We start from the raw sequence: 288,358 nt of genomic DNA, 5'->3' as shown, positions 1-288,358 counted from the left end.
ATGCCTGCCTTTTATTTTTTTTAACCTGGTTAAGCAGTAAGTAAGCAAGCAAGCAAAATTACTAGATTTGCTAGGGCTTGTTTGGTTGTTTTTTTGCAGTCACTCAGTGTATAAGCAACCGAAGGATGAATGCAAAGAACAGCAACAAAATGAAGGCGGAAAAATAGAAAATGCTGCTTTGCTCTTTTAGTTGCTGAATTTTCGTAGGCAGTCAAACTCTTGGTAACTGAACGACATCATTTTGCTAAAAACGTGAAAAGGAACAAGAGCATCTTCTGCCTCTAACCTCAGCTCAGGCCTCCTTACCCATGTCCTGCACTCTCACTGCTGCTGCTATGGGCTATTTACTCATCCATTTTTCCTCCAGAGGCTTTCACCCTTTCTTCATTGCCTGGTAAGGAAGAAAGCTTTAGCTTCAAACCTGCAAGTCCCTCCTCAAGACTCACTTCTGTATCTATTATGGACTCTGCAGGTGTGACAGCATCTAGCACAGCTGAGCAAAATCCTGATCACAGTCCCCAACACCATCACAACAGGAAACCTAACACATCCATGAACTAAGAACTACAACCCAGGAAGCACATACAGCCAAGACAATACTGTAATCTACCTCAGATTTGTCCCCCAGTACTAAAAAACAAGACAAGAGAGTTACAGATAAACAGAAACCACAGTACTCAGCCATCATATTTCAAAGGGAGTCAGAGTGCAACAAGGTTCCGTCCCAACAGGCTGCAGAGAAAGGAGCATTTCACGTTACTAGGACCATGGATTTGCCAACATCTTTAAGGAAATCATGCAGATCCTAGCTGTTCATGCTCCTTGGTGGTTGCAAGCTCATATAAACCTGCACCTTTGTGACTTAAGCTTCCAGTCTCTCAGGAGAGATTTTAGCAGGGAGAGATTTTAATACTTAAATGGTTTCAAGGAAGTAAAATAGGCTTCCCCTGTTCCCATGTTTCTTAGTCTGAAATCCCAAACATTTGCTACACTTTCAGAAATCCTTTTTCAGGATAGGAATGGAGGATGTGAAGGAATAAAATGTGTAAGAACAGACAATTTTTCTGCTCAAAGAACCTGACACCGGATACTGAAACCCCAAGGGGCTGGACCTACTCTCAAGTTTGCTCACGTGAACACTACTCAGTTCAACACAGGATTCTATAATGAGGTGATCTGAGGCACATCTCCTGAGACGCAAGGCTACAGAGCAGAAAAGCCTTATGAAGAAGGGAAAACTTAGGATGAAACTTACATTTTGTGGGTTTTTTTGAGAATTTCTTCTTCCATCCATCTTCCTGATATGCAGTTGTCAGTGTTAGAATTAATACACGCTCCATTCCATCTCTATGGATAAAAGCCAAACAGATTATTTAGCCTATATTTTTAGTACAACATAATGAACACACAGTTCTCCAATATATGCCTTGTAAATAACCACAAAAGCACTCATTTTTCAGATTTTCATCACAAATATTATTGTGTCACTTCAATCCACCGACCTTCCCTGAAGACAAATAATTTGGTCTAACAGGGAAAAGAATTTGAACATAAACCGGAGTTCATGCACACAGGGAAAATCACTAAGGAAACCAAATTTATGATCTCTGTATTGTGAATAAATAGCTCTTTGATACATGCTAGAGAATGAAATAAATATATCAGCTAGTTTGTTAACACTTAGCACAGGGAAATACAATGTATGTTAAAAAGCTGAATCCTTACTGAGGACAAAATATGATTTGCCATTAACATTCAGCAAATCTGTCTGTTGAAGACACATTAAAATATTCTTGCACATCTTGACCTATAGTGATCTGTCAAAGTGGTCTATAAATCATTATTTCTTGATTATGATACTATGGCTAGACCTTCCATTTCACTGATGTTATCAGTGGCTGAGATTGGGGTCAGCTCCAGAGCAGAAGACTCTCACTGAAAACAATTCCCAGCTGAACTGGGTAATGCACGAAGACAGTGAGGGGCTTTAATGATCAAAACCAACACCTTGAGCTGCACTTTGAAGAGGCAGCAGGTCATTTTGAGTCTCATATATGAAGAGTAGCTGCTGACTCTGCCAAAGAACATAATTTCCAGGCAGTCCAATCCATTGAGATGACAGAGGTTGTCACTCTGCTTCCACAGGACTGGGCTAACATGGAGCAGGATGACTAATGCTCTCACCTTCAGGGACGACCCAGTTCCCCAGCAGCAATGTACTGCTCTCACAGCCCTGTGCTGCACTTTTTTGGTCTCTCTTTTCAGCAGAAAAAGAGAGAAGTGATGCCACCTTTGCTCCAGAGGGAAATCACAGGCGCTTTCTCTAGTGAGTGAGCAGGCAGGGGGTAAGCCCTCTTCTTGTCCCCCATGGAGGTCCCAGAGCAGAGCCTGGCAGCAGCACTGATTTGGGACCACAGCTTGGACATGCACTGCTCTGGCATCATCATGGGCCACCCCAAAGTCTCTGGAAAGTCCGGGAAGAAGGGGTTCGCTATGTCCCTGGGGATTCATGCAGTTATGCGAAAATTCATCTTTATCATAACAAAAAAACCCAATCAGCCAACCAAAAAAAATTTAACTTGGTATCTGTGTTGATTTTGCCGGGGATAGAGTTAATTTTCTTCATAGTATGGGGCTATGTTTTAGATTTGTGCTGAAAACCATGTTGATAATACAGAGATGTTTTCATTATTACTGAGCAGTGCTTACACAGAGTCAAGGCCTCTTCTGCTTCTCACACCACCCCAGCAGAGAGCAGGCTCGGGGTGTACAAGAAGTTGGGAGGGGACACAGCTGGGACAGCTGACCCCAAATGAGCAAAGGGATTTCCCACACCATATGTCATCCTCAGTATATAAAGCTGGGGGAAAAATAAGGAATGGGGGGGGGGGACATTCGTAATGATGGTGTTGGTCTTTCCAAGTAACCATTACGTGTGATGGAGCCCTGCTTTCCTGGAGATGGCTGAACCCCTGCCTGCCAATGGGAAGTGGTGAATGAATTCTTTGTTTTGTTTTGCTTGTGTGTGCAGCTTTTGCTTTACCTATTAAACTGTCTTTATCTCAACCCACAGGTTTTCTCACTTTTACTCTTCCGATTCTCTCCCCCATCCCACCAGGGGGGGAGTGAGCGAGTGGCTGTGTGGTGCGTAGTCGCCAGCTGGGATTAAACCATGACAGTATCCTTTATGTTTGTACAGTTCAAATATCAGAAAGCCAAACTGTAGTATTCAATTTTCAAATGCTTTAACATAGTGTGACTTGGAGAACCCAGCTCAGGTTTTTGAACATTTGGGCGTGGACCTGGTAGACAACAGGGCAGTGGCTTGGAGTTTGCTGCAGGGAAATTTGTGCTGATATTACTGAAACAGAAAATTCATTTGTGTGGAGGCAGTGCAGGGATGCTGTTACAAGAAGCCGGGGGCTCTGACAGACCAGTAAGTGTCGCTGAGGGCATTATCACCCCATCTGTCCACCCCCCTTTTTCCCTCCAAAGTCAGCATTCCCATAGCAGAGGCATCAGAGGCAAACGTACCTGCTGCTCAGCAGAGATCACACTCTCAGCTCATCAGTGCTTCAAGCCGCAAAGCCACCCAACTGCTGCAGTGACAGAGTGGATCGCGGCAGCTTCTGTCACCCTGCTCCAGGGTAGCAGCTCCCAGCAGCATGGGGCAGAGGAGAGCTGAGGGTGGTAACACCTTGGATCATGGCTGCTCAGTCTGACAGAGCCCATCTGTCAAAACCCAAAGTGAGAAAAAGAGATAGATTACACAAGAACTGTGGTTGTATTAAGGGGATATGTAAAGTCACACTTTCCCAGGAAAAATTATGTAATTAAGTCAGTTACCGTGCTTGGTATTTGTGCACAGTATCTGTAGCAGCGCATTCAATTAAAATTAAATAATAGAAAATAAATCTCAGCTGGAGCACTGCCTGGATAAGTGCCCAAGCAGGAAGTAGAGTTGTATTGTCTGAACGATTTATGTTTACGAGCAATTCATGAAACAGATTTTTCTGTTGATTCTGCACTTTTCACTGATAATTACAGCACATTTTGGGGGTGAGGAGCTGCCATTCTAATTGAAACAAATTTACCGCTCCAAACAAACAGGAGGTAAAAATAACCCTGTATCTTATCAAATTTTTAAGGGGAGAAGAGTGTTTAAAAATTCATTCTCTGTTTCTCATCTATTCTGAAGTTTCTTTTCATATAATGAATATGATTTATAATACTTTAAAGTGCACATACTTTGAAGTCCCTGCCCATTGCCAGAAAGGATGAAAGACACCCTTGCCTAAAACACAGCTTTGACTGTCAATGCACATTTTTAAACAATAGTGGTTTGTGCAATGTAGAGACTCGCACATGCATTCCAGTTTTTCTACAAGATTTTTTACATAAACCTTGGCAACACATGTCACCTCTCATTGCTTTATCTGTGAGGGTAGGGAAGCATGGAAAGTCAATATAGTCCTTCTTTACCTTAACAGGATACTGAGAGGAGAAAATATGGAGAGTGGGCACATCTTCACATATGGTTACTTCTATAGTAGTAGACTAAACATATAAACTAGATTAATGGTAAGAGTCAAGCACATACTGTTGTTTGTCAATTTGACCTGCAATGAGATCCACACAGACAGTTTCTTGGCTGAAGTCTTCAGGACATGAACAATGTTTTGCAAGTACAGACATAGCCTTTCAGGGTCTGATTCTGTTGATACATGCTTTTCAAATTATTTTCTGTAAAGACTAGACTCAGGGTTGATGACCTGAAACTCAACAGCATGACCTCCATCTCTCTAGTAATGTATATGCTGCTGTGAGGGCCTCTCCTATTTGCACATTGGTGTGAGTCAGGCAAGCCAGAATACCAAGAGGTCCTGCAGAGCTGCAGTCCAAACACATTGGACTGGGAAACACATGGACTAGGAAACCACTTCCCTAGCAAACACCCAGGGAACAGGCTGTTGGAAGAACTTTCAGTGAAAGATATGGTTGTGTAACAAAACACTCCCTAAAGAGAGGAAGAACAAAACTGTTTTAAAAAATTCCTGATGGAAAATTCTGTCCTACTTAAATCAAAGCACTTTTGCAGGAATGTTTCTATCTCTAGATTTTACAAAAATAGTGTGCTCCTTCCTTTTTGATATAGCTGAAACATTTCATTTTGAGAAATCCAGAGCATTCTCCTTCACTGCTAGTGATACAGTTTTATTGCAGAGTCTCTCAGAACTGACAGGCTGGGAGTTGCCTGAAGACAGCAACTGACTGCCCATTCCTCTGCTTTTTATGTACGATCAACTTAAATATAGTATCCCTGGCAGAGCTTTGTCTCATCTAGCCTCACAAGGCTTTTTTTCATGAGTTTAATCCTGTTTACTAGTCAAAAAGTTATTCCTAATATTTAACATTAATTTACCTCATCATTTTGGAAATATTATAGAAAAATGTCATCAGTCACCCCCACCACCTGAATATGTATAGTAGGACAAATGACATCATATCAAAGCATTTGGTCCTTATTGAAACAAAGCACCCATATGTTATCAAAAAAAAAAAAAAAAGAAAAAAGAAAAATTTGTCATTTTTCTATTCCCTAAACAGTTTTCAGAATTTTTTTCACAAGCAGGATAACAGTCAGATGTTCACTTCAGTTTGACACTAATGGATAATCAGAATTTCCTGCAGAATGGCCATCCTCACTTCCAACTCTGTGTCATCTCTTTGTGATTAACTTTTGCAGTTCACCCCTGCAAATGTAAGCAGAGGCCATAGGGTGCTGCTTCAACTTTGTCTCAGCTGAAGACAGTCTTGGGTGACCTCTCAACTATGGCACAGGCTGAACAGGGAAGTGAGATCAGAAGGGACCACAGAAAAAGAATGTTACAGAAAATTACTGAAGTATTCTTAATACATTAAGATCTTATTACCATACCAAAAGTAGGGGCAGTGAGAACAGCAGGGAACTCTTTGCAAAAAGACCTGAATCTTGGCATGGGGAGATTTGCTATTTACGTGCTTGCAATATAGGATATAGCTGCCTTTTCCTTTTTGAGTATCTACTGGGAGTGCTACATTTCCCAAATTAATGAAAATCAAGAGTTAAGTTAAATGACATAATAAATTCCAGACATTGATTTTCATGTTAGGAGTCATCTTCATGCAAAGTATAATGTATCATCCTAAATGTCACTCATTCAGTAATACTATTATAATGCTATTCCTTGGTGATGGCCAGGAAAAAGTTGTCCGGGGCATTCATCAACACTGGCACTATGTCATTTTTTTTGTCTAAACCTGACTGTAAGAGATCTCAGATATTGGTTGAGAGAAAAACTAGGAGACAGTTGCTACCAGAGCTGGTTCAGTTGTGTGTGTTCCATTCCTCTGCTTTTCTGTGTACCTAGACACAATTCACCTCTAACAATCAGATAAAGGCAAACAGGGAGCTTTGGGGACCGAATACTAGTAAAGGGGTTTGTAACTGGCACCTCTAAACAATGCTGATGGAGCAGTGGGTTTATCACCACTAGCTCTCAGAGGTGCCTTATGAAACAGTGCATAAAGAGTCTGCAAATGGGTTTTGCAACGAGGGGGGCCCTGAGCTTTCCAGAGGAGCAATGTCCCTTTCCCAACTCCACCCCAGCTCAGCCTAGGCAGGGACTAAGCAGACTCTGAGGCAAGACTGCCATCTACTGAACCACAGCCTTTCGCTGGACTGCCCACCCAAACATGGCTTTTTCAGCCTGGGAGTCCCATGTGCTCCCACCTGCAGCCTTCCCTGCCCACGGGAGGTGTCCTTTCTCCTCTCTGGTCTTCCTTAAATACAATGCGAGCAGTAGAAGTCTATAGAAATACCATCAAGGTACAGAAACAGAAATCAAATCCCTCTTGTATTTCCTGTTTTATAAATTAATTTCTTCTTTATATAGCAAGAAAAATAACAGCTACGCGTACCTGTAGTGGTTGGATTGTTCTGGGGGTGATTAACTCAAAGATGTAAATGTCCACATCTCTCAGCAGTGCTGCAAAGGAATCATCCTTCTTCATAAAGAATAAGAAATTGATCTATCCTCTTCTAAGACTAGAAAGCATTACATCTGCTGAGCAACGCCCCTATTCATCAGAACAGTAACCTGCTGCTACATTATCTGAGCCGCAAGGGTGCTACAGTATTTTTTCATTTCATTATAATGAATTAGCTGCTTGGTTATTAACATGCTTCATGTTTAAGGGAGATAGTCACAAGCTCCTAAAGAATCAGAGCCAGTCCATTATGTAAACTGTCCCAGAGTTCATTTAATTACTGCAGTGCCCAAGTGTTTAAATGAAACTTCCTCCCTCAGATATGCCCCATCAACACAGAGTGGAATCAATAAGGCTCATTTGAAGTAATTTACCCACCGTTGTCTATATTCCAGGCATTGCTTGCATTCATCTGGGTAGTATTAGTTTATCATATGTCTCTGAAGTATTTTCCTGTCAAACTTTCTCATTCTGTGCTCATACAGATGAATGAACAGTGTCAAAACAATTTCAATCTGTTTTATCTTTGCGAGAATTTCAGAGCTGGGGGTGGGAAGTGGGGGTGATTATCTAGGTCCGTGAGGGCCATGGAACAAAGGCAGCATCCTTTCTGATTGTCATGGACATACTTTAGTTGGTACTCAGCCTTCAGCCAGATCACCCTAAATAAGAAAAAAATGGCAATTTACTGTATCATCCCAACAGCCTTTATGGTCCTTTGCTCAGCCAAGGCATTTGCCTCCTCAAAGTCTTTGTGCCACCTGAATGATATACAAAAAAAAGCATATTCCCTTTTGCCTCACTACCTCAAATAACAGTGAGGAATTTGGGAAATGCAGTTGTAACTTGCCTGGGTATCATTCTGTTATTGTTTAGTTAATTCACCTACTTCCTTTATTCAGCAATTACAAAATATGCAGGAGATCAGGCAGCCGAAATCATCTTTATCAGCAGTTTTAATCTGGAAGAAAGGGGTATCAGGTAGTAAAAGAGACAAACTGAAGTTTCTTAGCAGTGTGCTTGACTCACAGAGATCAGAGTGAAGGAGACATCTGTTCCCAAGTGACTATTTAAGAATTAACCTTTAAAGAGGGCATTTGCTAGATTGAAAAGAAGTGAGAATTCATTACCTATAAAGATGTGGCCCAGACTTGTTCTTATTCTCCTGGTGAGGCATCGCTCCCTTAAAGAGGCTTCCTTTGACTTTCAGATGATTAGCTATCATTCAGTAATACCAATACCCTCAAACACATTTACTAACAAGAGTTGTCTCCTGCCTCTAATCCAGGCATCACAGGCTGTCCTACAGACTTAATACAATTCCAGCTGAGCAGAAAGCTCATTTGAATTTCAACAGCCTGTGGCCACATCAAGGAACAAGCAATTTCAGGTTTCCAGGAATTTCTGGACAAGAAGCATGATACAGCTGTATAATTATGGTATAGCAATATGTAAAACATGCAACTAACTGAGTATTTTAAATGATGCTTGTAACTTGAACTGATACATCCACTTCATATACAACGTGGTTGTCAAGACTTGTGTCAATAAGGTGGAGTGGAGCAGACAAGAAGAGAGCTGCTCCTGTCTATAATAAGAAAAAAAGTACAGAAGAATTGTTTCAGTCCCACGGAGACACTGCCAAGAGGGTCTCTTTCCATTGCATTAATGTATGCATAACAATTACAGAGAGGCTTTTTGTTTGCTTGTTCCAGCTGTAGAATGCCATGTGACGCTTCTGCTCACATCATTGTTTTCAAGTCTACTGCAGAGGATAAAGGCTTTTTGGAAAGAACCCTCAAATTCAGCTGGAAGATAATCCTGCCTTCATATCTCAAGTAAGCATCTGCATAGTGCAGTTAAGGTTACAGTAATCTGATTATTTTTTTCTGTTAAATTTCAAACAAGAAAGTCTATAGGCTTATTTTGGGCTACTTTTCATGCTTTTCATTTTTTTTACTATGAAAATAGTTTTTTGTTTCTTGAACTCCTTCACAAACCCAAGCATGCAGGGGGTTGAAAATTTATTTTGATCAGAACGCACTCAGTAGTAGACCCTGGTCTTGCAGAGATCAGTGCAAAAACAACCTTGTGCTTGGGGCAAAAACCAGGAATCTCATTCAGAGGGAGATTAGCTAAATCTTCTGCCCCTTTGTTTTAGAGAACTGGCTCTTTTTGAACTAGGAAACAAAAGTGAATAAATGCATTTCCAGGACATTGACTTCCCTGCAATTTTGTATGGAAGAGTACAGTGCACCTAGTTTGTGAGATTGTCCTCTGTCTGTAACAATGAGATGTTTTCTAGGCAAAATCTTCAACCCACAAAAGGTGTGCTTGATTGAGAGATTTAGTGGTAAGAGGAAGACCCTTCCAGTTCCTATGTTGGAGCTGTGAAGCCCAGAAATTCCCACAAACCAAACAGCTATGGGCAAGACAGGCAAGGAAACCTAATTACTTTCTTCTGTAGAACTTGTTCCTATAAAAAAGTTAAAAGCAAATTAAAAGAAAACAAAGAGAAAGTCCATCCTGTAGGATGCTGAATGCCCTTCCCTCCACTGAGTTCCCTGGGAGATAAGGATGCTCAGCAGCTCATATGTTTCTCGGGTTTTGCTACAGTTCACGTGTGGAACGTTTTAAAAAAGAACACAACTTCTGCATGCTAGTGGTATCAGCCCAGGACCTTTTCTGAGAATGAAATTCACTTTGAAAAAACAATCACAAAACACCCACTGTTCAGCCGTCCCTATACACAGTGGGGTGGACATAGAACAGCACATCAGCTTTAATTTTAAATGTGTCTGATCTTCATTTCTCATATCATATTTTCCTGGCTCTTTATATAGGATTCTTTTAATTTTTCTTGTGCTAGTGTCCTGATTTTTAATTTCTTTAATTCTCACTAGGGTACATGAGAGTTGATACAGTCACATCATAATGTCAAGCATTTGCAAATAAATAAGTATTTATGGACTTCAAAAAAAAATTATGCAAATGTAGTTCAATAAGTTGTGAAAAGATATATTATTCTCTACACTGCATTGTGTGCATCTTCTTTAAAAAATATCTTTTCAACTGATATTTTGAGCTTCATGGAGCATAACACTTCCACTGGAACCATCACAGTTTAATTACGTGGCACCATATATATTCCAAATATTTCTAAAGTGGGTAGAATTTGCAATGGAAATGCATATCAAAATAACTATGTGACCTGTGCAATAGCCAGTTTTCAGAGCTATATAGTAATGCCATCCAGAAAACATAAAAATGTTCTTAAGAAAAAAGAGACACCATTTGTGCACATTATGCTGGAAGAAAAGGACCCAGCAAATGCAGGGTCCCAAATGTCATCTGCTCACAAGTCCTTGTTACTCTGAAAGGACTGGGTTGCCTGCAGGCTGCATTGCTTCAAGTCCCATAAGAAGATCATTCAGTTTTTACAGGGCAAGAGGAATTTTAACCATCAGGAATGTGGATTTTAAAAATAGGGGCATTTTAGAAAGAAGTGTGTACTGATTTCAAAACAGCTTGTCTTCAAGATACAGGCACATAACGGCAATGCCAACTCATACCTAGACAGAATGAATTTGGGAAACTTTCTGAGTAGAGCCCTCTTTTTAAATTAGAGAAATCAATGAAACCAAGACTACAGAAGGTTTTTTTGAGGCTAGAAATCTATTGACACTGCCCATACCCTTCAAAAGATATAGCCATGAGCATTTTTTAAACCAAGGCATGAGCCTGACTTTAACCTTAAAATGGGTCTGTTTTCAGAAGAGATCTGGACACTCAATTTTACCAATTCCAGCAAAGAAGCTGACAATAGGCAAAGCAACCTATTGGTCTGGAAAATGCAGGCAGTTATACATCTCCTCTAAAAATTTAATTATATAAAAAAAGATCTTAGCTAATCAAAGTCATACAGGAAGTCTGCGCAGGGTGACTCATGCCTTCCTCTGCATTGCGCTGGCACAAAACGGAGCTGGTGGAGGCAATGCCTTCCCTCTCCCCGTGCAGTGCACTCATCTGGCAGCTGCGGTGGACTCTGGCCACTCCGAATTCTGGCAGGGGAACAGGTAGGGTGTGCCAGGACCTCACTTTATACAAGCCAGAAAGTGACAGTGGAATTACTGCAGCAAGAAGCAGTTATGATTTTTTACAGGGCACAGATCCCGTTACCTACCTCTCTTCTCTTGGTATCTACTAGATTTTTTTCCTGGCAGAAGTTGAATACCTCATATAGCCATGTCCATTTTGATGCAGATTCTAAAAGGCATACATTAGACCTGTACCTATAATAGATTAAAAAAAGGCCTTCATAATCAGATTATAGATGCTGTGATAATCACGATGCTCAACTATACAACTGTATATAAAATACCTAATGCTCCAAGAAGTAACACTAAGGTTGCTAAAAATAAATTATACTTCCTGAAACTTCTCTCTATATGTCAGAAGAGTAATGCTGTATTTATAGCCAAGATGATACTTCTATTAAATCTTTCAGTCAACTAGGGACTGAGTGAATTGGCAAAATTCTTTTAACTGTTATTTAGTTGGCTGGCTTTTAACCACAGTTAAATTTTACAACACTGTTTCTCCCACACTCTTCTTTTATTTGATCATTCATGTTATTATATCTGCAAATCTTGAACAGGAAGATGCACAGAGAATTTAAAAAGTTGGTGTTTGCCTGATCATTCTGAACCTCAACATGGTGGCAAGTATGAAGAACTAGGGAGGGCATCTAAGAAAGAAAGAATTACAGCTATGACTGATGAAAGATAAGTTATCTGTTAAATCTCACCATGGCAGGTTACCCATCTTTAGTGGTTTGTTACCCTCACTGCATCAAAGACTGTTTTCCATCTACTAGTCCATAGAAGAAAATATGTCCCCATGGCTCAGGCACTCAACATGAGGTCAGCTGTCTATGGAGGAGACTTTACTCAGAGATGGAGGGCTATGAATGGGCATTAGCAGGAGAAGCAGCCCATTTTGGCCCTGCTAGCTGTGTTCAGGAGTAATGGCTGACAAATGGATAAAGCAGAAATCTTTAAGCTTGTGGTGTGAGGTTTACTGGGATTTGCTGGCTCTCATGTGCCATATTTGCAGTGGAATTCATAGCAGTTTCAAGGCCTGTTTCTTGGGAATACCTTGCAAGTTAAAGGGTTTGAATGGGCTTTTACAATCATAAATCATAAAAGGTACGAAAATGGGTGCATGATTTTTCACTGATTCTCTTTCTGGACTATTGAACCTCCTGAAATGCAGCTGTTTGATCAGTTGTTTTAGTCTGTACACTTCTGGAAATAACATGGGAAATCATTTTACATTTTTACATAGCAGTGATTGTAGGAGAAAATGTTGACCTTTTCCCCCAAAATGATATGCAGGATGGGATTCATCTCACCTGGTTTTAGCCATCTCAAATTCAGGCATTTACTTTAAATAAGATATAGACTCACTTTCTAACCAACAGAAAGATGGAAGAACCTCCAGACAGAGATTCTCCCATCCTAAAATAATTGGCAAAGATGACTAGTGCAGAGTGAGGCGATTTTCCCTATTAGGAGCACAAGTGGGAGGTAGAAGGATTTATATTCTGTTTTAATGTTTTCATAAGGTACAAATCTTCACCATAAGAACTATTAAGTGAGGCCAGCTGGAAACATTCCCACTTAATATTTTAATATGGATTTCCCCAAGAGGAAATGTTTTACTGCCGCTTAAGAAATTTGAAAAATGCTTGTTTGAAAAGAAACATTAGGAGGAAAAAAAGTGATTTTGTGATGCATTCCAATAAATAAATTGTTAAGTAATGGGATAAAAAGCTTGACTGCACACACACAGAGGAGTACAGAGGCATGAAGGTAGGAGGGGGAGCTCAAATTATACCCTGTCCCACCTCATTCCAGGTCCATCCCAGCAATCGGTCCACCAAAAGCCCATCTCCACACCCGCGAAGGAGCACAGGGGCTCAAGGCAGGTGGAGGAGTCCCAAAAACCCAGTCAGAGAAATAGCCCCTGCTCAGCTCCTCCAGAACTGTCCCAGGAGAGTCTCAGCACCATGGGCTGGGGACACCCATCACCATGAGGCAGTGGCAGCTGCTTTCCAGGTCACCTTTCACACTGAGAGGGGTCACTGCCTAGAAGCATGGGACACACTGTGGGGTGCAAGGGAAGAGCATTTCAGGATTGCACAAGACTGATTATGGGAAGTTTAGGGCAGGAACCAGAGGCTGGGAAAGGGAAGGATCAAGGTTTTGGGGGGAGGAACATGCATAAGAAGATAGAGGAATAAGGGGATAAAAGGGATCGGTCATGTATGAACAGGTGCTGGTCAGCACGCTTGTCTGGCCATGCCCCACAGCCTTTAGAAAAACTTACTGGTAGGGATTCTAAAAGTATTCACATCAAGAGTAGAAAATGTCTGAATGCCTTTCTGAAACTACAAGTTTGAGGAGTAATTCAGAAATCACACAGGGGAAATTTTATGGCCTCGGTAACGCAGCAGGACAGGTTAAATGATCATGATGTTCCCTTCTGGCCTTAAAATTTATTAACTTCCTCCCATTTTTCCTGTTGATAGGTTCAGTGATACTTTCCAACTACACAGCTCTCTGTGGATATGATATGGTAGCTGCATATAATTACTTCCATCTTAGAGCACGAAAAACTGAGATTCAGAAGCGTTAAGTGACACAATCATCATGCAAGAGTGCACTAGAACCCACATTAGACCTTAGATTTATTGACTGGCTATCCTACGTGTAGTCCATCAGCCTCCCAGTCCCTGACAAGTTAGTTAAGTCCAGTGTTCCTTTTTCTCCCCTTCAATAAAATAAGGGCAATAACAACTTCTTATTTCTGTTTACCTATAAACAGCTGTCAAAGGTGACTTCAGCTCATGTGGAATTTTTTCAGCTATTTCTAAACAAACTACCTTGGGCAACGTTAGCTGTGTAGCTGCAGTAACACGGAGCTCATTGCAAAATAATCACCTCAGCATTTAAAAACCATATTTTGCATCCTCTGCTGCCATACCTGGTACAATGGCATGAAACCTGTACCAAGTACCTGTACCAGGGTGGCTAGTTTAAAGCTAGCAGAGGCATTTGGAGTAGATTCAGGCTACAACTACACACCGTTACAGTGTACAGCTACCCCAAGTGCAGCTGTGAAGATCCACTGCAGGTGTTTTTTTATTTCATGTGCACCTGATGTCTGTATTCAGAAGCTCATGGATTCTTCAGGAGGTGCAATCATAGCTTGCATATGCACCAATATTATCTTTGATTGTCATTCTGGGTAAAAGTATTTACATTTTAAATGATGCATACTCATACAACATTTAACACGCATAACAAATAATTACGACAAACACTCTTCCTAATAAATAGTAGACAGCAAAAACTCCTTAGAATTTGCAGTTTGAGATATAAGGTAAATTGGATTTTAATACTTAATTAAGTTGTTAAAAATTGAAGAACACTTTTTACAGACATTTAAAAAATACATTTCATGTGTAAACTCTCAGAAGCAACTTAAAAAAACCCATGGAATGGAAACACCCTGCAGTGGCTCAGGTTTCTCCTCTCCAGCTGAATTCAAGGGCTGATTACAATGAGCTGTTTTCCACATCAGTTCTGCCCTTTTGCCCATTTTACTCAGTATCTACAGAAGTTTTAGGAAGAGATGATAGGATAATGTACACAGAATTGATAGCAGGTGACAACGAGTACCACGAGCAGTTCTTTCAATCAGCTCTCCCAGCAGTAGCCTGTAAGCAGTGCCTGAGTGAAGATGTGGAAATCAAAAGAACTGAGAAAATACACTAAAGAACTTGCCTCCTTCATAACAATACCAAATACGAAAGGCATCCACCCCCAGAAAATGCATTCATCACACACACAGCCCTGGACTGTGTGACAAGTAGCACAGCTGTAAAAATGTCTTTCCGTCCACCAGACAGGAGATTGCCATTGCTGCTCTGTACATAAACCCAGGGTGCTCTTCAGTCTGCCTCAGTCCTACCAGGCATCTTAAATCTTGCGAAGTCCCAGACAGCAAACCTGCCTACCAACCTTCCTAACCCTACATAGTCCCTTACACTTGTTTGGTCCATCTCTACTTCATATTAGCTATGCATGCTCAGAAGTGCCTTTGGAGGGGAAATGAGCATCTGTTATCTAACTGGGAACTCATGTGTAGATGAACAGGCACTTGACTCCTGTCTAAATCCCCCAGAGAACCCAAATGGTTAGAGGTGGTCAGAGATGTGACTAACTTCACATCATATCCTTGTTACCACTTCCTGAATAATAATCTAAACATAACAGCATTTACCATATCCTTCCTCAGGTGTCTCTTTTCCAAGGTCAAAAATGCTAGCTTACCTATCTCTTGTTATACAGAAATCATTCTCTACCTCCAGTTATTTTTCCTGAGGGGTTTTGGGTTTGGTTGGTTGTTTTTTTTTTTTTTTAAATGCTTCAAATGGTATACTCTGCTAATGTTACCCTGAGATCTTTTTAGCATATACTTGTACATTTTCTACAGACCAAAAAAGGAACACATTGTGATTTCAATAATCACAGCAAACACAAAACCAAGTAACTCATCCTTTGTTTTTAGTTTTGTTCTCTTACTTTGATTTCTTTTTTTTTATTTTTTTTTTTTATTTGTGGTCTTGTTTTTCTTTTTAGTCCATGATCATTAGCTTCTACTGGAATGTACTGATCTGTAAGGGGGATATGTTTTCCAGTTCTCAGATACAAAACTTAAGCCAGAAGAGGCAAGGAACTGTCTTCTTTCACCCAGAAGAGACAAAGTACAAAATACACCTGCTTGACTTAAGTTTCTCTGGGAAAACTACTTTCACACACATCCTACTACATTAATCTAGTCATTGGTCTTAGAAACTGCAGAAAGAAAAAGCATGAGATATGCTATTATTTCCATTTTTAAGTGTATGATGTGCTTAATTTATTGCACTCAGATATATGAGAGAAGGAGAAAAATCCAGGCTGGAGGAGGAGGAAAGAGGATTCTGGGCTGTTAATACAGTATTTAAAGCTTTTATATATATTGCAGTTTTTTCCTTTCAATGAAGAAAGCTTGGGCTTTGCAAATTAATGATTCTGTGAAGGGTTTCACAAGGAGAGAGAATTAATGTAGAAGAATTTTGCATTTAAACCAGGGTTTTGTTACCTGTACCAACATATGAGATGATGGCAAATTAGACCAAAGATCTGCCTAGAAGTTATTATGGGGAAGCAGGGAGAGGAATGGCACAAAGGCTTTTGGCAAGTCCTAGTTGCTTGGGAAGACAGACAGCACACCCATCTGACAGAATTAGCACATGTATCTTAGCACAGGAACTTCAGTTGCCTTTTGTGGCCAGGATTTTTGTCAGTTGTCTCCTCCTTTACCCACAGGGGGAAAAAAAATCTTCAGTATTAACATATTTGTTGAATGAGGCACATAATTCTGTCTTTCACTGTACTCCATTTCTCATATAACACATAAGCTATTCTCAGAGTTCCCAGCTGAATGCCGTTCTGAGCTCGTGGAAAGGATTACAGAATTTTATTTGAATAAAAGCTAGTAGTTGTGTTTTGTGCCTGGTATGTTTACTGAAATCACAATGTGTTCCTTTTTATGCACAGAGTAGATTTATACCAACGTATATGGTAAAGGATTTCTCTACCGTTGGCAGAGAATATCAGCTGGAGCATCTCCTAAGGCCCCACAGTTGAAGTACACCTGTTATTACATGCTGTAGTCTTCCTCCACTGCCATAAAACACAAGGCCTCATTTTCGCCTGTGCATAAACTAATGATAGATGACTCATATTCCAAATTACTGTTGTGGAAGCCAAGCCGCAGGCACCAACCCATTTTCATGCAAGCATGCCAAAATGAGATTATATCCTTGAGCCAAAATGGGATAAAAAGACCCTTAAAGCCCCTAATAATTCTGACTTAATCAATTATATTATTGCTCTTTTTAAATGGAGTTTAAAATTTGTGCAGTGGCTTTGATTTTCACTTTTTGTCAAATCAAGCACTGGTTTTGCCAGTATGGAAAATTTGCCACATTGGACTAACACTTCAGGTGCATAAGTACAGTTTAAAAATTGGGCAAGTGTAGCTTTAACATGGGGATGGGAACTAATTGTTGTTTTGCTGTAATATCTGGGGAAGCTGAAGGCAATTCGCATTTTTGTGTGTCACCATAATAGTTTCAACTGAACTAATCATCCTTCTCCTAGCATTTTTTTCAAGGCTATATAAAACCCCTGAGTGTGACACCAGCCCGGTAGAATTCGGGTGAAGAAGGTACTGAGAGATGAGATTCATGGAAGAATCATTTATTTCAGAAGTTATAGTTTGGTAGGGTGGATTTAACTCAACAGGACATTCCACAAGAAGATATTTCTATAGAAACCTTCTATCTTTCTCTTGCCATGCCTTTTAATTAAGTCTGAAACCTTGCATGGCTGTAATCAATGTACACAAAATAAGTAAGCAGGCAGCTGCAAATTCAACTGAGGGAAAGAAAGGATGTCATGGGTTTCTAAACAAAGATGTGACAGATTTACTGGAGGGAGAAGAAAATAGAAAGAGCAGAAAGAAAGATTACAACCCAACAGGATTCTCTGATTTTACATTCTTCTTCTCTTCTACTTTCATTCTACTAGAACATGGGATGGATGCCAGAGATGCATCAAACTGTCCAAGTATAATTTAAGTAGTCAGGGAACAGATGTTCACAACAGTTTTTGGTCAGTGCAGGGATTTTATTACCTGCCCACAAGCTTCTACCCACTGTGAAAACTGCATTTCTCGAAGATGCACTGTATCAGATTATATCAAATTACATGTATTCTATAAGGTTGAATGACCCTAATCACCTAGTAATGTAATACAGTATCTCCTTCCTTCCTCTTATCCTCCCTTTTTCCAAGACTGAATAGAAGATACTTACACTGGCCAGTATTATAATGTGGGCTTCAAATGCTCAAATACTTTAGGAATTTGACTTTGAATGTTAGCGACTTCCTACAGCGTGAACAGGTGGGAGAATGCTGGAAACTGAAGGTGAGCAACAGTTCTCCTTCCCTTCTCCCTTGTATGTGCAGCAAAGGTCACTAATCCACCTCTTACACTTTCAAAGGAAGAAGACAGTGTGCCAGCTCCAGAAATCTGCCAAAACTTTTTTTCTTTTTTGTTTTTTCCACAAAAAGAAAGAAAATGGTTATTTTTCTAAGTTGATCATCAAGGTATATTTATTCTCTTCATTTAAGAAGAAAAGGTAACCAAACACATTGATGGGATTTGAACTTATCAGGCTTTACATACAGAACCTGATATATTGACATGAGTGGAACTGGTAACAAAAAGAAGAAATTACTGAAACCTAGAAAACGGTGACTGGAAAAATGCCAGTCAATGAATCAAATATACAACTTCAGCAGCATAAAACATTTACTGTGCATTAGGGATAAGCTTACACAGCAACAACTGTAGCCCACATATACACACCGTTGCTGGCTTTACATAGGTCAACACCAGTGGAATAGCTGTAGATTAGTGGACCTTTGTATCTGAAGCTTTTCCCAACTTCCCTGGGGCCCACACCCAGAACATGCTATCATGGCAGCACTGCCAGCAGAATCCAAGAAAAGCAATTTTAAGCTAGCTGAGGTTTCTCTAAACATGCCACAGTATAGTTGTAGCCTCAGCCTTCGTTGCAGATGGGAGAATTCAAGTCTCCATCATCATAATATACTCGGTGTGTTTGGGGGTATATTAGACTTGGTTTTTTTCATCAGTTTCTTTAAGAAGGAAAGTGTTTCTGGACTAGGTCAGGCAGAACTTCTGGAAGAAGACAAAAGATTGCACATTCCCTTGGAGAGCTTTTGTGCCTATTCAGGAAGAAAAGGCTCAAGACACTGTATGCGATGATGCATGAAAGAATCACAGCACAGAGAGACCTCAGAGGCAATGGAAAGGAATTTCCTGAGACCAAAGGGGACTCTGCAGTTTTTTACAAGCTAGCATTACAGCATTAACTGCAGTAAAGCTTCGAAGGAACAACTCATTGGCTAGGACACAGTGGGCAGGGTAAAGAGCTGTATGTAAAATTACTATTTTTCTTGTTTTTAACTTCCAGTCTGTGTTCCCTATTTGCTTAGAGATTTATTTTAAAAAGTGAAGTTCCAATCAAATAAAACAAAACTTTATTGATTTTGAAAACTTCTGTGTCTCTTTGGAGAGCTGACTTGGAGCCAATCTGAGTATATTGACCTCAGCAGTGGCCTGCTTGTGGCACCATCTTGGCTATCCAAGAAAAAAAAAAAAACGGTTAAGACTAATGGTCTACCTAGGCAAATAACACTTCTCTATGAAGTGGCCAGGAATACTTATTGCAGTAGAGTTGAAAATATTTCTTTCCCTCTTTCATTTCTCTTTAGTATTCCACCATATTTTCAAGCTAAGGAAAAAATTGCATATTAGAAAACTTCACAATTTTTATATATCATTCACTGTAGTAGGGAGAAAGGTTGTACACTTGTTCCTTAAATGCTTATCAAATTGTATATGAGTGGAAGATCTCTTTAACAAGGCTGCTATTTTTAACAGAAGGACAATATAATGTTGCCTTATGTCATGAGGGTCCATGTGGTACATATATCCATTCAAGTCTAGTCGATCTCTTAAAATAGTCCTGAAACAAGTGTTCTAGTTGGCTCTCCAAGCCCTGTCATACCACACTAGACCTGTGTGAAAAAAACAAAATAAACATGGTAAATGTTCTCTATTTTCCCACTGTCATAAAAGCAATGAGATACTCTGTTCTTTCTTTGCTTAAACTAAAGTTTCTGAAATGACTTAGAAAGGCAAAATAAGGAATACATTAAGTAGGCTTTTTTTTTTTTTTTTTTTTGTTCTGCACAAAAAAAACGTCAAATACGCTGGCTAGGTAGCTAAGAATAAAAAATTTTAAAAAGAAAAAAAAGGAGTGAAACAAAACACTAAGCAGGATCCTTCTTTCCCTGCTTAAAATGCACTAACACTCAGATGTTGTGTAAATGGTTCCGCACCATCTGGCAGCTATGAGGAGAGAAACAAAACATCATTTGCAGGTACTGTACTTCTCACATTTTGAATAATGTACCACAGTGTACTAATTGTATAACACACAGTACAATATACAAAGAATTTAAAGTGCAGTATGTTCCCTCTCATCCATATTTATGCTACACTGTTTAGGAATGCACTTACATCGTGTGCAATTACTACTCTGTGTATTGCCTGGCTGTAGATTACATGTGATATACGAGAGAGAGAGAGAGAGTAGATTATACAGAAATGACATACTTGCCACAACACAGCTTTGCACGGCTGGAAGTGTACCATGGATGATAATCACAGCAACTCCTTCTTCCATGCTGATACAAGGAGCCTGTCACCACCTCCTAGCGTGCTCCAGCACTCTCACAGAATTCAGCTTATCCTGTAACCATTTCCACTGAATCCATACAGATCTGCACAGACTTCAGCAAGAGCCAGCTCCCTCAGCGCTTGGCCAAAACCCAGGTATAATGAGAACCAGCAGATCAGTTTAGGATGTGCTGTTCTCTCTCTGAGACAAGCTTACATCCATTCACCTGCTATAGTGACGTTGAACCTAGCCCCAGTATACCTACACCTGTGTTGTGCTCCATTCAGACATGGGGAGATCTGTTTCTCTAATTGCCTTGCATGATTATGGTGGTCGCTGGAAGCACTGGTGTCTGTGGGAATGAGCAAGGAAGGAAGCAACAACAGTCTTCATAGTAGCTCATGCAGGGTCTCATGCTGCACCCCCCTGGGTTGCTATTTTTAAAGCCAGCCAGAATGGTAGCATAGCCCTCCATTTCTTTGCAATTACATGTCTGTTCTTACACAGTTCCATTGACAGGAACTTAGAGATGGCAAGTAAAGGGCTTTGCTCGTGATCTAGAAATGGTGACAAGCAGGACCTTTCCAGGCCTTGATCCTGTCATAGTCTTAGAAACAAGATGGTAACAAATTTTTCCTCACAGTCTCTTTAAGAAGCTCTCACATTTTTTGCAAATCACAGTCTCTATCAGATGTAGTTAATCTGGGGAGAAACGCCTGAAGATTTCTGTCTTCCTGGTTGACTTCCAGTAGACCTCCTTTTTCCTAAGGAAGGTGTCATTAAAACTATTAAAACTTATGCAGCCAGACAAGTTAGCATGTGTCAGCCAGTCTGGGATGGCTTTCCATACATATCTTCTCAGCCCACACCAAGGCAATTAGTTATTTTAACCTTCTTTCTCTGAAATTTTACATTATGGAAATGTCTTGCTCTATCAGTTGGAGAAATGCATACGGTAACGTCTTCCCCAACAGACTCTTATGCCTTCTGTCATCACAGTTTTTCTCTCATCTTTCTCTCCTCCACCACATCCAAACCTCATGCCTACTCCTGCTCTTTCCTCATCCGTTATCCATCCTACGCGGCTATGCCTCCTCCTTCAGTTTGGTAGGGTTTTTCCTTCATTAAGTGTGCATGCTACCAGGCAGACTAAGCCACAGAGTGAAGCTGGCATCTTAAAAGGTCCTGCTTCTGCCTTCTGTACGTCTTCATTATATTGAGAAATAAATTATCTTGTTAGTTACACTATTACATTTTAAGTTGACAAGTAAATCTTATTATAAAAGTGTAATGATACAATAAGATATTTTATTCATGCATTTAGCCCTCTCTCTCTGACACTTAATTATATCTACTGCTGCATGGTGATCTGAAACATTAATTTGGCAAATCAACTAAAATCCTCTATAATAGCCTGATTTCCTGCCCTGCTCTTAAGGTTCTAGTTTACTATATACTGAAATTACTTTAAACATGTGTCCAGTGAACCTTTGAAGAGCAAAAAAGCTTGATGGGAATGAAAAAAAAAGAAAGACTGTAAAGGGAATATATCATTAAGAACTGTAGAGAGAATCAGATCAGAACTTTTGTACAGGATGAGAAAAGAAGTTTTGCAAAGACAGAAATGGGATTTTCCCTAGCACAAGCAACACAGTACCCATGTATCTGCTCCACCACAGTACAATGACCACATAAACAAAGTGTGCTATGCTATGGCATAGGGAAACTGAGGCTGCTTCTTGGCTTTTTACAAAGCTTTGGCCCAAGGGACCTTCCTTCACATGCAGATGTGCGCAAAACCACGCACATGCATGTGCATGCTGGCCAGGGAAGTTGTGGTGTGAGCTAGACGCTCCACGCCATGGAGCCCTGAGGACCCTCAGGATCCAGCGTATGACATCCAGATTTTTCCTTTCGGGTAACCAGCATTCAGCCTGGGTTCAGGCTCACTACAATTCCCCATCACCTCAGTGTGCATAGCACCAGAGCCTTCTTGAGTCTTGTAAGGAAAAGCCGTAGGTTATTCTCCCTGTTATCTAACTGGAAGCCCCTTATCTCATTGTAGGAGCAGATGGAGTAGACAGTGGCTGCACAGAGAGCCAGGGCCAGACATCCTGCAGGTAATTCAGACCTGGTGTCCACTTAGGCAGTAGTAGACCCATATGATGCTTCCCAAGAACTCTAGCAGGTCGATTCCAGCACAGCCCTGAAGGTATTCCAGCATACTCAGCTTGACACTTTTATTGGAGCACTACCTTAGGGACCATTCATCAGACAGCAACACCAAGGCCCTACATCTTCCAGTAGTAGCATGTAAAACACGCAAAGCCCTATTTCACAGCTGTTCTCCCACCTGTCCCACAGCTGAATCATTCCAGTCTGCATCCTGAAAGAGCCCAGAAGTATTTGCAGGTGTAGGAGGGCTACAGAGACAAGCCTGCATGGAGTTAGAGCTCAAAGCAAGAGAGAAGTCAATTTGATCTGCAAATCTTAATTTTAAAAAACATCTGAAATTGAGCAAAAAGTATTACAGTTCCCAAACTACCTATAAATTGTGTTGACGACACTGAGATGATCTCCAAGCAAATAATCTTCTCCCACACTGAAAACAAGCCTCACCCTGGCAATGCCTACTTTCAATAAGGAGCCCACAGACAATATAACAGGGAAATTTTCATTTCCATAATGTGAACAAAACAAAGGACACAATTGCATCTCATAAACATGAAAGACATCCACCCTCTTTAACTAATAAATCTGACAAATTTTCCCACCTAGTGTAAAAGAAAGTGGAAGAAAAAAGGCCAAGCCTTTCCATGTGGTGGTGGTGATTAAGGCTAAGAACGTTCCAACAGAGTTACTGCACAAAATGTATAAGAGAGCTTAAGGGACTTTGGCACCCAGCTTTTGCTGAACATCAGCTGGAGGTGGATGATTAACTCTTCTGCACTCCTTCAAAAACTCTTCTGAAAACAATACTCACTTCATCACCTCAGTAAAATTTTGTCTTCTGCTTGCATATCACATATCCCATCAAACTTGGGACTTACCACTTTAAACAGAAGTCTTACTACCAGTAAACGTGTCTTTTCTAGCCTGATTCCAGCATGACTCTATTCATCAGTAATAAACTCTGAGTATAAATCTTTTTTACTGCTGTACTTCTCTGTGTGTCAGAAATTCACATACAGGTTTGGTATAAGCAAGTCCAACTTCCCCTAGAAGTTTAGGAGGCAAACTCTGCAGTGACAGAACATTGTAAGTTATATATGACTATAAAAACATTCAAGTGACAAAATATACCTGTTTGTTATTCAGGGAGAGTATCAAGACAGCAATTCATGCTATGCTTTTCAGAACAACTAAACCTCTATAGCTGGGACGAAAACATTCAAAAAATTTCAGATCTCACTAAGACACCGAAGGAAGTGACTAGGTTTTAATAGGAAGTCAGTCCACAAGTTGTCTACTAGGAGCTCAACATTTTCTTAAAGTCCAACTCCAATTGTGATCAGCTCCACTGAAAATTTAAAAATTAGCTCAACAGCTCTTTTAAAGGTCTGTTCCTTAAGGACAGCATGACAGGAGGACAGAAAGACTTTAAATTATACCTCTATTAGCTGTTTTTCATACTTCACCTCTTCTTTTTTTTCCTATTATCACTTCTAACCTTACAAATTTAAGTCATTTCCTGTCGTCCACATTCACAAGCCCATAAGCCACCATTTCACCCCAATTTCTGGAAAAGGTGATATGGACAAAAAAGAAATCCAAACTTATGTCTTGACTTGTACGTGCACAGTGCTTAACCATAAGCTTGGGTGCAAGTTTACCATATGGCACTTAGGCCCTTTGCAGAAGACGAGTACTCTAAGTCACAACTGTTTCTTTCAGTATGTAATCACAGAATCATAGAATGGTTTGGGTTGGAAGGGACTTTAAACATCATCTAGTTCTAACTCCCCTGCCATGGGCAGACACCTTCCCCTAGACCAGGTTGCTCAAAGACCCATCCAGCCTGACCTTGAACACTTCCAGGGATGGGGCATCCACAACTTCTCTGGGCAACCTGTTCCAGTGCCTCACCACCCTCATAGTAAAAAATGTCTTCCTTACATCTAATCTAAATCTACCCTCTTTCAGTTTAAAGCCATTACCCCTTATCCTGTCTCTACATGCCCTTGTAAAGAGTCCCTCTCCACCTTTCCTGTAGGCTCCCTTCAGGTACTGGAAGGCTGCACTAAGGTCTCCCCAGATCCTTCTCATCTCCAGGCTGAACAATCCCAACTCTCTCAGCCTGTCCTCGTAAGAGAGGTGCTCCAGCCCTCTGATCATTTTTGTGGCCCTCCTCTGGACCCGCTCCAACAGGTCCATGTCTGTCCTGTGCTGAGGACTTGAGAGCTGGATGCAGCACTCTAGGCAGGGTCTCACCAGAGTGGCATGGAGGGGGAGAATCACCTCCCTCGACCTGCTGACCACACTTCTTCCAATGCAGCCCAGGATACAATTGGCTTTCTGGGCTGCAAGCACACATTGCAGGGTCATGTCCAGCTTTTCATTCACCAGTACCCCCAAGTCCTTCTCCGCAGGGCTGCTCTCAATCTATTCTGTGCCCAGCCTGTACTTGTGCTTGGGATTGCCCTGACCCATGTGCAGGACCTTGCACTTGGCCTTGTTAAACTTCATGAGGTTCAGAGGGACCCACCCCTCAAGGCTGTCAAGGTCCCTCTGGATGGCATCTGTTCCCTCCAGTGTGTCACCTGCACCACACATCTTGGTGTCATCAGCAAACTTGCTGAGGGTGCACTCAATCCCACTGTCCATGTCCCCAGCAAAGATGTTAAACAGCACCGGTCCCAATAATGACCCCTGAGGAATGCCACTCATCAGTGGTCTCCACCTGGACATTGAACCATTGACTGCAACTCTGAGTGCGACCATCCAGCCAATTCCTTACCCACTGAGTGGTTCATCCATCAAATCCATGCCTAAAAGTGGTGTTGCAATGCTACAGATGGCTTAGGTTCCCTTTAAGGGTCTAGCTCAGAGGGTCTCTGAAAATCAGCCACCTGCTGGCTGGGAATAGGTGTAAATTAATCTTATCATATAGGAATAAACAATTGTTTCTTCATAAAATCTTCCTCCACTGATTGTCCAGTAGACAGTCATTCTTTCTTCTTTAATGTTGCTATAAGAGCTATCTTCAATTAAGGAGTAAAAGACTCCATCTGAACTTGATATTACAACTTGAGAAAAATCACTAGTTCAGTTCCTGGTGGTCAAACTTAAGCAATTATTAAGGGCCAATTAGTTGTAATGCAGTTCTGAAAGAAGTCCTTAAAAACACATATATGAAGAGAACTTAAATTCTACCAGTAATAAGTGGAAAGAATTTTATACAGTAATCATGATTCTATTTTTAGAGAATTATATAAATCAAGCTTGTTCTTGAATCTGACAGGTCTGAGCAACATATGTATGAAAAACACATTTTTGTTTAGTAACCAAGAAACATCATTCAAGAGTAAAGCAACAACTCAGAAATATACACATTATCGTCAGTAATTGGCAAAATCAATACCTTACTGCATGAGCTACAGTATCTGTTCCTGGAGGAACAATAAATTGAATCTGCTTGGGAACAGTGGTGAATAGCACCCTAAACTTTCCTAGAACTCCGTTTGTCATGTATGATTTACCACTATTTTTTCATTTCATCATGCAAGTGTCACTTGCTGGTCTCATCTTCCTGTAGAAACCAAATTGTTTTGATGAAGACCAACTGTATGAGTTGAGAAAAAAGGCAGACTGGTCATGATATTTCAATTAAATTGAAAACCGTCCTACATGAATGCCATGAACAGTATCCTTCCTGATCGCAGAGTATCTTAATGCAGTGACCCCAGAAGGGAAATGCTCTCATCTCTGAGATTCACCTTAGGGATATTAAAATGTAAGTCACAGTGGAGAAGACTGAATACAATGTATGTTTCATCCCTCCTTGCACAGAGAAATAGACTTTAAAGAAGACAGCTTGGATTTGTATTGCCAATTATATTATTATGGTAACACATAGACTTTTCCCTTCCTCTTAACCCTGTCTTACCCCGTTAAGAATATATTGTGTTAAATACTGGAGAAATCAATAGATAGAAGCCCCATGAATTACAGTTCAATTGAAACAAAATGCAAACAGTGAGAACGAATAGAGTAAGCAGGTTGGAAAAAAATCCCCCAGTTATTATCTTAGACTATGAACATTATAGTATTTGTTGTTCATAGGGAAGAGATGAGGAAAGGGCGATGGATAAATGACCTAACTTTGGGAACTCCTTCTATATAGGATTGATGACATGGAACAAAGAGCATCATTGTCTGCAGAAGTGATTAGACAAGTACCAGAAATTGACGCTGGTGTCAAGAATGAGGGGCTTTCACAAGAGAAAGTATGAAGGAGAAGCTATGACACCCCTTCAGGATAAGAACTTGTGATGTACCTTGACTGGGGTTTAAGGTTCAGTTTTCTGGATACTGAAATTACAAACTTCTTTAAAAGAGAAAAGCATACAATCTCCCCTCCAATTTTTAGGTTTTGTAGGTAGGGAAAGAAATTTAAATGTTTCCTAAGAAATTAGTGCCATGGAATCTGTTTGCTTTTACAGACAGCTCAAAGAGATTTGAACTCCCCCACAAGTATCATACACTTCCTTCCTGGTAACAGCAGCTTTAGTAAATACAGTGTTCTGGGTGAAGCTAGCACAGATCTGTATCATTCACATATGTCTGGTATATAAAGCTGCCACATGTGATGTAAATCATTACACTTAATAAGAAGTCTAACAACCCCTGCTCCCCCTCAGCCCCCAAATTCTCTTGAATGGAGAAATTAGGTGTTCTCCAAAATGTCAGCCTGTTGTGTTAGTATGGTATTAAATCAATCTCTCTCTCTAATGCCTTGTGCTACTCAATTTGTTTTGGGTTTGGGTTTTTTTCCCCCGTTTTCCTATGTAAGTAATGGTTTTATTAAACAGATTTGATCACCGCATAGCAATCTCTGTCTGAGGTTAAACCACTAGTAATTCAACCACAGATCTTTAGACCTTTTATGTCCTTTAAAAGCGAGCTAAGATGTCTCATCAAAGCAAACAGAATTTGCAAGATGAATTTGAGTGTCCATGTCAAAAAGAGGTAGCAGTAAAATGGAAGACTGATGCATATAAAAAAGACTGAAGCAGCTACTGGTTTATATTTCATTTCAATACTTAAATCTCTTCTGTACTGAAAGCTGTTAAATCTTTTCCCTTGATCGTGATTTGTGAACGTTTCACTTATCAGAGTTGCACAGATATTTTTCATAATTCCAGAAGAAACAGAACTGTCCATATGCTATGGTCATGCTGCAGTCTTCTGAGCTGAAATTTAGGTTTTTTATGTTCAAGATATCTTTCTGGGTAACTGTCAGGAAGCAGTGAGGGCCAGGGGCTCAGTCCTGAGCTGAAATGAGGCCCTAGGGCCTGGGGCAGGGGGTGCAGGTGGGGTCCTAGGTGAGGTCAGGGGTTCTTGGGGCCCTGATACTAGTAATTTCAAAGGCTTTTCTCCCCTCAGGAATAGCATATTATCTGCCACAAGAATGCATGTGAAACTTGCTCTGTGTACTTGAGTTGTCTTTCATCCTAAAGGACATTCTTTTCTGGTCACTCCCTGGGAAAATTAAAATTCATGAAGCTATCTAAGGCATTCTGTTAATGGTTTTGATCTTTCTCTTTTCCTTTCTCATTTCTTTCCTCTTGTTTTCCTCCCGAAACACACCTCCCAGACATGGAGTATTCTGACGAGCATGGTAGAAACTGAAATATTAAATTCGCTTTGAACTATTCAAAGAAACAGGAAAGATTAAAACCACTTACACCTCCAGGTCAGCTGCTCAACCTGCACTTGCAAAAGGGAAGATGAGACAGTGCTGTGAGTGCCAAAATGGTGCATGGATCCACAGTGACTCATTTCAGCTCTCAGGCAATGACTTGGGCCCTGGTTTCAGTGACGGCTGCAGAGGGGAAGAGAGGAGAGGAAGAGCACAGAATAAATTGCTGAAGTGATGTGGCAAGTCTGTTTGGAAACAAACAGACAAACAGTTAGTGACCGGCTGGCAGAATTAGCAAGAATCAATCATGCAGTAAGTTCACTGGAAAAAGAAAATGAGACTAACACGGGATGAGCTAAACTGTAGCTAAATAAGGTGGAGAGGCAGAGTCTCAACAGGCTGATGAGAAGCAGTTGATGGAGGGTATTATAGCCACTAAGGCAGAATTATAGCAAGTGTTTAAGCATAGGGGCATCATCAGAAGGTGGGTCTGAGCTGGGAAAACACTACCACTTGGGTGTGGGAGTGGGTCTGGTCAGTGCTCATTCCAGCACAGCACAGCGAGGGGTTGATCATAGCTGTCTGGATGCAAGAAGTCTGATTAACCCCTGGATGGATAGACTTACATTTTTTAACTACTGTGCCATGTACGCACCCACTGCCTTGCAACAGAACATAGGTCAATAGAGCTTACAACCTTCAAGGGCAGAAGGATTTTCATACCCATATTTCTGTGGCTTGACACAAAAAGTTATTTTTACCTGCCCAATACACGTAATTACATGATCTTATGTAGATGTTTAACCCAGTTATTTCATCCACAATAGTCTCACTTGGTTCAAGAGACAGTAATCATAAAATTCCTAAAAGTATATAACCAAAGGATAGCTTAGCCCATTTATTAGTAAGGAAAAAAAAAAGGAAGATAGCGTATAACCTAATGGCAAAATAGAGAGTGCAACTTCTGTTTACTTGCATTAAAAATGTTTAATTGTTTTAATAACAGGCTTACTGGCAAACTTCTAATTTGGACCTATTATCTTCCTCATTAGAATTCCAGTGGCAGTGTGAGCACACAGGCTGCTTATTATACAGGAGTTCATTATCAAAATCTACCATAGATTGATTATCAATAAAGTGTTTTTCATTTCCTTAGAGCTCTCATCACAGTGCTTTTTTATTTATTATAGTTCCACTCTGTTTTCTTTAATCAGATTGTGTTGAATCAGCTGCTAAGCATTCAAGAGCAAATGGTTTCTTCAGCCTTGTTACCATTGAAAGTCCATAGGGGCTATCACTCAGACAAAATGTGTTATTGTTCCTCTAAAGATCCAGCTCTCCTTTCACTTTTAAATACCTATGCATCAAGAGTGTAATGATACCAAATGATGACCAAATGCTTTTTCAGATAGATATAGAAAACATGCTTCAAATACAGAGTTTACCCTTCTGATCTAGGAAGTCAGGGTGTGTACATGCACTTTGGCACCCTCCTCATCACTAACACTGGAGAGCAAGTATTGCCCATGCTGAATTTCTGCTGGGAGAGAGCAGGGTCTGAGAAGCAACTCAGGCAAGCTGGAACACACTAACTAGATGGCCAAGGTTCAGTTGCATGCAGCTGGTCTCTCTGGGTGCCTCTCTGATTAACAAGGTTGTGTTAGAAAACAACACATGGCATCTGAAGTTCCTGCTCATTTGCAATCAGTGAAACTGAATTACTCAAACCTCCTCTGGGGCTGTGATTGGTAGGAAACAAGGGAAAGACATGGGTAATGTTTAAACACCATCTTTTGTACATGAAAGTTGTCAAAGTTCACATAAATAAATTGTAGAAAGAGGCAGCTCTGGGCACACTTTTCAGTGGAGAAGAAGGAAAATGGTTCTGGAGGTTTAAAGGAAGATTTCCTAGCATCCTAGTGCTACTAAACGGAGCAAACACTACATGAATCACCTATTAGGGCTGAACATACCAGACCAAACTGAGATGACTGAAAAATTTCACTATCTCTGACAAAGTTCATTTATCTGACAAGCTAGTTACATCCTTTGAGTCTTAGTACTAGTAGGTGGAGATAAGAGATATCTACCTCTCCCTACAACCTAAAGAGAGAAAAAAACTAATTTCTGATCTATGATTTCCATCTCAGCTATTTTTATTTACCTAAAGTGTAATACAGCGTGCAGTACAACATTATTCAGAGCTTTTGTATTTTGATCTTATAGCTGATGAGAGTATAATGACTCGAGTGATTTAACTGATAATGGTCCATAAACTGCTCAAAGCACATCATAGTAAGAGTCATAAACCGACTGCAGGCCCTTGGTCATTTTGGGAAGAAGATTTCAAGGGGCTCTGAGATGAACTCTGTGAAGTTTCCCAGCTGGCCCACGGGGTGCTGTGATGGGTGGTTTGCTGGGACCCTGCTGGGCTGAGCGGGCCATCCTGGGCTGGTGGAAACAGATGGCTCTGCTGGCTGGAGACTATGGCGCAGGGGAGCCTTCTCTCGATGGCTGACACAGGTGTTGCTCAGTTTTGACTCATGAGTGAAGTTTCAAATTGGATGGGATGGCGGTACCAGAGCACTGGCCCCAAACAGGACTGCCACCTCATAACTAGTACAGCATGGCCTTACGCCTGATGTCCTGCTGGAGTTTTACTCCTCTGTTTGAAAACAATATATGGTTCATGTGGTTTACCCCCAAGAAGGCACCTACATATCCCATTCTCAAGCATTTTTTTATGACTGGGGGAAAGAAAAAATTGTAAAGACCATAGAGTAACTGCAACATTAAATACCTAAAAAATGTGAGAGAAATATTTAGGAGTGGTACTGTATCTATTCATGGTATTTATTGAAGAGAAGTTCCTTAGCAAGTGTCATCTTGGTGATTCTCTCATCCGAAAGGCAGGAATTTTGAGGAAACAGAACTATTGTCTAACTAAAAGCTATGTAAAACTTTCTATCTAAAGCTGTTTTCTTAAAGGTATCTTTCCAAAGTGACTGTCTCAGTCCCTGCCTCACCATCAAGCTTTACCAGAACTGACCCTGCAATATTTCCGGTGTGTTTTCCTGCTGCAGATCTACAGAAATAACTTCCCTATCCACCTGGGAAGCTGTTCTTGTTCTTCTTATATCTTGGACCACAAATCCAGGCAGGGTGGGTAAGAGCCTTAAATTATTTAGCATTCTTAAGAAAAATATAAAAGCCAAGAGTCACAAATAAACATAAAAACAGAGAGGAAGGATTCTGTTTCAGAGAAGGTGCATAAAATTAATTTTTTCTTTCAGTTGTTTTGTTTATATTTAGGTAAACCAGGGAGTTTTTCTGTAAGCAGATGTTTTCTCAGCATTGAAACAGGTTTCTCATATAATATGCAAATAACCTACACAATATTTGTTAGCCAAAATTTTGGTAAAATTTAACCAGCATTAAATATACCTGCACAAAAAGACCATAGGTAGTTTATACTAGCCAAAATAAGAACTGTAAACTATATAATCTAAAGCCTGAGGGCTCAAACTGATCAATGCTGGAAGCCAAGGAAGATTTATATCCCCTTATATATATATCCTGTCTAGGTATTCTGTGAGCTTTTTCTGCCCTCTTTGACAAGCTAGTAGGCTTGATGAAACATTGTTTGTTTTCTGATTTGGCAGGTCCCATGCTCTTATAAAGAAAGTAACATATGACAAGGTCAAGAATATGAACACAATTATAAAAGAAGCTTGACAGATTAGATAAAACTACTGGGTTATAAAGGGAAAAAAGTAAATAAGGAGTTTGAGAATGGACATTAGTGTAGATAGTAAGAAAGCAAGCAGAAATAGACAGCTCCAGTCCTGGAAAGGCACAGCAGTCAGTTATTTGTCAACAACAGAAAAAAAGAGGGGAGAAGTAGGCATCATTACCTGGTAGGGAAATAAGCCATGAAGGTAAGACATAAGATTTTTTTTTTTAAAAAAGGCCAAATTTAAATGAAATTAAAAAGGAGGAACCAAATTCTGAGCTGGTGTAAATGAAAATAAATCAACATTGCTGTTAGCCCACCTATAGGGCATGCTCCCTGCAAGATCTGGTCTGGATACCCCTCAATCAGTGTTTAAAACTGTGTTTAAGCCAAGGGCACAGGGTTCATCAGGAAAAGAAAGACTGGGATGAGTGGATTCAGAATGGAGAAAAATAATCAGAAACAGCATATCAGGTTTCAGGTAAGCAAAGAAAAGAAAGTTGTCTTGAATGAAAAGCAATTTACAAGTGAGCAGAAGAGAAAAATAAAATGATCTGAGGAACATCAAGTTTTTGGAACAAGAAGGGAAAAGTTCAATAAAAATTAAATGCTTTTGATGCAGACTACAGAAAATATAAAAGGATTTGGGCTGACAGTGAGAGATGGGCGTACAGGAACAAAATGTAGAAGAGAGAGAAGAGCTGAGGTGGAAAGAGATGGTATTGCAGTCCAGGTGCTGGGGTGGGACTGTGATGAATAGCATCTGTTTAATTTTCTGGTTTGCAGTTAGTGTTTTTTATGTTCCTTTGAAAAACCAGTGGCTAGGCAGCAGGTAGGAAGACTGCTTGTTTGCCATGCCTTGACCACTGGGCTTTGGCAAAAGAGGAATATTTTACAGACGGGGTAGTTGCTCCTTTTCTGACAGCAACTGAACTTGCTCAGTGGGAAAAAGGTGCAGGAGAGCAGAGCTGGGCAGCTGGGAAGGGACAGACTTGGCAGGCAGGGAGCTGCTAAGGCACAGAAACAGTCGGAAGGGAGTAGAAAACAAACATGCAGTCAGCCCAGAGCTAAAGAAAAGAGAATTTTCCAAGGTACCTGGTGGGATGGTGGAAGTTGATCCAAACCACAAAGCTACGGAAATTTGCTAGACTGAGAATAGGGCTGGAGAGAAAAACTAGCCCAGGCCAGTGCAGGAGGTAGAAGGTTTACAGTCTTTTATTTTCAGCTCTCTTTGAGTTTCTCACTTTAAAAAAATATTTACTGTTCTAATCTGTTCTAATAAAAAATAGTGTTTGATGTTCAATATAATCCGGTATTTTCTGCAGTAGCCGCTTTAAGAAAAAGAGGCAGACAGTGGCTTCTCTTCTTTCTGGCAGATTCTGGCCGTTACTGTCACAGGGTGAGGACATTTTCAGTTCAATTTCTAGTCCCCACACAGACTTTTTAGGTGATCTTGTGTAATGGTCTTTTCATTTCTGCTTCAGTCCCAAGTTTCTGGTATATAGATGATATGTAGTCAGTGTATAACAATAAACCCTTACTTAATTCTGGAAGTTGTACATATCCAGATAGGTAGTAAGAGAATGCCCTTGCAAGTCCCTTAAGAATTTGTCCAGTTTGTCTCATTTGACACTGCTGCAAAAGCTTTTCCATTAACAAAGTACAAAGTTATCCTAGCTTTTAGGTGTATTATAGTACAATATTAATATTAGTGTAGGTATGCAAAATAGAAAAGATTAAACAAATTAAAAAAAAAGGAAAGGAGGATATCAGCAGTTTAGTAAACCTAATAGTTTAGGCAGCTATAGTTATTATGTATGTTTGTACCCCACAGCAACAATGTGAGAAATATCAAGTGGCCATGACTTTTTGGTTAGAGTCACAATTCTGAATTCACTCCAAAACACAGCAATAAGCTTTTGTAACATAACAACACCAGAAACCTGGAAACCTCCAGAGAGGTTTTTAGATCAGTCAGAAGACTTCATCCTTGAATGGAACTTGGATCTAACCCTTAGCTACGTAGTCTACACTAACTCAGTCTTAGCTACCACAGAGCTGCTTTGCAGCATTGCCTTTATCTATGTTTTCTCTGAAGAAAAACAGTTCAATCTTCCACAATTTATTCAGGTGAGTAGTCCCACTGATTTCAGCAGGAATGCATAGGAAAATTAAGTGCCTCACAGACTAGGATTAAGTTTTAAGGGAAAGGGAGCACTGGAGATGGAGTGGCTGTAGCTATGTTGTTTCTGCCAGCTGGAACCGATGATTCCTGCAGATACACGACCCTGGCAGCAGTGAAAGCAGAGGGGAAACAATATGTTAGGAGCTTACCAAGGCCTTGTGTCCTTCCCATTCTGAAAATCCAAGGGAAGACCTGATGCTTTCTTTAGGCTCCTGCATAAGATGACCACTTAACTTTTCTCTGAGCTGTAAGTTATCTGGGGATTCCGCTCCCTTTAGCAGAAAGAGAGAAAAAAAAAAAAAAAGAAAAAGGTTAATTCCTAATCCCCCTAAATCCCCCTAAATGAGAGTTATCACCAGCATGCATGTCCTGGCTTATGGACCTGTTGCACTGGATTACACCTAACCCCAAGGTTGGAGGTTTGTCTGTGAGAACGACTCTCTGGCCAAACACAAAGGGTACACAACTGAATCATGATGCGGTTATATTATTATAGACTGAACTATGAAACCTAAACTTCATTTGCGGGAGCACAGCAAAGTAATGCACTTTCTCAAAAGTCAACATATGTACTCATGAGCTAGTGATCACAACAGTGCTACCTATGGTTAAGCTGATAACTGGTACTGAGACGGGCAAAAACACAGGATGCTGACACACTGTGGTGTGATTTAGCCAGCTGTGGAGGTGAAACAACTAGAGGTTGTTTTGTGTGTTGAAACACAGTGTGGACACTTCTTAACCTATATCCTTGTAGTAGGGTTCCACCTGTTCAGTAATAAAACCATTTAAGGAAGGAAAGCTGCTATTTATTTCATGAGATCCTCATGTAATGCCATTGCTTAGATGTCTCCAGCTCTGTTTTGGTATGGATGGTTTTTTAGGAAAGAATGCTGGTAAGTAGGCTGAAGAAATGCAGCAGATTAGTATGTTAAGAAAAGTGGTATACTAAATTACAAGTACATTGCATTAGCAGCCACTGTCTTTGTACTACCAGGTAGTGCCATGTCTGCTTTGTGATTTTTTTAGTTGAGCAGTTATAAACACAGGGAGTAAAATTTTTAAAAGGTGCACCTGTATTGCACCAATAAAACAGGCAATTTTGTGCCTAACAGGCCATACAAATGCACTCTCATGCTCTTGAGGATTTTCTGAGCACAAACATTATTATGGACCTAACTGAGACTGGAGTAACAAATGGTGCGGCCTGAAGCTATGGTTATCTATTTATAATAATAATCTTTCTCTCTTGAAAGCTCTATCCCACCTGTGACATGATTTCAAGGTAAAATTAAAGAAACGTGCTTCTTCAAATGGACTTTGGGTCGATGCAGTCAGAGTTGGCTGGCTGAAGGCTAGTCTAGATCCTTTACTGCAGTCTGAATTCCCAGGGAAACACCGTGCTTTGAACCCAAGACCCATGTAGCTGGAGAGTGGAATAAAGAGGCTACAATAAACTGCATTACTCTATTAAGAGCTAAGAATCTATCAAGAAGCTGCAGCGAGTGCCTTACTTTTTAATTATGTAAGATACCATCTTTAAACATAGAGAAAAACTTTGTTCATGACTTGTCCTTCTGCTATAAAAATGTGCAGTACTTCTGGAATTCCAAGGTACATTATTCTTAATGACCCCTTTCAGACCACAAGTTCACAAGTGCTTTAAGCTGGTGTTTGCCAGCATTGTCACCAAGAAAAACATCCTGCTGGCTTCCTCCACTTCTCCTGCCTGCCGTTGTGCTTCTGCACCCTGGCACAAAGCTACACATAGCTGAGCGGCAAACTGGGACAGGGAGCTGATACAAGCTAAATCTGAACTGGGAGTGGGAGAGAGGACAAAAGGCTCACTGCATTATTGCATAAGAAATTTAAGCAAGAGGGTGAAGGCAATGAACTAGCAAGGTCTGGTAGAAGCTGCTGCGGGAAGGTGTACTGCAAGGCTGCTGCTTTGAGCACCAATGCCAGCTTATGGCATTATGGCATGCAATTACACTCTTCTCACGAAGAGACACTCAGCACCCTCCTCCTTGCCTTCACCCCTAAGAAATCTTCAAACTCTGAGAGGAGCAGACTGGACATAACCCTAACCATGTAAATGTGTACCTTAAGCATTTCTTAAATCATTTATGGATACTCCCAAAACTACAGAGAAACTGTAATATACGTCTTCTAGAGTTTTCTTTTGCACACTGAAAACAAGCCTATTTGCTTTAGAGCTGTCCAAGCAAAATATCAGTTGTTTGGTGTTAGATTCATGTTAACACTGTCCTAGGAACTTCTCTTCTGCTCTCCTGCAAGAGTAATTGGGAAATTATAACACAACTTTGGTCTAGTCTAAGAGCTCTGTGCAGTGTGGGCATGGCCTATGTTGCATCCTATGCTTCCATAGCGAAAGCAATTCTATGTCCTGAGTTACAATCTGTTCAGAAAACATATCACGTGAAAGGTCTGTGGGCAATACTCATCACTTTGTCTCCCATCCCAGCACATCAGAGCAATAGCTCTGCTAAGGAATTGTATATCTAAGGAAGAAAAGAAGGATTTCTGATTACCCTTTTGACAAATGTTCTATTTTACATGATTTTTTTAATGGAGGTGAGTTCAGAAAATAGCATGTCGTTCTTCTACAAGAGGAAATAGGAGTGGGAGGAAATATTCATCGAAAGCTGATAGGTGATGACATGCCTGTTTTGGAGCGGGCATTACCTAAGGAGAAAGACCTTTGTTTCTCTAGGAGAGAAGGGAAAAAAATGTTCAGTGAAATAGAAAACCTGCATGATGATTTCATTATGTCAGGTCAGCGATCCAGTTAGATGTACTAGGACAGTTAGTGCCAGCAAATCTTCTGACTAAACATGTAAAGGAGTAGGTTACTCACCCTTGCGGGCGTTTTGAAAATTACTGCAGGCATCGTGGATCTTTTTAAGCACAGTTAAAGAGGGCAGATGCCCTTGCTGGTCACATATAGTTAGGCAACTTGTTGCCTGGAAACACATCCCAGTGGCTTAAGCACTATAAAGAGTCAATTAAAAAACTGTCTTTTTTCCAAATTTTAAGTATTCTTTCATTTTCATCTTATACCTTCTTTAAGGCAACTGTTCTATATTTTGTAAATTAGCCATAAGTAGACATTAAACTGATGAAATCCCTTAATGCTTCCCTCAGCAAAAGAAAACAGTGGTAGGAATGGGTACTTGAAACAGTGCAGCTAACTCAGCAGAGGTGTAAAGGAGCGAGCATCCTTTTGTCCATCCCATCTTGATTGATTGAGTAGCAGAAAGATGTGGGATAAGGGAAAGATCACTTTAAAGTGCCTGAGAGGTAAAAGTGAGAAAAATAAAATAGCAGTGGAAAGCTATTAAGGGATCTGGCTGCAGGCAGCACACTTGTGTTTGCATAAGGGCTGTCCTTCAGACAGCATCGTCAGCGTGCTTGGCCCTTTATAGAACATCAGAGACTCCGAGGCTCAATTTAAAATAAAACCTGATCAAACACTGTATGTAATCTATGCCTACCCTGAAGTGAAGGGAAGTACTCCTGAGGAATGAGCTATATGCTGCTTCTGAATTACAAACACCTCAGCCCAGATCACAAAGAGACAAGGTGCTCAGTCTCACAGCCCTGTTTTGAGGAACTTGGCTCCCTATCTGAAGAGATGCCTCAGGAAAGGATCACAAAATAAACCTGCTGAAGGAGAAGCCGCTTATCTAGCCAAGAGGAGACAGAACAGGTTTTTCCTTTTCTCTCCCTGTTCTCCCTCCTTTCCATCTCCTCCCATCTGGAGGAGCCTGCCTGAGATACTTGCTGCCCAGGGGTAAATCTTTCTTCCCTGAAAGTAGCAGGCTTCATCCAGTCCTTTCATGTAATTGCTTAGTGTTTGACTCACCTAGGGTGCGGGCCGTTTCATTCCCTTCGTCTCTGCATATTTTGAAACACCGCAGTTTCAGAACTACCTCCCCAGAGGAGACTAAACTGCTGGCCAGGCTGAGGACAGTCTGTTGCCCTTGTTGAAGACGTGTCACAGTGCAGCCATGGTTGCAAACCTAGGAAAGCTCACAGCAGTGAACCTGGATTGCTACCGTCACCTCAAAGGAATGTATCAGGGAGGGCATGTCCTGCATTTCAGATCCCACTGTAAGCATTTTACAACCCAGTTAGTATTTTACTCAGATACTGCATAATATATCAACAGTCCTCAAAAAAGGACTGAAACGCATGGCTTTCCTTTCCCTTCTTTCAAAGTGAGGATCCCAATTTCTGATCCAGGCACTAGGCTGAGAGCATGTCTAATGCACCAAACATCCACGCTGAGACAGATGGTACAGCAGCCACTTTGTGAAACCTGAAAGCACTCAGGTGTAACACAGATGCCAAAATGCTCGATATTGTCAAATATGAGGCATCTGTGAGCATGCAGAAAGGTGAAGTTTCATGTTCCTACAGTATATAGGGTTATGCAGCAGCTGAGGAAAATGCTTTGGGATTTAGGCATCAAATTGTACTTATGTCCTTCGGAGGGATATAGGATTTGATCTTCAAACCCGGGAGTGGGATTATTGTCTGATACTTTGTCACTGCCCCATCTGGAGCCTGCCAGTATGGCTCCCTCTGGGAACTCCTGTTTTAACATGTGGAATCTGCCACTATAAAAGAATTAAGCTCGTTTAATTTGCAGCATTAGAAATCAGTCACAAAGGACATCAGTTTGTCAGGAATGGGTAGGTGTAGTGCAGCTTCCAAAGTAACAGAAAAGCCTACAAACTAGTTGCAATATTTGGAAATTAATTAGTAGCTATTAGCTTATTATCTGGCTTATTATGCACTCTAGACTGGAGTCCTGAATGGATTTGGGTATTCCCTCACTCTGTACTGCCAGATTTTATGCCCCAGACATGGACTTACTCTTCTGCACACAGGAGGAAATGGGTATCTTGGGCTGGAACTGCTGTGAGTGGTGGGGATGGGTCAGCTAGCAAGCAAAAACGAGATACTGCAGTGAAATTGCATCTTTCATGTATGGAGGTACAACTGCCAAAGGGGGCTCCAGTGTCTGAAAACTTTTCTTAGGGTTAGGTACTTACATCAATCTTGATATACAGACAATTGTTTCACCTGGGGGTTTTTGTTTGTTTGTTTGTATTTAATAGGATAAATTCAGGTGGGAAGGGACCTCAAGAGGTCTCTAGACCAACCTCGCTCAAAGCAGGATCAGCTTTTAGGTCAGACCAGGTTACTCAGGGCTTTATCCAGTTGGGTCTTGAAGACCTAGATGGGTGAAGACTGCACAAACTGGGCAACCAACGCCACTGCTTCACTGCCCTCATGGGGAAAAAGATTATCCTTACATCCCATCTGAACATCTCATCCTCCTTCCATGCCCCACTGTGCAGGGCCTGGCTACACCTTCTCAATACCCCCCTGTAGGCACTGAGGGTGACTGTTCAGCCCTCCAGAAGCTGTTTCTGCTCCAGGCTGGACATCCCCAGCTCCCTCTGCCTCTCCTCACAGAGCAAGTGCTCCAGTTCCCCACCATCGTGGCGGCCCTCAGCTGAACTCATTCCCAGTTACCAGCCTCTGCCTGGGACTGGGGACCCGAAACTGCCTCCCTTCTTTTCTACAATACCCCCACTGGATGACGCAAATACCTGGGAAATGGAAAACTCCTCTTCAGCACCTTCTTCCCTTTGTGCAGCCAGCTCCCAAGCCACATCTCAGTGCTCCTAACAGGGCTTCTATTTACCAGTGCAGTAGGATGGGAAGGTGCATGCTCTGCTGTTACATCTGTCCCATGCACCTGGGGATGGAAGGTTAATTGAGCCACTGTGCCTGATTTTTATGTCCCATTTGGGAAGGGGGAAGAAGGGTGTGGGGTTTCCTGCTGCATTTCTTTCTTTTAGCTTGAACAGCTGCTTTGTTCAGTTGAGCTTTGTCATTTCTCATCCAGTATGATTTTGAGTCACGGCTTCTCCGGCTGTTTTGCATGGCTCTAAGCCTTAAGTTTCCTTGTTAAGATGAATTCCATTTTCCAACTATTGATCATACCTTCTAAATTTTTCATTCCCTCTTTGAAGTTGCAGCCAAATAGAAATGTTCCTGCCACTGACTGTGATTTTCTCACATGAAAATTAAGCTCAGTGTATACTGGTATGTAAACGTAATGAAATCAGATCATCATCTGAGAAAAATCAAAGCCTTTACCAAGTTACTTTTATGAAATTATTCTGTTTTCCTGTACAATGAAGGGCCAAAATCTGTATTCCTGGCCTAGGTGTAGCACCACTCAGATGATAAACATATTCTGATTCCATATAACTTCTTAACGATTTTGTTTACTCTCATAGATTCACTTTCAGCAGATTAATGATTGTTTTCTTTCTAGAGAAGATGATTCAGTAATAATCCTTTTGGGTCAGAAAGAAAAACTTACTGGATAGAATTGCTAATGTTTAGCTGAAATATTGCACAGGACAGAGTTATAAATTAATGCCACATAGACATATCTGAAATGCCTAAAATTCAGCTGAGAGACTTGTTTGTACATTTACTCTGCCGTGAACATGGGGGAAGTATTTAGAGTCAGGTGATGATCATTAGTCAGCTATTAGATTAAGAGGTAGGAAATGTTGACTTCATGGACCCACAGGACTTTGTAATTAAATTTTCTCCTATTTTTAATCAGTGTAACTCTAATTATAAATTCATAAACAAGCTTACTGACCAAACTATTCCATGCAAATTGTTTCTGTGCACAGCACCTCAGTTGAAGGGAAGGTGTTTGTCATAGAACTGAAGGGATGAGCAAGAGTAAAAAAATTTTTCTAGAAGATATTTTGTTCTAGTTTATCGTAGTTAGGACAACTCTTACTTATTTCAGGAAAGCCATAGTCAGCCAGACTTTCTAGGCTTCTAGTCCAAGCTCTGCAGCCTGATCCAGTACCTCCTAGACCCATCCTGAGGTGGATGTTTCAGTGTCTCCATAGTCAATGGGGAGCCCTAGGTACCCCAACACCCCCCAGAAGAGCAGTTCAGGCCAACAGCAGCCCGATGGTGGCAAAGGGTCTAGGCACAATAAATGGGATATCAGAGCATGGGTGTTGTGGTGTCTGAGGGGCATCTGGCTGCAGGATAGACTCAGCACTTGTAGAGCCCGGTCCACGGTTGTGGATGGCTGCGTAGTCACCTCGTGTTTCTGGAGCTTGGGAAGCAGGAGAGGTGGCTGCAGCCCAGTCAGATGTCAGAGGGGTGACACTTCTGCTCCCGCTCCCCTGCTGGGTGTCCCCTCTCGGGCCAGCCACTGGGCAAGGAAGAGGTAGGCTCTGCCCTGCGGCTGCACAGTGGGACACGCAGCTGAGGCTGAGCAGCTCAGGGGCCGGGGAATAAATCAGACTCTAGTCCCCAAAGTCAGATGGGTGCAGGGTCCATATGTATGGCACTGAATAAAATTTCTCTGCGTACTCCCAACTAGCAGGACTTTGCGGCAGGAATGTTGGCTACCCGCTAGCACTCACCGGATTTCAGTTTTCAGCTATCAGTTTTACACGGAAGGCACTCAGTTTCCCCAGGGATGGAAAACAGTATAAAACAAGCAAACAAACAATTATACATCATCTTCATCCGCTCCTAAGCATGTTAATCACTGTAAATGTTAATACAGCTGTTAATCCTCCATTTAATAATGAAAATCTCTGTCTCAAAACCTGTCTGACTTTTATCTGTAAGCTATGATACTACAATGCTCTGGCCATCCTTTGATCTTAGACACAATGGGACTTTGAAAAGCAGCAGACTGTCCATTCCAGCCTCTGAAATCTCCTCTCTGATCACAGTGTTTCTGTCTGAACAACCCCATTTTATGCTGCACTTGCAAACAAAGGTCCTGCTTTCTTTCCTCGCCTCTTCACATTTTTTGTGACCTATTTCCCACCAAAACTTTGTTCTTTTCAGAATGGTAACTAAGAAAAATTTGCAATTTTCCTTCATTTCCTTTTTTTTTTGTTTCCCTTTTGATGCCATTGTGGTGACATGCTGAACTCGGGACTCTGCTCTCAGCACTCCCTTCCTCCCTCTGTCTCAGTTCGTGCCGCCCCTCCCCACCTTCCTGTGTTTCCTCCTCTTTATGCTATTTGGTTTATGATCTCAATGAATATAACTGTTCTGTTTAGGAAAAAAAGATCACTTTTTCTTTTGATCCACTTCCAGTGCTCATTGTACTACCTCTTATTTCATTCCTTCTACAAAAGTCATTGTTAAGCCCCCTTTTTCCAAAGTACATGCCTTTTTTTGATTCAAAAATCACTACTTCAGTGCCTTTTCTTGAGAACTCTTTTATCAGTGCTGGTATCTTTTGTCAACTCCTACCACATTTTCAATCTCCCTTTCCCTCAGTGTGATCCCTGAAGAGATATGTTTTATTTTTCTTACCTCTCTTCTCAGTTCTCATTTCAGCCAGGTTCCAATGTTACAAACGTTACAGTTGCTGCAATCCTTCATATTTTCGGACCAGCTACACATTTTGCCTTCTGAACATTAGTACACTGAAATTTGTTTCATGTCTGCTGTTCCAATTCATAAATGTCATGATTTTTCATTCTGCAGAAATGAGCAATCCTGCAAGTAGCCACATTAACCCTCCACTAATCTTTGGACACAGCTTATGGTTTTCCCCTTTTAAAAAATACCCATGTTGTGATTATTCCTCATATTTGCAAGGCATTTGTTCTCCAGACTGAAGATTCAGCATCTTTCTGACCCATAACTTATTTTTGTACCATTTTCCCAAGCCATTTAAGAGCCCAGCTTTGCAGGATACTAGACATAATGCTGCATTGGAGCACTTAAACACTGACTTACAGTTCAGCATATGTGCAGTCCTCTTCAGCTGTAAGCATCTGTTCACATACTGAAATTGAAGTACAAAATTAAGTTCTCAGGTGGACCAGGGTTCATAGGCTCAGTCTTTCACAGAGCTGAGCCTTATGTTTTCCTCTGGTATCCAGAGGTGCTGCTCGGTGCAGAACTGTGTCCATGCAGCATCGAGCTCTCCAGAGTCAGACCTGAAGCGCAACATTTTTTGTAATGCCAGTGTGTGGAGATTCTGTGCCCTGAAGTGCTGACATTTAATTTCAGTAAAAATGAAGATAATACTGGCAGAAATACCCATGTGCCAATCAGCACGTTAAAAAGTAGCTGTCTATAGCTGTATCAAGGCGCCTCACCTGTCTTCTGTTGAATAATTCCCCCATGCTATTCAACCACCAACCCAGATACTCCCCAAATTAAACCAGATTTCCTGCACTACTGTTGCAATAATTTTCACATACATCCTAGATTGCTTTTGAGTACAATGGTCTGTTCCTTGTAACACAGGAGGAAATACAGCCTGAAATATAACTTTGGAAATGAATAGAGTCCAAGTAATTATAAAACCTGATACTGGAATATATTCTAGTTATGAAAAGCATACCAGAGAAATTGAAATAAATTGAAAACTGGAAGGAGAGAGGATATTAAAAGGACATAGAAAAGTACAGTGCAGGGATCAAATTTACTAATGTGAATATCTGAACAAACTCAAAAGTAATATTGCTACACATACTAAATGGTTAAGAGAATCTTAACAGGAAATAAAAATAATTGTGTATCTCCTACAAAGCTGTCTCATTTTCTGCTTACAAAACCAGACGATTAGTGGCCCTTGAATATCAATTTTTTGACATGCAAACTTGACAAGGGGTGATTAAGTTTCAGTAAGTTACCCCTAACCCAGGCTTTCTTGCACATTTATCTTACCCAGTTGCATTTCCTATCTAGAATATTTCTGCAAATTTCATGAGGAATTTATATTTTTACTGTGGGTCAAGATATGAATTTAAGCTTTCTAAGGTATGTTCCCTTACTGAAAATGTAAAATAAAAAAAAGAGAACCACAAAAATTTTAAACCCGCTTATTCTATCTTTAAAATAATCCACTATCTTGCAAAGAATAAGTACCAAAAGCTAAATCTAATCTTCAGAAGTATGTGCTCAGTTTTACAGCACTTCCAAAACACCAAAGCCACTGAAGATTGAATAATACATTTAAATTTAAAAAAAAAAAAAAAATATTCTGGAAACTGGTTGCTTAAAAGCACGTTTGGCTAACATTATTTTTAATCCTTTATAAATTTCTAAAAGGAAGGTGAAGCATGTATTGAAGATTTAAATAATTAAGATAGAGATAGACTAAGGGACTGGATTACTAACCACTGGTGGTTGAAACACCCAAGTTAAAGTAATCCCTACAGCCACACACAGTTGCCCCTGACCCTGGAGTTACTGAAGGTACTGAATTTTCCACTAGTAAAATGTCCCAAGCACCTGGTGGGTTGGTACATCAGGAATTTAGATGTCCAACTTAAGCATCTGACTCCAGGAGAATAAGGAGCAACTTCAGTATTGCGAGAGTCTGCGCTGACTCCCTCGAGGGCCGGGTCCCAGGTGGCAGAATGAGTGGCTGGGAGCTTTAAAGGTTTCTTAAAATTCTATTGAGAGCGTGGGCACAGAGCTCACAGCTGAGTTAGGAGCGATAAGGGCCTGAAAGTCTCTTTTGTGGACTTTCTGGACATGCTCCAAATGCATGTGGCTTCGGTAAGGCTCACACGTTTAAAGCTAAATGGATGCTGAGAAATCCGTGGGCCCGGGGCCCGCAACAATCTTTCAGAAAGAGCTGTGGCTGTTCAATGAAATGGCAGCAGTGGCCCAGCCTGCCCGCCCGGCTGCAGAGATTGCAAGGCAAGCTGAAGAAGCTTGTTAAGAAATGCTTCAAGCAAAACTAAACAGAGAAAATCATTGTAAGGAGAAAAGGGGAACACTTCAAACGCAGCGTAAAATGATTATTCTGCAAATAAGTGCTGCCTTTAATCTCAGTAAAAATACCTGTTTGCATAAAGCCAGATGTCGAAAAGAGCAGTGCATAGTTTAACGCGTAAAGTAAGAGGAGAGACACCTTCGGAGTCAAACACCGAAGAAGCACAGCACAGCCTGGCAGGAAACTGCTTCCCTGCTCATTTCCCCTGCGCTGTCCTCACGAAAGCCTTCTTCTGTAGCCTCAGATGACAGCTGAGCCTTACCTGGACTTGCTGGAGAGAGAGGGGTTCTCAGTCTGCCCCCGGGGGCTTTCCCTTGCCCTCACCCCCAGGTTGCTGCCAGGGCTTGCAGCAGACCTGCCGGCCTCGTGGACCAGCCACCACCTCAGCCACACCAATGGCACCACCACAGCCACACCAATGGCACCACCACAGCCACCACCACAGCCACACCACAGCCACACCACAGCCACCACCACAGCCACACCAATGGCACCACCACGGCCACCACCACAGCCACACCACAGCCACCACCACAGCCACACCAATGGCACCACCACAGCCACACCAATGGCGCCACCACAGCCACCACCACAGCCACACCACAGCCACACCAATGGCACCACCACAGCCACACCAATGGCGCCACCACAGCCACACCAATGGCGCCACCACAGCCACACCAATGGCGCCACCACAGCCACCACCACAGCCACACCACAGCCACACCAATGGCACCACCACAGCCACACCAATGGCACCACCACAGCCACACCAATGGCACCACCACAGCCACCACCACAGCCACACCAATGGCACCACCACAGCCACCACCTCAGCCACACCAATGGCACCACCACAGCCACCACCACAGCCACACCAATGGCGCCACCACAGCCACACCAATGCGTGGGGTGTGGACACAGGACCCCCTGCCTGACATCCCTCCCCAGCCACAGTGACCTTCCTCAGCACCCAATTTGCAGCAATGACAATGGGAACTCAGTTGTTAACAATAGAGAGCCATTTAGGGAATATTTTGCCAAGTTTCTTTGAAAACAAAACTTAGCTGAAATAATGATTTAAATGTAGACCAGCCAGCCTGTATGACTAATTCCTTAGAATCATAGAATCATCGAATCGTTTAGGTTGGAAAAGACCTTTAAGATCATCCAGTCCAACCATTAACCTACACTACCAAGTCCACTCTAAGCCAATCAAGGGTAGACTAGACTAAGCCATGTCCCCAAGTGCCACATCTTCCCTTACAGCCACTTTCATTCCTCAGTTCAGGGCGCAGCAGGACTTGAAAGCAGGGGTCCTCTGGAGGGAGCAAGGCTTTGGGTTTTGCAGCTTCTTTGAACGCTATGTTGTCTCCAGCTCCTCCCTGCTCTCTCCTCTGGAAACCCGGGAGCGGAGGAGGCAATGGTCCTTCCCTGGCGTGCAGGCGATGCTACCTGGGCTGCTGCAGGGCTGGAGCCTCCCAGACCTGGGCTCCATCACCCTGTCCAGTCCTGTCCAAAGGAAGGGGACTCAGGCTTGGTCGCCGTCCCCACAGGGGCTGTGGTGCTTCAGCCCTGCCATCACAAAGCAGCTCTTTCTTCTCCTGAGTAGTGCCCACTGTGGGAAGAGTTTTGGCACATGATTACCACTCTTTTATGAGACTGTGATTGCATGGATGTTGTATTTCCTCTCCTTGGATGGTTTCGTTTATGAAACTGCCAGGAACAGAGCAGTTCATCAGGAGTTGCCGAATCCTGTAGCCTGGTAGAGGCGAGGCTGCCACTGCTCCCTGTTCCCAGGGCCATCCCGAAGGGACCAGGAGCTCCATGCCGCCTACTGGGGACCCATGGGGCTCTAGAGGCCATTTATACCAGACCTCCTGGTCCCTCCAGTAGCCAACTCCCAGACCCTCTGGACTCTCCAGTGCCCATACCAGACTGGGGGGACTGTTTCCCTGACTGGGCTACTGGGGCTCCCCCTCCTGCCTTCCCTTGTGCCTCATGTTCTTTCATGCATGTGTGGAGATGGACTTTTATTCCCGTAATTTAAAAACTTGAGTTAGTATCTGCACTTTGTGCTGAAATGAGAATTTTGACTATGGAAACTATAATATTGGTGGGTATTTAAATTTTACTGGTATTCAAGTGATCAGTAAAAATATGTACTTTTTAAGAATGTCTTCATATTTCCACACCGTAGTCATAATTTGCTTCAGATGGGCTGAGATTTATCAGAAATTATTAAGGAAAAGATCATGCTGTTTCTACAGCTGTTGCCTTATGTCTCTGTTTTCTCTAATTCCTGGCTATGTATCCCCAAACTAGAACGAGCTTCTCTCGTAGAGCAATTGAAAGTCTTGGGAGTGAGATATATAAAGACACTGTGCACCTAGTTTTATATTTGAGACATTTCCAGCTGGTTCTTCTATTTCCATTTAGTAGGTCACTTACAAAGAAAAGAACATAAATTATTAATGGAAGACAATAGGTCATCTTTTGGTTTTTTTTAAAAATCATTCCCACTGGGCTCCAATCAGCAGAGTTACACCAGAGATGAACTGTACCACAAGCGGGTTTTTTTACAGTCTGCTTTGTAATAAAGCAAATTGTTAACCAAATTATTTCACAAGTTGCATCCTAGTGTTCAGTGGTTGTTCTAGCTCATTACTGCAAGGCCAGACTCAACTTTCAGGCTCTTGTCTTTCTTGCCAGTCTGAAAGTATACGTACTTCTACAACATAGAGGAAAAAATAATGTTCATGTATTCACAGAAGAGATTTTGTGTCATCAAATGTTATCTGTTCATGGTGGCATATGCTATTGTTCTTCCATAATCATACTTTCAAATTGTATCAGTAAAAGCATTACCGTGACTATTGGGGAAACATTTTTTGGAGATAAAAACCCGCTCTGAAATACAAAACTACCTACTGTAGATCTCAACTTACTGAACTCAATGGGACTTAACATAGCTCCAGTAAAGCCAGCAACAAAATTTCTGGCAAATTCAGGGGAAAAGGAATCTGTCCCTTTGATATTACACACCTCCTTTTCCTTCTCATCTATATAGTTGAAAATACTGAGTTTGTTTCCAATTATATTTTATTAAGCTTATATAATAAATTGGGCTTTTAAATTACTGAAATAGAAATACAAAAAGCAATTTGAAACACAGAATGACTCTTTCTGCCAACAGAGGTAGAAGATAATTACTACCAGAGTAAAGTATTATTTGTAAAAGACACCAGGAGAGAAAGAGCTTTTCAGAGACACAAGTGGCAATTACACACTAACCTCTCCAGGAATCTCCATGGCCACTGAACACTATCAATGCTTGTGTGAAAAATCCCCTCGTTAAGGTATTTCAGTATCTCTCATTAGCACTAAAATAGGTTATAACCTATTTTGCAAAATAAGACACTAGAACAACACTGGCAATCCTGCATTTGCAACAGTTGACATCCACGGGTTTGTGAAAGTCTAATGACTGTAAAAAACCACCACTGCTGTTGCCAGGTGAGCAGTGAAGGAAGCATGTTTGTAAACAAGTTTTAATTGACTGTTATGTGACTTCTTCTGTAGACTTTGTTGTGTGCAGAAGCAGATAACTACTTACAAAACTAAGTGTGTGCTTGGAGTTGTCTTACACTACTGCCTTTGGTGGAAGAAGATGATGCCGGCAATGGGAAGTAGCAGTAAAAAACACTCTTCTGTAGACACAAACTTTAGATGCTACTCAGTGGGAAGCCATATGTGGTTCAGAAGTGCAGGGATATATTAGATTACAAAAGTTAGTGCAGTCTAAGTAATGAAAAACATGCAGAAGCACATTCTGCGGTTATGAATCATTTTTCTATCACAACTATCATTTTTATTAGCTACAATACTAATTGAGTTTCTTTGCAGTTACTTCAGTTCATCTCATTATTAGCAGAAAATACATTAAATTGTGAATCAGAGCCTGTGGTGATCTTATGGAGGTAGGTTCATAATGAAGGACAAAAAGTGCCCATTTCTGCAGCTATCTTTCATGGAGCTGCAGAGGGAACTTACTGGCTTTTGCTAGAGATCTTCAGCTTCTGAAGCTGACAGGTTAATGTTTACATGCCCCAGGAAAATTGGGAAGGGTGGGAAGAAATATGATGTATAGGAACCAGTGATGGTTCCCATACTGCCACGAGCTTTTTAGACCCTTCTTAGGCACAAGCTAGTGGACCTCAGGCAGGAGCAGTGCCACTGCCCACTCAGCTGCCTTTGTGACTTAAAGCTGGTTTCGTCCTCTGCCTGCAGGGCTTATGAGCACAGCTTCATGCAAACCAGATGTGACCCCACAAAGATGGCTCAGATCCCGAGCTTAGTGGGAATAATGAATCAGCATCAGTTTTTCTTTCCCATGTAGCACAGGGGAATAGTTGCACATGAATTCTGAGCAAAACTGTCTCCGAATTATGGGGGGTTTTCCACATGAAAACCAGTTTGGCAAATATGCCTTGTTCCATGTCACGCAGCAAATTGATCAGTTTGCAAATTGATCAGTTTGCAAAGAACAACAAATCAGTTGCATCAAAGTTGTGTAATAATCACCTGGAATATTTTTCTTTCCTTTTACTGTAAAATATTTTCTATGCATTTGTATATATTTGGTTATTTTATTTCTAATTTTAAAAGGTTATCAGGAAGCACTGTTGGTAATTGACTTTGGAGCTAGAAGGTGGGAGCAGATATGAAATGTTAACACTGGAATATCCCCTCCTATCTGGAAGGACTTCACATGAAGTGATCTGTAATGTTTTTCATGTCTGCTCTCCAACCTCAAGTTTGCCTGCTTGCAGGTCTATCCATTGTGGACACAGCCAGGGTGTTCACAAGCTTGGTTTATGCAGGTGAGGAAGAAAAGGGATTATGAGCTCCAGTAGTGCGAACTGGTGAAGGGACCAAAGAAGGTGACTTAGAGCTGTAACATGTCATTAGTGCCACCAGGTGGGCTGAACTGCAGGGCTGCCAGGGAGAGGCTGGGCACTAACAACTTTGTAAGCAGCGGGGGAGCAAGAGACTGGCAATGAGTTAGTTCAGGAACAGGATAGTCTCTATAGGTGAAGAAAACAGCCAGAATCAATGAATCAAATATATTCAGAAGAGGAGGAGAAAGCACATTGTGTTTGCCTGTAAGCCTTTGATTTTTTACCTGTGTTTTTCATCCTGCAGAGCCATATGTTCTGTGTTTTGTTGTAAGATATGTTCTTAGACCTCAAAGTCACTCTTTCAGTCTGTGAATTTTCACCTAACATTCATTTGCATAGAGCAAGAACTGCTTTGGGCTAAAACTATGTCTTCTAGATAAGTATTAGGAGCTGAACCATTCAGCACTCTCTTTGATAGTTTGCTGTAAGAGATAATCCCACTGTTGAAGATCTGAGCTCTGTTTCCTGTCTGAACTTCTCAAGTTTACTTCAAGGCAGTAGTTGCTCATCATTTTCCTGTGCTGCTGGAGAAAGCTCTTAAGTACGGTGCTGGTTTTGGCTGGGATAGAGTTAATTTTTTCCATAGTAGCTAGTATGGGGTTATGTTTTGGATTTGTGCTGAAAACAGCGTTGATAACACAGGGATGTTGTAGTTATTGCTGAGCAGTGCTTACACAGAGTCAGGGCCTCTTCTGCTTCTCACACCACCCCAGCAGTGAGTAAGCTGGGGGTGCTCAAGAAGTTGGGGGGGGGGGGCACAGGTGGGACAGCTGACCCCAAATGACCAGAGGGATATCCCACACCATATGACATCATGCTCAGCATATAAAGCTGGGGGAAGAAGAAGGAAGTAGCGGGGATGTTGGGAGTGATGGCGTTTGTCTTCCCAAGTAACCGTTACCCGTGATGGAGCCCTGCTTTCCTGGAGATGGCTGAACCCCTGCCTGCTGATGGGAAGTAGCAAATGAATTCCTTGTTTTGCTTTGCTTCTGTGTGTGGCTTTTGATTTACTTATTAAACTGTCTTTATCTCAACCCATGAGTTTTCTCACTTTTACTCTTCCGATTCTGTCCCCAATCCTGCCAGGCTGGGGAGCGAACAAGCGGCTGCGTGGAGCTTAGTTGCTGGCTGGGGTCAAACCATGGCTGGTACCAAGTTTATTTTTCCTGGGAGGTATTTACACACTGTGAGCAAGTCATCTCTCTGTCCTTTTTGATAAAGCTAACCATAGCAGTCTCTTTAAACTTGATATTATTAGGCCTGTTCTCCAGCCTCTAATCGTATTTTAGGTTCTTCTCAGCAGCCATTTCAATTTTTCAGTGTTTGTTGTTTGTTCAGTGTTTGCCCTAGGACAATTCATATGTATTTGATGAATTTACAAAGAGAAAGCCCCTTGTCAGCTTCCCTTCTGCTAGGTTAAAGAAGCTGAGCTCCCATCTTCTAAAGCAGACTTTCCACTCCTCCATCCTACTAGCCTTTTCCTGCACCCAGTCAACACAGAAATCCCCTTTCTTGAACAGGAGTGACTAGAAATACACACATGTATTTTATTCATCATCTTTCCCCCATGACAATGATTTTTCTTATGGCTGCCTCAGAATTCTCTGGGGTTGTTTTTCAGGAGCTGTTAAATACTAACATTTGTGCCTCTGGGCCACATAATTTTTTCCCAGTCTGAACTTTATAGTGTTCACTCTGTCTTTGGCAGTAAATAAGTTCTGGAATATTCAAGGAATGTCTTTTTCAGTCATTCCCTGGTTGTCCATATCTGCTACCAGCGATAACCAGCAATCCAAGCGTGCTGCCTGTGCTAGCAAGCCCTACGGGCACTTCAGACAGATGTGCTCGAGAATGAATGGGACAGAACAGGGTTCTGCAGAGACTTCAGAATCCCCATTTCAGTTGTCATTTGTAGCTAAATAGAAACATATCCCTACTTCCAAAAGAATACCTGATAGTCATATTTATTCTCTCTCTTAGAAACCATAAACTAATTCTTACTGTTTAGCTCTGGTTATTCACTGAAAGAGGGATCATTTGTTCAAGGACTGAAAACCTTGAGCCACCTCAGAAGTCTAAAGATCTGAGCCTTATGCTCCTCACAGACACAAAGAAACCTCTATCTTAGGGATCAGCAACAGCACCTAACAGCCAAAAAGACTGAAAAATACACAGGAAGTTTATTCCTTGCAGCAGCTTTTTTCCAGCCCTCTGCATTTGAAGGCGGTCAACTTGCTATTCAGGGAATTAGTGCCATGGGATGTGGCTGTGGGGTAGTCAAGGTCATTTTGAAATGTGTTTGTCACAAATAGTGGTGCACACAAGCATCTGTGGTGCAAAGTTGAGATCATTTAGTGTGACTTCCCAGAGTGCACCCATTAAGGAATCAATCTGGCTTTTGGTCTCCTTGCATTTAACTGACTGGTAGCTACTTACCCAAACAATAAGAGTATCAGCCATCAAAACGATAGCTGAGTTCAACTGTACTTCATTGGAGTGAAATTGAAAGCCCTGCCAAAGAAAGGGGAGAGACAACAAGACTTTGTTTTACCATTTCTGTTGACTGCCCTCTTCTAAACAAAGAGAATATAATATAATTAATATAATAAATCAATTTTTCAAGTGAACACCTCTCTAAGTATTAACAGTAAACTAACGTGTTCTAAAGGACTCTCAGAAGAAAAAGAATCTTATTAAAGAAATAGGAAAATGACATCTTATATGACTCAAAATCTCAGACTCCTGTTGCAAATTAATGCCCAGAGTCATGCTCAGCAAGTAAAAGGGCACACTCCTGCACCTGTATTTTCAAATATCCTATAGTACGACTTTGAAAGAACCCTTGCTGTGTAACATCTAGACTCAGTGCAAGACCAGCCACTGAGATCAATACAGACACTCAGAACCCTGCAATACTGATAGGTCATTACACCAATTCTAAAATCAATGGAGTACTTAACAAGGTGCTAATGTAACTCCATTGAGACCAAGACAGAGAGCCTGTTGCAACATGCTTGTGACAGATTTTTGCAGAAGTATTTTCAATTTCTATGTATTTTTGAGAAAAGAATACTCCTGATAACTGATAAACAGCAGTTGTCTTTGTGCGTAGCATCTTAAATAACAACCTTCCCCCACCCCCAGCCTGCCCCCACTATGCGGCTGACAGAGTGTTGTACTAATGCTGTTCTGCTAGACCCAGCCCAACTGCTAAGCCAGTCCTATCTAGCAGTGGTTCAGCAAGGCAGCTCACTACCTACACCCGGCATCCAAAGGTGGTGTTCTAGTACACTGACATGAGATGTACCAGAGCTAAAGAAAGCAATGCTCAGAGCAACCTCTTCAGCTGCAGCCAATTATTTAAACTCCCATAGAGTGAGCTATATAGGATATTCCTCAAAGGTCACTTCTAACTTAATGTAGGCCAGTAAACTACCCCCTCTTAACGTCTAGGACACAGAGCAGATGCCACAGCAGCAATATTGATGGAAAATTCTTTCTCTGCATGGAAACTTGTGACCTGCAACTGCTATTTGATCCCAAAGTGAGAAAAGGGATGAGGGAACTGGAATGACGTTGCTGTAATCAATCACCTCGGTCATCCAGTCTCAGGCAGTGACTAGATACCAGTTCTGTACAGCAAAGGCAGTATAAGAAATTCCCATTCTGTCCCACCTCCCCCAGCTGCAATTTTCTGCACCCATCAGTTGTGCAAGTATCTGTTGGGAAAATATTCTAAACTGGATCGGTAAAATGTCTGTGTTTTAAAAAAACAAAAACAACAAAAGAAGCCCCACAATAACTAACACTTGAAAATAATTAACCTTGATCCTATTGCACAAGTGGTTTAGATCATGGTCAACAGGCAATTGCATTAGTGAGACTGAGGGTGCCCTAAACTGCAGGCTGGGCATGAAAAATCTTGCACCCCAAGAGAAAACCTGCATGGAAATTTTCCCTGAAAAAGTGTGTGATGATCATTGTCTCAGCCTGCAGAGCTCTCACATCTGGAGGGCTCAGAAATCTGTCCTCTCTTCCACCCTGGTCAGCAACTGTAAGAAGCTGTTGGAGGATGCCACTACGGTACAAATTAAGATAGCAGCACTATACTGATGGACTGGGGAAACCTTTGGTTCACATGCAGGAAAAGCAGGATCTTTATTAAGTTGCCTAATGTATGGAAACCATTGCTCCAAAGTTCTTCCATGATGTGGCATTTGTACAAAGGAATTAGAGACTGCAGAGAGGAGAGAGATGAATTTTAAAAAAGCAAAATCAGGAAGTCACTCAAAAAGGTAGATGGAGCTTGCAACGATTACTTCACACTCTTTATCTCAAGAACAGACAGTAAAGCAGCCAGGTAAAAGGATAAAGCACTTGGGCTCCATAAACCCCTTCCAATCAATATCTGAAGCTGTGGAATTGCACACGCTCGCCAAGAGGGAGATTTCCTTCTTTTTCTCTCATCCATCTTGCTTTCCTGCTTTCCTTTCTTGCTGATCCTAGTCACTTTTATCAGTTCCCTGCATTCTGCCAGCTTTCATTTGAGATGTTTTAAATTCATTAACCTAGTATTTTTTTAACTTTTTCTAGGGTTTAGTCTTCTGGGTACATTTAATCAGATCACAGGTTGCTTTGGCGAATGCTACATCGAGCACGAAGTAAGCAATGCATAGTTAGGAACTACAGAAGTGGTGGTGGATACTATCACATTTAAATCAATTTGTTTGGCTCATGATGCTGCATAAAGCCGTACACTGGCTACCTAAACTCAGGTTCTATTCAGGTGATGTTCTCAAGCAGTTTTCAGTGGGGTATGATGCTGCAGTCAGTAGTCATTCAAGGTAATATTGAATTGTGGTCAATTCTTTGGGTCTTGATTTCAAGAATCTGGAATTATCTACTGCCTGGCAATAATTAGAGACACTTCTGAAAAAGAAAAAAAAAAGCTTTTTTGCCTGGCTGCTAGTATTAAATATTAATATATTCTTAAAGCTTGGCATAAAGTATTTCTTTAAGACTATTTTTAATAAAACATATCCATCTGTAATTATAAATCAAATAGCTTTATAATTAAAAGACATACTTGGCCTTTCTTATCCTGTGAAGGTTTGCATGAAATTGGAGCCTTGCTGTGGGGTTTTTTTTTTTACATAATTGATCCTTTTCACAAATGCCTTCTTCATACCTCTTAATTAAGATATATAGCAGCTCTTTATTTAAAGAGCACAAATTCATCAAAACAAATAACAGCCCAAACTGTCACTGAATTGTTGCATCTGTGTTTCCTTGTCACCTAGTTAGAGTTCTGGAAAGTAATGCAGAGGTGTAGATGACATTACATTCTTCTTCACTGGTGCCACTACAGAATCCCAGCACTCCTACACCTATTCTCCTCCAAGACAGCAGAAACAGCAATTCCTTTGGAGCATTAATGTCATTTGCAGCTCATTGATAACACCTTTCTACTAAACTATTGTTTTCCCTGCTCTTCACAATTAAAAGTGTTCATGCCTACAGTAATGCACCCCCTTTCTTCTCCAGAGCCCTAAGAGTCATCTGTCGAAGGCATTTCTACTCAAATGGAAGAATACATAATCCTTGTCCTTGGAAAACACACTCGTTTAAGTTATCTTTATGTCTCCTACCATAGTACTACTTAATTTCAGAGCAAATTCATTTTTCTTCTGTCATCGTCTCCAACCTTCTCATATTTTGTCTGCATCATAGCATGGTGCAGTAAGTCTATGGCAAAACATGAATTAATTTTTTGTGACTGCAGGAAAAGTCGTGTGTTTTGTAGGCTGCAGTAATTGGGTGATCCTACTGGGACACCCTCATTGTCACTGCAGGATTTGAAGTGGCAGGTATTTAGGTGTGATGCAGATTCATCCTCTCATGCCTGTGCTGTCTAACAGCATGAAGGCAAATCCAAAGCTTCCAAAAGCCTGTAAAACTCTGATAATCCTGCTAAGATTTACTGCAACTGTTCAAGAAAGAGATACGAGCAAGTCCTGAGATTAGATAAAAAAGAAATATTTTTTTTTAAGATAAGCAAGTCCACTCTGCAGGAAGACTCTGTAATTCACCTTAAGTAGTATCCAAGGAAAAACTAATTCCTTTCAGATACAGGGTCAAGTTCTATGTGGAGTCATCTTGACCTGTAATCTGTTTGGCTATGAATAAACATAGGTGCTCTGAGGAACCCTGGAGTGAAGATAAAATATGATCACAAACAGATCTAGTCCAACTCTCTTGGAGGTCTGTGGAAAGGCTGCCATTGATTTCAATAGGATTTGGATGTAATTCTGTCGTTCAGCACAGGTGCTTTTATTCAGGATATTTCAGTTCTCTCAGTGTCAGAACAAATGCAGCCCACATTATCATCAGAAGGAACCAGAAAAGCATGGTACTTCAGAAAATTAAGCTAGAAAATCTTTTAGAAAGAAGATGTGTTACCTCCAAATGAGTCCTTCTCTACTGTTGATGAGCACCAGTTCAAGTGCTAGCTTAAATGGGAAAAGGGTTTTCAGCACAGCTGGAAAAAGCAGACAGAGATTTTGTGAAGCTGGAGGTTGCTACTTTTGTCCTTCCATGAGTGGCACTTTGTTTAACATACGAATTCTGGGGCACTCATTGATGACAGCCATCGCTTACTAGTGGAACCGCTTCCTAAAGTGGAGGGAATAAAAATACATAATCCTGGTTTGCAATGGTCAGTGCATTAACAAAAGTGTTCACTATTTCAGTGATTTCTATATCTATCAACATAATGTCACAAATAGCTTTTTCTCAGACACATCAGCTATAAAACTGAATTCGCTTCACAGTGCTGAGATCCATGGGCTAAGTTCTTCCTGGTGAATGACAAACAGGTTCATAAAAAAATTTAAATCATACTTCTGATTGCTAGAGCAATGGAAAAGAAGAAAAGAAAAAGGAAATTATCATTTTCCATGATTCGAAGTATTTGAATTTCAACTTCTTACTGGGCCAGAAGTTACAGGGAAGTTGTAGCACCTTTGAGACAAGGCTAGAAGCATCTATTTAAAGCAGATCAAATAAGACAGTCATACCGATCTACTCTGACCATAACATCATTGGACAGTAGATCAATGGTTGAACATAACTTTGGCACTCTATATAGCCTGTTGATAATTCTCTGTTACAAAAAATTTGTGTCAAAAAACATTTGGAAAATGAAAGCAAAATTCCTTGTGGAAACAAGTCAGTATCAGTGACTATTTCCACTGAGCAGAAGCAAAGACCCCATGGACCCTTGTCAGTCAGACTGGATTCCACTGGAATATTTGTGGTTTTCAGCCAGCCTACCCTCAGCCCCCAGCAGGGTGGACTCCTTGGGGCTGTACCCCAGGCACCAGCCCCTACACACCATTTGGAGCCCATGACCTGGGGAGGCAGGAATGGTGGGGCTCCCCTGGCTGAGCAGCCTGGGTGTCAGGTCCACTCAGGACAGTCTGTCAGCTCAGTGCGAAGCCAGTTCCTAGTGGCACTGACACCCCCTGTTCCTTCACCGTTCCTGCTTTCCCATTGCATGCCAGATGCTTTTCCTGACTAGTGCTGGCCACTGAAGGACAGTTCTTTCTCTCACACCTCTACACGTCACTGCTGGGAATAAGTGTGGGGGTTCAGGTCGGCTGAGGAGGAGCCCGCTCTCCTGTCCTTAGGATCGCCACCCAGAAATGATGGAGCCCTGCAGTTTTGCCAGTTACTCTGAAACTACTCTTAGGAAAGGGTAGGAAAAGCCAAAGCAAATCCATATACCAAATTCAAGCAGAGCAACTCCACTGTTTGTGGAAACACTTGGACAGAAATGAAGGGAAACGAAGCATGCGTCACACGTGGCTGCTCCATTGGCATGGTTCAGTTGAGAAGTTGCTAGCCACTCCCAGCTCTTCTGTTGAGGACACTTTCATCCAGCCTCATGTCCTCCATTTCTACTCTTGGAAGAGGATGGGGATTTAGGGAGTCCTGGTTTCTTTTACAACTCAGCTCCACCTTTGGAGAACTCTCCCTGATTTATTATTACCTCAAGCAGAAATATCTCTACCTCCCTTACACAAAATTATTACCTGTTACAACCTCTTTGCACAGATAAAGCCTAGTGCCACTCTCAGCTGGCCACTACTGACCAGAAGCAACCATGCGTGGCTAATCCTTAATAAAGTGTTAACTTATCATAAGGACTTTTCCAGGGATGTTATGCAAAGGCCGGAATAAACTTTTTCACATGTAAACTTCAAGCTCTACATGTATATCATATATTGATCATTTTTAATAGGATGTCACAACCAGACTGATACATGCTGCTTATTACCAATGGGCAGTTTAGATAGGATGGTAACCACCTCTGAGATGACAATGAATTTGGGGATGCTTATATCATCCTCTCTCTCCTACAAGCTTGACTTTAAAGGTTGACTTTGAGGACAATCAAGTGGAGCTTTTGTAGGTAACTGGGAATAATTTCATTTGAAAGCTACATGCTTTTCACATTGCTGGAATGAAACATTGCAATATTTCAGTGGCACTTTTTCAACCTTTCCACTTGAGGTTTTTGTCACATTTCTGAACACAGTTTTTCAAAATATCAAAAAATGATAGCAGGATGGTAGTTAAATTTCCTGGACTCTGAAAGCAGACACTCAAAAGCTGGGTTTTCTAGGAAGCACCTTTCCAACTACACACGGGTATAAGTGATACAGCTAACTCAAGGCATGGAAGACAGTAAATCTGTAGCCAAGCTGTCTGAAGTAGTTAAGAGAAGAAAAACTTTCAGTCATCCACACTGGGAAATTATAGTGTTTGGTTTTCACAAGGTACAGAGACACCTGCATTGTTTGTTCCTTAAAAAACAATATTTACAGTCTGTTTAGGTGAAATAATGTACTTTAGTTCATGAAATTTAGAAAAGCTCAAGGGTTACTTTTTAAATAACTTTCTCTGTTGCCTGAAAGTTTTTACTGCAGAGCATAAGACACAGAAGTAAATGTAGTCTGTCTCCAGAGCCTGAAAGCTAAAGTGGCAGTGCTGACATACAAAATAGTGAATAATACAATCAAAGTAGTCTGCTCTTCTTCTAATATGAGCTTGGAGATGTCAGTGCTGGTACTCTTCAGAGTAATAACATTGTGCATTATTAAAGACAAGATCTCAACAGCTGCTTAATGTTAATATAAGACCCCTGAACATATTCTGAGAGGCTCCATGTCAGTCCTATATAGGCATTGCAATTTTAACTTACAATATAATTACCGTGTTCACTTACACTTTGAGAGTTCATTTCCTGTTTTGTCAGGCAATCATTAATCTCTTCTCTTTAAAAAAACAAACAAACAAACCTGAATGTTCAGAAATAACTCCTAAAAGCTACCCACAGTTCTCCATACCCTTATTTGAAGAAAATTATTTTAGAATCAGCTGAATATCTGCCCCTTTTCTAGAGCCTTGGCATTCACGCCCCATCTTCACTTTTCCTTGAGAAGAATTCTACTGTTACTGTTTTCCAAGACTGAGCAATACTGGCAGCAGCTGTGAGTAGATTCGTAAAGAGCCTCATGCAGGATCTGAGTTTAAATTCTAGCTGTTCACACGCTGTGTGCTAGCATATGTTATAAGCAACTATAAATTGTGTACAGATGTGTGCTGGAATTCCAGTGTAGCCAAGCTAACAACACTGAATAACATCTTGTGTGCTTTGTAATTATACATAATGAATGTGCTGTCGTATAACAGAGTCCATGTTTGTGGCAGGATTTATCCACTGGCTTTGGAAGCAAGGAGTAAGAATAGAATTATGGTGTGAATTTTTAAACAAGATTTTTAATGCAAGATATGCAAACCAAAGACAGGAGACTGATTTCTGGGGAACGTTTTATGTAAGAGGCACTGCTTAAATGAGCACAGAAGCCAGGACTTGAAAAAGATTTTAGAACACGTTTTGAAAGTCTAAAGACAAAAACATTTACATATAAGTAAAAAGAGAAAGTATGCAAACATTATCCTAGTTGGAAAAGCGAAGTGCCAACAAACAGCAAATAGAGGGAAGCACAGTAAAGGAAACAAGGAGAGCAGGCAGAGAAAGGCCACTCTGAAGACCAGGAAGAGCAGGGTCAGGGGAGATGAGCATTCTTAAAGTACCTTGTAAATAATCTCTGCTGTCCTCTTGTGCAAAACTGATGATTTTCATCAAGTGAATATTACTGTGTTGCTCTCTGTAAATCAGAGTTTAAAGAATGAATGCTGGCAATATTGACCATCTTTATTGTCTGCTGCATGGAGAGGGCAGACCCTCATTGCCCACGTACCAGCTGTGCCCTTTCCATGGGTCCAACACAACTGCAGCACTGCTTTTCTTCTCTTCTGACCAGTGGCAAACACCAAGCAGATAAAGACAGCCTGCCTAGAAGAAATAACACATTTCTTTAAGCTGTGTGAACAAAGCAGTCATGGTGGGTTGACCCTGGCTGGATGTCAAGTGCCGACCAAAGCTGCTCTATCACTCCCCTTCTCAACTGGACAAGGGAGAGAAAATAGAACGAAAAAGCTCATGGGTCAAGATAAGGACAGGAAGATCACTCACCAATTACTGTCATGGACAAAACAGACTCAACTTGGGGAAAATCAGTTTAATTTATTGCCAGTCAAATCAGAACAGGATAATGAGGAATAAAAACTAAATCTTAAAACACCTTCTCCCCACCCCTCCCTTCTTCCCAGGCTCATCTTCATTCCCCATTTTTCTCTACCTCCTCCCCCCAGGCAGCACAGGGGGATGGGGAATGGAGGTTCCAGTCAGTTCATCACACGTTGTCTCTGCCGTCCTTCCTCCTCAGGGGAGGACTCCTCACATTCTTCCCCTGCTCCAGTGTGGGGTCCCTCCCATGGGAGACAGTCCTCCACAAACTTCTCCAACATGGGTCCTTCCCATGGGCTGCAGTTCTTCACAAACTGCTCCAGCGTGGGTCCCTTCCATGGGGTGCAGTCCTTCAGGAGCAGACTGCTCCAGCGTGGGTCCCCCACGGGGTCACAAATCCTGCCAGCAAACCCGCTCCAGCCTGGGCTCCTCTCTCCACGGGGCCACAGCTCCTGCCAGGAGCCTGCTCCAGCGTGGGCTTCCCACGGGGTCAGAGCCTCCTTCAGGCACATCCCCCTGCTCTGGTGTGGGGTCCTCCCCGGGTGCAGGTGGAGATCTGCTCCCCCGTGGAGCTCCATGGGTGCAAGGGCACAGCTGCCTCACCAGGGGCTGCACCAGGGGCTGCGGGGGAATCTCTGCTCCGGCACCTGGAGCACCTCCTGCCCTCCTTCTTCACTGACCTTGGTGTCTGCAGGGCTGTTCCTCTCACATGTTCTCACTCCTCTCTCAGGCTGCTGTTTGTGTCCCAGGTTTGGTTTGGGGTTTTTTTTCCCTTCTTAAATGTTATCCCAGAGGCACTACCACTGTTGCTGCTGGGCTTGGCCTTGGCCAGTGGCGGGTCTGTCTTGGAGCCTGTTGGCATTGGCTCTATTGAACATACAGGACGCTTCTAGCAGCTTCTCACAGAAGCCACCCCTGTAGCCCCTCCACTACCAAAACCTTGCCATGAAAACCCAATACAGCAGTAGAGAAAAAAGCAAGGAAAAGGCCTGAACACACTCTCAAAATGTGAGCATAGGTTAGCTAGCAGCTGGCAGAAGATCAGAATTCTGTGGACTCTCCCACTCAGGACCATCAGGAAAGGGCTCTCAACATGTGTTTTAAACTCTTCTAAATCAAGGTTGCTCTGGTCCCGCCATTCTGCCCATTTCCAGCTTTTTACACCCTTCTCCTCTGTGACTGTAGCACAGGCACTCATTTGATTGCATAGTGAAATGGTTCAGGGAGCTGGAAAAACTGAAAACTTACCATGAAATAAAATAATTAGCTTTCAGCCAGGTCAGTTCCCTGAACAGGATCCACGTGAAGTCAGGGAGATGCCAGGGTTAATGCAAGATGGGGGATGGAGGTGTGCAGCCTTGGTCCACAGGGAAAGTGCAGGTTACAGTTATCTGGTCCTAGATTGCCTTAAGCTGCTGTGGAAGCACACCATGATGCCTCCCAGCAGATATCACAAGCTGCTTTGCAACCCCACAGATACATGTTTGCCCTTTTGGGGTAATAGAGAGAGAGACCTTTTTTTATAAACTAAGATGTTTTGTGTTTCCTCTTCCCCAGGTTACCATCCTGAGCAAAAGAGGACTTGTAAGTTTGAGTAATCTCCAATAGACAGTAGCAGCAAATCATTAGTGAACAGCATCAGCTCTGAATGATCCACAGCTTTCAAAATTCATCCTGCATTTGAAGGTGATTTGCTATATCAAAGCTGAGAAAATACATTAATAAGAGAAAGGAAAAATATTCCATTACAGTTTGATTACATCTTGCATTTTTGTTATTCAGCTTACCTTTTGGTATAGATCTTCTTTCTGCTTGTATTACACATTCCAGTGCATTTCTCCATACACACAGTATTTGCACCATTTGGCAGAGAACACGAAAACCTAAATGATGATCAGATTTCCCAGGCTGTGCTGGAAAGGGTCTGTTAACAGAAAACACATGCAGTTAAATCTCATCATATTAAATCAGCAACATTCTTAACCTGAAGCATGGCATCTTATTATTTATTGACTGTTTACTGTTGACTCTTTGAACTCCTCATATCTCATGAGTCTGATTAGCTACATATCTGATGGTTATGTTTTCTCCTCTTTTAACATCCTTGGCTTAATCTGTGCAGGTCATTTTGCTTGACCCACTTTGTCCAAACATGTGATGCTGCTTGGTACCCTCGGAGTCTACCTTACAACGTTGATATAGCTTAACACTGGCTGGTCTCCAGCCTTTCTCTGCCGCGAACAAAAAGCTGAATATTCCCATCCCTTATCTGGGAGGGACAGCTGCAGCTGTACTTCCTAGCTCATTTTTAACTGAATATTTCTGAAAGATTAAGTCCTATATACAAATTCAAAGTGAATCTTTTGAAAAAATATCTATGGAAAACATGTAAAAGCACAGAAGAACTAACACTAGGACGGGCTGTGGCTCAAAAATCCCACATAACATTAGCTTGTCTGCCTACAGACTGTACCAGTCACTGAGCAGCATAGTTTTCTGCTATTTTATTGTCCCACTGCCCTTTTGTGCATTGGATGCTATATTATTTCTTTGAGAATTCTCATAAGGCAGACTATATTTGACCACGGTATGTAGCAACGTTTCCTGATTTTCTGGAAGAACTGGTCCGAATTACATGACATTGTGCCATGTAATGATGGTAAGAGGTAGCAAATTCTGCTACCACTTAAGCAGTTTCTAGGCCAGGATAAACTGCAGCAGGGGAAAAGGACTCAGTGACAAGTTATGACTGGAGGAATTTTTGTGAGGAATGATCTTTCATCTGAGTGTCTTAAACTTCACCTTAATAGAGTGTCGTTGTGTTGGGCGATTGAGGAGTTCAGCAGCAATGTGCAGGAATTCAGAAAAAGCCTGTCATCAGCTTTCAGACCAGAGTCATTATGGTAGACCTGGTATCAAGTTCACGGTGTACAAGGTAACTTGGTAAGAAAGTAAAATATGAAGGTAGCGTATCATACGTACAGAACAAACCTGGCCTCAACAAAAAAAAACCCCAAAATCAGCTATTGTTACTGGTTCTAGACATTTTAATATTATTTAGAGAAAAACAATGTAACAGGAGTTGCTCCATCCCAAAGGATATGTGTTGCTACACCAAAGCACGACTAACTACATTGTTAGGACTTCAGCTGTAAGACTTACCATGCTCCACTGCATTCCCAACTGGCATTCTCTACTTAACAGATAAGGAATGAGTTTGGTGATTAAATTATTTCCGTCAAATGCTCTCCTCTTTCAGCTGTGCTCGTTGTCCTTTTGTTGTTTTATTGACCTCCATTTTCCAGGCCATTGCATTTCCAAACACCAGTCTTCAGAAGCATTATCCCATTAAGCAAACAATTAGTTTGCAGATTTTAACATATCTTGGGCCTTACTGGTATCTGGTTGCATTTCTTCATCTGCCAGTTTGTTTCAGTAGGCTTTGCATGCCTTTTCTGCCATTTTAATTGCTTGCTCTGGTTTATTAGGAGAAGCACTGTCTTAGTTGCTAGGAGCAATGCCCAAGTACTAGGCCACATGGTGCTGATATGCAATAATGCAGTTCCAGAGCTCCCTGGATTTCAGAGGCTGAGAGAGAACTGCTTGGAAATTTTTGCTATGGGAGGTGATTTTCTTGCCTAAGAACAAGTGAGTTCAAACTCAAAAAGGTGACATAAGCACCATAGTTGAACTTTTTTCTCTGTAAGGATTTTGGCATGGTCTCCCCACTGCAGCAGGGAGACAATGTTGTCTTGTGCAAAAAATGAGGCAGGAGCGTGACTTTGCTTTTCTCGAAGGAGAACTTCATTGGCCAATATCTGTCTTTGTAACCAAGAAACCACAGAAACTTTAATTGGGATTCATCCCTACACTATGCACGCGCTCTTTTTGTCTCCTTCCGTTTCAATATTGAACGAAGTTGCAGAGGCGAAATCTGGCCCTGTGGTATTATTCAAGGTGAACAGCTGAAGGATTCAGATAGTCACTCTCTGAATGAGCTTGCAGAGGCTAAGCAGCTAGATTAGGAGAGTACAGGTGGGAAAGCGATAAATCCCACAATCAGAAGCATTTACAACAAGCTATGAGACTCTGCTTTGCGCTGTTTGTTGCTTAGGCTGGGATTTTTAAATCCCAGCCTTTGTTGTTTTCCCAGCTTTGTTTGCTCAAGGCAAAGTGATTGTCGAATACCTCACACAGAGGCCCCTAATTCTGACTGGGACATCCAGTAATATACAACTTAAATGAGACACAGTACTAGTGCGCAGAATTATGTCGTTCTGGTCTTACTGCTGCTGGTATTTCACTAATTTTACCATATGGTCGATGTTGTCAGTATGCTATTTTCCTATACAGAGTTTCAGCCCATATGCCAAAGCATAGCATGATGTACTCTAAAGGCCACATTTGGCAGATTTTCTCCCCTGCAGTTGTGTCCTGTAAGATCTGGCCAGTCCCCAGACAGCAACAGAAATGACATACTGGATTTTCCTGGTTCTGAAAACAGCATCATGGCAGGTTAAGCAAATTTCTTTTGACTGACCCTGATACTGAAGGAAAGTGAGTAATTTCTGAAGACTGGCTTATAATGTAACTATCCCTGTATAGCACAAGCTTTTGGACTGCAGTTATTTTTACTATTCTTATGTTATAGCTAGAGACTTGATTGCTAAAGTCTTCTTTTGCATGCTCAGAAAGAAAGGGTTACTGCTCAGGAGCTGATTGCTAGGAGTGCGGCTTCTGGCTCTTTGCAATTGTAGGATAGATGCGCCCTCCCGTGTACCAGCTCCGAAGTGTTTTTACAGCCATAGCATTTGGAGACCAGAGACACCTCTCTAGAGATCTGGGTACGATTTTTTTAAACAAAATTTTGTCAAATAGCAACTCTGCCAAAACTCTCTTTCAATCATCCAGAATTTATTGATATTTTTTTTAATTTGGAAGAAATGGAGAAGCTTAGACTTGCAAAACCGACAGCAATAAAAATAGTGGGGCTGGCTCCCCCCACCTGGCTTTTCTGCTTATGCAGTGAACTCAAGTCGGAAGAAATAAATGAGTACATTCCCAAAGAGCTTTTGCTACTCCCAAGGACGGTCTGATAAGATTTTGTACATCCACCTTTCATAAAAGCAGTAAAATTCCTGTCAAATAGAGCAGGGTAAAGAAAGAAACATTTCAAGGTAACAGTCACTTTGCATAAACTTCTTTGAAGGAGTGTAGCACCAGATGTACATTTTAATTTCAGGGAACCACTAGAGTTTAGCTAGAACGACTGAGATATCTTTTATTTTTCACATACTTAGATTTCGACACCATCATGCCTGCATCAATTGACCACAAAACATTGAATCAAAATAGTGCCCATCAGTATCTGTGTCCAACAATGTAAATTACTGCGTTTTTCAGGAGTCTGTGTTTCTTCCTGAAATATTAGCGCATACCAGTAAATTGTAAGGTGCCTGCGTTACAGAGCTACAATACAGCTAATTCTAACTGACCGAGAGAGTGTCTTTGTTGACAAGGAAAAGATCCTGGAGATAATTCTAATTCAAACGGCAGAAGAGTTATGCCAGCTATTTCTTCATATTCTCCTTCAGAAATGGCATGGAGCAGGAGGGGGAGGTATTCCTATTGCTCATTTTCCTGTAGCTGACTAGTCCGTCTCAGCTCTTAGCATGTCTCTTCCCCAGAGTGACTGGGAGCAGGACACAGGTTAGAGGCTGTCAACTGCCTCCTTATCTTTGTCTCTTCATGGTCTCTGGAAGCAACCTAAACAGATCAGCTAAGTAATGTAGGCAGCAAGCTGGCTGCTTAGAACTGGGTACTGCGAATAATACCTTCTTGGGTGACAACATAGCTGCCTCAAAATATGCTTTGCCTTCTCTCTTTCTTTGTATTGTTATCCACGGCAATAAAAATGATGCTAGTATCTTTATTTGGGTTAGATATGTATTGGACTTCTTTCCTTTCAATAGATTATCCAGTCAGATTAATTTTTGTCTTTTCTTCTTTTCCTTTTTTCTTCTTCTTCTTCAAAAAAGAGTAGTATTTTTGTCTTTGGATGGTTTTCAAGCTATTTCTCTTCATCTCCTATTGTAGGTTGGGAAATTCCAGATATATTTTGTTTCCATTGATCTATTTTGCCTAGTCACCATAAATTTCAATCTTCTTTCTCTGCTGCATTTATTCCATTAGTTGTCTTAACTGACAGTTTCTTTAATAGTCCTTGTTCACGTATGAGATTTTCATAGCTTTGAGCTACTTCATTTCTCTAGAGAGGAAATTAATTTGCACTTTAAACATAAGCAACACTTAGTCTCCATTCAGACATTGGCAGCTCTTATGCTGTGTGCTGCCTCAGATCCATCAGTATTTTTTTTCTTTTCTTTACCCCAATTTGTTTCTTTCCTTTAATAAAAAAGAATCTTGGTACTGGAACCTGATTTCAGATCCTGAAATTACACTTCCTTTCACTCAGGCCCACCAAGAAATAAACCTACCAATTACTTCTGAAGTTAAAATCACTTGCTTTTCAATAAGCCAGAAGCTGATGCTGTATCACTTCCTCATTCTGCAGCTCCTGTTAGTATGCCTTAAAAGCCGAAAGCAGAAAAACCCCCGAACTTATAAAGAAGACTCTATAAAAGTGGAGATTGAAGTTTGTGCTATTACTAAATGCTCAAATATATTTACTGTATGCAATATAAAGTTACCACATAATATGACAGACTAGGAAGATGCTTTTACAGTTCTAATACTTAAGGTCCAAAATTGGATTTGGCAAAAAATCCAAAAGTACACACAAATGTTTCCCAGAGGGTTTTTTTGAACTGAGTTTAAAACATAGCTGGTAGTTTTTATTAGTCACCAAAAGATTGTCCAAGATACACATTCTCATACATGCTGGGCCTCAGGATCCCAAAACTATGCTGTTTGAAACCAAACTTCTATTCATTGCAGCTGTGCTAATCCATTCTGTATAGATACCAGCTAGGTACCTTAGACAAATTCCATGGTACATTACCAATTATGGTGCCTATTCCCTCTAACCATCGTTTTCCTCCAAACATTTCTGGTATCTCTTTAAGTTAGATGAAAGTTGGGGTTGTTCTGCCTGTCAGAAAGCAGAATCTACATGAAGAGCTGAAAAGCAGTCTACTGAACTGAAAGCAATAATTCAGAATGAAAAGATGCATCTTCACAATATTCCCGCTCAATAAAACTGGGTGTAGTTTCCCCTAGATCTACTTGATAATTTGAAATTTTCACAAGAAAGTTGTATAAAATACAATCAATATATGCAAGTAGCAAGACAAAAGATTGATGTTATTAATTTAGTTGAGGAACGATTTACAGTGGGCTAGTTGGGCTCTTTGATACAGAGATGGGTCTAGCTAACTAAAAAGGTGATGACATGGAGACTTTGCATTTCTGAAGCCTTATGTTCCAAAGTTTGCCTTTTCTCCTGACATGGAAAAACAACATAACCCCATTCATAAAGATGAATGCAAGGTTCAAAAAAGCTCTGAGAACTAGTCTAACCTCTGATATGCAAACACTGTATGTCCCCTCCTATCATATGCAAGTACTTTTCCGATAGCTGTTGGACTCATGCTAAACTTAAGCAATAGCCTCCAATTTTTCAATTGCTAATACTGTCACTTGACATCGGTATTCTTCAACAAACAGTTTAGTTTCACAACAGTGAAGTTATTTTGCTTATCCCATGGACTGGTAATATCTTACTGCCGCATTACTAATTTTTTGGGGGGGTTTGTTGGGTTTTTTTTGAAGTCTCAGTCAGGACACAATCAGGCCATTTTGTTGCTGACATACTGTTTCCATCTTCCAGAGAAATACGCAGGTATATGAAGGGAATACAGTTTCACGCTAATATGTGGTTTGGGAATCTGGTCAGCTAAGCAGGTCCTCCTCTGGACATTCTCAAGTCCTCACTCCCTGTCAGATATCACTGTCCCAGCCAACACCTCCCTGAAGCGTTCAGCAGTTTTGCTCAGGACACCGACAAATGCACAGTTCATTCTGTGAGGTAGAATCTTTATCCTCCTCGCTGTCTGGAGAACAGATTATATAGTTTGGATGCTACTTAAATAGGAAGAGTAAACCCTGCCATTACTATTACTTTTGGTTAGACAGACTGGGAAATTGTGTCCTATACATTTTACTTAGAAGCCTATAACATTTATTTACATAACAAGTGGTAGGAAGAAGATCCCAGTGTAAAGATCCTATTTTAAAATGAAGCAATTTGTCAACTTTTCTTTTTCCACTCATTTCAATTTGCATGCAAGGATACTAAGTTTTATCTCTGGCTGTGCTACAGGGCTATAGTTTATTCACAGCAGGAAAGACAGCAAATATAAACAGCAAGCTAATGGGCTGAACCACTATCTAGCTGGAGCTAAAGCATAGCTAAGTAAGGTTGATGTTACAGTACAGTAGCTGCAACAAACAAGTCAATGTGTCCTTCAGATTACAGCTGATGTGGGCCATGTGAACATAAAATTTGAACCTCAAGTGTGCATTTTAAAAATGCGTCTGAGAGAATTTATGATTCTTTCTAATGTATGTACAGAAATGCTGTTTCAAATTAAAATTGCCAGCAGCCACTTCAAAATATGAAAACGACAACGTTGGCATCTAGCTACGGGCTTGTCCCCCAGACTCCTTTCATGCCAGTAGAGAGACCCAGGAACTTTTCAGGTGCCACTCACTTGGCACGGTTCAGAGGTCTACTCAGAGGCAGGGGCAACGGCACCTGGAAGGACCTGTTTCTCTCCGACTACAAAAGGAGTGTGTGCCAAGCTCAGATGTAGATGTCTACATTTCTGACATACTGTAAAACTGGGGAGATAATAACTTGCATGAATATAACAAAGTGACTACTTAACCAACACTATCTCTTATGTTGTCCACAGACATCCCCTTGACAGGCCAATTATTTTGTACTTTCTACTTTTCTTGGGGAGTGCTTGTTGGATTCGGGTATCCTTTGCCGGCTACAATTGCTTTTAACTTGAATTGATCTGGCAGCATATCCAATATAATTTTCAGAGCATTTCCATAATGAATACAAGTTTCCACAAACAAACAGGTGTCCTTGGATGGGGAAAGATGGACTTTTTCCTTCTTATTCTTTTGTGGATAACAGAAATAGTATTAGCCAGCATGATTTGAATTATCACAACTTTTACATCACAGACAATGACTGCACATTCAACAACAGGCTGGTCCTTACCATTGAAACATTCACATAAAGTTTCTTGAGTAGCCTCTCTACTGAGAATGTAATGGCTGCTTCACCTGAATGTGAAGATGTCTGTGGCCCAGTATTTTGATGACAGCGATGGAGAGAAATATACTCCTTTTTCAAACTTTCATAGAATTTTCCACTGATGCAATAATGGTAAAATATCTGGGAAAAAATATAACAACAAAACCTTTTCTTTACTGCTATGCCAACTTTATTCATTCCTGCATGCAAAAGCTGAATTATTTATTTTCATGAGATAATATATTCTATAAGGTTGCATCAAATACTCATTGATGTCTTAGGATAAATTTTTACTTGATCAGGTAGGTATAGGACTAAATTTTTTTCTCCAGATATATGGCCTATTGTGAACTAGTCTAAAAGTGCTTCTACAAGCACTGCTTTGAGCTGGTTACTGACTTATTTTTAGACCAAAAGTGATGAAAAATTGCCAAATTTGTTGAGCTGCCTTAGTTGTTAAAATTACATTTTATGAGATAGCCATCTAACTATTGATAAGCCTGGGCATCTTGTTACCTCCTGTGAGCTGTCATGACAGCTACATATTTTGTATTTCTGCTGCTGCTAAAAGAGTGAACAGAGTTGATCAAATGGGCTGGTAGCAGGAACTGTTCACTGGAAACCTCATTTTTTTTCCGGAGGAAGATGGAAATACATGAAAATAACTAACCTGAAGTTCAAAAAGCTCTATGTCAGAGTCTGCAGCGTGAGTTTGAGCATGAAATTGTCCAAATACACCAAGAGGTGCATTTCCTCATCCTTTTTTGAAATCAGAAATTAATGGGAATAAAACTCTTCTATTCTCCCTGTTCATTTTTGTTTTTTTCTTCTACTGCTCTGAAATTCAGAGTGGTTGTCTTCTTATAAGGAGGATCTCTTGCATAGGGACAGGTAAGTGATGGTTGGATAAGAAATTTCTGGAATAAAGTGGAATGGGCCCCAAAATCCAGATCTCACAGAAATGAAATCTCAGTTGTGAAGGATACATAAGAGGAAAAACAAAGCAAATATGTACACTAAATCTTGATTAATCTGATAACAAAGGCAGACCAATGGACACTGCAGTAGACTTCAGCTAGAAATTTTAGCCTTTTCTGACTTGTATTAGGAACAAAATGAATACCTGTACTGTAGCTCAGATTTTTAAGCTTGTGCCTGGAGCATAAGTTTCCAAGGATCTCTGTATGTACTAGTGGCAAATTCAGACTTTAATTTTCTATGTTGAGGAAGTTGATCACAAGCACAAATGTGGAAGTCCAGTTTGCTTTACTGACTGTGCACATTAATTCCCATTTGGAAGCTTGTAGGAAGTTCTTTTGGCCAAAAAAAGCTTAAGTTTCAGAGCACCTGTCTCTGAGAGACTTTCTGTCGTATCACATCTCTCTCAGCCTCTCATTTCTGGCACATATCTTGACTCAGATGTGAGGTACATACAGGAAACTTTGAAGTGTTAAAAGGTTCTTTGATATGGTGCCATAGCAATTTAATTATTTACTCCAGTGCTGCCTCAGCTACACTAAGCTTAAGGAATTAGATGGAATGCAAGATTTTAGCTTTAACTTATAAAAATGCAAATGATCTGGAATTAAATTGCTCAGGAACTTCACTCCCCATCATACAGTGATTAGAAGCACTTGAGCTGGAGTTCTTTCCCATGGCACAGCAACCTGCCCGAGTGATTGCTGGACTGTGAGCTTTTCCACCTCACCTCCTTTTCCCATCTCCAAAGAATTTAAAGCTCTACAAAGCACTTACCTTCCTCCACACTCTGTTTTCAAGGAGGAAGTGGCCTGAAGAGCAGATCAGATTTCTGGGAAGTCCTTTCTGTTGCACTATTACTGTGGGATAACTGCCCAGGACGTAAGATAGAAATCCAGGACTTCTTTTGTACAAGAAAATCAACAAACAAATAGCTTTCAGCTATGTCTCCCAGCACATTCCTTGTGAGACCTTGGGACCTTTACTCCACCTTCTTGATTTCTTCTGCTTTTGAAGAAGTAATTTGAAAAAATCTCCCCTTGCTGATTTTCTGCAGGATCTTCAGAAGATTATAGCAGATGAAGAAACACGAATTTCATTCAAGGCAAGAAACCAGCATGATTACAATTCATGGTCACTCAAGCCCGTAACAGAAAGATTGCCTGTCTCTTTTCCCCTGAATGCTGTGTGTAGTTTTAAACAGAGAAGTTATTAACTTTGCCTTCTATATAACCAACCTAGTATAGTTTCTCACCAGACTCATCAGGATTATTGGAAGTCTCCCACTAGCTTCCTTGATGTAAGGGACTTGAGCTTCCCATATGTATAGGACATCTTTCTTTGCTTGTTAATCTACTTAAATCACCCTTAAGTTTCCAGATCTTATTGACTCTTTCACTATCTTTTACTGTTTCCCTCCACAGAGCTGAAGCTTCCTCTCCCTCCTCACCTCCAGAGATGTACAGAATTCTGTACCTCCTTTGTGTGCTTCGACCTAATTTTCTCCACCTGCCCCCCCGGTTTAATTCTGCTGTGATGTCAAATTTATCTTCACCTGCTTTTCGCAGAAAATGATCAGTACCTTGTATATATACGGTATATGCAGAGACATACCTTTGGAAGTTGTCTTGTCTTACTTGCAAAATCTACAAGATACAAGGGTAGAAAGTTGCGGAAACGTAATTGAGAACAGAGGTTTTGCTATTGCATGTGCTCTTGTGATACAGGGTTTTGGGACCATAAAACATAAACGCACCAAAAACATGCTTTGATGTATTATGCAATGTGCTTGATGACAACAATAAAAAAAGCTTTCCACTCTACACAGCACTTCATAAATATGCATTTATTTCCTCATCTTTCATCAGTTTTACAGCTTTAACCAGTGCCTCAGTGTTAATACTTGTCAGAAGCATACAATGGAACTTCAGATACTTCTATTCCATAGTTCTGAAGTCAAAAACAAATTCATGGGCCTTTCCATAAGGAACTGAGCCAAAAAATAATGAAACTAATTTCTCATAACATATTACAGAGTTACATAAGATTTCAACTTACTATCCTACTCCATGTACTCTATTTACACAGTTAACTAATTTATTATTTACATTTTCCAAATACTGTAGTCATAAGTCTTTTTATATCGTACATTCTTGTTTAAATTTTTATTACAGAAATTCTCTAAGACGCATTTTAGACACTACAATTTCAGTATTTCACATGAGTTCTAGGAAATCACTGCCTGGTTTCACTAGTGATGTGTCAAGATGCCTCCTTCATAAGAAAATACATATTACAAAGGAATTTTGTAATATTCAGAATCTTGAATTTTGAAAAAAATAAGCACATGGGATGTAATAATGTTAACGTTATTCCCTGTTCTATGTAATATTTTGTCTGGAATGACATTTTACCTGAGATGTAGAATTGCTAAATGTGGGGGGGGTTTAATAAAATGAGATATTTTATGTAAATCTTAAAGTATTGAAAATTTGAAATTTTACATAAATGTTGGCCTTCTATTTACTGAAAACTATTCCTATCTGTATAGATATATAAATGTTATTTATATATCTAGATCATATTTTCCAGAAAAGTCTATATCTACATAAATAAGCTTTGCTATTATACTAGGAAACTTCCCACTATCCTTAAAAAGCAATGTGCTCAAGTACAGTATTCAACTTCTGACACAGACACAATAGTACACGTGACCTCTAATGGTAATACTTTCTTCCAAGGGAAGTAAGAGGTACCTGTTGAATTTGGAAGACATGGCAGACAACATATGTGGACCCAATGAAGAAAATTTTATGTATCCAGTCCCATAAATGTTATGCAGGAGCATCTGACACAGCAGACAACTTTGGGTCAACCTTCCATGTTACACATAACTACCTAAATAACATCTTAATAGAAAAAAGTTAATTATACAAAACCCTTACAACATTGTACATTTAATGCTGCGTGTCTTCTCTCATTACAATAATACGCATTTCTATTAACAAACGATTGTAGAGACTAAGTTTAAAGCAAATGGTCATAAATTTCAGGTTCCTTTTATTCTGTTATTGGTAGATATTCTGTTAGGCACAATATGACATTCTTTGTAAACATAAATTTCAATACATTAGACCATGAACTGAAGTCACAGAAAATAGTATATGGATATTTAAGAAACACAGATCTACTACACACTCTAGGCACAAATGAAGCAATCTAGGAGGCCTGAACTCGTATCCATCGCAACTGAAACCCCCAGCTGACACCAGCACAACAGAAATGCATCCTAGTCACCAAACACTCCTGCTTCTGAATTAAGTCACTTTTTTCTCTTCTATGAAAATTTTCATGTAATTTTAAAATACAGATCTCATAATCATGTTGGTAAAAATGGATTTTATTCTATTTACCCTGAAACACTTAATTATTATAAAGTCAGTGTCAAAAACTAAGGCCCCTAAAACAAGTAATGTAACTAACACACCTAGAAAGCTTTCTTCAAAATATGTATCGACATATTTTTAAGAACTTGAAGTTAATCTTCCAATAACAAGTCATAAGAGAAAACCTCTTGAAGATATTTTATTTCCCAGACTTAAAAGTGCACTATACTTTTCGTGCAACGTTGTGCAACTTGAGAACTGAACTGAGGAATAACAACTCTGAGCTTCCAGTATATTGCTTACTGCAACTCTCACCCTCAGTAACCTGTATGTGTAGGGTAGGCACAAATTAATATGAGTTATTTACATCCAATAGATCCACATCAGAATTCTTATCTGAAAAGATTTCTTGAAAATAAAGAGTGCACTTAAATTATGTAAGTTTTAAGAAATTATTCAGTATCCCATGATTAGATGAAGAAACATTAATTTCATTCTATAAAGTCACAGAGGAATTTTATTCTGTTAATGATGCAAGAGTGATCTGAGTATATAGTTATTGTTATGGGGAACTACCTTCTCGCTTCCTCTGAATAATCAGGAAAAAAGGTATTAAATTATTTAAACAAATAAGCTTTGGACAGATATATTAATTTTCCTTTTCTAACCTGCTAGAAATGTAGAATAAGGCAACAACTGAGATAAAAATATATCTTGCTTTGTAAACCAAGCTTCTTAATATATTTCTTAAAAGTGAACTTTCATGTTGAAAAATTGAAAGGCCTTGAAAGAAAGGTTTTAATTATTTTGACAAGACCATGTCTTCTATTTCATTCAATATTTTAAAAACACTCCAAAGTATATAGGGAGAGATTTATTATAGTGTTATAGATGAGTCTTCAGCTTTAAGTAACTCCTTTGTATGGCTAACAAGCTTCTACAGCACCCTGCGAGACTGAGTAATGTTTAGAAAATGCCACCGATTTTCATTGCAACCTTCTATATTCTTATATTATTGAAGTATTCTAACCTAATTCCATGGAAAAACAACAGATGGTGTGCGAATATCAGTGTCTTCTGAGTTATAACCAGACCTCAAAACATAGGCCTTGCTCTCTCATACGGTCTTTATGACTACGAAAAGTTCTTTTTTTCTACTAAAAATTAGGTACATACAAAAATTGCTCGGTATAAATCAGACTGTAATGCTCCTAATTAGAGAAGGGGGAAAAAAGAAGAAAATTATGTGACAGACTTCTGAACTCATTTTTCATGCGGAGCAAAAAAGTTCACTTTTAAGTTCATTCTATGCTTGATATCCTGGTTTGTCCATTTCTTTGGTATTCTGTTCTCATTCTGCAAATTCTAACAGAATTTTAATGGTCTTCTTAATTCAAATGAAAGAACAATGAGCTGAAAGCACAAACAGAACAACAGATGCCATAATACTGCAGAACACATTGGTCTTAATGATTTCTGGCTCTTTATATTCATTTCTTGTAATGATTGGGGGCATCCGCAAATGCAAACTTCAGTCTGTAGGCCTCTGCTAGGAGTACACTAATTTCTTCATTTCCCCAGTGTACTGTGGGCAAATTTTGTAAAAATATCAGCAATTCCTAGACGGAGACAAAAAAAAAAAGAAATAAATATATTTTTTTCAAATACCAGTGTAATAGCAATGTAGTACTTATACAATGATTATTTATAAGCAATCACTCATGTAGCACTCAGTATCCCAAACAAACGTGAGATCCCATTAAGTTTAGTGATTTTCCTGTAACTTTTATAGAAATATTTGCTATTCAATCTTTCAGTTCAGAAACCAGCTATTAATTGTAGCTGAACTATGGTTATTTTCTAGCGTTCAGGAAAATAAACTAACTCACTTGCTCTGTATATACTATGAGTGAAAGAATGCATTACTGTCCAAATCAGGGGTGGGTAAATTCTATGTACCTGCAATTGCCCTTGTGTGATTATACCATTACTGGTGCCCCCGATCATGGATGGAGACCCCTTGTACTCAAAGAAGAACTCACACATAATGTATCAGTACCATTCCATTAACTTCTAAGAGGTAAATAGCGTTAGCACATCCATTTTCTAGCTGGTAATTGAGATGCAATGTTCATGGGTATTGGAGTCACTAGAAACTTCTAGAAATTTAATTCTGAGCTCTGTAAGTCCAAAATGGTTTAACATGGGACCCAGTCTTGTTTTAGATTTGCCATATGTCCTACATGCAATTCCATATGTATCTTCCATATTTAAGATCTTCAATCTACTTTCAGTTTGTAACATCTGTTGCTCAGATCATTTCAATATTCCTATGCTAGGTATGAACAAGAAGAATGCCTACACTTCCTCTTTAAGGAGCTATAAAATATTCCTTAAATGTTTTTATAACCTCTTCATCAGGCAGGTAAGAGGCAGACAGCTACAGACAAAGCAAAGTTGCTGACTACATTGCAGAAGTGCTAAAATTCTCTTCCCTAGTCTTTTCACAGGCAAACATTAAGAATATCTGATGACTTCTGGTGCTGCTGCTTTCTAGATATGCCTTGCATATAGTACAGCAAACAACAGTTCAATTTCTTTCAAAGTTAATTATACAGCAATACAAATAAAATTAATCAATAAAGGTGATTTCAAATAATAATTTGCATTTAATTTGAAAAGGTCCTAAAAAGTAGATTCCTGCTCTTTTAGGGCATATGTTTTATTGTAGGAACATGGTATCAGCAAACATGCCCAATCTCCTGTTGGCCAAAACCCTAGGATTGTAGCTCTATGCTGAACTGTGATGCACAGGATCAAATCCTGCTGACTGCACTTTGAAGTATCCTTCAAAAGACTACTTGAAAAATGTTTGCTTCCTATCCCATCACTGAACGGTCAAAAGGGCATTATATCTATCTGTGGTATTGCCTATCCAAAGTATTGTTGTGATCTAGGGCATGGAGTTATACAATTTGATACATTCCAATTGTATCACTGAATTTGGGACTTTTGACAAAAACTTCCCAGTCACTTCATATGTCTCCCTCTTCCTTGTTATTCTGAGAAGTCTCTGACACGGATGCAAAGATAAGCTACTTTTCTATTTACACATGAAGAAATAGGAAATAAATTATCATTTCAGTCAGTTCCAGTCAACGCCTACCTCAATTCTTAGCCCTGGTTTCCCACTCTTTTCCGATTTCTTGTCCCAAAATATTTTCCTACAGGTCAGTTTTTCCTCTCTCTTGTATTAGGTTTAGGCAAAATTCATTTCCAAGCAGACTAAGGCCAGGAATAGAGGTTCTAAGGAGCTCACTGGGACAGCACCTGATGATGGCACCAAAATCCACCATGACCCACAGCAGCACAAAGTTTCAAAACCTCATCTGTATGCTGAAACTTGCCAGCTGTGAGAGGAGGACTCTGGAAATTCTCAAATTCTACAAATTCTCCCCTGAGTTCATGCAAATGACAACTTTATAAGGTTCGCAATTTGACCAAACGTGGCAAGTTAGTTTGTTTTCTGGTTTTTTCTTTTTAAATAAATGGTGACCCAAAAGTCCACAGATCCTCAAACCTGATGCAAAAGCCTCCCTAGGCCAACCATTAAATTCATGTTTCAAACTTTCCAAACAAAAGATCACCTGTAGATCCCCTGTCGCATGCTTTTAATTGTTTTGACAAAAACATTCCTTAAAATTTAAGCTGTGGCAAAGCAGCAAAAGGGAAGTTTTTGGATGAGTTACATCACAACCACCTGACTCTAGAATTTTATGATGGAAGTCATAAGGCAACCTTAGGAATAAGTGCAGTTGTTAAGTCTGCTTGTATCTTCTAGGTGTTCTAGTCTTTTCAGAAAAAATGCAGACAATTTGTTCACATTTGTATATGTTCATATATTTGTGAGCATGTGCATATGTATATTTTTGCATGAATGTGTTAAGATTTATACTAAAAAGCAGGAATAAGTAAGCAGAAATGCAATTAAAACCACAACCATTATCCGCTGTAAATCAGAATCCTGCAATATCATGTGTAAGTACACAGTGAAATTCTTCTTCATACGGGTCTTTTTTTCCTTGCCCCCCCTCCTCTGCACCTGCTTTCATGGAAGATGGCTGTAGGAGCCCTTAGCAAGGATTCTGTGATTTCAGAAAACAGAGAGGAGCAGAAATGAACATGCAATGACTTGTGTATGTGTGTGTGTGTGAGAGAATTATTTTGGCTTCATTTATTTCATGGTCTTGCTATACTGGTTCTTGTAATATGAAACAAGAAAGGATAGAAATTGAGCAGTACTATGTATTTAATTATGAATAATAAGTAGTAATACAACAGAGTTAGTGTGAGAATATCTCTATTACACTTGAGAGCACACACTTTTAATAAAGTGTTATACAATTGCCAAAAATCCCACTTTTTTTTAATTTCTATCTACTTATTTGACGGTTATGCTGACAATTGTAATTAATAAATTAGCAGTGCAGCTAAGGTGGTGTGGAGGGATGATAAATGCCTACCTCCATGAAAGTTTTTTTTTTTCCTTTTACAAAAGTAATTTTCAACCAGCTTTAAGACACAGCAGTTAATTCAGTGAGTTTTGTGAAATTAGCTCTTTTACTGTTTGCAGTGCCAAGACTTTGCTGGGTCAGACTTCTGGTGCAAACTGGTACAAATGATTCATGTTGCTTGAACAGTGTTTTGGTTTTCCTTTGGGCTACGGTTCAAATAAATTTGGCCTAAACCAACCCTCCAGCCACTGGAGAACCGTGAGCGTTCTAGCAGACCTCAGCCCTTGTACTTTGTAAAACATCACCTGTTGCAGCCAACACCTTCCTGTACAGAAGGTACTATTAAGCTATTCAACAGCTACTGAACGAAAGCTAAAGTGTTTCAACATGAGATTAGAAAGGAGGAGTCTACATTGGTCACACATTTGGTCCACTACACTGATTGTTTCTGTGATAACTGTACATGTTTTTCAAAGTAGAAAATGTTGCTACCCATTTGTGAAACACCGATAATTCTTGTAGATGAATGAATTCTGCTTATATATTCAGTTTTGATGGTAAGGTGATCATACTGGATATTCATATCAGAAAATAGTGACAAAAATGTATCTTCTTAAAACCTACTACATAGCAGTCACTTTTACAAACATCTGACTGCTTAATGATTAAAAAAAGGAAGTAAAGCAACACTCACATTAATTTTGTTACATTTACCTTTCCAAAGCACTGAAGGTACACTATCTTACAGAACAAACCACATTTTCTAAAATCAATTTACAGTTTTAGAGGTTTGTTTGGAAATGACCCACGGAGAAACAAACAAAACACATGATTTTTCTCCCAGGAGACACACCACAACAGCAGGAGAAATCAGGTACTCCAGGCTTAAGTCTGGAAAACTCAAACCATTCAACCTTATGCTCTTCATTGAACATGCAAAGACTACATCTTCAGTTTCCATCCTATATCAAGTTTAACATGCAGCTCAAATTTGAAATAGGACTACTGGTGAAGAACTAGTTTAATATTTCTATGATTAATCGCAAACTTATTAATAATTTTTATCAGAATTGAATATAGAAATAAATGGCAGAGTAATCCATTGATTGCCGAAGTCCATTTCTGTTTGAGTGGGCATTTTGCCGCTGTTACCAAGGGAAAAGACTCATTCCTTAATTGTTCATCAAAGTCTAAGACTGATACTGACTAGCGAACATGTGTTATAAATCCAAGTGAAGTAACTGGCCAAAGACACACTACTTGAGTGATTTTCTAAAGATAAGGCTTATCTTCCTGTGACCTATTGACGAGCTTCAAAATTGGCTCAGATGGAAATAAATCTTGCATCTTGTGAAAAATAAAGCAGAACTTGGCAAAAACCCTACTAAAGAATATTTTCTTTTCTTTAACTGCTAAAGAAAATCATGCCGCATTTATTGCTGTCTGAATATGGAGCACTCTCAGAAAACAAACACCCCCCCCCCCCCCCCCCAAAAAAAAAAAAAACCAAAACCAAACCCCAAACCAACAAAGAAACAAAAATCCAGTCTTTGGATTTGAAGAAATGTACAAACATATGCTAACCAATATTTACAAGACAACCTGAGAAGTTTATCTAAAACTGCTCAATTTAGCATTTACACTTACAAAAGAGCAAAGATGACCACATGAATAGTGACTCAGGTGCATTCATTTATTTTTAATCTCTATTCTTATTTTTTCTCCAACAGGTGAAGCAGGAACCACTAGAAAGAATCCATGTCTAAATAAGGCATCCACGCTAACTGCTTAAATTAATTTTCCTATCCACATTCAGAATTAAATTATGAAACACTCTTTGAAATATGATAAATCATAAACTGGAATTAATATTTACCATAAAAAAAAACGTTGTTGATAAACTGCTTGGTATATTTCAGAAAACTGAGTCTGAAAAGCAGTATTTGTAAAATATTCCTGCAAGAATTTTATTTTGTATTTAATTTAAATGATAGTGTCATGCCACCTGGGTGAGGAATCAGGCCAGCCAGTAGATCATCATCAGAGCTGGGAGTTCCAAAACCTTAGTCCAATGTTTGTCTATATTTTGGCTGCATCTACAACAACTCTACTCAAAATCACACCCTTTGCATTTGGCAAATAGAGTGCCCCAGTTTGACTGGACTCTTACTGTGCTGGTTAGCCACATTCACCTCTTGAACTAGGGCCCAGCCTGCCAGCACAGCTTAGTTTGGTCTGTACATGGCATTTGCCCTTTCATGCCACGCTGTGGAAAGCCATTGCTAAGCTCCCTTCCTCCTTGCCGTTCAGGCAGTGGCAGCTTTCCTCCTGACTGGGGAAGAGTCACAGGTGCTCCAGGTATGTACAACCAGCAGTTAACTCCTCATCTATGGAATAACTTTGTTTAATTAAAAAAAAAAACCCAAACAAACAAAAAACCCACAAAAAAACTCCAACCACAACAACACCCCCTGGAAATTAATTTCACCTCTGTTTAAAATATAAGAAAAATAAGAGTATTTTCAAAGTGGTAAAAACTCTAACATTGTAGGGAATTAAATGACAGTGATACCTTTCTTAACTCAGTCTTGACCGACCAAGTCTGCTCTGAGAAATCACAAGTGTCCATGAGCAGGAGCAACAGCTGGGGGAAAGAGGTCCTACCCGTAGCAGAGGAGGATCAAGGTACTGCTTAGATTTGCTCCTCCCTCCCACCAAGTACAAGAAAAAGTGAAGAGATTTTAGCACAGGGGCACTATCACTGTTAGGGGGCTGCAGCAGATATTATACCAGGAGAGTGAGAAAACTCCGGGTCTTTTTAGCTGGGAGAAGGCTAAAGAAGGATGTAAGAGCAGTTCTCCACTACATCCAGTGAGGGTCATAAAGAAGAAAGAGGTGCCAAGAGGCAATAGCAACAAGTTGAAGATACGTCGTCATAACAAAAAAGCCCTTCGCAATGAGGGTGCTTGAGCCAGGGAGACTGCACAATCCGTCCATGGGATTTTCACAACTCGCCTGGGACAAGCCCCTGCACAAGCTGCTCTAGCTCCGATTCTAGCCTGGCTTTCAGCAGCGGATTGCACTATGGGCCTCCCTTCCACACTGAAATTTTCCAGTACTTTATTTTTTTTAAAGCATATGGGCTTAATTAGAAAATAAATCCCAAAGCACAACAAACAACTGATAAACATATTTACTCATTTGGTCCCTTTCAGGAAACAATAAAGGTATGTTTCCTAACAAGTAGAAGGATTTTTTTTTTATTATTATTTTTTTTTTTTGAATGAAAGCATACAGGGGGCTGGTGTACCAGTGTTGCTGGGTCATACTATGAATGAATTAAAAATCTATATACCGAACTGCTTTCTCAGTATGGCAAAAGATCTAATCATAAAGTATTTAATATCCTTTGTAACACATTTCTGGTTTATGTTGAAGTATTTAAAACATAATTCTAAAATAATTCTTCAGCACATCTGAATTTCAGCATTTTTGTTACCAAACTCTTTTATACAATTTCACTCGTATTTCCACTACTTTAAGTGCATTTAGATTTACACAATACTCTGCATATGTTTTTGTAAGATATGTTAAAATATGCTAAAACACTTTATATATCATGCTCACCTATGCTACAATATATAAAGTATGTTTAAACACTTACAAGCAGCCGTATAGAATGTACTTTTAAAGTACATGTGCTTTCAAAATGTCATTTTCCTCAGATAAATTAACACATATTCAAGAACTATCCTGTTGACCATGTAACCAAGACAAGACAAGTAGTCTTGGTAGTAAACTTGCTGTAAGTGCTGTGGCATAGAAGTACCTTTAGAAGTATGAAAAGTAAAAGTATGGGGTCTATGTTTTAAACACCACAGTAATAAGATCTGGGAGTAATACTGCCTGTTAAGCAACGGCTGTTGTCAGATATAAAATTATTCTTGAGGGGAAAAAATCTTATCATGCAAGATCCAATACATATATCTAGAAGAAAATACCAGACAACAAAGCAGATATCTCAAAAAGATGATTTCCAAAGCCCTTATTCCTCAGTCTCCTCTAAAATCAAAATGGTCAAGGTCTGTTCCTTGTAAACTAAATCAAACCTGAATACTAATAAAACTTCACAAAACATATTTTTAATAATTATTACAAAGTCATCGGTCTCTCCTTCTTCACTGAGATTGTAACCCAATGAAATCTCAGTCCATTAAAACAATCTTAAAAAAACCCCGGCAAAACCCAGAAGCAAAAGAAAGAAAATTTTATCACGTTTTGAAATCTGGTTCATTAGCAAATCCCCTCATAGTATGAAGTCCACTATAATCCCTTTAATACATACAGTTTTTAGCATAAGATTTGGCAATAATATTGGTTATTTGGTAATGGCTATCTACAGCTATTACGCTATTTATTGTCACCCCCCACTCTAACTCCATATGTGGATCTTCTTGAAGGAAGGAACATCAAAACCAATTACAGAACACATAACATGTTGATAGTTAATAAAACATAAAGAAGTTATTCTAATGAATAGAGCACAAAGGTCTCTTCTGTGATAATCAAAGCAATTTATTTACTCTGAAAACCCCGTTCAGACTTTTTTTTCCTGTGTGAATTATTGACAAAGTTCAATTGCAGGGTTTTTTTAACAGAAGAAACTTGACAGAACATAAAAAACAGTAGTAGAATAGTGTTTTTATTTCTAGCTAATATAAAAATGGCAATAACTAGAGTTAAAATCAAACTTGAACATACTGAGGAAATTAATAGAGTTAGTTTTTAATGTCAAAACTAAGAACCAGTCTATTAATTTAACAAATAAAGGCAGTCCTAAAATACAGTATTTTTCTACGAGAGTTGTTAATCCTTCCTGCTGCTAACTGCAATGTAATTATGGTCTGAGTACTTCTGGTCTACCACCGTTCTATTTTGTACTGATAGGCAGAACCTGCAATTTTACTATATTTTATGATCACGAACTTTTCCATATTATACTTTAGGACTGCATATAACTAAATGAAAGGTAAATGAACTTTATATATAATCTTTCATTATTTAATAAGGAATTGCTAACAGCTATATTTTGAACAAGAGCTGTACCTGTTACACATTATGCACATGTATGAAACGCTACAGAATTTATGCCGGCAAATTTGCTTAAATGGCCTCCTTATGAGAGTTATTTGTTCTTTCAAAAGTTGCGCTTGAAATTTTAGAACACAGCACTTACTTTTGAAGAGCTAATGAAGTGCAATACTACCAAAATTTATTTAGAGGAATTATTGAGACAAGCTAAGAAGGAAACCAATTATTGCCAGAAAAAAATGCCCATTTGTCTTTTTAGATAACATAGAACAGAAATAAACCATAAGCATACATTCAAAGGATTCTAAATGTTTTTATGATTTCATGGGAAATCGTATAATGTGGTGCCAGAGATAGCCAGAACCGGACAATGATTCAAACCCTTTTTTCTTGCAACTAGATGTAACCCCTAAACAGGCAAAAGAAATACTTAATACAGGAATGGTTTAATTCCTATTTCCTTTACAACATGCTTTTTCACTTGCTTGTATTTGGGATTGTCAAGCATGAAGTGAAAGGGTGGCATGGATGGCTCATACCAAGCTGGCACCCTGTCCGTGGACTCAGTCCCTCGCCTGCACTGCACAGCGAAGCAGACGGACAAATGCGCCAGAGCTACTGCCTGGCTGAGACCCTGTAATAGCTGCAGCGGCCAGGCTGGTAATGTGCTGTGCAACGCTAACCTCTAATCCTCTTCCCAGATCCTTAGGATGAAGGATACCCGCTGCTTTGGGACTCAGCCAAGCTCAGTCCAAATCCTATCCCTTCAGCCTGCAATCAAAGTAGTAGCAAACGCCCCGGCTGGTAACATGAAAGCACGTGCAGCACTGCACAGCCCAGCTGACCTTCTTCAGATGCCTTAGAGCTGCTTCTCCCTTCTCTCCGCCCCTCGCTGTTGATACGTGACGCGCCAAATAAGTAGGGCTCTAGCTCTGAGACAAGTTTTTCTTTTCTTTCTTGAGCTCTTCCTCTTTCAATGCACTCAGCAATATTCCCTACGTTGCTGCCACTTCTTATTTCTCCAGCTGTCCTAACCTGCTACATGGAGTTGCAAATAATGAGCTGTATTTCTGGAGTGCTGTGCATCTTATTAATTGCCTATGTCTCGGAGTCAGAGAAAACAATTCTTTCCTATTGGGCTCAGCTAGAATTCAGAAAACTAAGATTTCACAATCTAATATTAAAGAGATAGTAGGAATAGGTCATCTACTGCAGCTTAAGAAATATTTGCTGCAGATAGAGGTTAAGGGGCCTGGATCCTTCAGTGGTACAGTTGCCATCCTGCACCGCTTCCTGAGCACGGAAAACTGCACGCCACGGTGCACATGCAGTGTAGGCACCAATGGCTGAGAGAGCACAAAACAGTCCAGTTTGCATACCGGATGCAGTAATGCCCTCCTTGTTCTCACAATTTCAAAGATTATGGGTGAAGCTAAACTTCAATAGGCAGAAGATGGGGCAACACTGGTTTATCTAGGCAATTTAAGCTTGCACTGGACACAGTGTGAAGGGTTTAGGAGATACACGTTCTTGGCAAGTCATAAATCAGTGTCACTCAAGAACTCCCAACTTGAATGTGAAAGTTCACATCCTGTCCCATGACAGGTTGGAGGGAAAAAACAACCAAACAAAAAAACCCCAATATTTGCTGAAATAGTGAACATCCAACTTTGTAAATTCAATGCTGAATTTGATTTTTTTCTTGTACATTTCTTTATTGCACATTACCTAAATTATGCATCTAGAATTTCTTGAAAGTGTTATTAACTCCTTCCAAAGAATTGCCCATTAAACAATCATTCTTACTTATCTTGATTTTGACCTTTCTTGCATACACCATGACACCTTAACCAACAGGCCACAGCATATAGATCTTGGAACGGTATGAAACTAACTACAGAAGAAAAGGTTATTCAGAGTTCTAACTTGACTTGTTGCATCTTAAAATGCATACTTTTAAAAAAATATCTAAATAGGTTAAAGGTTAGTTTCTCCTGCTATCAGCTTACATTCAGCAACTCAAGTGCATGGTGATTCTCAACAAGTATATTTTTTTATTTTTTGATTCAAATATATAATATATATATTCTTTGATTGAAATATACAGTTTTTTTCTTCTTCACTTCAACTGAACAATCTCCTGTTAATCTTCTGAAAACATACAGAAGTATGCTATTCTTAAAATTAATTTCATATTCCTAATAAGAACTTCAGAGAAACACACCTTAATATTCTGAAGATGAAAGCATATGAAAAGTTGATGGTCTTATCATTTCCCTTTCATGTTTTTCTTTTCATGACTACTGAAAAAGATTCCTGGACTCAGCATATTAAAACCACTAAAACAGCAATTAAAATCTTGTTTCATCCCATACGGATCTCTTACGCAAGTCATTAGCAACCTTAATTGCTAATCATAAAATACGTCGCTCTAAAGAACTATGTCAGAGAAGCTGTCCTCACCTAGCTGAAGAGGAGATTTACATCTTCATTTACACGGGTATGAAAATATAGAAATTAATATGGTAAAAAAGTTCATTAAAGGACTACATCTTAGCTGATATTGTAGGTATCCTTATGTCCTCGTTCTCAAATGAAAACAAAAACCAAAACCACAAGTAATCCCCATCCCTAAATCTTAGAACAGGAAACAAATCTGCATGTTAGGTCTTTTTCTTAACAAAACTTACTATCTACATGTTATTATCTACAAGTTTATAAGACAAGGCTAAGGCCATAGACTTAAAAACAAAGCAAGCATTGCCACAGAACCTAAAAGATGTTTAACTCCATAAACAAACACCTTATTTTTGTAATACCTTTTTATTCTGAACTGTCTCAAAGTGCTTCAAAATTACATGCACGTGAAATAGAAGTAGTTAAGGTATTGATACAGAACATTCAATAGTCAAGAAAGAAGAGGACATCATCTAACTCGAACACTGATGTAAATTCATACTTAGATCAGCCAGTCGAACAAAAACAGTCTTAGGTTCTTCCTCACTTGTCAACTAGAGAAGACAGAACTTCCATTTTAAAAATCCCATATGAAAATTGAATATCCCAGGAAACATCCAGGAAGATTTCTCAGTACTCCAATTGCTACAGCACAGAGCAGGATGGTCTTGAACCGCTCTGATTATACTTTTTACCATACTGTTTTATGAAATATTGCTATATGGCTGGTATTTGGAGATATGTGTACTTCTTATGCACCAAAATATAAATCATAGCAAATAAATAAATAAATAAAAAGCCCAAGTATATCACTTGTCATTAGCTCCATGCAAAAAGCAGCAAATAAAGGAGAAGAGGTGCAAATATCCAGAGTATAAAAATTCATGAAGATCAGAAGTAATTCTATTAAAAAAAAAAAAAATCCAAACAAACCCCATCCAAATGTAGGACCTGCTGTGCCAATCACGACTGCAGCAATTATGGCAGAATTTCAATTCTGAAATGAATTGCCAATGAGTAAGTTACTACATTCTATCATTTTTCTTCTGTAGTCAAGCAAGATCAAAATATTTGTACAGCAGATTCCAACAGAAAATTTGCAGTTCTGCCTCTCCATAAAGTCCATATGCTACCTACTCTTCTTGGTTTGGTTTTCCTGACCATAATTTGGCAAAGCATTTTAAGTGGAACAGTTTGCACGGCTCCAAATTCACACATATTCCCATTCCCCTCTCTACAATGACTTTTAAATTTTAAAACTGTAGTATGAATAGCTAAAAGCTCAGCAAAAAAGAAGAAAGAAAATAATAAAATACCAATTGAATATAATGAACCACAGGGACAAAAGTGTATCAAAATCTTATATATTTCAGCCAAAGCAATTAGTAAGTTTTGACAAAAAGGTATTTCACACTGTAAATTGTTCTGAGTAAAATCTAACCTTATTTTAAGATAAAAAATTTAAGGATTGCTGATGCAAAATTGCCTGTATATATAAGTAGCACTGTCTGAGATATAAAATTTTTACATCCAATAAATATGTCTTAGTGAGGTGGCTAATTAAACTAGCATATTTTTAGAACTAAAAAAAATTCCTAAACATAATGCAAATGGAATATTGTCAGTATATTAGGGATATAGGACGGAAAGAGGCCATTTCCATTATGTTCAATCACCCGCACCACATGAAGCCATATATAGGTGTTTTGTTCTGAATAATAAATAATAGTTCCACACTTGCCATGTCAAAATCCCTGAAACATCTGTGCATCTCTGGAAGACTTAAGGACATTAATACAATGAACCAGTGACTTGGCAGTGGAAGGGAAGAACCAAACCACCTTCATGAAGATATCACAGTTAGCAGAAAGGACAGATAAAGAACCTGCCCAAAGTCCTATGTCTCTACATTGGCAGGGAACCTGATAACTGAAAATTTCCAAATTAACTGGAGAAGCCTTACAAAATCAACAATAACGAATCCAAAAATCCCTTCAACTCTGAGGAGAACACCACTGTTCACATCAAGAAATCATTTAAGCTTCCTTGGCGAGCAAAGCATGAGGGTACAAGATCACAAGACAGGGATCATCCAAGCTGCACAGGTTCTCTCAATGTACAAAACCAATATCATCCCCCCCAAATCTCTGTCCATTCTTTGATGCCTTAAGAGAAAAATATAAGAAAATGCATTTCCTTTGTACCTCTTGGAAGAAAAGATGCATCAGTTGGAGAGAACTTCTGAAAGTGCTTCCACAGACAATCAGACTGAAGCGTTAACACAATATAATTCAATTGTATATTATAATCTAAAGAATAAAAATATTCTAAACCAGTATAAATACTATGCAAGAAACGTGATTAACAACTGTGCTCAAGAAATCTTTCAAACTCTGTTTGGGGACAACAAGAAAGCCAAACCAGGATTAATATTACTATATTACACAATAACATAAATTTATCAAGCTTTGTCAGAAAATATATACCGCTCTTTGCCTCCTAGTATTTTACATAGAAGGTGCTTCACTTTATCTAATGGTTTATAAATCAAAGTGGAACAATTTATATCCTATTGATCTTTCACCAAAATTATGTTATGTTAATTATGTTAAATCTTTACCCCCATTACCAAGCAATCCAAATGCATTCCTGAAGATAATCATACTCCCCCTCAAGCTTTGTTTTACAAGGTTAAATAAGCCACATTCTTTTAATACTCTCCGCAAGGGCAAGTGCTTCGTTTCCCAGTCTACTGTTGTTGTTATTATAGATAATTCTGAACAGATTACATAAAAACCGAACACATAATTCTCGTGCAAATCCCAGAGATATGGAATTTTTCAAAAGCATATAGAAAGTATTTATTACTGGGATCATGGAAAAATACTAATTCTAAATGGACTACGCGAAAGCCCTAAGGTACCTACAAATATCCTAAGGCCCTAGGATTCTAAGACAATTAAAATACTAACACATTTTACTTATATAATATTTACATGCCTTTCTTACATATCACTACACTCTTAAAAATAGAAATCTACAATTTCTACGATACTTTGGTCAACCAGAATTTGAGATCAAAGTTCTACATAAGATGATGAACACCTCAAGTTACATGGAAAATATGAGCTTCCAAACCAACAGCCGAATGCAGGACTGACTCTTTGCTTATCTACAAAGGAACAGCCTCCAGACACAAACACGAGAGAAGAACTGAATGTTTTTCCAGTACAGCGGGTGACGATGGGCAGGGTTAATCTCTTTCTGACTGATGATTTTTAAGATTTCCAAGATTAAAGTCCTAAAAGTGCTTAGGCCATGAGTACCTCTTCTTGGTAATTCTAGTCCATTCATGTAAGGAAATAATCACGTTTACACGCTAAACTTCACAAAAATCTGCACATTGAAAGCAGTGCACCCCTACCACCGTATCAATACCCAAAAAAGCGTTTTGGCAGTGGAGCAATCTGACAAATGCAAAGCAGCTCCAGACCAATCATCAAAGATCAAGCAAGTCAAAATCCTTAATTTTCCACTACGTAAGGACAAATCCTAGTAAAAACATGGAAAATCAGTATGGAGAGAGAAATATTGATTTCATAACAATCATTTTAGCATGTGACAGATGCTGATATTACATAAACTAAATATTAATAATAGTTTGCAGTATTTCTCCCAGGTGTAGGGTTCTTACATCCACGTGGTTTTGTAAAAATTCAAATTACATTAAGAAAAAGTTTGTGGCCTTGTGGCATTCACAGGTTCAGCAAAAAGCCTTGAAAAAATCTGTCTGAAGTGATTACCTGAAGACTAAAAACCACACATAAACCAAATAGGTTTTAAGGAAAACATTACACCCAAATTGATTTTCTCTAGAGAACTGGGCTTTTGACAAAATTACTTCTTTTATAAAACCATACCTTGTGAATAAAATGCCATTTGTTTAAATAAATGAATATGACCAAAAGGTGTTTAAGGGTTTGGTCAAAACTGTAATAACATTTCTAATGGAAAAATACTGCAGTGGTGCATTATGTGGTATAATACAAGTGATGGCTGGTTTGCCCACAGTGACTGTATCTCTCATCTGTTCCTTAGCAGGCAGATGAGAGGAGGAATTCCTGTATTTATCACAATAATCTCCAAGAGAGGAAACTATAGTACAGCTTGGAAGATGTGGCTTTTTCTCACAGAAGAGAATGAAGACATCAGCTACATGAAATATAACTTTTAGAGGTATATTACTAGCGGCAATTTCAGTTCACTTTAATAGGCTCGCCTGTGAGCTGGCAATTCAAAGGCAACTCCGTGCTATGCTCTGTCATCTTTTCTCAGCGGTGGCAATCTTTAAAGAAAGGACATGGTAGAGAGCAACAGCTATTAAGGATTTCAGATGTCCCTGTTTAACCTGTTGTCCTATGCAGATCAGCACCTGAAGCTAAGCACACATGTAAGAACTGTGATGGAAAAAATTAACACAAAGCTTTGGTGAATCAGTTCCTGAGGACAGGATGCAACCATTGCTATTCCCTTAGCTAACAGCAAGCAAATGCTACCGTTCAGAAAGCAAATTAGGATGGGATAAATGGGAGCTCTTACTATATTTGCAAAGGGATGTCTAATGCAAAAAACACTACAGAGAGCAAATAAGTTGCCATGTGTAAAGATCTTGCTCTTTATGGCAGCTGAAAGAGCTAGCTAGGAGGCTACAATGGCAATAGTAAATCTGTTATAATGGCATTTCTGGAAGAATTTAAAATCCAATTTGTTTACAAGTTGATGACAAAACAATGGGCATTTTAATTCTTGTTATTTTTACTGTCTTGCAGTTGCAATGAGACAATTTTGTTGTAAGACAGCAAAATCTACATGCACCAGTATTTAGGAAACCATAGGAGAGAACAGAAGATTGAAAGAAAGAAAATTAATCCTCCTCCATCTGCTTGTCTCAAAGAAAGGCATATGTCACTTCATCCTATTATTCAGCTCATACTCCAAAAGCTTTTAGTTTCTCTTTGTTCTCTTATCAGTAGTTTTGATTGAGTTTGGTAGTCAAGTGTACAGGCTCCTGTGATTTTAGTCTTCTCCAGGGTTACACACTGATAAAGCCAATAATTGACATTGTTATGCAGCAATTTCTGCTGAAGAAATGAACACGGAAAGAAAACAGTTTTCTTTGTAGAGAGATGTCTCCAGTGACAGCTGTGAATTACTAACTAAACAGAAGCCCTGCCACTGCATTTAGTTTAGCAGGTCACTTAAATTGCTCAGGAAGAACAAGAGCTTTTTCTTTGTTCAAGAAAATCCTTCTTATATTGAAATGGAGAAAACACAGAGATCCCTTTGTGGTATTTACTGAAAATAAATAAAAACGTTGGTTTATGAGGAAAAAAAACCCAAAACTTATAGTAATCAGAAAGTGCTTTTTCTGGAAACTTACAGGACAATAAAATCAGATTTTCATTGTGTGGAAGATTTGATTTAAAACTTGGATAGTAACAGCATCTCTGTAAAATCCAAGCGATAAAGCAAGGCTTACAGAAAATCTCTCCAGATTATATGCACCCTGCATCACATCCTTCCCTTCCTTTAGCAGGAGTCAGACCAAACGGAACTCTTGACAGCACGTACAGATGAGGGGACACCCAGATTTTGCAAGGTGTTCCTCCCAGCCTGCAAAACGCATTGCTGGACCTGTATGGAGTTTGGTCTCAGCATCCTTAGAGCTGTAAGGCTCTGAACAGAAAACATACATATATTTCCTGTTACTTCATATAAGCTTCCAAGATAAGGAAGGACACAACTTACTGGGAGAACAAAATGAACCTGTTTCTAGAGTTCAATTATGTTATTGGATATGATGACAAAAAATAATAATGAAAAAAAGTAGTGATTACTCAACAACTATTGGAGTCTTTTTAAACAAAAGAGTGCTTTTTCTCTGCAGCTAGGCTTTACAGAGATCTACAATTTTAGACTTGTATTTTACAACAGTAATGTGGTTCTAACACTGTGCTGGTAACAACTCTTAGTTGGTAAGGATAACTAAAAATTACTAGATATCAAAATGTTTAAGATGTAATTGTGTGAAGGCAAAACCATACATGCTTTAGAAATTATGATTGCCATTTCAAAATTGTACTTGAAGGCCAATTCATTGTCTAACTGTTTCAACTTTGAGAACTTCAGATGTTTTCTGTACCTATACACAATAGTAATCATATGTCTCCGTGGTAGTATTATTTGTCAGATACACAACAGAAATTTTGGGCTAATTCCTAGAGTCACAGATGTTAAAGCCAGGAAAGATCATTACTTATCTTGGTCTGACCTCTTGTGTAGATAATAGGAACTAGACCTAAACTTTTTTTTTTTTCTTTCAGGAAAAACATCAATTTGAAATCCTTAAGAGCTGCAGATATTCATTACTTATTTTGCTAATGTCTTAGCATTTTTTTCCTATCAAACTTCTCATATATTAATCAATTCACCTATTGGCTTTCTTTTTGACAAATTAAGTATTTTGAGCACTTCAGTCATCCTCTGTGAGCCCTCTATATGTCTTTGACTTCAGACATCAGGACTGGATGGAATATCACCAAAAAAACCGCCACCAAAAGGCAAAACAAGCTCTTACATTCATTAATTTAAGGATCCAATTACTCCCATGTGCCACAGCATCATTCTGGGACCTCATATTGAGACAGCTGTCAGCAATGCCCTCTAGGATCTCTTCAGAAGCCACGCATCCCAGGATACAGTCTCTCACTCCGGAGACATGACCTATTCTACTTATCTTGTACTTGCAAAAATTTTTCATTTGACTATATCAAAATACAGCTTGCCTGAAGAGGTCAACAGAACAAGTGATTCAAGACTGATTTATGTAACTGCTTTGCTCTCCTCACTCTGTCAGAACGGTAAATCTGTGTCATCCACTGATTTTTATTATCTGCTCTTTTATTAGTGGAAATGCTGAATAGCATCATGCCAATTACTGACTCCCACAGCACCTCACTAGAAAAAGCTCCTCTTGAACACGTTTTAACTAAAAAATATTTTTTTAGTCCTTCTGGTAGGACATCATGTTATGTTTTTGCTGATACTGTTAGATGCTATTTAAAAGTAAAAAAAGTAAAAAAAAACAACCCCCCCCAATATGAAATCATTATCTTGCACATTTACACCTATCAACCAAATACATAGTATTGCCAAAGAATAAAATCCTGTTTCACTGTCTTGTCTGTTATCTAATGTAGATTCACTTTTCAGGAATAAAGATAAAAATTAAGCAGTTAGGAATGACACTGGGGGAGAAAAGTTTCATATGTTCTTAACTGACAGTAAGAAAATTGGATATGTAACTAGATAAATAATAATTATTAGAAAAAAATACCGGCTAAGTAAAGCTGATAAAAATATTTAATACTTATAATTAAAACTATGTATTATCTTCATGAATGTAACAATATTGTTTTCTTTCCAGAGAGTCTTCTGAGATAGATAAATAAAGAATGTCACAGAGACAGGAAGAATTTACATGTTACAAGCTTTCCACTAAAATCCATAAAGGAAAATAAAGATAAAGCTATTTTTGCAGCCAATATTAATACCTCCTATTATTAGTAGCTGGACACACTGTGTTCACTAGAAAACCACAGTCCTTTTACAGTATTATCCTCCAATAACTTGGAGCTTCCCTATTTACAGTCTTCCTGAAAATTAGGAAAAGCCTTTGGATAGCACTCTCAAGTGTACAACAATGCCTACCCATGAAGAGAACAAACCCATCACTAAGAAGAGTTCTGATAAACTAGAAGTGGTAGATGCATTAACAAAAACTAATTGAGTATTCAAAATCTTCATGGAAGCAAACATCAATATCTAGGACTATCCAAATAGCTAAAAATATCCAAAATAATTTTAACTGGAGCGGATTATTTTCTGAAAAGTAAAGAAAACATAAATAAAAGTAATACAATGTCAAATTCTTTCATTACAGTTCCACATTCATGACCTACACTGTATCACTTATTGGTAAGTGATCATGCTGCCACAAGGGAAATGATAACACACTCAGCAAGACTGAAATAGGACGAGACAGCATCCTTGCAGCCCCAGCGAAGCATGAAGGCAGTCTACTTATGATGACTGGAACCACTCCAACCCTAATGCTACCTCATTTACTTTCGAACATTCTGTTGAGATAGCGAAGTTGCAGTATAGATTTGGAAAGCCACAACAGTCCACTGCTGATTCATGCTGTTAAATCACACTGTTATTACATTATATTTATGCTGCTATCACACTACTTTATGATGGGAGACTTCATTATGGTCAGAGCCAGAGCAGATGATGAACTACATGTCAAGAAGAAACAACACTTGCTTGCTTGCATTAAAATATATAAAGTCTATATATCAGGTGAAATTAATTCTAGTGATAAAGATACATTCACACAGAACTCTATTTCAATGATTACACAAACATACAGGCATGTTTTGCCAAATGAAAGATTTAGCTGTTAATCACACAGGGACAGCAGTTAAGCTGAGACTATAACAGAGTTCTTATTCTCCTTTGATCCAAAGAGTCTGTCTTTAGCTGCGTTCTTTACATCTTCAGGAATTCTGAGGTTTGGATTTTTCTAGTGCTTCTTATGGTGCACCTTCAGCAACTATTTAGCAATTATAACCAAATGATTTGAAGAAGATTGCTAGGAACCTGAACAGCATGAAAAGATAATTAATCGTTCCATTCTATAATTTCAGCCTCTGGACTATTGACAAGATTTTATCTGAAAAGGCAAAACTGTGAAGCCTAAGATTTTAATACCTAATCTGACGTCAAAAGGGTGGATCAGAACATTTCTAAAGAAAATACAGTCATAGATGTCATCTACATAAGACATAGATGATATATCATATAACTTGAAAGACCAAAAAAAATTGTTAAAAGCGTAAAACATTTTAAAACTGGTACATCTTAATATAGTATCCAATTTGACTTCTAGGAAAGGATCAAAATCCTTGAGTATGATTATGCTTTTAATTCAGAGAGAATGGGCCAAGAAAGAAGACATATTAAAGCTCATCAGAGCATCAGCTAGAAACATGACCCATCTGCAGTTTAGACACAAAGCAACAGCAACTTTTAGCTAGTCTTCCAACTGCGGCTACTCTTTCAATGATTTTGACAATTATGCTCTCCCTTCTCCCCTGTCCCCTCCCTGCATCCAGGGTAAAAATGCTCTTACCACACACTATGAATAATTACTATAAAATTTCGTATAAGCTTCCAGAAATATTACCAAAATACACAAGTGAATATAGCAGTAATCTGGAATGCTTTATCATAGTGCCACTGCATTTATGCAAAGCAGACTGAAACATGCATCCTTTAGGTAGATATGTATGAAAAACATGCAAGTAATGTAAATCTTATTTTTGCACTGAACTTTATCATTTCAGTTAAAGGATTGGGCAGTTAGCTGGCAGGAAACTCTTCTATATGCACAACATGAGTGAATTAGTAACCAACTGTAGATTAAAAAATACACAATGAAAGCAAGCCCCAACACTATGGGACTGATTTTTAAAATTTGCTCTTGTACCTTATATTTCACAGATACAAGCTAATTAAGAGATGGAAGATGCACTGTGTTCAGTGTACAATCCTACCAATATCTTTGCAATCCCTTATCCTCTTTAGTAGGTTTTTAATGGAGTAAATGATGTCAGTAATGAGAAAGCACAGAAGTCAACTGAGTTCCTAGATATTTTCAGTTAGAGATATGAACTTTTTATCTTCTTCTGGTAAAATAATGATTGTCTATAAACAATCATCTGAATAAAAAGGTGTCATTAGTATGTGGTCAATTCTCAAAACGGAACTAAAACTTAGCGGTTTGCACACAAAAATATCATGAACCAGAATAAGAAATAAAAACTCGGATTGCAATTTGCAGTTTCTCCTTCTGCCAACTACTAAACAACACTGTGCATTGATCACCTTAAGAAATCTCCTATCAAAAATTTTGTATTTGAATTTCTAATTTTGACCAAATCTTCAAATAAATTCAGTTAGCCATTAGAGCGTATGATTTTGGCTACTGACTTTCTTTTGCTGAATATCTAGACTTTAGTTGCTGTGAAATAAACTGAGATATTTTCCAATCTGTTTAAATTTGTGATATCCATTAAATTAGTTAACATATTTTTAGATCGTGTAATTTTTCCTTAAGTTACATCTATATTTATTCTGTGTCTAATTCTCTTCCCATTAAGTCTGTAGAAACGGGCATTACAAAAATAAATGTTAAAACACCTTCCAATTTCATGTTTCCAGCATTAGTCATTTTCTCTTGGTCAATCTTCTCAATTCCATTGGTATTCATCACATCACTTTCAGCTGAATTAGTTTCAGTATAATTTGTTGACACACTGACAGTCTGGCATTGCTTTTCTACAGTAAATGTCCTCTATTATGCAGATATTTTTATCCTAAGGCTCAAATTGTTAAGACAGGCAACTTTACTGAAGACAAAATATGATAATTTTGCAATTAAGACAAACTCAATGTTTACTCTGAGAAAAGAAATAATTTGATGAAACCATTCAAGATATAGCACGATTGGGATGTAGCAAAAATGAAATCTGGACTGATAAGAACATCCAATCAAATTTGCAAGAATCAAAAATCCCCTCCAGTTCCAAGAAGTGTACTGTTCTGTTAAAAGGTGGTAATTCAAACACCATGGAAAGTTACACATTAAGAAAGCACAGTTGTTTTTTTTTTACCAGATAGCAGAGGCAGCCTTTTCTGCTTTGGATGTTTTTGGTTGTTTTTTTGTTTTGGTGGTGGGTTTTGTTTCTGGGGCTTTTTTTTTTTGTTTTTTTTTGAACATGAAGGAAGATTTAATACCTTCAAAGTTTTGCCAGTCCTAAAATTTCTGGTTGTAATTTCATTTGCTGTTCCTAGAAAGTCTTATCTGGTTTTGATGCCCACTTAAGATCAGCTAACAGCAGCACGCCCAGAATGAAACAGCACTTTTTAAAAACAGGGATGATACCAGAATATGGAGGTAAAAACCTCAGCTGAGCTTTTTCATCTCATTTTCTGCCAGGATCTTATTATGCAGTATTAACAATGATATGTGTTAGTCTCAACTACAAAATGGAAAGAGTAAAACCTTCACATCTTGGTAAAATGCTCTGCAAATTATACTTGAATTACTCTGCATATTTGAAAACATTTTTTGTTTTGAAGCCTATTTATTGAACTTATATTTTATTGATTCTTAATGTGCCCAAGTGAATATGCTTTGAAAAGAAGTATGATTGTATTTATGTAACAGCAGCATGCCTCTGGATCCCTGAGGTCCTACTCAAAATATTCAAAAGACTATGCGTTTTTGTCTCCGTGTACAATTTAGCTCTTCAACAGTAGCATTTACTAAAAATGGTGAGTTGAATTTGTCGAATAACTCAACTGAAGTCAAAACGGAATTATTATTCTGGTTCACTTAAAACCATCCAAAGACCCAGAGGATTATCAAGAAACTACTTTACAGATAAGTGAAAATAAATCAGTCCTTATCCTTGCATCTTTCCCAAAGGCTTATTAGACAAATTATATTCTTCATACCCGTTGTATTTTATGTATATATTTTTCATGTCATTCCATTTTCTAGAATAAGTGAAACAGAACTCTATTTCAATTATGACGTACAATGTGATTTTCAGATGCAAATCAGAACTACTTAACCATTCCAGCTTCTCACTTAAATTACAATATTGTGCCAAACCCATAATTTTAAAAGTTTAGCAAAAGTTATTTAAATGAACTTCTTGACACAATGACTAGGTTTGTTAGAGACTGTCAAGAGTCCTCTGTCCCTAAACAGCCTTTTTTCTGCCCTCTTTGTATGTGATTAACTCTTTAAGAGTTGGGGGGAAACAGAAGTTTCTTACCAACTTGATTTTGATTAAGCTACTGATTTATGAATTTTAGGGCAATACTACATTTCCATAAATTTGGATTCATTGTGCTGTTTGCACACTAGTAGCATTAATTATATGTGTTTTTCTGAACACTACAGGTTTGCTAAAGCATTTCAGCCTGTATGTTCTGTATCTGAACAAAACAAAACTGTGGATCCTCTGTATCTTGGAAAAAAGTTCATTAGTTTTTTGTTTTGGTTTTGTTGTTGTTGTTTTTTTTAAAAAAAAAAACTATCATCACCCTGTGTAATATCCTGATAATGTGGAGAAGCATAAAATACTTATGGGTATCATCAGCTCTAACAATACATCTACAGTTCTGTTTAAAAAAAGAAAAAGCAAGACCAATAAAACATGCAACCCATATTAGAAACAGCATCGTAAAATTATTTTCTGATCTCAGTTAGTTGGATGACAATAAGTTACTTGCAATGTCAATTACACTGCTGTAAAATAACTATTACATAATTTCATCTTAGTTTTTGTAATCACTTCTGAGTCTTTTATTCAGAAGTATAATTCAGCATAGATTAAAATTGGATGTAGTGGCCAAGACAGAAACTTACAGAGTTTCTCACTATTAAATACTGATAAAGTAACTGGAGAAATCAATTTATTTGATTGTCACAGGTCCAGTGAGAGACACTTGCATCATTTCTGCTTTGTAGTTTACTCTAACTACAACAGCACAACATGCTACAAAATCCAGCATCAGTTAACCACTGCAACATTTTGACCTTTCCAGATTTTCAGAGTATACAGACTTGGGGAAAAAAAAAAAAAGTCCAAGTACTGCTTTTCACTTCAGGAAAATGTTGTTATCCATCATTAAATATCTTATGCGTGAATGCTTTAGGAACTCATCAGAATATATGGACCCAAAAACTAGTTTCTATAACACTGTTCATAAAGAAACGCCCTTTAAAACAACAATTATACTACATTCAGTCCAGGTCAGTCTCATTCACTCCAAAAGTTGTATTTGCTGTTCATCTTTGTTGGTACATCTGGGCTTATTTATTCGGTAACAGTTCATTCTGCAAGGACAACCTTCAACAAGAAAAATCAAGTAAGAGACATAAAGCCATATTAAACATTTTGCTGCAATTAAAACAACAACATTAATGAAAACAATAGAGAAAAAAAAGCACTTCATCTAGCATATATTTCACTAGGCAATTTCCATTAAAAAAATTGAGAATTCATTCCTGGGGCAAATAGGAAAAGCTGACCAATGGCACTGTATGGTTAATGGGATCAATCTAATCGCATTCAAAATAGGCAATTTTCAGGGAGTATAATGTAATAAAGATTTTGGTAAACTGCAGAACTTTGCAGATATGTAACACTAGGTAGTCAGCTTTACAAGATTAAAGTGTTAGTATCCTACAGTTTTTACAGTACACAGAGTCTGAGAAAAAAATTATTACTACACCATTGTTACTGGAATGATCTCTCAAGTTCTACATTCAGGTAACTCTCCATGTCCTCTGTTTTTTGTAATCCTCTACATTTCCTTCTTCAAGAAACTCTGAACAGATTATTATGGTGGATAGTCAGGGATCAAGTGAAATGTTGGTAATATTTTTTTTTAGGCTGCTCAGCTAATTAGTCACTATACAAAATGGGCAGTAATGGAAAGGTTTAAAACAAATCAATAAAATACATTAAAACAATTATTGGCAAGAGTATGCAGAATGCATAGTATGGTTTTACAGAATAACTATAAATAAATTAAAAATGGACTCTAGGGTTCACTCAGTTACAGTAAAGGGATAAAATTCATTACTAAACGAGTTAAAATTAGCATGTTCAGAAGTAGAAACTAGGCAGCTTATTGTTTGTACATTTGAAAATCATCTTCCCATTACTACCTCATGGATGTGTTTTCCACCAAAACCATACTGTATTCAAGGCTATACTACTAAATTCCTTAAACTCAAATAATAATAAAAAAATAAAGCTGCACACAAAGAGGGAGGGCTCAGGACTGTCTCATAATCAAGTTACTCTGCCCCAAAGACTGAATGCATGCTAAGGAAACATATACTGTTTCTTTCCCATGAAAACATTCAGAATTTAAAGGGATCTTTCAAGCAATAAGAATTGTATAAACACTATGCTCCGCAGTTTTTCTCCACACAACAGCAAGTTTTACAAGTGGAATTATGTTCAGTACCTCCTCCCCTCTATTCAGCAGTCTCCACTGGATTTACCCCTGGATGCTTAAGAACTTCCCTCCCTCCTCTTGACTGACGTCTCTGCTAACAGTCAGCATAGGAAATTGTATTTGGGCTTGCAAAGAGACATTCAAATCTTGAAGGAAGTCTTCAATGAATCTTCAATATTCAGACCACTAAATGTAGGCATTTAACAGATTAATTCTAATTTCTGCCAATGCCATGATCCTTTGTAATTAATAGAGTGAACTAAATATTTGCAGAAGGTAGGGTGAGATCAGAAGTGACCGATTCACACTCATGTCTTTCCACTGACTACAAATGTAATTTAAAGTGACTTTATTTCTAATTTAGACCTGGCTTACAGGGTTGGCTTTATTTCATTAAACGTTAAGCCTAACTACATAACATAACCCATTTTCAATCTAAGTGGTCTCTGTAACATGAATCATATCTACACATAATATTTGTACTGAACTATGGATCTGGTTAACATATTTCTTTTGTTACTTAAAAGATTAATATTTGAAAAATAAGAAAGACAAGTATTAGCTAATGTCGCATATAATTGATGCAGCAAATACAAATGACTGCTAATTCTGTCATATAGTTGCTTTGTTCTTGCTGAAAAACACAGAAAAACATTCGAATTACAAGTCAGTGCTACTAATATATGGTATCACAACCTCAGCTGTCATTTACACTAAATCTGTTGCCAAAGATTTTGTTCTGCATGAAAGAAGGGGTACAAGTTAATGAATTGCTGTATATTGCACATGAAATTCAAGCACGAAACTGCACGTTCAGTGCTCATATTCAAACTTTTTAATTTGATACATCTACAATTGCAACATATTCCCCGACTATCACAAAAACAAAGTATTCCAAAAGTAACTGAATTTGGAACTAACTGAAGAAAAACACTGTCTAAATGCAATTTTTCAAATGGCATGAACATTCACATGGAGGAAAAAACAGAGTATTCGGGACTATAAATGACTATAACCTTTCTTAAGATTTTTTTTTTTAATAATAAACAAATGTAGAAGTGTTATACACTCATACTTGCATACAAATTATTCAGTTTCCTGTATCAGTTATACTGAAATTTTTACAAATTATTGCATTCAATGTTAATCATTCTGGGAACACTGCTCTTTCTGTATCATCTCAGAGAGGCATTAGCACATTATACAGAGTTTTAAACTTACCTACTAGTAATAAAAAAGTAACAGTCTAATAATAGCAAATTAAGAAAAAATAATGGAGTCAAAATTTGTCTCTCAATTGCTCTGATAAGCGACATAGAATTTCTTAAGACCCTTGCTCTTCAAGCATACTTCCCACCTACATGCAAGAAAAGGTAGCTGGCAATCACTGGAAAACAATCCTCTGTATCCTCTTATCTCTTACACATTTCCTCTAGAAACAGCTGCTACAGCTTTTACAGTGATGTGCCTTGATCCCTTCTAGATGTTCTCAACTACTGTGCTGGGGAAGAAGGCACTTGTTATTATATCCCAGTACCTTGATTTTCAGATTGCCAAACTGCTGAGCAATAAGTAAATCTGTAACAGTCATATGACCTGAAATTACACTTAAAACAGGTTAGGATAAAAATGAAAAGAAAGTTTTGAAATGTCTACACTCGTAATAAAGCATACAGATACAAATATTTATAGAAGATGAAAAAATTAAGAAAATATATTTATTCTACTTATATCAATATCAAAACCTGAAGACCCTTGTCCTGTCTCTTATCATCAAGGTTTCACCTTTCTACTTTTCATGCTGCATTCCCACGAAGAAAAGTCCTATTGATATACTATGCTGGCCCTGTAGAGCTAGTCTCCTTCAGCAGGGATTTTGAAAATTTCTTTCTGTTTTGGCAATCCTATTTCACTATAAATGATTTTTTTTTTTTAAACAATATTCTCTAGAGTAGAAGATGGGTCTGCTAAAAACTAGACAGATCTCCCAAGGCAAGTCATGGCTGCAGTAATTAGGTATTTACCTCTTTCCATAAGCAGCTAAATCTACCACCCAAGGACTTCTATTTTTGCTAAATTGCTTTCGAGAGAGAGAGGCTTAGTTTCCACCGACTCCTGCGATTTATCTGATAATATTAGACTAGTTCATAGCTCAGAGTAACTTCCAAGTTTCAGCAGCGAGTATATATACTTGTAGTTCAATATGATTGTACTACAACTTGCAATTTTACTATGTACAACTGTTCCAAATATTCTGAGGAGTAACCATGACTTCTGGGAGAGGGAGCTAGATGAAAAGAGGACAACAGAAACAGATGCACAGATTTCAAATTCAGATACAGAATCCACAACTTATCTGTATTACTGCAGGTTAAGTTAAATATTATTTTTAAAATGTCAGACATGAGTACTGTATTATTACTATGAACTCCTGGCCTATAAACTCAAGTGAAAGAAAGAAAAAGAGGTGAATTTAGGTATAAAAGTATGCACATTGCTAGCTGAATAAAATATAAATCAGAAGTGGGGTTTTTTTTTTTGTTTTTATGATTTCTATTCTCAGCTTTGCACATTTAAACCCAAGCTTTTGAGAAAATCAGGCCTACAGTCTCATCAGAAGAAAAAGGATCACAGAAAGCCACACTGAAGTTTCAGAGATAAGAAAGGGTAGTGCTAGGAGTTTTATTTCCTTTTTCATGCTTCTTAAACCATTTTTAGTGTATTATATAAACTGGTCAGAAGCTTCCAGTAACTTTCTAGACAGAGGGCAACTCCTCTTCCTGGTACAAGGCAATCACCACTAGTTTCTCAAAGTTAAAAGACGGATGACATACAGTCTATCTATTATATTTTAGTTTAATATTAAAATTTTGCAATAATAATTTCTGTGGGACAAAAATTGTATTTCTAAGACTGTATGATAAAATGTCTCTGCTTTTAATTTACAATATACTCACATGTGGAGGTAAGTCAAAATATTCATTATAATCAAAAGATGCAGAACCTTTTGACTAAGTTGAATAGGCTTGTTAACAGAGCACTTAAATTGAGACTGTAACAGCTGAAGTCAGGACCAATGGACACCTGATGTTTTTCCCCTATAAAACTGTATTTAGATACAACTTTTACCAGTCACTTCATTCTTTGTTGATTAAGCTCTTTGCATGCAAAAATAATGTCAGTAATTTTATTATTATAAGTTGGCTCTTCTGAATATAAATGATTTAACAGTGCTAACTCCCAGTCATCTACTACCAGTACTCTGAGATTAAGGAGCAACCTCTTTAGATTGCTAGCTATGATGTTCAAAGTCTAAAACAGCAGAGTTTTCAGTTTCTTGCAACACACAACAATACTGTCTTCCAAAAGTGCTCACAGCAGGGAATAAAATGACAGCAATGTTTGTAGTCAGGCTCTTTAAAGTCAGAAAGAATTCCATGTTCACGGACCTTAACTCTTTACAGGTTTTGGTACATTCACAGAAAAGACCCTGTTAGTTTCCATACATGGAAGAGCAAGAGTGCAGGATCCAGAACCACAAAACCATCTCATCATAAAGCTTACAGAGAAGAAGGGTAAAACCTCTTCTGTTCAGAAAACTAATCTGTTCAGAAATATTACTTTTTTTTTTTTATTGAGAAACATTTCTTTTTACTGCGGTAGCAATGGGAACTAAATTTCTAGCACAGTACACACTAAGAAGCTAAATTAAAAATGTATTGGTTATACCTCATATCATATGATGTGAGAAGTCCTGTACTTTAATGCAGAAAAAGTAACTATTTAAAAACTCACATCATAAACTAGAAACAAGATCACAAAAGATTAAGGAAACATGTATTACTGTAGTTGAGCATAAATAGATGCTATAAAATCATGTTTCTGATATATGACATGTTTCTACAGTAGATAATCAATAGGAAGAGTATTCATATTAAACTTTTTAAACTAAAGCCTGTTACTCATGCAGACATCATTATGAATTGAATGTGTCTTCCAAGCATCTTGTTATTCAGTTGCCTCTGTAACCACCTACTAATGCCATTTTTAGGGTGCAAAGTTAAATAATGTAACTTGTGCAGCTGTAGCACATACACAGTCTGACAGGTGTACAGAATCAGATTTGTCTTTCCTTAAAACCTTCTCTTTCAAGTGATTTTAGACCACATACAAGAATCTCCTTTAATAGAAATGTTAGTTCATGTGAAAAGTGAAATGAAAAATATACCTGTAACAAATATAACAGTGCAAACACTGACAAATGCAAACTACAGATACCTTTGTGATTGTATACAAAGTTTGTAATACTGTAATGAAGAAAACTGGCACACAAGACCAAGACAGAAATAAGGAGACAAGATGTTCATCACCTGTATGTTCCTAGAAAACATTTCTAGGGAAGAAAAATAAGCATTTTCAATAGCTCTGTTTTCAAACTCTTCTGATTATTTCAGACTTTCATGTTGAATATTAATATCATTTAATATAGGTGTGAAATCCACTGCAAGAAAGACAATCTGTGTTGGTTTTTTGTTTGTGTTTTTTGGTTTTGTTTGTTTGTTTGTTTTAAATTTGACATTAGGTCTGAAGTAACACAAGCCAGTAACCTTTAGATGCCAAGGGTTCATTCATAAAAAGAGAGCATTATTCCTCTCTTTGAGGGAATAACACAGAGCTTCAGGAACTTTGGCATCTAATAGGCAGGAAACAGATCACAGGTAGAAGCAATTGCCTTCACATCCCCAAAATACTGACAAATGTGAGGAAAAAGACTAAAAGGACAAGGTCGTGTGCTAAATGAGACTTGAAATATCAGTAGAGTATTCTTACCATAAATCAGAGGCTATTAACCTGGGCCTTCTCTACTCTTACATGAAATAAGGGGGCAAAGTATTCAAGTGAGCTGAGATTTAGGAATAATAGTAGGTGGTAGTGAACCTTCTAACCCTGCCCTGATTCTAATTAAGTGATTGTTAAAGAGGGAAGGAAAGGCAAAACAAACCAAAGGTGTTGACAGTGCTCACTCCATCACCAAGCTAAAGATGCACTTCAAAGTCACCCTGTATCTGACTTTCATTCAAATGCAGGCACTGTGAAATGTTTCATTATCCTCTGAAACAGGCATCCATCTTAAAACTAGCATATACAAAACCTAAGATTTAGGCTAAGAATAAACCTGACAACAACTTCATAAGGCATAAACATTTACGTAAGTAATAACAATAACCTTAATTTCCTTAAAATTTTATTGACCATATGATGTAGGAAGATGGTGGTTCACACTAACACTTGAACTAACATTAGCTTGTAATACTTCACCATAATGAAACATATGAAAAAATCAAGAGCATTTTTCTAAGTTTTAATACGATAGACAATTGCACACACATTCATTTTGGTCATGAGGTTAATAAGGCTTACTCCCTCGTATTTATATAAAATAATGACTGAGGAATCATTAGATTAAAGATTATATAAATCAGAATAAAGGAGAGTCACTACCGTGAAGATTTTATGGCTCAAATATAAAACAAGAGACAACAAATTCACAGAAAAGTAAAAGAAACAACACAAAACTAGTCAATGTGACTGTAAGTGCTATTAACAGACTCAAGCCTACCTGTCAAATCTATTCTGGGTACTGCAGAAAAACAGGACTTACATAAGGATTTAGAGGAAAGTAACTGAGTATCTGCATTAGGTGCTCCATTTAAGTAAGACGGTCAACCTGGGAGATAGCACGGATACTTTCTTGCGAGCGCAAGTGCGTGATGAGGCTGTCATCACTGGCGGATAAACTGGCAGTCAGCATCTCACCACTGAATATGAGATGACATGTAAGGTGTCAGTATTAGTCCATTAAAGGCCTTGAAAGAGAAAGCATCTAAGTTTTTCTTGGTGCTATAAAGGGAGCTAAAGGAGATGCAAAGCAAGAAAAAATGATGGACTGAAAAATGATCTTTCTAGCTTCTTTGCAGTCTATGTGAATATAAATGAAGCAAAAAGGTATTTGTCAAAGCCAAAGAAAAGGACATTGCAGTAATAAAGATGTGGGTTGGTGACAGCATGGGTGAAAATGTCTGTCAGACAGACAGACGAGCCTGTATCTTAGAATCATGAAGAAGAAAAAATCTGCAAGACAGATTCTTTACCACAACATATTGAATACATTTTTATAATTCAGCTATGTTAACAAAATGATAACTTAAACTGAAAATTTGGACTAAATCTCTAATATCTAACAGTTAACCAGTATCCGTCCAACAGTACTATTAGCTTATGTTCAGAGTGACAGCTGAATCTAGTCCCTGAAGTCCTGTTTCCTTACAAATCTTTCAGATAACCTGTACGTGACACCATTAAAAACTCAATAGCCATATTTTCTATTAATATTTTAATTCTAAATATGCTCAAAATCATGCTTGAATATTTTATCACTTAACAGCATCAACCATTCACATCTCAAGAATTCAGGAGAATTTTGGAATTATGGCTGTAGTTTGGAAAATGAATAACAGTTAAGTCAAAGTCTAAGACATGCTGAAAGGTCTTCATTACTTGCACCTTTAATTACTTAAGCTTAGATAGTAGAAATTAAATGAATTTCACATTTTGCATTCACATTGCAAATCATACTTTATCACATTAAAAAAAATGTATTTTTATCCATATAAAACTTACTACTATTTTTCTTTTTTTAATCAGACACTAGTGTGGAACCAGCGAATTAACACAAAACATTTATACCATCAACAGAAATATCATAAGCCAAGAACGACCCCTTCGATCCTATAAAACATCACATCAGTTACAAAGGAGAATCTGAGCCAGGATTAAAAGGCCTTCCATTTACTGTCTGCCCATTGCGGTCTCTGTTCCCCCACATGTGAAGTAAAAGCTGCTAATCTGAAGTATGAATAGGGCCGCACTGCTACCCAAACTAGCTTTCTGTCCTGGGGTTTGTGGAGCATCCTATGTAGGGAAAGTGGACTCTCTCTCTCTAGAAGTGAGTACTAGGAGACAATAACAAGCTCTAACTATAACTAAAACTCTATCATTCTTTTCAGCAATATTAAGCTTTACATTATACATGGGCATGAAATATTTCAAATGTCTATCTGAAAACATATCACTACAGTTTCACTGCTATCAAATTTCAAAATGGCATGTTGTCGTGGTTTAGCCCCAGCCAGCAACTAAGCACCACGCAGCCGCTCACTCACTCCCCCTACCCCGATGGGATGGGGGAGAGAATCGGAGGAGTAAGAGTGAGAAACACTCCTGGGTTGAGATAAGAACAGTTTAATAATTGAAATAAAGTAAAACAGTAATGCTAATAGTAACAGTATAATAATGATAATAATAATAATGATACACAAAGCAAGTGATGCACAATGCAATTGCTCACCACCCGCCGACCGATACCCAGACAGTTCCCGAGCAGCGATCGCTGCTCCCCGGCCAACCCCCAACCAGTTTCTATACTGAGCATGACGTCATATGGTATGGAATAGCCCTTTGGTCAGTTTGGATCAACTATTCTGGCTGTGCCCCCTCCCAGTTTCTTGTGCACCTGGCAGAGCATGGGAAGCTGAAAAAGTCCTTGACTAGCATAAGCAGTACTCAGCAACAACTAAAAACATCAGCGTGTTATCAACATTCTTCTCCTACTAAATCCAAAACACAGCACTATGCCTGCTGCTAGGAAGAAAATTAACTCTATCCCAGCCGAAACCAGGACACATGTAATAATTTTTACCCTCATTACATAGCATTGCATTGCATAGCTCATTGCATTACATAGCAAGGTTCAAAACGGGATCAAAGCTTACTAGAAAGGTTACCAATATCTCTACTGAGCAGCACAAACTGTTAGCAACTATAAACTCCTAGCAAAACAAAAAAGGTTGGCATATCCCCCCTCCCCAGCTTCCTAAAATCAAATGTTTTCTCTTGGGACACTGCAGTTTGAAATAGCTGTCCTTTGTTCACCATTGTACTGTATTTTACAGTAGTCAGGAACAATTTACAAGGACATGGACAAGTGGCATGGAATAATCTGTTGAAAGTCAAGAGATGCCAGTTCTCATAAAGCAGAGACATGGGACAAATTCTACAAATAACGTTGTAAATTGCTCTAGATTTACACATAAAGCATCACCTTTCTCCTCGCTTGTCTATTGCTAAAACTTATGCTAGCCTGCAAATCTCATGTTTCAGAGGAGGTCTACGTTGATATCTTATCAAATAGGTGGCAGTAAGAACAGTAACTTGTTCAAACAGATTATAATGAACACAACTTCTATCATGACTTGATTATCATCTTACAGTGAGAAAATTAGTCTGTTCTTTCAAACATGAAAAATATGGGACTAGCATGAACACGGTTTTATATGCTTCTGTTACAAGTTTACATATACATGATTATTTATATACATATAATATACACATTATTATTTCAACATCTGGAGGCCTGAACTTGTTTCTTCCTCTATTTCCCTCATCAAAATTTATTTATACAATACTTTATATTATAAAATATTTATGTAATAATACTTAATTCTACAAATGTAAACCAAGTACCAAGTAGTTTTCAGGTTTTATCACTCCGTAGTGTTAGTCCAGCCAGCCTAACTCTTTTGATTGCAAAATTTCTTCCTCTGCTACACAACAATACAGAAAAAAACCCCAAAACAAAACCACACACACATGCTGTCTGTAATATGGAACTATTACCATGCACAGTTGAATATTTGATATATAAGTCTATTAATCTGTTCATTTGAGGAAGAATAAACACCACATACTTTTACCCATTGCTTAGGTTGCAACAAGACATACTTAAGAGAATGTAAATAAATATCTTAAAAGCAAAGATTATTTCCTATCGTCATCCAGCCTGTAACATTAGTGATAATATACTTCATCAAATAATAAGATAAAAAAAGCATTGCAAAACTAAGTCCTTTGAAACTGGCCTTTCAAAACCTGCTCAGTATCTCATCTCACATATCACCACATCTGATGGTCAGGGAAAATTATTTTGCCTTAAAATTCCTGTGAGGTTTTTAAGTCTACTGGAAGAGGTCAAAGAGACATGTAAAAGAAAAGTGTGAGTTTTCACAGCTAGTACTATAGAACCAGACCTGCTGACTGACAATTAGGAGAGACTTGCCTTATCTATGTCATATGCAGAAAAACAAATACAACACACACTATGTGCAAATGAAATGACTGGATGCATGTTCTGATGATTCTTGATGTAGTACACGGAACACAAAATTTCAGTACAACAGGTACTATGACTTCTCAATAATGTGAATTCAATGTAATCAGGGTATTCCAATAGCACATACTGAACTTCCCAATTTTCCAATGTAGTTTAAATGCCTATTACTTGAGCTACTACTTTGAAGACTAGGCAATGGTCTACAGCTATTATTAACAAAGCAGAAGAGTAATGGTTTTTATTCTTGCCTGTGGGAGAGAAGTATCATTTGGAGAACTGATAACAATTTAGTTTAGTCATTTTAAAAGGTCATGTTACACAATAAAGAAGGCCAAGCCTTTTAGTGATAACATATGTTAATGATAAAACTAGCACTAGTCTACAGATCCTCAAAATTACTAATTGCATTTCTATGTTGTAAGCAAGCTAAAGCAGTCTGATAAATGCGTTTCAGTGTGTTCCTGATTTATGTACTTTACAGTGTAGTTTACGTAGCCTATAAAGAAATTAAACCATAAAGAAATACCTTAATTATTAAATAAGTAAACAAATCTGAACATAGGTAAAGAGAACAAAACAAATCTTCGTAGAACTATACCTTGGGATTGTTATTTACTTTAAAAACAGTTGTAATAGGTTCTGTAGGGAGGGGAAAATTATGAACTTTGGTGCAGGAAATCAACAGGAAAAATTTAATAGGAAGGATCAACAGTGAACAGTTGTAGTTGAGAGGCATGGCTACCAACATTAAAGTTGTTTTTAACAAAATACCATAAATTGAGAAAATCTGACAGTGTTAGCAGGTAGTATAAATTAAAGTTATGTTGTACCCTTAGGCATTTATTTATTGCAAAGATAGGCAACAACAGTTAAAGTGCTCTCAATAAATGGTTTTATGAAGAAAGATAAAATAGATTGAAGTGATACACAAATTTACACAAAGGTTCATTTGTACAGGGCAACAGAGTTCAGTCAGCCGCAGAGAAAGTAAGCTGGTAACTGGCCATTTCCCTGGGGCAGGCAATGGCGTGAGCTCTGCGGCATGGTTTGTTTACAGTCATCCCGTAAACAGGACTTCAGTGCCTTTCAGGCATTGCATGTGTATCATAGGCTAAAATTCAATATAAAATATTTCTATGAAAGTGAACTGTCACCAGTTCACAAACATAACCGAACCTCTACCGAGGTATGCAAATGATTCTCCTATTTACGATATTCAAAATTGCATTCCAAACAACTCCCTGATGTGCTCTTTGCTGGAAAAATGTAAGGTTTTGAAACATAGGGACCTGAAATACTCTCACAGTCCTTTTATTTCTCACTGAAAAACAGCCTCCTTATTTTAAAAGACTGCTTGCCTAGCTTTTTTGAAAGAATGAACATCACCTTGTTAGAGTGTGCTGTTATATTATACAGATGAGCAATTATAAATAAATAACTCCAGTGATGCATATAAGATTTAAAAAAAAAATCCAGTTACCTTTTCAGAAAATCTCTTTGTGAAATACCAAGGCTTTACTGGTAACAGCATCTCCAGAAATCATCGTCTCAAAGTCTGTCTCAGTTAGAACAGCATTTTTTTTTCCAGAGTGGACAAAGAAAATACATCTCCTGCTGCTCATAGTCCATCACTTCAGGTCTAACAGTTTTGGAGCAATTCTAACAGTCAGTCAGACACTGTCAGTCTTAATGCAACTGCTACTATTTTGTCATAAATTCATCCCCAAGTAACAGTAGGAAGCTAAATTTAATAAATACCACCTTGTGCTTGAAAAACATCCCCTTCACTTACTTGAAAATCCTTCTCCTCCAGGATCTCCTTCCTCCATCTGACAAGAAAGGCAGCACAGACATACAAGTGGAAGTGAGAAAATCCCTCTGGTTCAGACTAGAAAAAATAAAAATAAATAATCATTTCAATACACAAATAATACTTTTAATCACCATATACCCCAAGCATGGTTTTATGGCATTCACTACTAACTACAAATGTCAGCTAAATCTCTCTCTTCGTATCACAAACATGTGTGCGCTTTATCTACGCCAAACTTACTCATAGCTATTATCTGTAATGGGAATTAAGGTGAGGTATGCATTTCTCATATTTAAATTCATTCTCCACAGACGTGTTTTCTTCAGTTTCTGATGTTATCCATTAACTTATACCTGGCATGACATACTATACTGTCTAGCTCAATATTGTGGCATGAATGTATGTTTCATCTCTGTTATTAAGAGCTTGCTCTTAATGGAGATGAAGCGTATGTAGTTTTATTTGATACTAGCAGCTTTTTCATTATAAATTCTGCTATAGGAAATTATTAAGCATTTTAAAAATTATACAACTTGGTCCATATCTGACTGAATTACAGGTTTTTACTAAAGGACAAAAAAATCTACTCCTTGTAACACAAAACATTTACAACTCAGATTTGTATTCAGATCTGCAGCTTTCTGTTCTGAGTCACTTTACAAAACTTCCCTTAGAAATTAAGATTTTATAAGTATACCTAAGAGTTTAGAAAAATTTGTGATCCTACTTTTAAAAGACTTCACTAAGTTTTCTCGTATTACCAAATTAATCTTAGATTTTATTTTCTGTGCCACTGACAACTGAAAAAATAATTATATTTTATTATCAGTGATGACTGTGAACTAATGCTACTTAAAATCTCATTAAAATAATATTTTTAAATATTAATTATAAAATTAAGCTACATAATCTGATAAGTGTAGGCATACTTAAACACTGATATCTAAATATAAGATCTAATTGTAGCACTTTAAAAGCACAGCAATTTTTTTTTCATATTCTCTACTGGTCATCTCAAAACTGCCATTTACTCTTTAGAAAAATACAATGTTCTGTTCAGGTGAAGTGAACTGAAACAACTTCTTATGTTAAACATATCATGATGAAATATCTATTTGTTGCTATTTGACCTAGAAGAGCACGGTATTTAAAATATTCCACATTACATTTGTAACACTGCAATAAAGTAGCCTCACTGCTATCACAAGTGGAGAAGGAAAAATATTCTCCTCCTCCTAACTTTTCCTTCTCCTATACCCTTGACTGATAGAAGTGCACAGTGTACTACAAGGGGTTGGTACAAACACCATGCTAGCAGCTACAGAAACTACAGATCATCCTGCCCACCAAATCAGTAAGAGTCAAGAGAAGAGATAATGCCAATTATTTGCAGGGAAGTTTTAAGTTTAAAAGCGTAGCTGGAACTGAAAATAGGAATTAGTTAACTTTGGAACCAGAAAAGGAAGATTCTGATTATAAGATCCTGTGATATTTTTCCCACTCTAGGAAAACACTGTTCTTGAACAACCTTGCAAAATCCCAGGACAGACAAAGCATGTGGTAATTTTAACTAGACTTCTCTCTAGAATTTGTCTTAATCAGAAAAATCAAAGTAAAGTCGAAGTTGCAATATTGAAATTAGAGTTTTACAGAATCATGTACTCACTACCAGCCTCCTGAAAAATCCATGTCTTTTACTTTAGTGTTGGCTTTTCTCTTGAGATGAAAAATTATCATATATAAAAAGCAAAAAATGGTATCTCAAGAAGACATACTTGTAAGAAAAGTGCTTACCACTTATCATAACAGATACTACTGTGGCAATATTTAAATAATCAAACACAACTCTAAAAAAATGCAGAAAGCCAATTCTAAAAAAAAGCTCTTCGTACTTTATTGTGTAAATAGATTTACAGAACATGCACTATTTCTTTAAATTCAGCCTTTGGTAATCTTTTATAACATTTTCATCTCTAAAATGAGAAAAAATATTTTAAAATTTTTAATTAAGTACAGAAACAGTACTTGTGGTTTATTTTTTCTCAGCACTGAATTGCAACCAATTTCTCACTTTTAATATGAATTTTAAAAATGTCCTTTCAAGTAGTAGCCTTTAATCATACATGAAAAAAATCTATTATTTTGGAATACACAACATAATCTCATAAAAGTGACAACCTTTCTTCACATTTGTAAGGCAAACAGGGTAGCAATGTCCAATGAAAACAGACTGCGTTTAAGACTAAGTCAACAGTCAGTACAAGAAAATACCAACAAATTTTCCAGAAGCCCACTCTGAAGTATGTGCTGTCACCGGTGAAGACTTTCTGGCATAGTAAGAACCAGCTCAGTTCACCTTTACTGGTGAACTATGATCTGCATTTAGAGCTACTTCAAAGAACGGGTAACTGAAGAGCATGGCACCAGCCTGAGCATTTGCAATCAAACACGAAAGCAGGGAAGAAGAAAAATGATGGTTACGGGAGGGAGGCATGTAAAGCTGAAAGAAAAGTACAGAAATACTGCCGAGGGTAGATTAAGAAAGAGGAAGACTATTTTTGCAGATGAAGAAGTAGGAAGACTGAATAGTCTGTAGGCAGGAAAATTTAATTTAAAATAATAATTGTTAATAAGGATATTTTCCGTATTGGATTATTTGTTATCCTAGGTGAATATAATAAAGATTTACACTTCTTTAATTACATGACATAAGCAATAAAGAGGGAACTGAAAGGAACTTGGTTTGGTATTAATATATACTAATCTTCCTTTCTGCTCCTCACTCCTCCAACATTATGTAAGTTCTTGACAAGCATAAGGGAGAAGGGGGCAGGATGAAAGAAATCTGTCTGAAAGCAACATTTTAATTTTCAAAGTCAATTTGCAGTAGCTGTTGGCAAAATTGTTTATTTTGCTCTCTCTTACATTGACTCCCAAAACCATATTACATAGCTAGTCAAATTAGATCATCAGACTATTATTTTTTTCTGATAATAACCTAAGATTCTGATTTTAAGCCCACAAATTCATTCTATTATCACATAATAAAGAAAATTCTTCCATAGCCAGAAAGTCAAGATAAGTGGCCTAAAAAAAAAATTAACAGCAAAAAATCCCAGAAGCGCAGTACTGGAAATATAAAATGTTTTTGAGGAATTGCAGAAAAAATAACTGGAAGTATATAAGAACCTGTACTTTTTCTCAAGATTTTTCTGTTCAACCTTTTTTTTCCCCCCCACAATTTTCTTCAGCTCTTTTAAATGAAACCAAATAGGTTTAAATATGCAATTCATTAGAGAAAAAATGCATATCCCCCTATAGATTTAAAAATTCATCATGCTTCAGAGATAAGTCTAGGCTACAAAGTATTTCCAGTGGATAGTTTCAGACAGTTTTGGAAATTGAGTAAAACAGCTAATGCGTAATTGCCTTTTCTAACACCTGCTACCTATTATACTTTTCCATTTGTAGCTTTTGAAGTTACAAACAGTTTGATCTCTAAATGTACAGAAATGCAGACTACCAGCTAAAAGCTATTTAAAATAAAACATAAACAATGACCTTGATTTAAATATTTTAGCAGAAGATCTCAAGACAGATGTACAACCTTCCAGAAGACTTATTCTGAACATATTACAGACGACTCAGAGCACATTATCTAAGAACTATCTGTCATTATCAATAAAAATCATTTAGATTAACAACACAAATACCTCATTGCCCTGCAAATGCTGGATCTCCTCTGCAGCTGAAATGAAAGGCATTCTCTATACTGCACTCCCCAAACTTCTTGAATTAGACAATCACTGAAAGAATGCAAATTTTGTTGTACGACTAGACTGATTACTGTCTAGTCAACGATTAGTCTAACCTGCCTCCTGTACCCTGGATACTTCAGCATTTAGGGAGGGTAACAGCTCATGGTATTATATTTGTTGATAGAATAAATACAATACGTGATTATTTTTTAAGTACTCGGAATGATTAAAGCTATGAAATTGTGCCAGGGTTAGGTATTAAAGCACCATATTTTGCATGCAAATAATGGCTCAGACACAAGGACTTCCAAACACTTTATGATTATAGACGAATAAAGCAACTTTAAACAACTCAGTTTTCACTATATTACAAAGAGCAGATAGTTCAGCTGTAACGGCGTTTAAGTGATTTTTTCCAAAAATATTCAAGCAATCTATAGCAGAAAAAGAGAAAGAAGCTGGTGCAGGATCATCATGGAAAGTGGAATATGTTGGCTGCTCCTCCAAGATTTGCCGCTTCCATCAGCCAGGAGCTCCTACGACTTCCTAGGCATGGGCTCAATCCATTGTCAAAACTGAGACTCAGAGTCCAGTCTGAGTAGCAAGACAGCACGAGCAAACCATGGAGAGGTCTATCAGGGTAACTATCCTGCCCCCAGGAATGACCAACAGCAGGTGACTATGAGTGCAAGCAGATACCACTACCTCCCCCAGAATATACTTCCATCTGTCAGTGATTTCGTGCTCAGAGATGTCCTTACACAAGCTGTAGAATATGCCCATTTAATAGCTATTAATGCATTTGTCTTCACTTATCTGCCCAAACGTTTTTGCAACTGTAATTTTTTTTGGTAATCACAAAGTCCTGTGGCAAAAGAATTCCAAAATTCAAAAAAAGCAAGGGCATGCTATATAGCATGTCTGTTTTAAACCCAACACCTGCTAGCTTTATTCAAAGCTGTTCAGTTACCTCACTGAAAGAGAGTATGAACAATCACTTCCTATTCACTTTCTTCACTCTCTTCATCTTTCCTTCTCTTTCACAGATGAGAAATTTTTGGTCTATTCCACTATTCCTCGCATACCAGTTCCACCATCTTTGCTCAGCCTTCTTAACCAGCCTTTCCTGTACTTTTCTGTGTTTGAAATAGAGTCCAAACCATATACAGGGTGTAAAAAGCTGAGAGAACGTAACTCTCATAGCTGCACATTATTTTCTTCCCTGTTCCTTTCCCAGTAATTCCTAGCCTTTAATGTTTTTTCTTTTTCTTTCTTGACTGTTACTGAGCTGATATTTTCCTCTGGTGCTTGACTGTAGAAAGCTAACTTGAAGCCCATAGCTGTACAGGTAAAGTTAGGATTATTCCAAACACACATGCACAATATCATTTGATATTTGTCCATGCTGAATTTCACCTGTTAATTACTGCCTGGTTGTTTACAGCAACATGAAGTTCTGCAACTCCTTGCTGTCAGCCTCTCACCTTTACTACTCTGAGTAACAGTGTTGGCAGCAAACTTTGCTGTCTCACTCCTGTTCCCTTTTCCAATCACTTCAGCAGAAACAGCTGAAGCCTCATCACAAAGAATTACATTTTGAAGCCTGCCTGCTTATTCCTACCATCTGTCTTCCATCTTGCAGACAGTTACTATCCATACAAGGGCATTCCCTTTAATTCCACAGCAGTTTGGTTTTTTTTTTAATAACCTTTAGTGAAGAACCTTCTGCACTGTTTTCTGCAATCTCAGTAGGCTACATCAACCTGGTGCATATGTTCACTGGCTCTTAAAGCTTTGCAAGGTATGATTTCTCACGACAAAAATCATGACAACACTTTCTTAAAGTGTCATATTTACACAGGGTAAAAGAATATTATAATTAATTTTAGAGAACACTGTACTGAAGTCACCTAAATCTTGTCATTCTAAAAGATACTGGAATACTTCAAGGATTGCAACTATTTTCATTGTGCAGAGCAGCCTAGCAGCTCACGTAGGATCATAACCTTCTCCTGCCTGTCAGTTTTACAGTCAGTTAGATAATGAAAATTTGATTATTCTGTGGTGCTAAAAATTTAAATTTTAGTCATGATACATGTTAAAAAGTATTTTACAGTTATACATAAAAATACCTATTAAAAACATTTATTTTTGTTGAGTTAGCACATTTTGGGTTGTCTTCTATCATTGTTTTTGTTTCACCATGACTATTCCCAATAGGGGATGATTCTAAAAGCAGTAAGTGACCAAAAGCCCTTGTCTAAGCTGAATCTAATCAGACAAGAAACAAAGTAACGAAGTTGGGTCATTTATGGTTACACCCCCCACCCCCAACCAAAAAAACACCTTACTTACAGTAAGGCCTTTAAGTAGCTGTTTCTAATGCAAACATCCATCAATTAATATGAAAATTTATGAGTTCGTTTGATCTTTGTATTAAAAACAAATCTGATCCAAACACATTTCACAGCACTTTAAAATCTGTAATGGAAACTAACATCTTCAGGTCATAAGAGCAAGCTAGAAGTATCTGGCACAGCCAAAACAGCATGCAAAAATTATTATCTTAACCCTTAGTGCTCATTGTAAGTCCCTTACAGAACAGCTATTTTAAAAAAAAGCTTTAGAAGAACTGTGTTCACATTTCCTATTTCTGCTAGGAATGTTAAAAAAAAGTATTTATATTATAATGTTCTATTAGATTTGACAGATTTACGCTGAAAAGTAGGTGAAGATCAGTTTTCATAACAATTTAGTAGTTGGCTTCTCTGATCTAGTCAACAACAACTTGGCAACAGTTCCCAAAAAATGCCTCGTGATATAAACATCTGCTGTGAAATCCCACCCACAAGGAACAAAGACCATTGCTGGGATTTTTTTGGATCAATATTTTTCCCTGTTAGAATGCTCTATATGGCCTGCAAAATTCATGGTAAGACTATTAATCAATATCAAATATAAATGGATGCTATTGATAATTACTATTTACTTATTTATCCAGTCTCCCATTAATCATTTAGTTTTAAGAAGCATCTTTCATATAACTTTCCACATTAGCTTGTGGAGTTTAAATTACTGTCCTCTTCACTTGCTAATACGTTCAATCCAAACAGAATAAAAATAACTAACTTCAAGTGTGTCTTTTACTTTTTTGTCCTAGCTTTTCCAGAATTAAATTGTGGTGAAAAAAACTCAATGTTTCTCATTTGGTTCATTTAAAGAATTCATCATGAAGATTTTAAAGAGTTCATCATGACTAGGATGTCAAGTGGATTCTCACTGAGTGAGGTACCTTCACATCTGATACTGAAATGTGTTTTTCTTTTATAGTTATTTATCTCCTCGTGGGTGGTGGTTTATTACCTTCACATACAGGAAAGGTACTAGATCTCAGCAAAGGAATGGAGCTTCTTGTCCAACTCCCTTCTTGCTGAATTGGGTATTTACAGAAGAAAGTGGAATAAGGCAGTTTTCTTGGAGAATGCCTTCGATACAAATGCAAGGTGACGCTGAACTCTATACAGGGAGAGCAAGTACATTTTGCAACACTTACTTCCAACATTACTTTGAAAAGAACCTAGATATACATGGAAGAATTATACACAGTGAAACTATCAGAAAGCTTATTGATTTCTTTTCTGTAATTTCCCATGTTAATAAGCCTCTTCTCATCTGCAGAGAAGAGTGACCATTAGTTGTCCTTGTACTTACTGGAGAAAATATTACTTAATTTGCTGCTTTGAATTTCTACAAAGCAGAAGGCAAACAACTTCCATTTTACCTACTAGTTATGGCTAGGCAGAACATGGCAAGAACAGGGATGTGGCAGTGTGAGCACGAATTCTACCAGTGATAATCAATCAATGCGATTTTAGCTAACAGTGAACATAATGGTGAGAGATGAGATATAAAACCCCAATCTAATATTCATATTCATGGCTCCTCTAGTAGAAAAAAAAAATGCTTTCTGCAAGTTTTTCTTCCATATAAGTATTTCAGATCCAAAACTCCTAACTTGTTAGGAGAGGAGAACAGCAGAACCAGTAGCAAGAACTAATGGAACTACTCCAAGCTGATTCAGCGCATTAACAAATAGCAGCCACATAACATCACGTAACATTGTAAGTTCTCATCAATAACAGTGGATAATTTACACTGTTTAGGTTTTAGAAAGTGGTTGATTACTTACAGCTATATTTTCTTTCATTCACCATAGCTAGTGTATTAAAGAACAAAGTATTTTGGTTAAAGCCATTAATATGGCACCTAATTATCTTGCCACGTCATGGTGCAGTGTAATGACTTAGAGAATCTCTATGCAATTAACACTGAGCATCACTATGTCCTTTACTTCCTCTAACAGCATGGAACACAAGCATAAAACGTATTTTGTTTCTTGCATGAGTATAAAACTGAAGCATACGCTTCCCTACACCCCTTAGTCCCGAGTATTTTCCTCAGGAAAAGGCTTAGGCAGTCAGATCACACAAACTGTCAGAGGATATGAGAAGATGACACGACCAACAGTCTTTTCCAAAAACATACACACAAAAACGTAACCCTCTAGCTGTTTCCCAGAAAATTCATTTTGCATCTTTAACTTACTCAGAAATCCCCACCGTAACTTAAAATCCCCAGCACAGATGCAGTTGAAGAAACCATTTTCTATGAGCTGCAGGCTGCTTCTCTTTTAATAGGTTATATGGCAGATTTGAGTGAAAACCTCCAGACAAACTATTTTCACAAAGGCATGCACATTTGGGATAACAAAAATTAAATCTCATCTTTGTTTCATCTACATTCAATGACAGAAAGAACATTTTTATTGCAAAGACTTCTTTTATTTTAAGCTAGGCTTAAAGTTGGGCTTCAATTATTCAGACGTGATTGTCCAGCTGGAAAGAAATTTGTTTTGAAGTTTCCTTCTAATTAAGACCCTATTCATTCTATCTGAAATCACTAATTTAATTTGAACCTAAACATTTAAATTCCTTCTCAAGTAGTGACTTGACACCAATTAGTTGGCCAAAACTGGAGGAAAAAAGAAAAGCTGTGTCACACCAAAACCGAAACTGCTTTTATTCACAGAATTCTACTTAAAGATATGATTTACCTTACAAAGCACACACTAAATCCAGATCATTAGTAAAAATATGCTGCAACTGATTTAATTCTGAAGAACTTTGCTGTAAGGCAAAATATTTTTACGTAAATGTTAACCTGCATTAAGCAGACTACTGATTTGAAACAAGGACAGGCACCATTGGTTTAAAAAGAATATGGCAACTTTTCCACCTGTGAGCAGAACTTCTGCAGATCATGTGAATCAAAACCAGATCATACTTCCTCAATAACCTGCTTTTAAAAGGCAGATGAGCGCAAATAAGCAGTATGACTAATATTTACTAAACTAATTCCCTATTTCACCTTCTGCATTTCTAAACTATTTACCTCATGTATCATTTTAATTATTTTTGCAGTTGATTCCCAGAGAACCTTGATGCTGGGAAATTAATTAATGGACACAATAGAAGAACTGTCAGCATTGTTTAAATACAATTTCAGCACTGGCCTCATTTACATGTAACCCTTTATTCTAAACAATGGGACTGCTGATTTTTTTGTATGAAATTGTTAGTTCATTAAAAAGAGCATAATGATATCTTTTTCTGCAGATAGTCATCGGTTATCACATTTTGCTGAAATACATAATCCATGCTCTAGACAACCGCCCCCGGACTTCAAAGACACTGACATAGTTGTATAATAGTTGTATAACTGTTTGATTAATTGGCTTTAACTTTATCATATTATTAGCTTTAATAAAAGTTATTAAAAAGCAGGCCTATAAAAAGTAAAAAGTGTTAGCTTAACAGTTCACAACTGAAAAAAAGAATTTTAATAATACTGTACAAATACATGTAACATTTACAGCGAAAGACAAACCCAACATCTAAATAACAGTATTAAAACGCAACAGTTGGTTATTCCAACATCTCAGCAAATAACAAAAATATGCTTACTGACACACTGACAACATGTAATTCAAAGACACCCTCTCATTAAATATGTTTTAGGCCACTTATGTCAGTTCCAGATATGGAGGTTTACACACATGCCTTTTTGGACATAAGTTGGTATTTTGATTGCAATGAATGCTTACATGAAATATTACTGGCCATTTGAGTAAAGCATATTAAATAAGCCAATAATCTTGTCCAGTGAACAGAAACTCTACAATTCTCGAATTCACACATCTGTAAAATGAAAAGGTTATTACATCAATTTAATATGTAAACATTTTGTGAAGATTCCTTATTAGATTCTGAAGATAAAAAATAATTTTTATACCAAAACCTTGTGTGGTCTAAGAAAGACCTATTTTCTTCTTAATAGTAACAACAACTAAATTTATGCAAACTATTCCAATGACTTTTTCTTTCTTTCAAGGAACACACCGTAAGAACTGAAAATGAACAAGTATGTGTATCACATTCAGTCACATGTTTTCCAATAGGTGGTCTTGTTGACTAAGATAAGTGGATAGGATAGCAGAAACAGAAATACCAAAAAGGTATTGAGTAATAAGCGTGAGCTATTGCCTTCCTTTCCTGTTTTCCAAGGTTAGTCACAACAGTCAAGCCATGACACAGAGTCAAGACCACCCCGAGTTTCTAGCACAACTATTCTAAAGATACTGAAGATACACCACTAGCTTTTTTCATCCCCTTCACTCATCATTGAACCACATTACCTTCTACGAAGTAGCAACAAAATCCTTAATTTCTGATCACCAGTATTCCTCTAGAAACTAGGAAATAGTTGGAACTGGAATTTTCCTCCACTTGCTAGCCTGCAAAAGTCTTAACACTTATTCATGAAAATATTGCTTCCTTGCAGAGTAATTCTATCTGAATCAGTCGCTACCTAGGGATGGCAGTTTGGCTCAATGTTCAATCTTGTCGCGTGATGATGATCAAATTGTACCAAGCTTTTTGTGACCCTGTGACTGCTTAACAACATTCCTTGGCCTGCATACTTTACATTTCATTCAGCTTCTATTAAAACTAACATACTAATAATGCTACAGAAACTAAAGTAGGCAGCTGCTAAATGCAGCAGCATGTTCACTGATTAAAGAGAAGAAAAAGCACAACATCTGAAAAAATTAGCAGATGCTCTTCAGCTACGTCCAGCACACAGGCTCTATAGTTGTGATTCTGGAAAACTGCAGGTTTATAAAAAGGGTGATGTCAAAAGCAACTGAAAAGCCAACACCATTACTCATTCCAAGTATCTGAAAATTGCTAGTCCCTCAATATCACAGCTGGAAATGTTAATAATGCATGTATTTTAATTAAATTCATTAGATACTTGATAGCTATTGCCAGGAGCTTGATCTTGTCTGGATGAATAAGATAAGCTGCTTCTAACCTAAACAGTTAATACAAAAGACTCACCAAGCTGATCAAAAAACCACTCTTCAGACCACTTCTATTCCCATCCACCAACTGGTTAGTACACAAATAGAATAATAGTGATGAGAGGGTGCATCTTTGCTGAACTCAGATCAGAAAGAGAAATTACATCCACTAAATAGAATTGACTTTATTAGCTTCAACAAAAATATTTCCTGTGAATAACACTATTGTTCTGAAGATGCAACATATATCAGTGGATGCCATAGCCTGCTCAGTACTTAAGTATCTCTCAGGACACTGAGTAAGGTAAGCTCTTTGATTTGAATCTTCTCAAAATGCTGAAAATCAAAACCTGGTGGACGGAAGAACAATCAAGTCAAAGTCTGCGCTAATAATCAGTCCTCACACCAGATCACTGATTGAAGACAGCGGCATAAAAAAAACCTCATGTGGGAATGGCAATGCCTGTAGAGTTGTCACACTGCTTTATCAAGGTTCTCTGGAGGTTAACTCTGATGCTACTACTGTTATCTCTGAGAACTGAAAGATCTGTCTTGACCCTGAAGACCCCTGAGCAATTATGAGACAGTAATACTCTCATACTTTTCTCCAGCTCAGGTTTATCATACACTAATCATCAGTGCTTTCTTAAGTATACAGATTGCAACCACTTTGTTGAGAAAAGCTTCTACGAGAATATCCTATAGCAGTGTAAATGAAGAAAAAAGTGGGAGAAAGTGAGGCAAATTTTAAGATCTTACCACCTGGGTACAACTTTATTAATTCTAATATTACCAATAACATGGGTTTTTTTTCTGGATGACCTTAATCCATCACAGATACAGCACAGCTGAGTAGTTTGAAAAGCCCTTGCTCTACAACACCTTCTTCCATACTGACAGCCTGAGGTGACCAGTACAGCTTCATGTTTTTCACATTTGACATGACATCACCAGAGTTTAAAGTTTAAGTTATTCAAATCTCTTACTGCTATCAATAAACATGGCTTGCTTTTTTCTTTCCACCAGCTTTTGTGAGTATCTCTCCACTAATCCATGTTGACATTTAAAGGGCTGAGTCTTCAGTACCAGTATCTTGAGACACTTCCAACACACAACAAAGCAAGGAAGAGTGTCCTAAGCACTACCTCCATGCCTTAAACAGCTCAAAATGGGAGGACAGCTTTGATCCAAATAAAAGCTTTCTAGCTGAACTTTTCAGCTGAACACAGAATCTTCAGCTGAAATTCACAGTTAACATCTAGTGTAGTACTTCTCTAAACTCCTTAATCAAGAACTATTAACCAAATAATTTAAAAGCACAGTACTAGTCCTACAGAAACAACCTGGGCACTGCAGACTGCACAAGATTCCTAAACATCGCTCCAACTTTCCAGAAGTGTTTGACAATTTATTTTATTCAAGCCTTCAAAAGAGTGCCTGCTAACGTTATAAATTACTCTTACTGGATTTGTTTTTCACTGTTATAAAATAAAAAAAAAAATATACTTCCATATAATTTTCTTCAAATCTCTTTTATTAAGTTGTAATAAGCAACAATAAGATGATTGTTAAAAAACCATACTGCCAGGCTTCAGGAGGAATTCTACCAACAAAATGAATGTGAAAGGAACAAATACTTAGCAAAATAACAACTCAGCCTCTAGAAAATTACAACAGAAACCACAAAATATTATCTACCCATGTTGTGAACTAAAATAATAGATTTATCTATTAATAGATGTATCATCAAAAAGTAATTTTTTTACTGCATCTGTCCTTCAGCTTTATAATATTTTTCAAATGAATTAAACAGATTTTTCCCACATTATTCTGCTTATAGCAATGAAGACTGAGAACACTGAACTTTTAGGCTTAGAATATACCCCAAAATGTTGGAAAGAAGGATGTCGGGCTCTGCGTTCAAACATAAATTTAAGTCAATGCCCATGTTCTAATATCTCAGATTTCATTTAAGCTGCAAATACAGCTTCACTTGGTACCTAGCTACAAGATTTTTGACACAGCTTACTCATCCCCAGTTATTTTGTGTACACTGGTATTCCTCGATTCCCAAACACCCTAAATTAATATCAAAATGGTAAAGAGCATAGAAAAATTAAACAAAAAAAAGAAAACACATTTACTGCAATTACATTTTCTATACCTTAAAAAAAATGCATGCAGAGATTTTATGATGGCCAATACTGATCATCTAATACCATTTTGGAAAACTGTTTTCTGTACATGTTATTTTTCAGGGTAGTATTAAAAACTTACCAGTATAATATCTCTGCTATCACAGAATGGTTCTGTGGAAAGCTCACCATATACTGACAGAGCCTGTATCTCATTTCAGTCAAAATGGAGGCAACACAGTGCTGCTGGTCGGAAGAAACGTGCTCTAACCAACCAAAGTGTATTGCAAAATGAGCTGTGAAAACAAAGAAATCTGCTCACCCGAAGTTCAACTGAAGATTTACACAATGAAGAGACTCCCAGAGCCATGTAGAAACCACTTGTCCAGGTACAGGGACAGAAACAGTGGCATCAAACAATTAACCAATTCCAGAAGTTTTACAATTCTCAGGACTAGCGATGAGCTACTGAAGACGAATTCTAGACACCTTTCAAGAATCTGCATTTGCCACATAACTTTCAGACAGCAAGGGCTCTATCATGAACATTTCTAGGGCTGTTTACTTTTCCTGTTACCTCAATAAAGCATGGCTGTGAAAGGCTGTGTAGGCTGTGAAAAGCCTCTGCATCCCTGGGGTCTTAAACTATAAACCAAATTAATACTCATTTCTGAAAAACAACAAGGTGTTGCTCTTATGGAAAGAGGCGGGAAGCAAAGGTTGTCATGCACTGCTCATTGAGAGCCTACAGGGATCCAAACTGCAGAGTTCTGTTTCCATAATGGGTACAGAAACAAAGAGAATTTAAAACAAAAAGGAAAAAAAAAAAAAGTCATGGCCCAGTTAGAATAAAAGAAACAAAGAATGCATCTGTAATGAAACTGGACTCAATACCACTTGGGAAGGGGATCTACAAGTCAGAAAACCAAAAACCTCTTTACCACATCCCTAATTTACATAGCAGGCATTCAGAGATGATATTAATAACCCCGCTTAAAACTTAAAAACCCAAAAATATACTGCAATCATTCAAACATTTAGCCTGCGCTTAAACATCTAACCTCCAAAAATGATACAGAATCATGTAACAAAATGTATTTCAAATTGTACCTTATGGAAATCTCAACAAAATTGAAGTTTTTAATTATGAAAATGTTTTATTAAAAAGCAGGTGTTGGATTATTTCAAAAGAAAACAACAGCACATCACCCCCATAAAAGCAATTTTTCCTGAAATATTAAAATGAAGTTAAAACATACCTAAAAGACAACTTTCCTCTATCTGCAATCTAAGCTTTAAAAAAGTATCATTAATGAAAGTTGTTTATACCTTTCAGAAAGGACAGATTGATTTGTTTTCCCACTAACACACTGCTTTTCCACAGGTTTGATAAATTACTACGAACAAAGAAAGAATCTACTTAGAAAGAAGAAAAACCTGTTCATTAACAAACAGGAAGACTATTAGAACTTAAAGCCTCAATCATGAAAATGCTACTGTTAATTTTGTGGAAAGGTATTTGAGCACAATGTATAAGAATTTTTTTCAGCTACATGACAATTTATTAAAGGATAATAAAAAGATACAGTTTTTGGTGAGCTGATTTGTATTTAATAATTTATACAAAGCTTTCAAAAAATCTGTTCTCCATTTATGGAAAGAAAAGAAAAAGGTAGACTGTTGATGTTATCTGTAAATTTTCATCCATAACTTTTTGCAAAAGAGAAAAAAAAATTGACAGTATTTAAATGACAAAGCAAGAAAGCATAGGCATTTCAACCATTGTCCTATCTACTAGCCCATGTTTCCCCTCCAAAATAAACTATTTATTTCTGACTCGAATGCAAAAAACCTGCTGTATAGCTTTTTATATCTATTTAGCTTATTCAAGGTATTATTACTATTTCCTAAGTCACTACATAAAACTTGCATTTTCAAAACTATTTATTGTGTTTCATAAAAGTTCCATTAGAAACAAATTCAGAGCAAATATAAGTTGGAGGCATCATTTCCATTTATTACTTTTCATAATACCTTTTTCATTCAGAGGTATCAACACGGTCTACGGAATTATTGCCATTGTTCTCAAAGACAGATAAAGGACAAAAAAATCACAGCATAGTGTCTAATTATTGTCATCGATCAAAAACAATGGAATATAAATTAAAAGTTTACTGTACACTGTATTCTATATCATATGCATATTTATGATGATCCAATTTAAGATTATTGTGAAAGACTGTCAGTTTGATATGCAAGTTTTCAGTTTGTGTGGGTTATATTCCTTTTCAAAGACAAACATCAGGAAGTCAGGATGATGCCTCCAGAGGGAAAGTGAGATCCCTTAAGAGCTTCCTTCCAGAGCAACTGAGGACACCTAGGAAGGAAAGTTCCAGTGACCACAGTGAAGACCAGAAGAAAAATTACAGCAAAGAACTGGGGGCCTGCACCAACCAGAGCCAGAAAAACTGATGAGAGGATCAGGAAGCAAACAGTTTGATGGAAGAAATCTTGTAGGGGCCAGAGAGGGCTCCGAGGAGCATGCTAGGATTCAGAAAGTCATTAAGGGCACAGCTACTGCGGTGTTTTAGTTTGGACTGTAAGCATTCTTTTGAAATACATTCTCACATACATTCATGTACTGAATCATGGCTTTCATTGTAGAGTTTCTCTCTACAGATCCACTCCTATTGCACTGCACTATTTGCCAATATGCAGACACTCGAAGTTAGAAATCAAACCTGGAAGCAAACCTACCCTAGAAAGATGCATTGAATAGATGTAGAGTTGCCTACAAACTCCTTTTGCGTCTGCTCTCTCATAAATAGAAAGAATTTTGTGACTAGTAAAGAAACTAATTATTCTAATTTAATAAAACCAGCCTTTAAACAATTCAAAAAGCCTTTTTGGAATGCTTTTAAGTGAAAGAGGAGGAGCTGTGTTAACCCACCTTCAACTCAGGCCAACCTGAGGTTTTACCGAGTATCCAGGGTTCTGTTAGAGGTAGTAAATGTAGTTAAGAACTATCCTCTTGCACATGAAAGACTTCCTGCAAAGTTTTTATATCTTCTATTTCCATCATCACTTACAAGCATAACAGAAAAAAATGAAAGTCAGACTCAAAATTTGATGTAATGTTTCCCTATATACTCTCTCTCTGCAGGAAAAGACAATCAGACACAAAGTATTTTAGTTTCAAAAACGTTCAGCCAAACTAAACCATAGAAGAGTCTGTGATTTTATCTCAGCCATCTGCTTCATTTATAAGCAAAGAATGTTCAATATACTGCAATAAAATCAAAGCCTTCAATCTGTCTCCTGTCACAAGAAAAACGAGAATCTTGCAGTGCAAAAGATGGGAAAAACTGTGTATTTCTATTAATTCCTGAAGTGGCCAAACACCTTTTGACTCCAGACTAAAACAGAATATCATGCCCAATTTTCTTTATTCTGATATTCAGAACTAGAGAAATAATACAGCCACAGCTCCAATTACCACTTAAAAATGAAGATTTCTCAGAACTTGGTAAACATTTATCACATAATTCTTAGCACTGTGAAGTCAAATGGACACCACCATCTTCCCTCTAGAAAAGGAAAGCATAGATAATTCATAATTATTAACACATGCTCTCTTTCATTATTCACTCTCTATAAGAAAGCATGGACATGCACAATTGCTAGTCCAACCTCCAGCAGTAATGGTATTCATCAGTAATCTTCTTGTGAGCCTTTACAATGGCCCTACTACTTGACTTCAATCAGCTGTAAAGCTCCTTTATTCTGTTATCACATCAGTGTGAGGGAATGAATGCCAAGGATTGAATGCCCTCCTAAAGGAGCACAGTCATGCTGTTAGAATAGCAATGAGCTTCATCTGACACTGCTCAACACATTCTTTCGCACTCCCTCACTCTTGCAGAGGAACGCATGCATGACAAAAATAAATATCTGTTGAGCGCAAACGTTAAGAAGCATATCTACGGAATAATACACTAAATAAAGCATAGAACAGTTTAATAGAAGGAGTTGGAAGTTGATATAAAGGATGCAATTAATAGACTTAACTGGCAGCAGTTGCGTCCCGTTTGTCAGAAGAAAGGAATGGGCGGAATAATTATTCTACTAGTGAGAAAGATATTCAGAATTTCAGTACAGAATGTCTCATCTATTAACACTCAATTCTTCCTAAGCTCTTTTTATTTTTGCTGATGCAAGGACCTAAGAATAGACTTGTTCTTGCTCATTATAATAAAGAGAAGAAAACAAGAGATCCAGATCAAAAAATGGATCATTGTAAATATTTTAAGTAGAATCATTTGGTAGCTCAGTCTGTGTCCTCCCTGTACCCTTGACTGTTGTGCACATTGCTTTAGCAAAAACAACGGATTTAGCCTGATATGAAATCTCTACTAGTATGCCCCCAGAATCTAGACTACCCTATCAACAAAGTTATCAGACAACTCGGGCATGAAACTGAACTGTCATTCATAATTTAATATTGCTTTTTAGGACTGACTCAGAGCTTTTTTGCTTTTATTTTTTGTAATTTCAAATACATCATCAACACTCCACCACAAAAGTAAGCTTTGCTTTAGCAGGAAGAACAAAAGTGTATCTTTCTAGCTCAAGTATATTGGTGGATTTTCAGTAATAAATATATTATAAAATGGTTTACAAAAATTCGTATTTCAACAGTTCGTTATGATAAACTCCACTTTCTGACCAGCTATAAAACAGTGTTTTTCCTCTAGAAAGGTTATTTCTACTAAATATTTTTAAAATATTTTAATCAAAACTTATTTTCATAATGATACTGAAAAATGTACACAATCCGGTGCATATAAGATATAGTGGCTGAAAGGAGGAAAGGCATCAGAAAGCTTGGCAAACAAAATGCAGCAACTATCCTAAGAAAAGTCTTTCTTTTTTAGGACATTGTCTTTTAAATCAACACTAGGCTGCAAGTCCATTCATTCTGTAAATCTTATACTTCATAATCTCACAACCAATGTGCTTACTCTTCTATTTCCTTATATTCACTAAGATATTTTTTCCCCTCAGTTAAAATTTTTATATATTTTAAAAAAAAATCTTCCTTGTATGTGAGCTTATTTAAATTCCTGTGGTGTTCTATTAAGGATGAAAAGGATGGTGCTATAGACTGTGAAATGCCTTTGTGTTATTTGACCAGAAGCAGATTATTTCAATAGTGCACTACACTCTACAGTCCATTTTAGAGCAAACAGGAATACAGTGAAATCTCTCTGCCGTGAAGTATCTGTCAGCATCAACTCCTGCTTGGAGAATCTTTGTGCCCCTTCTCAGGAGTCAGGCATTGATGTGGCGAGTGAATGGGGCTTCTGAACACTGTGTTGAGAACTTGAACTGACGTCTCAGCGTACTGGAGATACATTAAAACTTAATGAGTGACTCAACTGATGACGTTTTCTTGAGGAACTGCAATGATCCAGTGATATAAACAGCAGCTTTTCCAGTAGGAATGTTTTAAGTATTGTCTCCTTGCACCTCTCAATCATGCTTGTGAAAGGAAAAAAACTCAGGATGGAGCTCTACAAAACACCTTCCCCAGTGAAAGTACATAGCTAAATTGCATCTTCGGAGGTGCTAGACTTTAGTATACAGTATTTTGGTGACACCCTTTCCCAATAATGTATGCAGAGAACTCTCAGTCAAGGAAGAGAAAGCATCAACAGAAATCAGTAAAGGGGCTTTTTTCTTTTTGTGTAGGTGAGCAACAAAAACTTATCATAACTGTTATACTAATTATATCTTAACAAATAGTAATTAGCACATGCAGGCAGTAAAACTGAATCACATCACATGTGGAAAGGAGCCAGAAATGATTCCTTCTAATGAGGTCAGACAGCCATCCCCTGCCTCCTCTCACAGCAGCATGATACAAAACTGCCCAGCTCCCTCTGCCTTGCTTAAGCTTAACGATGTCTAATAAACAATAAAGCTAAATTAGAACACGATCCTCCTCACAGCCACGGGCAGAAGGAAGGAAATGAATGGCAGCTGAGATACCACAAGTCCAAACCCCCCACTGACAGAAGAACAAGAAAGCACTCATAGCTCACACTTGGTTTCAGTAAATAACATTATTCAAAATAACTAGGCTGCACCAAAGGTAGATTGCAAGAAGACACATGCTTGATGAGCTAAAGACCTCTCAAGGTTGTTAACATGCTGTTTTTACAGAACATTAACAAACTCCTGGGCATGAGTTTCAGGATTAAGCATGAGATTAAGGTTGTAGTTAACACCGTGTGCTTTTAGTAAAGACTTCTTCAGGGAACATTCTTTCACATGTGCTCACCTTCATACTTCCCAGAACTCTTTCTAAATACAAAGAGTTTTCTGAGTCAGGATTTATTTGTACTCCTGAAACCAATGAAGCAGAATAACGGCAAAATTTAAAAAAAAAAAACAAAAAAAACAAACAAAAAAAAACCCAAACCTGCATTGGTGAGTAAAACATTTAATGAAGATTTAACTCCACAAAGTCTACTTTGCTACTGATACTAGCAGATTTTTTTTGAAATGACACTAGAAAAACCATTTATAGCAACAAGTTGATTAATCTGAAAAAAGCTAAGGTGACAAAATACATAGAGTAGCTTAAATCGTACCAAGAAAAATTCAAACACATCTAAAATAAAACCAATACCCATGACATTTTTATACCAAAAATGAGTAATTGTTAAATTCCTCATTGAAAAGTCCTTTGCAGAGACTAAACTTTACTACAATAAAAGCACCTGCAACATTACTCTGACTTTGCGTAATTTTCTATTAATGACCTAGACTTAGCAATATGATGGAAAACCTAATAATGCGGTATTTAGTTTTTACATAAAGGAACAAACTGGAAGGAAAACAAATTCAGAATGGTTTTCAATTACTCAAAAAGATGAAACAATTTCCTTAGTTTCCCTTGATTTTACAATCAATTCTTTAAGGGATCAAAGCATGTTAACTCAACTGTTTTATTCAGAAATGTTAAATACAAGACAATTCATTTCTACTACATTTTGTTCTCTGCTCCTCCACTGAAGGCATAACATTAGTGTTTGCTAATGCTGTTAAACAATAGAAATATCTTGTCCATAGTGAAAAGCCATCATGTTTAAAATTAAAGAAATATTTATTTCCAAATATATGTGCTCCTGGCATGTAAACCCATATAGGACCAAGCTTCCGAGATCTCTCTTGCAAGAATTTGGAACTAAGTAAGATATAAATCATGAAAAACTGGATTAAATAATGAAAAACTGGATTACTGGAAACACTGGAGATCAAATCTGATGTTTGCCTGAGACCAGGAAAAGGAAGCAGTAAAGACAGAAGCAGATGAACAAAAAGCAGGTCTTGTCTCTGTAAGCAATACTAACACCCGAAGGAAACCACCTTGTGCTCTGAGTGAGTTCATTCACGCAGAAAGGTCTACCTATCATAATCCCATTAGAAAATACAGTTTTGATCAACAATTTCTTACCTAATGTCCTGGTTTCAGCTGGGATAGAGTTAATTTTCTTCCTAGTAGTGGGCACAGTGCTGCGTTTTGGATTTAGGATGAGAAGAATGTTGATAACACACTGATGTTTTAGTTGTTGCTAAGTACTGCTTACGCCAGTCAAGGACTTTTCAGCTTCCCATGCTCTGCCAGGTGCACAAGAAACTGGGAGGGGGCACAGCCAGAACAGTTGACCCAAACTGGCCAAAGGGCTATTCCATACCATATGGCATCATGCTCAGTATAGAAACTGGGGGGGGTTGGCCGGGGAGCAGCGATCGCTGCTCGGGAACTGGCTGCGTGTTGGTCAGTGAGCAGTTGCATCACTTGTTTTCTTCCCTGGGTTTTGTTTCTCTTTCTCATTGTTCTCCTTTTCATTACAAATTTCGTTACTATTATTATTATTATTTTATTTCAATTATTAAACTGTTCTTATCTCAACCCACTAGTTTTCTTACTTTTGCCCTTCCAATTCTCTCCCCCATCCCACCAGGACGGGAGGGTGAGTGAGCGGCTGTGTGGTGCTTGGTTGCTGACAGGGGCTAAACCACAACACCTAAATAAAGGCTTTCTTGGCTTAACTGAAAAACAAAGACATAATTTGCCTATAATACAAATCACATTTTATGTAAAATGTTTGTATCAATTTTTTTCTTGACACTTCACTTTGCTCATTTGTCAGCAAATCAAGCAACCTGCTGCACCAGACTGAATGAAGAGGCCAGCTCTCATCATGTATTTGGAGACCAAATGAGGAAGTTAACTTACCCTACTGGGTTACGTTACCAAGTGCTGGAATAAAATGTATGTGGAAGGAAGAGCAGAAAAAAATATATTTGAAAAACAAAGGATGGCACATTTCAGAGTATTGTTTTTAAAGCAAAACAAGATTTATGTGGAAAATGCAGGTATAGATATCTAGCAAGAATCTTCTCAACCAATGCTACAGGTGCCATTAATATTCTCTAGTTATTTCCAGATAATAACAAAGTTTCCTGGAATTCCTACCAAACTCCCTCTAAAAAAAAAAAAAAAAAAAAAAAAATCTTGATTTTAGTCAGCAGAAAAAACCCCAGCCTCACACCAAAATTAGAAATGAACCTCTTATAATGAACTGCTATTTTTAAATATGACTTAATCTGCAGGCTGAAAGATCATAACATAGGAAGAGAACGTGGACTTTGTATGAATCACTGCTAATCACCTATCCTCAAAAAGAAAAGTATCTTTGATTGAAATGCTCTATTAAAAAGTCTAGAAAATACGTACCAGTTCTTTTAAAGTATCAGCTATACATTTATGAACTGTATTTTAATTATTGTTGATGAACAACTGGCATGATACGTTTTTTCCTATTCATTTCTCACAGCTACATATCAGCTTGCCAGTTAAGTCTTTCTGAATACTCTCATTTTTAAATCCTTTTCCATTTGACTGTGATCCTTGCTTACTTTCTGCTGAGGAAAAGGCATAAAAGGCTTACAAGTTCAAATGCTTAATGGGTTTAAGAAGAAGAATGTTGTAAGAAGGATTGCTTTGACAATTTGATTAGATTAACACAATCAATCAGTTTCACCAACATATGCCGCCCTTAGAAATACAGGCAATACAACTTCCTTAGAGGATGCTACTGCATTTATATTGAAAAGCACCAATATCACATCTTTCCAATGCAAATTTCCAAGGAAAATGAACTAAAACACACTGAATAAGATGATGGCATTTATAAACACACTCCCACTAAAAGACTAAAGTAGAAAAAATGAAGCATAAGTACCTGTATGCTTGTTTGTGAAGATGCATTTATATTTTAAAAATGTACATGGAATTTGTAACTAGTTTACATGTATAGAAAATAGCATGACAATTTTTGGAATTGTTGAACTACACAGGAAAAAATTACTAAGTCACAAATTATATATTCTGTATATTCTGCATTTTATAGCCACGTACTATGCATAAATAAGAATATATAATGCTGTAGTTCTTTCTTCTGTTAGAAACATCCAGAAAGTTCAAACATGAAACAACTGACAAAGCATGTCTGGCAATTGTCAACAGGTCTGATTCAAAGAATTGCAGAAAAGGAAATGATCTATTATCATTTTGCCTTCTTGAATTTTTGTTCTGGAAATCATAATGTTATCTAAACACTGCTTTATTCCTCCCCCTACTGAGTTTTACTAACTTTTGTATTTTAAAAGATGATTCATACTCCATTCCTGAATAAAATTAAAGTGCAATCTGGTACAGCTATAGCACAAACCTCGCAGATTTATAACCATCCTGTCATAACAAATCTCATCTTGGTATAGGGGAGATCAGAATATGAGGTTAGTAGCAGGATAGATATCCCCTATTGTATGTAAGTTGGAACAAGGATAGGTCCTTATTTTTAAGTCTGGAGCCTGTAAGGGACAGGTCCCCCTTGTTTTCAACACAACACAATATTCTATTTTGTGATAAAACTTGAAAATTTTCTAGACAAACACTACTTTCCATAGTAACGATAATAAACAAGGGACTGGGTTCTGATTTATGGTTGCACAAATACATGATGGATTTTATCTTGTATAATGATATCCAGTGATTCTATCATGATATGGCAATGACAGCAAAACTAGATACATTTGAACTTTGTTGACCAAGCACAAATGGTCTGAAATGACTATAGAAAAAATGTGCGCAACTTTTAAATCTTTTCAGCAGATGTTGAAGAGGCATGGAGTAACATTAGATACAGACTTAGAGCCATCTGATAGACTGCAGTGATCTCTGTGTAATAACAAAATGCACTATTGGCCTTGAGATAGTGCCTACTTAATCCAGGACTATGTGAGATGGACCAAATAGGGTTATCTGAAAGCTCCTGTCTGCATTTACACTAGCGAGTAACTCAGGGCAATAGGAGATGATAAAATCAGAGCAGTTCAGGCTGAGGCTTCCACAGCTACAGTAAATGCAGTTTGGATTTGCATCTTACTTCACACTCAATTTAGTCTTGGATTTTACTTCAGACTAAATTTAGCCTTGAGCCCTCAAATACAATGTTCCCACCATTCACATTGTTCAAAGCTGTCCAAGTCATTGCCTTGAGACATGTATGTCCCCATTAGGGGACATTATGTGTTGGAGCCTCTTTGGTGTGCAGCTGAAGAGGCTACCGTTAAATTTCCTCAGAAAGGAATTAACACCAAAAATATTCCATGAACCAAACCAATAGAAGGCAAGTGAGGACAAAGGGGAATTTGCTTCAGAACTGCAGTACTATTCCAAACCAAAATGCAGACTTGGGTTTGCTTCATGTATATGCAGACTTCCATCTAAATCTTGCTTCTCAAGAGAAGAATTTGGAAAGAAGTGCCTAATATACACAGAATCGAAACAACCTAGAAAGTGTCAGCATATCAAAATGGGAATTGAAGAATTCATGAGCTGCACATGCTAATTAAGGTCACCTCACATGACTGCAGGGATACTGCCTATAAGCACCTACAAGTACAAAGCTGCAAAACTAGCAGCATGCCTATTAACACAAGATTGTTCAAAAAAAATTGGAAGTTCTCATTTCCATGGCTGTAAAAAAATATGTCTTTTAAACAACAGCTTAATGGTTCTAGAAAGAGAAAACGTCTTTAATTTCAAGGGGAGAAAAAAAAAGAAAGAAAAAGATGAAGGCTGCAATTAGAGGACTTGGAAACAAAGATAAAAAGGTTGGTGAATTGTCAGTGCTGATTAAGACAGTGGAGAAATAAAAGCTAACCAGGGTGAAATTAAAGCACTGTGAACTCCTGCAACTGGAATGAAGAGAAATCTCAGTAATCAACTAAATACAAGTGTACTTTACTACTCTGCTAAAGTGGGCTGAAGTATCCTTAGTGTAATAACATGCAACCATTCAAAATAACAGTAGCTAAATTCAGCATATAGCACACTGTAAACGTTGGATAAAAGGGTATTGTTCAACTTCAGGAATTGCCAGTTTTGGAGTGTTCAAGTGGAGGCACTTTGGGGGGAGGGGGAGAAGTATGATTTTCTTAGCTCATTTCATAAGATACCTTCAAATGAAGTTCCCAAAAGCATTTCTGGCAACCTCTGTCAGCATACATGAATGACAAGCTTGTGCCATTGGCAACACACAGTTCAACTTCTACGTGATTGCATGAACTCTAAGTTCAGTATTTCTCAAACATCACAGTTAATACAAACTGAAAAAGCTATATAAAGAACACTATTCTTTCTTACAATAAACTTTTTTAATAAATAGAAATAAATCCCTATTTTTCTCTCTCTACTGTGGAAAAATACAGTTCCAGCATTTAACCAAAGTACCTCCAGCTTGAATTGAAATTTATCTTCCTTCAATTACCACCACATTCATGGCTTTCGAAAACCACAAGAGCAGATGTGGAGTCACCCTCTCTGAAAGGTATGTTTCCCACAACAGCTGTTTTCATTTTATTTGTAAACTCTTTCATTGTTTACAAAGTCATGACAGTATCACAGCACAGTAATGATGCTCAAGTTGTGATTCAGACGTTATACTTAGTCTTGAGTGAGTGCTTTAGAGAGATTTATTTTGATTTTTAGCTTCCTTGAAAAATATTACTACCCTACGGAACATTGTTGAAGACAACTGACTTACCTGAAATGAATCTTATCCACTGACTCCCGTGTACAAATTCATTAATTTCTTTATTAAACACACAGTGAAAATGGATTAGGGTGTAGCCAAAAAATGTTGGATATAGAAATGAATGCTCTTTCATAGACATATCTTTTCAAATAGGTGAACAGACCAGACAAAATTAAAAAAAAAAAAAAAAAGAGATAGCAGTATCAACTTAATTCATTAATTTAAAATGTGCAGGTATTAATAATAACTGATTTGTGTACTTAATCAGAATAACCACTACAATAACCTAGTATTTCACAAACTGTACTTTCTAGTGCATGCTCTATACTCTGTTCAGAGATCTGAATAATGAGGACAACTTACTTGATGAATCAGTGCCAAACTAAAGATTCCTATGCTGAAATTTTTTGTTGTTTTGAAATGAATCTTAACAGCTAAAGGTGGCAAAGATTTAGTGGAATAACGCTTACTAAAGACAGTCCAGACAGCTGAAATGAAATTGAATTTGAATACCACTGTCTATAACTGATACCACATTAACCATCACTTTAGAACCTCTTCATATGCAGCATATGTAGCATTATTTCAGTTTCACACTACAAAAATATTAATTCCAATTAAGCACAGATCAGCCAAAATTTATCACAGATTTATATACACTTTGAAATAGTTGGAGTTTTTTGATCAGTAATTCCTGAACTACTGCTGGGAGAAAAAAAAAAAAAAAAAAAAACTAAATTGGGATAACCACAAGAATACTTACAGAGAAAAATGGCAAGAAAATGAAGGAACTGAATGATAGAAGATCTGAGTAATGACAGAAGCCGAAAATTACATATTCTATCTGATTTAAAGAGATTCATATTATTCATATTAGACAAAAAGTTCAAAACAAGAGTAAGAATTGGGCTTTTTGAAATTCTGTAAAGGGGAAGTAGAATACAGATAGTTTGGAAAATGTAAGAGAAAAATATGTTAAACATAAAAGTCCTATGCAGGATCTACTACAAAAAGTTGCAAAATAAGAGAACCAAGAGCTTTCGGGAGGAAAAAGAAGAATTCTTGGTATCAGTAATTGTCATCAGTTATCTAGGGAGAACTGTCATACACACAGTCTGAAATGCACATCTTAACGAAGGGAGTCAGGTCAGGAAAAAAAAAAAGGTAGATATGCAAATCATCAGCATAAGCTGACAGTGAAGTTGCAGCAAAGCCTCAAATCACCCATGAATAAGATGGAGAAGAAAAAGTGAAAAAGGACCAAGAACCCCTGTGAGACTGGAAGAAAGGGCAGAACAGCTCTCAGAATAGACAGTCAAGGGCAAAGCAAGTAGCAGAGCAAAGCACAAGACTGTCATGTACCAGGAAAACAAGAAAGGCCAGAATATTAAGGAAGAAGTGATCATTACTAGCAGCTAACGCACTGGAGAGACAAAAGCAGATGAGGTTCTTAATATTTCATGTAGTTCTAATGATGCTGTGCATTCCAGAAACAAACAGTAATTATACCAATTTCATAATCCCTCTACAAGCATTTATACTACTATAAAGAAGCTATTTTTACTACATTTTACTGGATTTGTTGAATACTAGTTTGTCCTTTCTTTCCTGCCCCCCAAGGCTGTGTTTGAATTTAGGCACCATTTCTTACACAGTGGAAAAGAGTTAAAAATGATTTTGAAAGCTTAATAGATTTTCTGTACCGGCTGCTTAAAAGCTTTGTTCACTAAAATAGTCTGCTTCGAAGCAAATCGGGTTAATCTACGCACTTCAACCTACTAATCTTCAGTGTAGTAGAACGTTCTGCAGTACATAGATGAATTTTGTCACGAACATGTGCTAATTATTTTACATACAGTAGTGAGGTTGCCCTGTTTTGTAAAGTGGTATCTACTGTACCTTTCTGAATTTCAAGTCTGTTTTATGGTAATTTATTTTGTTTCTTACCTGGATGGAGTTCTGCTATTCGGAAATTTATTATGCACAATAATATAAACGACATATTCAGTATTATTTCCAATTTTGTGGTTCATTTACAGAAGTAACAAAATGCTTGCATTTTTATTCAACTGTTCATCTTACATCTACTATAAAAACTTCTGATCTGATTTTAAATTTTTGCTGTTCAAAGTTGGAGACATCACATATTCTCACATTAAGGTGATCTCTATCAACTATTAGCTATGGATGCTTTAATAAATTTGAAACAAGGAACCCGAGAACTGTACAATGTTAGGATTATTTTACATTTGTTCAGGTTTTAACAACAATAAGACATGAGAAACAAAAGGAAAAAAAAAATCGAATGGCAGTGATGGTTTAGTTGTTAGTGTTAACTTCTATGAACACCAATAACCAGCGTAACTAACAACAGGAGCTTGAGAAAAAAGAACTAATTAGATTCCAGTTTTAAAATACTAAACAACTTGATCTTGTGGCATAGTCTCTTAAGACACATAAGTGAAGCTCAGCGAGGAAGGGCTTTGTGGGAAGAAGGAGCAGCTCTATCCTGCATTGCAGGGGTGCTCTGCAAAATTCCCGTTGTGCTCTGGCTCCTTCCCCTGGGAATTGTCAATTACACACTGACTCTGAATCCCTGCTCACAGCCTACAGAGGAGGGTCCCTGCATCCGTGACACAAACACAAGCACAAACAGAATACAATAGTGTTGTTTCCACTAACTCTCATCTTTAAAGAACGTTATGGGTATGAGAAGAAAACCCTGAATCAGTAAGCTCAAAGAAGTTTCAGATAAGAATGCTTGTAATGGAGTGTTTCCCTTGTTTCTTTCTTTTTTTCTTTTTTTCTTTTTTTCTTTTAATAGCACCTAAAGGCAGAAAAGGTGAAATCCACAAGCATAACTTAACACTGAATCATTTTTAACTAACACCCTGCAAAGACAATGGCAATTATTTTGCTATAATGCATAAAACGATGCTTATGATGGGTTTGAAATTTTTTTCCAAAAGTGTTTAAGATGTAATAACAACAACTTATTTTTAAAGTAATGAAGGAAGCTTAGTCTCCTGACTCTAAGTAAAATCCATGTGGTTGTAACAACCACGCAGCTGACCACTCAATAGCTTGGATCTGTGCTTCTTCAAGCATCAAAGGTACTTTTCATCAACAGTGAACCAGTTTGTCACGAACAAATGCCCTGCAGACAAACTTACAGTTATCTATTACTACAGCCATCATTTGACTTACAGAATTTTCATTGTATATAGCTAAAATTAAGAAGTCTCTTTGACTTTCACGTACTAGTTTTAGACTGCTGTATTGGCAGTTACAAAATGAAATTTAATAACTGAAAATAAACTGTATGTTACACAGACACTGGAACAATTTCATTGAGATAAACTAGGAATAACTGAACTAAAACAGGTTACAACATTTAACAATACTTTATGTAGGAATGACCTACTTTTCAGAAGCACTGATATTACTTATTTTAAGCATCTGGTTTATGTGAATGTGTGATTCAGACTATGAAAATAACAGAATTAAATCCAACAGTGTCATATCTGGCAATGATACTTTGGGAGGTGATCATTCAGAGGACTTAAGATAGGTCTACGTAAACTGAGAGAACACCTATTCAATCAACAGAAACTCTAGAGAACCATTTTCAGAGAACAGCCATACACGCAACAGCATTTGAAACAACAGGCAAAGATTAAAATCTGACATATTTAACCACCCTAGCTTACTTTACTGAATATCTGGGATAACAATAAAGCACATTAGTAAAGCAAAATTAGTAAAGCACGTTACAAAAGTAAATTAGTAAAGCACAAGGCTTTTTGAACAAGATTTTAAGCATTTTTTTTCTTAAGCCAAGTGTATTTCTCCCTTTATCCATGCCATTTTATTAAACAAAATACCCAGAGCATAAAATCAGTTAATCTAGAAACCATTGGCCTATTCACATAAGTAGCACTAACAAAGGAGTCTCCTCATTTAGGAACCATTAACTCTTCTTTTAGAGGAACAGGAAAATAAATTTGCGAGTAGAATCAAAAGATGAGTTTAAGGAACACCTACAATAATTTATTTGCTATGTAATGGGAAGTCATTTAATGCCACATTGAACTCAGTAAAGTGTCTTGTATTTGAGTGGTGCTTGATAATACTTCACCTCTACACAGACATCCTTGCTCTGCCAATTAGTTGTTATGCCTATAGTGTGATGCAGATGGACTAAATGGTTTTGCTCACATCTCCACATGAAGAGGAGATATGGCTATGCAAAATCCCCCCCAAGTATGCAGACTTCCTACAGAGTGGAAAGGAAAAAAAAGAAAAAAAAAATCCATGTACAAAGACAGCTTTATGAAAAACTTCGTAACATGGAGTTCCACAGCTGTTTTAGGACAACATAAGCATAGGCTGCTGCTGAAAAGGTAGTTTCACCTAGCTCACTGCCTTGCTCATACTTACGCAATTTCATTTATGCCAGCATAAAGGGTTACGTAGTCATGTAAGGAGCCACAACATTAAACTCATCTAGGTGAAAACTTGCCCAACAGATAAAAGTTGTATCATCTCAAAGCAACAGTGAAATCGCAGTGAAGATGGACTGTTCGGCATGCCAGGAAACCTCTGACAGCTCACTTATCAGAAAGACAGTCACCTTTACCATTCTAGATGATTCAGCTCATTGTGGGGCAGGAAAGCATGAAATCAGCATAAGGAAAGTTGTAATAATGGACAATGGCATATGTAGAAGCAAAGGCAGAAGTATGTGTTAGTGGTTGCTTCATTTAGATGTCTCAAGTAGCAAATGTGGACAACATATCTTCCAACCACTTGCAAGAAAACTCCTTTTTGAAAAGCATGTGATAAACTCTCAGTTCCTGACTTTCCAATCTGCATAGGCATAAGAGATTTGAGGCAGCTACTCTTAATACATACTTGTTTAAATTATGTCTAATACAAATCACAGAATCATTTAAGTTGGAAAGGACCTCCTGAGATCATCCAAGATCAGCCAATCTCATCACCCTGCTAAAGCAGGGCCACCTAGAACAGGTTGTCTAGGACTATGTCCAGCTGGCTTCTGAGTATCTCCAAGGATGGACACCCCATAAATTAGGCAACCTATGCCAGTGCTTGATGACCTTCACAGGACAAAAGTGTTTTCTTTTGTTCAGATAGAATTCCATGTGTTTCAATTTGTGCCAATTACCTCTTGTCCTGTTCACCGGGCACTGCTGAGAACTTTTACAAAAATAAACATAATTCAGAGACTATGGGAATACATGGGGACTAGAGATACTAATTTTAAAACTACCTTTTGAAATTACAGAGAAGTGCTATGAAAGTCTGATGTATAGAGAATCTAAGAAGCCAAAAGATGCAAAAAATTAAAGAGCATATGGATGTGAGAAAGGCAATTTTCCTCTCTCTTCTTGTATAGCAACATGATTCTCTTTCAGATTTTGGTCTTTAAGAACAATATTAATTTTAATAAAGTCTTCCTCTAGAAACACCGACTACTTCAAAGTAGCTAAGAAGCAAACTAAACTATTTTCTAGGCTGTATCTAACATTCTACTATCATCCTACAGAGCCATGCATCAAGATCCTGATCAATAAAGCACTTTAGAGTACATGCTTAATTAACTTAATTCATGAGTTGTTCAATTCCAGTCAATGAAATTACTCACATTCTTTAAGTTAAGCATAAGAGAAAGTACTTTATCTCATCTTCTCTGCATTCGCAATCAACTTCCATTTAGCCACAGAAGAATTACCATCTATTTCAATAGTACTGGAAGCTGCCTTAAGAACTTGAACCTAGAAAAATCTACAGGCTTCCCTATGCACATCACTGAGTTTTGACTTTGCATGTTTTTTGCATGTCTAAATACGTTCCTCATAAAATAGCATGTCTACACATCTTTTTCCTTCTTTTATTTTCCACATTGAATCCTCCTCGATGTTAACGAAAGCTACCAAAGAAAAAGGGACAAAAATTGGCATTACACAAACATATTTGCTATCCACACTTATGTACATTAAAAACAGTTGATCTAGTGGCCCAGAATTTCACATGATAAAAAAGTCCTTTTGAATATTATGAAAGAATTTTAACTCACTTTTTGCAGAAACTGAGAGCGCTTCCATTTTGAGATTAAGATTTCTAAATTTAAGTGTCTGCAAGCATGCTGTGTATTTAAGCTACACAGGTAATGAAGATGTAGACAATCTGTTCAATGGAGCCTAAAAAGGGATTCAGCTGACCAGCCACTCTAAGCCATAACTAACCTCTCTCTAGGGTCTTCTGAGTTTATTCACTAGGTCCTCCATCAGCTATCACGGAAGCTTTAGATACCTGACACAGCAATATAGAGACACAAACTTACAGTAAGACACCTATATTTTTGCATTTATATCTCAAACTGAACCCCACCTCCACTGTTCACAGTAAGCCCACAGGTAGGAAGGCCAGAGACTAGGAACCTTGGAGTTCCAGATCCGACAGACCTCTAAACTCAGAAATTCCCATGTACTGGTGAGTAACATTTGTGCTAGATGATAACTTCAATTTTTATGGGGAGTCATATTTAAGCATTTCATACAGGCAGCTACTGTCAGTTTTATAATTGCTAGTGTAAGCGCATATTTCTCAGCATCCAGGTAAACACCACTATACAGGCATTCACTCCCAAGAAGTAACCTGATATGCACCTCTCACGGTCCCCAACCTGCTCTGCTGTACCACAGAATTTGAGCAGAGGTACAGAAAGTGCCAAGATTGACTCTTCCTGCAGGGCCAAGACAGAATGTGAGAATAAAGACAGGGCTAAGCAGATGAGATGTATTAAGTGATGTGGCTAAGATCCCAATTAGGAGAGGAAAAGGGCTGGCACAGGTATAAAGCTGATTTTATTTGATGGAGGAAGGAAGTTAACTTTTTTTTTTTAAATCCTTGCTGAGTCAAAACATACAAGACAGGATGGGGGAAGGTGAGGATATATAACTGCGGATCACAGTTTGCGATCTGAATGTGCATACTGCTCTGTGCAAGACTGTGGTCCAGCTCAAAATCAGGACCCACTTAGTCTGCTTTCACTGGGAATTTGGGGACCCTATCTCTCAGTAAGATACTGCAAAATAAATAGGAACAACTAACAGACTAGACCTGGATGATCAATAAAAGAGTACCAATTGTATACACACATCTTTATAATTCTACAAATAGCATTTGGCTTTCTTCTTTTCTAGGAGAAAACCTGACAGTTTATATAAATGTGAATGAGTGTATTTTAAGGACACACTGAAAAGCTGAATTATTGTTTTAAGAAACTTTGGTTTTCTCCATTGTGCATATAATCCTTACACAAGTTAAAGACTGTACACAAAGTTATATATACAGTTCAATATAAAGCATTCTGGTTCTTTTTTTGACTAACATTCTTACCTTCTTTTCTTTGAGTTTTATGTTATTTCAGATTGTGGTTAGCACAACATAAACAATAAGAGGTCACTGACTTCAGTGCTATACCACTGAAATATAATTGCCTGCCACGATAAAGTCCTAATGAGCACAACTCTTGTCAATGGGAGGTTGCCTTGGCAACAAAGTTATCCCAGAAGATAACTATCTGTGTGGTAGAAGGTGATGACAGTCAGTTGCCTGACAAAGATTTGAAAAGTATAAAAACTTTTCAATTGCTCAAGTTGAAGGGAAGCTTTATGTATCAGGAGTCTACTGACAAGGGAAAATACTGACTTGCTGAACACAAAAGGATCTAGAAACTTCCAAAGAAATCCAGAGTTAGAATAAGGATGTTTTGTTTAAACAGGAACTTGTTTAGATTGCCAGTCTTGCAGGTAAAAGTCCTTTTCTCATGTGTTAACATCTTCCTATGGTGTCCAAGAACTGAATTTGATTTAAAACATACTTTTAGATTTACTTTTAAAGAAAACAATGTGAAAAGGTGTTCTTGAATTATAATGAAAGTGGATGAGATCAAGGCTGGGTTCAGTAGACAGCAGGACAGTGAGTTCCAGCTCTCAGGTTGGAAGCTAAAAAAAAAAAATCCCCAGGAGAAAACAAGAGGTGGCAGAATGATATGGAGAGGCATGACCTGACTACAGGCTCCAGAGGCTGCTGATGCTTTTGAATCCAGGAGCTGGCTTCTCTGACAAGGTGGGGGCAGGTGGACAAGAAGAGTCACTACCAAGCCACACAGTATTTTTATCTTTATTTCCTAAGAAAATTAAACTTTTCACATTCACATTTTATGCCTGGGCAGGAAAGGCTATATCCCTCTATATCTGTCTCCCCTACTCCAGAAACATTTAACCCACTGGCTAGTTTCAATCAAATTGACAAATGCCTAGAAATCTTAAAGACATGATCCTACCCATGTGTTAATAATTGGATACTAAATATTCAGATGTCCAGACACTTTTAACAAGGTCACTAAGCAAGACTCTAAAATTAAGTTGTTGTTGAACATGAGAGAAAATGTTCATGAATTAGAAGGACAAAAATAACAGAATAGGATCTGTGTTACTCACTAAATTACTAAGTGGTCTTGAAAAAGAATAGTTTGGTAGAGATGCAAAATTATTCAGGATAGCTTTTAGTGGTAAAAAATAAAGCTGGCTGCAAAAAGTTGCAGAGAGCTATCATCTCACTGAATAATAAAATGGCAAGTGAAATTCAGCCTGAATATACACACAGATGGAAAAACACTACAAAGCATACATACCTGATGTTATCCTTGACATTAACCACTAAGACAGACATGCTGGACTAATTATGAACAGTTACCTGAAAGCACTCATATTTAAAAGGAGAGCCAAGGAGGATCTCCATCCTTTGCTGGATGTGGGAGGAACATTGTCACCGAGGACAAGGAAAAGGCTGAGGTACTTAACGCCTTCTTTGCTGCTGTGTTTAACAGCCAGACCGGTCATCCCCAGGGTACTCAGCCCCCTGAGCTGGAAGACAGGGACGGGGAGCAGAATGGAGCCCTCATAGTCCAGGAGGAAGCAGTTAATGACCTGCTATGCCACCTGGATGCTCACAAGTCTATGGGGCCACATGGGATCCACCCAAGAGTATTGAGGGAGCTGGCAGAGGAGCTTGCCAAGCCACTTTCCATCATCTATCAGCAGTCCTGGTTAACAGGGGAGGTCCCTGATGACTGGAGGCTTGCCAACGTGACGCCCATCTACAAGAAGGGCCAGAGGGAGGATCCGGGGAACTACAGGCCTGTCAGCCTGACCTTGGTGCCAGGGAAACATTATGGAGTAGTTCATCTTGAGTGAACTCAACAGGTGAGTGCAGGCCAACTAGGGGATCGGGCCCAGCCAGCATGGGTTCATGAAAGGCAGGTCCTGCTTGACCAACCTGATTTCCTTTTATGACCTGGTGACCCGCCTGGTAGATGATGGAAAGGCTGTGGATGTCATTTACCTGGACTTCAGCAAAGCCTTTGACACTGTCTCCCATAATATTCTCCTTGGGAAGCTAGCAGCTCATAGCTTGGATGGGCGTACACTTCACTGGTTGGGTGGCCGAGCCCAGAGACTAGTGGTGAATGGAGTTAACTCCAGTTGGTGGCCGGTCACGAGCGGTGTTCCCCAGGGCTCTGTTTTGGGGCCGGCCTTGTTCAATATCTTTATCAATGATCTGGATGAGGGGATTGAGTGCACCCTCAGTAAGTTTGCAGATGACACCAAACTGGGTGGGAGTGTCAATCTGCTGGAGGGTAGGATGGCCCTGCAGAGGGACCTGGACAGGCTGGATCGATGGGCCGAGGCCAACTGTATGAGGTTCAACAAGACCAAGTGCTGGGTCCTGCACTTCAGTCACAACAACCCCATGCAACACTACAGGCTTGGGGAGGAGTGGCTGGAAAGCTGCCTGGCCGAAAAGGACCTGGGGGTGTTGGTAGACAGCCAGCTGAACATGAGCCAGCAGTGTGCCCAGGTGGCCAAGAAGGCCAACACCATCCTGGCCTGTATCAGGAATAGTGTGGCCAGCAGGAGCAGGGAGGTGATTGTGCCCCTGTACTCGGTGCTGGTGAGGCTGCATCTGGAATACTGTGTCCAGTTTTGGGCCCCTCAATACAAGAAGGACATTGAGGTGCTGGAGCGTGTCCAGAGAAGGGCAACAAAGCTGGTGAAGGGTCTGGAGCACAGGCCTTATGAGGAGCGGCTGAGGGAACTGGGGTTGTTTAGCCTGGAGAAGAGGAGGCTGAGGGGAGACCTTATCGCTCTCTACAACTACCTGAAAGGAGGCTGTAGTGAGGTGGGTGTTGGTCTCTTCTCCCAGGTAGTTAGTGATAGGATGAGAGGAAATGGGCTTAAGCCGTGCCAGGGGAGGTTTAGATTGGATATTAGGAAAAATTTCTTCACAGAAAGGGTGGTCAAGAATTGGAACAGGCTGCTGAGAGAGGTGGTGGAGTCACCATCCCTGGAAGTGTTCAAAGAACGGGTAGATGTGGCACTTCGGGACATGGTTTAGTCTAGTCTACCCTTGATTGGTTTAGTGTGGACTTGGTAGTGTAGGTTAATGGTTGGACTGGATGATCTTAAAGGTCTTTTCCAACCTAAACGATTCTATAATTTAACAGGACAAAAGCCATAAGAAATTATAAATACAGAAACAAAGAAAGAAACAGAAAACAACTTCTTCCCACTCTATGAATCTATGATGTGCTTATCTCTTGAAGAAGTTTCCATTTAGTATATGACAGAAATAAAATTTATAGTAAAACTTTAAAGACTACAGAGAAGAAAAGTAAGCACAAAAAGTGCATGAAATTGCTTCTATAAGTACAGATATTTTCAGCTTGGAAAAGGAGTGATTGTATACAGATACAGACAACAGTTTTGAAACAGGTGATGGGGAAAAAGTGAATAAAGAATGATTTGACACAATTTCTCATAATCAAATAAATAAGTGGAAGTGAATTCAAAAGAATCTTTTGTTATATCAAAGAAGGAGAATTTCTTTTCACAGTGCATAAAGAAATTGCAAAAAATCACTGCCACAGGGATGTTTTAAACAGTATATCTTAAAACAATTAAATACGTATTTATTAATACTCAATGCGCATTTTTAAAAAAATGTATAACAGGTGGTGATAAAATAAAACTTCTGCATAGTAGAAGATGGGAAGGTATATCAAACTGTACCTTCCCCACTCTTTTGCTCTCACTCTAAATGTCTGTTGCTGTCCACTTAACCTAACCTGGTTCGAGGATCTTTATGGTCCAAACCATGCTTTGTATAAAAAAAGAAAAAATACCAGACCACTGGGACAGTGAGAGATCTTATGCTCCTGCTGAAGAAAAGGATGAGAACAATTGTCTACTTAATATCATGGACTCAATATGGAAAAAGAGATGTTAGAACTGCCATGAAAAGAAAAATATTCCTGGCCGTGAAAAATTAAATCTGCTTTCAGTAGATGTATTTTGAACCTCTTGTCTCAGGTGGCTTAAGGCTTTGATTGAGACCAGAGTAGTAATAATATCTTTCTTGTACAGATTCTCCGGTGTCTGTTGAGAAATGCTCTCCTGTTTCAACTTTAATTGATTTTATTTTTTTTTTAAAAATACTAACCACAAGACAACTCTACTGGAAAACAAACTTAAATCATTCTCATGTTCAGGGAATCAAAATCTCTGATTGAGTCTATGTAAAAATGGAAACACAGGAAAAAACTGTAACTGCATTTTTGAATATTTCTTAAATTTCAACGACTGATGGCCAGACAAGCCAGACAAATAATGTTATTACATGTAATCTCTCCCTGCCTTTCCCCTCTCTCTCTGTTTTTTTTTTTCCTGGGAGGTGGTGGTGTTACAATTTCTGTAACCAACTTTTATTTTAGTATGTCCCCTAGAGGTAGACCTCTACTTTTTCATTTGGATAAAGAGAAAACCTGTGCTTCTGCAGTTTATCATGAGCTTCAATAAGATTTTTGGGCCCTCAGCACTTCTGGAAAATCATACCAATATTTTTTATTAAAATAGAACATTAGATGTCTACTTTTAAACAAAATCTCCTTGATCAAAAGCTAGTAATGAGCTACATAAATGATACTAACAAATAGATGGGAAACGAAGATGTCTGTTACTGTACTGGTCAATAGAGTATATGCGGTCCAACATGAGATACATGACAGTAAAAATGAACACTAAGTCAAAGAGAGGGAAAATAAATTCCATCCCTCCTTGAAGAAGGAAAGGATATAAATGGCTGGTCAAGTACCTGTGATAATACTTGGTCTAATGAAGACACAATTATGTTTTCCAGAAAAATGCAATCATGTTTATTTTGAGCAAAGGAAGCACCAGTCTACTGGATGAAGAAGAAAGATTAAATTTCAAGGAGGAAAAAAAAAAATTCTGGATCCACCTGCAGGACTTCAGGAAGAAGGTTCCACCAGTAATGGGCGCTCTCTATTGATGTTTGTCTAACAGATGCAACCTGAGAAATTTACTGTCTACCAAGAAAGAAAATCTTCTTAGGAAAAGATGGCAAATAAACAGGAAAAGGACAAGCAATCATGCTGATTTAACACTAGGGTTCAAACCACAGCTCTGCGCTCTCATCCTCTCTCCCTTGCACTGGTTGTGGTACTCATCAGCCCCCTCACTGGGCTAATCTGACGAAAACTAACAGATACTGCCAAGGAACAGGGGGTAACACGAACTAGGAGAAAAACCTATTTCAGCAGTGAGAGAGTAAATCAACTCACCGGTACTGTCAAATGCTATCAGTGTTATTATTTGCTTTTTCCTATACCTTTTGTAAATCTTTGTAACTGTTATGCATTTCACATGGCAGGATTATATGCTTTAATTTGCATTTATCTTCCATGATAAGCCTTAAGATATCTTGGTAACACCAAAGTTTTCCTCACAGAAGAATAGGGTAAAGCTGTAAAGCAGGACACTAGGGCACTGTAAACAGTACCTATCTCACCTGCCTGTTTTGTGATGTATCCAACGAGTCTGGGCGTGTGACTCATTTCAACCACATCAGCCTACTGGTGAGCTGGCAATACAGCAGTCAGCTAAGTGGCACTAAACAAAAAGGCTTCCTGGCAGGAGAAAATATTAGGCTGTACACTTGAACTCTAAACATTGACACAGCACTTGCCACCACATATTTAAAACTGAAAACTAATATACATAGTTGCCACAATTTTTTTTTTCCTGAGCAAGTTTTTAGCTATAGAACTTGTGTCAGTGTCTCTTCTGCGAATTATGTACTACTACAGAGTTACTTACCCAGAGAAATCACTACACAAGACAGTGCAAAAAGGTAATTTATCTAAGAACATCAGATCAGATGGAAAACACTGTAATGAAAAATACATGCACTCCATTCTACATGAAAAGTAAATAAAATCAACTACTTATATGCCAATGAAAATTCTTATCCTATTTAAAACAGCAGTCAGCATAACAGCATGTTATCTTGTATCAGAATGATTTGATGGCTTTGTTAAAGACTTCCTTCCAGCTCCAAACTGCCCAGAAATCAAATCTAGTTTTGAACTCAATGTTTAAGCAGTTTAAAGGCACTGATAGTGAATACTAAACACTGTTCTGCTCTAAGTATTGGTACATAACCACTGACATTCAAGCCCTGCATTGCCATTTCTAGTCAAGGATCAAGAGCTTAGAATGGATGCTATCACTGTAATGGCATTGCTTCCCCACTCAACAGAGAAGTATACAGCTACATAAACAGTGGATCTTAAAAGTGCCTCAAGGACAACACACATTTTAAGAAATAAAATAAACCAAAATAAAAACTTGATGCAAACTTTAATAAAATGCCTTAAACTGAAGCAATGATACTTTCTGAGGTTTTGATGGTAAACATTTAAAATATTTATCTAGAGTAGAACAGCACAGACACTAAGCAAGGAGATATCCCCACCATTTCTAATATAATATGTCTAATCTTCTAAGTCAGGGTTAGAAGCCAACAAAAGTCAGTTTCAAATACACAAAGCAATCTTTAAATTAGTGTCAAAATGCCCCTCTGGCAAGGAACACATATAAAACTAACTTGCATTTCATAAGTCCATAGAAATATGTTAAGCACTTACATATACTGAATTATTCAGCCATCACGCTGTCTCATTTTACCAATCCTTTATGGCAAAAAAGATGACAAAATGCAAGATAAAAAGGCAAGAGATAATAAAAAGATAAAACTGAGGTCTTATGTTACACTGTTTTCGTTTGTGGAATCTTTCACACTTGACAAAGTATATGAACATTCATATTAATCAGTTCTACAGATTTACAATTTGAGTGTCTTGGGCGTAACTTAACAAGCAATTTCTATTTTGAAAGAATTTACAAGGTATTTACAGCATTCATCTTTAAAAGAAAAAAAAACAAAACCAAACGAAACCCAATAGCAAAGCCCAAATCAAGTGAAAAAGTGGGATAATTCACTCTCATTAAAATGCAATTCAGATTAAAGAATAAAACAAACCAAGTATTTATGGCTAAGAAGCTCTCACAACATATCCTTTGCAAGCAAGATGCATAGTGTCTTTAATTTTTCTACTTTACAAAATTCTGCTACAGAAGACAGTGATATATTTTAGTGGATTTCATAGATAGTTACAGAATACCAGAGTATTTACTGAAGTGAGGATTTGGGAACCTTTCCAAATTTCTCTTCCCCTCAACTTTAACTAGCTCAGGTACAGGTATTGTGGATTATACATTCAATGATCTACTTCACAGAGCCTAACAAATGACTGATGAATCTTAAAATAGACGGAAAATATGACACCAGCGAGAGTACCTTTGCTACGCTATGTACTGCGACAGAGATGGACATCATTTAAGCGTCCAATCCTATTCTCACCAAAGTCAATGGAAGAACTGCAACAAATTTTGAGAGACAGAATGCGGTTCCAACAACTCCAGACAACAACAGTTATCTATCATACTAGGAAAAAAATAACAGCAGACTATTTAAGTGTGCTGTCATTCCCCTGAAAACCCCCTCTTACAGTTCATGAGAAAATAGGGCCTGCTCTGAGAATGACCAATCTGGAAGTTAAGCTGGAGACAGCACAATATTCCTCTTTCCACTGCAAACAGAGGAAAACGTGCAGCTCAGTGAGACAAGGCATTAGTTCAGCTTTGATGGGGAGAGGGGAAGACAAAGGAGACAAAACATTTTGTTTCCGTAAAAACATTATCAGCAGGATCCTCTCTTTCAAGAGAGACCACTGTTCTCTAATCCTTGGGAGGGGAGGAAGGCCATCCAACATCGCCCTGGATTTCTGCAGGAAATGAGGAGCCAGAACGCACTCCCAGTGTAGACATGAAGGAATCTGACAGTCCCATCTCTCTTCCATTCCTTCCACATGAAGGAATCTGACTGTTCCACCTATCCTGACCATCTCCTCTGGCACGGCTCCTATGCTGTTCGCGGATTATGCGGCGCACTGGGACTAGAGGTGCCTGTAAGCAGTGCCTTGCAAAATGCCCCAGCCCTTCCTGAGAGCCGTAAGGTAGGTAGAGTCCGAGCAAAAGCCCTCACAGCAGCAGCACAGGGATGCCTGCAGTCCATGCTGCGGCTAATATTACATTGCAAGATGATTAGTTCACCCTCCCTCTGAACTCATACAGCAGTTAAAGGCATTTCTGTTTACAATAGTTTGAGAATATCGGGGGGAAAAAGTCAGTATATGCACATCCTGAGTAGCCACTAAAATAGCAGAAGGCATAGGTGTGGAAATCTAAGAAGAATCTCTATGTTTTCTTACTTTCCTGCTTTAGGACACATGAGGTAGCAAAAGCAAGCCTGATAACAGCATCATCAGCCTTTGAATACAGGGAGAAAAGCAGTTAAGCATTGTCCTGGTTTCGGCTGGGATAGAGTTAATTTTCTTCCTAGTAGCAGGCACAGTGCTGTGTTGGATTTAGGATGAGAAGAATGTTGATAACACACTGATGTTTTAGTTGTTGCTGAGTACTGATTATGCTAGTCAAGGACTTTTCAGCTTCCCATGCTCTGCCAGGCACACAAGAAGCTGGGAGGGGGCACAGCCAGAATAGTTGATCCAAACTGGCCAAAGGGCTATTCCATACCATATGGCGTCATGCTCAGTATAGAAACTGGGGGGAGTTGGCCGGGGAGCAGCGATCGCTGCTCGGGAACTGTCTGGGTATCGGTCAGCGGGTGGTGAGCAATTGCATTGTGCATCACTTGCTTTGTCTATTATCATTATTATATTGTTATTATTATCCTTACTATTTTACTTTATTTCAATTATTAAACTGTTCTTATCTCAACCCAGGAGTGTTTCTCACTCTTACTCCTCCAATTCTCTCCCCCATCCCATCGGGGCAGGGGAAGTGAGCGAGCGGCTGCGTGGTGCTTAGTTGCTGGCTGGGGCTAAACCACGACAGTTTTCCATTTGGAAAGCAGCATTGCTGATACAGTTGTAAATTATTAAATTAAAAAACATATGCAATGGAATGGCTTAGTGACAAGTTATTTGTGTAAAAATCTGTAATGTTATTGCTTAACACTTTAGCAAAAGCTTTGCACAAACTTTACCAGCTCTTGTAGGTTCACTGCATTTATTATCCATATTATCAGGTTGATAAGATACATGTTATAGGTTTGGTATAAGCACAACTGAAATCTGATAAGCAACTTGTGGAATTGCTTGAGGTTATTTCAAAAAAGCATTGGCAATACAGGTGACTGTCTACTTTAAGATATCCTTACTGGTTTTAAATACACTGTTCACCAAGAAGTGCACATGGAACAGTCTGCTAAATAACAAAACCTAGAAAACAGTACAGATCTGCTGCACCTGCTGAGTCAAAACACAGAATTACTCCTTAAGCATGTTTAATACACAAAAACAATCCCACTTAGGTATAAGAAACCCATTTAGGGATTTAGGTATAAGAAACTTTCACTTAAAAAGATACGCTTGGAAATCCCATGTAAATACATAACTATTAAGCTTTTAAATATTATAGAGAACTACTGTAATACAGCAGAATTTGCTCAAAATCTGAACTAAATAATGAGAACCACTAATGGATAAAGATCCCATTGAAGTGTAACCTGACAGATGCCTATGGACTAGCAACAAAAAATGCTATCCTTTCAGCATGGCAACAGTTAGTCTGAGAACTAACCATATGCTTGGTTTTCAAAAGAAATTTCTCAATATTATCGTAGAATCATAGCTCACAGATGAGCTCAAACTGAATTGTTGGCAAAAACTGCTATTCCTTGGACACAAATGTGTAGTTAGCTGGATCAAGGAAGAGCTTTTACATCATTTTAGCACACTGATGAGACTAATCATCAAATACCAAACGCAGTGCTAGAGTTAGCATGGTAAAAAAAAAACCTTCAGGAATTAGAAATGCTGCAGCAATAGCAACAAAAATTATTCAAAATGAGAGTAATTAGCTACAGTGAAACATTTAAACAGCTCAATCCTTCAGTTTATCAGAAAGATCTTAGAAAGAATAAATATTTTTCCACTGGAAGAAAATGCCAGGCAATAACAGATACTAAAATGAGTAACAGATGTTATAATGAGACAAAGGAGGTAAAAGGACCTCAGATGGAAGCAATAGCCAAACTCAGTTCAGAAATTTGTTGAAGGTGAACAACCAAACAAAACCTGCAAGGATACAATCTCAGCACAGATTAACAGTAGAAGTGATAGATCCCTCATTTCTTAACATTTTCTTATCAGATTTGGATACCATTCTACAAAACAGACTTCACTGAAACAACTTACTGGACTCATTAAACGAATAGCAAGCAATTCTTAACTCTCTATTAGACGTCTTAATAGATGGTCTAAGTAGACATTCTGGCATTACAGTCTATGAAACTAACAAAACATTGCTACATAACGAGCAGATGTAAATACATGGATATTTAAAGATGTCTCTTTACAGGACGTTATAAATTATGAGTTATTCCCATATTTACTAAACTAATTCAGTTGAAAATTCGTATGGCATTTAAAATATTTTTAATTTTGTTCCTTTTTTTCCCCCCTGTTAACTTCAACAACAAAGACAGTAGATAAGAGTATACTGCTTAAATACGTAGTTAAAAATTGCAACCAGAACCTACTGGAACGTCAAGTAACAGAACTAAGAACGGGTAAACAGTTTTTTCTCTGATATCAATTCCTTCACTTGACAGTCAGGCAAGAAATTACTGAGGAAAAATAATTACCTCAACTAGATGTCAGTAACATAAGGAGTTTTGTCTGGACAAACAATAAGACAGAAGACATGACAGAGGGATGAATGCTGAGAACTGGAGACTGGAAGCTAGTATTGGATTGAGTAGTTAAGCAGACAGACAGTAAGAAGCCTGGAACTCAGAATCAATGGAGGGCATTGATTAAGCACAACTCAATGTTTTGCTTCTCTGAAGAGACGTAACGGAGTATTGACATTAACCCATGCTTTGAGTGAGTGTTCATTTTACTACTATAAATTATCACGACATCAAGTGTTTGGTTTTCAAGGGCAAGAAGACTGAAGACATTAAATGTTTCTAAGTGGCAATGAGCACTGAAGGTTTTTTCTCTTATTGTGGTGATTCTCAGATGACACTATGACACAAGGCTCAACAAAAAACACACGCAAACATACTGGCATGTCCAAAACACACTATCAGAGTTATGGAGGTTTAAAAAAGTACTTACTTGGTATGTGTCCCACAACCTGATGGTACACCGTAAAGGGACTTCTCTCATCAGCAAGTTATTCATCCAACGGAAGGCAAATTGCAAGTATTTCACCTCATGCTGATCCAAGTGCCTATGAACTTGTTCTGGAGACAGAACAAACAGACATTTTACTGCAATTTTTCTGAAGTCCTTAAGTATCAAATGCACTGTTTGCAAAAATAAAATACTCCTCCAATCCCAAGCAAATAAAATGTGGTGGTGCATGCAAACCCTTGCAACTGAATGAAAACCCCCAAAATAGTTAAACATTACATAGGATTTAGTTTTCTGCCTCTAGATGGCTTAAACAACTGCTCTCAGTTGTGCTATCTTAAGAAAAGATTAAGGTCAGAGCTTTACAATATACCACGAAAAATATACACCGTTATAAAGTGAAATGATTAGTTATATATATCCTCACTAATTTCCTAGGCTACAAATTATTTGGGGCAAGACTACAAGAAACAAGGTTTGCAAGTAACATAAGGGCTTCCAAAAACAAAAGGTTGGTAATAAAAAGAAGACAACATTAAATTAACAAGGCAAATAAATATAAGGAAATTACATGTAAAGGTTGCATTCACTTGAGACAAAAAAAAAAGTGAGATTAATGTGTAGGAAATACAGTGAGCAAATTTAAGTAATTTGCACCTTAAATAATTTCTTAGTACAACAAACAAATACAAATAAAAACCAGTACAAATCAACGGTTTCTAAAGCAGTATTCATCCACAATGTGTTTATTGTAGCACATTTATTACTTGAAAGCTGTGATAATCACTTCCATGCATTACTGCTAGAGCTAATAGAACTAATCTACTACATAGCTGTTACATATTTAGCAGAATTTCCTCCAAAAAAGATCACAGACATTCTGTTAACAGGTTTTAGCTAACAGGCTCAAGTATGACATTATCATGGTGTAAATGACAGATACTGCAGAAATGCTAATGTCTTATTTTGGATAAATTTATGACAAGAAGTCTTTGTTGAAGCCTGAATAAGACACTCCTACTGTCTGTCTTTATGCAAATACATTCTTGGGAGATTTTGCTACCCAGGTCATCCTTCATCCATGTTCACAGAGGTGTACTATCAGCTGAAACAATGAGTACTTGCTGATCTTACAAATTTCACATTTCTCAGAAAAATCTAAAAAGGCACTAAAGTACTAAATGTAAAAAAAAAAATAATCCTAAGACTATGGTAGCACTGTTACAGGAAATATTACCTAAAGATTAAGGTAGCAGAAGTTAAATTATACTAAATTTTAATATAGACTGAAGTTACTCAATTTTTTTTTCCTAGAGATGTATTTTGTGGCTATATGAAAGTGTCAGTCAATATGATACAGTTGTTTCAATATGGAAGCAAGAAGTAGAAAGTTTTTTAGATTTTAAAAACAACCAACAGTGAGCTTTTTTAAAAATAAGACCATTCACAACACGTTACACCAAAGGTTTACCTATCAACACCCTGTCTCCAGTGGTGTCTGAAAACAAATACCCACGGAAAGGTATTTCTCTATGGCACTTCTCAGCCTCTATCCATCTCTGGCTAAGCCATTCTTCAGCAGACCTGGTATCTATGTTCCTAAATCACATCCTTCTGTAATATAAATATAGACAAATACATAAAACTGTACGCACATCTTAAAACTATCTGTTACCTCTCCGGGGAACTTTTTAAAGTCATAGCTATATATAAAGATGTGTGAATCTTTAAATGATTCATTTAATTTCTATGTATAACACTAACCACCTAATTAGATACTTCTGCTACACAATAGACTGAACTGCTACTATGGGATGTGAAAAGGTAGAGAATGAGGGTGGAGAGGTAATGATCTTGTGTTGTGCTCTTTTAAGTGATCCCATCAAGTCCTGGATAATCCTTCTCCTTCTCTGTCATTATGTGTACAGGAAAAGTGCTACAGCATTACCACCGTATATTGTGCTTACATATTGTCAAGATTTCTAAAATTACATGAGAACTTTGTGATGGATTTTCCACTACCCCTAACAGTCTCAGCCTTCCAGTCTCAAGACCCTGTGACTAATCATCTTCCTCTACAAAGCAAATATCCTCCCACCACCTTCACACCCTTCTTTCCCAGGCTTTCTGCAAAACTCATCAGCTGCCCCAGCTGGGAGAGAGGCAACAGTCCGTATCAAGGCTAGTTCTAAGTTCTGCATAAAGTGAGCAACCTGTGCAAGTGCAACAAGTATCCAGCCGGCACTCCAAACACAACAGCTACCTGTTGAGCTTACTCTGCAGCCTTTCCTCAGCAGCTCTGCTAATCTGGGTCACATTTTTTTTTTTTTTTTAAATAATCAACAAATGAACTGTATAAAAGTTGTGGAATTCTGCATAGTGGAGACTTGTCTCCCGCTGTAAATTGCTGATGAAGCAACTCCTCAGCTTGAAGAGTTACTGGAAGGAGAAGACAGATGTGGTAACCACGTATGTTCTGCAACCTTAGAGAAACAGGCTTAAAAATGAAACCAGGCAATTTATATGTAGAAGTCCATATTCTGAAGACAGTATAAGCTTCAGAAGCCTCTGTATTCTCATTTTCACACAGAGGCCTTGCATGCCTCTAACTTCTAAACAGTTAGAACAGAATGGAATGGAATAGAATAGTTCAGTTGGAAGGGACCTACAATGATCATCTCATCCAACTGCCTGACCAATTCAGGGCTGACCAAAAGTTAAAGCATGTTAAGGGCATTGTCCAAATGCCTCTTAAACACTGACAGGCCTGGGGCATCGATCACCTCTCTAAGAAGCCTGTTCCAGTGTTTGACCACCCTCTCAGTAAAGAAATGCTTCCTAATGTCCAGTCTAAACCTCCCCTGGCACAGCTTTGAACCATTCCCACGCATCCTGTCACTGGACCCCAGGGAGAAGAGATCAGCACCTCCCTCTCCACGTCCCCTCCTCAGGAAGCTGTAGAGAGCAATGAGGTCACCCCTCAGCCTCCTCTTCTCCAAACTAGACAAGCCCAAAGCCCTAAACCGCTCCTCATAGGACATGCCTTGCAGCCCTGTCACCATCTTTGTTGCCCTGTGGACACATTCAAGGACCTTCACATCCTTCTTAAATTGTGGGGCCCGGAACTGTACAGTACTCAAGGTGACGCCGCACTCACGCTGAATACAGCAGGATAATCCCCTCTTTTGACCGGCTGGTCACACTGTGTTTGATGCACCCCAGGATGCGGTTTGCCCTCCTGGCTGCCAGGGCACGCTGATGGCTCACTGAGCCTGCTGTCCACCAGCACCCCAGATCCCTTTCTGCAGGGCTGCTCTCCAGCCACTCCTCTCCCAGTTTATACTTGTGGCTGGTATTTCCCTGTACTAGGTGCAGAATCCAGCACTTGGACTTGTTAAATTTCATGTCATTGACGGTTGCCCAATGCTCCAATCTGTCTAGATCCCTCTGCAAGGCTTCTCATCCCTCAAGACTGTCAACAGCACCTCCCAGTTTGGTACCATCAGCAAAGTTGCTAATGGTGCATTCCACTCCTGCATCCAGATCATTGATAAAAATATTGAACAGAACCGGCCCTAGAACTGAACCTCAGGGAACACCGCTGGTGGCTGGTCACCAGCCAAATGTAGCCCCATTCACCACAACCCTTTAAGCCCTGCTGTTCAGCCAGTTCTTCACCCAGTGCACCATTATTAGGTTAGATATTCAGGACAAGTACAGAATTATTACCGTGTGTCTGTCTTTGCTCTACGCAAATTTAGCTGCAAGTTAAATATACTGAAGTGAGATACTACATTAAATTTATTTTTTAAATGTCACATTTAGGTACCTATATTGCAGATTATTATAATTAGATAATCCAATACATCAAGCAGGATGCAAAAAAGTCAGTTTTATTTCTAACTGAAGTTACTAACTCACAAACACTTTTGTTCTTCACACAGCAGAAACAAATTTCATTTCATTGCTTGCAGCCATTGAAAGTAAGTAATGAAGAACAATAAATTGTGCCAGTTGTGATATTTCAACTACAGTTGTTAACAGGCATAATGAATTTCTTGAACGTTGCTTTCTAGCCTAAACAAGTTGAAAAATAGACTACTAAACTCTGTGCATTACATACAATTGATGCAAGACTGGAATAGAAGATGCATTGACTAAAAAAGCTAATTCTTCCTACGTTGTAAGTAATCGTGAGTAGCGGCTATTTTGCTGATAAAGGTAATTTGGACAGTCACAATCTAAATTTAAATTTTCCATTTCAATGAAAATAACTACGTGTATGCAATGAACAAGCAAGATATATAATTACTGTCAGCTTTCAGACTTCAAGTATTTTATAAAAATACTTCTATTGCAGTTCCTGATAGTAAAATTATTTTACCGTTTTAAAAAAAGATAGTTCTTTTATCAAAATTCAAAAGAAAGAAGAATTACATTTAATAAGTTTTGCAATACTTTCAATAAATCTATATATAAAGTTTTGGTGAAGCAAGTCTTCTCATTAAAGAATAAAATACATTCTACAGATGCATTCCAAAGCAGCACCCCACCAAAAATATGCATTTTGTACATAAAAAACATTTATAACAAATGCACTTATTGGGCATATTAGTTTGAATGATCACATTTAGCCACTTTAAACAGATGCTTCTTATGGCAGAACCACCTATACATATAAAACATATAGTGTTAACGTTTAATGTCAGCTTCTCATGCTGTTTTACTGATTTCAGAATTCAAGCTGTATGTGACTACAGAATCACAAACTAAAGCCACAAGTAAGGACAGCAATAACCTGTACTAAAGCATGACTCAACTGCTTTCCTGACTGGGGGATACTGTCAGAATGAGTGCCCAGGAAAGTTTACATATAAGCAAAGAGGAACCGCAAAATAATAGTAAAATCATGCATGAATTGCGAAATTACATGGTGCAGCATGGTGCCACCACATCCATCTGTATAAGTTATTACTTCAGAATATTAGCCTTTTGGTGTTGACCTTTATTTAAAGGTTCCTTTACAGCTAGTTTTGACACTTTTGAAAATTAAAGTTCATTTTTCACTCATATTTCATACCCTGGACACTTAATTTTTAACTCCATTTTATCAACACTTTATACATATTTAATTGTAAATATAAAAAGCACTAACTGTTAAAAATTATCCGAAATGCAGTTAAGCTAAGAATCTCTGACAAGTAGGCCTTTTAGTTTAACGAAAGGAAGAAAAGTGTGTATTCCTCATGAAGAGCCACACAATTCTTCTTGAAGAGCATACACTAGCTACAAGAGTAGCTCCTCTGGTACCAATCCAAAATGAACAGTAAAATAATGAGCCAGCCTTTGCCACAGAGGCTTGCTGGCACCGCCATCTACACGCAGAGTTATGATTGTGCATTGCTCCTTAATGTATGAAAGCATGCTATAGAAATACGCTAGCATTCCTGTTTTCCAGTGGCACTCTAGCAGGACTATCTTCCTCCCTCAGGACCACACCAATAAAGGCAAGCATTATAGAGTAATCATTCAGAGACCAACATAATGGAAGACAAGCCAAAGAAAGCAAGCAGTGTGAAGCACTGACACGTTTCAGAAAACAATTTCCATGTCTACTACAGATGAGAATCTCCACCACCTAATTCTCTTCATTTTTTAATTAGTCACCTTGTTATTTTTAAAAACAACTGACATTGCAGAGAAATATATAAACATCATAACCTATAAACTTAGATATAATAACACAGGCACCTAATAAGAAAGCATGACACCCCAAAGAACCATTGTTTCAAAACTTAAAACACTTTATACATAAAGTCTCTTGCAGAATTAACATAGGAGTCTGTCTGTCTTTTAATTCTCTAATGACTCTTTTGGAAGATTCCCTGTATGAAAATATGAATCTAACAATGACAAGAAGTTTTTTAAAACAAACAAAAAAAATTTCTTTGGCAGGTAATAAACTGATGGAGGAACCTAGCAAAGGCAGAACTACTATGCATAACTAAGAATTACTTCAGAGATACTCCATGTCTTCAGTCACTATTTTATTCATGGTTTTTCTCCTCAGTTAACTCTTGCTATTAAATACAACTTAACATCTTTCCAGACACCTTTTAAAAAAATGATTAATAGGCCAGTGTGATCCAAATTTCTCCTCCTGTCTTCTCTCCATCGGTAAGAAAGATAAAAATCCAGCAAGTTTTCAGCTGCAGAATTTGATAGGAATTTGACAGAATTTGTCCTTTTCCTTAGGAAGCAGTTTTGAAAAAAATTTAATCAGTTGAATTTAAAATCGATACACCTTTCATCCCATGTTAGGTCAAATGTAGTAAGAAATTATTGTTTATGACTTAACTCACTCTATTTGACAGTTAATGGTGATAATGAAGCTTCATAACATAGGTCATAGCAAATACATATTTAAATTTTTAAAAGTCCTGTGACAAATAGTCAAAATATTACAATGTTTACAATTCATTACCTCATGGTCGATCACCAATTTCTCCCATACAGTACCATGCAAACTTTTACCTTTTACTAGATATATCAGATTATTAGTTAAATTTTACCACTGATTATTAAAAGAATTAATTTAAAAAAAATAAAAACCAAACCCACCACATGGTTTAATCTCAAATTCATTCACAAGGGATGCACTTGCAAGCCTGGAATTTGTCTGATCATTAGATTAAAACCAGTAAACTGCACTGCCACAATTTCCGTGATATCAAGTAGGCAACAATGATGTTTCCCTCCTTGTGCAATATTGCAACTTCTTGACTACAGAAAAGTTTTCATGGCCCAGCCCATTACAAATATGAGATGTTATGTACAATCTAAGTAAATAGTGAAATAGTGTAAAGTAACATTTCTTTTCCAGTTTCTTCATAATGCTGTGACTTGATACTTGACTGACAGCTTCGAAGTCTAGTTTCCATCTACAAAACTTTAGTACTGTTTTCTTAACTGTGCAAAGCAACCAACCAACTAGATTTTATTCTCCTTAATGCAGTACTATAGTAAGCATCTATTTCTGCTTAGCTGAACTTTCTAAAAGTGTGGGTAGCTATTAAAAAAGACAGTATTGTAACACAAATAAACTATACAGTCCAGAGGAACACTGCCTACTACAAAGTGTTACCCACAAGGGTTGTCCCTGCAAGCTTGCACGCATGAGACCAGAATCTTCTGAAAAGCAGTGACTGCTTAACGCTCACCTCTGACTTACCACAAACATTTGATAAAACTGGTTTTCATAAGTATTGCCTGCAAGCTTCCAGATGTCCTTAGGGAACAAGCATCCCTTTGAACACATCAGCCCCCATATGGATATGGTCATCCATACTTGCCTTCCACTATTTTGCAGAACATTTTGATCCAGTCTAGATATATACATGTTCTTTTGGAGCAGTTTATGCAACTTTATTCATTCATTTAGGGACTCCACAACTAACATATCCACCATCAGTCACGTGTACTATCCATTCAGTCAATATATTAAGAAAATGTTGAAATCTTTTCTACTACACCTAGATTCTTGAAACACTGCCATTTCCTTAAAAATATAGCTCCCACATACTGAACCTTGCTGTCCAAAGCAAGGAACTTTGTCATCAGTCAATGACTGCTTTCTTTTTGAGTACTCTACCTACCAAAAGCAAATTTTGTTTTTCATTCTCTCTCTTCCTAAATAATTTCTACATTGTTCAAAGCCAGCATGTTTAGGGAGACAAAGTCAAGAGTTTGAAGTAACTTCTCAACACCAGATGTTGCCAGATGCAGATTAAGGCTTACAACTTCCCAACCTGAATTAATGAAAGTCTGAACAAAAGTAATTCTGTCAAGACTACAGCTTAGCAATGAGTTATTACTAGTTATGTTTATTAATTTTTATTAATATACATTAATAACAAAAGAAGTTCCTGATGACTGACAAAGACATTCAAAATACCATAAATGTGCACTTGAAGACAAGATCTCATTATGATACACAATTCTGCTTCAAGTAACAGGAGGGATCTGAGTAGAAGCTTTACATGCTGATTATATCTTGTTCCAGGATTAGTTTGCTTTTTACTCCTGGCTAAAATCATCCATTGTAAGAATTATAATAAAAGCATTTAAAAATAAATAAATTGAAAGTCCCATACAAAATGAAATGACAACTGGCAGAAAACCAGAAATATTACCAAATTATATTCTCCTCATGGCCTACAATTTAGAGATAATGGTCTATTTGAATCTAGCTCACTAAATGTACAGCTAGTAGCTATGACTGAGAAATACCTTCTTCATACACAGAAGATACGGCTGATACCCCAATACTACTAAAAAGCCCAAGACACTGATCCCAAAGCAAAAGAAGAAAATACTAGAGGAAGAAAGGAAGACCTAGTTGCATCAGGGAATCAAATGTAAGTAACAATTCTGTGGTATCCAAGGCAAAATGGAGGAAACTGTTAGGAAAAACAGTTAGTAGCGATTAAGGAAGATCTACCATTCTAGCTAAAAGTTAAAAATACATCCTGTGTTTCCAGGTGGAACCCAAACTTAATATTCAAAGTGCAACAAACAATAGTGAGAAATATGTTTGATGAGACATTTCTACTTCCAGATAGCATTCACTGGACTTCTGTAGCCTGTTCTTCTAAATAAAACTGTGTGTATTCATAACAGGGTTTATGCCTAACACTGTTTAAATTCCGCATCATGTTAAACTTCTTATTTCTTTCCTCTTTTTTTTAATTTGCCATGAAAATAGTAAGTTTTGGCTATTTAAAAGTTAAAGTGCTTACAGCGGTCAGGTATTTACAAATTATTTTACAGTCAATCTCAACTCTTCCTAAAATTTCTGAACTCTGTAATAGCATACAAATATAATCTCCACAGTAAAACATAAAAATATGATTTAAAAGAGATATTAAATAATTATAATGCCCAGTGAGCAGCACTTAAGAGCGGATTCAAGTATAATACAGTAATTACAACCATAAAATCAGATAAAAAATAACTACTAGTGAGCTAAATAAGATGGTTTTGTTAAAATGAAAAAGAGCTTTATGGCGCTAATTTATCAAAACAATTATGAAATGCTTACAAGATTTTTAATCACTTCAGCACCAAGCTGACATATAAAGATGGACCGATGGGGAAGGTCCTGATTTTAATCACTTATTTTCAACAGTAGCAGTAAGGTGTGAGTAAATGCTGTTTCCACTTCCAATTCAAAATGCTTCTACATGGTTAAAGAATACCAGTCTTTTCAACTATTACAATTAGAGCTCTTTTTTCCAGATACTTCACCACAATTCTAGTTCAAAATTATAGGTGTCAGTAAAATGCTTTACAATATAATTAAACATGAACATAATTTTGCATGCACTATTAAGTATTTTTTTAACCACGCTTTAAAAAAAATCATTAGCATGATTGAATACGTAATGAAGATTGATCAAATGGCACCTATTACACAGTTTAATCATCAGTTCATTGTATGAACACCCAAGATTCAAATTAGAAACCAAACAAATTAGTTAATCTATATCTATCATGGTATATGGAATAGATCACTACTAAGTTGTTTAATAAGAAGACTTATTAGCCTTGGTTGATATTTTGCCTTTTTGAGATTCAGATTTTCCTAAACAAAAAAGCAAAACTATTTTTCTCAGCAGTTTAAAAAGTTACATCGGCACAGAAACTGAATGTCTAGAAACTACAGAAGTATCAAAACTACTCAATAGGTTTCTTTAAGTACTTTTTGGGCTTAACTCATCACATGAAATTAAGATCTGAGCAGAACTGTGTAACGTTTGTGTTTGAAGCATTGGACAGTTCTACGGGAATAGGCGTTTTTTTCTCTTGGGACAAGAATCTGCTGAATGCCAAAAACCAACTCAACTTTCAGAGGAGTGAAGTCTAGACATTTAAAACTTCAGCAGCCCAGAAAGAACATGCAGCTCTTAAATCAAATCAGACCTTAGAAAGGATAATTCCACCAGCACTAATCCTATTCGAATGAAGGATGTTTATAAACATCTCCAATTAAATAAGAAACCATAACATAATAGATAAATATTAAGAATTACATCAACCAACCTTTTAGACATATCTACATGAGGAGTACACAGAATGGTGCAATTAAATAACCTCTTTCACTGTGGATAAACAAAAGTATATATAAAAATGAAAAATGAATGTTTCATGAAGAACTTGACCTGCACATATATACACAACACATAAATACATACAAAAGATTAATATTTTAAATTTCTATGTGCATAAATAGCAAAAATATATGCAAAGTAAAAATTTAAGGCCATGATATGAGAGTACTTTATTACAAGTCCTTACTTGTGGCATTATCTGCAGAACTGCAGACAACTGACCAACCAAAACATCTGTAACCCAAGACAGAAATAAGTAAAAAATGATTAGTGAAGCCAAGATTAATTTATTCAGAACACTAAAACAAAACGCATTACCTGATTTGTATTTCATTTGAAGTGAATGAAACAAACACATTTACAATATGGCAGCAATAAAAAAAAAAAAAAATAGGACTTGTAAAATCCTTAATATAACATGGTTTTAAAAGGTGAAAGAACATTTTAACTGCACCTAGGAATAAGTAAAAATATTTTCCAAAACAGTATTATGTAGTATTTATTAAAACAATCATTCTTCAAAATAATTAGAATATAACAACTTTAATTTTGCTCTACAAATACCTTCCTTTCCTCTTGAAAAATTTCTAATTTTTTTTTTAAATATCAAAATGGAAATAAACCAGAAACTGTCCCAATTGGAATACCATATGTAAGAATACCTGTACTTAACTCTCCAAAACAAATGGCCAGAAGATGCTTTCACAGTGGACACAGCAGAAATACTGAAATATTACTGAACCTTTGAAAAATGTAGCTGAACTCTAAATTAACTTCCTTATGGGAAAATCAAAATGCAGCACTCTTTTTATGTTCTTAGGTATTTTTCCATTACTTCCATTTTCAAAAGAAGGGGAAAAAATATATACAACAACAGTAAAAACTTTTCTTTTTAAATAATTTTCTGCATTTTTATTTTTCCATTTCTTGTTACTAAGATTCAAGGGCCAATTCTACAATAACATTGGTGATTACTGATGAAAGAACCTGGAAAACTAATCACACAATTTATTTAACTACAAGAAAACATAAGCACAGATCAGGGTGTGCAGAACACAGATGCAAACCCCAGGAGTTGTTTGATAAAAGATGTAGAAAAAATCTTTCCAAACTTACCGTCACAGAAGATGCAGAATATTTATACTAAGTTGAGCCATCAATACTGCCTTTATAGTTTATAGTAATGCTAATGAGAAGCCAACATAAATAAAATATAAATTTAACATTATAATAGGCCATTTTATCTAGAACAGCCTTCTTGCTAATTTAGAGAGAATGCTATGCAATTTTAACATCTTTTATCAATGTTTATGAAAACCCAAGACTACGTTTATCTACAAATGCTCAGCCTTCTCCAAATGGCTACCTCAAACTCTAATGTAGTTGCCAGATGTCTTCCAGTAAACTGAAGAATCTGAGACTCTCCCAAGCATGAAACCAGTGAAATGCTAAACATCTGTAAATTCTGGAAACAAATCCTGAATTAATTTTGGCATTTCTACACCACGTTTCTTTGCTTTTAAGCCTAAATGAAGCAAAAGTGGAAGACTGCATGCCATATGAGTGCAACCTTTTACAAAACATGAGAGAGAGTTCACGATTTAGAACTGAAAAGCTCTACTGCCATTACAGGAAACAGAAAAGATACTTAGTTATAACAGATTACTTATATATTATTGAGCTCTCTATTGATCCTCCCCCTCGATATTTTTGTATAATTCCTAGAACAACCTGAATGATGATGACAACGAGATAAATGAGATTGAATAACGTTTTATCTTCAAATTCCATCTGGTCTGTAACAACATTCTATTAACAAACTCAAAAATTCCATTAAACACATGGCTAATCAAAATTATTTTCTGGAGTTTAAGCAGACTGAGATTATGATTAAATTAACAGAGTAGTTTGGCTGTTTGCAGTCTACTGCAAAGGACAGTTACTTTGAGAGGAATTGCGATCCATAAGGTTGGGTTAATGAAGGTTGCTTGAATCACTAACATAATGCATTAACACTCTCCGAAGTGTGAGCATCACTTTTCATACACTGGTAACCCATTATGATTAGCAAACAAGCTGTAAAGCTTCATCCACTCGTGCAGCTACTTATTACATTAAAATATTAAATACTACATCCTCACCATGCAGTTACCCAGCGTCAAGAAAATAATGTGACACAGTAGCAACAGGAATATTATTTTCTTCCACAATAACCTTAATTAGCACCTAGGATATTTACAGTAAATATAGACCATGAGATTTCTTTTTTAAAAACAAAGTCACTGAATTCATATCAACCATACAGTTCCCTTTAGCTACAGTATAGCAGAGCCAGTATAAAGACAAAAAGACAAAAGCAAAAAGAAATGGATAAGAGTAAAGCACAATAACATATAATTTAGTCAAACTATGTCGTGATTCCATCAAAAAGCCAACCATGTCAGGATCCCTTACACCTGAGGCATCTAAAAAGTTATGAAATGACAGCAGTACACATCCACCATTGCCTATCTAACAACTAAAATTTTATTTCAATCTTACATGTACTTTGGTGTATTTTTCTGGCAAAAGAAAGTAACTGAGTACACAGCCTCGTAGACAAAAACAGCCCTAAGAATACTGAAAAATGCGCGTCTGTTACTATGCAAAACTTTAACTGGATCACTGTATCACAAGGGTTGTGAGTAGCAGTTCAAAATCCTGTTGACTGCTAATTACTAATGGTATTCCTCAGGGGTCAATACTGTGCAACACCTTTATTATTGGTGTTCAAAAAACGGGTAGATGTGGCACTTCGGGACATGGTTTAGTCTAGTCTAGCCTTGATTGGCTTAGAGTAGACTTGGTAGTGTAGGTTAATGGTTGGACTGGATGATCTTAAAGGTCTTTTCCAACCTAAACGATTCTATGTTCTATGATTAACAGCTAATGATGGCATAGAGTTGACTCTCTGTGTTTGTGGATGATACCATACTGGGAGGAGTGGTTGACATGTTGAAAGTCAGGGCTACTATTTGGAGGGACCTTGACAGGCTGAAGGAATGGCCGATAGGAACCTCCTGAAGTTCAGGAGAGGGAAACATCGTGTATCTGGGATGGAATAGTCTCAGTGCAACAGTACTGACTGGGCACCAACTGGCTGGAAAGCAGCTCTGCCCAGAAGGACTTGGGGGTCCTGGTGGACAACAGCTGTACCTGAGTCAGCAGCGTGTCCTTGCAGAAAGGAAGGCCAACTGTATACTGGGCTTTCTAAGCAAGAGAGGAGCCAACAAGTCAGCAGATTCTTCCTCTGTATTCGCCACTTATGAGACCATGTCTTGCAGCATTATGTCTGACTCAGTGCCACTGGCATACAAGAGTAAGTCCAGTGGAGGGCAACCAAGGTAGTTAGGAAGCTGGAGCAGTTTATGCATGAAAGGAGGCTGACAGAACTGGCTTTGTTCAGCCTTAAAAAGAAAAGTCTATGAACTGCTGCAACTACCTAATGGGACAGTGTAGAGAAGATGGAGACAGATTCTTCTCAGAAGTACACAGAGACAAAATAAAAGGCAGTGGACATCAGTTCCATAAACAAAAATGCTAATTATTTATATTTGGGGAAAAAAAAAAAAATCACAAAGACTGTAGTCAAACCCTTGAACAGTCTTACCCAAGGAGGTTGCAGAATCACCATCCCTGGAGTTACTCAAAACTCAACAGGGCAAGACTCTACACAGCCTGATCTAAGTTGGCCCTGTTGCCTTAGATCAAGAGAGGCAAGACCATAGGTTGAAGAAAAAATTAGATCCACATTTAGAAAGATAAATAAACAATTAGTTTTTGATGTGGAACTATTTCAACAATGTCCTATTTCACACAGTCTTATAAAGACCTCACAAAATTATTTTAAATCAGATAAAAATCAGGAATCCACGCTTTACTTTCATTTATGAAGACTGGTAAAGGACAGTTTAAGAAAACACATTATTTGCTAAAACTGACTTTTTTTTTTTAAGTGTAAAGCCTTAAAAATAATGCTTCCTAAACCTAACCATTGAGAGAAAAGTTATTTACCTATATCCCTAAAGCATTGAAGGTACAAATCCAGCATTTCTTTCTTTCTTAGAAACTAAACAATAATATATTGTATTATATTTAACATTTTTATTAAACAAAACAATAAGACTGATAATCAGAATGGTATTTTTCATTTTAAAAACTTGGTTAAAGAATTTGTTTATATAAATGTTCATTCACCAAGTTCAGGAAGTCTATTTATAGGCATTATAAGTATGCACTTCATTTAATATACAATCATTCACTTCTATAACTAAAATGTAAACGCCAATATTGATATAAGCATAAAATGACATACAAAAACTCACACTGCAAGCAGTTAGATTATTTTTGAAGTAACAAAATACACTGCTTTAAAAATATTTGTAATATAAATATTTTGCTACCCTATATACAGAAGTATCCCCTTACATTTTTCATATTCATTTACATTTTAAAGAAAAAAATGCATCTACAACAAAAAGTTTTACAACAAAAAGTTTTACATACATTTACATTTATAGTGTAATATTACATAAACATTGTCCTCCTGCCCTTAGTTTTCGATCACTGAAAATACTTTAACATCCTAAAAGGGCACAAAGAACTTTATCAAATATTCTGGATGGAAATATGCGCAGGCCAACCCAAAATCTGCTATGGTAAGCACTGGCACAAAAAAACCTCGCAGTACGTGTAATGAAAAGATGGAATTAATCTTTCCAAGAAGATTATCAAATATTAAGCTACACAAGAAATATTTTTTCTATCTAATCATTGACAGGCTAGTGTCGCAAATAGATGCCTGGTTCTGCTTGGCAACATTTTGTTAATACTCTGTTCATTAATTTAACAAACTATCAAGAGAGTATGTTTAGAATGGGCAAGCATTATCTCTTGCATTTCATTTAATTAAACTCTCTTCTAGCAATATGCAGTCAGCATTTCATGAAAGGAATTATTTTAAGGATGAAGGTAGAAAATATTTCAAAGTGCCCTGCTAAAACATGAAAGCATAATCTAAAATTACCCCTGCACACACTGTAATTTATCTATAATATTAAAGATGTTATTTCCAGAGTTCATAATTAATTGGATTCCACAGAGAAATTATTCAGGCATTCCAGATAGCAAAATGATGCACAAAGGCACAAAACATAGTGCCGAAGGACAACCATAAACAACCACTGCGACTTGCCCGAATTACAACAATCATTGAGCTTAATGTGAAATGAATACTGGCTGCATTTTGTATGTGGTCATTAGTCTGCTGCAAAGAAATTGCCACTGAATTTTGATTATATTGCGTTAATAAAAAGTAATGAAAGTGGCTCATGCTCTAGTGACTTTCTTTTAAATGATACACGACAGTGATCTTGCAAATGCCAGTGTGCCACAAATTGATTGAGTATGACACCTCATCTGAGGAAGGCAATGTTACCCCACAGTTGCAGGTAACCGCAGTGATGTTGGGTTGACTTCTTGCAAACATTTTAATTACACACTTTCAATGAAACACTAGTTAGAAATTAGGTTAGCTTTTAAGACTTACCATCGATCCGACTAACAAGTTCTTCCAACATTTTCACTTTCTTTTGAATTCCTGGCTGTGCAAACGTGTAGTTATCCTGAAGAAGAGATGATATACAAGTATAAGCTTGTGGGGTTTCCTTCAATTACTGATCTCTATCCACGTATTTTTCTATGTTTTCTTAAGGTGTTTGTTTTGTTATTACATTTGCTAGGTCTGCTTCTATAGTTAATCAGTAAATCATCACATTGTATAGTCCTACTTCGAGTCCCTGTCTCTAACAGTATACCCTATAGCTATTACTGCATCAAGTGCTCTCTACTTGCTAATCTAGTGCCCCTGAAGTTACACCTTTATTGCAGAAGTCCCAATAGCTTTAAAAGGCTGTCATCTTAAATGCCAAAATGCGCCACGCTAGATTTTTTTTTAAGGTGATTTTTTTCTCATAAATTTACAATTTTATCACAAATAATGTAGGAAATACAAAGATTTAGACCCTAATCAGTGACAGGATAAGAATTTGATCTTTAGAAGTTCAGAATAGTATCTTCCAGCAGCGTAAGAAATTAAAAGTCTATTTCAATGGAGTCATGACTGTTCTGAACCCAAGGTTACAGTTAATATCATGAATCAAAATCTAACACACAAGCTATATAGCTAAAATGGCAGGGTATTTGCATGTATTTGTTTGAATGTATTAATTCTAACTGGATTTTTTAGTTTTGGATTGCAGCTCTATAATATAGACTATAGGTTGAAATAATGAGAAAGATATCTCTGCTTTAATTCCAAAGTGATCAATCTTTTTAAATAAAGACATTATTTAAATACACAGCAATGTTTCTGAATATTTGGTCAACAATCCCTCCACTCAACTCATTTTGTTATAGTTTTCTATATAGAGATTCAAGAAAAGAAAATTACCAATATATATGTTAAAAGAAAGTTGCTATGTAAAATTGTTTTCATGTAACCACTATACGTACACAGAAAACCAGGGTAAAAGATTTTTCGTCTCAACTGCTATTGTTTGAATAATTCCTTTATGAAAATCAATCGGAGAGATGAGCAACTATCCCAAAAATCATCCTAAAACAATTTTCACTGACATTGGAATATTAATTTTTCTTGACTTGATTTCAAATTTTAACTTGGCCTTAAAGGGATGAATATCCGTTCATTTTTATGTACTTTAAGACACATTTTTTAATTAAAAAAAGGCCATATTGACTTTCTTGACATTATTTATATTTTTTTTAATTTTGATTTGTTTTATGAAATTGAACTGCAAATTAATCTTCAAATTCTGTAAAACTGCCATAAAGCATGAAACCTAAAAGTTCACAATGGAAAATTATACACTAATAATTTTGTTGGTTACAGTACTGCAGCCAACAACAGTGATATACAGTATCAAAAAGTCTACTATGTGCTCTGATCACTTGTAACTGACCACAGTAGTAGATATTTAAAAAAATTATAGTGAACTTCTCTACTGGCTAGCAGTAGCACTTTCACAGTATTTGATATTAGAAATCAATGTATAAACCAAAACAGTGTTGATGAGGAAGTAAGGATAATTCTCTGAATTTTGGAATTTTCCACAGGAATGACCAACTAAAATAGGCAACCATTTCATCTTGTTGGCATTGTCTCTCAAACAGAACAAGAGCGTACTCAGTAGTGCAATAAAGCATCAAAATTGAAAGAATGGAAAGTCTCACACAGAATTCAAATCTACTGTAATCTTATTTCGGGGACAGAGAAACTATCCCATGCACTGGGACAATACCTTTTATACAAGTCTGACACAGTCCTGTATTAATCATGTTCCATATGCAGGATACAGCATCTTTAGGAAATAGAACATTCCTTTTCTTTACAGAAAACTCATGAAAACTGTATTCATGTTTTTTTCCAAATGTTTATATACTGTTCTATTTATTTATTTATTTATTTATTTAAAGTTAACTGGTATTTCTAGAAGCAGCACTGCACTCAAAGTACAGCAATACGGTTCTCAACTGTTTAATCTATAAGTATCTTCACTTATTTAACACTGAAAGCCATCACAGAGCTAAAATGCTACTACTTCGATCATTAGTCTCTCCCCAGGCAATGCAGCTCCCAGCTGTGATCTGTGAATCTGAAACTGTTTTCTTTCTCAAAGCGACATTTACTCCGTACACACCTGGAAATGCAATCCAAAACTGCCATCTTGAATTTGAAAACAGGTAAGTTTACTCTTCACTACATTTGATCTTTCGCCTATTCGTTTATATTTCTGTTCATTATTTCAGCTGCAAATGAATACAGCTGGGAGTGACTCCTCTACCTGTGCTGCCTCATCTAACCAGAAAGATCTTTGTTGGCTCCCCCAGTCCTCTCTTCTAGTTAAACTACGCTGTACATATTCACTCCTATGACACTTGTAACTGACTTTCTGGAGTTTGCAAAACTGTGAGAAGGACTTTGTAAACATAAAAAATACTCTGTCATATGCTATTCTTGCTCCTTTTGTGCTTACAGGTGGAGGAAAAAGCTAGTAACACAGCTAAAACAAACATGTCAAAATCATGAAATTCATTAATTATTTCTCAGGGCAATATAAAACTACAGTGGTTAAGTCTTTAATTCCTCTATCACAATTTAATTGGCGATACCAGCTTCAAAACTTGACTCATCTTTACTCCCAACTCCTCTACCTCCTCCCTGCCAAGCAGCACAGGGGAATGGGGAAGGGGGGTTGTGGCGAGTTCGTAACACTTCATATCTGCTGCTCCTCGTGGGCCACATACCCTGCCAGAAAGCCTGCGCATGTGTGGGCTCCTCTCCACAGGCCACAGCTCTTGCCAGGAACCCGCTCCAGCATGGGCTCTCCACGGGCTGCAGCTTCCATCAAGGCATCTCCATCTGCTCTAGCACGGGGTCCCTCCATGGGCTGCAGGTGGAGATCTACTCCACCATTAACCTCCATCTGCTGCAGGGGGACAACCTGCCTCACCATGGTCTTCACCACTTCACTGTTCTGCTCCTGGAGCACCTCCTCCTCCTCCTTCTTCACCGACTTTGGTGTCTGCAGGGTTGTATCTCTCTCTTGTTCTCACTCTTACAGCTGCTGCACAGTGTTTTTTACTCTTAAATATGTTATCCCAGAGGCACCACCAGCATCGCTGATGGGCTCAGCTTTGACTAGCAACAGGTCCACCTTCAAACTGGCTGGAACTGGCTCTGTCCGACATGGGGCCTCCTCACAACAGACATCCCTGCAGCTCCCCTGCTACCAAAACCTTGCCATGTAAACCAAATACAAGCTCTCTGCTAACTTTTGCAGAAAAAAGTGTTCCAGTATGCATCTCGCTTACCTATTCTCTCTCACAGTTGTGGGTCCTCACAGGAACGTTTCATTACTCATCATGCAAATTTTTGTTTTATTTCCCCATTTATTCCTTGTGTAACTTTGACCATCAATATTAAGCAAAAGACAAACTCTGAAAAAGTAACTGACAACAGGATTGTCTTGCCTGAACAGATCTTAAACAGCTAACATAAAACACCTTATATTTCTAAGCACTGTGTTGACACTTTGTAGTAAGTATTCACATATGACAAAGTATGCATAAGTACACAACAGAATCTATGATAAACGTAAAAAAAAAAAAATGCATTGGTGTGCAGTATCTAAATTCCTTGATCAGCTTCCAACATACTTTCAGTGAACTATGCTAACCTACTGCACAGCTGAATGGTTATAATATCTAGTTCAGACTCCAACACATAATTAGTTTCACCTTACAATACAGAAGGTTAAGACTTTATAATGTCACAAGGGAACAAAACTTGCTTCAGTCTCAAATCTTTGTGTTAGTAGTCTGTACTTATTCTGTAGAGGTTAGTAGAACCACCTCACTGCCCTGCAACTACAACTAGGTCTGGCAGGACTTCTCAAAAAATAATCATTGTAATAGTTCAATTATAGCTCTCACTAAACATGAAAAAATGTATTAGGTAATTCCTTACATTTTTTTTTAAAGGTTAGAGAGATTCTAAATAAAACAAACTTGATTAGAAAGTGAAAATAAAGAAAAAATGCACTGAACAAGTTTAACTGGGGCTATCCTCCCATACTCATAAAAAGAGAGAGATCACAGTTTCTAAAAGCATGTTTAACCACCGAGTATCGTCCCATCCATTTTGCTAGCTCTGTTCTGAATGCTGACAGTAAGATATAACTTGGAAAGGTGTTCACCTTGAAAAGTAAGTCCTAAAGTAACCTCTTCTGTGGATACACTGGGAAAGTGATATTGAGTGAACTCAGGATGGTCCTACTTGCATTCTTAATATCGTCCAAATGTTGGAGTATCTACACCATACATTGCTAGCGTTTTTTATTTGTCTGTGAGGGACAAAATACCAAGTAGATTCTAGTATTTTCAACCATGTATATCAATGAGATTCTTATTAGTCACTCTGATGCGTATTGTAACAAATATGCTCCATTTCTAATCACATATGCAGCCACAGTACTTACAGCTACCTGTTCAAAAATATTACTAACTTATGATAGAGTGCTAAAAAGAACACAGATGCTTTTCAAGTGCATGTTGAATGTACTTCCAAAGCAACCGTTCAGTAAGTTCAACATATCTCCATGTTATTTTAATTTTAAATCTCTTCCAAAATACTACAGGTACTTCAAAACAGTGAGTCCATAATAAATCTGAAAATCTTTCTTTCCAACTTCTTCAATTATTTCAATTACACGTGCAAAAAGGAATGTGTAAACAGCATTTGTGAATGCCATCTGGTGTATAAGTACAAAGGCAGCTGTAAGCATACGCAGAAGGTATCAAACACATACTGTGTATTATAAATAAATATAATAACATATGTATATTATTAATTATATATAATAAATTTGGAAGTATAAGTAATATATATACGTATATCCTTCTGTGTATATATAAACAGATATATATACACTTTATATATTTACACATGCACACACACAAATGAAAACATACTATATTACTTTTTCTACTCATTCCTTAGGAAATATTTTCAAGTTTCAAAATGCAACTTTTCTTATCTACACATCAGAAATGTTAACATTTTAGATCCTTTGTCCTTCTGCACTGATTTATGTTATTTAAAAATATACAGAAGGAATTTCAGAGTATTAAAAATTGTTTCCCAGGGTCAGAAAATGAAACAAATTTGCAACTGTCTAAGCTAAGAACCTTGGGGAAAGGCCCTCTGAATGATACAGAACCTTACTGCGCTACTACTTAATATATTGCACATATGACTTTTATTACAGTTGTCATTATCAGGAATACTTTCTATTTTGAAAATTCAGACTTTGCAGGCTTTAGGTAAACTAAGTCCTCCATCTTTTTCTTTAAATAGGTGATGACAGGATAATTTTAAGAAAAGAAAGCTGAAGAGGAAAGGAAAACCTTTTATGTCATCACAGGAGAAATAGAGCCAGACAAACTGAAAGGCAAACACACTGTCAATAATTTGACAATAATGACTGCAGCCAAGCATAAGTATAGGCACAGTGCTTCTCATCTTTTCAGGTCAAACAAGATGTTCACCAACAATGTGCCGATGAAAATATCAGAACCATTTACAGAAGCAAATGGAAAGTTTTGACACAAAGCCTTCATGTGGGTTGTTTGTTTTGGTTTTTTTTTTTAATAAGGATTTCTAAATCAAATCAGGGCTTTTAAATATAAAGGATACATTAAGCAATCTGTATACGGCATACCTAGATGTCTATTTTCTCTACTGATATCTATTTAAGAATTCCTATACATCAATTTAGATATGTTCAAGTATATTATCACATGAACAAAAGACAACTGAAAATAAAAAGCTTTCTGAAATTGTCTATTTTTCTCATTATGTCAGAAAGGGATATCCTGAATTCTATTTTTTAAACTCATTTTAAGTACTTCATTCACATATTTAAGTATCCTCTAAACAAAGACCTATAAAAAAATCTTAGTTCACCTTGCTCTCAAAGTTATGCAAAAAGGGGGCATGTAGGAGGGAAGCAGGACACTTCGATGAAGACAGCCAACATATAACAACACTGTCAATAGTAGGCACAGTTTACCCAAAATGTTTCTTGAAGCTGAAGACTGTAATGTAAATTCAATCTTAAATACAGTTCAGGAGAGAGTGTGTGCATGCACAAGAACAAACACAAGTGTGCTGGAGCATGCTGTTTGCACATATTCCATAGCACATTCCATAATTACTCCAAGACACTTCCTTTAAAAGAAAAGATCTTTCAACCTTTGTAATTATTAAGCCTGACTCTTGAAAATTTAAAATTTCCTAAGCAGTAGGAAAGAGATTTACAAAGCACTGCAGGCCAAAGTTTTCTACGGGAAAAACATTATCTTATTTACTCCTACATAACAGGATGGGAAAAGCAACATCTTATCAAAAAGTAGGTACTGATTCTCATGTTATAGTAGTATCCACAGTCTCAGAATCAAAGACACAATCTTCTACTAGCCTATGTAACCAAACCTCAGTTTTACACAAGTGGATGTATTGTAAGTTACAGAAACAAAGTAGCAATAAAAGAAGTGCTCAGGGTATATTTTTGGATTATGGCATATGCCAGACAACAGTTCAAATCTGGGTAAGAGCTAGAAATCATAAATAAGGACACTTACAAACCCAAAAGCTGATGCCATAAATTTTAGGTAGAAAATAAAATATTTTTATTCTGAAGCATACTGATAGCACAGTATATTTCATCTAAAACACAGAAAATGTCTTTTATATATAAGTATTCAGAAACAATTACAAATAGATTTGTTCTCTTCCTGAAAATTTTTTCACTCGGTGACATGCTAGAAAACTGCATTATTGGCTTCCAAAGAGACACAAGCTCCTTAAGAGCTTTTGAAGACACCTGTCCTGAAGAAAAACTACAACCTTCAGGATAAATGCTACCAGTGCCCTCAATTTTCTATTACCTGAAGTCCCAACAAAGGCACTGCTACAAACTTAAAATTGGGTACTGGGCCAAACAAAAGAAACACCTTGTTTTTTCCCTTTTAAGAGCAGTCCGCAGCAAATGACTACAAGGGACAATAAGAGCAAAATAAGCCCGCAGGGATATGCTTGCAGCATTCTTTCAGTTTGCACTGCTGAGATTTCCCTAACTCAAGGTGGTATCTTGGTAAAGTTGCTTAAAGACTTTTCTTCAACGAAACTTCAAACTGTTCAGGTTCTAAACCCATGTAAAATGCTTCATCCTTTGACAAGTAGCCCCGCAGCTTAGTTAATCAATCTTTTTTTTTAAACCTATCACTCAGCAGTATTATGAGATATTACCTAGGTCTTGCATCAGAAGAGATGGAAAGCAACTACTCCCTATTCACCCTCTTTACGCAGCTCATCATTTTAAAGACTTCTATTACATTCCTCCACTTAGCTAAGTCATCCAAGCTGAAGAACTTAATCCATCACCCAGAAACTGTTCCATACCTTTTATCACATTTATCTTGCTCCATCACTATTTTTTTTTTTAAACTTTCAATCCATCATTTCAAAATGGGATGGACAGAAGGGATTAGAACAGCATACCGAGCACAAACGCATTTTAGGTTTTAAAAGTACCAAAGTGATGTTTTCTCTTTTGAGGACTACTACCATAAACCCTTCTCCTCCTTATGTGGTAACAGGCAATGCTTCTACCATGGATGCTTAGCTTCTTTATGAACTTCCGGTAAAGCACTTTATCAAAATGCATTTTGGAAATGCAATTAAACTGTTCAGTTGTTCACAGTCTTACCGATTCCTTCCAAAAGCTACCAGATTTGTGCTGCTTTACATGAGTTATAGAAAATATTAAATAATATGGTTTTTATCCTTTAACCATTAATTCTGTTTATTTTAACACTTTCTACAAACTTTCCCGATATGCAAGTCTGTCTGTGCTCTCCTGAAACCCCTTGAAACCATTTTCAAAATCTGATATCATATCCACCCCATTCATTCCTCTCATACCAAACCAGTTTTGAGCATTAATCTTCTTGTTTACCCATTAGCAGAGACCCTGACAGGAGGTAATCACAGACATATTTCAAACTGAGCAGAGTTAGCAACTGCCTCTGAAATTCTTACTAGGCATCCTGATACACAGTATCCTAAGTGATGCATTCAATCTTCTCAAATTGATGAGGAGGAATATAAATCCTCCAGTGACCAAGCAAGCCACTAGAAATTTCAGCAGAGTCCCAAAAGATCTCTCATGGACAGGCACTAGTCCAAACTCAGCAATTTTCATGTAAAGCTTATTGTTGTGGCATGCTCCTACTATATAGTTCAGTGATATCATAAACAGTAGATTTAATTACAATTCTTCTAAATCAATGCACAATTTATACTTTGCAAAGTAGACACTGACACTATACAACTCGGGCTCATTGTTAATGATGGTCTCAGTGTAGACGAGTTTGAAGGATCATTTATTCCAAAAATCTAAAATGTTGACATTTATCATCTCAGTTTTTGGTACATCACTGGTTTCAACATCTACTTTGAAATAACCTGTCTGAGACCAGATCATCAACAACCATGATACAGTCTTTAAACGCTCAGACTAAATCTACTCAGAGCCAATACAGGGAGAGCATAGCAGATATGCTTTTTTTACGTTTTAACTATTCCAAGCTTTGAACAGACAATAGCAGACAGGCTTTAATTACTGTCACATGAAAAGAACACGACTAACATAACAACTGTGTTAATTACATTCCAACAACTCATAATTACAACTCTACTGCCTGAGTTTGTTTATTAACTTCCTAGTGTTGTTCAATAAAATGTATTTTTTTTTAATTCAGGTACTAATAAAATCTTCAAATAACTCTATGAAGAGGAGCTTCAAACAAGACTTTGAAGATCTGAAGGTCCTTTGGAAAAGGAAAAGTCACACAGAATGACACAATACGTCATGCGTTTTGCCCTCAAAAAGTCTGCCCTTAACGGTATTCATTCTTAACAGCAATTTATGTGTATTCTATGTAAGAACATTCTCTTGAATTGAGAAAGGTAAAACCTGCTTACAGAAAAATTTCTACAGTCTTGTTCTACTTTGCATCTTCTTTTCCTTCACTCTAAGTTTAAAAGACCATAAAAACGTATTTGCTGCAACAGATTATGTAAGAAAAATAGAAGCAGACATCTGAGCATGAATACAGAAAGGATTCTGAGTAGAAGTACCTGTTCTGGCCATGCTTATGTTTCAGAAGATTTGAGTCTCACATGTGACATGCAGATAAAGTAGCAGAAAAATACCATTTAGGTGTATCATTTGGTAAGTGATTACTAAAAATGTTGAAGTTGTCCATTTCTCATTAGAAGGAAAGCCATTCTAGAATCCTGAACAGGCACAAACGCCTGCCCTAATTGCAGAACCTATTTCTCATGAGATTTCTCATGTTTATGACATTCCAATTAATATCTAAATTTGAGAAACTGGATATTTGAATTTAAAACAGCTCATAATTTAGAAATAGCTTTATGGAAGCCACTGATAATGAAAAGAATAAAAGTAATCCCAAGCTATTGTTTATTCATCAGAATAGAAGTCTCCATTCAACAATAAACTCACTTTTGGCAAGACAGAGCAATCTGTTTGCAACCATCAGCAGTCATCCCTATAATTATATATATTCTCACTCAAAGGAATTCTCACTCGCTCACAACACAACTTGCACTTCAATTCTAAACTAAAAAGCTGTTACTTTTTTTAAGTGTTTTAAAAGACAATTCTGATCAAGGAATCCATTGTTTTTCCTTAGAATAGTCGTAGCTTCAAGAAAAAAAAAAGCACCATGTTTTGTCATTCTCACGATCCAACCTCTATTTCACAGATGAAGTTACAGCGATAGCAGCTGCAGGAACAGACACAGAGCATGAATATCCAGCTCGAACATTAAGAGAACTACGTACAGAAATAACTACTGCTAGCATTTCTGACAATTCCTGACAGGACTTCCACATTTCTAAAACATACATTTCTGACTGGCATTAGGATCTGTTTATACAGAAATTGGAGCTCGACTGCAGTACTGTCTTTCAGTATCAGCTACATGATGTTAGCGGAGACTGTGAAGATTGCTTGGGAAGCAGTTATGTATCACATTTTCCCTGAACACACCACATTTGTGGTGCTATGTTCAGCTGAGGAAGGCAGGAGGAAAGACTACTGTCTCCATTTAGCTAAGCATACCAGAAGTGTTGGGTTGATGCATACCCAGAAATCCTAGACAAGCTATCACTGCATTTGCACAGGTAGACCCTGCAGTGCCTGTGATAACAGAAACTTGACCCGTGCATGAAAGCACATATGCAATCGACACATGGTTCACATGACAAGAGACAGATGCAGACACTTACAGTACATATTCCTTGTATCCGTCTATCTTGGCTCATATACCCATATTCTCAGAAAACAGATCTGCAATTTATCATAACCCTAAACTAGCTACCCAAATGACTTGAGGGCTTTGCCTTGCAAGAGTTTAATGAAAAGATACAAAGAAAACTATCATTGACCTGTTTTTTCCTTAAAAATAAACCTTTGAAGGTCCTACAAAGAATTTTCAGAAGAGCTAGCATCAGTTATTTCTGTATGCACTTCTCAACATTTGAACTCTACATTCATGCTATTTATCTGTTCCCGCAGACCTCTGAAAGGCTTTCCAAGCAGTACTCCATCCATTCATAATTCAGACTTGAGGCACACATTAGCAACAACTTTCCATAACTCAGGAGCGAGAAAGAACTTCGCAGGATTCCCTTTGCAGATCATGAATCTTGCTATTTAATCAGCCATAGAAATAGCTAATATATACCCTCAGTATACTCCAGCCTCTGGAAATGAATTATCTCCCTTTTATTCTAAAAATTCCCAGGCCCTGATAAATAATGACATTAATATTTTATTGCTACTTTTAATACATCTGGTTAGATCATTACACAATGCATATGTTTCCCCTTTGGTTATTTTATTACCATTATACTTGAAGTTAAAATGAAGAGTTATACTCTATTTTATACATGAACATTACACTTTCAGGTGGCACAGATCAGTGTGAATTTTTACTTGAATGTTAACGGGACTCTGTTGAGAAAAGTGTTATAAAGGATGATTTAGTAATTAAAAAAGCTAGTTACAATGGATATATGAGAATGTCTACTTAATTAAGTGGAAAATACACTTATAGAACCATAGAATCATAGAATGCTTTGGGTTGGAAGGGACCTTGAGAGATCATCTAGCCCAACTTGTGGAATGAGTTCCAGTTTTCCCATATGCACAGCCATTACTCTTACAGATGAAATTCAAAAATACTCATGCATCATCTACAGTTTAGAAGTGTTCTAAAGACAACCAGCTTTATGATAAGCATGTGACATCTGAAACATTTTATCTTTTGATCGTTCAACTTGAAATGCAAGACAAAATAGTTTGGGAAATTAACTACCTGTAAAAAAACCTAGGAATTCACCATTCTTATTCACAATAGGAAAGCACCAAAATAATGTTATATACATTACAAATCTGAAATTATCAACTAATGTGTTGAAAATAATCAAGAGTGGTGGTCTTATTTAGACATACGTTGCATGTGGCCACATACACCCTCAGAAACAGGTTTTTATAAATCAGCATTAGAGCGTCATGCAAGAATACAGGCTGGAGACAAACTGGCTGGGGAGGAGTTCTGTGGACAAGGACCTGGAAGACTGAACAGACAGCAAGCTCAGACTGAGGCAGTGGTATGCCCTGGCAGCAAAGGTGGCCAGCAGCCTCCTGGGCCAGTAGATGAAGGGAAGTGATTATCCCCACTCCATACTCATTGTGGAATCAGAGGCTGGGACCTCCAGAGACCATCCAAGCCCAACCCCTGCCCAAAGCAGGGTGACCTGGAGCAAGCTGCTCAAGGCCATGTGCAGTCAGGTTTTGAACTCCAAAGATGAAGACTCTACAACTTCTCTGATCAAACAGTTCCAGAGTTCAATCACCTTTACAGTAAAGATTTTTTTTTCTAACGTTTAAAAATAATTTATTGCATTTTAAGATCACATCTAGAATACCACATCCAGTTTTAGGGACCCCAATACAAGAAAAACATGAATAAACTTGAGCAAGGGCAAAAGGTCACCAAGATGCTCAGAGATATGGAGCACATGCCCCAAGAGAGGCTGAGGGAACTGGGGTTACTCAGCCTGAAGAAAAGAAGGCTTCAGAGGCTCCTAATAGCAGCCTGCTAAAACCTATGTTATTGAGAAGACAGAGCTCAGCTTTTAGTAGTAGTGCATAGCAGGAGGATGAGAGACAAGCAGCATAAACAAACAAGAAGTGTTCCATCTGGCAATAGGGAGAAACTTTTTCAACATGAGAGCAATCAAGTATTGCAACAGGTTAACCCCCAGTCTCCATCCTTGGAGGTTTCAAGACCCAACTGGAAAAAACCCTGAGCAACCCAATCTGAACTCAGAGAGGACCCTACTTTGAGCAGGAGGTTGGACTAGATGACCTGTAGAGGCCCCTTCCTACCAGAATTATCCTATGTTCTTATGATTTTAGAAGTTCTCATTTGTTTTCCTGAAATAAATGAGAAAAATTGCAGTGTGGTATAATCTTCCTGGGACAAAAGATAAAGAAAAAAATTGCAGCACATAGTGATGAAGCACTGAAAAGGAAAACCATTACAGCATATCATCATCCAAAACTGATTGCTGTAAGACAGTATACACAGCTACAGATTACAAGATCAACTGACATCTTAGAGAGAGACAAATTTATATTTTAAAAAAAAAACCCTAGTATTTCTATTTAAATACATTTTTTAAAAATTTCAACCAAATTGTGATGAGACATATGTGTAGCCACTTAGGAGCCTGTAACTAGAGAGAACAAACTGCGAAAGAAGATGCAAAGTAATTTGAAAACACAAAATAGATTAAACTATTCTGCAATATCAAACATTAACTACTGGAAAAATTCTGCAAAAGAAAAATGAGAAATATTACCTCTAACTGGAGCCAGAGACATACTTGCATAGAAACCCCCAGATCACAAAAAAACAGAATGAGTGAATCTGCTAAAGCAACAGATGATCTGACCAAGTTTTTTATTTCTTCTCTAGGCTAAGAACTGTAAGCATGTCAGGAAATGATTGTTATGCTGCTCAATGCCAGCACTGTCTTTTATTCCATAGGTTCCTATGGTTCAAAGATGTGCTGTAATATTAAAAATACACAGAGTCACATTAGATAAAGGAGGGGGTAAGATGAGTGAGGAAAGAAGAAATAATAGATACTATGTGTAGCAGAACTCAACCAAGAAATACATATTTCTTAATAACACCTTTGACAATTCTGGAATCAAGAAAATGAGACAGTCTGAATGGGCTGGAAAAATAAATGAGTTTTCTGTTAAGAATAATAAAGGGATACAAATACAATCATTTTTCCATTACAGTCTTTTGCGCTGGAAAGACAAACACACACACACACAAAAAAATATATCTAGCTCATATTAGTCAAAAATTTCACAACAGAGTCCTAATTGTTATCACAGTACACCCTTTAAACTTATCCAATACTGGTAGGCCAACATCAGATGGAAGCCTATATTGATGAATAAATTAAACAGATATATTCTGCAGAGATAATCAGATTGCAGTTATGACCACATGTCACATATTCCTCTTCTCTACAGTCCTTGTACAGTTTATTCAGACATCTCAGACAAATTATCAGTAGTCATACATGAGTCTCTTATGACATATTTTCACAGAAAAAAGGAAACGTAATAGCACTAATCTTGACTGGGATTCTCCTTTGGGTTTGTGTTTTCATGTTGTCTAGTTTTGTGGTTTTGTGAGAGAGAAGCAATTTTTCCTGGTTGGCTATAAAGACATTCCATTAACTATAGTAGATCACATGGAAAATACTAAAGGAATAGTAAGAACTAATTTACTATTTCCAAGAAACAATAAGCAGCAACTTTCTTGAGAAGTAGAGAGACTTAAGCGAATCATCTAGACTAATGCACATTGGCAACAAGCTTGGTAAATTGAGAATCTACAGCCATTAAAGTAAATTTGCGTCTCATCTGTCATAATCCTGCCTTGGCCCTACTGTGTAGTTCTACTTATTTCTTTGCTACAGTACCTATTCAAGGTGTTCACCCCTCAAACCAACCAGTGCTTTTTTGTTTTGTTGTGTTGTTGGGCGGTTCGTCTCTGTGAATCAGCTCACAACAGGTAGCACTCAGCAAGGGATAGACAGGGATGGGCATTCCGGTGCAGGCAGGAGCATAGGATTATTACAATTTGATGTAAATCAGCTTATGTAATTTGCACATGATTTGATCTGAAGTTTAATGATTGCAGGTCCCACCTCACCAATCCCCATCTAGTTCTTGCCCCCCACCAGTGGATTTGGTGATCGTGCATCCAGAATGCAAGTCGGTTAGAATCACAGAATCGTACAATGGTTTGGGTTGGAAGGGACCTTTAAAGTTCATCTAGTTCAACACCCCACCATGGGCATGGATGTCTTTCACTAGATCAGGTTGCTTAAAGTCACATCAAACCTGACCTTGAACACTTCCAGGGATGGAGCATCCACTAATTCCCTGGGCCCCTTCATCATAAAAAAATGTATTCCTTATGTCCAATCTAAACCTACCCTCTTTCACTTTAAAATCATTACCCCTTGTCCTGTCACTACAGGCCCTGCTAAAAAGTCTGTCTTTTTTATAAGCCCCCTTGAAGTACTGAAAAGTCACAATAAGGCCTCCCCAGAGCCTTCTCTTCTCCAGGCTGAACAACCCCAACTCTCTCAACGTGTCCTTATAGGAGAGGTGTTCCAACTCTCTGATCATATTCATGACCCTCCTCTCAACTCACTCCAACAGGTCCATGTCCTTTTTATTTTCGGGGCCCCAGAGCTGGACACAGTATTCATGAGAGCAGAGGGGGAGAATCATCCCCCTCGACCTGCTGGCCACGCTTCTTTTGATGCAGCCCAGGATATGGTTGGCTTTCTGGGCTGCAAGCACACATTGCCGGCTCATATCCAATTTCTCATCCACCAGTATCCCCAAGTCCTTCTCTCCTGGGCTGCTCTCAATCCATTCATCCCCGAGTCTGTAAGGATATTGGGGACTGTCCTGACCCAGGTGCAGAACCTTGTACTTGCCCTCATGAGGTTCACATGGGCCACTCCTCAAGGCTGTCAGGGTCCCTCTGGATGGCATCCCTTCAGTAAAACGATCTTTATTCTCTGGGTTTTTTTATCTCCTTCCTTTCAATGAGCTAATTTCTTGCTGGGTTGGTTCTCCCAACCAATGGAACCTGCAACTACATGACCCCTCTTGACAAGTAAAGTGGTACCAATAAAGAAGGGAACCAAAACAGCAGAATGGGAGAAAAAACACAAGTAAATCCTTTCATTTCAGCAGCACTCTGCAGTTGCACTGAATTAACTGTAACATCATTAGTCACACCACTAGTACAATCTTTCAAGCCTGCTTTTGACAGATGAGTGCATCCTTGAATACATCCAATTGATAACCATTCCATTTATAGAAGAGCTTAAATTTTCATTGATGCAGTATAATTCCATTACAATTAGTTTCAATATTTTGTTTATCAGTAATTGATGGTTTTGTATGGAAACAGAATTTTAAGGAGAAACGACATAATCCCTGAACTTCTTTCTCCAGAAAAAATACACAGAGCAGCAGGCCTGTGACAGAACATGTTCCAGAAACAGGTAGAACAGTTGGAGGGCATTTCTTTACCTGGCTTTCCTCCTTTCAAGTAGATTTCAAGTTCTCACTTTTTTCCTTTATAAGTTGTCACATATTTTTGATATGTGGTCAAATATTTTAAAATGTAGTAGTTCTGAGAGACTGAAATAAGCAAAGCAGCACTTTTTCATCAACATGACAAAAAGACTATGTTTTTCAACAACGCTACATAAAACATTGAGCTACTACTCATTTGACTTTTAACCAGAAGAAACACACTTAAAATACCTTCAAAGAAGTTAAAGACCTCTGTTTCTTGGCTCAATTTTATAACAATTTTGTAAAAAATGAACTCTGTTACAAGTTAAAATTTACAATATGCCTTAGCAAACATGTCTTAGCCAATGAAACATCCATATTAAAAAATAAGTCATGGGCAAGAGTAGGTCAAAACACTTTTAAAAATACTAAGTATCATAAGGAAAGAAATATCTATCAAAAATATGCAATCAAAATAAAGAATCTGAAAAATATTAATTTCATTTCACTGAAAAGTACAGTTTCAATTCATAGCAATTTTTACGGTTATTCACATTTTATGATGATTTACTAATGATTGGCAGATAGCCATTTTCCACACACATAAATTCAACCTCCAGGGTCTTTGCTACATTAAAACCACTTGGAGAAACAAAATTTTTAATTTTCAAGCATTTGTCCAAAGCGTTTCAAAACAAATAGAGTTACATGGGACCTATCAAAAGGATTGAATCTAGTAAGTACAGTAGAAGCACTTGTCCATCACCTCATCTTTTAAGAGAATGTTAGGAATAAATCAAAGTTTTGCTATCCCTGTAACAATTCCTATTGTCACCAAAGTATTACTGAAACAATTTCACAGAAAAGAACCTCTACATTATGCAAGTAGCTCACTTGAAAGCAGGGAATAATCAGAAAGAGAAGGTATCAACATAAAAAAAGATCTTTAGTAGCAATGTACTAAATATTTGTAATTTATTTTCTAATCAGTTCACTGAAAGCCTCAAATGAACCCTGACTGCAAACATCTGCCTACCAAACATCGCTAAAAACAATTCTTTGTTGCCAGTGAAAAATAGAAATCATGACCTTTCAGAAACTTTCACATTTCTAGCAAAGGTCAATTTTGGTCCCATCGTAACCCAGGAATTCACAATGACTATCCTTGTAGTGCACATATTCTGATTAGTTTTACTTTCTAGCAAGATTCAAAATGTTTATCTCAAATGACACAATCGGAAAAACAGTTATTAGATAGATGGTATTTGATGCCTATTGCAATACAAAACCTATAAAATTTAATTCAGGTAACTTCTTTGTAAACACGAAAGCCCAAAGTTTCTACTTTACCATGTGCCACCATTGCAGCATGAAGTGTTTTAATATGCTAAATATCAAATATGGATGTTTAGACTCCCACTTAATCTGTGGTAGATTGTATGGATTCCTCCCTCACTTAAATGCAAGATGTTCTGCTACGCATTTACTATTTCCTGTAGATCCTTCTAATCTTCATAAATTTATATGCCAACGAATGCAAACATGTACACACAAATCCACCATTCTTAGTCTGTAACTTGCTGCATTCAACAGAAAATTGTGCCCGCGTTTATAGCTTCTCTACATAGAAAAAATTCACTCAATGAAGTAGCATAAGTATCAAGTTTTAAATGGATGTTTTAAAAATATCAAGATAATTCAGGAACTATTAAGACAGCAATTGTTTATAGGTTGCTAAATTAATGACTTAAAAATGAATAAATACGCCAGCTTTTCATCACCTCAGTGAGACCATTTTACTTGGACACTTGAGCAAACATTCTCCATGCTTGGTGACTGAGGTGCACAACATGCCTCTAGAATTGGAGACTTCAGCTCTGCTCTAGAACATCATACTACAATGAAACATGCAGACATTTTGATGAAAAGAAGTTGCACTTTTTTTTTTCCCCTTTTCCTTTCTTAATACTATGCCAAACTTGCAGCAGATTTCTCCAACAGGAAAATCTACTTCTCCCCTGTTTTTCATAGATGTACTCTTTCTCAACGACCTTAAAGTAGTTCAAAGCCATGACATTAACTCTACTACTTACAGACAGGAAAAACCAATTTACCTGAATGCCATCAAGCAACTTGCTCATGCACCAGTAACTGTCAGCTTCTATGTTCTGCAGCACTTCTTCAGGCAGACTGGAAACATCAAAATTTTCCACTTCTTCTTCTTCTGTTTCAGGAAGAGAGAAAGACAAGTGCACAGAATAAATAAAGCAGGAATGAGGAAAATAATTGAAAACAAAGACAACCACCACTTATCTTCTAGTCAGAAACTTCAACACACATTTACTCTAAGAGGGACTAAATGAATCATTTATTGCTCAACTGTGTCATCTAATGGCTTTAAATGTTAATGAATACTTAATTTCTTGCAGACTGTGAAAGTCTCAAATCATGCCTGGTTAACCAGAATTAATATATAATAAATTACTTCATTCTAAACGTTTCACACCTGAAAGAGGGTTATCAGCAGCACTTTGAGAGCCCTCAAGCTATGTATGAACAATCTCTGCTGAACATGTCTATGTTTGCATCATGCACAGCAAAATATGTTGCCAGTCTTAATAGAAGAAAAAGCCCTGAAAAATACTTTTTAGAAAACCAGTGAAATTTATTTAGAAAGCTGACTAGAGCTTTTCAAGGAGGATTTGTTTTTCAGGCAGGCACCTGGCATCAGAAGGAAATCAGACAAAAGGAAACAGATGATTCCTGCCCCCCACCCCCAAAAAACCCTGTGATTCTCAATACTGGAAAAGCACAGAACCCCAATGATGTCTAATTCACAGAAACTGAGTCTTTCGCACAAGTGTGTTAAAAGAAATTCACATTTCGCTGTGAACTGAAATTTTACCACCTAAGCCACGTTGTTTTATTTTTAAACCACGGCCTCTGAATTAATCGATTTTGAAAACAACACAGAATGTGCTGCCTTGCCAGCTAACTCCCAAAGCTCCTATACAGCCCCAGAAGACAGTTTAACAAGAGCTGGGAATGCTCTGAGAAAATGCTGTAGCTTCCCTCTTGCAGCAGCTCAGTGTCTTCCTGTATCAAGATGAGAATCAAAGCAGCATCCTTCCCAGCCCTCGTTTCTTGTCAAGGAAGGGGAGGTGCAGAGGTGATTGATTCTACTTAAACAGAGTATGACATACCATAGAAGAAATTTCCTCCATTACACAACTGCAAGGTAGCATAGAATAAACAGTAAGAGAAAACCAAGAATACCCAGTATCTTAAAACTCCTCTATTATCCGTCTCATAGCTTTGCTGTATGTCATTACGGAAGCCTAAGTACACCTTCATGTCGCCACATTTGTTTGTGCTAGCTTAAAGTGCCTATTTGCCAACTGGTAATAACCACGAGCATTACAAGTGATAACATAATTTTAACATACCAGTGATTTTACCACTACTAATAAACACTGGTAGCGAGGTGTTATCAAAGCATTCTTGTTTGCACTGGTGTCTATATGTGGGTGTGCATCTTTCTAAGGGATCACTGTTTTTGAAATGTGAAATAGCAATAGCTGTAGGACAAGCAGATTAGGTCATGCTAATAAAACAATAGTAAGATATTTGGAAACCTGGCAAGTAAAACAGGGGATTGCAGCAGAAACTCCATAACCCCTTCAGAAAAAACATGTTAAGAGAAAAGCCTAGCATAATACAAAAGATAAAAGTTTTTTCACAATAAAGATGCTTGAATACAATGGAGATAAAGGATTGAAGGCAAACAGACCAACATCAAGAAAAAACCCAAAACATCTAGTAATGAAGATACCTAACTCAGATTAGACAAATAGCTAAGGTAATGTACAGTTGGCAAACTTAATCCAAATCAAAATGCTAGTTCCACATCTCAAAAAGAAGACAACAGAAAGGTCCCTCAAAGTCCAGACAAAGTAGCAAACTACTATTAATGGCAACATGTCCTTTACTAAGTCCACTAAGAAAAACTACTAAGAGTGCTCACAAGACTTACTCATAAGAGACTGAAAATTATTAGACTTAATAAGGACAAAAAAAGTCAATTTAAGATGACAAGTTTCATATGAACCCATGAAAAAAATCAATATTAAGTATCTACCTATCTACCTGCAACCTGATTTGCCTTGAGATTTTAAAACAAACAAGAAAACCCCACAATTTGCCCATTAATTTCCAAGAGAAAGACCTTTCCAGACAGACAAGAAGATGAATGATGTATCCTCTAGAGCAGAAACCAATTTTTTGTATATCCTGCACATGTTAACTCATAAAAATGTCTTATAGCTATACAGTTTATGTTTGTTATATATTCATGAAACAGTGTCCGAGGGGGGAGGGGGGGGAAGTCAAGTTAGTATTTTTAATTTTCAATTTAATATTTTAAACAGGAAAAAAAAAGGAGTAACCCATTTTCTCTCTGCTTCACAATGTCTGAAAAAACAATAAATGAACCAGAGTTTCTCATATTTATATAAAACACAAACATATATTGAAATTTATTTCCCTTGAAAGAAGCAGTCTTCAGGCCCTCCTTCACTAAACACTTGCTGAAAGAATGAGATTATGACTACTTAGCTAGTATATTCCTTTGCAAATTTCCTGCCTTTGAGCACCTTTTCTTTTCATAATACTGCTACCACATTTCTGAACAAAAAGGAAGTTATAAACCGTAGCACAACACAATAACTCTTCTACAGGTGGGCATGAAAAGATAACAAATGAAAAAGACTTTTTATCTTCTCTTTCTCATCTTTATCTTACCTCTTTTTTGTCCTTCTCTTTCAAAATCTACCATTTCACACTATATTACCATACCAGGATTTAAACCAACAAAAAACCTGAAGATACACCTAACCACTGAAGGTGGGTGTCTTCACCTCCCTTCACAGCCAACACAGAAAAACAAGTGGTGACGGAGTATTAGTTGTCTTGTTCTAAAGCAGAAACCTAAAATAACTCAGATGAATCACATCTGAAGAAAATCCTGTTTCTCAGTATTAGCTACAACTTGAACTTAAAAGGACTGCCTCAGAATGCAGATCTCTAAGCTGTGGAAGTCTAAGCTTAGCTGAAATAAAACTTTATAAACGCCCATCAAAAGACTTCCCATCCTGTGACTGAACTACCTGCAACAAGCGAAAGTAACAGCCTGCAAGAAAACAACAGCAGTTTGAGAAATGTGTCCAAAGCAACTTGGACAGCAAAGACACCCAGCATTAATATTTTGGAAAAACAAGATTCTAATTGTTCTAGTAAGGAAGGACTATCAAATTACAAAGACACATTTTTAATTTTTTTTTTCCCAGAAAGTAGAATATAGCTTTTAAGAAACATCTTCCAGTGGTTCCAACTGCCTTTCATCACACATATGTTCACCAAGCACAAAGAGGATGTCAGGACAGCCCCTTCTGCGAAGAACATAAGTCTGACGTAAATTCACTATTCTAAGTAGAATTCTCATTACTCTACAGGAAAAAAAATGGATTAGAGACAGAAAGGCAACTATCATCAAGTTCTTTCTCTAGTTTGGGTGATCCTATAAATCAAAGATACAAATGGCATTTAGGAACCATCCAATTCTTTCACTAAAAGAATCCATAGTCCCTAAATATAATGTCAGGGAGCCACAAGCTCAACCATTACAGAAATAAAAATAGCACTTTTAGGAAGTACTCATCCAGCTTTCTTGTTCTGCCTCTCCCTTTGGAAGAGACATCCGAGAACATTATGCTTTTCTGTGGCTTATACTTACTGATCTCTAGCATTTTCATAAGCCTCTTAAACGTAAAATAAATATTCACGATATTTTATATGTTCTTTAAATATATAAGCTACTTCCAGTCCAATTTTCATTCCCATTGTGCTTCTCATGCACCACTAACTCATCTCTTCTAATGTCAGATAACAAAGCTTTGAAATACAAAAAAAAAAAAGTGAGACAACTCAACTGTATTTCAAGTGTACGCTAGTAGTATTTACCCAACGTAAGACAACTGTCTCGAACTTTAGCTTAAAACTCTGCAACCAAATATTTCAAAGAGTAAATCTAATTATTTAAAGATATATTAAAATACATTTTTCATTAGATCAGCTAAGTAGTATACTTTTGTATGTTATATTAACTGGTACTTTTTGATTTAAATGTGGGGTACACTGAACAAGGAGCTACACTGTGGAAGCCATCCAGACAGTAAATCTAATAAAGAAGGCATAGCATCACAAAAGCCACCAAACAAGCAGGTGTTCAGTGATGTGCAATGATTTCTGCTGCATCAATTCATCTTAACTTGCTGCATTTTATTGAGGAAGTTCAAAAATTGAGTCTGAATATCTGAATGACCCTTTTTCACACTATAGCTGAAATAAAAAAAAGGCCATCCATTTTCATGACAGGCTCCAATTAAGGAACATTTGATTGGCAGAATAATATGCAAAATAATAGTTTAAATACTTAACATTTATTCATTTGTGTAGGTACATAGTGCAAAGTGCTTCTTTTTCTATGCGCTTTTAAGGGGAAAAGCAATCAAGTTGTTGTGTTACTCCCTTGTTGGTTTTTTTGGTTTTGTTTTGGGGTTTTGTGTTTGGTTTGGGTTTTTTTGCTTTTGGAAGAAGAAATCAGAACACTAGAGATGTTGAGAAAAGAAAGAGTGGGAGGGATTTCAGGGTAAACAACAGAAGCAGCAAAAATAACCATTTCAAAAGTACATGAGATTATTTCAATTTAAGACTTGTGCTTGAAAACAAATTCTGGGTTTAGATAACTTTAAATTCATTTTCAATGAGTGAAATCTGAATGGACAGTAATATACAGATTAAATAACAAGACTATGGGGGAAAACAGCACGCCAATGTGTACATGCATCAATATCTGACGGAAAAAAGATCACTGCATAAAATTTCCCAATTACAAAGTCTCACAGCAACGTTTCTCATTTTCTTCAGTTTCCTGTGGAGATCTTTATCGTGTTATCTATGTAATTGTAGAAGACAGTAAAAGAGTTGCCTGGAGGAGAACTGCTGTAGCATGGAGTCAATGACATGCTGATCTGAATATGTGCATTCCTGTAAGCATGGTATTAGCTGTTCTTTACTCATTCCCAGTGTACGCTTCTGAAACTCCCCGCAGTGTGAAAAGAATGAGTAACTTTTTCTAAACAGCTTTAACTGGATCCACTCCCAAAGGCAGAGACATAAGGATAAAATGAAAAATAAAAAAATTATTGCTTACAACTACTTACAGATTTCTTTTTCCAATGGTAGTGGAAAATAAACGTGATAGATGATAACGCCTTGCCTCCATTAAAAATAGGTTTTAATATAAGATTAAGCCTAGTTGATTTTGGTGGAAGTTGTTCAAAAATGTTAAAATTAAGTTCATATCTGATCTCTGTCTTTTAGATGTATTTGATGTCTTTTAAAAAATGCTTGAATTTCACCTTTTCAGTGCAGATCGTATGTAAAAACATCTCCCATTAGAGACAGATGCAATCACTCGATACAAATCTTTTCACTGAAGAACTGGAAAATTTGAATTTCCAAGAGAATTTTATTTATAAAGAAATCATGTCCTGAAATAAAACTAAAATACTGAAAATGTACGACATTATTAAAACGGGTTAATGATATTGCTACAGTAACTAGCAGCCCTCTCAATGCATCCAAATAGCCATCTGTGTCCAACTATGTGTTCAAAGGCAACCAACAAAAAGGCAACCTGCATTCAGAATTTCTCTAAACCTGTTGCTTACACCAACACCAATACTCCGTCTTCAAAGGAGGAAATAAATGAATGTAACTTGATAGTTTTACTTCTTCATTACACTAAGCAAGCTCATATAAAAATATCTCTATTAAATAACGCTTACATTCTTTCAAAAGAAACTAATTTTTAAGGAAACAGACATTTAATTGGCTTATTAATGTTTTAATTTTAGCTTTTTATCTTGAAATGGTGTCTCAGCACTCAGAATCAGGCAAAAGTCAGACAAATTCACTGGCGTTGGAGGTAGGGGACGAAATGGATGGTGGTATAAGAAAGATCCTGTGCTGAAGCCCAAAACAGACTGTAAGATCATCAGTAAATTATGATTGTTCTTTACATACATCCAATATACAAAATAATACATATAAAAATTACAAAGGTTAATTCTCTGAACATCTTAAAATTGTTGTTTTCTTAGCACCAATTTGTGTAAATGTATCTCTCATCTAATGTATAAGAAGTATTACCACATATTTCAAATCCAAATTATACAGTTCTTGCAGAGGTGCAAGGAAATCATTCTGACTGTACGTGCACAGGTACTTGTCTGCATAAAGTTTACTTTCTTGTAATCTACTTTAGATATTCTATCTTCAGACAGACCTAACCTCAAAGTTGCCAGCTAAGTACAGAAACTACAAGACTATACGTATATGATTGCATGCCGAGGTGCACAGTAATATTTCCACATCTAGAAGATCTTGCCCATTCCCCCTCAAACTTAGTTTTCAACAGGCCTTATGAAACAGCTGTTCAGTCACTGCTGCACTAAGGCAATGTTTTTCTAAGGAGATCAGGACATAATAGAGCATTTAAATACAAATTCTTTCAGTAACAATTACCTAATTAAATACGTACATAACCACATCAATATCTCTCATTGAAAAAATCCTAATTACATATTTATCTGATAGAAATAGCTTTTGAGCTGTTCAAGATTGTTGTGGTTTAGCCCCAGCCGGCAACTAAGCACCACACAGCTGCTGGCTCAACCCCCACCCTCCGGTGGGATGAGGGAGAGAATCGGAAGAGTGAAAGTGAGAACACTTGTGGGTTGAGATAAGAACAGTTAATAATTGAAGAATAATTGAAGAATAATTGAAGAATAATTGAAGAATAATTGAAGAATAATTGAAGAATAATAATAATAATATGATGATGATGATGATGAAGAAAAGGAAAATAAAAAAAGAGAGAGAAATAAAACCCAAGACAGACAAGTGATGCAAATGAAAAACAATTGCTCACCACAAAACGACTGGCCCCCCTGTCCAGCTTTCCCCCTAGTTTAAATGCTGAGCATGACACCGTATGGTATGGAATAGCCCTTTGGCCAGTTTGGGTCAGCTGTCCTGGCTGTGCCCCCTCCCAGCTTCTTGTGCACCTCCAGCCTTCTCCTTCACAGGCCAGTATGAGAAGCTGAAAAGTCCTTGACTGCTTAGCAACAACTAAAGCATCAGGGTGTTATCAACATTCTTTTCATCCTAAATCCAAAACACAGCACTACACCAGCTACTAGAAAGAAAATTAACTCTATCCCAGTTGAAACCAGGACAAGGTTTAATCACCAAAGTAAAAACTTCCGTTTGTGATACTGTAGTCACAAAGGTAAAATTAGGAAAAAAAAAAAAAAAAACCAACCACACAAACCAACCAAAAACCAACCAAACAAAAAAAAACCACAAACCCTCAATCATCTCATGAGTCCAGCCTTAGGTAAATATGACCTCACTGCACTTCAAATATTCCCCTATTACCAGTCATGTTCTCACACACACAGTGTATTGTTGACTTGTCTGTTTTAACACTGTTAGTAATCTTACACTTGTTTTCAGTTGATCTGCCACAATTTCCTTAAGGCGCAATAGGAAGCAAGATAAGTATCTTTATCTGTCAGTACAATAATGATGTTTTAAACATTAATCCTTTTACTTTATTAATATTAATTTGCTAAATAATTTTACTGCACATGCGGAATGTTATAATCTCCTTTGACCTGGAAAACAGGGTAAATCACCATTTCCAAAACCACTGTGAACTTGATTACTTTGACCTAATTTTCATGCTCATCAAAATTAATATATGACCCTGCAAGTACTCTCAATTTGTTCTATCACAAAAGAGTAAATACTTCATAGACATACTTTGTAATTCCAGATTCTGCGTAACAGTAACCAGTAAATCATTGAGACACTTCCGTTAGTGGGCCTACATACTTGCCAGTAAGATTTTCTAGTCAGGCTTTTTCTAGACGAGATTTTAATGGCTTTTTTCCCCCACACTAAGTAGTCCAGAACTTTAATGCCTTTAATTCCTATTCAAAATCCATGCACATATCTACACAGAAATAGGCCTGGTTTTAAGAATGATAAATTCATTTGAAAAATAGGGAAATTCTCAGCTCACGTTGCAAATTCAACAAAAGACATCGGTTCCTTATAGGCTGCAGACAACTGGGATTACCACTCAACAATTCAGATATGAGAAAGGTGAAAAATATCTTTACTACTTCAACAACTCTACCACCAAAATAGGGTACAAAAGAGAACTAAGTAAACCAGGTGGCACCAACAGGTCTTTGACCTACAGAACTTGCATAATGCCAAATACAAGACTGGCAACCTGTTACACAGGTGAGAAATCTGGCCAGTAAATGCAGTTTACATTTAGAAAAAAAGGTACAAGCCACATCCTTGAGTATGACATAATTGTGAAACAGGAGTTTTCAAAGCGTGTAAGATGACAGCTCATAAAAATGTATTGTAGCAACAATGAAGAACACAATGTTCAGCACAAATTCTTCTCAGAGTAATCACTTCAATACGTTTGCTGCTGTCAACCAAAACAGATTGCCAGGGCCAAGTGGTGTATGTGATACTAAATTATGGGACTAGTAATTAGCATCCAATATGCATGATGAGCACAGGATGCTGATGAGCATTTTCTTAGAATGCCTGATAAGGGAGTTTCCTGAGAAATCCAAAGGGTGCTTGGAGAATAGGAAACGAAAGATTAAAGGTTGAACATGTCTCCCAAACCACGTTTTTTAATTATCTAGTTTGTGCTTATCATTTAATTTTTTAAAGCATCAAGCCTATGTATGCACATACACACAAACAAGCAGAGCACAAAACAGCAAGAATGAGATAAGAGTAAACCACAGGGTGGTCCAGCAAGCCAAAAGCAAACCTCAGGAACACAGACCTTGCCTGTGTTAAGTTATGGGATTGATTACACTGCTATTTTAGGAGATAGTCACTCTAGCACTGTATTTTTTACAACAGAAGAGCCTTCAAAAAGAATCTATAAATGAATGTAGATTTTAAAAGGAATTATTTATTGGGGGGGGGGGGGGGGGGATCAACTGCATTAAAGACCAAAATGTATTTAAAAGGTTAAAAAAATAGTCTATGGATCTGCGTATGCAAGGGTGAATTTTAAAAGTTCTGAAAATTAATATGTCTTACGTGAAACTATAAAAAAAAAGAAATTGCCTTGCACATAATTACTTAATATTTAAAGGTAGGCAAAGAGAACTCATTTGAACAATCCCATAAACAGTAATATGTTTAATACATTACCTGGATAACTTAACCAGGCTAAAGGTTCAACTTTAACTTGGATAAATATACAAGCAAAAAAAATTATCCAAGAAATTGTATGTAAATACAAAAACTTCTAAAAATTCAAAGTTCAATTTTTTCAGTGATGAAAGACTGAAAAATTTGCCACTGTCAAGTAAACTCAGCAACCATTTACATATGACAATAACTCTATATAAGCATAAATTCACCCACTCATGAGCAAATTTTTATTTTAACCTACTATTGTCATTGAACTGAACAACTACATACATTCTCAAAGAAAAACAGATAGAAGGATAAATAACTGTTCTTCAGTGACATTGTACACACAAGCCTATGATCGTGGCAGTTTGCTGCAAATCCAACCTATGCAATATTGGTCAAATTTCTTAATTAAAATGATACACTTCCTTATTTTGTAATCTCCCATGTCATTCACAGCTAATAAGAAAGAAATGCACCTTACAGACTTCTTGCCTTATTTACAACAGAACATAAGTACCATCCATGGTACCATCAAACATCCATTATTTGCACTTTTTAGCACAAACTGCATATACTGTGTTAAAAGAAGCACAGTTGAGGAGAGTGCAGTCTGACTACGCAGGCAACGCTACTTCTTACATTGCTTAATTGTTGAGTGCATTCCTTAACTATCTTAATCTGCTGTAATTTACAATTTCCCAGTGAGACTGCTACATATGTACCTGTGGCAATAAAGCAACGAGGCTTGCTTTATTTATGAGATTCAATCATATTTTTACAAACTGCATAGGTATTTATAATTAAGATAAAGAAATAACCATATCATATGGTACAGCCTCTAGGAAAAAAACCTGCTCCATCTACTCAACAATAAGAGTATGGTTTCTTTATTTTTCTTCCCCTATGTTACTGTAAGAAAGTTAGTGACTTTAAATGGCAGTTGTACTGTAACAAAGCAAACTTTTATCTCATAATTAACTAAAGATAGAACATGCAAATCAGTTCAGAAATGTCTTTGATGACAATACAATTCATAATTCAGTACTTTTTAAAAGTATTGGTTTTATTAAAACTAATGTACTATAAAAGCTTTAAATATTTTCTGTTTCTAAGAAATAAGGCATATAGAACATATAGAAGAAAAACTGTTTTGCAAAAAAACTTTTTACTTTTTTTGGTTATTGTGCTTAGGTACTTAATTTTTAACTTCTGCTTCATAATTAGGTTTCCACAGCTTGAAGTAGAAATTAAAAATTTCAGATTTCCCAAATTAAAACCAAGCAAAACATCCCCATACTGATGAAAAAGCCCAAATACTTTATGATTACTATGATTAAAAAAGGTTTGCATTTAAACTACAAGCAAAGCCTATAAAAAGTTTCAGCATACAAACTTCTGACAACTATATTTGAATTGGTTTGAAATCTATAACCAACCATGTATCTCATTGAAAATAAGACAAAAAAGCTGTTTACAACTGTGTTTAAAGCACCGATCCACCTAATTTGAAAACCTTGTCCTAGATCTTGAGATGCTCCTGATCTATACAACAGTATTTGAATATTACCTTCCTGACATTTGTACAGCATGTTACCATTGTGTAAGTAATTCTTTCTCTTTTAGCTTTTCTTCCTGCAAGTTACTTCATAATAAACACACAAGGTTGTGATATTTGGATGCCAAAAGCCATTAAAGTAATTTCCCAGTCTGTTGGAAAGCATGCTTCAGAAGATTTAGATCTGAAAGTATAACCACCTCTGTGCTGCTTCGCTATAGAAAGATGATCATTAATTATAACTATATGGAAACCATGGGTGAGAGTAAAACGAATGCATAAGCCAGAACTAAAATATGTGGCTCCCTTTAGAATACGTCTCTCCCATAGTTACATTAATTGTAATTAACTTTCTTCTTCTTCTCAACAATTCTTTCAACACCTGCAGAAATCTTTTGGTTTCTCTTCAATTTCATTTTACTGCTTCTACCTTATTCAAGATCTTGTTTTCCATTTATCCCCATGACCCAACATTTCCAGTTTGTAGTTTCAAATAAAATACCTTTCACTAACCTCTCATGACTTCCTCACAGTGCAAGTCTATCAGTTTCTTACTTGCCTTCAAAAATGAGGCAATATAAACCACAAAAGGTATTTCAAACTTAACAGAAATGTATTATTTTTTAAGGTAGCATTCATATTATCAAATTCATTTAATTTTTTAAATTCTGGGAGCATGCATTAAGCGTCATGAAATAACATGTCTTCTTTAGACAGATGCATTTAACAATTTAGAAATACACATGCAGATGCGAAACAAACGTCAAAAATAATTAAAATACGCATCAGTTAACATATTTATACACTTAAACACTCACCCTATTCACTAAAATAGGACTTTCGTTAGCACAATTTTTTTTATAAACATAGGGAATAAAAGTCCTTCTTCCTCAAGCGCTGTTTAGCATACCTCAAGGAAAGAAAAATAAGAGAGCTAGAATTCCTTGAATAATACAAAAAGACTGTGACTTAACAGACAAATCTCCGAGTTAGCTAAAAACCTCAAATACTAAAAATCAATAGAAAAGACTAGTTCTGACTTATTTGTTCTGATTTATACTATTTTTGAGCTTGTTTCTTCTAGAAATGTAAGTATTTAATATAGAGTACAGATACGTAACTGTAGGCCAGAAGAAAATCTGTATTAAGCTTCTAAACTACCCAAGGCACTTGAAGTAGAACACACGCAAGATGGTGGATCTCTGTCTGAAGAACAGTATAGAATCATAGAATGGTTTGGGTTGGAAGGGACCTTAAACATCATCTAGTTCCAACCGCCCTGCAATCAGCAGGGACACCTTCCACTAGGATCAGACTGCTCAGGGCTCAGTCCAACCTGACCTTGAACACTTCCAGGGATGGGGCACCCACAACTTCTCTGGGCAACCTGTTCCAGGGTCTTACCACTTTCACAGTAACTTTGCTTTAAAAGAAAAAAAAAAACCAAAATAAGAAAAAATAAAAAATAAAAAAAAATAAAAATCACATAGCCAATGGAGCAGTTATTATGACCTCACAGACTTTCTTGCAGAGAATGGAAATACCTGGTAGTAGTAAAATCATGTGGAATAGACTTTCAGGAAGAACGCAGACAGCAGAAACAACCTATAGTCCAAGAAGCAATTCTTCTCATCAGTCAGCAGAAATAGAAGTCAAACTAGTATAATTATGCTACCTCAGCATTTTTATAACTCATGTGTTTAATCACAATATAAAATTAATGAAACTTAAAGGTCTTGAAGACTTCCTCTAGTAAAACACAGCAGGTAGCCTGATGAGTAACTCAAACTGGATGAATCTCTCAGTGAGCTGAAACCGTATAGCCAGGAAAAAAAAAAGTATACTCAGAAAAGAAGCGAGGCAGGGTTTGTAGGATGAACGTGTATCTTGTCACACCAACTGATTTATTAGAGAGAACACAAGACAAGTTTACAGACACAAAAGCTGCTTTCACAGTCTATAAAGAGATATTACCACACTACAGAAACATAATTTTGTTAGAAACCTTTGATTAGTCCCATTTGACCTTAGAAATGTCTTATTAATTTAACGGGTTGTTCTATACATCTCTTATAGCAAAAATTCAAAAGAATTCCTCTGATTCTATCCATAAGACACAATCTGCAAAGTTTCTTCACAGGAAACATCTAAGCAAAGAATCTACACAGCTCCCCTGCTACGGGGTGACATCTCGGAGCTTCCCTTCACACCTCTGTCAGACTTTTTGACTCTTCGATAGGCTTCCTGGCACTGATACGATTGAAGAAATTTTTATTAGTAACTTTCAAGTCCCTACCTGGCTGTTCTTCTAAAATGTAAAACTATGATAGTCACCTAAAAGGAGATTTAACTTCCTGGGCGCTTAAACTCCTTTTCACATTTTGATTCTGCTTTTCGAAAAGTCTTCACACCACAGCTTTACTACAAATAATAAATGGAGGCTGGGCCATACATTGTAACATACTGATCAGTATACTCAACATACTCTTCTTTTACATGCTACAGAAGCATGCAAAGATAAAAAAATAAAAAAAACAAAACCCAACCTGGAGTCTCAAACCCCACCTGCAGATGCTTCCACTCACAATGATGTACAGAACAGAAGATCAGATAACAGGAAGCTGTAAGTTTTAAGGAAATATAATCCAGTTATTTTTGCCCTAACAGCATTAAGCAATTTTTGTACTAGAACAAGATATTGTTAGGAAGAGTAGGAAGATGAAGGTAATCTTATGCCTATGGACATAAGTAATTCAAAAAAATTTATATGAAACGGCAATTGCCAATTTTTTTTAGTTACTATCTTATGCCAACAAAGAAAAAGATCAAATATTTTCATTTAATTCTCTATTTAACAAGGAAGCCAGTTACATGCAGCAGCTTTTCTTAAGATAAAAACAATGAATTCATATAGTGGTACCTGGAAGTAATTACTATCAGAAAACAGAAATCATTACATCTAATAAATCCTCCATCTGACACATTTTAATCTTTGAGACAGTAGGTGTCTGCTTCTTCAACAGTTGCTTTTACAGCTTTTTTCCTTAGCCAATCTTTCTTAATCCCTTTAGACACTTTTTTTTAAAGTTTGTCTCCAGAACACAGATCAAAAATACAGAGACTGTTGCTTACTACACTTTCAATGAAAATATTGCAGTATGATAATGAGATATATCACTGCTTTGAAATACTTGTTTAGGTAGGTTAAAGTAACAGCTTTGGGACTCAGAGCACACTGACTTAGTATGTAGATGCCACTCTGAAAAAGGAAGAGCATTTTCTAAAATGACACAGCTGAACAACTCAAATATTTTCTTCTTAATTACATGAAAGTCCTTTTATTCAAAGTCCTACAAAAATAATGCTAACATTTGGGGGAAAAAATAAAAGAAAAAAAAAAGGGGGGGGGGAAGTTTGGGGATTATAGATTTTTACTCTCTCTCTTCCCAAAGAAAGGAAAAGATACATTTTAATATAACAATGTTTTCCTGTGAAGGTATAGGCATAAGAAATCACTTACCTTTTTAAATTTTAAATACCTGAGTAACCTCTAGCATAGTCTTAGTACAAATCCACCACTTACCATTTTGTCTAACTTTTCTATTCCTTATATTACCATATTTAATTTGACTCAGAACAACAAAAGTTAGGAATAGCTTTTAAAACAGGTGAAAGCACCTTTCCTTTTACACTTCTTTATTTACAAAAATTGGCTCAAATTGCATCAGATAAACAAATCGGGGAGATTACACTGAAGAATTGTTTTTAGACAAATATATTTCAGTTTATTTTAGGACATTATGAAATTACTACAAGCAAAAAGGAATAGAGAGAATACTTTCTAAAGTAAAAAGAAAAACAACTTAAGCAAATGTGTACTTCTCTTATTTATCAAATAAAAGCTCATGAGAAAAATTTTAAACCAAACTGTCATCTTGAATTATATTTTGATAATTTGCCCACAAAAGTATGCTGAGTGTTTAACAGTTCAGAACTATAAAACTCAAAGATAGCATTATCTGAAAATTTGTTTGAATAGTCAAAAAATACCATGACTATCTAGACTGTAAATAGTAATGTTATAAAGCAATGTAACAATCCTATTAAAACTTAGTAGAGTCTACTTTACACTTTGAAATGAGAAAGCATACTGTTTCAAATTAGATGCAAACAGTGATAATTAGAGAAGCTTCATAAAACTCCAGTAGTATAATACAACCATGACAGCTTTTCTTTCTCCCTTGTCATCCAAACTTGAATTTAGATTGATAACTAGAGTATGAGAGAAGAAATGCAGCAGAGAAGTTCATTTAATAGTAAAACTGAAGTATTATTGCTTTAGTTTTCAGCAGGTCATGGGTTTTGAGCTTTTCCTTCTCTGTGTTTTAGGACTTAAAACACACTCACTGCTTTGGTTTCATGAGCCGAATTCTGACATCCCTGGTAACTCTACTAACATACAAAATTGCAAATATTTTACATCTTACGTCAACATGACAATAGACTCCCTGTTAAAGATTTTTTCTTTTTTTTTTTTTTTTTTGCACAGGCATCTTTCATATATACTTTACATACTGGGTTTTTTTTTTTTTTCGATTCAGCATTAACATTCAAGAATCTATGCTTTAGTTATGTGAATTGCCCTTTCTTTGAAGACTATTTAAAAGCCTAAAAAAGTCTGAAAGACTAATACGCCTTAAATTTTCAGGATTTGGGGTTTTTTTTCTTTCCTTTTTTTTAAAAACAGAAACTCATACGATGCTATGAGCAATTAATACCATTACTCAAAATATTAATTTTCTCTCAGATAGAGAACTAAAAATAACAGGCAATTAAGCAGTTGGATATACTTACTAGGATAATCTTAATGTCTGTTTTTCATTTCTGTCAGCAATTGCTAACCTCAGCCAGAGAATTCTAACTTTAATTAGGCTTATTCCACTTCAAATAGATAGGAATCTTTTTTGAAAGTATCCACAGAAATTAAGTTAATTTTTCCCTGACAGACAGTGAAGCTAAGAGTACATCCTACTTCCTCTACTAACACACCTTTATGAGCTAAATACTCAGTACTATTACTACTACACTTCTGCAATCAAACTAAAGAAGACATTCTATCGCAGCCCACACTTTATTCAAACTGGCAATATGTTCCAGTTCATGAGAATAAGAATTTTGATTTTGCAGTTTGTGTGGTTAAGCAAATGGATTTTCAAGAACTTAATTTTGTTTCAGTGGAGGTCATGATGATGACTAGAGTTATTATCTCCATCCCATCAGTATCATACAACTTCAAACATGTTGGTTATAAAGACCTATGGAACTACTTAAAAAAAATTAAGATTATAGAAAACATGACAGAAGTAACATTAAAAACAATTCTACATATGATAAGCAAAGCCTAAGCTTTGCCGCCTGTCAGGGGAATTTTCAGGGGGACTAAAAAAACAGTTTGTGGTTTTTGTTTGGTTTTGTTTTTTTTTAAATTAGCCTTCAAGTTGAAACTGGTAACTAGAAAACGTATATTCACAGTGCTTGGTTATCACAACTATTGATAAATACTTGTTCAGTCTCAAATCTTTCTCCAAGACGTCTACTGAATGCAATCATACATCCAATGTTTCAGATGAACTGTTATAGTTAGCTTGGAAATCTGACAGTATATTGAAGAGAGAGAAATCAAAACTGAAACACAGTGGCAAAGGAGGATTGATTTTGTAAAACAGTATTGTTTATTATAATAAATCATGGCCCTTCAAGGCAGTAGTAGAAAGTAAGAATACTAGAAAATCAGATTACCATATCCTACATCTGTCTGTTGAGATGCTTTTATGAGTGCTCCCCAACTTGCTAAGCAAAAAATAAGTGGAATTCACAAAGACTTATCACGAGGGCACAGCTTAATAATACAGCTAAAGCAGTCTAAGAGCTACCTGGCATTAAACAGAGATCTTGCTTCTCCCTTCTTCTCTACCATGCTCCTATCCCCACACCAGTACTGACATTCATCTCTGATCCCTGAGGTGAGAGCTGAAAATGAAATTATTCATTTTATTATGGGGCTAATTTCCTGCCAGTTTAGCTGAACTGATCCACTGTGCCAGAGAAAAGCCAATGCTGACCGAAGAGAGAAGACAGGGACACATTTGGGGTTGGGAAAGACAAAGCAGAGCTACCAATTTTGACAGCAGCAAGCCCTGATTTAGCTGTGTGATCTAAGCACGTGGCAAGCAAACCCTTTTCTGTCCAACTAAACCCAATCTGGAAACACTCAAATATGCAGCTCAACTGTAAAGTTTAAAGAGCAAGGAAATGAAGCCAGGACAGGCAGGGCACATTAACCTCTTGAAACAGCAAACAGGATCTGGAATAAGATGAATTCTACAGCACATAGTAATCTAGCTCACACAGTTCCAAGCCCTTACTAGGAATCAAATATATTAATGAGTAAAATATATGCAGCCATATACTATCACCCAACTACACCAGGCAGTTACTTGTAGATGTGCACTCAGCTGCTCATTATTAAGACCTTCTCAAGGTTACTAGACACCAAGAAATGTCAGTAGCACTAATTGAGTTGGTACAATTAGCTAAAAATCCAGTAATTAAATAAGTAAATCACCTCATTTTGACCAAAGCACACTAAGAGAGAGCTTATGCAGACAGATCCACTCATATATTTGATACCAAATGCCACCACTGACTTCCAGTTGGTTAAGCAACTAGGGAAAAACAGTAGGGAATAAACTCTCACTAGCAAGCCACACAGAAAGTGCATACCTGGTTAACACTCAACTACATTCATTAGGGCTTTTACTATTATAACTACATGAAAAAATAGTCCTTAATTGAAACAGATATATAACTCTAAGCCAGAGCAAAGTGCTCACTACAGGATTAGTCAAACTGCAACTAAAAAATAAATATTCCAACAAGTCATGCTGAAAGATAAAGATTAATTTGTTCAGGTAAATAACTAAAATAAATATCTGAATACAAAACCAAAAGGATCAAAAGATTAAAGGCAATTTATAGTTCTTGGCCCCCTCTTAATCAATTCTCTCCATTCCACAAGTCCTGCAGACCTCCTTCATGCTCTCTCATTCCCTAACCCTTCAGAAACTAAGCACGAGATGTCCTAAGCACGAGATGTCCTCTTAACTCTATCCACATTTCCCTTACAGTTCTGTTTGCAATGTCTGCAAATATATTGCTTTATTAATCAACCCTAGACGCAGCACTATATTATGGCAAGCATTGCTAGCTGCCAAACAATTCAAACAATTCACTGCTAGTTATTTTCACATGGATCGTCCTCCTTCATTAAAGCGAATAGAAGGATATAAAATAGGATATAAAAGATTTCTTTGCCCAATTAGGCCTTAAAAACTATATTATATAAAGAAAATTGCTCAGACCTTGTGAATGGTTCATTTTTAAGTGAGACATACACTTCAGGGTTTTTTTCATTACAACTGAAAAGTATTTAAACAAATAAAAAAACCCAACTTTCTGATTTACAGAAGGATACACATGTATTTTAAAGTGATTACAAATTCTCAGAATACACTGCTTCTTCACAAAGATCAATTATAACAGGACTATAAACATCAGTCTAAAAATTGCAGTGACTTAAAAATAGGACAATTAGTACTTTCTGCACGAAAAGAATGGTTGAATTCCAACTGAGGACTCTGATAGGTGATATAAAACAGAAGATGTAAGGAGGAAATGAGACCAATAAAAGGGTTTCAGGAAGCTCCTAAATAAAGTAGAACAAGCCAAATCATAAAAAACAAACAGGATAAAATATGATTTAGCACCACAAAGTCTATTTAATAATGAGTTAGGAAACACCCTGTTAGGACTCTCAGTATCTATCATTTCCAGCTGCTTTCCAATTGCAGTCAAAATCAGCGCTGCCACACAGCACAGAAGACTGGTACAGAAGTACAAAGTCCTCAGAGCACTGTGGACAGGCACAACACAGGTCTCTGCTTACTTGTGGACCTTCTTTGCCTTTTCCATGGTGCAAAGCAGGAATCATCAATGTGTAAAACCAAATCCAAATGCTGTTTATCTTACTCATCACAGCCCTCTCCTCAGCCGCTCTGCACCACTTTAAAAATACTTCCACTGGACAATAAATTGGCACATCAACAGGGTGAGAGTGGGGGAACATACTCCTAGAAATTGAAAAAGTGAACGGTGGTTATCTCACAGCAAGCTGAGATAATGCTGAACAATTTCTCCATCATGTTACAGTTTTATATATGTATGTATGTAAACACTAAGTGTTTCATAATACATGAAAGCAAAGAGTGCTTCAAAGAGAACTGACAGGTCAGTCAGAAGTTTCAGATCACCGAGAAGCTTGTCTGTGTTGCAAATCTTTTACAGAGGAATGTGTATGATGTTTTCTGGACTTCTACAGAAGACAGAACTGGGTTTTCAGTATTTTCAAGACTTTAATTCAAAAGAGTTACGTGCAAGCTTTCTTCATTCCTTGCCCACTCAAATCACACAGATAACATACCATTCAATTATCAAAGAACAGGTCACAGAATATTGTTCATGTTTATGAGAATTTCAGGCAACTTCACTGATGTCATCAGTATTACTATAAAACATCATGGAAATTATTAAGCAGCAGCACTGAACTACACCAGTAATGTAGTTTTCACATACAAAGGTGATTCGTGGTAATGGAACTTGTGGCACTGAATTTTCAAATGACAGAAGAGTGATTTAAATTATCTTGCATAGTTCTTCATGCAAGTTTTACAATGGTTTTAAAAAATGAGGAAATATTTTCTTAATACTTTTAAAACTTGCAAGATAATGTTAAAGTATGTTATGCTTCATGTCAGTGCTTTTATGCAAGTTTGTATAAGTTTCATAAACCATTTCAAACAAATGTGTAAATAAAAACATTTTAATACAGTATTGTTAAAAAACATATTTATTTGAACAAAGAAAAGCATTAAAATAGTAGAAGTTTGTTACAAAGTGTAATGCCAAAATTATCAGAAAAGTTCAAGAGCATACAACAATTGCAAATAAAATTTTTTCATCTCTCAAACTGAAGAAAACCTGTGCATTCCTGAGCACTCTGTGCTGGAAGGTTTTCCAGTATTTCTTCCCTGGTAAACCAGAAGACAGCAAGGATGATCCTATCAGTCTCCAACCACATGAAGGGCCTGGGAGGGAGAGAAGCATCCAGTTAATTAAGTTATAGCTTCTTGTTCAACTTCCATTTTATCAAAACAGTGTGTCATTCCCTCAGTTTCACTGTCTTCTAAGTAGAATAACTACTAATATATTACATCTTTTCCACTTTAGCTCCTCAAAACCCCAATGCATGAGCCCTATTCATAATTCTCTTCAGACTAGTGAATTGGTGGAACTAAGTGAGAAAGATCTAGGTATTTAGACAGCAGGATTAATTATCTCTGATTACTTTACATACTGCAGCAATCAAGATTTCAGCTTGGTCTTGTAAAGGAAATAATGCATGCTAAAAAAAATTTACCTTCTAACCCTGTTAAGTACTGGAAAAAATCTTCTAGGAGCTCTCTGGAGTCAGTGGGTTAATACTCTTTGCTCTCTAGCTTACTGCCTCATCATTCAGAAATTCAGTTTTATGTACATTCTAAATAGATTTACTTATTGCATACAAATTACAACTCTCTTTCCTGAAAAAAAAATCTTTGCTAAATTGACAACTTTTTCATATTGTATAAACAAACACTGAGGAATTACCTCATACACAGCCATGACGCAACGCTCTGAAATGTTACTCCAATTACACTATGAAAATAACAATTTTAGATACTGCATTCAATAAACTATGAAAAAAACAAAAATGAATAGTTTTAAATTTAATTATTTGCAGCAGATATGCTGAAAAGGAAGGAAAGAAGGCAATAACCAGTATGAAATCTCATTTTAAGGACAGGAAAACTTCCTGTGACACATGAGAGGGAATGGAAAGAAAGGTAAGCAAGGGAGCTATAGACAGACTGGCTTTTCCAGGACCAAAGAACCTTTATGTTCTCACAGTAACACTGGTCTGGGGCTAAACCCCATCCCAATCCCATTAGGATTTGAGCCTGGAACAATTACTCCGTAAAGTCATGGCAATATCAATTTAAAAAACACTAGGTAACAGAAGTTGCATTTAATGCCTTCTACAAAAGGATTTAAGAACACAAGAAAAATACTTACAAGGTTAAGACCCCTCTTTCCAAAATTTTCAGTTCACGAGTTCTTGTAAGTATCCTCAAATTGTCTCCAGCTCCTCTATTGCAAGAAGATTGCAGGCAATATCTCAATCGCCATTCCTGTCTTCAGCAGCCTCATTTTTCTTGACATTCTTTATCCGCCATAAAATGATTAAGTGCTACGACAGTGTTCATTTTCTGCCCTTGACTTCCTACTAACTCCTAATTTCCTCTTGATCCAACACTGCTAGGGCTCTCAAAGTGATCTCACACAGCCATCCCACTTAGCAAGGGCCTGGCATGCATCCTTATTATGATGGTACTTCTCTTGAGCTTTCATCTCTCTGGATGGTGAATAAATCCAGGTCCTCTCTGTAGTTCCAGATATATATGCAAGGTCCAGTAAAATACTGAAATGCAGATGTAGTACTGAAACATCAGGTGCAGTGACATGTAGCTGACTCCATGAGCAAGAAACCAGAAGCAACTGTGCAGCACGACTTAACATTTGGAAAAAATGTAGATCAGCTGGAACTCAGAGCATCAGGAAGGTGCATAAGGAGAGCAACGAGTGGCAACTTAAAATAGGACTTGCAATCCAGTGCAAAATGTCCTTGTCCACGTTAAGCCAGCAAACAGTGAGCAGTCACGTGGTATATCTTATCTCATTAACAAAAAGTCCTCTAGAATTTCATCTACATGGACAAGATTCATTTCAACACAAACTAATATGCTACAAAGCCACAGAGCTTTCAGGAAAACTGCCCTGACAGTAATTAGCATTTGTTCTAACAACACGTTATAACAGTGCTATGTCATGTAGGAGGTTAGATGTAAGCATGAAATAGTTTTCCCATACCAGTAGTGTTCGACATTCCAAAGAAGGGGTGGAGGGTAGAATTTGAGACTGACATACATGATCACCTGGTATGAGAAACCTAAGGTTTACATTCCTGCTCCTCCTAATTTAGACCAGAAATCCTAATCTGAAACTACTGTATTGCAGCAGGGGCCAGTACCTACCCCCTCTGCAATTTTCTTTAATTGCAGCTGTGCCTCTCCTGGCTTGGTTTGACAACCAAGTTTTATCTTGCTAAAAATGGTACCATATTCTGCTTTTATTGCAGAGTGGGGAACTAATGAGACATCACCAAATGACACTTTCATCATACTTACACTGCTGGAAGGGTTGAAAGAATGCTCTCAACATTTAACCTACTCAATTCCTACATTCAGTCACTCAATCTCTTTTAAATGTGTGAACCTATGTGCTAAAATTAGGTACCTCAATCCATACTAAACGATCAAAACATCTATGACTTTGGTCCTTATAAAAAGACCCACAAAACTACTTTCTGGCATTCAGATTTGAATGAAAAGAATGTTACTAGGCAAATAAATTATCACTTCCATACATGTCACTTGTATCTTCAAAAGTTCTTTAAGAACACTTCTCCAAATTTTTTCTGGATGTGTTTAGCAGAGCAGAAAGACTCCCATCACTAGAAGAAATGTGTCACACACTTGTTATGCAAGATTAAGGATTAAGGGCTCTTTCAGCTGGCATAAAGCTAAAATAAACATGGCTTTCCTCCCACCAAAATATTTGACAAAACTGCAACTGTGTGTAAATATTATCAGGATATACCATCAGATGATCTAACCAGCACAGATTTATTATTAATGGCATTGTTAACAATAATAATTTATTATTACTCTTTAATAATCCTTTAGAACCTCTCTTTTTTTTTTAATTATAGAAAGAACCTAAAATAAAAGGCATTATCATTTTCAATGGCATGAATCAGGACCCAAGTGACTCAGAACTGCAACACAAATGTTTCAGTTAAATTGAGAAAAATACAAAAATCGAAAGAAAGCAATAACTAAAACAATTTAAGGTACAAAACAATATTCGCTTAAAATCAGAGCAAGAAATAAGATCTAGAGTAAAAATCTAAAGTAAATACAGAGTATTACTAGAGTAAATATTGAATACAGTAATAGCTTAAACATTTTTGCTAGGAAACTTCTGCAATTCTGCATTTATTTCTATCTAAATTACTTAAGCACAATTCATAGTCTGATTTTTTAATCCTTCTGTAATTTTATTGCAAATCTCAGGATTTTTCAGGTACTTCATAAATTTAATGTCCCCATTTCAAGTTTAAGTAACATGCATACTCCTATTCATTCTAACTTGAATACATCACTCCGTGTAACTTCAATATATTAGAAAGACGCAAATCAAAAAGCTATTTAAAGACAAATCTTAGAAAGTTTTTATATGTCACTGGGGGAAATAGCTGCTGTTAGCACTTAGCCAGGACCACTACTATATTGAAGAAGTTACCTTCATTTCAGTATTTTTCTTATGATATCGATACTAGCTTTTAAATGAGCTTTTAGAATACAGTTTTCCGAGTTTCATACACTTCAGTGGCAAAATATCTTTACGGTTGTTAGTTTTTGAGTTTTGTCTTTCTTCACTGGACACTTACTGGAATAACTATGCTCTCCGATATGAAAATACTGACGAACTGGTAAATACATTAACAATCACCAGGATCTCGAAACGTAAGTTGGTGGTAAAGACAAACTTATTTACCATATTAATTAAATGGTCTATTTAACATGGAATATCAATTCTCTAATCACGTCTCATTTGAACTTCTTATTTCAATTAACAACCCTAAAGTCTACTAGAGACCCTACTGTTCTAGGATCATTAAGAACATTTTCATTATCTGTCAAATGAGGGAGTAAAAGGCAGAAACTGCAAGTACTCTCAGGAGTAGGCCTCTACCCTACTTAAGAGATGATTAGGGAGAAAGCAGCAGTAGTTCTCATTAGTTGCTTAGCAATGAAATGTCCCCCTATGAAACAAGAACTGAACAAAGCAACAGAGGCGTTGCCGTGCAAATGAGTAAATGGGTAGTCTATCATCCACTCAAGGATAATCTGTCCTTCATTAAATCTAATCAATCTGGATCAAGACACCAAGGGGTATCTTGCACAGAGAAGACAGGAAGAATCCACTATATACAGCCTCACTGAAGTAACCAGACAACATGTTGCTCAAGTTTACGTACAAGCATTGTGTATTTTCACTCTATGCATGCATGACAAATAGAAATACAAGGAAAACAGTTAATTGAAGCCAGACTAACCTCTTACCTTTTGTATCCGTAGTTATATCCAAATTATTAATGAAGTATTGTTAATGGTAAGCCATACTCTTAATGTTTGTAAGACTTAAATACTAATATATAAATTTAAGATATGAATGATATTCTAGTAAGAGACAAGCATTTAACCAATATCAGAGTTTGCCAAATAAAAAAGTTTTCAAAAAGTATGTTCACATATAAGGCCACAAACACAAGAGAAATACAGCTGTTTACACTACTACTGTTAGTAGCGTTATGAGCCCCGTAAAGCAGAGCTCTTAACCAGAGAAATTTGATTATTGCCATCTTAATTTTCAGACCTAATTCCAGGTTGCCATTCTTTCAGCCACAGATCCAGTTTAATAGGTTCCCTCTACTTTAATTTCCCCGCCACTCATTTAAAGGATTTCCTTGTTTCATTTGGGGGGGGGTGGTGTGGTGTGGCGTGTCAGGGGTTGTTGGTGGTGGCTGGTTTGGGTTTTTTTAAACACCTCATCATTTTGTATGTACAATTTAAAGTTTTCACAAAAAACATGAATTAGGGGGGAGAGAGAGAGAGAGAAAGGTAGAATAAAACCACCTGGGGTGGGGTGGGGGGGAAGCATCAGGAGTGGTAAACACTTCTTAACTAGAAATCAAAATGAAAGCAAATGCTAGATTGTGCTTCTTACCCCTGCTTTCAGATCTGAAAAACAAGAACACTGTCTGCAACTTCTACAGAGGGTTTTGGTTGGTTGGGTTTTGTTGGCGGGGGAGGTTGTTTGGAATACAAGCCTGAAAGATTCCTGAACTCCACTGACTGCTTAAACAAAGTCTGATTGCTTCTCAGTACATATTTAAATAGAACTATACCCATTTATAATTACCAAAAATTATTACAAAATTCATGTATCAAATTATGCTTTGATTAGCTAATCCAAATCGTTATTCAGGTTAAAATGAAGATGCTGTTCCAAAACCAGTACCAATTCATAATTCAGTATTAAGACAAGTCTTACCTATATATTCACAAACGAAGACTACAAAAAAAGGAGTAACAAGATCATTTATGCCCTGAACATATCCACTGGCTGGATGACGTATTGCCCAGATAAACAAAATTCTTTCAAAGATCTGAAAAAGAGTTAAAGAAACTATCAGATAATTTATCAAGTGAGGAACACATTTTTAACAAGACACTTGACAATTATATAAGGACAAATTTAATATCAGAGTTACTAGTATAAAAATATGCATACAAAAGCATAAACGAACACTGGTATTCATAATTAACTTCCAGTGCTAAGTAAGCTTCTCAGTTCTTCAGAAGGAAGCATTTTCAGGGTATTAACAAATGTTGAAACCAATCTCGTATATAATTCAGTTACAGTAGTTACAACAAAGTGGCTCTTATTCACTGGAGCTTTTCCAATAATATAAAATTCCTCTTCCCTCAAGAGACAGAAATATTAAATCATCTTCCTATGATTCTTCACCTCTTTGAAAGAAGTATTTTATCAATATAGTATTCTACTTATTCCTAAATAACAGAAAGAAGTACTTCATATAGCTTAGATTTTTTAATAATGTGTCCATAAAGAGAGATTCCATAATAGTTAGGCTTGCCTAATACTGATGTATGGGGTTTTAGACTTCAGAAGCATGTATACTGGTTAATAAAAACTCTGAAAAGAATCAAGAAATGTAGAAATAAGGCAACTGCCTGCCGTATCACATAACCTCACCCCCTCAACTCTGTAAACTGTACCTTGCTTAGGACCTGCAAAAGCTCCTAAGGCCCCAACATATTTGATCATGGGAAGGACAGCATAAGAGTACGGAGCAGGGAAATCACAGAACTTATCTCTGACAGTATTTAGGTCTGTGACAAGCTGTATTTCCTCTCAATTATTTGCTTACAAACATGCTACACGTCTTTAAAATGCTGCAAATAAGCAGCAGAGTGAAAACTGCTATGTGCCTTGCCCTAATTACAGGTACTCAATTAGGTATAGTCTTCTGAAGCAAAAGAATGTTTGCTCTTTCCCTGGAAGGTCTGCCCAAGAAACCAGAATGCAGAGGCAGGTAAGTGGAGCAGAGGCAGAAGGGTTCAAACCAAAGGACTTTGTCGCTCTTAAGAGTGGGCTGCAATACTAATAAAAAAGGAGAGGCTTTGTAAGGACCCCAAGGAGATCACATAGTTTGCTGCAACCCCAGAAGTCAATGAATGCTCAAGCTTGAAGAAAGCCTCTAAAAGACCTGCCCTGAAAGGACACAATAGGGAGAGGAACTTTAGTTTATGAAGCCTGTATCATTTCTAGTCGATCTCACTTCAAGTTTTTGCTGGATTAGGAAGTTCACTCTTCTAATTCCAGTTTAAATAAAATCTCATTCTAATCTCACTCTTTAGTTTAAAAGCCATCTTACAGTCATTTTCAAGTAAGGAAAGGTCTAGGCATATGACTCACATCTGGGTGCTTGAGTGTCCCATCACAGGCTTCCACATGAGCTACCTGAAGCTAAAACACATCTGCACTTTTTGTTTTGAAAACAAGTCCCAAACATCAACATCTACCCTTCTCCCACAGGCTTCTTTTGAGAATCAACTTTCCTTAATGTCCAGGTTTTATGTTTCCCTGACATGCTGAAAATCCACAGAACAAGACAGACAGTCAGCAACAATAAACATGAAAAGCTTCGGTAGGCACTGAAGCACAGGCCTTAACGCAGCTCATGTCTGATCCATTACAGCTACAATTAAGATGCAGGTTTTGCTCAGTATGATTTCAGTTTTGGGGCAAAGATTAGGCAGAAAGGGAGGTATTCATTTAGCAAATTCTCCATAAAAGCCTCTTATTTTCATTAGCCAAGATGCTTATTCCTTTAGCTATAAATTGTTCTTGGTGCTAGTCCCGTCACCTCACGCTTTTTAATATACACTGCATATTAAACTGAAAAAACACCCACCTCTGTGCAAGAAGCAATAGCCAGTGGGGTTTCATTGTCTATCAAAAATTGTATAAAGACCTTAAGTTCTGCCATTGACAGCTTGCTTTTACATTTCACAAAATTATACCTTTATGAAATTACAGTTGTTTATGTCATACTTTTACTATTATTGGAAAACTGCAAATCTGTCTAGGTCAGTTAGCTCACAGCCACCCTTCCTACTTTTGTCAGTTGCCATTTCTAGTTGCAGTAACATTAGTTCTTCAGCATTATCGGTGTTACCATTCTGTGTTTCACTTCAAATAAAGGATGTTTAACATACTGCAAATACAAATAACTGTCTTGAAAACAAGTATCAGATAGAGATGACTAGAAAAACCTATTTAAATAGCAATCACTGAATGTAGAATAGCATTATGCACTAGGCTAAACAAAAAACTCCTGGTGCAATGAGGTTACAAAATATGCACAGTGAGAAACAAAACAAAAAAAAAATCAGTAATTCAGTAAATAACAGCTATCAAAATACGCACTGTAAAAACTATAAAAATAGGGCTTTTCATGAGGGCATGTCTCAAGTCAAATAACCCCCAAAATTGTACCACCAACCACGATTCCTTTCCTCAGAACCTGGTAATATACATAGTTTGCATTGCAAATTGAAATGCCTATGGATTTCAAAGCATTTTTAAAATCCAGGTATGAAAACTAAGATGGGGGGGGGTGTTGTGTTTTTTGTTTGGGTTTAATATTATTGAGCAGGAAGGATCACTCACTGATTGGCACACCAGATTTAATATCCCCAAATGCATCTAATCAGAAATTCAACAAATACACACTGAAATAGTGTTTTCAATTTCCTACCCATTTTCATAAAGTCTCATTTACTGTTCTGAATTGAAAAAAGTGAGCACTGAATACCTGAAAGGCAAACTGATTTAAGTTTCTATACAGCACTCATCACTCTGTTCAAATAGGACTCATTAAAAAGGTCACTTTCCCAAAAGGTTTTCTTCTTGATTTCCAAACCAGCAACAGAAACTGGAATTACTTTTCTACTGTGAACCACTACATCTCATGAGATGTCATTACCAATCAATTATTCTCCTTTGAATTTAACTTTCATTCATGATAACAGTAAGAACTATATCCATATACATAAAGAGAAGAATCCATTAGCTTAAATGCAGATTTTGAATTTCTTGTGGGTTTTGCCACCTCAGAGGAACTCCAAAACCCCCAAAGCTTTAATCATGAAAGCTTTTAAGAATTTGCTTTTTGTTTCTCTAAGTAGGGGAAAAAAAAATAGGTGGGGAAAAATTATAAACTATTTTTAAATTGTGTTGTTTCCTTGAAATTACTTCTCCCATATAATGCAAGCTTAGATAGGAAATACACAGCCATGCACTATCCATTTCAACAAACTCAGTTAAAGATAAAGCAGAAATTGATAATAAATCACAGACTACTCCACATCAACTAATCAAATTTATTAGACCTACCCTTACAGTCATTAGTCTTTAAAATAAACTTGACTCCAACTCCTGTCTCCTCCTCTTTGATGGCCACTATTTATTTATTCCCAGTCCTTTAAGCCTTTGCTCCAACATTACCTTCCCTGCTCCCCAGCTCTACATAACTCCCATAAAAAAGAAGCAGTTTAAACCGGTTTTTAAAGGGACATATAATAATGAGTTACTTCCACATATCAGACTCAAAACACCTTTTGCTAAAATGAAGCATTTTATTACAGAAACCGAATTCCATGTTCAGATAAGAAATTAAAACAGCTTCATTAACTTTAATGAAAAGCCTTTTGGGAACAGACTGAGATATCACCAAGAACAACAAAAATCCTGGAATAGTAACATTTGGAAATTGAAGTCAGAAGACATTGTGAGGTTTATACATGTTATGTTTCTGGTCTTTTGACTAGCAATTTTTTTCAGCTCTGTGTGGAGCGATTGCTGGAGGTGACTTAGACACCAGACGTAGATTTACGATTACAAGAAAGGTACAGCATTGAAGAAGCTTTCTGGATGGAATGCAGCTGGATGCAAGGAATCTATCCCACAGAAGTTCCTAAGCCTGTAACCTTGGATGTCGCAACCCAGGGGAGCCTGGTGTGCTGATTCTGAGAGGAGCTGCCCAGGGGGTGGAGTGGTGTGGAGACATCACGGCCAAGCCCTGTGATAAGGGAACTCGAAGGGGCACCATGGTCCTGATAAGCTGCATAAGTGATACCCTGCGTCAGCAAACTATCATGATGTTGACAAAAATGCTGTCCTTTAGTAACTTTTACTCATTATAATGTCATTATAATACTAGAACACACTCCCATCTCAAAACCCACCCGCCTCCAAGGTAAGACCCCCCCTCACTGAGCCTGCGCTCTGAATTTTTCTGAGCCTGTACCTTTAAAATGAAGCGAGAAAGTTTTACACCAATCATAACAAAAGTATGTATGACTAGAGTCCCTCAAGCTCCACCTGATGTGTAAAATACTATAAAATTGGCCTAAGGGAAAGGGGATGTTAGGGAAGACATCACCGTGTACTACTCTGACCTCTGGGATCAGTCGACGGGCTGAGCCTCTCTTCCCCCCCATCGGGACACCTTTGGGTAAGAATCGAACACTTGGTTATACCAAGTGCCTCCCCAGGAAACTTAGAAACCTCTATAGAGTCGCTTTATGTCTTTTGATGCATCTGTGTTATTCTAACCTTTGGCAATCGTAGGTGCCTTGCAGTCAGTGAATTTATCACCGGTAATCCAAAGAACCTGTGTGTCTGTTGCTTTAATAAATTGCTTTGATTTATTGGTCTAGCGTGATAGTGGTCATTGAACGCGACCACACGCTTTAAGTGTGGCCGTGATAGTTCATGCAGCACGACTAGACGAAAGGTGCCTACGTTATTTGTGAATCCGTAATCGTGATTGTTCAGTGTGCTGAACGCGACCGGACTTATAACGATAAATTGGGTACCTTCCAAAGCCGAAAGGTGCCTGCGTTATTTGTGAATCCGGAATCGTGATAGTTCAGTGTGCTGAACGCGACCGGACTTACAACGATAAATTGGGTACCTTCCAAAGCCTCTCTTCACACAACACTCTGTCACCTACAATCTCTTCACCTCTTCACCTTCTAAGTACCATTCTTCCTAGTAGCGGTATCATTATTCTAAATCTCTGCAGCATCAAAACTTAATATGTACAAAACCAATCATAATATTCACAGTCTTGCACACTATGCCACCTTTTGAAACCCGTCTTTGACTCATACTCCAATTCCCTTCTCTTCTTTATAGCTCTTGCCATCTTGCCTTAAGAAAGGGGAAGTGACTGTTGCTCACCTGGGACCAGCAACATCTCCCCCCTCCCCAGAAGGGAGTCAGCTCGGGGAACAACGCAAGGCCCCTGTCTGCATGGAGCCCTTGGGAGTAGGAGGGGATCCCCCATGAGGATCAGGGATTAGGCTGTCCTAGGGTAGGGCTCCAAAAACCCAGAAAGGGAGAGGAAGAAGCAAGGGAGAAGTTGGATGTTATGATCCTTCCAGCATCATTTGCACTAGTCTTTATAAGATGCCATCAAGCGAGTTGGGCTTGGCACTCTTGGATCAGACCGAGAGCAAAGGCAAAGACATATGCAAGCCCACACATCCAGTCAGGAGATCAGCGGAGCTCTAAAAGCATCTAACACATGAAGATCCTGCAACTCTATAAAGTTCAGGATACTGATTGATCAGTAAAAATTAAATCAGATCTCTATCACTTCTTTACAGCTCAAATACTTCCTAGGTTTCCCTCATCCCACTGACTGCTGTTATCCACCATACTTATTCTTCTGTACCTCAAGACTAGTCACTCCCAACTAACAGAATAGTATTAAAATACACCTTTGTTTTACACTTACTTTTTTTCTTTTAGTGTTCATTAGCTGTCATATCTCACTCCTCCAAGCTTTCTATCATTTTTCCATCCACTTCCTTACTACTCACTAGGGAAGAAAAATGGGGTTGGAGTAAGATGGATGGGATAGATATGGACAAGGAATTTTTTTGGGGGGTGGGAGGGGTCTTGTTGTGGCGTTGGTTTGGGTTTTTTTTTTTTGAACAAGAAAGCAGCAGCTGTACAATGCCTCGATCACACTAATGAGAAGTATATCCACCTACCCACCTACTTTGTGGCTCAATTATGCTTGTTACATGGCTCAATTTACTAACATTCAAACTAAAGAAACGTAAGTATGACCAGCAAGCAGGGATACGGGGCTGTACACGAGACACTAAAATTAATTTAAGGAGTAATTCTACATTACTTCCAAGAGCAACCACAGTTTCTAAGAAGTGTGGATTTACAATATGTTTATTTGAAGGCATAGTTTAAGACGCACATATCCAATGGAGCATTAGAAAAACATACCTTTGGAAAAGTTTAACAAATAACTAGAAATAAAAACAATGCTGATTTTATGAAAAAAATATTTGCAAATGAGATCTCTGTAAATCATATTAAATGAATATGATACCTGAGCAATGTTGTTATCTGCCAAAAGACAATTAAAAGGGAAAAAGATCTAAATAATTTCATGTGTTTAATGATCCCACAAAATTAACTGAAACTGCATCCCAGACTCAAACTTTACTGAATAATATATGCTACTGCAGTTCTACTGACATATCGGATTTTACTTAGCAAGAAATTACCTAGACACAGTATATCCTTTTCATTTTAACTACTCTCAAGCAATAAGAGAAGCATTTTATTCTGGGAGCATCTACTAGTTCTGAGGTTGACTGTCAGCACTTTCGTTAAACCAGGCTATTTTCAGACCAATTATAATTCAGCTATTAAAAAAAGAAATCTCTTTTCAACTGTGACTGCTTGTAAAAAATACCACACTAATATATTTTTCACATTAATATACTCTCCAAATTCCCAAATAAACTCTTTAGATCTAAGTTAATCATTCAACCAAAAAGGGCTCATAACTATCCTGTAACTCTAATTCTTTTTAATGTCTTATTATAGGATGCTTTCCCCAACACACTAAATATTTAACAAAAATACACATTTCAAACATTGGAAAACCTTGACCATATAGTCTTTATGTATCAATACAAGTTTACTCTAACATTTCTAACTGTATTATAGAAAAAGCAGATATCCATGGTAAATACAAAGCTGTGTTCCTACGAATTATTATCAAGTTTGTATCTAGCCTAAATAAATGTATTAACCAACTCTTAAGAGCAGTCATATAAATATATCTTGTCTCATGCATAATCAAATAAACAAAAGACAAAACTAGTCCAAGATCCTACAGGTTTCTATTTTTATCTGACAATCTCATCATTTTACTAAATAACACTTTACTTCAAAATATTCTCCAAAGACTGTCTGTCTTAATACCATTTTTATTTAGCTAGTTGACTTTTCATTCAAACAATTTGATTACAAGAAAGGACATTCAATATAGTCTACAGAAGATGTTTACCTGGAATTTCTATTTAAAGTTTTTTACAACTGTTCAGCCAATTTAGAAATAAATACACCATCTAGCAGTCATCCTTGGATAAATTAAGAAACTTTGCAATCTTCCTTTAAAACCAAGAATATACATAGATTCTTACACCACACAAAAGCTTCTAATTTTTCCTTCACTAAAACACAAGGGCGAAAGAAAGAACAATTTGGGGGTATGTTTGCCCAAACTAAGAACTACAAAAACACAATCATTGTACACCACAGTCATATTCATTTGAGACACAGATGATCTTCACTGAAACCTTAAGAACAGTTTAATCATGCAATGCAAGTAGTAAAAACCCTACCCCCAAAAAAACACCACTTTATGTTGAATGCAAATACATCTTTAGGGTAATTTAAGAGATTACTGCTGATCCAGTTCAAGTATTTCTTTCCCTCTTAGAAGTATCTGAGCAGTCTTCTTTCGGTACCCATTTTTTCATTAAATAATATTCACCTCCAATTTCATTTACTGCCTCATTTCTAGCTACAACACTGATGCTGATTTTATATCATTTATAATTTATATTTTATATCATTTATAATAGTTTGTTTCTTGCTGATATTGTTTCTGTTCTTGTCCCTTTATTTTTCTTACTTTACTCTTTGATTCATCCCTAGAAAAGCCCAAGTAAAACACCACTGTGCAGAAAGCAGACGGAAAGCAGTATTCCTACACCATTTTCTTTCAAAAAAACTATAATAGGCCATTTCTTCAAACCGATCTCTCCAACACGTGTGGAGAAGCGTTTACATAAAACAAATAATTGCAAGAGCGGAAAAACAAATGAAAGCTAGTTCTGCATTTAACTTCTCATATCATCTAATGAACTACCAGAAGATGTTGTGTGTGGCTCTGTAATGATACTAACAGAACCTGCATGGAAGTACATTTGAAGGTCTAACTAGAACCATTAGAAAGAAGAAAAAATTGAAGGATTAAAAGAAATAATTGCAAGAGGATGATTCACACCATCTACACTATTTATGACCTATATACTTTACAAAGAAAAGTCCCTATGGGATTCAATTACCCAACAATATAGACCAATTTGATTAACATATTTATCATTAATTAATGTATATCTACTACAGTAGTAAAATAATTTAAATAGTGTACTCAACATACAAAACTTACAAAGAAGCAAAATCAAATAAGGAAAAAAAACCAGCCATGCTACAAATTCACAAAAAGAGAATCTCCAAAGTGGAAGAGTAGGATAAGAACTTCAGACTTTGAGTGATTTTGACAGAGAACCATGGGAACTATGCTCTCAATTACTTCAAATACACATCATTAACAAAATATATAAAAAGCAAAAAAGGAAAAAACCTCAAAGGCACAAGACCGAAGAAAACATTGACAGATTACATGCAGCAGATTAATGAGATGGCTTTCCTTTTACTACTCATATTTACACTGTTATTCTTAGCCTATACTTATATATCTTCATTTATTAGAGTTTTAAAGCTAGTTCTGAAGTCAAAATAGCACATGTTGTCAAATTAATTGATAACCAATGCTGTGATACCAGATTCATTAATAAAATTATTTTTAAAAGAATTCTCTAGATATCATTCTTACCTCTGTTACTTTGGGCTGAAGTCTTAAAACTTCAGGACTCATGCGTGGGATATCTATATGGATCTAATTAGACAGAAAGAAGAATACTGTAAAAGGAACCAACAGCACACTTTTTAAATAACACAACAGTTAAAACAATCCTACAGTTTTACAGTATTAGTTATAGTTCCATTGTATCACTGTGCTGGTTTTGGCTGGGATAGTTAATTTTCTTTATAGTAGCTAGTATGGGGCTATGTTTTGGACCTGTGATGAAAACAGTGCTGATAATACAGGGATGTTTGAGTGAGTTCTAAGCAGTGCTTACAGAGTCAACACCTGTTCTGCTTCCCACCCCACCCCACCCCACCCGTGAGCAGGCTGGGGATGCTTAAGAAGCTGGGAGGGGACACAGCCGGGAGAGCTGACCCCAGCTGACCCAAGGGATATCCCACACCACATGACATCATGCTCAGCATATAAATGTGGGGGAAGAAGAAGGAAGCGGGGGGACATTTGGAGTGATGGCGTTTGTCTTCCCAAGTCACCATTAGGCGTGATGGAGCCCTGCTTTCCTGGAGACGGCTGAACCCCTGCCTGCCGATGGGAAGTGGTGAATGAATTCCTTGTTTTGCTTTGCTTGTGCATGCAGCTTTTGCTTTACCTATTAAACTGTCTTTATCTCAACCCACGAGCTTTCTCACTTTTACTCTTCTGATTCTCTCCCCCATCCCACTGCGGGGGAGTGACAGAGCAGCTGTGTGGGGTTTAGTTGCTGGCTGGGGTTAAAGCATGACAATCACTATTTTTGGAATAACATGGATTTACTGTATTTCAAAACATACGGTCAAATCTTTAAGTCATTGTTAATCTATCAATGAGGCAAAATAAAAACACATATACTTTGTTTTCACATTTTAGGATCCTTATATCACATTTTGATTGTTTGCAAATTATAGTCATATTGGCAATACTCATTACCTCAGGGTAATTATGAGTAAATACATACTACTACTTCTGTGAAGTCATGTTCAACTAACACTATCATACATACTTCTTGCTACTAAAGATCAGGCTTGAAGCTGAAAAAGATCTCAGCTTCTTCTGCCCTAAGGAAGGCTAAAGTAGGATTGCTTAGTCTGTACTTAGCAATACAAACTATTCATTGTAATACAAAACTTGAAGAAAAGTTACCTGCTTATCTGGGTGGGCAAGAAAGTTCAACGCACCTATGTTTACTGCACATCATACACAGTTTCAGCTTCTTAAGCAGAAGTGTGAAGCCACTAAGAAACAGTCACTGTTATACTTCCCCTGTACCATCCTCACTCATTTGAAGGAGAGGCTGAGCAGGAGATGAAAGATTTGAAAACCCTACTAATTTTAAACGGAAAACCATGGCAGCACCAAGTGGCAGCACCACATGCCATGACTAACGCTGACATTAAAAGAAATCCACTATTTTGAATTTTAGACCAAAATATTTCATATTTTTGTTTCTGAAATGTAGGAAAACAATTGATTAGAGGCTGTCTATCAAGTAAGATTAAAGAAATAGAGAAAAACAGTAGCAAACAAAAAACAATCTCTTTAAATTCTTCAGCAGATGTCCTGTAAGTAAAAGTCACTTCAGTAGGCGTTCTACCTGTCTATAGGTATCTTGGTGATTTTCATCATTTCTGGAATCATAGTATTGTTCAACAAATGCAAAATACTCTTTGCGTTTTCTTTTTAAAGTGCTTTCTCTTCGGTCCACATTTGCAGGAAGATAGCCCTGAAAACAACAGTGAAATGAAAAGTATATTACTCTTTGCCTTACAGAAAGCACCGCTGGCATTTGATTACATGACAGGAAAGCTAATAAACTGATGTAGTGCCACGCAGTCCTACGTGGATCTGAATAATCCTTTAGTAAATCAGCTTTCTAATCATTCCAACTGATACAGAAGTTCAGATACAAACACCTTACTAAAATCAGCTGCTTTTTTTCAAAAAAAAAAAAGTTTCAAGTCTTTCCACCTTTAAAAAGTAATTTCTCATCAAGAATTCTAAGATGATGTTTGCCTTCCAAAGAGAAAAACCTCAAATAAATAAGTTCAGATAAATGTAATGCTATATGAATTCATTAATTTCTGCATTCCTATGTGGCTATTATTGAAACAATTTTATTAAATTTTTAAACAAAATGCGTATTATCTCTGTTGTCTTCAAGCAGAAATGATACACATTAGCAAATATGTTTAAATTATGGTTAAACTCTAATACAATGGAGTATTAATTCAAAAGCTTTAAAAACATTCTAGCTACTTTATGTTACTGTTTCAGCCAAGAAAAAAAAATAGTTTCAAGCTTTCATTTCACCTCAACAGGTTATTAAAAGTTTCATCACAGAAAAAGACTCAACAGAACCAGTGACTGGACTCCTAGATGTAAGAACACTAGCTATACATTTCCTTAGTTATTTCCCAAAAGCAATTTATAAATATTATCTTATTTTCCATAAGGTATGGACACACTAAGGAGGTTGTGTCAGATATGCAGAGTTATACATTGTTGCATTAAGTACAAAATATAGCTAAATGGTTCTTCATTGAACTCATTCGTATATATCTGAAAATCCCAATCTTCCCCCGCAAAAAATCCCCCAAAAAATCCATTCTCATTTTCTTCTTTTGTCCAGTTTAATCCCCATTTATGGAATCTCAGTCTACTTTTGATTTAAAAAAAAAGCTCAGGTTACTATTTCATCATTTTATGAGAGGAAATATGATTAATGTTATTAAATGTTCACTTTATATATAAAGTACACTTATTAGAAACACCATTATTCACATAACTGGCTACCAAAAAGTTTCATGAGCATTCAGAAATAGTTAATGCTTTCTTGTAAGCAGCTTCATTTCAAACAATCAACACCAATATCCCGTACACTGCAAAAAAGAAAGCTAATTCATATTTTACATACACAGCAGTCCTTAAAAAATACTTTGTATAAGAATCATTCTAAAGATAGATGGCTTTGAAAGAGATCTGGACATCCAAGACAATATAAGAAAAATCTAATAATCATGTAATTCACTAGTCAAGTCAAATTAAAATATTTCTTGCCAATATTACAAAAGCTGTCCTTCCACAATAACAGTTATCGCCATACTAATGGTAATTAGTAAAACAGAGAAATCAAATCTATGTCAGATTTAAGTTTCCTTAAAAAAAAAAAAAATCCTTATCAAAAAATCCTACACTAGAAGTACAGAATATATTCACACTTATACAATGAGCCATAGCCACTGCAAGTAACTAATAAAATGCTGTGCATTTAACTACAAAACCAAGTTTCTTATTCAGTCCTAAACACTACAAGCAAAAATGGAAGGGGTAAACCTAACATGCTGAAATTGCTAATTATACAATAAAATTAAATACTCTAAGAATAACTATTCCATTAATAAGGTTCCATTACTCTCCTGCAACAATCCAACATCATATCCCATTTCTTTAACTTCTGGTTTGGTCAACATACAAAATACGCACCATACTAAAACATTAATAGATTTTTGGAAATATCTCTATATTAAAACCATTTAAAATGTTATTCCTGTATATTTTAATTTCTTAGTTTAAGATGACAACAGAATGAGTACAAACCGTATTGCACTCCAGATACCTTACGAGGTATTTGCTTTGGCAAAACTGTATCTTTTGAGATGTACTGACTTGCATCTGGTTCGAGGTACTTTAAATTGCACCAGCTTAACTTTTGCCTCAAGACTCAGTGTGACATTTAATATCCTGTCCCAGAGTTTTGTATTAAATTAAATATTTAATTCTACCTCCCGTTTATTCTCAATAGTTGTTTTTTTCCTGTAGGATATCTTAGTTCCATTAGAAAAGAATTCATTTGTGAGATCAAATGTGATTGTTCAAAGGATACCAATATTTTCTCAGCAAGCCTTTTTGCCATTATTCTGTTTCAAAGACTGAAGTAATCTTTCAATTGGACATGTCTTGTTTCCTGTTCACTTTACAAATTAGGTTTTATTTTTAAAAGTTGGAAAGGCTTGAACATATCATCAGGGAATAAATTGGTGGAGAGTTTAATCCGCTTATTCATTAATTTCCTCCAAAGGCTTTTGCAACCATATCTTTAGTTTTGTTATTCAGAAGAGAAGTGAGCCTGAATAGTTCTGCTTGCTGTTTAGGTACAGTATACCTAACATTTTTGCTATATTTTAAAAACAAATCATATTTTTTTTTAATATACTGTTACCAGTAGACACACATAACATCAACAGCCCCTAAGCATTATATTGATTTTCATATGCTTTCCCTTTGAAAAACGGTATTCATCAAACACATGCTAACATTATTAACCTTCTATGTAATAAATATCTCAACTGTTCAATTTTTAAATGATATTTTGAAAATTCCAACTTCAACACTGATTTTACAAACAAGACAATCACCTTCTGCCTCACATACTACCAATTGTACTCAGTTCCACAAATAAGTCATAGTTTGGGCTTTTTAAGTAAGACTTCTGAATAATTCCAAAACAAACACATCCAGCCTTAATTTAGCTCTAAACTATGCTTTGGTTTCGTCGTTTTTCCGGTCTTTTCTGGTTTTGCAACTGATCTTTAACCAAAAGTGTACAAAAGCAAAACCATTATTTTCCCAATAGCTCCCAGTGCACCTTATAGCACAAAAGATTATCACATTACCCCCTATTACCTGGGAGGTACATTAGCAGTAGGTAACATGTTTAAACAACTAATGTGACTTAAAAATTAATTATCATTAGAAAAAAGCATCATGGAGTTTATGACCACAAATACTCAAAGCACTTTTTCTTCCCCGCTTTGGAAAGAAGATGAAACAAGCTGCTGCCTTACAGTACAGAAAAGTAATGATTACTAAACGACTCATCTTTGTGTTTCCAAAATGTATTAACTGAGGAACACTTAGTAGATAAGAAATCATGGTAAAAATTACAGAAGAAAAGCTGAGAACTTTCAAAATATGCTACTTGGTGACAGAAAAAAAAAACAACCAAACAAAAAACCCACACACACACTTTCAGAAGTCTCTTACTCAAAAAAAATTTAATTCTTAAAGTAAAACCAAAATAACCTCAAGACAGTTTCTTTGCAGAGGTATGGCAAGACAGCCGAAGATAACAATTGAACTGGAATTAATCCTGAACTGGAGTGCTTAAAACACAACAAGGGAACTCTATACTTCGGAATTTCTCTAGACTGGAAATCTCAGGAATATTAAACTAAAATCAACTTACGGAATGAAGTTGAAGCTCATGGAAAGTCCATGCACTTACTTTAAAGTAAGAAAGTGACTGTAGTTAACTTTTGCAGAATTCCAATTCTCTAAACCTCAGTGTCAGTACTCTGATTCAGAACTTAACCTATCCTTATGCTTTAGCTTACTGTTTCAAAGTCAATTTTGAGTTAGCCATAATTTTTACTTTGAGTGTTTTAAAACAAGCATCCTGAACTTCAAGAGGAAAAAAAAAAAAAAAGAAACGCTCTTTTCATTACCAAAATCTCAGTCAACAACTTTGGAAACAGAACTAAAATAAATTGTACACTGCATGTTTAATTTCAGTTACAGAACGATATTTGAATATCCACCATTAAGAAGCTGCATATGCATTTAGCATTAGAAGGAACTAAGCTGCAAATTTAGCAGAACTCATCAGCAAGAAAGACTCTTTCAGTCACTGAAAATCAGTCTCAATCTGAAGTAAATACTTCGCATTCCCTGCTGAATTATTCTATAAAAAGCAAAGCTATTTAAGTCTACTCTCTGAAAAATTCAATAGTGTTAAACTGTTGTGTGTATAACTCAGAATTTTAAACAGATCTTAAATGCATGAAGATTTGCTGATAAAATGTCTTTCACAGCCTCTGGAGAGTAGACAGCACGAGATTTTTGCTTCTTTTTAATACAAACATCTTCACAAGTTCTTCTCCCAACCACAGGCAGACAAACAACAGCTAAAATGCACAACCAGTTGCCACTGCAAGTATTATAACTGAAAAGATTGACATGAAAAACACTCCTATGAGGAACAGATTGTATTTTTGCAGAAAAACCTTCTTAAATATAGTGCAAACACAGAGATTAAAAAAATCCAGTTCTGTAACATCAAACCCAGTGAATCCCAGATTCCCGCAAGCTTGTCTCTGATGCCCAGCTGGAACACCTCCATGTGCTGTTCCGTCATATTTCAGTCAACTTACTCCCAAGCTACTGCCGTTGCAAAATCCTCTGACCACCAGGCAAAGTTCAGAGAGCTCAGCCAGCCAAAAACTCACACTACAAAAAAGTGATTTTTAAGCTTTTTAATTAGCTTGTCTGCCTGAACTGACTCACAGGTCTGACAATAGGAGAGCCAATGCCACAAGGTAACTGACCACAGCGGTTCAGATTTGTTCGTCTTAAACCTCTACAGAAAAATCGGCAAAAAAATCCGTAAGATCCTATCACAGCTTTTCATCAGCACAGTGTTAATCCTTTCTTGTAGTTACTTTAATGTGAAGTCAGAATGAAGACTTTTGTAGGACACCAGTAGGCTTCATTTCCTCTCCTATGTACCTATTTTCAGGAAAACTGTAAGAATGTACCTGTGTTTGAACTCTCCACCAATTCCATCAAAACTGGTTGAAAGAGGCCACTGTTATCACATAAGCCTTTCTTTCATAGAAAGCCAGGCTGAAAAATAAAGATGTACTGCTGACATGATTTACTACTACTACTCATTCCCCTCCTTTCAGTTTGACAAATTAATCTTGAAATTGAGCAAAAGAACAAAACTTTCGTTACAATTCAGCAACAAGACAATGTTTTCAAGTATCACTGGTGGATTACAACTCAAGCAAAATTATTTACAATGCTTGAAAAAATTATTACTACTAAATGCAAAGGAAGAAGGAAAAAAAAAAATACAACTTACTGAAAGAAGCTTCCATGCAATTGGACGAACCCGTTTGGGAATGCCAGACCAACTCAATTTCCGTAATTCTTCTATTAAAAGAGAAGTATTTCATGAGAACTAAGGAAACTATTATCAATAAATATACACAGATATATTCGAAGTAGCACAAAGTTGTTTACAACAATGACCACGTCTTCTTCTAAAGTCCAATGAAATCAGAATTACATGGCATTTCTAACAAATTAATAAAATACTGGATAATTACTATACATAGGGACACCTATGATAATAGGTACTGAGTGTTGATAAGGTAACTTTCTGGAGTATTTCTCAGCATTCCTTTTTAGTATACATGTCTTATATTAACATGCAAGAGATATTCAGACTTATTGTATAATAGGCTTACACAGATCCTATTTAAAAATTAGATTTGCAGTTACAGAAACAGAATGATACTTTAGGTCTGAATGCTGGAATTTAATCCCATGCCATATTCTCATTCTTTGTGTCATACTCCGTTCTCTTGAAAGCTGCTTGTCAGATACCATACCCAGATAAACCAATCTGTGGGATTTCACACATTTTTTATGAAAACTCTTTATCATGTGAAAAAAAAAAAAATAGAAAAATCGTGGAAAATGTAGAGACAAAAGATGCTTAACACTGTCCCTAGAAAACAGTATTTTATGAGATATCTTCTTGTAGCTCTTTCTCTTCTTATTCAGAGTAGAAAATATGGGTTAAGATTGCACAAGTTTAAATTATGAACCTGATAAAGAATCCAGAACAACAAAATTCTACGTTTTACTTATTCCAATTAATTATATATCTATTTGAATTAACTATGCATATTCCAGAGAATTTGGTCTCTATCATATGCATGTATTTTCCAAATTCTACACTTCGACAAAGACTTTAAAAACATTCTACATACCCACCCCAAGAAAATGAAGCACAGAAGAAAGTAACTAGAATAAGAACTTTCTGAGTGGATACCACAATTGACTGACTTTGGCTATTTATAGATGCATATTCTCTTTATTTTTTGTTAAGACAAGGACTCCTATTAGCAACACCTGTCTTCATCCTCCCACCCCCAATCCCCTTCTACTACTCTGAAAGAAATGTGCATCTATAATATCAAGAAATGCAAATTATCATGTTAGGTGTGGTATGTTATTGTAGAGCAAATTATTTCTAGACACATTTGAAACTATTTTTAACCAGGAATGAAAACACAGTCCACTGAAACCAGTACAATATTTAAAAAATATATATAATATAATCCAAGAAAAAGGAATCTGATTTAAAAAGTATATTGATGCTAAATAGTTAATAAAAAAAGAATTCTTAATTAGCAATTAGTTTCTCAAAGAAGCATCAACTAAAGCAAACAAAAAGCTCTAGTAATCTGGAGTTTGCAGTATGAAGTTACCTGATCATTATGGTGCCCTATTTTTTATTTTCGATGCATGATAGCAGAAGTGATACTTGCAAAATCCATTTTGTCTTAAAATGAGATTACAGGATTAATATGAAGTTAAATAAATCATGGAAAAGAAAATTCCAGGGGGATGAATTTGTATTTCCATCTCTTTTACTTACAGAAAATACAGAGAGAGGAAAATTGGCAGGAAGCAGCAATGAAAGGTTGTTATGATCATAGGTAGATGACTGGTTTCAGGGTGGTCACTTCAAACCAATCATGACTATTCCAAACAGACATGGGCTTACCAACAATTCTTCAAGTAAGAAAAAACTTTACAGTACTGCATATACACATTCACCAAGTCATGTTTTCCCTCTCACTTTGAGCAGCAGGCTCAGCCAAGACAATAGCGGCTGCACAGAGATCTCACTCAGAACGGTGAGGCTACGGCACCAAAATCCAAGCAAAACAGTGACCAGATGCCGCATTAGGATTAAAACACAGCAGAAACTCAGAAAAGCAGAGAAAAAGAACAGATATTAGTAACAAGACGTTAAAGCCCATCATATCAAAGTGAATGTGTCTATCACAAGCCTTGAATCCAGTCTAAAGAATAACTTTCATATAACACCAATGAAACCTTTGTCTATAAGCTTTAAAATACTATTGTATTTGACAAATAAGTTTAATTAATAGATGCTTTTCTTTTCTACAACATTTCCTGCCTGAAAAAGTCAAAATACACTGACACAGGAGAAAAATTGGAGAAAAAAAAAAAAAAATCTATCTCCTAATATGTTTTTGACTTAAAGACATGGTTTGTTCTGTAGTTCTGTTTTTAAATGAACTAATTTATATCTTTCCTATAGAAGAAGAAATAAAAGGTCGTCAAGGTGCCACCTTGTTAAAGTAAAAGTACATTAATAAGTCAAGGTTATTTTCTATCGGTGCAAATTATATTTAGACATGTAATACTGTGTAAGTGTACCAAAACAACAGAATACCTAACCATTTAGGAAGATCATATTGAGCATGACCAAAGATAAATTCAGTTGTATACCTTGGGCAAACCAAAGACTAGAATACCAAATACTAAAGGAAAAAGTATAAGAACACACCAAATATGAACTGACTTATTTGATTTCCAGCAAACAAAAGATTCCTCAGCCTTGTATTTTCTTGTACTTGTAGCCCATCCATCATGTCTATGACAACAGTAAGATTACATAGACTACAGAGTTACTAACATAACTACACTCACTGTAACTGATTACATTTTATTTTCGTTCTTATTTACAGTCCATCCTTATCCAACATGCTGATCATTTACAGCAAATATTCTTTGCACAAAAATTGTAATGCCAGTTCTTCCCCTCCTTTATTAATTGGCGTAGGCAGATTATTGCCTGCTCTTTAACCTGGAAATAAAAACATACACTACCAGGCAGAAACAAATTTAAGCTCATTTTACAGGTCCCAACTCCAAAACAAAAAACACAAGGCAGCTTCAGTCAAGGAAACCCAAACTGGCAGTCTGAGAGCTATTTTGGGTTCAGAGAAGATCTACATATGGCAAGGCACCAGAACTTTTTTACTTCCCCTTCTTTAAGCACAGAGGTACCTCAGAAGCAGCACCTACTCAGATACATACAAAATAGTACTAACAGTGGCGAAGTCCACTCTTATACCAAAGTTCCTCGATAGTAGCATGACGACAAAACAAGAAGAAAACCTTCATCCCTTCTAACACTAATTTCCTAACCTCTGCTTCCTGCCTACAGATCACTCCCAAGTCCCATTTATCCATTTCACCCTCTTCTCTAGACTTCCTTTTTCCTTATTTTCCTCCTTTGTGGCCGTCATTCCTATGTATTTCAGCTGCATCTTACCTCAAACCATCAAGTGAAATTTCACACCTGTCTTCAACCGCTGTCCAATGTAATTCACTGTATAGTTCAGAAAACCTTAAATTATTAACTAAAAGGTGGTGCCATCTTTAAAACAGAACTGTAGCTTAAAAAAAAATCTAAATAAATATTTAAAATATGTTCAAAGGAACAAACTTGTTTTTTGTTCTTGATCTCCAAATAATCCCAGAGATCAATGCTTTCTTGCTTGCTTTCTTATATCAAACTGTAACAATAAATTTAACCACAACTTTTTGCATCACAGATGTTTTAAAATTAACATCTAAGAATGTGCATTAGAAAGGAAAAAAATTACATGAAGTCCACATGTTCATTACCCTTCTATAAACTAAAGCCTGTAACAAGAACTGTCATGACAAAAATAAAATTCTACTCAGTTTCACAAAGACAAGCTATTGTAGAGGACCAGTATATCACAAAACTACATTTAAATACACCAGAAACATTAAAGACAAAATATATGCTTTAATGAAATTATTCTTGGTGTCATGTTACCTCCCTACAGCTTGGGCTATTTTCTAGTGTTAACTTAGAAACACCAGACTGCTGATAGGGCTAATAAAAATGAAGTCAAGACAGCAAATTTTGCAGGGTTTTTTTCATATGGTCTTCGTTATTTTTAGTTAACTTTGAACACAGTTGTCCTGCTATAACAACTTCTCACAAGAAAATTTTATCTTTACTTTTTTGTTGAAACAACGCTTTTTATTTCTTAAGTATCAAGTTAATTCCAACCCCAAGTTAATTCTAAATTAGTTTTGTAACTTAGGCAATTTTGCTAAGAACTATAGTCACTCTGTTTACCCAATAATTTTTTAAAACCTTCATATTTGTTTGCATTTGTAAACATGATTATTCTTTTATTATATTCCCTTTTTAAAAGATTTGTCCCACTCTAGAAAAGTATTTTATGTTATGAAGCAAGTAGACATCATATGTAATGTTATAGTAAATTTTCTCATTGTATAATACAAAATCCATGTGTTTTTAACCATCAGCTTGAGAGTCATTGACTAGAATTATTATTTCTATTACTTGTCTCTGTATTGTAAAAATAAAACAAGACTATGTTTTTGTGTGACTTGGCAACTTACTATAGAAATATATTATTCTTCCACAGCTTTTTGAGATACATATGAAGGGTATACAGTATATAAAATCAGGAAAAACAGTTGTAATATATCAGACTCTAAGCAAAATATAAGCAGCAGCAGCAGCATATACTTTCAAAAAAGCATTAAGAAGCTCAGAGTACTTCTGCACACTAAATATGCACAGGTAGAGGAAGCACAAAAGCATGCTTATACATGTAACTCCCAGAAATTTGGTGCTATACCAATAAATTCCTCCCTTAACCTTCATCTCAAGGAGTTGATAGGAACTGTAAGAATATAGGATGACCAAAAGATCAGTAACATTAGAAAAACATGATACTACTGGAGTTCAGTGTGAACTGAAGTCTCAAAGAAACACTGAAAGCAGAACTTGCGCAGACTATAAACACTGATTAAGAGAGAGAGTGAAGTTTAAATTGAACTACATATCACAGGCTGGCACAACAAATATACTTCATCATGAGTATGCTGTCACTGAAAGCACGAGGGATTCAATGGGAAAGAGACGTAATAAGCAACTGAAATTCTCTGATATTAAATAAGTGACTCCCAAATTTCACTAATACTAAATAGAAAATGGCACCCGAGATTGGCCATTCATGATAAAAAACGAGGCTTGGGCACAGAGACACATTAAGTGCAACAGCATAGAGACTGGCTGCTGATACACTAAGGACAGAAAACAAAAAGTTTTAAAGTCAAAGAGCTATGGGATTTCATGAATGGAAAAAAGGCACTAATGGATTCCAAAGAAAAACCAAGAATACCGATGACAAAAAAAAACCATGCAAACAGCTCTGCCATGACACTCAGCAAGGCTGGTGTACGGAACACAGCTGGAGAGGAACAGGCTTCATTAAGGAGAGCTTCAAAGAAGAGCAGATGGACACTACTGAAGTGAAAACTGAGAAATAGGATTTTTTTTTTTATTTTTTTTTTTTTACATCAGGAAAAGATTAATTACAGTCTCCTACTTCAAAACATAACAAAAGTCAGAGTACATTACTATTTGGAATGGGCTTTTTGGCTCTCGGGGATCAGTTCTTTACAGTGATAGCTTTGAGGGACCAGTTTTTCAGGATGGAGAGAGGGGAGATGGTGAGCAGCAGAATGAAGGACACAGAAACTCCCAAACAGAGAAATTATGAAGTTATCCTGGTGTTAAGTGAACATCTTTAGAAAATCTTGATAGTTGGCCTTAAACAGACATTTATCAAAGAAGTTCAAGTTAAAACAAAATCTTTGCATTCCAAAGAATAGAAACATCCAGCTTCATAATAGAAGTCTGAGATCAAGAACAGTGTTGCAATTAAAAGGCAAATTTGTAAACTCATATGCTACAGTTTTAAGTCACAGCAACTTTAGCAATTTTCCTGAAGTAAGCAGAAGATGGAGCCATTAATCTGATTTACATGCAACTCCAATTTTCTAGTCTACAAAAGCAGACAAGATACAATTCTACTATTACAAGTTCTCAATGACTGTCAAAAGCAAAAACTACCACCCAGTCTAATACTATTGACAGTGAATTACCAGAGGCACCATAAACCAGATTATTTTGATACCCATCTTGTTATGGAGTGGTGGCTCCACAACAGGCCTGGGAAGAGGCACTAAGCCAGTGATAGGATTCTTGAACAACTCACCCAGGTGTTCCCTTGCCAGCCAAGGAAACCCTCCTCCCTTAAGTCCTCCCGGCAGCCAAAGTAGGTTTGACGTGTACTGTATGGTCTTAACAGGTTTATTTATTGTCAGACTCCAGCTGTGATGATCAAGCACAAGCTGCCCAACAGGTACACCCCGACAGCACCTGGTCGCATACCTTACCCTTTTTCCCACTACTTGATCTTTTTCCACCATGCTTCTACCTCTTTTTCTCTGCCCCAAATTAACAAACCACTCCAGTAACTTCTTCCCTTGGTGTTTAGCTACAACTATACCCAAATTTGGTATTTCTGAAATTATTACCTAGGCACTGTTGGTCTTGTAACACTACACCTTCCAAAGTAGCCCCAGCGCTCCTCTCCATGCAACGGCACTGTTAGGACACTTCTCACACAATTCCCCCTTTGCTATCTGTGAAATCCAGGCATCCCATAGGGTGCTATCTATAACCTCTGTCAGCTTCTCACACTGTTGGTTGTTATGTTCAGCAATTTCTCACGTTGCCTTGAGTAGTTCTCTACACCCTAGGGAGTTAGCTCAGCCCCTGAGCAGGGCAGTGTCAGCAGATTAGATATTTGCCTGCAGCCCTAACACACCTGCAACAAGTTTCGATTCCACCCATGATTCCATGTCAAGTAAATCCCCAAGCTAGCAAGCACTATATCATAAGTAACACTATCACTGGTTATATTCTTTTAAAAGCCAAAAAGGCAGGGATCAGTCAGAACAAGTAAAGGCAACGTAAGCACACAATATGAACAACATTACAAAAATGGTATTTTGGGGTTTTTTTCTCCTCCCTCAACTCGACCCAAATAGGAATCTATGCACAAACGTGCGTACCAACCTCTAAAAACAACCCATGTAAAAAATGAAAAAAAAAAAACAAAACACAAAACAAACCCACAAGCATAAAACAAGAAAAGATGCAAATCTACTGTCAGAATCAGAAATGTGGAGCATATGATTAAATCACTGACAAATCAACCAGGACACAAACTCCACTTACTCTTAAGTAACTCATTTAAGGCCAAATACAGGAACTATCCAAACAAATTGGAACATAGCTTATTCTGGTAAAACTTTCTACCCTGTGATGCAGCTGAGCTTTCTTCTACATTCAGGACCAAGCAAAGACAGTTTTGACAAAGAGAATTTACATTACGGCACTATTTCAAACAAAACCTCCACTTCTAGGCTGAATATAAGCAACTACTTGTAGAACTCAGTGAACTAAGGAGTCATTCTTTGAAAATTAAAGAGAAAAGAGGAATAATATTTTATTTTGGCAAGTTTCAAGAGAAATTGGTTTTCATTCCTGACACTATTCTGCAACAAACATACAGTTCCTTTAATTAGGGATAGCTTAAGCTGTTGTGAAATTCCAAACAATAAAATACACATCCTATGGGACTGGGTTTAAAAGGACTGTTCTTTCTGAAAGAAAATCTCAGCACCAGACATGGAAGTAAAAATGTACACCAAGGACAAAATATCTTTGGTTTACAACATAACACTTATTTGAAACAAATGCTCGGACTAATTCTCCATAATATAGGATTTGGGAGTGGATACGTCCCTACATTCTTGAATGCTGACAGAAATTAAATAATTATTTATGTTCCTCCGCCAGAGCCTTATCCTCACTGGGTGCTCTTTTTATAACTGGACTGTCTGCTGGGCCTACAGAATCTTTGGCAATGCTCCTTCTCCCCGTATATTTGATAAAAAGCATTTAATGCTGGGTTTTATACCTTTTGCAAGTTGTTTCTTCAGAGCCAAGGAGAATCTCCATCTTTTGCTGGATGCGGGGGGGGGAACATTGTCACGAAGGATGAGGAAAAGGCTGAGTTATTTAATGCCACCTTTGCCCCTGTCTTTAATAGCCAGACCAGTCATCCCCAGGGTTTTCAGCCCCCTGAGCTGAAAGACAGGGACCAGGAGCAGAATGGAGCCCTCATAGTCCAGGAGGAAGCAGTTAATGACCTGCTACACCACCTGGATGCTCACAAGTCTATGGGGCCACATGGGATCCACCTGAGTGTGCGGAGGTGGCTGGCAGAGGAGCTTGCCAAGCCACTTTGCATCATCTATCAGCAGTCCTGGTTAACAGGGGAGGTCCCTGATGACTGGAGGCTTGCCAATGTGATGCCCATCTACAAGAAGGGCCGGAAGGAGGACCTGGGGAACTACAGGCCTGTCAGCCTGACCTCGATGCCGGGGAAGATTATGGAGCGGTCCCAGCCAGCGTGGGTTCATGAAAGGCAGGTCCTGCTTGACCAACCTGATCTCCTTCTATGACCTGGTGACCTGCCTAGTGGATGAGGGAAAGGGTGTGGATATCATTTACCTGGATTTCAGTACAGCCTTTCACACAGTCTCCCATAGCATTCTCCTTGGGAAGCTGGCAGCCCATGGCTTGGACAGGTGTACTCTTTGCTGGGTAAAAAACCGGTTGGGTGGCTCAGCCCAGAGAGTTGTGGTGAATGTAGTTAAGTCCAGCTGGCGACCAGTCACAAGCAGTGTTCCCCAGGGCTCTGTTTTGGGTCCAGTCTTGTTTAACATCTTTATCAACAATCTGGATGAGGCAATTGAGTGTGCCCTCAGTAAGTTTGCAGATGACACCAAACTGGGTGGCAGCAGGGTGCCCAGGAGGCCAAGAAGGCCAACAGCATCCTGGCCTGTATCAGGAATAGTGTGGCCAGCAGGAGCAGTGAAGTGATTGCCCCACTGTACTTGGCACTGGTGAGGCTGCACCTGGAATACTGTGTCCAGTTTTGGGCCCCTCAATACAAGAAAGACATGGAGGTGCTGGAGCGTGTCCAGAGAAGGGCAACAAAGCTGGTGAAGGGTCTGGAGCACAAGCCTTATGAGGAGCGGCTGAGGGAACTGGGGTTGTTTAGCCTGGAGAAGAGAAGGCTGAGGGGAGACCTTATCACTCTCTACAACTACCTGAAAGGAGGTTGTAGTGTGGTGGGTGTTGGTCTCTTCTCCCAAGTAGCTAGCGATAGGACGAGAGGAAATGGGCTCAAGCTGTGCCAGGGAAGGTTTAGATTGCATATTAAGAAAAATTTCTTCATGGAAAGGGTGGTCAAGCATTGGAACAGGCTGCCCAAAGAGGTGGTGGAGTCACCATCTCTGGAAGCGTTTAAAAAACAGGTAGACATGGCACTTGGGGACATGGTTTAGTGGGCATGGTGGTGTTGGGTTGATGGTTGGACTGATGGTCTTGGAGGTCCTTTCCAACCTTAATGATTCCTAGTTTTTACTTTCATTAAAAATAATCCATCCACCAAGCCAGGAAACATGAAATTGCTACTCTACCCTTAATTGGTTTAGTGGTGGACTTGGTAATGTTAGGTTAATGGTGACTGGATGATCTTAAAGGTCTTTTCCAACCTAAACGATTCTATGATTCTATGAAATAGCTAGATGTGAATTTGTTGAGAACACAAAAGAGCTATGAAAACATATGAAATGCCTGACAGAGGTCAGAAGCTTAACTTAAGAGCAAATAAATCCACAGAGATGTCACACAAAGAAAAAACTATTTGATTGCACCTCCAAAACAGCATCTTTCCAAAGATGCTTCCAAACAGAAGCAAATGAGACACTTGACATTGTTAGAAAACAGGTATGATATGCTGCTCTTATGAACAGCCTTGATATGATAAAACTCAGGTCAAGATGTCAGCTCACACAACATCCAATACAGAATCCTTCCTGGCATCCAAGAAAGAAGAATGCCTTGTGTTTACCTGTGCATGCCCAAGTGTCTGGCCTTGAAAGTTCTCACCAGCCCCACGTGGCTCCTGACAGCCACAGAAGCTCCAAACCTGGAACCCATCTCTCAGCTTCAAAGAGACTGGATAGTTCTCACCTACATCACAGATGCTACATCTTCACAAAGAGGAGGCAGAGAGATAGAGAGAGGCTGGAAAAAGCAGCACTACTTTTTTAACTTCTGTCAGCTTTCTATATGGAGAATCTGTCATCTCTTCAACCTGTCCACCAGCAGAAGCTTTCATTTCCTTCCTTTCCTGAAAATTTTTTGCCTTTTCCCCCCTAACGTGTATGATTATTCCAATGGATTCATAAAACGAAAGGATCAATGCCAACTAATGGAAAGAGATGCCAAAAATAACTTGCTAAGATGAAGAAGGTAAATTGAAAGACAAAGTCCAATGATGCAGCTGGAGCTGTATGCGTATCAAAATACTCTAGTCGTTTGACTCTTGCTGTTAGCCCTTGAAGTTTGAGTTCTTCATTTCATTTTAATATAAAGTTTAGTATAATATCCAAAAGAAGGGAAATTGTATCATATACTATTATAATACTTAGTATATACCTAATATATATTCCTTGCTGTTAATACACAATGTACAAGCCTTCTCTGATCAATCTCCAACAAGCAAAAATATAACTAGCACCTTTCTTTCATCATTAACACCTAAGCACTCTACTCTTATTCCAGGTCATCTTTAGCAAGGAGGATCAGTAGAATATAAAAGAACCATCAAAAAATTTGTCTATATGACATCAAATGCAGAAAAAAATACACAACGGTCAAAATGAAGAGTCTAGGTGCAGGTTATACTTAATTTCTGAAACATTTTTACTCATCTATTACTGTTAATTATTAAGGCAAAGGATGAATACAAAATCCAATTTACTTGGTATTACTTCTTTGAGGGGAACATTCCTAAAGCACCGATCCAATGCAACTATTATTAGAGAAATCAGAAGAATTTTTGGTAACTACTGATTTTCTCTACATTGATTTCTATAATTGTTTACACAGCAGTAGGAATGGCTAATATTTTACACCAAAAAAAAGGCTGAATTTTAGTTTTTCTTCCAAAGAAATGCTCATCTGAACTTCACAGCTTTGTTATCCCCTGTTTTCATTCACAATATTCACAGCATTTCTATACCCTTGATGTCATGGACATGCCTTTTTTCCCAAATTAGTCTTCGGCTCTTAGAGTGTTCTTGATTCTGTTTTTAATAAGGCCAAATAGGAAAGAATTAAATTAGTGCCAAATAAAGAACAAATCTAAAGCTACCACGTTTCTGCTGTGTAGGGTACAAATAGACTCCAACCACACAGTAAGTTTATTAATTTTTATTGTATAGAATGTAGCAGTATAGAAGTACAGGTGTGGTTTCAAACTTGGAAATCGCTGTCTTCTAAAAGTCTATTTGACTATATATGTCTACCCCATAGTTTGCAACACTTTAAGTCAAGGTATTAGAAGAAATCCATCCTCAACCAAGACTTTGAGAGTACCAAGGAAATGTACTTGCACTTATATTTGAAACTTGTCCTCTATTTAGTTTAATGGTTAATTAGATATTATTTGTCATTGGTTGAAATATTACATTCTCCCTAGTCAAAGCATAATTTCAATTTATTGTCATTATACTAACTCTTTCCCCTTGTAGATTTCCTAAGGAATTAGATGTCCTAGTTATGAGCTGGGGAACATGCTCCCCAGAACAAGATTTCTACAAAGGAGTTTTAATGACACCTAGAAATCAGACACACATTTTCAATCAAGATAGTACTGCAGAAATATCCTTGCTTCAATACAATTAACATTTTCTTAAAATTCCAGAACAATTAGTTTAAAAATGAGAGTTGTAAAACATTCTTATCACAGACATGATCACTTGCTAAAAATGTGAGCACAAAATTAAGTTTAACCTACTGATTCAGAGCTGAAGTTAGCCAGATCTGAAGAGCAGTATTCATAAAACCTTGCCTATAAACTTTGTCCCAGGTTGAAAGGATACTTTCTGAAGCAACACTTTGAACCCCAATTGCTACTCTGTCCTTGAGTTGTCTCATAATTTTACATAATTCTGTGACTAATAAGTATCAAAATATTTATAACTCCCCACTGATTTTAGACCAAAAATATCTCCATTTGATAGCACTAGCCAACTGTCACTTCTGCTTAGGAGACAGCATTTATTTTTTGCAGAAACATTGTTGGGTTAGGATATCTTATTATGAAGGGATAACGTGGCATATAAATGCTTCAAATTGATATAATTCATTTAATTTTGGAAAAATGTGTTTTATCTGATTTACTACAATACAGTCAGATATACATTTCTTTGAAGAAGAAAAAGTGTAAAGCAATTATTCTAAAAGAAGTCTCAGGACAGTATCTTTTTATTGCAGTAGATTTAGAGATTCTTCATATTCTATAAATACTTCATGGGGCATTCTACAAAGAAAACGTCCCATTAATTTACCAGTTTTCTAACCCCATAAGCTATTACTAGAGCTATTACCCATTACACCTAAAACACATGAGGGGAAACAACCAACTCTACAAGTATTTTTCTTGGAACTAGAAGCTCATCATTCTATCAGTTACAAATAAATAAATAATAAGTCAAGAAATATTAAAGTAGTTCAAAATTTCTCTGTATGCATTATTCATTCTTGATACAGCTGTTGTTTCATTGAGATTACTGTAAATGGCTACATGAAGTGATGGCCTGCATGAACAACTCTACGATAGATATGATAAACTAGATTTACATGTTTTATGTTCCTATAACATAAATTCCTTGGATAATTTAACTATACAAAGCTGGAAAATTCTTTCAAGAGCATAGATTCACGGAACTGCAGCTCCCCCAACAGCATGTTACAATACAGGCAGTACATATAGAAAATAGCTTTAATAGAGGGCTTGTTATTACTATGGCAACCACAGTAACTGGTTTCCAAAATGAATAATAGCTCTGTTAGGCACTTCATTAAATTTTTTTTCAAGCAAACACTGCCCTTAATCTTCTCAATGGAACAAAGAGTTATTCTGAATGCATGCAGAAAACAGAAAATAAAGTCCAATCCAGTGTTGTAAATACAGGGTAAGACCCTTTTCAGGACTTTTGCTAGAAAAGAGCACAAAAGTACACCTTGTCCACTGTTTCACGTAGAAAGGTGGAGAAGCAGAAGTAGATGAGATTGGTGTTAGAAGGTATGAGAAACCAAGTGAACAGAAGATTAGGAAAACTAAGGCAAAAGGAAGATTAATAAAACCGCTAAGAAAGAATTGCAACAAGTGAAGCCAACAATGTAAATTATGAAAATAAGTAACGGAGAACAACTATGCCGGCAGAAGATTTTAAATGGCATTATAGTTTTTCATAGTTCTCCTGCACCATTCAATTTCTGTGCATCATCAACTGTTTTTATTTTTACCTTAAAACCATTCAAACAGTCTCTAACAAACTTTCCAAGTAGACCTAAGGTATCTCTCTATACAGAAATAGAGAAAATAGGAAATACCACTTACAGTATCAGTTAATTAGAGACAATTTTCCCACCTATTTAGAAATAACAGACAGTATTAATTACTCTTGTTTGGGGAGAAGATGGAATTTTGCAGTCTGTTGACCAATCACAAGAAAAATCCAGTTTTTAAGTGAACACCAAGTAATATTTACTTTTGGACTATGTCAGCTGTGTTCCATCCCCCCATACCTTTTTTTAAAAAAATATTCATAGGCTTTTGGAACAAATAACCAAGGCATAAATTTACTTATTATAACATTAAAGCTTCATGTTATTAAGAAAAGACTCCTACAAAACAAACTAAAGAAACAGACTTTAAAAAGAAAAAACACTATTGCAATATCTACCTTCAAAAATGCAATCTAACTGGCATTGGCTATTAGAGTGTTCTCGATTCTGTGAAACTATAGTACAAGAAAAGGACAACCAAAATAATCAGAATTAATAGATACGTGTCTAGATTACTGAGCCACAAAATTCATGTGATTATTCACAAGAGCTAGTACTAGACAGCTTCCCCCATTAACAAAAAAAGCAAACCCAGTAAGTCTACATACAATGTATGTTTATTTACCACATAAGAAAAGCAAAGACTTCCTTTCTTTTTATAAATTCCCTCAATATCTTTGGCTTAGGAGGAAAACTGCTGATAAAATCCATGATGTACAGAATAAAGAGGATCCTGATCCAGCAAAGAATTTCACATGGAATACACCTAACAAGCTGCAGTTCTGCTCTTGGATCACTTCCTCCATATGCATTCAAAGTTGAGCTTGGAAAAGTCAAATAAAAAAGCAGACAATCTTGCAAAATAAATGTATTGATTTGGTCATCCAAAATAGTTTACCGATTGTCTTTCAACTACTGAATTTGGCTCCTTCTGTTCATGTTAGCATAGTGAATTCTGTACCACTTTCAGGCATCTGACATTTTAGTATTTCATGCCTCTAAGGAGAGCTAATATCTGCCAATCAACTCAAAGTGAGAAGACTACTGGGACTGTAGTGCATTCCTCCTAAACGTTTCATGGATTTGGAAAGACAGGAAACAAGGCTGAATTTCAGCTTGTGTTCAAGCACTGAGGGAGGTGGAAAAGCTGCACTTAGCTCACAGTCCACAAAAAAAAATGAAAAAATGCTAGTATGTACAATGAGAAATCCTTTTACTCTCATTTTAATTGTCAGCACTGACCAAGAACAAACACTTAGCTGTCAAAGAACCTCATCTATACCTAAACTGAACATAATATTTCCAATACAATATTGAGTAAAGACTCATAACAGTAAGAGCTACAATTTTTTTAAACATTCAGGATAGGGTTTAAAAGCTTTTCCCTAATTTCCCACCTCTGTTACATCAAATTCCTGTAAAAGGCTAGCCCATAATCTCTAATCCACCTAAGGTTTTCTCAGCTAACTGCAAACATGCATTACATCTCCAGAGTAGATATCCACTATTGCTAAAACACATATGAGGGCATATCTAACCAATAATCAGTAACAGGAGGGCAGCACAACACACACGGTGAAATACGCTCCACTGCAATTACCTTCCCATGCAATAACTGCTTTATATATATATTTTTATATATATCTTCCAGTTCTGGATTTCCTTCTAAATATAAAAGGAAGGCTCAAACTTTGGAAGTACATTTTCATAGAAAACACTTCTCATATTTAAGCTTTCCTCCACATACTTCTCAAACTTAAACCATTACAATGGTTCTATCCTTCATTTTCACCAGCCACTGTTCCAGATTGAGCTGGCAAACATAACTATCTTAATAGGCATTAGGCTTTCATATTGAAAAAGCAGTGCACATAGTAAAAATTTTCAATGCAAGACCTGAGTGCAAGGGAACGTAAGTATTTTTTTAAAGCAATTCTTCAGTTACATCTTACAATCACGAAAATTAGTAACAATTCTGTCTTTCTTTTAGGCATTTTCTAAATCTGAACTATTAAGTTATAATTTCAAAGGATGCTTCTTTAGAGCTATGTTTGAAGCTGACACACTTTATTCCAAAACAATTTCCAGTTATACTGCATTTAAAAAAATCAGATTATAATCTGTTTGCATGTGTGAAGAACGCTATCCTGCAAAGGAGACATATTTAACAGACTGTACTGATGTTTCAAAAAGTATCTGCAGTATCGGGGAATCTTATGAAAATTTCATACTATAGTTTAGGTTCTGGTTCTTTTCACCATCAAACAAAGCTGAAATCAGAGGGACAAAGCATCAACCCATTTTCTGGAAATGACAGTTATTCCTACAATGAGGCAAAACATTTGCAGAAAGGTTAATATGCTGATTTCTCAATGGATGCACAGATTCAAGTTGCTGCAGATGAAGCAACTAACTGTGAATTAAGTTTCTATTTTTTTAACAGTGGAAGAGGTGATGGCAAGAAAACATACAGGATTAATCATACTTTCTTGAGTCTTGGTAAACTGAGTTACAAGCAGGATGTGCCACTCATTACAACATGTAAATGGCTAATTTTGATGTTCAAAAGCTCCAGGGCCAAAGAAAGTTCAACGGTCTCAACTGCCTTGTTGCTGACATTCCTAATAAGTTCCTCCTCTGCTGTGTCGGCTGCACAATGGCGGGGAAACAGGTGAGGCTGCTCCCTTGGAGAGTATATGACTACCACAGGGAACACTGAACCTCTCACCCAAGTCTCTCTTACTATGATAATGCAGACTGCACATAGCATAAGTTCAGCTTTCATGACACAATCAGGAAAGAAAGGGAGATAGCACAATGAAGAAAAATAAATTTTGGGAAAAAAAAAAAAAAACAAAACCAACCAACCAACAGAAAAACTGCAAGAATACTTCAGCACATAGTAACTTACTTTCTCCCAGCTCATTCAGAGTAAAATATCCCTCTGAATCATATTGTTCACCCCATGGCTCAGGCTTAAAGATGATTTTTTGAACAGCTGATCACAAATCAATATAATAAGGGGTATATGATCTTATATCTCTCTACATAAAACTTTATCTGACATGAAAAAAACTTTTAATTAATGAATTTTGCAATCTGTAGTAGAATGCTGTCTAATTCTCATTTTTTTCAGTGATCAATTAATGGTAACTACCAAAGTAATTTTGTGTGTACACAGGAATTTGGACTATAATTTGGGGGTTGTTTTGTTGATTTTTTTTTTTTTTTTTTAAACAGTAATCCCTTAGCATCAGCTGAAGTTACGGTCCCACTGTAATGCTCTAAATCCAAACCCATTTGGAAACAGAATTACTTCAGAGCTCCACAACTTACTGAAAGGAACCTACTGCCATGAGTATAACATGGGAGTTTTAGAGACTGTACTAAGAGAACATTTCTTTTTGAGTGGTGTTCAGATCAATGGCTTTAACCTAGAATGCTCTCTGTGGACTTCAGCACAAAAAGAAACAGTTTTACTCTCTATGCTATGCTGCTGCAACTGATACTAACACAAATCAGATAAGAGCTCCTCGATTTACAGGCAAGTATTTCCTGAAAGAAGTCCTGAACCTCAGAACTAGGGCTCTTCTGTGTACTCCACAAGGTCCCATATCTGTTCATTAATCAAGCCATACTCCAAAGCTCCTGAACAAAAAAAAAAAGAAAAAGGCAAAGATTTAGGGTATAGGCTCCTTTTTCAGAACTGAGAAAAGAGGAAGATTATTTTGTTTGTTAATAGGATCTCCACCTGTTCAATCTTAGCCTTTTTTTTTTGCAATAAAAACTTAATTCAGTGATAGGTGGTGTTTGGAACTTGGAACAGGAGTCTTTGCCCAAGTCAAAATTAACAAATCCCTGCTAAAAGAAAACAATGCAAATCTACATTTTTTTTCTACTTGAAGATATTGATTCTGTAAGGCCTTCAATACAGTCCCCCCATAGCATTCTTGCCACTAAATTGCAGAGATACTGCTTTGATGGATGGACTGTTAGATGGATAAGGAATTAGCTGGATGGCTGCTTCGGAAGAGTTACAGTCAATGACTCAGTTCTGAGTGGAAGCCAGGAATGAGTGGTGCTCCTCAGGGGTACATACTGGGACCAGTACTGTTTAATATCTTCATCAATGGCATAGACAGTGGGATTGAGTGCACCCTCAGTGCATTTGCAGATGACACCAGGCTGAGTGGTGTAGTTGATTCATTAAGAGGGAAGGGACACCATCCAGAGGGACCTTGATAGGCCTTGAGGAGTGGGCCCATGCAAATCTCATTAAGTTCAACAAGGCCAAGTGCAAGGTCCTGCACCTGTGTTGGGGCAGTCCTCAATATCAATACAGAATGAGGGATTTATGGGTAGAGGGCAGCCCTGCAGAGAAGGCCTTGGGGGTACTAGTGGATGAAAAGCTGGACACAAGCCGGCAATGCACACTCACAGCCCAGAAAGCCAACCATATCCTGGGCTGCATCAAAAAAAAACCCATGGCCAGCAGGTCGAGGGAAGTGATTCCACCCCTCTACTCCGCTCTCATGAGACCCCACCTGGAGTACTGCATCCAGCCCTAGGATCCCCAGCACAAGAAAGACATGGACCTGCCAGAGTGCAGAGGAGAACCACAAAAAAAGATCAAAGAGCTGGAGCACCTCTGAGGAAAGGCTGAGAGTTGGGGTTGTTCAGCCTGGAGAAAAGAAGGCTCGGGTGAGACCTTATGGCACCCTTTCCATACTTAAAGGGAGCTTTTAAGAAAGGTAGAGAGGGACTTTTTAGCAGGGCCTGTAGCAACAGGACAAGGGGTAACAGTTTTAAACTGAAAGAGGGTAGGCTTAGACTGGACATAAGGAAGAAGTTTTTTATGATGTGGGCAGTAAGACACTGGAACAGGTCTCCCAGAGAGCTTGTGGATGCCCCATCTCTGGAAGCGTTCAAGGTCAGGTTGCATGGGGCTTTGAGCAACCTGATCTATTGAGAGATGTCAACCAGATGATCTCTGAAGGTCCCTTCCAACCCAAACCATTCTACAATTCTATGACACTAATTGTTGAGCATTCACTTCCAGAACATATTTCTTGCTTGAGTAGTTTTCATCAAGTATAATCAAAACATAGATGTTTAATATGTCCCAAAGAATACCAGAACCATGTAACGACGACATCATGCAATTCAGTAGCAATCTCTCTGGGAACCAGGCAAAGCTTACAATTCAAACTGCATTAATCTATACAATGCCCGAAAACTGGTATCTGATATTGTACGTTCATCAAGCAATGCTAAACAAAAACGTCTGCATTATATTGTAGTCAAGTTGGACACTGAAAAATGTATTTTTGCTTTTCCATTACCACATATTCTCATGTCTGGCTGCACAAAAAATAAATTTACACAATCCTTGGTCTTACTGTGGGAGCAAAAGAAAGCATAACTGTAAAGCCTTTCACTACAATCAAGAATTTTAAGTGTCAGGGCATCTAAAATTTTACAACTATGTATATGAGAGACACAAATGAGACTGATGCAGATATTTATTGACCTTTTCGGATCAATCAAATGGAAAAAGATACAACTAGCACAGTTCTAAATGTTATAAGGCAGATATATATGGCTTCTATATCTGCACCAATGTATCCTAAAGTGAAAATGATAAAGTTATTTGCTTTTTCCTAGCTAGACTAGAATATTACATGAAGTAACAAAAATGAACCAATGCTCACTTTAAAGGAACATGGACTTTAATACGATTAAAGTGTTTGCTCTATATTTTTCTCTAGCCATGGGTGCAAAATTAAAGTAACTGAAAAAGCATAAGATATAAATGACTCAAATTAAACCACAAGTGTTGTAATACAACACTGTTTTACTCTGGTTTGTTTGCGTGGATAATCTTGAAGGTACAGTTGAAAGAAGGGAAGGAGTTACAATTACTGTCATATTGAGTACCTTCAATATAACCCTGTACCATAACCAGTCTCTGATCATGGAATTCTTCTAACTTCCCATGATCCATTTTTGACAGATACATTTTAAGAAAAGTTTGCTAGCTATATACCCAGCATCAACAGTATAGCAAATAACTGCTACAACTTTGTTGTAACTTTTGCAACCTAAGTCTTCTTTCTAAATTTCATTTGGAAAACAAAATTAATTTCATTTCTAAAAGACCACCCTAGAATTCTATTGCAATGCACAGAGGCAACCAGCTATTGTTTTGAGATAATATGAGATTACACCCTTTGTAATTCCTGTAATTTCTTTAATAACACTTCCTATTTTTTTAAGTGTGTATTTAGCAAAAGGAGTAATTTTCCTCTAATATATAAGCTAACAACTTTATCTGCCTTTCAGAAGTTACAGTCTCAAATTACTAAGTTAATCATTCTAACTGGTACTTTGAATACTAGGAAATAGGGGCATAAAAGAGGAATGGAACCCACAAAACACTGAAAACCTGAGATCAGAGAAGGTGCAGAAAACAGAAAGGAAAAATTGGAAGAAAAGAAAAAATTTACTGAAAAAAAAATTTAAGGACTGGTCCAATACAGAGCAAACTAGATAAAAATGTCAACATTTATTATGTAATGCAATGACTACTATGTCAATCAAATATCTTTACAGAAGAAGAGAAATACATCCTCCGGAGACAAACTATGTAAAGTCCTCTCAAAACTTTTTCAAGAACCTATTATCACCTAGATTACAATGAAAAAATAATAAATTAATATCTTTCAATTGAAATAGCCCACTAAAGTAGTAATCAGAATAAATGCTGATTATTACCTGAAACCACAAGTTATGAGACCAAGCCACAGAAAATAGGAAGACAAAATACTAATCCCACAAAAAGCAACTAATATAAGGAATCGTTTATGGATATTTAGCACTGATTTCTTTCAGAAGATTTTTAATCATAAAAAAAAAAAAAAAAAAGATGTTCCAAAGCCTACCAGTAGAGTAGTGACAACTTCTTGTTTATTAGCTGAAAAGGCAAGCATGTTTTGCAGATAACAAGCTAACTAGAACAGAACAGGAATCAGGGAGGATACCTGTCAATGATAATAGTTTGAAAAGATAGATATGACTAATGGCATGTCACATGAAGCAGCAGTAGGACCCATGTTGTTCACTTTATACTATGTATTAACAAACTGGAAGAAAAATAAGCACAAACATGATCAACTACAGATAACTCAAAACTGCAGGGGGCAATGAAATTCTAAGTGACATGGATAGACTAGGAGCATAGAGATAAATCGCTATGCAGTTCAGTGCAGATAAATTAATGAGGCTGTGAACAAAATTAATCAAGTTCATTCCAATTAATGTGTTTTGTAAAGTTATTGAAAGTTTTCAATAACAGCCATTTTACAAACAGTTTTAAAGGACATAACAGATTGCTGTTACAGACTACTCTATTTATGAACCATAAAGAAAAGATAATTACTACATTGAATCAGGTTTAATATACATCTAGAATGTATAAACAACTGTAAGCACAAATAGGAAAATCCTACTTTTCAAGTTGCTGCAACAATACAGATGACCACTGTGGTGGGAAAACAAAGACACATCTAATAAGTTTTCTTTCTAAATTTTATTTCCAGACAACCATCCTAGTATTCTTTTATTACAGTACACAGAAGCAACCAGCTATTGTTATGAGATAATCTGAAATTACACTGTAATTCCTGTAAGATTACAGAATTAATTTTTGCCATCAGATTAATCAAAGGTTCAGCTATTCTTTACATGTTCTGTAAGACTTCACAACATTATCCACTACTACTATAGCAAAGGACTGGCTAAGAGACAGCACCCCACTCAGCAGCTTGTGGTGCTCTCTGCAAAGGTTTTCATTTTACAGATTTTTTTTTTAGAATGAGTAAGAGAAATAGATGAGTTTTTAAAAAGTGCAAAGAAACAGAGCTTTTGAAGCTGAATATAGGATACAGCAACATAAGTAAATTAAGATAGAAATGCTTTACCATTTTCATGGGTGCTTTTACAGGGCCTTTATTATTTTTACCAAGGTAGTATGCTAAAACTTCAATATGTTATTTTGTTCAACTTGAAATACGTTGTGATTAAGTAGAAAGAAAAGTCACCTTGACACACAGAACAACTTTACAACTTAAGAAATTAGTTGTGATTTTGAAAAATTTGATATATGTGCTCTGTTGCATAACAGTAGCATTACAATATTATGAAGCTTTATGAAATCAAGATAACACAGTACACCAAGCTTACTGTTGGTTATTTTTTGATTTTAAAGTTTCTGACATTCAATTACATACTTATTAGCTGTATGTGTGTAAAAAAGCAGAAAAATAGTTGATTTGAAGATAAAGAGGGAGTTAAGCTTTAATAAGCTATTCTTTAAATTGGTATTACAAATCTGCGTCGCTGAGGTTACAAGTATGAGACAACTTGCTTTTATAAGTCATTCTGATTTTATCAATAGTTTGCTTACGTTGTATTTGCACAGCAAACAGCTGCCTAAAACATCGTACAACACTACTTGAAAACGGAAGTCTAACAAATTTAATAGAATTAACCTTATATTGGAAACTGGAGAGACGTAGCAGTCCCTCTTAAATACATAAACAGTGATCTGTTGAAGGAAAGAGAAATTTCTTCTCAGAGACGTTCTCCCTACCCTGCTTTGTTAAAAGTCCTGTCCCCTCCTCTCCTCTTAAAGCAACCAACAGTTCACAAAAGATTCTGCAAGCACAGAGCCCACCTTCATTCAGTAACCCAAGGTCCATTACAAGACAAGGCCTGAAATGAAGTAAATCTGTCAAATTGACTGCAAGGCAAGCATAAGCACAGGCTGATTGCACAAAACAACCACCATAAACTGTTCTCCCTGAATAACCTGGCATGCAGTACCAGGAGTGGGAGGCTATGCACTCACATAGGCCCTACAGTCTACTCTGCGGTTGTCTACTAAACACAGCTGTACTGCTACCTCCAAGCCTATCCTGCTCCCTGAATTTTCACCCAGTATACCCCAATATGATCTAATTGACAGGGGTGAGTCCTCAAGTCCCTCTCCAACCAAAACTGCTCCTTACAACAGGCTCCTCCTACCAGCCCACATTTCTTGCTTTAACATGGTTCAGCTTGTTTAGCAGCTTTCATTTTGTAATTTTAACTTTATGAGATTATCTCCCCATTCTTTGCATTATATTACTCCTAGAAGGTATATTGTCAGGGCTCTTGAATACCTCTGTCCTGCAGCACAAATCATATACCTAGAAGTAATATTTCTATAGGAACTGTGGGGGTTTTTTTCATATAGCTAACTACTCTTGACATCCAATTCACGTTATACATTCCCCATTTATATTACAGGTAATAACAGCATATCAATAGTCAAATAAAATGTGCCAAATGGAAATAAGACATAATATTTGCTTCTGTTTATCATGCAGACAACAAAAATGCCTGCAGGACAGAGGAGTAAAGTGTGTTAGGAGGGCTTAAGGGAAGACTAAGAACACCTACAAGGGCAATTATAAATTACAAGAGCAAGTTTATTAGTTCAGCTCTACAAAACATTAAAAAATGAGTTAAGTGCACTTTTGAGCCATAGAAGTAGGCTCTTTACTCATAAATAAGAGTTAAGTAACCTAAAAGAATTAATTCTTTTATATTCTGAGAACTCTGGGTTTGGTTTTTTTAATTCCTTTCCTAGTTTGTGTTCTCAGATTGTGCCTTGCTCTAATAACTCTTTGTGTATGGAAGCGTCTGCTGGATAAAACTGTACACTGAAACTTTGAGAATGGTTCTGTCATTATATATTTATGTAATGTTTACCCATGGATTCATATCCCAATTGCAGACTATACCTGGTATATTAGATTTGCTCAGTGTATAATTTGATGGGGTTGATAGAACCTACCTATTTCCACAAATTCACAATATCGAACCTGTGGACCAAACCCAACTCCAAAACTTATTAGTGGACTTCAATGACTAAAATAATCTTCACTTCCAAATTTATATGCATAATCCATCTTTTTGAGATTTTTCTTGTGAAAGAAAACACTCTTTCACAACCTCTAGTTGACATAACAAGACCAACATTGCATTTTACACTGTCTCTATAGGATAATCATTATTCAAGTGTGACTGAAAGGATTTCAAGGTCATTTGTATTACTTTGTATTCTTAGTCTATGTTGATTTCTCACTGTCGTGGTTTAACCCCAGCCAGCAACTAAGCACCACGCAGCCACTCGCTCACTCCCCCTGCCCCGGTGGGATGGGGGACAGAATCGGAAGAGTAAAAGCGAGAAAACTCTTGGTTTGAGATAAGAACAGTTTAATAAGTAAAATGGTAGTAGTAATAATAACAGTAATAATAATAATATACAAAGCAAGTGATGCACAATGCAGTTGCTCACCACCCACTGACCAACACCCAGCCTGTCTCTGAGCAGCAATCGCTGCCCCCCGGCCAACTCCCCCCAGTTTATATACTCAGCACGATGTCATATGGTATGGAATAGCCCTTTGGACAGTTTGGGTCAGCTGTCCTGCCTGTGCCCCCTCCCAGCTTCTCACTGGCAGAGCATGGGAAGCTGGAAAGTCCTTGACTAGTGTAAGCAGTACTTCGCAACAACTAAAACATCAGTGTGTTATCAACATTCTTCTCATCCTAAATCCAAAGCACAGCACTATGCCTGCTACTAGGAAGAAAATTACCTCTATCCTAGCCGACACTCACATTATAAGAGAAAAGCCTTGAGTTGAAAATGTGCATGGCATTGACTTCTCACATAATCTCTTTCAACAATATGCAAGCAAAACTATATCAAGAAAAAAAGGTGAACAGAAATACTTCTGTTACTACTACTTCCAAGCAAAACCAACACTACTACATGCAGAAATGAACAGAAATATTTGCTAAAATGTCTCCAAGACTACTACCCACTAATTCAATTCATCATGACAAACAAAACCCAACTATCCGTGGATCTAACACAAAACAAACACCCACACATACCACAACATCACACACACAAAGGGAATGAGCCAGCTGCAACAGAATAGCAACCTGTCCCTTCATTACTCACTACAAATCTTAGCTTGGAGCCTGTTACCTAGTTCTACCTTAGTCCATTTTCAGTATTACTCTGAAGGAAAAAAAAATATCAAAAACAACAACAAAAAACCCCACACACAACCCACAACAGTTGTCCAGACTACTACTGTCATTAAATCAAGATCCCTTTTTAAACATAGTCTTCATTGTAACATGGAGCTAAACCAAACAACTCCCAAAAATGCATACATATGCACACACCACATTCTGATGAACTGTACATACAATCATACACATATACATGTTTGTATACATATATATGCATACATACACTTTCCCTAATACATACATATAATGTAGTCCGAGCACTACCATCACATATGATCTACTACTAATAGCTTCATGATCATCAAGAGTTTGAATGACTTCAATAAAGAGTTCATTTCTTTCACTAAGAAAAATCACGAATTATTTACAGATTTGTTAGGAAATGCTACTGGATATATCCCAGATACAAAAGTCAAAATATTTGTATCAAAAAAACCCAAACTGAACTTAAAATTTTAATTCATAGAACTTCAAATTCTGTACTCATTACAGTTTGTACAGCAAGAGAAAGAACAAGCTTCCTATAAACAGACATAGAAAAGGCATTACTTAGTGATATCTACGAGAAAGAATATTGAGAGCTTAGTAGATATGAGCAGCATACTCAAGTTTCATATTCCTATGTATATTTCTGTGTGAGATTTAGAGAGTTCAATAGGGAATAAAAACAAACCCAGTTTGTTTAAATAACATCGACTAAACTCTCACCACAGTCAGGGTGACTGCACTCCGAATAAGAGTGGAAATTTTCTTTCACTCCCAAAATATTTTACTTTAATCCCCAAGTTTGATTTACTAGGAAAGTATTCCCATCTAACTAGACAGCAAAAGTGAAATGAATAAGTTTAAATTCAACTTTGTCTTCCCTCTGACTTTGTTGTCATGGCAGAAATCTTTGTTACATGAGGTTACATTCTTAAAAGTTATATGAGTTTTCATGTCAGTCACAATCACATAGCTCACTCCAACTGTTAGATCAAAGGGAGAAAAAGTGATATTTGATTATCGCTTTCAAGCTTATACAAAATATGTAATTTGTTTTAACACCTCAGAGTTTATTCACAGTTGCATTTTATAAGAACGTGCTATAAGTCACCGAAGTGTTAAGTCTCACCTAGTTGGTATTGTTTCCATAATTCTACTTTGCTAGCATCAATCTCACAATAAGACACAGCACAGAAAGAAAGAAAGGAAAGAAAAAAAGCCACAACTTGGACCATATTATACTGAAGAAGTCTCATGACAACTACAGGGCAGGAAAGCATCAATTCAAGAACTGCAGACATGCAGTTTCTACTTCCTTCCATAAGAGCTTCCTGTAGATATCTTCCAGAATGGTCTAACTCAAAGTCAATTTTTTATTATGAATTCTTTTGACATAAACTCCTACTTTAAGTGACCAGCCAAGTTCTCCAAATGCAGTGCACTATTTGTACTTGGTCCAGATTTTCACTTGGGATACAAAGCCATTTGATTTTGTGATACCCTCTCAGCACTTGTATTTACTATTCAGCAGTTAAAATCCAGTGCACAAGGGGAACAGTCAAGTTATCTGACAATACATTTGTTTTCACATTAACACATTGTCAGCATTCACAGATGAGACACAGAACTACTGTATCAGTCCATGAACATGAAGAATGCTCACTGAGTAGACAAGCAGTAATACTTCCACACCTCATTTTTCACACTCATATTTCTAAGCATGAGAATCATTCTTATACTGCATGCTGTTCCATCAAGAGGCATTAACACTAAACACAGCTGATTATACTTTGTTTTTTCTCTAGAGATTAGTCCAGTAGGAAGAAATAATGTGAGAAAGAAAAGAACAAGAAGCCTTCTAACATCCTACATATTAGTAGGATGTATGCAAATTGCCTATTACAAGCATGAATACTACAAGCATTCAATTATATTCCATCTTTCTTTTGCAAGATCAATTCTAAATGTCAAAAGGATTAGATCCTAACGAAACCATCAGGCAGAACAGTACATCAAACAGGAAAATTTTATAGTTAAAGAATAATTTAGATGTAATTCCTAGCTCCTATAAAAAATACTCACCAAGATCTGTATTGGGGCCAGCAAGTAGCTGCTTAAATTTGTCTAATCGGGATGCTTCTCTTTCAGTTAATGCAGGAGTAACTGAAGTACTATAGTCTGCCATTCCACTCACAAAGGGAGGTGTGGAAGTTTGTGGAAGGGACTGCGATCTCTGCATGGAAGAATTTTCACTAGCATTATCTGAAGGGAAAAAGAAGCATAACAGTTACCCTCAGCTACTGAGAAGGCTACTAATAACTTGAATTTAATTTGTAAATTTAAAATAGAATTGTTTTGGAGAAATGTAAGTTCAAGTATAGCACAAGTCTGGACTTCAAATTACTTGGATTTATCAGGAGGAACACTCCCCTTCCAAGCAGTATTCCACAATTAAAACACATCAAATAGAGATTATGCTAACAGCAAGGCTAATTGATTTCTAAAATCTGTGTGGTACTGAAAGCTGTTTCTATCCCCCTTCACCATTTGCGGGGGAGGGGGGGAGGATGAACGACAGGGGGGGGACTGGGAAATCATTGAAGCCGGTTACTTTGAAGTTTATCCATAAAACACAGACCAGATCACATGAGGATGAACTTCCTAGTCCACATGCATGGTTTTCTCCAGTTTTTCAATATACTTTATACAGTAGCATTTTAATAACAATTTTTCACAATAGTAGGAATACTATTAATTGCATACATCTTGGTGCAGTTAACCATTAAAATACATTCAATAGTGAAACTTCCTTCCAAAACTGAGGATGTATTAAGGCTGAAAACAAAAAAGTTTAATTATTATTCCCTCACCCATGTATTTCTCACACACATGCTTTATGGTTTAGTATGGCATGCAGTATCTCCCTCATATCTCCCTCAAATAAATCAATATTGATTAATAATATTTTCTTGTGGTATTAAGAAAAGGTTGGGAAGGGGTTAATGTCTTAAAGGGCAAATATAGCTCTCCTCATTTGATTTTCAACATCTTTTTCATTTTTTAACATACCTGATGAACTCGATGTGTGACCTTCACTGACTGATTTAACAAGCCTATTATCACCACATGCAGTTGAAGTTAGCTCTGCAGATTCTACTTGTTTTTCTTCCTGTAGATATTCTTCCTGAAATTTATGCTGTTCCTGTAACTTGCTGTGATTCTGAATTACTTTGTGAGCTGTTTCCATGACCACTTCTGTATTTAAGTTTTCAGCAGCTATTGCTAAGAGTTCATCATCATCATCCCCAAGATCCCAAGCATCACTTGTGTTACTTTCAAATTCTTGGAAGGTGCTGACTTTCTTTAGTTTCACTGGAGTTGTAGGTGGCTTTGAACCTGTTTTTATCAAGCTGTTCAAAAACAAATAAGCAATATTTAGAGAAGTAGTAACAAAGTAAGCAAAACACTATGGATAGGGCCAAAAAACAAAAGTCCATGCTTGACATTATATAGGTAGCAAATATTTATCTCCCTCCACTCATGTTACTGCTACATCCACCCATGATAACACACAGCTGAATACATCTGTGAACAAGGGCGGGTAAAAACTGACTCTTCTTGGCTTTGAATAGAAGCTGAAAAAATCCTTCTTTCCCTTGTCTTAGAAAAACAAACAAAAAAAAGAAAAGACCAACCCCAAAGTCAAATAAAACAAATACTACTGGAAACATTTATAAGATAGACAGGACACATTGCACTTCTCCTGCTTCATGAACTTCTGTAGAGATTTCAGGCCTTTCAATGCAAGTGCTGCATACCAACACAGGAGCAGTAATCAAGTCATCAGGTCTACCCCGAAGTCATCATAAGCAATCACATAATACAATCGCTGTCATAAACAAACTAAGCCTCACCTTAAAACTTATTAGATCTATCATTCCTCCCCACTCAGGCACCCCAGCATGAATTTGCTTCAGAGCTTTGCTCTTCTCATAGGCAGGATATTTCCTCTAGTTACTAGTCTAAGTGTACCCTGATCAGCTCCTAACCTTTTGACCCTCTGCCAACACACAGTATAATAGAGATGAACCAAGTATCCCTCCCTAGCTTGGCACTTGTTCACACTTACAGTAATGCAGAGTAATCACATCTCCCTTCAGATTTCAGCTAAATAAGGCATTAAGTTGAGGGAGTTTCCCAGTCTGCTCTCAAAAAAAGTTACTGCAGTTAACTTAACTGCCCTTTCTGACCATCCCTGTCTTTCCACCTGTGCTAGTTTAACATTTTTCTGTTAAAACAAGGCAGCCAGAATTGGAAATCAGAAGTTGTTCTCTCTCAGTCTTCATACAATATCAGTAATGTTTCTGTTATGCGTTACAGAGAATATCTTTCCTAACAAGTGCTACAACACTAACATTTTCGCCCAGCTTGTCATCATTGTCTAAAACAGCAAGATCTTTCTCCTCTTCTGTCATCGTTTCAAGCAATAAGCTTCTAGTTTTTGTTACTGCGTCTCTCTTTATAACTCAACATTCTGAACCAATTCGTCGCATTCTATTTTCTTCAGTCCTCAAGGTCACACATTTCAACTGCCTTCAACTCTGTATCACCCAAAAATTAACTAGCACATGTTTACTTCTTGTGCTGTTTCAAACCTGCCCTTGAAAAAATCCACTACAAGTATGACCTCCCTCCAAGCCAATACTCTTCCTTCTAACATTATTTTGTCCCTACCGCTTTGGGCCATTCATTTCACTGGTCATACAATTTTCCCAAAAGTCTCACATACACCAATATTTTAACAGCAATGCTGGTTTCAAAGCAGCTGCAAAATCTACCAACAAACCAGAAACAACTTTGTCCTTGACAAAGCTTAAGACAAACTGTCTTTCAAAAAAAAAAAAAAAAAAAAAAAGGACAACAAAGCAAAATATAAAAGCAGAAGCTGTCAGAATGCAGCAATTTGTTAAGCACCTCAGCCATAAGGAGACAAATATCATCCACTTGCATTAGTTGTGGGTTATCAGCATGAAATTTATTTGGTTTCTAATGATGTTCAACATAATGTCGCCACTTTCATGTACATTGTGTTCTGATACCCAATAATCATGATCTAAGGAAATAAACTCTTAAATCACTGTAAAATCTATTCTACCTACTGTCTTCTCACTGACAAGCAAAATGCCCACTTTTGCCTCAAAATGGTCCACAACACAACCTGACTCTTTTCTCTTACAGACAGACAAATAAAGGCAGTCCATCAACAGAGAGATGCAGGCCAGAAAGCTGCTTACACCTGAGTTGTAAGCTTCATCTGCTAAATTAAGATTAGTATTTACCATACAATTTCCAATTCATAAGGCACTGCAAACAGATAATAAAAACTTGGCAATCTATGTTAATAAAGAACTGAACAGCTGATTTGTTGTACCTAACATGGTACACACCAGGAAGTTAGAAAAGAGAAATTGGAACAGAGAAGTCAAGATTATGACAAAAATTGAAAAAGGAAAATTAACACTAAGCTTTATAGGCAACAGGGAAGAAAAAGAGGAAAGAAGGCAGAGGAGATCCAAATGACCTGGAATATTTAAATAGTAGGTTAACTTACGTTCCATGCAATAATGGATCAAAAGGCGGATGCTGAGCTCCATACACATGTTGAATACTAAAGGAAAAGACAGACAGTTATCACAAAAATAATAAAGCATTTGGGGGTTTTCTGTGTATTAAATAATAAACAATAATAAACAGAACTGAAATGTTCCAACAGTTTTCCATTTCAAAGAATCCCACATACCACTAAAAATAATGAAGCTGAAATTGAAGTGTGTACTGAAGAATAACTTAATAAAAATCAGAGATTTACCACACAGAACCTCTTTTTGAGGCCTACACTAAACTTAGGCTGACTTATTTTCCTGACCAGGATTAAAAAAGAAAAAAAGCTAACTCCACAATAAGAATCTACACTGCTTTTAAATTCTTTCTCTTCTCTAATTTATTGTTTCTTCATTTATCTCTTGGGGGGAAAAAAAAAATCTCAAAGAAACATCTGCAAAGACTGAATGTTCTATGCACCCTTGTCACCGAAAACCCAACCAGTCAATTCTTAACTGTTACTGAAGTACAACGCTGATAAATCTAAAGAAAAATGCAGAAGATAGCATGTTAGAGAATAAAAGCCATGCGAGTATTCTCCTCTGGAGAAGAGGAGGCTGAGGGGAGACCTTATTGCTCACTACAACCACCTGAAAGGAGGCTGTAGTGAGGTGGGTGTTGGTCTCTTTTCCTAAGTACTTAGCAATAGGACAAGAGGAAATGGGCTCAAGCTGCGCCAGGGGAGGTTTAGGTTGGATATTAGGAAAAATTTCTTCACAGAAAGGGTGGTCAAGCATTGGAACAGGCTGCCCAGAGAGGTGGTGGAGTCACCATCCCTGGAAGCATTCAAAAAACAGGTACACGTGGCACTTCAGGACATGGTTTAGACTAGTCTACCCTTGATTGGTTTAGTGTGGACTTGGTAATGTAGGTTAATGGTTGGACTGGATGATCTTAAAGGTCTTTTCCAACCTAAATGATTCTATGATTTTATAAAAAACAAATGCTTTGAAATAAATAAGCTTCCAAAAACAGATTTATTCACTGCAATCTCTAACATTACAAAACAGCATGTTACTGTGTGAATAATAAAACTCTCTACAAATTGAAAGTTTACTTCCTCCTAGTTTTCAGCTATAAAATTGTTTCAGAAGTAAAAAAACTCCACAGAACACTTATCAAGATTTGCACGTGGCTTAATAATGGAAATTACTACAACAAAATTCTCTGACTGCAAGAGGAGCAAATCATATGCAACATTAACATCTACCTAAACCTGTACTAAAAACCAGATAAAAGGAGACAAACATGCTCTCCTGACAAATTAAAACCAATCTCCAGACCATAAATATAAATAAGTCCAACCTTAGTAAACCTGAGCTAGAACCAAGCCAAAAAGACTACAGTCACAACAAAAAGACTTAGAGTTATACTTACATGGGCAGTATTAACAGTAGCAAAATTAGCCCTAGAGATGACTGAGGATGGTGGTTTATAAAGTCTATCAATTTTTATGTGAATCTGTGGAAATCAAAAAGTCAGTCCACCGCCAGTCTTTCTCCGTGTCTGTATACCATACACTCCACAACCAAGTCTCGACACTCTCCTGCTCTACGTTCACATGAGCATCAGGTGTCACTTTCCATTTAAGCAGACAGAATCTGCCTTTTCCTTCAGGCACTCTATGAATGACCATGATGGGAATCCAACCAAATATAAAACAATTACAATCCTCTCCACAGCATTTAAAAAATAAATAAATAAAAAATAAAAGCACATTCATCATAGTGTCCTTGTTTTTCCATGTGCCTGCAGTTGCCTGCAAATTAATTAACTACAACTACTCACAGACCCCGTGTAATCGAGGAGGGTCAAAAGTGGTTTACCCCCAAAGAACTCAGCAAAGTTACAAAATAAGAAGTTCAGAGCGACAAGGACAGTTGGACTGAAAGAGTTCATTTGTAACTAGAGAAACAAAACCACTACCAGTTAATGCTTATGGGTAATTGAGAATGGAATAAGTTAAACAGTGAGCAGGATTGCTTTGCTGAATTCAGGCAAATGGTATGGAGCATAGAGTTACTGTTCTCTGAGAACCAAGAACATGCATCATTCTTACAAAAGAAGATAATAAACTGAATTACTCTACTGTGAGAACAGTTTAGGGATGGGAGCAGAGAAAGTTATTGTTAAATAACCACCTGAACACGCATTCCCAGCCTGACGTAAAGGTCAAAAGCATTAGTATGACTTTGGGGATGTATTCCCTGGAAAATTCTCAATGGCTTTGTAGCTCTTAGCAATGATACAACGACTGGGTCTGCTGTTCACACTTAAGGAAGAAAGTTGAGAAATTGACGGTATTTTGAAATATCAAGAACAAACTAAAATATGGCTATATGACTATAAAGTGCAGTTTCCTGCGCAGTATTTCAAAATATCACGACTTGTATCAAGTCACAAAACTTCGTAACTTGTATCACTGCTAAGAGCCACAAATACATTCTCCCATTCAAAATTTTACGGTGAATACACCTCCAAAATCACATTAACTCTTCTGACCATGACATCAGGCTGGGAACACACGTTCAGATAACTATTTAACAACTTTTCTGACACAAGTTATAACTAACGCTTACAGAGACCACCAGCGATCTTCGATCAGGCAGCTGGAGGCACGCAACGCTGAAACGCTGCTGGCACTGAGCTAACAAGAGAAGCGAGGGAGGGAGAGGCCCTACACCACCCTCCCAGCTGCGAGCAGCGGCCGACCGGACGCATTCCCCGCACAGAGCACGGGGTCGACGGGGATCCGTCCAAGTCAGCGGCCGAGGCGGCAGGAACACGGCGCTGGAGAGACAGCGACGCGGGACGGGCCCCACGGCGGCGGGGCCGGGCAGAACCGCTCCCCGCGGCCCGGCGCCACCGGGCTGGAGGCTCGCCCCGCCGCCCTGCGCTCCAGCTGGCGGCGGGACCGGCCCGCGGCCGCCGCGGGCAGCCTCCTCCCGCGGGCCCCGACCTTCCCGCGGCCCCTCTCACCTGCCCGGCAGCTTCGCGCCGCTCCGCTTCCAGAACTGCTTCCTGCCCCCCTCGCTCGCCATGGCGCCCGTCACCTCATCCCCCTCCCCGCGGCGCGGCTCGCGGCCCCGGCCCGCTTCCTCAGGCTTCACTCCCCCCCATTCCCTTCCACAGGAGCGGGACTGAGCGCCGCCATCTTGGGACCAGGAAACAACCCCGCTCCTCATTCGCCCCCCAAGGCGGCCCGGAGGTTCCGGCCAACCAGAAGTGAGAGTGCTGCCGGGTGGGCCAGATTGGGCCAATCGCAGCGAGGGAGTGTTGAGCGGTGGGTGGGGAGGGATCTTGGGGCAGGGCCCGCCGCGGGTGGCGGCTCGGGGCGTCCCTGCACTGATGGCGGCAGCGCCGCCGGGCTGTGTGCAGCCTCGCCTGCTGGGCAAGGCCGTAGTAGGGGTGGGCAGAGAGGCAGCGCGAAAGCAGCTGGCGGCGGCGGTGCCCGGCGGGCCGGCGCCGGGAGCCTTGGCCGGGCCCTGTCGTCGGGTCCTGTCGCCGCTGTGTGAGCCCAGGCTGAGACCGTCGGCGCCAGGGAGCCTCTCCCTTCCCTTCCTTGGCCTTGTGGTGTGTAAGGTGCCAGCCTGTAATGGTACAGAGACCTGCTCTTGGTTCTTGTCTGTGATTAACTAAAGTATTCCTATAAACTCAGATTTTACTTCATGGTACTTCTGGTGTGATGTTTCTAGACTTTAATCCTTTTTGATTGGCACTGGAACGCATTGCCCAGAGAGGTAGTGGAGGCCCCATCCCTAGAAAGATCCAAGGTCAGGTTGGACGGGGCTCTGAGCAACCTGATGTGGTTAAAGCTGTCCCTGCTCCCTGCAGGGGGGTTGGGCTAGATGGCCTCTAAAGGTCCCTTCCAACCCAAAGCATTCTATGATTCTATGATTTAACCATAAAGAGTAATTCAGAGTACTGTTCAGGAAGGAAATGCAAAACTTGCTGTGTCAGCGGAAGGAGACATTAAGATAAGAGGACAGATTTCAATCAAATTAGATCTAACACCGTTTTATAACGAAATACATCAGATTTTTTCCACTTATTTTTTTACAATTATTTACCCAGTTACCTTGGGGGCGGGGTTTAATCTATTTCAGCTTTAAAGTTCTCCTGAAAATTGGATGCATCCAATCATTGTATCCAGTTCATTTATTTGCTTTGAGATGATACAAGATGTCTTTATACGTGTCTGTACAGAGTTCTCAGCAATAGCAATTCGATCCAAGGATACATCACTTCGGCAAACAAAATAGGCGTGGGTTTATGTTACTCTTTGGAGTATGGCACCTGAGGGAACAGTGCTAACTTACAGAGTTTTTTGCTGCATCCTAAGACAAGACTAATTTCACATGTCAAAGATTGTTCAGGGAACATTCTGCCATAATTAACTCTAAAACTGGCATGTAGTGCAAGAGCTGACCTGCAACGCAACATTTGTTCTTTAGTATGTATTTCATGTGTAAGTTGTTTATTAAGAATAAAAAATAATGACCTTTTTTTCCTGCTTTGGGATTTACTTTAGCAGTTACTTTTGGAGGACTGACAAAACCAAAAAGTTTCGCAGATCTTGCTAGATCATGGCCCATGAGTGAAAGCTGCATGGCTCACTAATTTCAATGCTACTTATAGATAAATATGCTATGGGTAGTATCCTCTTCTCTACTTGTGTCCTTTAAATAGGACCCCTCTTACAGAGTCTGGACCTGTAAGCTTTTTGTAATGCATCATGGCCTTCATCGTGGCCTTTATCAGCACCTTTAACAGAATACACAAGAAACATAATGTAATATGAACTATGTCTGTTAGCTAAAGTGAAAATGAAACCAGCGAGGTCATGAGCGGAACTTTGCTTGGTCTTAGCTAGATAAATTTAAATTAGACCTGTTGCTGTTAGAATACAAAAGTGAGGCACTTTCGGTTGTGACAGTCAAAAAAGTGATAAATCCATAAAAGACACATTCTATCATTAGTATTAATATGGATGTTGGAACTATATTTATGTTCTTTTTATTTGTTCATTGTTGATATTTGTCAAAGGGAAACTTAATTAGTTTCAGCCTAGATAGCCTAAGCCATCTGTCATCCTTGTAAAAATTGACCTGAATCCTGAAGTAACGCCCTTTAACTTCCGTGTCAGTCAGGTGCAGCCATGTGAACTTCTGGTTCATTTTAGAAGTGGAGGTTTTATTGAAGTACATAATAAAGTCAGTACAAAGTTAACTGTATTATTTAGTTTTCCTTGTATTCAATGTTACATTGTGCTTAAGTTTTTAGTGTGGTACAGAATTTTATACTGGAAATGAGTAACTGTTGTAATGATTTGTTCACGTGAATAAGCCTGACCTGCAAACAGAGCTACGTTTGTATCAAGAACTGGAAGTACACAGTCACAAAATCTCTGTCAGTGCTAATGTGGAGAGCTGCTGCCAGTTTGGACCCTTGGACTGAAGTCATCCAGAGCTGGACTGGGCAACTCTGTTGTTGACTTTCAAGAAGGCAAGGACACTATTTTCATTCCCTTTCTGTTCACTTTTATATTTTTTTCCTTCTTCTGTGTTTTATTTTATCCCTGATGCAAACCTGTGTTGCCAAGGTTCTGGAGATGGAAGGGATTTGGAAGGAGGAACCTTTCAACACCCCATCAGCTTATTTAAGTACAATTCTTTATGCCCATCACTTAAGGTGATCCAACCGGAAAGAGTGTGTCCTTGAAAAGGACTTATAAAACAGTATTAATAAAGTATCATAAGAAGGTAAGTTCACAGCTATATAGTACTGGGAAGGAGAACGTGGTCTGCACATGTATTTTAGCGGTGTTCCTGTTAAACTTTTTTGGTTACAGAAATGTGACATGGGCAGCTGAGGGCGTACAAGATTCCGCTCTCAACCTCTTTATTGTGTTTGAGAGGGAGATCTGCCAGTGTTCGCGTGCTGTCATTCAAGGAGTATAACAACACTGCAGTCACCGCTGGGACTCGCCTACTGCAGCTGATTAGCATAGTCTTCAAACACTCCCAAGAATCTAAATAAGCACTTGGGAAATTGGTTAATGTTGAGTTGTGCTTAATTGTAGTTACACTGCTTCAAACATCCAAACTAGCTATTTCAAAGTCCGCATGGCTATGTTAACTAAGGTCTGCCCTACTGGGATTGCAGTATAAACTTCCAGTAATATTTCAGTTACCACTTGCGTGGGTATTTTTGTTACTTCAGAGCAAGAAGAAATATTAAAAGGCCTACTGCAGTATTTGTTTTGTTTAATGCAAAGCTTTATGTAATCATTTATAGTTAGGAGGAGGTCTGTTGCCAGCATGGGCAGATAATGTATTGAGCTAACAAGAGGTTTGTGGGCTGTGGGCTTTTCTTTTTTTTTTTTTTTTCTTTGCTTTTATTTTTCTTGGACGTTTTTCAGAATCAAGTCACTGTGTAGAGTCAGTAAATGTTATTGAGGAAGCCCAGGAAGTTTCTGTATGTTCTAAGATATAGAAATGTAGCCATGTTCTTGGCTGATCAAAATGAGGAGTGTTGTAGCTTGCACTAGCAGTATTTTGAACAAAGTACACACCAAGATGTTTATTTAGTGTGATAGCTGGTGGGCTATGTATGCATGTGTTTCAGCAGACATTCAGTTATACCAAATTGTTTTTCAGATCGTCTGTTCTTGAGAGCTTCTGCTAATATAGCTGTGCTGGTACAGTTACACAGGTAGACGTTTCTGTGGAGGTGCAGTGTTATTTTGGGAAAAGAAACTTTTCTGATGATGCATGGGGAAGTATAGATTGATGCTAAACAAAATTAACTAAGCTGACAACAGCACTCCCCTGCTAACTTAGCTACACTCACACCAGGAGGATCTGCTGATAAAGTTGTGTAAGCTAGGGAGTGTGCTTTTTCATGCTTATCCTTACATCGCTGTGTCAGCAACACACTGTAATGTAGATGCAACTGCGAGGCGTGATTTAAACTGACTTATTCTACAAGCTAACAAGGCTACGTTTCTCTATATGCATTTTTTTGTTTGCTTTAATCAATAAGGAAAAAAAATTTAACTGAATTCAAATGAGCCACTTCCATGTTGAAGCATGAGTTTCTGCACGTGTTTTTACTGCTTTAACAAACTGGTAGACGTGCTTCTGAATGTAGTACACAGGGCTTTCTATGGTGGCTGATCACTGTTTCTGTTTGGTCTATGCACATGCCTTTTTACCGAGCCATTGTATCCATCTACTTTATTGTAAATATCATGGAAGAAGCAGTTCTTTAAAATAAAATTGAGCAAAGGGAATGAAGTTGCCGAGCAGGCTAACCCAAAACCAGCATTCTGCACAAAAAGAAAAGGGTAGTGAAAACAGAGTGAGCCACTTATACTAGGGAAGGCAACAATCTCAGAGGGTAGAGTACTTTGTGACAAAAAAGATACAGGGCACGGTAATATAAGTGGGAGAAGCAATCATGTAGAACCGTGGAAGAAGGAACAAAGGGATGTTAAAGAAGAGGGATAGCCAACTAGATTGAAAGAGGTTAGACATGGTCGAGCAAATAACATAGTCACAACAGCTCTTTCAGTGCAGTGCAATTCTTCTCCAGAAAATTGGAGAGGAAAAAAGGGGGAAGGAATCAACATGAGAGAAAAATGGCCAGGAGGAGTCATCATTGCAGACAGGCAGTCATCACAGCATTTTGTAACTTTTTCTCTGTAACTGGCCTTCCCTATTGCACATGAATTGAACAAGATTTTGAAAATAAGAGCAGACTTGCCAAAATACACTTACACTGGTAGTGCACGTGTATGGAATTGGGCACACTCACACTCTGTATTCAGTAACAGTGAAAGACTGTGAAACAACGAGGGTAAGTAAATAACCTGCTGTCTCTGGGTAAATGTCTATGTCTCTTGTTTCTCCTTCTAGAAGAGTGATCTATGTGAGTAGTTTTCAAAAGCCGTCACTCACTAAAATATTAGTAACAGTGCTCATGTTTACATTTCATGCATTTTTAGGGGAAGGTTTTTAGTTTTATTTTTATCTGTGTCACAGCATCAATTGATAATCTGACACCATCTGTGGGGCATAGCCTGGAACAGCACTCTGTGTTCAAGGAGCGCTTGCAGTCCAGTGGATGAAACTGCTCTTTCTTGAAGTCTGATGCAATATGCAGTTGAGGCTTAAATGACTCAGAGGAGGAAGGACGCTTTGTAAGTGGAAGTCTTGGGTAGAAGACAGAGAAGTTGGCAAAAGCAACAAGTCCTCTTTCCAGCCTACTTCTAGTTCCTTGAAATTCCACTTCATTATGCCTCCAATACGTACAGTGAAGGTTAAAACATAGCATTGCAGCATGACTGAACTTCAAACACAGAGAAATAAATCAATGGATATTTGGCTCTAAGCCATGATAGTTCTTTTCTGTTCAATGCTGATAGAACTTTCTTTTCTTTAAATTATACAATTCAAATCAGTTTCTAAACTTCACATTTAACTTGCTATCAGAACAAGGTGAAAAGCAAAATCATTGTAGCATTAGTTGATTTTTCCTGAGGCTAAAAGATCTTTTTGAGTTATTGAGAGAGCTTTAGAGGTGCCAGAAGACCTGCTTAGTACTGTGGCTTGATGAAGAAGTAGCCAATACCATTTCTCTAAAGTCAGGAAGCGTAGGCAATTCCTTGGAACAGACACAGAACCACTTCTTTTTCCAGTCATAACAAATAGCAAAACTGTCTACTATTGCTTTAATCTAAAAACTGGACATGAAAGGGGGCAGAATGTAAAAGATGGGCATCTGGAGCTTTTCTTCTGAATCTACAAATTGGCTTTTTTTTTTTTTTTTAAATTATCATCTAAATAACTGGAGTGCAAAACCAGATTGGGGCATGTAATATGAGAGTGAGTAGGGTTCTCAGATACCTTACGTTTCTTTTTAGAACAACCATATTCATTTTGCTAAGTGGTCTCACTTTTTTTCCTCTTTTAAAAGTTTATATTACTGAATTTTCAGAGAAAGTACCTGAAACAAAGTGTCTTGTAACTCTAAGAAGGAATTGAACAGCAGGCTTAGGTGCTTTGGTTCAACCTCTTGGTTTTGGTCATTTTGGTTCTAATGGACAACTTTGTCTCAAATTTCAGGAAGTGCACCAGGCATGGAGAGAAGTATTTGTCAGCATTAGTTACTTTTTGGTTATCCTGCTGCTGCCATGATTGCTGATACTGACCTGCTCTGACCTGTGGTTTATAACAACCTCTGATGAATTTGTATGTAGATCTCTGAGACTTCTTCAATGTTGGAAACCTTCAGACCTATAAAAGTCTTTAAAAGACATGTTCCCTCTAGTTCATTCCCTGGCGAGTCTGTGTTTCTCCTCCTGTTTGATCTATTGTTCTAAACACAGTTTCTCAGAAGAGGTATTCAGCATGGAGACACTGCCTTTGGCATGCCACTGGCATCGATCATGTCCTTGGGCCCTTCCATTTTTTGGTCAAAAAAAGCTATTTAGAAGTGAATCTTTAACTCCTCCCATGTATGTAAGAAGAATGGAGACATGATACTACACAGAAAATTTGATTAATTATCTTCAGCAGATATTTTCAAGTGTTAGAACTCATGAAGCTTTGTGTTAATTGGCATCTACAGTTTATCTTGAGAACATACATTTGTTCTCTGATAATCTTCATGACTGACTGCTGCAGGGTTTGGTTATTTTTTTTTTCTCTAGTCTTGTCTTTGATCAACGAGGTCCATCACCAGCACTTTTTGATATTCCTTTTGTGATTTCTCCTTGGATCTCTATATCTAATTTAAGTCTACCACTGACTTCTCTTTTCATGCCTCAAAGCCACTGTTAGTGCCTTTTTCATGTCATTTGTGTCTGTGTGAGGGATTAGGTTTTGTTGGTGTTTCCTGAGGATAGCAAAGCCTTTACTGTGCTATTCAACCCCATTTCTCTCTCAATTAATTTCTCTTTGATCCAAATGTATATTAGAAGGTAATTAAGTTTCACTGTTTGCTTTTTAATCTGAGTTTCTCTGCATAGTAGTTGAAATGTACACTTAAACTGAAAGCAGCCACCTTCTCTTCTTTTTTAGTCTTCCACATATTTTCAGTATTGAAATCCTATTAATACAATTTCTGTAGAATAGGATTAGTGGTAGAGTGAGTTTAGGTCATGTAAGGTGAATGACAAATACAGGATAGAATATAAATTCACAGATGGCCTTGCAGTGTGTTGCATAGATATAATTTCCAAAAATATCTTCAGTAATAATACATTACAATTATTATTCAAGTCAAGTGAGTTGTATCAAAATCATGTTTTCTTTTTCTTGAGGAGGAATGGAATTTGCTACTTTAGAGGTACGTCTGTATCAGGTCTCATTAACTGTTCTTTATTAGTTGAATTTTTTATTGCTGTTTTTGTGGTTTGTGTACGCTCTTGTTTGAATGAGAGCAAATGTAAACAAGAGTGATGAGTATAATGAAGATACTGCAGTTGGAGTTCTAGTAACAGGATCCTTCCAGCATGACTTTCAGTAGAAAAGAGTTACTGAATGCTCCTGCGGTAATGCCATTGGCTGAGCCGCCCATTTTACTAGTGAGAGTGTTGGGAAGGTTTATGATTTAGCAACAGAGGGGCTGAGGGCTTGGTGAAAGAGACATAAGCAAAATTATATTGCAAAGAAAATGAGAGTAACTCCAGGTATTTGGGTGAAAAGATATGATAAAGGTTATAAAGTATTTCATACATTTGCTTTAAAGCATTGCTGCTCCTTATCCAAGAGGTATACTCTGTTAGTGAATTGGACTTACGAAGTACTCCCTAGCTGAAGATGATAAATATTTTCCCAAATTGAAGCATTTGGTAGAATTGGCAAAAATCAAAACCTGCATAGTTTTGTTCTTTTTAGACCTTGTTACTTTTGAGAAAGGAGTAGGAATAGTACAAGTTTTTCAGCTAAGAGGAAAAAAGAAAACTCAGACTAAAAAGTGAGAATGAGGTATTTCGCTATTCATATCACTTTCTTGTATAACACAGCATGTAGCATCATGTTGTGAAGTAATAAAAGAAAGAGCAGCTTAGCTTCTAAACCTTGAAATGAAAATTTGCAATTTCACTTGAATGGTCTTGACAGTTGTTTCAGGACTGGCAATCTTAGTGCAAGAAATGAACTAAGAATACTGACGTAAAACCACCAGAGTCCCTGAGTTTTGAAGAGAAAATGATAAGGCAATCACAGGCAGCTCCTTGGAAGTTAAAGCCATTTTAAACAGAAAGAGCTCAAAGGATTAATCTCTTCTACTGAAATCCTGAAGTATAGTGGTAATAATTCTAGTATGCATGGTCATTAAAATAAGATTTCACAAGTAGCCAGAGGAAATAAATACGTTATGCATCATTTTTCAGAAATCTCTCTAAGTCTGAAAATCAGCCATGGGCTGCAGAGCAGGAACAAAATTGAAATACTAATGAAGCTTGAAAACTTCTGTGTTTTCTCCTTTTTGGCTTTGTTTTGTGAGAGGAAAGATTTGTACAAGGAGATAGTATTTTATATTAGACTAGCTAATGTAGCCGAGGGAAGAATGGATAGGTTTCTGCCAGACAAACCTTTGTTTTTTTATCAAAAAACAAAAAAGGCCAAGAATTTATTTGATACTAAAAAAAAGTTTTATAAGTACTGCATGACAAAAACTTTAAATTCATAGTTCATGTCATACTGTATTCTTGTGCCCATATTAATAATAATACTAGACTTATTAATATTATTAGAATCAAGCTGATCCCATACCATCTTTATTGTCTATGATTTAAATTAATTTGCATGTGGCACCCTTCTGTTTGTACCAGTTTTCAGACAACACTAGCCAACATTCTTACTAATGCCTTAAAAATTCAAAATCACTGGTGCCATGCATTTGTAGGTGGCAAAAATTAGGAGATGCAAATAATGATAATGGCAATCACTACTAAAGAACGTAGCAGAGGCATAACATGATTTAATGGTTGGAAATTAATACTAGAAGAAGTTAAGGGGAAATATTATCTAAAGAGTGAAGATAAGCAATTGCATCATTGGGTAGAGGATGTAGGACCGTCTCCATGAATTCAGTTCTTTAAATCAAGACAGAATGTCTTGCTGAAAAATATGCTGTACTTCAGCTACAATTCATTGATTGAGGTTTTTACTGGGTGAAAAACCTAAGTTCTTTGTGCAGAAAATCAGAGGAGATGATCATAACAGTCCCTTGGGCTGTACAACCTATGAATTGCTCTCAAAGCTATTCCCTTCTGAATTTCTTCTTATTATTCATCTCTCTTTTGGCTTGTCTGTCTTAAACTCCCTACAACAGAGAAACAGTTACATTGCATTGTTTTAGACATAGCATATATATATATATGTGTATCTATGAATGCACATTAGATACAGATGCTTAGTCTTATACGGAAATCAAATTAAAATGTGGCTTTGTTGGAGTATCACCAAGAATAGTGATTTTTTTTTCTTTGTGGTAAGAGGAAATTTAATGGAACAAATTTATTTAAATTGCTGTATCTAAAAATGAGCTTTCTTGTGTTTGTGTGGGTGAAAAAAGAGGGCCACCTCTGCATAGTTTCCAGTCCGGCTAAGATCTAAAGTGCTGCCTGGAAATGTGCTCTGTCTCTTTTCACTGAGAAGTCAGGACAGTTGGCTCCTTCTGTAATATGCCTTATGAGAGAGGGTCTGAATTGGGGCCTTTTCCTTAGGAAAAAGAAACTCAGGCAATTTCTTCACAGCTCTTAAACAATTAGCCAGTTGAAGTGTGAACATATGGGAGCAGTGAAGGAATAAATCACCACAGCAGCAGCTATATGAGTTCTTTATAGTATTCCAATTTTCTGTCTGTTACACACCGCACAATAGAAGAAAATGTCCACTTTATTTCAGTGCTAATAGTTGGCAGTATGCTCAAAACCAGTAAAATTAATGAGAAAATTATTATGGTAGAGAAAGAGCAGTCAGTTTTCATCTGGTGCTTAGAAATGATGGATCTAGGATAAAACTGCCTTCAGTAGGCTTTGGGTTTAGCTATGATGTTTTTCACAGCACCCTTGTTGTTAGTAACCTCGCAGCATCTAACTTAGCTTAGGAAATCTTCTGTTGTGTTTTATAAGATGGGTGAAGCTTGAAGCTTATGTGGTTTTGTTTTCACTCGTCTCAAAAGGGGAAAGAAGCATTTATGTTAATGAATCCTTGTTTGCATTCAGGTTCTCCTTTCCTGAAGGCAAAGGACTATTCATCAGCACTCTTCATCTCGTTGCTCTTTTCGGTGTGCTCAAGCGTGTCTGGAGAGGGGCTGAGGTGCCCTTGGCTCCACTGGAAACATTATGACATCATCTCAACAAGATGTTGTAATGCCAGGAAAGGATCAATACTTTGATGAGGAGCTGCTGGCTCAAAACCACGATGTTATTTGATAAAGGACTACTTGGAACACTTTGCAAAGCATTTCCCATGGTATGAAGCTCTAGGGACTTGATTTGTCTCTCTGCCTAGGAAACTGAGCTGATTCATCTGTAAATATGTGTCTGCCAGCCTCAGATAACAAGAAAAATTGCACCTGCCCACATTAGGCTTCAGCCTTTCAGCCATTTCAGTAGTATACTCTCTTTGTGAAGGAAGTACTTCACATACCAACAATTAATTCAGTGGGGAAGGGAGGAAAAGGTTTTAGCCTTTTTCCTGCTGCCGACACCAGACTAGTCTAGCATTTAGTCTGTATGAGCGCACAGCCCTGGGAGCACTGCGTTGCATGGGTGCAAGGGCTGGCAGCCCCGCAGGAGCCTGACTGCAAAAGGATGTTGTGCTGCAGTCCCTGGATGTTGTGCTGCAGTCCCTCCGGCCACCCCCAGCCAGGTTGCAGTGGCACTGCTGTCAACACTGCCCACCTCAGGATCTCCAGCTGAGACAAACCAGGACAGCCGCATGCCTCCGGGTCAATGTGTTGCGAAAGGCAGGACAGCTAGAGCTAAAGGGCTCTCCGTTGAAACAAGCTCAGCTCTTCACTGAGAAACAAGTCTCAGAAGAGATCAGGGTTGTTCAGGGTGCTAAACCAACATTGCTTTGGGTAATATCACTACTACACAACAACCAAGGGTTGTGCAACCAGTGAGTGAAATGGATTAAAAGAAACGGGCTCACTAAACCATTTAGACTTTTGTATCCTCTTCATGCAGTCAGAGATGGCTTTAGCAGAAAGGCCGTATGGAAGTCCTGTAGCTCCATATGAACAGCCTGTCATCTGAGGGGAAAAAACTACCTTGCTAGATCTTGCAGCTTTATTTAACCCTCCTTTTGGCTCTTTTAATCCTCCTGTTGGCTCCAGTCCTAAGTAACCCAATTTGAGGATTTGTATGCCCAAAGACAAAGAATTATTTTGTGAAGCTTTTTTTCTTTTTTCATTGAAGAGGAAAATAATGACTCCAGTAATCTTAAGAAATAAGGAGGAGGAAAAAGGGAGGAGTCAGCATCTTTTCATGATACATAAATATCACTTTTTACGTTAAATGCCTGTTTATACTCTGATTGATAAAAGCTCAGTACCTAGTGCAGTTTTGAATTAATTTGAATTGTTTTAATAGAGAGAAGTTGCTCATTGGTGTTATCATAGTAAACAGATATTTACCTTGGCAGAAGGCAAGGTTAACAATGTCAAATCATTTCTATCATACTTGTTCAGGTCTAATTTGTCAAAAATGCTCCCTGACTCTTCCTTGTGTTCTGGACTGCTGAAATTCTTGAAGAATTCATGTCCGTTATTTAATTGTTGTATACCACTATTGAAATGTTGATTATAACATCTGGATTGTAAGAGCTTCAGAATTATTGACAAAGACGTTGCTTCATCTTATTTTCTTCAAACCTAAACAATGCAGAACCTGCTTTTCCTACGGAAACATCTGCAAGGCAAGAGCAGCCTGAATACTTATTTAACCTTAAAAGAATTGCTCGGTATTTGTTCGCTATTTTGTTTCTTTCAACAGTGAAGCCATATTATCTTCCCTCTGGCGGAAGAAACAGGCAAGCAACTTTGTCAGTGCTGTTGTGAAAAGCCTTTCATAGCATCTGTTAGCTCCCATGAACTTCAGTGGGATTGTTCACCTCTTCTGTACCAAGGAAAAAGGATCAATGTCTGAGAGATCTTCTGTAGGCCTAGGACTCCTGGAAAAGTCAGCCAGCAATAGACATCTGTGGTTCTCTGAATGTTTATTCTTCCATGCAGCCTTTTTTTCTGTTGCCACCTGCTCATCTAACCTGCATTGCTGTAGATTTTTCCCTCGCAGGTAGGCTTCAATATACACATATACAATGCCTGGGAGAAACTGAACCTCAGTGGTAAGGTTTCATGCTGCTCTGAGAAACACTGATTTTTATAGACAGTCCAGATACAGTTATTATGAATTCTAAGGACTGTAACCTTGAACAAAGACATTTTTTTCTTTGAAATATTCTGAGAACTTTTACAGCAGCCACAAGAAAGAATAGCCTTGTGTGCTTTTGAGAGAGGACTGGGCTTTGTGATTTGGTCCTTTTCTGCTACAATTAGTCTCCTTCATTTGTCCTCTATTATGCAATAAAATGAACTCATTGTAACATCACTATGTAAGTGGCTCTCACTATCATTTCTTACAGGGTCAATGCTTTTTCTCACCTAAGCAGGCAAAACCAAAAATTCCTCTTACTATCTCTCATGTAAAGGTATCATCAAAGCCCTCTGTCTTGGTTTTAGTTTTCTGTTGACCAAGTACTGGACTTTCAACATACAATTTTTCCTATTGGAAGGAAGCACATAGCTCAGGAGTGTCTTCCCACCTGCAGAGGAGGATCCAGGGAATGCCTTCCTTGTCGCCAGTGTTTCCATCCAGTAGATTGCAAAAACCAGAGTTTTGCAGTTACTGATAATCCCTCTTCAAGAAAGAGGAAGCAGTTTTCTCTGAGGTTGCTATTAATACCTCATTATGAGATTACGATAAGAGGTCTCCCTGGAGTCTGCCAGCAAAACAGCTGTTGGGAGTAGATGAGTTGATACTGCTCAGTGCTGTAATGTTGTGTTAATCTCTTGAAGATCAAGTCAATTATCATTTGCAGCATGTCCAGGTGTCAGTCAGCTGAAGACCAAAGAGTTCTGGCATGATGTTTGAACCTGACATTTTTTCATGTCAGCGTGACCACTGGGCTGTTAATGTGAATCTGCATTTTTGGAACCTACCTACTTTGAGACTAGCATTAGTGTATTAGGAGACAAAGTCTGTGTATTACAGTAGCTGCAACACTGACATTAAGATTATCATTGAAAAATTATAATCTGGGAAAAGTGAAAAATAGTCCTTCGTGAAGGACACCCAGAAGTGTTGCCCTTATGTATAGGTAGATGATTGGAGGGAGGATTTCTGTCTGAGACAAGTAAAAAATTCTGCATGTTTGTTTATCTATTTTTAAGGGGGTTTTTGTCAATTCATATCTTCCCTATACACACTTTCTGGCAATTTAGCAAAAGAATATCGACTTAAAAAAGGATTCTTCCTAGTTCCAGTGCTGTGATAGCTGCGCCCATACAAACCCATTTGAAAGCTGCTTGAGCAGCAGTAGTAAAAACTGTGCCAAATATATTCAGCTGTTTACTTTCCAGATAAGCAGTGCTGCAGGGATCTTGGCATATGGCCCCCACTATTTGAAATCTGAGGAAATTCCCACTGGGCCTGAGACCAAACACTTTCTTGCAGCCATTTGGTGGGCTTTTACTACTGTGGTGTTTTAAAAGGCTGATGGTTAGCAGCCTCTCACTGCTCAGGAATCCAGCTGAGCTGCTTCACAGAGTGCTGTTCAGCTTGTCTTGGTTGCAAACACAATTCAGCCACTCCCAGCTGTGTTCTGCCCACTTACAGCAACGATTAATTTATTCCCAAGACTTCAATATAAAAGGCATTTGCACTGAGTAATGTGCAGCACTTCTGTTCCTCTTTGCTACATTTTTTAATATCAAGGCAGTGAATGATTTTTTTTTCACATTAGAATTTTCAGAAATATCATCTCTTACATTCCCCTTTTTATTCTAGTGGCCCTACAGAAGCAGGCTGAAAACAAATCTGTAACTGAAAATTGTATTTTTATGTAAGAAGCAGATTTTCAACTCTTTAAGCAGTGCATACTACATATTGATTAATACATAATTAATACATATTAATTAAAAAGTGTTCATAAAGTCTGAGTAAAACCTGCTTTCCTTCCTGATTATTCACTTTTCACCAGTTTGGTGTTTCTAATGTGTTTATTCTAAGCTGGGCTCAGGGCATTTTAGGGGCTGACACATGATAATGTCAGTAGAGGGTAGAAAAGTTGATTGTAGACTGCAAAGTTGCTAGGCCCAGCACTTTCTACATTTGTTCAAAATAATTATGGGTGCCAAAGGTGGCATCCACCTGACTTCTCATGGCAACTGCTCTGCTGCAGCTCAGACTAGTGCCCAACCATATAAAGGTCAACTGCACTGCAGCCCAAGGAATGGATAAGTATAACAATTAAAAAACATTCATGCAGAATGTCCTAGAATATTGTAACAAAATAAAGCAAGCTTCTGTAATTGAAACATGTTCCAACAAGCCATAGAACTATTCTTAAAGTTGCATCATATTGCATCTGAGAGAAAAATCTTGTAATCTGCTGAATATCCATTTATTTGGTGAAAGCTCTTGGCATCTCAGGAATAGGCTGAGTTTCAAAGCATGATGGAAGGACCTAGCTGTCTGAGAGAGCTTCCCTCAGGCACTGTAAAGGTCAAGAGAATTTCAAGCCAATCATTTCCCCGCAACAAATAGTACCAAATGAGACTGCATCTTAGGGACTGCATTGTTCATGCTATTTTGTGTATTTGTGCTATGCAGTGCCCTAAAACAACCAACAGTGTTTACTTCTGAACTATTCCAAGCTACAAAAACTCACGTAGGATTTGGTCATTCACTGGTAGCCTGCTCTAAACAAGACATTTAGTTTGCAGGCTGATTTTCTGCTTCTACTATCAGCTTTCAAATATTAATGACTCCAAGGAAAACAAAAGATTATGTGCTAAAGAGGAAAATACATTATGCCTTCCAAATTCATTGCTAGAAATAAACTTGAAATTTGATGTGCTTATGCAGTTTAGCTATTGCATCAGCATGAGAGTAGCTTCTTCACCAGATTAAAGTGACACAGCACTTCTGTGCTTACCATGCTCCTGTGTGAGTCAGAAATTTTGCATAGAAGATGCATCCACCCATGGATTTCCGCTTGTGGAAAACTACCGTGAGAGGATTCTGTGTACGTGCTTTTAATGAAATAATATGATAGCTTTTTGGTTTTGGTTGGATTGACTGAATGCTTGTTGAGTCATTAATAAGGATGTCCCAGCGGCACTGGGTAGTAGGTGTGGTTTGGATAGACTGTACATAAATGACCAAGCAAATCTCATACAGTGGGCTGGAACACATGAAAAGGAGGATGGATGGTAAGATAATACTTCAGAGATACCCTAGGAGCACATTTGACTGAACACACACTGTCAGCTAATGCTTCTGGATTCCTAAACCACAAAGAGGAGTCTTCTGCATGGGGTTAAAAGTAGGCACAAGTATTAGCGTGTTAGCACCTACCTCCTTATGGCAACAGCATCTTTGACTCTGAGACCATGATAATGATGAATATCCTTTCACAGAACTGCCATTTCACTAGTCTTTCAATAAAAATAGGTATGAAAGGAATCAGAGATTCTATACTATTTATATAAGAGACTGTGGAAGACCCTTTGTAAAAGTGGACACATAAGCAGTATGTGTTGTATTATTGGTGGATCGAGGAAGAACAAATCATGAGAGAAGTTACACAGCCAAATATTGATGCTGTAGAAGGTGTCTCTAGATTTAGTCACAGACGGGTGAATACGAGATTCACTTAGGCATGATAATAGCTTCAGCTTGCGTAACTGTTAAAAAACAGGATATTTTAATTGGGGGGTTAACAAAAGGCTTCTCCATTACCTGCTGTCTCTTGAAGGTACTGAGATATATCTATATCAACTTAAGGCCATTATAATTTAGCCATCATTTTGCTTAAAACCTGTTTCATTTTTTGAATATTTGTACTATAGCAGAAACTTGAAACGCAATCATGGAACTATGAAAGATCAGGTAGTGGCCCTCAACTCTGAGTTGCTCTAACCACTGTGATAAAAAGAAGGTATCTTTTGCCAGTTGCCCCTGGAGGTTTGGAGCCTGTAAATTCCTCAGGTGATGTACAAAGGCAAGTAAAGGTAGGAGAGGTTTTTTTAAAAGATAATGCTTTCTAAACCATGGAAGCTATTTCACCAAGCACTGAAGCTGATAAATCTATGAACATGGTCTGGCCTAGTGGCCCTGTGCCAAATCTAAGGTTTGAATGTACAGTGTAACCAGGTCCACATTAGCAGCTTGGTTCAGAGCAGTAATGCAGTTTTGAAGCAAATCCCTTAATTGTCTCAATGTATGATGTATTAATTCAGTTCTGAGGACAGTTGTGTACTCATGAAACAGATTCTGTTTTGAAGGAAACTAAATCAGAAACATTGCTCCAGAAGTGCTGTAGTGCTCTTCAGGGATGATAGGTTCCTAACTTACTTGTGGACTATACCACCAAAAGGTCTTCCAGTTTGTGCCTATCACTTTTCCCTGAGCACTGAACCACCTCTGTGGTGGAGATATTTGGTCCAGGAAACTAGCCGACATCTCAATCAGGGTGAGCCTCCTGAGCCTCATATAATGGAGATGTAAGGACCCTTAGTACCACTCACTTCGATCTGCTGATTGCACTTTTAGTAGGGGACAAAATGGGTTAAATGATTAGAAGTTCCCTTGGCTAAGACATTAATCCCAGGATTTAGGTGACAAAACTCTCGAGATCTCCCTGCTAGAGAGTGTTATCAGACACGGGGAGTGACGTTCAATTGGCCAAACCTAGGCATTTAGTGCTATTTTAGATGTGGAGCAGCTGTTGGATATCCACCCTAGCTACCAGCTGCTGCTTCAGAGGATATGGGTCTTTTCTGAGGCCCTGTGTCATATCTGCCTGTCCCAGACAGACATTGTGGCTGCCCAAAGGCCTCTCAGTTGTCTCTAGGTACTTTGTTTTCAGCAGCTGGATAACAATTGGGCTCAGCTCCCAGGTGTGTGCTACACAAAAAAGTCTGAAAAAAAATCTAGAGCTTTGAACAATGAACTCCAAAAATCAGACCAGATTGGAAATCCAATGGCTTCCATAGCTTGGGTCCAGACATGGCATTTTGATGTCTGTCCAGAAAGTGGGACAGGGATAGGGAGTGATGGTGAGGACTTTCATTTTAAGTCTGCTTTACCCACAGATGTTTATGCCTTTCCAAAGAGCAAACTACTTACTCATACATCTGAAACTAATTCTAGGAGGCAATACTCTAATACTCTCATTAGGCTGTGTCTCACTTTCTGTGAAGCAAGCATTATTTATTCTCATATATCATACTTTCTGTACAGCTAAATAGATTACCAGAGAGAAGAACACAGGAAGGAGAAACTTGAAGATTTTTAAGATCAGAAAATTACGTTTCGAAGGTAAAGAAGTCTATCTGCGTTATACTTTCATTACTCTGAGGTATAAAGCAGTGGATGAGGTGTTAACATCATTATTACCCAGTAAATTTGGAGATTGAGGTGAACGTTTTCTCACTTGGCTGTACATGCATACCTGCACACATACGCATACACTTGCAGTCATAGTGTCTTGCCATTGATTCAGTTACGTAGGAACAGTTTGTGTGTTTTAACCTGTCCTGGTTTCGGCTGGGATAGAGGTAATTTTCTTCCTAGTAGCAGGCATAGTGCTGTGTTTTGGATTTAGTAGGAGAAGAATGTTGATAACACACTGATGTTTTTAGTTGTTGCTGAGTACTGCTTATGTTAGTCAAGGACTTTTCAGCTTCCCATGCTCTGCCAGGTGCACAAGAAACTGGAAGGGGGCACAGCCAGAATAGTTGATCCAAACTGACCAAAGGGCTATTCCATACCATATGGCGTCATGCTCAGTATAGAAACTGGGGGGGGTTGGCCGGGGAGCAGCGATCGCTGCTCGGGAACTGGCTGGGTATCGGTCGGCGGGTGGTAAGCACTTGCATTGTGCATCACTTGCTTTGTATATTGTTGTTATTATTATTATCATTATTATATTATTATTATCATTTTACCTTATTTCAATTATTAAACTGTTCTTATCTCAACCCAGGAGTGGTTTTTTTTCACTCTTATTCCTCCGATTCTCTCCCCCATCCCATCGGGGTAGGGGGAGTGAGCGAGCGGCTGCGTGGTGCTTAGTTGCTGGCTGGGGCTAAACCACGACATAACCCAACTTCAAGCTATGTTGCTGTCAACCCTGTTATGCGTGTTTCTCCAATCAACCGCACACAACATTGCTCGTCTTCTGAAACAGTGCATCATGAGTACAAGGTTTTGTGCTGGTAAAAAAGGGAAGATATAGGTTTTTATCTCATCCTGCTCTTGTCCTGTTTGTAGTTGGGCACTGTCAGCTTCTGTTAAGCCTATAGTTGCATTTCTGTTTTTTACCGAGACAGTCCACAGCACACTTCTCTATTTCTCTCTCCCCACTTCATGTTCTATCCCACAGTGTTTCAAAACTCTTCCTTCCAAATTTTTGGTGTTGAGATTATCAACCATATGGTATACCAAGTCACATGTTTTCTCAGTAGCCAGTGGTTGCTGACTGTGAAAGACACACCTAGCATTACATTAGCTTCTGTTCTAAGAATTCTAGTCACAGTCTCAAAATTTGCTAAAAAAAGCAAGAGGAATGAAATCTTGTACAAGTCCATTTTAGACTGAACATTTATTTCAACTCAGTACTTCTCTGGTTTCTATTATACTTGCTGTCCCAGCCCCTCATAGGTTTATTTTACACCCATCCTACTGTGACAGAGGAGGAAATTTCTCACAGCTAAATCCAGTATGAATGTGTTATTACTTCAAGTCTCATTATTGCATTTCCTTTTCTAATCATGGCAAAGAATATGCCATTAACAATGTAATCTCTTTTCCTGTTGACTTGCTCTTACAGATACAACCATAAAAGCAATTGGTTTGAATGGTTCCTTTGCACTCAGGTTCTTTTTCAAAACATTGATTACTCCTAACTGTCATTTCTCAGCCACAGTAGTTTAGAATTATGTCTTTCAGAGTCATGATTTTCACAAAACTATTCGCATTAGACTGTCTGGAGATAGTTTGGAGGTGATTGATTTTTCAAAGCATTGCAGTGAAGTTTGATTCATAGCTCTGACTAAATGAGCTGGTTGACTAAAACCCTGTGCAATCTTTTGAAAATGTATCATTTCATCAAAATCTACAATTTCTATAAATTGTATTTAGAATGGCATGTAGACTAGTCAGCTCTAAATATGTAACCAGTAAAATGGTGTGCTCCAAATTAGTCAGACATTGCCACCTGACAAGGCAAACAGATTACAAATGTTTATCAGGTTACTGCTCAGTCTTTGCATTTCTTTTCAGTATATTCAGAACTATCCCCAGGATGACTGGCAAACCTTTGAACAACTATGAAGTCAGGTACAGCAAAGTTCCTTAAATACATTTGTTTGCTAGAATTAATATTTAACTTCATTTATGAAAAGATCCTCTTCGTTCACCATTGCCCTCTTTTTTGGGTAGCTGTGTCTGATTTTATATTGTTTTCTTACGTTTCCATTTCATTTTGATACCAAAAAATCAAAAAGAAGGGACACCAATTCAAGTCAACATGCGTGCTGAGATGTCAAAAGGCATAGTGCAGAAATAGCTATGCTTTGCAGATTTTATGCAAAGTATTGGCATGTATTTGCATTCTAGTATCACTGATTCGGACAACTTTATACCAGCTGTCATCATTCTCTACTACAGCAGTCAGCTGAAAAACAATCAAAGTGAAAATTACTCTATTCAGACAAACTGCTTCAATCCATCTTTGATCTGATCATTCAGAATCTCAGTCTTTGAAAGAGAATTTCAACCTGCATTTCTAAGCATTTACTTCAGGTTTATATTGTACTTTTAAAATATAGCACTAACAACAGAAAGTAACATTGTTACATAAATCACATAATTAACCCAGCTTCAAGGAGACAATTCACTGGCATTTAAAGACAAAAAAACCCTTTCCTTCTTCTACCTTAAATCCACAAACACAACTTTAAAAGAACCTATAGCCAGGATCTTTGTCTTTGCAAAGGTAGATGTTATAAAAATATGAATTTATGCATGTATGAACTTTCCGATTGTATAATGAATCAATAACAAGACTGATGAGACTGTGTCCAAAGACTGATGAGATTGAGAAAACCTATATATATACATATATTATTTCATATACTTTTATCTTTTCTGAATTAATTTTGTTCTGATAAAGGTCTTGTGTAGGATTGCTTTTTTCTGCTGAAAACGAAATGGTGGTATAGTTTGAAAATACGAAACTATAAATCTTGAGTATAAATCATGAATATTTCAGCATGGACTTTCAGGAATGTCAAGTCTGTGATCTCATGATACTTGACTTCAAAATTACAGTATTCACAAGAAAGAGAATTCAATGCACCAGATTTTTTTTTTAGTTTCTCCAAATATCTTTGCCCTTCTGAGCATCCTTCTTCCTCAGATTGTAACTCTGCTATCTTGTAAATAGTGGCTATGTCTCAGAACATCTCTTGCTCTTGTAAGAAGATGGAGCTCAAGATCCATCTTTAAGGGCAATTATTTGTAGTCTTGTGGAGGTACTGCAAATAGTGTGAGCTTGTGAATATCAGGTCAAAAGTAGATGTCTTCCAAGAAGACTGGTGTGAATGTTTGTGTTTTAGGGTATATTTGATAGGTGATGAGTTCCCAAGGACAAAAATTGATTAAAGTGTTGAAGAACCTTCGAAACATGAAGAAGGGAGCAGGAGGACTGTTTGGTAATTGGTGATTAGGCATTTCACTAGCTTCTGAGTGAGCTCAATCTACCTGTGATCACAGGCATGATTACCTTTTTAGTCAGAAACAATACATCAGTGTCATTTCCTCAGTGATAAGAAAAAAAACTGAAAATTGTTTAAAATAATAATATAAATTACATTTATGTTTCTTCTGATTCAGTGTGTATCAGCTAGAGTTTTAATTCTGACAGCTATACAGAGTCAAAAACATTTTTAAAAAATGTAGATTCTTCACATATACATTCTGATTTCTGTGTTGTTTAAGGTTTTTCAAGTTATTAACATTGGGAGGCTACAGATTTGTCCACTGATTCTTGGAAATGAAAAAGTGATTTGAGTTTCTTGGATGACATTGCTGTTCAGATAATTTCTATTTTATTTTATTTTATTTTATTTTATTTTATTTTATTTTATTTTATTTTAGATGATAAAGACCATAGGTGGTACTTACAGAGATGCTTCCATGGTTGTGTAAGTACTATGTGCTGTGCTGTTTTTATGTCCTAGGTTAATTAGTCCAACTAAGCATATCTTAGGTAATAGTTGTTCTGGAGTGTCATAAGAAATAATGGGACTGTGCTTCTCATATGTGCTTATTTCTGTTGATAATCTGAGTATCTGTATTTTTATTTACTTCCTGTGCTGTTAATAAGGATATCCAGAACTGAAGGAAGTAAATCATACTTTTCAGTGTAATGGTTTCTATACTGAGATTGTTTTATTTTCAAATTATTTCATTAGTTGATTACTTTAAGTCTTACAAATATACTCTCCAGTTTTTCCTCTTCTGTTTCAGAGAATCTTGCTCCTGGTTTGGTTTACATTCTCTTTGGAAAGGGACTGTTTCTACTGCCTCCATAGTCTGTGTGATTTTTTTTTTCCCCCATGCTTTCCTATTCTTTTACCTGCAGTGTTCATTAGTAGTTTTACAGTGTGTTCTTCTAAAAGTAGCATAAAAATATGTCTCTACATCTTAAATGGAAGAACAATGTTACTTTATTCTTTAGTTTATGAAGGCCACACTGTCTGGTATAAGATGGAAGAGCCCTGATATGGATTAGAGTCCTGCCTGCTGAAGCAGAGCATTTAGAGAAGCACTCTGGGAAGAAAAGGTCCAGTTAATATTACTCAACTTAGAGGCCTAAAAATGAGTTAGGAGAAAAGATGCTGTGCTGATGGTGGAAATCTTTATGTCAACCATTCGTTCATCCTGAAGCTCTTTTATTGCATAGATTTGAGCCCACACTTGAAATTTGTCAATAGTGTCATGCTGGTGGCACACACACGCTTTGTAATTATGTAAAAAACCCTCCAGGCAGATTTATAAACCTGCAAAAAATCTTACTGTTCTTACACTCAGAAGGTATAAGACTTAGCATATATGATGGAGGTTACTATTGAACATGATAGCAGGATAGCTATGACATAGTCGCCATCACAGAAACATGCTGGGACGACTCTCACGACTGGCGTGCTGCACTGGATGGCTATAAGCTCTTCAGAAGGGATAGGCAGGGAAGGAGAGGCGGTGGGGTGGCTCTGTATGTTAGGGAGTGTTTTGACTGTATAGCGTTCAACAGTGGTGATGATAAGGTTGAGTGCTTATGGGTAAGGATGAAGGGGAAGGCCAACAAGGCAGATGTCCTGTTGGGAGTCTGCTATAGAACACCCAACCAAGATATAGAGATAGATGAAGTGTTCTACAAGCGGCTGGCAGAAGTCTCGCAAGTTTAGCCCTTGTTCTCATGGGGGACTTCAACTTGCTGGACATCTGCTGGAAATACAACACAGCAGAGAGGAAACAGTGTCGGAGGTTCCTAGGGTGTGTGGAAGATAACTTCCTGACGCAGCTGGTAAGTGGAAGATAACTTCCTGACCTGCTGTTTACAAACAGAGAAGGACTTGTGGGAGATGTCATGGTCGGAGGCCGTCTTGGGCTTAGCGACCACAATATGATAGACTTCTCGATTCTGGGTGATGTAAAGAGGAGGGGCAGCAAAACTGTTACCATGGACTTCCGGAGGGCAGACTTTGGCCTGTTCAGGATGCTGCTTGGAAAAGTCCCTTGAGAGGCAGACCTTAAGGGCAAAGGGGTCCAGGAAGGCTGGGCCTTCTTCAGGAAGGAAGTCTTAAGGGCACAGGAGCGGGCTGTCCCCATGTGCCATAAGACAAACCAGCGGGCAAGATGACCAGCCTGGCTGAACAGGGAGCTTTTGCTGGGACTCAGGGAAAAAAGGAGAGTCTACCGCCTTTGGAAGAAGGGACAGGCAACTCAGGAAGGGTACAGGGATCTCGTTAGGTCGTGCAGAGAGGAAATTAGAAAAGCAAAAGCCCAGCTAGAATTCAATCTGGCCGCTGTTGTAAGAGATAATAAAAAATGTTTTTGCAAGTACATCAACAATAAAAAGAGAGCCAAGGAGTATCTCTATTCTTTGCTGGATGTGGGGGGGACCATTGTCACCAAGGATGAGGAAAAGGCTGAGGAAATTAATGCCTTCTTTGCCTCTGTGTTTAACAGCCAGACCAGTTATCCCCAGGGTATTCAGCCCCCTGAGCTGCAAGACAGGGACAGGGAGCAGAATGGAGCCCTCATAGTCCAGGAGGAAGCAGTTAATGACCTGCTATGCCACCTGGATGGCTCACAAGTCTATGGGGCTTGATGGGATCCACCCAAGAGTATTGAGGGAGCTGGCAGAGGAGCTTGCCAAGCCACTTTGCATCATCTATCAGCAGTCCTGGTTAACAGGGGAGGTCCCAGATGACTGGAGGCTTGCCAATGTGACGCCCATCTACAAGAAAGGCCGGAAGGAGGACCTGGGGAACTACAGGCCTGTCAGCCTGACCTCAGTGCCAGGAAAGATTATGGAGTGGTTCATACTGAGTGCGCGCCACAGGCACATGCAGGTCAACCAGGGGATCGGGCCCAGCCAGCATGGGTTCACAAAAGGCAGGTCCTGCTTGACCAACCTGATCTCCTTCTATGACCTGGTGACCCACCTGGTGTATGAAGGAAAGGCTGTGGATGTCATCTACCTGGACTTCAGCAAAGCCTTTGACATCGTCTCCCATAGCATTCTCCTTAGGAAGCTGGCAGCTCATGGCTTGGATGGGTGTACTCTTCACTGGGTAAAAAACTGGTTGGATGGCTGAGCCCAGAGACTAGTGGTGAATGGAGTTAACTCCAGTTGGTGGCCGGTCACGAGCGGTTTTCCCCAGGGCTCCGTTTTGGGGCCAGTCTTGTTTAATATCTTTACCAATGATCTAGATGAGGGGATTGAGTGCAACCTCAGTAAGTTTGCAGATGACACCAAACTGGGTGGGAGTGTCGATCTGCTGGAGGGTA

General features: G+C 37.6%; 1 protein-coding gene across 4 annotated transcripts; it reads right to left on the bottom strand.

Moving 5' to 3' along the window:
- Window positions 1–75,856: 75,856 nt before the first annotated feature.
- Window positions 75,857–264,011, bottom strand: TBC1D22A (TBC1 domain family member 22A). 4 transcript variants are annotated; one of them, XM_075715631.1, is made up of 13 exons: window positions 263,950–264,011; window positions 260,921–260,977; window positions 258,379–258,719; window positions 257,392–257,571; window positions 230,788–230,858; window positions 225,460–225,588; window positions 223,836–223,898; window positions 214,793–214,907; window positions 189,585–189,694; window positions 171,645–171,720; window positions 155,871–155,998; window positions 111,637–111,732; window positions 75,857–76,000 (listed from the first exon to the last, which is right to left on the bottom strand). In XM_075715631.1, exons 1-13 carry the CDS (start codon window positions 264,009–264,011, stop codon window positions 75,872–75,874), a joined length of 1,557 nt encoding a protein of 518 aa, XP_075571746.1. In that variant the 3' UTR covers window positions 75,857–75,871. The 4 variants fall into 4 exon arrangements, with proteins under 4 accessions (XP_075571746.1, XP_075571750.1, XP_075571757.1 ...); XM_075715635.1 differs by having other exon boundaries at window positions 189,585–189,691; XM_075715642.1 differs by lacking the exon at window positions 257,392–257,571.
- Between the last annotated feature and the right edge of the window lie 24,347 nt (window positions 264,012–288,358).

This window comes from Pelecanus crispus, chromosome 1, assembly GCF_030463565.1.
Source record: "Pelecanus crispus isolate bPelCri1 chromosome 1, bPelCri1.pri, whole genome shotgun sequence".
In the NCBI taxonomy this organism is placed as follows: domain Eukaryota; kingdom Metazoa; phylum Chordata; class Aves; order Pelecaniformes; family Pelecanidae; genus Pelecanus; species Pelecanus crispus.
This window is presented reverse-complemented; position numbering and strand designations above follow the sequence as displayed.

Coding starts and splice junctions, on each gene's coding strand:
- TBC1D22A (XM_075715631.1), bottom strand. CDS start 264,011: ATGGCGAGCGAGGGGGGCAGGAAGCAGTTCTGGAAGCGGAGCGGCGCG. Junction 258,720..260,920: donor GATCCATTATTGCATGGAAC/GTAAGTTAACCT, acceptor GTTTTTGAACAG/CTTGATAAAAACAGGTTCAA. Junction 214,908..223,835: donor TTCAGCCCAAAGTAACAGAG/GTAAGAATGATA, acceptor ACTCTTTTTCAG/ATCTTTGAAAGAATTTTGTT.